The 288358-nt window shown below is 43.5% G+C and overlaps 1 protein-coding gene and 1 pseudogene across 1 annotated transcript; both read left to right on the forward strand.

The window, feature by feature from the left end:
• Positions 1 to 22840: 22840 nt before the first annotated feature.
• Nr5a2 (nuclear receptor subfamily 5 group A member 2) lies at positions 22841 to 145467 on the forward strand. Its single transcript, XM_027417469.2, has 8 exons — positions 22841 to 22904; positions 32674 to 32811; positions 36374 to 36492; positions 38027 to 38168; positions 40347 to 40993; positions 93523 to 93642; positions 101099 to 101246; positions 145220 to 145467. Exons 1-8 carry the CDS (start codon positions 22841 to 22843, stop codon positions 145465 to 145467), a joined length of 1626 nt encoding a protein of 541 aa, XP_027273270.1.
• A 25446-nt stretch (positions 145468 to 170913) lies between these two features.
• Positions 170914 to 171391, forward strand: LOC100759979 (annotated as a pseudogene).
• Positions 171392 to 288358: the final 116967 nt, after the last annotated feature.

Genomic DNA, 288358 nt, shown 5'->3' on the forward strand with positions numbered 1-288358 from the left:
TCTTCCAGGAGTCCTCTCTGTCCCTGGAAGTCCCGCCTAACTGCTCCCTGCCCAGCTATTGGCCATTCGGCTCTTTATTAAACCAATCAGAAGGGGCCTTGACAAAGATACATCTTCACAGTGTAAAAAATACCTCTCAACAGCCAAGCCTCCAGCACACAAGGTTCTGGGGGACATTCTACTCTCATACCACAGATGATACAAGGTAGAGGAGCTCACTCCAGCATTGATGGTGGACAGCCATATTGATGGCACCTATCCCTGAGAAACACCCAGATCCCACATCTCTGAGTGAGTAGGGAATGAAAGCACTGTGGCAATTTAGCAAGGCCAAGCCTTGTGTGTTGCTGTCATGTTTCTTAACTGCCTCACTCAGGAGTCCTGGCCTCTTTGGTTAATGTGGAAGGGAGAAAAAAATCTGGGGAGCATGGAACTGATGACTGTTTTGTCCCAAATGTAGCATAATTCTCATATGCTTTTGGCCAAAGACATTCAAAGTGGCAGGTGTCTGAATCCAAGCACTGGTGAGGCAGGGGGATAAGGAGTTAAGGGTCATCCTTGGCTACATAGCAAATTCAAAGCCAGCCTGGAATACATGAGACCCTTGGGGAAGGGAAGTAAGAAAGAAAGGAAGAAAAAGAAAGAAAGAAAGAAAGAAAGAAAGAAAGAAAGAAAGAAAGGAAGGAAGGAAGGAAGGAAGGAAGGAAGGAAGGAAGGAAGGAAGAAAGAAAGAGCCGGGAGGTGGTGGCTCATGCCTTTAATCCCAGCACTGGAGAGGCAGAGGCAGGCGGATCTCTGTGAGTTCGAGACCAGCCTGGTCTACAAGAGCTAGTTCCAGGACAGTCTCCAAAGCCACAGAAAAACCCTGTCTTGAAAAAAAACAACAAAAAAGAAAGAAAGAAAGAAAGAAAGAAAGAAAGAAAGAAAGAAAGAAAGAAAGAAAGAGAAAGGAAAGGGAGGGAGGGAAGAAAGGAAAGAAAAGAAGAGTGTGTGGGTGTTTCTGGGAAAATCTGGTTTTCTCTGACCAACTACATGGCTCACGGTTTTTTCAAGAGATCCACCAACCTATGCCTCCAAGTGCTGGGATTAAGGGCTTGAGTTACCACCCAGCTGAAGCATCAGCATCTCTTATCTCTGCTTGATATTGTTTCATCTCTCAGTGCATTAATATGTATTTATTACTTGCTCGTGTTTGTATGTATATTCACATAGTTTACGTGTGCCACGTGCGTTTAGCAGCCCTCAGAATCAGATCCCCTGGAACTGAAGTTACAGTTTTTAGCTGCCATGTGGGTGCTAGGAGTAGAACCCAGGTTCTCTACAAGAACATCCACTGCTCTTAATGCCAGACCCAAACAGTGTTTTCTAGCATGTTCTCTTAGTTAGGGTTACCATCACTGTGGTGAAACACCATGATCAAAGCAACTTGGGAAGGAAAAGGTTTATTTTGCTTAAGTTTCCACATCATGGGTTCATCCCCAAAAGAAGTTGAGACTCAAGAGGGGCAGGAACAGGAAGCAGGAGCTGATGCAGAGACCATGGAGGAGTGCTGCTTACTGGCTTGCTAGCCTTGGCATCACCTGCCTTATTGGTAGCCTCACCATTCACCATCTGTGTTGTCTGAACCAAGTTATCAGGCATCTCTGAGCTTTAATTTCATCACAGTGTAAAACAGGGTGGTGTGGCACTCACCTCACAGGGATATTGTGGTCATAAATATCAATAAGGTAACACTCTTGAAGTATATGTAGGATATGACAATAATAACAAATGTCCACACTCACTGTTTTCAAAATTAATGGTACTAAACACTTCAGTGCAGGACATATTCGCCAGCTGACTGCCTAGAAAAATCTGCCACTGTCGCATTAGCTACAGACTCAAAACATAATGGGCTGGTATTCTGTGCCCTTGACTTTTCAGCTCCTAAAATGGGCTGAAATAGGGGTGGGTGAGGAGCAATAGACTTTTCCTTACCTCTTGACTTCAGTTATTTTTTGTTACTCTATTCCTAACCAGATAAGAGACTGGTTTAAGCAATTTTTAGACTATTACTCACAAGAAATACTCCAAAACTTCGAAGCTGAGATTTCCCAAATTATGAGTGGCAGTAGCTCAGTTGTAGTGATAGTATGTGTCAAAGCCCATGTATACAGCCTCTGCCAAGAACTTCTGGTCATGGACCTTTCCTTGAGAGATTTATAAAGAGCATCATCTTTCTTAAGGAATTCAGCTTTAAGTAGAGGGTAACAGAGAATAGGAAATGACAACAGATTGGCACATTCAATGATAAACTGCTCAGTGAGGGGCAAATAAGTTTCTCCCAACATAGACAAAGCCAGTTAAATAGCTGACCTGAAATAGGTTTGTATTTTTGTGACTCAGTGCTTTTTACTCTAAAAGCAATTACCCAGGAGCTGCCTCTCGAGTGAGCTGAAGTCAGGATGGGCCTCAGAGAGGAGAGTGCGCTTTTGCTGACTCCTGGATGATGGCAAGCCTATCACCCAAACTCAGCTGCGCTTTTATTTCCTGACCTGAAAATTGGGGCCAGCAGGTGAAACAAGCAATAGATCGGTTCTGAAAAATAATTAATCTACAGGAAGGGTGGAATAAGGCATTTCCTAACATTAAAGAAAAAAAATTGCACCATGCCTCAAGTTCAAGCGACTCAAAGCAGCATGTGGAGATTAAAATCTACTAAAAATCACAAAAGAGAAACTACGAGGGTCCCAGGTGGGTTTCAGGAGACTTAATGACAGTTTCACTATTCCAACAGGACTGTTTGTTTGTTCTTGGTTTGGTTTACATAAATATTTTTATATTAGCACTCAAATGGGTGTATAAAATAGGCAGGCTGGTGTAATGATACAGTCTGAAAAAAAATTTTAAAGCCTTTCAGGTGAGGGATGGTGCCTTTATTTCATTTGCAAATGATAATAAACCCTTTGTTGTTACAACTGTTAAACAACAATAAAATTAATTACCACTCAAACATTACCTGAATTGTACAGCGTCCCAGAAACATAGCCACCTCCAGACTCCTACCTGATTTGTCACACAGAAAAGGAAGCCAGGTGTTGTGGGACATGTCTACAATCACAGCACATACCTCAAAAAAAAAAAAAAAAATAGATGATGGATGGATAGATAGATAGATAGATAGATAGATAGATAGATAGATAGATAGATAGATATGGGGGGGGGGCTGTAACGATGGCCCAGTAGGTAAGACCATTCGATTACCCTTTGCAAAGGCTCTCAATTCAGTTCCAGCACGCAGGTCAGGTGACTCACAACTACCTGTACCTCCAGCTCAGAGGGATTCAGCTCTAGATGGAGACTTTAAAATCAAAACGGTAAAATTAAAAACTAGGAAACTTGGGACTGGAGAGATGGTTCAGTTGTTAAGATCACTGGTTGCTCTTTCAGAAGATTGGAGTTCAGATCCCAGCACCCACATTGGGCAGCTCACAATGGCCTGCATCTACAGCTCCAGGAGATCTGGTACCCTCTACTGGCCTCCAGGTCTCCTGCACTCACATGGCATACACACATACATACACACACACACACACACACACACACACACACACACACACACACACATAAAATTAAAATAAAATTTTCCAAAAAAAATAGGAAACTCACCAAAAAGAATATAGGTTAGGGGTGGGGAGTAAGGTCCAAGTGTTCTCAGTCAATTAGAGAAATAATATGTCCATTGTGGCTTGCAGCTTTCTCAAGGCCTAGAAAATAGACACCTAATATTAACAAGCGCCTTAGGAGACACTCATCTTGAGATAGCTTGGAGGCTGTTACCCAATGGGCACAATGTGGCCACAATTTGGCTCTATTCTCAGTCAATCCTGTTGGTGGTGGTGGGATGCTGGGATGTAAGCTACAGAGACGTGACAGATGAGCTTGAGGCACCCCTGCTTGGTAACATCCTACTCCTCACCAGCTCCAGTTCCTTAAAAACTTCCTTCAACCCAAATCTTTTTCTTGTTTCCTCTTAGCAACCAGTGGAAGCCTATATAGTTCTCCCCTTAGAAAAGACTTCATCTGGAGGTAGCTTGAAGGTTAATGGTTAACCCCTTTGTTTGTGGTTCCATGAATATAGGTCACACCAGCAACCAGTCTTCAGACAGAAGGTACATAAAGAGGTAGTGGATGGTTCAGGACCTCATTACAACATGTCCATCAAACCCCACGGGGCAAACAATGTGTCTGATTGATTTTTTTTAAGTGTGCCTGCCGGCTATCATGTGACATTAGTCTTCAAACTTTACTCCAGACTACATCAGGAAGCTGATGCAAAAGCTTTACTGACTCAACTTCAGGGACCAGCTTCCCTAAGAGCAAAATTCTAGTACCTGCCAGATCCAATCGCCACCCTCAGCCCCCAGCCAGAGTTGCTGATGACTCAAATGTCTGTGTAAACAATGGCCCCAAGGAAGGGTAGGCTTGGTGAGATGAAAACAAACCCATTCACAGTGTCCCCAACACCACAAGAGTGCTTCTGCTTTCCTCCTTTCTTTCCAGTTCTGGGGTGGAATCCAGGTCCTTGCATGTGCTAGGAAAGTGCTCCACCCCTGAACTACAACACCAACCCATATCATCATTATTTTCTTGTTTGCTTCTTTGTTTAGATGGGGACCCACTATGTAACCCTGGCTGGCTAAAACTTACTATGTAGACTAGGTTGACCTCAAACTCACAGAGACCTGCTGGGACTAAAGACATTAACCATCACATCCAAATAAATCTTTTATTTATTTTTAATTAATTAATTAATTTTGTTTTGTTGTTTTGTTTTTGTTTTTCAAGACAGGGTTTCTCTGTGGCTTTGGAGGCTGACCTGGAACTAGCTCTTGTAGATCAGGCCGGTCTAGAACTCACAGAGAGATCTGCCTGCCTCTGCCTCCCAAGTGCTGGATTAAAGGTGTGGGATACCACTGCCCAGGGAAACTTTTTTTTTGTTTTGTTTTTTTGGTTTTTTGAGACAGGGTTTCTCTGTGTAGCTTTGGAGCCTATCCTGGCACTCGCTCTGGAGACCAGGCTGGCCTCGAACTCATAGAGATCCGCCTGCCTCTGCCTCCCAAGTGCTGGGATTAAAGGCATCCCCCACCAATGCCCATCGAAACTTTTTTTTTAAAGCCTGTCACTTTTTTTTTTTTTTTTGAGGGGAGTAGAGGTCCCAGACAAGCTTTCTTTGTAAAACAGTCCTGGAACTCACTTATTAGATGAAGCTGGCCTGGAACTCACAGAAATGCAGCTGCCTCCTAAGTGCTGGGATCAAAAGCATTCGATAACACAACCTGGCCTAGGTTCCTTTTTCTTTGAAGTTGGGAATTTAGACAAGCAAGGCAATGCTGAGTTACTGAAAGACCATAGATGCAATTCTAACAATCACAGCTAGGTATGTGATGCTCATATCACTGAAACAAAAATTAAATGTGAGAGTTATTTAAGCTTTTATGAATATTTTCACATATATTTTCCATGAAAGAAATTGCCAGGCCTGTCTTAACTATATAAAGGATTATTATACAGCAAAAGATTTATAAGTCAGAACTCTAAAAGCAAGTAAATGATGTCTTTGTATACATTTAGATTGAATTTTTCACGAAGATAAAAAAAAAAACTAGCAAACTGGTAGGTAGCGCATACCTTTAATCCCAGCACTTGGAGGCAGAGGTAGGTGGATCTCTGTGAGTTCAAGGCCAGCCTAGTCTACAGATTGGGTTCCAGGACAGGCTCGAGAGCTACAGGAAAACCCTGTCAAGGGAAAAAAAAAAATCATACCCAAGCCAAGTCTCTGGGCACACACCTGTAATCACAAGCACTGGGAAAGCTGAAGCAACAACATCACTAGCTGGGGATTCAAGCCCAGCCTAGGCTGAAGAAAGTTTCTTCCTTTCACAAGAAACTCACAGGCGTGAACCACCAGGCCTGGCTTTCTGCACTGATTTCTTCCTGTAGCTTTTGACTCTTCATGGCGAGTATTTCCATCCACTCAGTGAGCATGACAGGATTTGTCCTGTCCTGCAGCATGATGGGCAGTGTAAGCAAATGAGATGGGGTGTTCAAGTCTTGGGACACTAAGGAGAGAACTTCTCTGATGCCATGGAACACTTGTCAGAGGAGAAGACACTGGTACTCATCAGTAGGCCACACAAAGCAAGCCTTGTGTGAGGCCCAAATTTTAAAATCAAAAATAGGAAAGGCAGCCAGGAAGTGATGGCGTACATCTATAATCCCAACACTTGGGAGGCAGGCAGATCTTTGTGAGTTAGAGGCCAGCCTGATCTACTGAGAGAGTTCAAAAGGCTCCAAAGCTACAGAGAAATTCTGTCTCGATAAAAACAAAAACAAGCAAACAAACAAAAAAAATAAATGACACTGGGATCAATTGCAATCAACATGTAATATTTTTCTGGCTCTAGGTAAAAAAAAGAAACAAAAGCAATTTTCACCTTGGGACATGTAAGTGGTGGGCAGCAATGGGGGGAGCATAATGATTTCCCTTTCTTCTTTTGTTTGGATGGGAGGTGGGGGAAAGATGTAGCCCTGGCTGTCCTGGACCTCCCTCTGTAGACCAGCCTGTCTTCTGCCTCCTGAGTGCTGGGGTTAAAGGTGTAATCTACCATCTCCCAGCAATTTCCATTTCTTCTTACCATGTACCAGGCTTTAATTTTTCAATCATATAATCTTCACACAAGATAAAATATAGCTACAATTACTACTCTTATTTTATGGATCCTCAAGAAATTGAGGATCAACCAGACAAAGGGGCATACTCCTTTAATCCCAGCACCAGGGAGGCAGAGACAGGCAGATCTCCAAGAATTTGAGGCTATTGTGATCTACATAATGAATTTCCAGGTCACTTGGGACTATATATCAAGACTCCATCTCAAAAAACAAAGGATAAAGAGAGTGAACCAGGCATGGTGGAACACACCTTTGGTCCCAGCTCTTGCTTGGCAAAATTCCAAACCAGCCTGGTCTTATAGAATGAGTTCCAGGATAATCAGGGATATGTAGAGAGGCCCTGTTTCAAAACACAACACACACAGAGAGAGGTTGTGGGGGGGGGTAGAAACAGAGACAGAGACAGAGAGATTGAGGCTCAGAGATATAAAATAGCCCTCCTGAAGTCATTTATTTATAGCATAATTGTAGCAGGCTTTCATTTGGGCCACCATACAGCTCTCAAATAATGACATGGAAACTTATTATTAGTTAACTTATGCTTGTCCCACTAGCTCTCATAACTTAATTTAACCTGTTTGTCTTCATCTACATTTTGCCTCATGGCTTTTACCTTTCTTTCATTCTGTATATCCTATTCGGTATCTGGCTCCCTGGCTAGCCCCAGGCATCTCCTTCTCTTTCTCTCTTATTTCTTTTCCCTTCTCTTTTTCCCCCTCCTTTTCCAGTCTAGATTCATCCTCCTACTTATTCTCTCTGCCAGCCAGCCCTGCCTATCCCTCTACTGCCTAGCTATTGGCTGTTCAGCTGTTTATTAGACCAATCAAGATGCCTTGGGCAGGCAAAGCAACACATCTTTCCATCATTAAACAAATGCAACATAAACAAATGTAACACGGCCGGGCTAAAGTAACATTCTACAACACCAAACTCTACATTTGATTTTATTACATTTTATGTTTATGTCTATATATATATATATATATATATATATATATATATATATATATATATGTGTGTGTGTGTGTGTGTGTATATATATATACACCACTTGTGGTGGGGGGCTTTGGAGGCCAGAAAAGGGGTTCAGTCCCCTGAAGCTGGAGTTACAGGTGGTTTGAGTCACCTGGCGTGGATTCTAGGATGGAAGTTGGGTCCCTCTCAAAGAGCAGGAGTAGCTCTTAGCTACTGAGTCACCTCTCCAGCCCCTTACTCTCTATTTTATAAAGGTGTGTGTGTGTGTGCACGCGCGCATGCTCACGCGCATATATGTATATCCTTTAGGCAAGCACTTGGCTATTCCTTATTCCTAGACTTAGATCTTGTGTCTCTCCCTCCTGGAAGCACCCCTTGCCTCATTCCCACTTCACTTATGCAGCCCTTCAGTCTGTCTTCATCATCCACTAAACCGGTCCCACGGGCCTCCTGTGGTCCCCAGAAGAAGTGCTGACATTTCTCCTAAAATGCCCAGTGCCTGAGACAGTGTCTGGTAAAAGAAGACGTTCATTTAATACACAGCACCCTGAGAGTCCTGAAGCCCATGTTGGCTTTGTCACTGCGTGTCCACTCACCACTGAGTCCCTTTTCCTTTCTAACTGGAACCAAACTGTACTCCTTCATACCCATCCTACTGCTTCTGCTTTGTTGTTCTGAATCTTCGTGTCCCACAGTCTAGGATAGCTCTGGAAGGATACAGTAGGGTCACATGGTGTGTCTGTTCATTTGATTTTAATATTTTTTTAAATCCCAGTTTAGCGGGATGACATAAGAATAGACTTAAGGGCTACACAAAGCTGGAACAAGACAAGGAAATCACTACTAACTAACCGAATTAACTGAGTTGGCTCAACTGTGTAAACTCTTTAAAGGGAGGGAGGCAGGCAAAGATTCCGGATCACAGGAGACCCTAGAAACAAGGACTTAGGACACGACTACATGCTGTTTTGTTCTGTCTTTTCTTCTTCTTCTTCTTCTTCTTCTTCTTCTTCTTCTTCTTCTTCTTCTTCTTCTTCTTCTTTTTTTTTTTTTTTTTCTTTTTTTTTTTTTTTTTTTTTTTTGGTTTTTCGAGACAGGGTTTCTCTGTGTAGCATTGGAGCCTATCCTGGCACTCAATTTGGAGACCAGGCCGGCCTCTGCCTCCCGAGTGCTGAGATTAAAGGCATGCGCCACCAACACCTGGCTTGTTCAGTCTTAAAATTCTTTCAAATATAGCAGTTGGTGTGGTCCATTCCTTGAATCCCAGCACTCGGGAGGCAGAGACAGAGGCAGGCTTATCTCTGAATTCAAAGCTAGCCTGGTCTATAGCTAGAGTTCAGCTGGGGATACTCAGAGAAATCCTGTCTCCAAAAAACAACACCTGCCCCCAGATATTTCAAATATGGCTCAATGTCTTCAGATTTATGGATCCAACCTTAGGTATTAGTTAGGTATCTATTTTGTTGAGCTAATAAGGAACAGAAAAGATTAGGTAAGATGAGCCGTAGTTGGTTTTGTTTGTTTGTTTGTTTGTTTTTAACTCAAATTTAGTTGTTTTTGGTTTTTTTGTTTGTTTTTGTTTTTGTTTTTTGCTTTTTGGTTTTTTGGGGTTTTTTGGTTTTTCGAGTCAGGCTTTCTCTGTGGCTTTGGAGGCTGTCCTGGAACTAGCTCTTGTAGACCAGGATGGTTTCGAACTCACAGAGATCCGCCTGCCTCTGCTTCCCGAGTGCTGGGATTAAAGGCGTGTGCCACCAACGCCCGGCTTGTTTTTGTTTTTATTCTTTATTTTTTTTGGGGGGGGGGCTTGCCACCAAGCTCCAAATAAATCACACACATAGAGGCTTATTCTTTCTTAATTATGCCTGGTCTTAGCTTGGCTTGTTTCTAGCCAACTTTTCTTAACTTGAAATAACCTGTCTACCTTTTACCCCTGAGCTTTTCTCTTTCTCTATTCTATATACCTTTCTTTACTTCTTACCCCATGGCTTGCTGTGTAGCTGGGTGGCTGGCCAATGTTCTACTCTCCTCCTTTTCTTGTTCCTCATCTTCTCCCCAGATTTCTCCTCCTATTTATTCTCTCTGTCTGACAAACCCACCTATCATTTCTCCTGCCTTGCTATTGGCTGTGTAGCTATTTATTAGACAAATTACGTGTTTTAGGCAGGCAAAGTCACACAGCTTCACAGAGTTAAGCAAATGTAACATAAAAGAATTCAACACATCTTTGCAACATTAAACAAATGTTCCACAGCATAAATAAATGCAACACATTTTAAAATAATATTCTACAACACTGGGCATGTAATCCTAGAGCCAAAAGAATTGCTGTGACTTAAAAGCCAACCTGGTCTACGTAGGGAGACCTTATCTCAAAAACAAAAAAAAGCAAAGGAGGGTAGGAGAAGGAAAAGGGAAAGGAGACACCCCGCCCCGGGAAGGGGGGGAGGGGGGGCTGACACGGTATGAAATGATGAAGTGCCAAGGTTTGTTGACATTCTTTACCAAGATTGTCAAGGCAAAACATAACTATAGCAGGGTCTTCCCCAAGGCCATGCTTCCCAACAGAGACATTAGAATGTAATAGACATATATGAGAATACAGGACTCACTGTTTTCAACCACCCCTCAACCTTGTGACAGTTACATGATCTTCCCTCCTTAATTTTGTTTTATCTGTTTGTGTTTGAGACAGGGTCTCACTATGTAGCCCAGGCTGGCCCTAGAACTCTCTGTGTAGACTCCAATGGCACTAAACTCACAGGGAAATGCCTGAGGAACTGATATTAAAAGCATGGGGCACCTGACTATCTTTGTTTTTCTAAGGTTTGTTTGTTTTTGAGACAGGCTATCACCAAGTAGCCCAGGCTTATCACACACCCACACCCAAAATCCTCCTGCCTCCATTCTCCACCCATACCCCACACAGGCTCAAGCCCTGAGATTATAGGCATATGCCACCACAAGACAGGCTTTCTCAGCAGCTATGGAGCCAATCCTGGAATTCACTCTGTAAAGCAGGCCGACCTCAAAGTCAGAGATTTGCCTGCCTCTGCCTCCTGAGTGCTGGGATTAAAGGTGTGCATCACCATGCCTGGCCAGTTCTTCATTTTTAAAATGGGTGGAATGGCGGGGTCATAGAACTTGTATTTCTGGTTGTTATGTTTGTTGTTGTTGTCCTTCTTGAGACTGGGTCTCACTGTGTAGTTCTGGATGACCTGAAACTCCCTAGGTAGAGCTGACAGGGATGCCTCTTCCTCTACTGAAAGGATTCACCTACGGCTGCCTAAGCCACTGACAATGATGAGCTGCAGACAGGCCTCGCCAATCATAAAAAGTCCCTACCAAGGCTGGACTTAAGAAAGAACACAAACCGGGCATGGTGGCACAAATATTTAATCCTAGTACTCAGGAGGCAGAAGCAAGAGGATCTCCTAGAGTTCTGGGCCAGCCTGATCTACATAGCAAGTTCCAGGCCAGCAAGGACTACATAGAGAGAAGAGGAGGAGGAAAAAGAAGAAGAAACATGAAAGTGTTTTTTTTTTTTCTTGTAATGAATTAAATAAAGAAAAAGGAGCCAGGTGGTGGTGGCCCATGCTTTTAGTCCCAGCACTCAGGAGGCAGAGGCAGGCAGATCTCTGTGAGTTCGAGACCAGCCTGATCTACAAGAGCTAGTTCCAGGACAGCCTCCAAAACCACAGCAGAATGCTGTCCTAAAAAAAGAAAAGAAGAAGAAGAAAAGAAAAAGGGAAATTCTCCAAATGTTCCCACCCCTCCAGCCCAGGTTTGGTCAGCCTCTATATAAGAGTTTCAAGTCCCACTGTATCAAAAATGAAGACATACAAAACAGGGTCTGAGAGAATATGGAATTATTCTGTCACCAATCCATGATTTTCCCCACCAAAAGGGATTGCCCGTGGTCATTTCCCTAATTGCAATTGGAAAGCAAAGGCATCCTCAGCCAAAGCCCTGAGCGTCATCCCTGCTCTTCATTCCTCCACTCTCACCTCCTGTGTTTCATCCTCCAGTGTTTCAGCTTCTCAGTGGCTGAAGGCATCTTGGTTAGAGATAAAATTGGTTTGGGTTTTGTCACTTTTGTGAATGTCCCCATCTTGTCCCCCCAACCCCAGTCTACTCATTGTCCTGAAAATCTGCTCACTGATGACTCAGAAGCAACGAGAGGGCAGATGACAGATGTGACTCTGAAGACCATCTAGCCTCACAGTGGGAGGGAAAAGGGCATGGCCACTGTGTACCTTCAGCTGGGTACGCAGGAGGCAGGCTCTCTGTCATCTCTCTAAGGACACTCTGCCCTTCTTGATGTCATGTCCTACTATAGGACTTTGTCCTTTACAGACTACGAGGTAGCTCTAGAAGAATGTCAATAACCATCTGACAAACTATTAAAGGAGAAAAAATACTGGGAACCAGGCTGGCAATGCAATTTACCACAGGGGCTGACACACCACCCTTGACATCCCTGGCAAACCCTGAAGTCAGATCTGGCCCAGGTCCCATTGAAAGCCTGGGAAGAGCAGTGACAAGTGCCTCAACTCTCAACTAGACAGGGGCCACAAACCAATCCTTACCAGTCAGTTGGTGTTAAGCAAATAACTTTACCAGCCTGGGGAGGGTGGGGTGGAGGGAGGCTCACTGTCTACCTAACCTGGGTGCTCCTGAAGGGTCAACGAAACTGTTCTTATTGTAACTTAGCCAGGTACCAAACAGTAGGGACTCAAAAGTTAGACATGGAGGAGGTTGGGGCTTATCTCATTTATAATGCTCCCACTCCAGAAGCTGAAGTGGAAGGATTCTTCAAGTCATGACCACCCAGGGCTATATACAGACATTGTCTCAAAAACAATGTAAATAGGTCAAAAATAAAGAATGTAAAAAAAACATCCAAAAATTTAAGCTGAAGTCTATCATGGGTGTGTCTAACTTTGTTGGATGTACCAGTTTGTGTGGGTGTGTGAGGCATAGGAAGGTCATTTTGTTTTTGTTTGTTTGTTTTGTTTTGTTTTTCGAGACAGGGTTTCTCTGTGGCTTTGGAGGCTGTCCTGGAACTAGCTCTTGTAGACCAGGCTGGTCTCGAACTCACAGGGATCTGCCTGCCTCTGCCTCCTTGAGTACTAGGATTAAAGGCATGTGTGTCTGGCCTTTAATCCACCACCACCTGGCCTCCTTTTTCAACATTTCTTTTTCTTGTGTTTTTGAGGGTTAGGGTTAGGGTTAGCCTTACTATGTAGATTAGGTTAGTCTCAAATTCATAGACATCTACATGCCTCTGCCTCCCAGGTGCTGGCAACAAAGGTGCATACGCCATGCTGTTGAATTTTACTTTATTTTTATGCTACTAGTGGTTAAACCCAAGTCCTTGAACAAGCTAGGAACACAACCTGCTGTTGGGCTTTAGCTCCAGCCCTTTGTTTATTTGGTTCGTTGTTTTGTTAGGCATATGGCAGATGTCTCAGAAGAAGCCAGAGCAAATGCAGGGAGCCATTTGGAAGCAGAAGTGATCTTTTGAGAAGTAATAAAAGTCATTGAGTTAGACACACCACACCATGTCCATGTCATCTTCCCACCATCCCAAGAGATGGACCATGCTACAGCCATGCCAAGGAAACAATTCAGTGAATGATTAGCTGCCCAGGTGGAAGGCCTTGGAGGGTTCCTGTTGAGCTGTTGGCCTTCAGTCCACACCCAAAGGCTGAAGAAACTGGGTATCAGTGAAGGATGACAGCGGTGGTGGCAACTACAACAGCAAGATGAGAAGCACTCACCAGCAAGATGTGACAGAAAGTAGGTAAAAAGAAAACAAAAAGAAATTTCAAAAGAAGGCACTTTTCTTTGGCAGCTGGAAGAGGGTTTGGCTCACATTTAGGGTGGCAGTTCTCATTTTGAATTTCTCACTTAAATAAATAAATAATCCCTCCCAGGCATGGCCCTCTAGAGACTTGTCTCATGGGTGGTTCTAAATGTCAAGCTGACAGTCAATATTAACCATCAGATGTATCACTGAACTCTCATAGTGGTAAATTTGTTATTTACCTATAATCACATTCTCTCCTCTTAATTATTGTGTAAATGCAGGTAAATCTGATAGGTCATGCCTTCCTGAATAATGCAACGAGATGCTAAATATTTACTAGCTAAACATGGACATGCAGATAGAGCTGAGGGTGGAGAAGGTGGAGCTGAGAGTGTAACCTACAGAAGGCACTTGCCTGGCCTGCACCAAGGTATGGACTTGATCCTGAGTTCGGCAAGCAAGCAACAAGTGAACCTACCACTTGGAAGAAAAGTGAGAGTGTGTTGCAGGGTCCTGACTGATGGATGAGTACATTCAACTCCTGATTTTCCTGCCTCAGCCTCCTGCATGCTGGGTTTACAGGTTGTGCCCCATCAAAAAGACTCTGAAACACTTTTTGGTTTTGTGATTTCAGATTTAAAATATGCTCTGGGCTTTTGGTTTTCTGTATGCTCGTGTGTATACAGGGTGTCAGATCCCCTGGAGCTGGAGTTACAAGATGGTTGTGAGCTGCCATGTAGGTGCTGAGAATAAATCTGTTAATGATTGAGCCTCTCTCCATTGAGCCAGTACTGTTAACCATTGAGCCTCTCTCCAGCCCCTATCATATTCTGCATCCTTAAACTAGTTTGTTTTCTTTTTTTTATTAATTTCAGTGCCAAGAATTGAACCTAGAGCCTCAAAAACATTGTACATGGTCTCTATTACATCACAGACCTAATTTTTTCTTTTTGTTTTTATTCTTTCTCCAATATACTGGAAACTATAATGTAAAGGAATATGTGTCCTTATGTTATTATAGCCAGTAGACATTTGACTCATCATAGATTACTTTATTAAGAAACAATTACACATACACACATACACAAGCTGGACAATGGTGGCTCAGGCCTTTAATCCCAGAACTTGGGAGACTGAGGCAGGAGGATCTCTATGAATCTGAGGCCAGCTTTGTCTACAAAGCCAGTTTCAGGACAGCCAGAGCTGTTACAGAGAAACCCTATCTCAAAACATGAAAAAGAAAGCAGGGAGGAGGAGGAGGAGGAGGAGGATGAGGAGGAGAGGAGGAGGAGGAGGGAGGAGAGGAGGAGGAGGAGGAGAAGGAGAAGAAGAAGAAGAAGAAGAAGAAGAAGAAGAAGAAGAAGAAGAAGAAGAAGAAGAAACTATTTCACTATGTCACTGGGTGTGGTGGCATACACCTTTAATCCCAGCACTTGAGGGCAGAGGCAGGTGGATCTCGGTGAGGAGTTCACCTGGTCTCAAACAATGAGAGAAAGATGGGTAGAGGTGAGAAGAGAGAGAAACGATTTCCTTTTAAAACAATCATTTATTTAACTTTATTTTTTATGCATTGGTACAAAGGTGTCAAGACTCCCTGGAACTGAGTTACAGACAGTTGTGAGCTGCCATGTGGACATTGAGAACCAAACCTGGGTCCTTTGTAAAAGCAGCCCATGCTCCCAACTGCTGAGCTATCTCTCCAGCTCCAAGAAAGAAACAATTTCAAGGAACAATATTTAAGGCTCTCCTTTAGCACTAAGAAGGTAAAACATGTCTTTTTATTCACACTGGCTTCAAACTCACAGAGATCCACCTGTCTCTTGTCTCTACCTCCAACATCTCTCTCTCTGTCTCTCTCTCTCTCTGTCTCTCTCTCTCTCTCTCTGTCTCTCTCTCTCTCTGTCTCTCTCTCTCTCTCTCTCTTTGAGAAAGGGTTTCTCTGTGTAGCTTTGTAGACCAGGCTGGTCTTGAATTCACAGAGATCTGCCTGTCTCTACCTCCCAAGTGCTGGAATTAAAGGCGTGTGCCACCACCACCCAGCTAAAACATTTCTCTTAAAGTACTGAGAGAAGACTGAATATTGAGTTCTGTGGCTTCACACAGATTTAGCCATGTCTAGTAGTTCAGGCTGGAGAAACAACTGGCCATTGAATGCTTGTTCATTTTCATGCCATCTGCCAGATAATCTTAAATAGCATGTAACATTCAGTCCTATGAATCAAGTGTTAAAGACCCATCTTGATGACTTGCCTGTATTTTGGTAATAATGATGTTATACCTAGAGAAATCACTTTGGATTTTGGGCAGTTTCCTTTTTTTTGTTTTGTTTTGTTTTGTTTGTTTAGATCCATTCACTATCTGCTTAAATGATGTTTTGTTTGTTTGTTTGTTTTGTTTTGGATTTTTGGTTTTCCAAGACAGGGTTTCTCTGGGTAGCCCTGCAGTCCTGGAACTCACTTTGCAGACCAGATCCACCTGCCTCTGCCTCCCAAGTGCTGGGATTGAAGGCGTGCACCACCACACCCTGCTTTGCTTAAATGTTTTAAGAGAAGCTAAAATGGAAATAAAGCCGTAGGGAGTTTGCTTCAGTTACTCTAAAGCAGGCACTGGCAGCAGGCGTGAAAACAGGGGGAACACAGCACAACCATCGGAGAGGAAATCTCAAGCATTTTTATTTCCAAAAGATTGACTAGGGTTCTGTTTAATGATTAGTTTTGTAAGAAATGAGTAATATTTACCTGTTCGGAACAGTACCGCAGAAAAGCCAATATCTTTCCAGCCATGTGCTCCATTTCCCACAGTTAGTGTAAGAATGGGTGGAAAATCTTTACTTAATCACTCCTCATTCAAACCCACCACCCCACCATTTTATATGATGTGACAGTGGTTATTAAGAAAAAAAGCTGATCAAAAAAATCATGCCACTCTTAGTCTGGGCCCTATATGGAATCAGCAAGGGGTACCAGGGAAAATGCACAATTAAGCAATGAGTTGGCAGGAACTGAGAAACTCACTGCTTCTAACCTGTCTGCAAAGATCCTGGTGTCCGGTGTAGTCTATTAGAATGAAATAGGATGCTTGTTTTTTGTGACCCCAGATAAGTCACATACTTAAAGGGACTTGCTGGCATGTTCTCACAGGTTGTTCACTGTAAGTCTTAATTTTACGAGGATAATCGTTCATAGTAGATATGCCTCCATGGTCCTGGAAGTCTGCACTCAGGAAGTTTACAGTGACTGTAACTGATTAACTGATCTTTAACATCCTCGTGCAATATGGTTTCAGATGACATTGTTGAGTGCCTTTTGGATTTTGGCAGAGATACCTTGGAGTCATTAGTTATCTGTCAATCATTTACAAATCCCTTCTGAAATCAGTTAGCAAATAGAATGTTGCCATTATAAACGTGTATTCTTGTAAATGTGAGTCACAGTCAGTGGCGATGTTGATGAGTTCAGTGGGGGTGAAGAAGGTGTTTCAAACAGAAGACTGTAACAGGAGATGCCCACGTTTGTCCAAAGGAAAAGTCAAGACTGACCCTTGATTGAGAAAAATAGTTCCTAAATCAAGAGGCTATGAATTATTTTGTGTTTGCCTCCACAGTCACAGGTAAGTTGCTTGTTGACTGTGGTTTAGGCTGAATGCTAAGCACCTGCTATTTGAGCCGTGTGTGAGCGATACTTCAGTCTCTCTTTCAGAAAAATGTGTTCCTTTCTCACAAGCTACCCGGTTCCTATTTCTATTAAATTAGCCTGAGAGATAAGCTTCAAAAGACCAAGGTAACTCATTAATATAATGTTTCCTCAGCATGCCAGTAAGAGAATAAAGAGTGACAAATAGCAAGTGGCATTCAGGAACATTCTCGTGGGGGTTGTTAGGCCACCCTCCAGTGATGCTGTCATTATTCAGCCTTCTCCAAACTCTTCCAAAAATGACCATTTAGTGACAGGCAGACGGCACAGCATGGGTTCCAGTGTGTGTGCTGTTGTGTGTTCTCTCAGCCATAAGCAAAAAAAAAAGAAAAGCAGAACAAATCACCCAAGGATGCTGGTAAACTCCAGAAGCCTTCCACAGGGGGCACAGAAATATGTAATAGTAGTGACTGCTTAGACTCGGGGTCAGGAACAAAAGCAAAGCCTGTGCATCTCCACAATTTCATTAAGACCTGTCTCTTGCTGAAGACGCCAAGTCATACAGCTCTTTTGTGTGTGAGACAGAGTCTCACTATGAGACATAAGCTGGCCTCAAACTTGCTTTGTACTCTTGTCTCAGCCTCCAGTGTGCTGGGGTCACAGGTGTGTGCCATGATGACCCTTTTCACATATGTGAGGGGAACTAGGGATCAGTTGCATATGCTGTCATGTAAATGTGCTTTGATCTCCTCTTCCTCACAAAACCTGTTCTTTACATACAAACATACATACAAACAGTGTATCACTGTTCTTTATCAGGAATTCAAGGCTTAATAAAGCTAAGCATTGGAGCTGGAGAGATAGCTCAGCAGTAAAGAGCACTGGTTGCTTTTCCATAGGACCTGGGTTTCAATTCCCAGAACCCACATGGCAGCTCACAACTGTCTGTAACTCCAGTTCTAAGGGATCTGGCAGACATACATGCAGGCAAAACACCAAATGCACATAAAATAAAAATAGATAAATCTTAAAAAATAACAAATAAAATAGTTGAGCGGTGGTGGTGCGTACCTTTAATCTCAGCACTCAGGAGGCAGAAGCAGGTGGATCTCTGTGAGTTCAAGACCAGCCTGATCTATAGAGCGAGTTCCAGGACAGGCTCCAAAGCTACAGAGAAACCCTGTCTGGAAAAAAACAAACAAAAATAAACAAACAAAACAAAACCAAATTAACAAAGTAAAAAGCAGTAAGCCAAGCATTACTTTGCTCCAGGAAGAGGCAGAGCAGAGACTCCTGAGATTTCTGAGCCCAAATACCAAGCTATTGGCCACCCTGCTGTATGACCAGCTTTCTGCCAGCAGGCTCTCATCATGTGTTAACACACAGAGGGGCTGCATGGTGTCTGCCCAGACCACATGACTTTAAAAGGAATTAAAGCCACTGTCAGCATGTTCACCCGATCTGACAGACAAGGCTGTTCAGTGACTGCATGCTACACCATAGCTTCAAAGACTGTCTCCAATACCAGGGCAGGTATGGGAGAAGTCCCCTGCGTTCCAAAGTGTTACACAGGTGAGCATTTCTGAAGAAATATATAGCCCTTCTGAATTTTCATCTCAGTTTGAAGAATCAGTATTTAGTCTCAACCACAATCTTATTTTGTAGCCATTACACCTTAATCTCACCAACTCTAGAGGCTAAGATGGAAAGTTAGCCTCTAGCTAAGAAGGTCTGGGCTACATAGTGAGTTCATACCCATCCTAGACAACTTAGTAAAATCCCTCTCTAAAAAATAAAAATAAAAAAGGTTTTCAAAAGATAAACAGCAAAAAAATAAGGTAAACAAAAGATCCTACTCCAAAATAAAAATTAAAGTCAGGCATGGTAATACAAGCCAGTATTCCTGCACTTGAAGGGAGGAGCAGTGAGAGGTAAGAGGAGCAGTAACTAGTAACCTTGACAACTACCCAGTTGGAAGACAGCCTGGGTTACATGTCTTAAAAAAAGAAAATCAGATTGGGGCTGTAGCTGAAGGTATAGTGCTTGCCTGGCATGCATAGGGGCCTGGTTCAGTTCCCTGTGCACACACACACAAACAAGTATTCTGAAATCACCACTTATCTATGGGCTGCAGTATAGCTCAGTGGTAGAGCATTTGCCTAGCATGCCCATTGTCATGGGTTTGATCCCCAGCACTGGAGAAAAAGTGATATGAACCATATATTTAAAAGAAAATTTTATCTAAGTAAATGAGACCTGATGCAGTGTTAATGCAAACAGCATGGGCTGCATTGATTGTGGGGACACTGGACTTAAAGTTCAGAAAGGGTCTTTGCCAGCATGCTTCCCTAGCCAGGGCTATCTGTTCATCTAGCTGGTGTGAGCTACCCTGTTTCAAACTGCTTCCTTTCCACACACAGGTAATTTCTAAGCAAGATATCTTCAACGTCGGTCTGGACTGCAATCACAGCCATGGCCACTTCTAATTCTGCCTTCCAGACTTCACCCTGATCCCAAGTCTTCCAAAGCTGACAGTCTGCCTAGAAGTGCAGAGGGAAAGGTCCATTCTCCATCCTCTTTTCCACCACCTGCTGTCTGTCTCCCCACACAGCATGTTGGGTGTTCTATTCCAGCATCTCAACTGACATGACCGAGGGTGTGTGTGTGTGTGTGTGTGTGTGTGTGTGTGTGTAACTAATACAGAAACCAGAACTAAGAACATAGAGGAAAGGGGGGTATAAATTCTATAATGCAAACCTTGAGAACAAAAAATGCTGAATCTACCCTGTGATATGTAAATTTTTTTTCCGTAGATCCTCCTGGTTTCAAACTCACTATGTAGTGACAGAAGACTCTGAGCTTCTTTCAGCTCCCAAGCACTAGGATTCCAGGTGTGTGTCAGCAGCATCATGCACACTAGGCAAACACTCAAGCAACCGTTATGTGAAACTGTGTTACAATAAATGTTCATATGTCAAGGTAAAAATTACATGTACACATACACCCATCTACTTAGTTTAAAAGAGGTCCCACACAGTATGCATGGATTAGAGCCATGAATGCTGGGAAGTATATATACATGTTCTTTAGTTGCCTAGATACAGATTTTCTTCCAGACAACAGAGAGAATAAAACACATTTCAAAATTTCGCACAGAGCCAGGCAATGGCTTAACTGCACTGCATGCAACTGCACCTTCAACCTTTCAGAAAAGGTCCCTTTCCCGGTGATTGGTCACACCAAAACACTGACCTCTTCCCAGTCAATGGTGTCCCTTGATCTTACAAATAGTGTGTTTCCCTTGTGAGACCTTTTCCTTCATAGAAATTATAACTGGGACTTCAGCATCACAGGCATTCTGATTTAAGCCACAGCTACCTGGATTTTAATGTGTTCATTAAGGAAAGAAATGTACCCTCTACTCTATTCATCTGTCACTTCTTGCTTGGCCTAAGACCTCACAAACTCCATGTCCTCTTATATTTTTTGTGTTTACCACTTCAAGGACAAATGAATAGCACATTAGTTTGTGTGTGTGTGTGGGGGGGGTCTGTTGCTGTTTGCTTGTTTGTTTGATATGGAATATTGCTATGTAGAACCGGAAGATCTGAAATTCACTATGGAGCTCAGGCTGGCCTCAAACTCATGGTAATCCTCCTGCCTTTGCATCCCAGGTTCTAGGATTGTAGTCGTGAGCCACCATGCCAGGAGATACATTTAAAAATAATCATGACAGGGCTAGAGAAATGGCTCAGCAGGGCAGTATTGGTGCACACCTTTAGTCCCATCACTTGGGAGGCAGTGGCAGGAGGATCTCTGTGAGTTTAAGGCCAGCCTGGTCTACAGAGCGAGTGTTCCAGGACAGGTTTCAAAGCTACACAAAGAAACCCTGTCTCAAAAAAAAAAAAGCAACAAAAACAAACAACCCCCCCTCCTCTGCCTGGCTGTATTGTAACTAAATGTCTGGTATATGTCTACACTGCCTTTTCAGATACAAGTCCACATTTGTATGTCACTTTAAGGGTCTGTCCTTGCAAAGCCCCCCCCCCTTCTCTCTTTCCCCTTCATTTTTGTGACAGTGCATACTGTAGTGGCTTATTTGTAAGAGGAGGAAAAGAGAATGATGTGGAAGGGTTCTCATGTCCAGATTGCCTTACCTCCAACCCGGTGGTTCTCAAGCCTCCTAATGCTGTGACCCTTTAATACAGTTCCTCACATGGTGACTCCCAAGCATAACATTATTTTTGTTGTTACTTCATAAGTTTACTAATGTTATGAATCAAAAAGTAATATCAGAGATCCAGGATATCTGACATGCAACCCCCAAGGGGGTTGAGACCCACCACTCTAAACTGTTATGGGATTTTTTTTTTTTTAGGGAGAAGGGTCTTTTTCTTTCTTGTTTGCCGTTTGTTTTGTTTGAAACAGAGTCTCACTATGTAACTATGTAGCTCTTGTTATCCTGGAACTCATATATTTTTATGACTATAATTTGACTAAATGCAATGGGAAAACCAAAACTTTTTATTTTTTTTTAATATCTACTTCTCTTTCAGAAAAGTTTACAGCCCACACCTTTGATGTCAGCATTCTGGAAGCATATGTAGGTAGCTCTCTGTAAGTTTGAGGCCAGCCTGTCTAAATAGCAAGTTTTAGACCAATCAGGGAGACCCTGGCTCAAAACAAAACACAACACTAAGCAAATAAAACAAAACAAAAAAAGTTAACATTACCAAAGAAACAACACGCAAGGTTGTATTCTGGGTCCCATATGCACACAGTGTTCCATCCACCCCTTATACACACAGATGAGCCCCCTACAAACACACACATATTCATAAATACTGAACTATTTATGCAAATGCATTATACATTTATCATTTTGCCCGAATTTTATCTCAAAGTGTAAGTTTACTTTATGGAGAAATTGCCCTGACAGCCCAATAACCAGTATACAAACAAGCTAGTTAATTCCTCATTTAATGAACAGACAGAATTTTTTTAAGGCAATTGATCAGATCATAAGTAAATGGCCAAGAGCATGGAAGTGCTACCTGTAGACTTTCAAAGTGTCAATCATATCTGCAGTCATCATTTAAGGAATTAACGTCAGCCAATGTTATCATCTAAAATGTATTTGCAGAGGTCAGAAGAGTCCTGCTTGTCCTCCGTGCCCAACAGCAGTGACATCAAAGGGGCTGGTTTAGTTAGTGGATTTAAGGTAGTTTGGGGAGTTTTCCCCACTAAGTATGATCTCCTGACCCCTCAGATTTACAACTTTCCACTCTCTGGGCTGCAGAGAACCCCTCCTTTTCTGAGTTAATCATTTCTTTGCCATTATCTGCCAAGAGTTCTTATCTCTCTTGCTGTCACTTTATAACAGGGTCCTCTTATCAACCTGCACAGGGTCATGTGATCAGTCAAAGCCTATTGAAAGCTTCCTTTCTTCTGATTAGAACCCATCATGAAACTGGAGACACGGTTTACAGCAGGTCACTAATGCTGGAAAAAGTGCAGAGTCCAGGGGACATGGCTCGCACCCTTCTGAATTCTGGATTTTCCCCCTTTTTCTTAACTTTCACTAAGGGAATGAGGGTTACTGTAGTCTGAGGTTTCCTTCCCAAGGCCACAAAATATGACAAGTCGCAATCTTTCTCATGCTCAATGATTTCTGCTGTAAGCCAAAGGACTGCCAATAATTTCGCTAAGAATGTCTGCTAGTTCGGATACTGGGGATTTTCAAGAATTTCTTAAGCATGGATTTACAGCTATTGGTAAGTAGGAAGCCACTCTCTTTATTGTCTGGCTGTTTCTGCTACTGCTAGTGGATTTGTGTTTTAATACACTTCTTTTCTTATGGTAATTATTAAAAGCACACAGTAAGTCCACACATATATCATACATGTACTTTTCTTGACGTTCAAAGAAACAAATGAGTATTTCAACACATGAATATCATTTATTGTATCTGGTGTTGGTGTTTGGGGATGTCATTGTATTAGATCAACTGTTTCAGAAAATGCAGAGTGGGGTTTTATTTGTTTGTTTTTGTTTTTTGAGACAGGGTTTATCTGCATAGCCCTGGCTGTCCTGGAACTCTTTCTCTTTCTGTAGACCAGGCTGATCTCGAACTTCAAGAGATCCTTCTGCCTCTGCCTCCCAAGTGTTGGAATTAAAGGTGTGCACCATCACCGCCCAGCAGAAAATACAGTTCTTAATCATATACTTCAGCCTTTACAATTTCTGATCATTTTCAATCAAACATACTAAGTGAAATTTTGAACAGTTTGAAACAAGCAAATTGCATTGATTGACCATTGATCAAATGACCAAAAAGGAAGTTTTCCAGCATTGTGACATTTCAAGGTACTGGACAGTGAGATATCTCATTCACTGTGAAACCACAGGGGGGAAAAAATGCCTGTAGGAAATCAAAGTCATTCAAGAGAAACAAAGCCAGACTATTACTAAAGGGTCCCAGGAGGGGATGCACTGTGAGTGTGACTTGCTTTTATCAAAACAAATAAGCACATGCCCTCCCAACAAGTGGAACCTGGAGTTTGGGCACTTTCTAGGCAAGCATTATATCACTGGGCTACACACCTAGCCAAGTCTTGATTTTGTTGTTGTTTGGGAGATGGGGGAAGATTGGGGTTCTGTTTTGTTGATTTTATGTTTTGTTTTGCTTTGGATTGACAGGGTTATGTTAAGTAGCCTTGGCTGTCCAGGAACCTGTCTTGTGTTGATCCTCTGTCTCCCTCCACAATGCTGGAACTGTAGGTGTGAGCCACCGTGCCTGATTCATTTTTTTTAAAAGGACACACACACACACACACACACACACACACACACACACACACACACACATGTAAAGTCCCAAATTTGGCAATTTTGCTGCAAAGATTACATTCAGTTAATCCTATTAAAGACAAGGGAAGCGATCTCTAGTGGGCTGTGACAAGACTGCTGGAGAGCAAGCCACCTTTGCTTCCTCTGGACCCCAGCCTGAGTCAGCCCTTCTCCGAGGTCTTTGCTCCATCAGTGGTCGCCAGCCCAGGATAGGAAAAGGATCACCAGGGTTCCTGTTTAGTCCCTGTCCCTGGGAGCAGCCAGCTGACTGCACCTAAGGCAGTGATTGCTTTTTTTTTTTTTTTTTTTTTTTTTTTATGGTCCAGCTACGCCCCGAAGTATCAATTGAGGAAATGTTCACCAAGAAACGTTCTGTACTTGAGAAAAAGAAAACACTGGGAAGCGAGTGCCAGAGAGCATGTGGCTCTTCGGAGGATAGGGAAGTGGGGCACCAGAGCCAGGCAAGCTTTGAGGCCACTGCAAGCTGTGCACTTGCGCGGGAACGCACCGGGTGTGCGGGCAAGACAGCGCGCGCCCCCGAGGCTCGCACCCGCGCAAAGCTACCGGGGCTTTGACCGCACAGAGCTGCCCAGGACAGGGGAGGCGGCTCTGGAACCACACACTTGGTGCCCGCACAGGGTCCCTAGTCCATAGGGATGATTAAAGATGGCAAGGCAGCAGGCAGACTGCAGTAGAACGGGAGCTGTTTTCAACCAGTGTACCGCAGTAGCATCTCAAAGGCTATGCTGGGACTGAGAACAGATTAGATCTCCCAGAGGTCTAGAGCCTTAGTTCCCCCAGAACAGTACCCGGGGAACCTCGTTCGCCCTGGATCGGCTTACACCCAAACCCCAGGCTTGCCTAGGCCATTCAGGTCGCCAGATACAAAAACGACAAATACCATTTAATTTTCCCAAAGGAGCTGGGGAGCGGGGTAGGGAAAAAAGGAAGGACATAGGAGGAAGGGAGGGAGGAGAGAGATGGGTAGGGGTCAAGGAGAACCTTTTTCATTATAGCCATCTAGGCATATTTCTGGTATAACAGTCCTCTAGGTGGTTTAGAGGGCCTTCCCATGATGCTATAGGCATCCAGATTCTCATCTGGTTACCCCCACCCCCCCCCCACCCCCCACCCCCCACCCCCCACCCCCCCCCCGCTCTTTCTTCCTCTGGTACTCAAGACTATGACCTGAAGTTAAACAGGTTTGTTTGTAGACTAGGCTGGTCTCAAACTCACAGACTTTTCCTAAGGACACCTGTAAATGGCTCTTTATATTCCTTTGTATTCTGTAATGGAAATTACAGATTTGGGTACATGTAGAATTCAAAGGGGGTGAGATGAGAAAGAAATTGGCAATAACCTCCAGGGAGGTAGCTATAGGTTTAAGGGAGAGGAGAGGGAACTATTGGTGGTCTTGGCCTAGGGCTATTGTATGGCTCACTGTGGCAATGCACACAGTTGCTGCATGCCTAATCAGTTAAGAAAATTCAGTGTCTATGCTAGTTACAGAGTCAGCATGAAGAAGATGGGGTGTCTCCTGAATGACTGTGTTTAGAAAAAGAGATCTGTAGGGGGAGGGGCTAGGCAAAGTAAAGCTAAACAGGTTTTGTTTGTTTTTGTTTTTTGGGTTTTTTTTTTTTTTTTCAAAACAGGGTTTCTCCCTGGCTTTGGAGGCTGTCCTGAACTTGCTCTTGTAGACTAGGCTGGTCTCGAACTCACAGAGATCTGCCTGTCTCTGCCTCCCAAGTGCTGGGATTAAAGGCCTGTGCCACCAACTCCTGGGAAGTTTTATTTTTAAACACTTTTGACAAGGTTGTGGCTCCCATGGGGAGAAATGCTGGATTCCTTTGTCAGGATCTGAACTGTGTCATTTCCCCTCCCAGCTCAAGTATCCCTCCAAAAACCTCCTAGGGTCACTTAGAACTTCCCACTGCTAGTTCTTTTTTTTTTTTTTTTTTTTTTTTTTTTTCCCCAGACAGGCTCTCTATGTGGCTTTGGAAGCTGTTCTGAACTAGCTCTGTAGACCAAGCTGGTCTCCAACTCATAGAGATCCATCTACCTCTGCCTCCGAGTGCTGGGATTAAAGGCGTATGCCACCACCACCCGGCTCTTTTTCCTATTTTCCAAGACAGTGTTTTTCTGTGTAATAACTTTGGCAGTCCACAGTGAACCAGGCTGCCTTAAACTCAGAGAGATCTGCCTGCCTCTGCCTCCCAAGTGCTGGGATTAAAGGTGTGCACTACCACACCCAGCCATACCTTCCAGGTTCTAGACAAGAAACATCGGAAAAGACATTACATCGGAAAAGAGGTATTGTTCACTCTTTCCTCCTCTATTTCTCTGGGTTCTGAGACAGGTTCTCGGTTTGTAGTAAATGCTAGGCTCAAGCTTGAGGCAATTTTTGCTCTCCAGCCTCCTAACTGACTGGCCACACCTGGACCTTACACCCCTAGTCTTTTTTGTAGTTGTTTTGTTTTTGTTTTTGGAGACAGGGTTTCTCTGTAGCTTTGAAGCTTATCCGGGAACTCTCTCTGTTTCACCAGACTGGCTTTGAGATCCATCTGCCTCTACCTCCTGAGATTGTGGGATTAAAGGTGAGTGCCACCACCATCAGGTCCTAGTCTTTCTTTTGTGATCTAAGGATTGCACAAGATAGGAAGACTAAGCTGCACCCCTCAGATCCATCCCATCATCTTTTGGTCACACACACACAAATGTCTTCTGGGTAGAGGATCATTGACACCCTTTGAATTGTGCAGGCTTTAAGATTTTTATTTATATGAATGTTTTGCCTGTATGTATGTCTCTGTGTGTCTGGTGCCAAAAAGAGGGCCTCTGATCCTCTGGGACTAGAGTTGTGATGGTTGTGAACTGTCATGTGGGTGCTTGGAATCAGACCTGGGTGCTCTGGGAGAGCAGCCAGGGTCTTAAGTGCTGGGCTATCTCTCCACCTCCCCCCCCCAGCCCCAACTGTGAAGCTTTTGTAGTCATTCTACCTCTAAAACTATCCCTTCCTCCTCAGATGCCCCATGCTCAGGGTGGCCACCCTACTATAAGTCATAAGCCTTGGTTTTTCAGTGCCTTTTTATAGGCACTTTTTATAAATTGTGTTTCTCTATATCCCCTCTAGGCAATCACTGTTTTTACTTGGAGTCAGGTAGTCTCAATGTAGAGCGTCATTTAAAGACAGTCCTTTTTCAGATCATATAACAGTAGGATTCTACCTAAGAACTCCCTTTCTTGGCTCAAGAACTTCCCACTGACTTTGGATACAGCTGAATAGTAGCTTAGCGTCGTTCCCTAAAAGACTTTCTAGTCCAGGTTGAGGCAGGGAGTTTTTATGAGGAAAGAAATCTGAAGTGTTGCCTAGTTTACCTCTTGGCCGGCAGGCTCGCGGACTGTCCTTGTCTTGTCAATGCCAAGTGTTGCTTGGTCTGGAACACCCAGCCCAGATCATTTTCTCAACCCAAAGTTTTGGAGGCCAGTTCTCCTTTAAAAATCCGGGGCTCCCAAGGCAGGGCACCCTTGGACCCCGGGTTGAAGAAAGTTCCCAGTGACGTCATTCTAAATCTAAAGAACCTTAAATTCCGAAAAAGGAGGTCAAAATCTCCTAAAGCCCCTCTTTTCTTTCAGGGCGAGGATGAGAGGGCGTCCAGGGTGGAGGTCGGGCTGGCTTTTTCCACGGCGTAAAGCCCGGGAGGGGGAATTTATTAGGGCTTGTGAATCAGCGGATTTGCCCCAAGTCGGGGAATTGGCTGCCTGCCCCCAGGGGGGGATGTCCACCCCCGCAGCTAGCCGATAGTGCTTATTTGACACGCACAACACAAAGGGAGTTTTTTAAAAAAATTTGTTTTAAAGAGGAAAGGCGACTCACTTCGAGTTTGTGTTTTGTTTCAACGAACGGTAAGGTGCTCCATAGCCTTCAGCTGTGCTGAAACGAGCTCAGTTCTTTTTAAAACAAAGCGCCCCGGGTAAGGGCGTAGAGCCTGGGAGCTCAATCCCCCAGAGCCCCCAGGCAAAAATGCAGTATTTACTCAACTGACTTCTGCGGCTTCTGGTGGGCTTTTCAAGTGGGAGGAGGCGGGAGGAGGGGGGAAAATAAGGAAGCTCGAGCTTCAGGAGCTGATAAATTCGTTTCTCTTTTTCCTTGGACTGTCGTAGCCAGGTGGAGAAGACTTTTTAAAAAAACCTAGGATTCTTCCCCGGCCTGAGAAGTAGATGATACCTAGATACATAGGACAAGAAAGGTAACTTTCCTTGTTTCTTTTTAAAATACCAAAGAGAGAGAGAGAGAAAGCGGGAACCGAGGAGGAAGCTTTAGACTTTTGTTTACCGGTATAAAGTTTTGCAAGTTTGTTGCAAAGTTGGGCGGGTGGCTCCAAGATCCATTTTCCCAGGTGCGGGGGGAAGCGGTCTCTATTACTCTGCTTGTAGGGTTCAGGAAATTTGAAGTGGTCCTGAAAATGTTGGTATTTTTTCAGCAGTAGCCTGGAGTGGGTTAGGCGCGTGAGGCGGAGGGACACTTAGGTCAGGTCAAGGGCAGACTGTTCTCCACGCACACTCCACCGAGCGGCGCGCGACCTCGGGAAGGGAGAGGACCGGAGGAGAACCAGCAGTTGCATCCTCGTGGGTGGGGAGTGCGAGACCTCCTCAGCTCCAGCCAGCTGGGTGAATGGGGCGCGCACGGCCCCGGAACGCCGAGGCTGGATAAAATATGCCAGGCCTGCGCTTCTCGGGCTCATCAAGGCTGCGGGAGCCTCCCCGAGCTATCATCCTTTGTAATTGCAACCGTCAATCAACACTTGAAGACAAAGTCAAAGCCGGGAAGGGCGAGCCCGGGAGACTACCCTTGCTGGAAAGGAGGCGGCGCGGGGGAGGGGTGAAGAGGGAGAAGTTTGCTAGAAGTTGGCTGCGGAGTGACAGAGAAATTCGGAACGCTCGCGGTAGCTACGGGGAACTTGTCTCTTAAGTCTCCGCCAGGAGTAAGGCGGAGGTAAATTCCTACACGTGCTTTCATAGAGAGATAGCTCCCGTGGAGGGTGGTATTGCGTACCAGTTTACGATTGATGCATTCTGTGGACACTGCAGACCGTTGTTGGCATCGGCATTGAGATCATATAGTTATTTCATCCCAACTCTTCTTCCAGCCATTTAATTCTCTTAAACCTCATCTGAGGCCATAGTAATCTAGAGCCATCCAGGGAGTAGAAGGTGAACACCCTGGGCTCCGCCTCCTCCTCGTACTGCTCTAGGCAAGAGAGAACATTGTTGGAGGCACCTCGATGCAGCCAAGGTCACGGAGCAAGCTGGTCCCCTGCTTTAGTGGTGTCTCTACCCAACGGAATTGGAGGGTGAAAGACCCAGAGTGCTTGCTGGGTAATCTGGAGGGCATTGGGAGGGTGTACTCCGGATGAGCATGGAAGTGTGATTGCCTCATCCCTCCTTTTGCGGGAGACTCGGCCACTCCCCCAAACTTGAGGACCGACTCTGGGGGAAAACGTGAGTGTGCCCTTGAATTTCCAACAAAACCCAGCTCCTGTAGATTTTCCACCCTGAAATCCTCCGGCGGTGGTTTTAAGACCCTGGAAATATGAAATAAGGCTGATCCTAGGTAACTCGTTCTACCCTGGGGCTGGTGGAGTTCACAGAGTTCCCTTTGTTTCTAGAAAAAAGTCTGTCTTGTGTGTGTGTGTGTGTGTGTGTGTGAGAGAGAGAGAGAGAGAGAGAGAGAGAGAGAGAGAGAGAGAGAGAGAGAGAGAGAGAGAGAGAGAGAGAGAGAGAGAGAAAGAGAGAGAGAGAGATCGCGTGCGTGCCTTTGTAACAAGGTCTCACTATGTAGCCTTTGGCTGACCTGTGCTAATTATAGAGACCAAGGACCAGGCTGGACTCTGAACTCAGAGATCCTCCTGCCTCAGCCTCACAAGTGCTAGGATTAAAGGCAAAAAGGCACTTTCTCAATTCTTCAGACTTCTACCCTTTGGAGGCCCTTCAGTTGTCAGACAGACAGCCTAGGAACCTCTGGAAGGCAAGAGGCATTACTTAAATGTCAAAGGCCAGATTCTTTTAAACTTTGTCTTGAACACCTATTCCCTGTCTTCCCCCTTTCATTTATGAGGCTTTTTCTTGGAAAGTCTACCTGTGGGAAGGCATGAAAGCCCCATTTGACCTTTGGCATACATGACTCTAACTTTGGAAGAAGTGTTGCTGGGAGGACAAATTGAGCTGGATAGGGAAGCCACTAACTTGGCCTAGCAAGTCCTTTCTGGCACAGAAGCTGATGCTAGGAGCATGACCACAAAGTTCACCTCGATGGGTCAGTGTCAGCCTCTGCTTCTGGCTAGTTTTGTTTTGTTTTTGTTTTGTTTTGTTTTGTTTTTCCCCACAATAAGATCACAAGGACCTGCCAGAGTTTATTTCAGTTTCCTTCAACTCTGGGAGCCTCCCATGGTACCACAAAGTGCAGACCAAGAAGCTGGAGTTCTGCATGCTTCTTGGCTGCTGGGTAGGAAGATAATGAACAAAGGCCATTAGGAACTCTCAGAATTGCGGTGAGAGGAGCCTGTTTTTAAAGCTTTGAAATAAAACTGATTCTGAAGTTTGCCTGAACTCCAGAGTAAAGCAGGCGGTGAGTAATGATTTGAGCCTGGAGATTTGTTCCCTTCCTGAACTATGTAAGAATATGAATTTGTAATTCAAAGTGATGTCTTAAGTATCGGGCAACACTGAAAATATATTGACATTGTGACTTGATACCAACGTGAAAACTTGAGCTTAATGATCACTAATATAGGCAAATTCAGCCCACTCCCCCATACAAACTAATTGGCAGGGCCCCCTCAATTCTTGTGACTAGAAGGGACTTGCTTAGGCCACATTGCTTTTCTAGGAACCTTAAAGATGCTACAAAAAGTTTTTAAGTTAAATAGTTTGGATTCTGGATATTTTAAAGCAAAAAGATAAATCAGTTTAGAGAGTCAATATATTTGAATTGCTAGCTATCAGTGGACTGCCAAGTGTAAGCAATGAGTGGAATAATTTCATATTCATTAAATACTAGACTGGGCACTTTACGTGATCTCTATGCCATTTAAATAGAATAAATTCAGATCTTTTGAGATTCAAATTCACCCCCTTGGGTGGACTCTGATAATTACCCAGTTGCACCACAGACCCTGGATGTGGAGCTTTTTGCATGCATCTAGGAGGCTGGGGAGAATGTTTTTCATCTTATTGGGATGATGAGATCTAAAAACTTTGAAGATATGGCTGGACTGGTGGCCTAAGAGCAGCGTGCATAACAGATGGTTCTTTAAAACTTTTTAATGCTGATCTTCAGGGCCTCGTGTGGATCGGCCTCACCAAAGGCACTCTAAAGCAGGGCCTGATCTCTCTATCCTGCCTGGAAACACAGCTCTCACTGAAATCAGGAAGTCTGTCACCAAGATAATCTTGGACTCGAGTGAAGTGTTTTTTCATAAGCGGGGAGCTGGGCTGCAGAGCAGAGTGGGGAAGCAAGAATGGCTGTCGGGTGGGTCATTTACTCGGATTCCGTGCCGTGCGAGTGAGAGAAATCTCAGTGATTCTAGTTGTCTCTAAAGTGAGCCTCAGCCCTTGGGTTCTTGGGGCCCAGCCACTCAGGTTGTGCCTCTCAGATGACTGCTTGCAGGGTGGACCTTGATAGCGGGATCAACCACCCTCCACTTATGAACTCAACATCCCTTTTCTCTTCTAGGTGTTCTAAGTGGGCACTTCACTCCTCTTGGGTCTCTTCATCCCCACATTCATGCAAAGACCACCCACATTCATACACCCCAGCCCTTCTTGCCTCCTCTCAGCTCTTTGAAATGGCCTCTCAGCCTTCAGATCCTTGGCCACTTCGCTCTGACACAGGTCGCTTCTCTATAGCTGAGAAACCTAGTAGCGTTTACATCCCCCACCCACTCCTCCCGCCCCAGGCCAGGGTGGAGTGGGAGTACATTAAGGCGGGGTGAAGAGGTTGGGGCAGGCACCAGAGGCCAGAGCTTCCTTATTGGCTAGCGGCTAGTGTCCGACCTGAGTCCGGAACCTGCGTACCCATTCACTGTCTTCACCTCTCACCCCCCACCCCATCCCCCTTACCTCCCTTCTCCAGCTGGTCTTCCCCTTTCCTCCCGGCACTGTCACCCTCGGGGCTGGAAAGGGTTGTTCTCGACCGGAGAGGAGTGGGAGGTTGGAACTTCAGAACTCCACACTTGCGATCCAGAGCTCCGAAGGAGATAGGGGGAAGGGGCGGAGAGGAGAGGACAGTATAGGAGGGAAGAGAAGTGAGGCGAAAGAAAGAGAGAGAGAGAGAGAGACCCCTGCCGATCCTGAGCCAGAGGGCGGGTGCAGGGAGGGGAAGGAGTCCTGGAGCCGTTCAGCCGCTGCAGCAGTAGCAGCTGGCGGCCGCCTCTGCTGCCCTCCTGAGTGCGGCGCGCACAGATCACTGTCCCGGGCAGCAGCGCCCTGGCGGTCGCTCCTCTGCCTTTGCGGGGCCGAACCACAGCAGCAGGACGTGGTCTTCTTAGTGTGGCTTGATAGCGGGGGAGCTGCAGGACCGGACAGGGCTCCGAAGTCCTGCCGGGCAGCTCCGGCGGTGAGCGGGTGGGTGAGCGGGCACGCTGGTCACCCCTTCTCTCTTTCCGCCGGAGTTGAATCTGTGCTGCCCGTGTCCAGGTGCTGGGCTTCCGGACCGACACCGATCCCGCATTCCCGCTCGCAGCCGCCTTGTCATGTTGCCCAAAGTGGAGACGGAAGCCCCAGGACTGGTCCGATCGCATGGGGAACAGGGGCAGATGCCGGAAAACATGCAAGGTAAGGGATTGCGGAGCAGCGCTCCAGCTCCTGGCTTTGCCACCCTCGGGCTAACCGTGCGGGCTTCAGCCTCCTGTGGCGTGGACAGCAGAGCAGCCCGGCTGGCAGTTCTTAGCCTGTTACAGGCTGCCGGGCAGCGCGCCGGCCTCGGCCTCCTCTTTAGCGAGCATAAAAGTTAATGGCACTTGAGCTAGGCGGACAGTGGTTTCTCATCAATGTCTAATTGGCCACTTCTAATTAAGTAGAGAGCCTTCGAGCTCATAGCCAACTGGAGCCTGGGGCAGCTGAAGGCTAAGGGTACCATGGAATAATTTTTCTGAGGAAAGGAATTTCTCGCTGGTCACCCCAGTTTTAGGTTGTTCGAACTGTCGCACCCTTTAATGCTCCCGTGTAGAGGGAAAAAAACTGAAGATCACAGGAAGACGGTGTTAGAATCATGCGAGCACCCCAAAAGTCTAGCTGGAAGCAGATGGCTAGGATTTGGGCAGTTCCAAAGCTGCTGGCATAACTTAAAAAGTGCCAGTTACCCTAACTCCATTCCCACCCAGGATAGTTCTGAATGCGGGGTTGGGGTGCTCAGGTTTAGCTCACTGCCCGGGCTGTCCCCCGAACTGTGAGTAAAGATAATCCCATTTGTGTCCCTGCTCTTGATTGTTATCAGAAAAAGATAAAATCTCATCTGCTGTATTTTCTGAAGCCTAAACTCTTCAGAACTTTATCTTAGCTACGGGCCATGGTGGGAACAATGCTAGGAAAAGTTCTTCCATCTTCGCCCCTACCAGAGTTCAGGATGTGCGGGGTCAGCTGGCTTGTGATCCACAAAGCTTCCTGCCGCCCTTTTGCGCGAAATTGAAATGGTCAGAGTAGAGCCTTGCTCGGGGCTACTGCACTCTGCTGTGTCGGGTAGGGTAGATTGCGTGCCCTCGTATGCTCTGGCTGGGAAACCTAAGGCTGTCTGGCTGTACAGAGAAAAGGGGTGACAGGCATGTAGGTGGACGAGTTATCCTGGGTGATCTTGGGGTCTCTCCAAGTCCTTGGGTTAGACTGTAGAACTTCCCCGGTCAAAGTCCCCAGACTAATAACTTTGTATGTCTGTTGCTAAGAGAACCTTGTTGGCCCAAAGAGAGGTGCACCTGGGATTCCTGAGAAGTGCCTCAGGCCTGCTTCCTGCGCTCTGGTCTCCAGCCCTGCTAAGTTTCCTCCCGGCAGGAGAACCGGGTTCTTGCTACTTCCTGCCCCGAAGCAGACATTTGGGGTAGCAGCGCAATGGAGCAAAATACTGGGTTTACGGAGGACTGGAGAGAGATGCTCTGGTAGCTTTTTTTTTTTTTTTTTTTTTTAAGTTGAGAGGGCCCTTCTTGGCCTCCAACCTCAAAACTGGGGAGCTAGCAGATCTGGCCCTAGGTTGCTTAGCCCGGGGTTTGAAAGCAACGTGGGAAAAGCCTGGTGCAGCTTAAGCTGAGCACGCCCCCCCTTCCCCGCGCCGGTAGTTTCACAAATCAAGGTAGTTCACCCATACTTTGGGTGCCTGAACCAGAAAGAGAAATACTGGATCCCCAGGCAGCATGGGGCATCCAACTTCAGGGGAATTCTAAGAGGGCTGATTTTTTTAAAGAACCGGTTCTCTCTCCTTTCTCTAGGCTCCCTGGCATTTCTTCGCTTAGGTGTAGTTAGTTCAACTCTTAATTCAGTCGCCGCAGGGCGTGGGGATGGCTGTGGAAAACAAAACAAAACAAAAAACCCCAAAGTGATGCCCTGGCCTCCCACTCTGAATTTGCTGGAAGATGATTTTAACGTGTGGCATCTCCCAGATGGGCACGGAGAGTATAAGTGGTTGCCAACCCGATACTCATTTTTAAATGTGAAGTTAGACACAGAACACACCTCTAGTAAAGCACTGTTCCCCCTCGGCTCAGAATTGCTACTGGAAACAGAAGTCAAGACTTTTCAGAGTCTGCTAAACAAACTTCCCAAACCCACAGCTTTTCCCATATCCTCATGTTCTGGTTCTCTACAGTGGCGCTGCCTCTCATTGAGAGTCGGAAGTCAGGCGGGCATCGCAGGGGAGAGGCGCAACTCAGCATCCCTTACTTCTAAGTTTCTGAGTCCAGGGACTGCTCTTGCTGGGCCTCTTCCTGAGATCTTTGCAAACTGTTGCTTACTTTCGGACTAACTTAAGCTACAGCCTATGGCTCTGCGTCGGGGAACAGACACTCCATCAAGACTCAGAAAAACATAAAAACTAACTTATTTTAAAAGACTAAGGATATTACCCGGTAATAAAGAGGCATAGTAATTTGGCTATGGGGTAGGGGTTATTTCTCCATTTCCTTTTTAGTAAACAAATCTGAGGAAACCTCTGCCAGGCTGTGGGTATCCCTCCCCCGCCCCGCCCCCTGCAATGCACTGATTAACTTAAAGCAAACTCTCTTTGGAGTTTGTGCGCCTTTGGGTAGAGGAAGGTTGAGCAAGGGGCCCAGAGCCGGTGCACATTAGGGTTTAAAGAGGGTGCGGGGAGCATCGGTGGTGGTGACCGCTTGTACAGACCTGCCCCTTGCCTGGATGCCGGCCCACTTCTGCTCTGATTGCTAGCCACTTGGGAGTAGGGGTGGAGGCTTGACCGAAATGGTCGTTCCTTGGGGTCTGCTGGCCACTGAGGTTCACGTGTACAATTAAGACTAGGACGTTTGCCGGTTTGTGTGCCTAGCCATAGTATTCCCCACAATGAGCCAGGATGCCATGGTCTGATTTCTGTTCAGCCGGGCAGTCTTGGAGGTGTTTATTCCTTTAGGAAGCTTGTGAAGTTCATTTACAAAGCTCTAGAATTCTGCTAAACCCTCGTGTGTTTCTTTTCCTCGACTGTTTTTGCCCCCTTTCTGGGTGTCCTCTCCTCTTCCTTGTTTTTATTTTCACAGGACATTTTCAAACGTGAGGAGATGAAAGTGGCCAGAACAGAACTACAGTCAATACGGAACTGAATGTTTTGATTAATCTAGCAGACTTGAACCCTGGGAGCCACAGGCTGTTGTTAAAAGGGGGTTGCTTCTGAGAAGCAGGTTTCTGAGTGATCACTGCTCTCCAAGTAGCATGTGTAAATTAGCATTGCTAGCCTCACAAAGTGAGGTGTACCCACAAAGAGTGTGCCAGTCACTTACAGCCGTATTTTTGTTCCATTAGGCAAAGGTTTTGGGACGTTAGAGGTTTAAAAGAGATTTTAGGTTGTTACTTTATATGGTTCATGTTTCTTTTCTGATCTGTTGGCTTTTGTTGAACAGTGGTCAGTTTAAGATGTTAACCAAGAAAAAAAAAATTGGAATTATTTTTAAATTTAAAAATCTGAAGTGCATGTTCACTGATGCCCAAAGATGTTTTCCTTTTATTGTATAAAAGTAGTGGCCTTCAATACCAGTTGGGTAAAGATTATTTTGTATTTTAAACCTGGTGGTACTTGGCCACCAACCACCAATATGCCTCTCTTTTGTTGTTGGTCTTGTTTTTCAGCTTTAAAACCTATATTGGAAATTAATAGGGCATGTGTGAACATTTCTCTTTTTGTTTACAGTGTCTCAATTTAAAATGGTGAATTACTCCTATGATGAAGATCTCGAAGAGCTATGTCCTGTGTGTGGCGATAAAGTATCCGGGTACCATTATGGTCTCCTTACCTGTGAAAGCTGCAAGGTTTGCTCTTCCAGTGCTACCTCAGAAATAGAATGTTCTGACTGAAAACTAAACCATTGAATTACCCTTCAAAGCTAAACCTAAGCTGTTTTCCTTTTTTTTTTTCAACTAAAAAATGAGGGGGGGGAGTGTCATAAGGAGACTAGTACTTAAAATATGTCTGATTTAGTTCTAAAGGCAAAGATACCTATGTTCTTTAGAAAACTCTGCCAGTCTCATGGCTTTAAAAGAGTTGTGTGGCGCAGTGATGTATCTATAGGAGGACTTCATTTCTAACAGTCTTAAATATTGATTTTTGTATGACATATATATATTTAAGACATCCTTCTTGAAAGGAAACATGACAAAGTATATCTCGAGAGCATTTTAACTTGAAAGTAATCTATGCAGCAAGTTGGAACAATTTTTTTTTAATCCAGAAGGCATGAAGGTTTGAATTCCTGACTGCATGACTTCATCCTGATGGATTCCAAAAATAATTTAAAGATTTTTTTTCTTTCAGAATTTATATCAAGGTACCAAGAAACCAGATTTTAGTTTCTAGTTGAACAATTTTCTTACATGTGTCATGTGACTTAGTTAAATGCAGGGAATTTGAGTATGGTCAATATCTTTTGTTACTAATCTTGGTCAAGACCTTGAGGATTTGTGTCAGTTTTTTTTTTTAATAGTCCCCATAAATTCAATTATCCTCCCCCCCAACATACTCTTTAAAGTAGAAAATTCAGCATTTATTTAAACCATTGCTAGGTATCACACCCCTCATTCCCCTTACCCCTACCCCCGTTTTCCACAACAAAATAAGATTGTTTCTGTTTGTGGTCACTCAGATGTCACCTTAGTAGAGGTGACACTATTTGAAAACCACACACTGTATTTCTGACCAGTCCCCTTGAGTGTAAGGCAGTCATGAGCTTTGCTGCAGTTGCTTCTCGGATTGTGCTGTGTCCCTGCCTGTGTGTGTGTCTTTTTTATTAGTTGAATTTTTTAAACACAGTTCCCACCCTTGAATGGGTTCCATTGGCATTAGCAGCATTTCCCCATTTTTGCTCTTGAAGTCCTTTTCCTTTTAACTGTCGAGTGTTGACGTTTGTAAAAGATCTGAGGTATTTTGATATTCAGTTCTAACACTGGCATTTTACAATGGTTTGTGACAGATTGTATGAGACTACCTAAAAACAATGCAGGGCTCTATGTTGTACCTCTCTTTGGAACATTAATGTTAATAGGAAACCAGGTTAAAAAAAAATCATTGGTCAATATAGTCTCCCCCCTCCCCCCCCCGACTATCAGAACAAAACGGTATGAAATTGACGTAATTCTTCAGCAGTGTAACTCCGAGGCCAGAAAAATCATCACTGAGGCCTGGTGTTGCTGCAGGAGGCTAGGTCTTACTAAAATGTGAATAAACCACAGGCCCACATAAGGGCTCAATGGCACAATGAGAAGATTTACTGGTGGTTTCCTTAGAGTGAAACAATAGAAGAAGCAGGTTAGACTTAAAACATGCCTCACTGTTTTCTCTGTCTTGTAGGGTTTTTTTAAGCGAACAGTCCAAAACAATAAAAGGTACACATGTATAGAAAACCAGAACTGCCAAATTGACAAAACACAGAGAAAACGTTGTCCTTACTGTCGATTCCAAAAATGTCTAAGTGTTGGAATGAAGCTAGAAGGTAAGATTCTGCCAATTAAGTAGCCTGGGACATGGACTTTAAAACATTTAAAACATGGACTTTAAGACTATTGACAGTGATGGAAATTATTTTTATGTTTTGTCTGTAGAATAAGCTGTCATTTGAACATGGTAACATCTAGGGGGAAAAAAGAGAACAAGAAAATTGTCCCATTCTCCTTTTAGTTTGAAATACATTTGATATTGATACATTTGATATTGAAAAGGTCAACAAGACTGAAGCTACTCTACTGAGAACAAATACAATTCATTTGTAAAAAAAAAAATGTGAAAAATAAAATGAAATAACTCTTTAATTTTTAAAATCAAGATGCCCTACTATTTTTTTGAAATAATTGGTATGCTTGCCATAATTGTTTTTATTCATTTCATGGCTCTTGAGAAAAGTTTGTAAGTGTGAAAAGAAATTTCTTATACAGCATTCCAGTTTTTAATACAGCATAAAAGTATACATCTTTTTTTTTTTTAAGAAAAAGGCAATGACTGAATCTAAAATTTAACAACTGGGAAGCAAGAATATGCAAAGCAGTGGACGCAAATCAGTATCAATGGTTTGATGAACCCTAGAAGGGTCCTTAAAAAGTCACACTAAAATGTTGAAAGAACGCTGCAGCATTCAGCTTGGCAGCCAGTGAAGTTAATATGTGACTGCTGTAAATAATTTGTACTTCATGACTGTTATGGCGCACTGCTATTTTCCAGCCTTTGACCTACTGGCCTTCCACAGATTAAACAGACTGCAAATAACATAATATGGCGGGGGCACCCAGCACTGTGCTAGAGTGTACCTCATTTGATCAAGGAGATACAGCCACTTTTATTTGAAGGTTTTCTGTTATAATAGAACTCACTCTTGGTAGATATACTGAAAAAATTAATGAGTTTTTTTTTTTTTGAGAAAATTTGCCAATTGCTAACAAATTCGTTCAAATAGAAGCAGCCGCTTGGTTTAGCATAGGGCCTAATTTTAGGAGGCGATTGAGAAAGGAAATAATTGATGCTTATTAATTTTATCATCAATCCCTTTAGTTGCCAAGTAGTGGCAGATGCTAACTATAAGACAAGAGCAGAAGATAAAATGCTAAAACTTAAATGGTGTGATTCCCCACCCTGTCACTTGATTTTTAATGAAAAAAAAGACGTTGTGTGTTTTAACCTCAATATTGTGCTGGGCTAATTGTGTGTGAGTTGCCCATCACCATACTTATACTTCAACAGTGGTCATAGAACAATAGAATATTTGATGAACTATGTAAATGGAAAACTCTTATGATCCAGTAGAGAATTATGGATTCTCAGAATTCACAGTAAATTTTTAATGTGAGTACTAATCCTACTTTAAAAAGCTCAACAACTTGACCTCCAGCAATCTCAACATGTCCCAAGCTGTCAGAGGTTGCTAGGCTCTGTCTAATGACCACTGGCCATTGTCGTGGACTTGGAGAGCTCTGCCGACTAACTTATTAGGCACAGCTCCCACCCCACACCCCTGTGGCACAGCAGAGCCTCCGGTCAACTTTTGAAATGACTTTGTTTTAATTACGTCCAATCCCCCTTAAATTCAAAGCATGGCTGGTGGTTTTTCGAATGTGCTGTCATCAAGTCCAGGTGAAAGGGGTTTTCCAAGAAGAACCTGTACTTAACTAACCTTTGTAACAAAGTGTCCAAAAATCACAGCTAATGAGGACGATGTTGGGAGAGGAGGTACTTAATTCCGAAATGAGTTGATTCTCTTTTTCTTTAAAACAACAAAACAAAACAAAACAAAAATGACACAGACACATACACAGGTACACAGCAGGAATACAATTTTGGTTTCCATGAGAAATCATGACATAGCTTGCATACTAGAAACTGGCCTACCCAGAAAGGAACCCGCTCCCCCATGAATATTAAATATCTGTTGTGAAACTTTTTCAGTCCACACAGGTTTCCCAAAATATGTTTTTGATAACAAAGCCCACTTGAAGGAAAGAATTCATTAGGAAGGCATTTCTTCTTGGAATATCTCTGTAGGTTATCACAATGAAAATACACACAACATACACACATGCACTGAAATCACTTCCTGTGAATTACCAATAATTTGAAATGTCTAGAGATCTTGCAGAATGCTAACTTCCCTCTTATATACCCTTCCTTTCTCCTCTGTCAATAGCCGTAAGAGCTGACCGCATGCGAGGAGGCAGAAATAAGTTTGGGCCAATGTACAAGAGAGACAGGGCCCTCAAGCAACAGAAGAAAGCTCTCATTCGAGCCAATGGACTTAAGCTGGAAGCCATGTCTCAAGTGATCCAAGGGATGCCCTCAGACCTGACCATCTCCTCTGCAATTCAGAACATTCATTCTGTCTCCAAAGGCCTACCTCTAAACCATGCTGCCTTGCCTCCCACAGACTATGACAGAAGTCCCTTTGTCACATCTCCCATTAGCATGACAATGCCACCTCATGGCAGCCTGCAAGGTTACCAACCATATGGTCACTTTCCTAATCGGGCCATCAAGTCTGAGTATCCAGATCCTTACACCAGCTCACCTGAGTCAATGATGGGCTACCCCTACATGGATGGTTATCAGACGAGCTCCCCAGCCAGCATCCCACATCTGATCCTGGAACTTTTGAAGTGTGAGCCAGATGAGCCTCGAGTTCAAGGGAAAATCTCATCTCAGTTACAGGAGGACCAGGGCCTCCGAGGCAAGCATGGAAAGCTGAACACGTTTGGGCTTATGTGCAAAATGGCGGACCTGACCCTCTTCTCCATTGTTGAATGGGCCAGGAGTAGTATCTTCTTCAGAGAACTGAAGGTATGTCATGCCTACTCTCCTCTCAAAGATCTGACTAGGTTCCTCACCATTACTTATGTTCTTGGTGCTTAGAATAGGTTCTCCTTTTGTTTATATGACTTAAACAAGAGGTCTTTGTGACTATTACTGCAAGGTTATTACAGCTTAACTTGATAGGGCTTTGGTTCTGGGTAGCTCCTAATTGGGATATGCTGTTGAACAAGACATTAAGTACTGTTTTGTTCCCATATAGCAGAATGCACTCATCTCTTCTAACTCAGAGATGGTTTGTTTCCCCCAAAATGCAACATCAAACAGCTACTAAACTAATTTTTTCAAGTGACTACGTCACAAACTATGTTATAATGATATTATCTGGAAGGTTTCTTTTCAAAGGGGAAAAAATGCCAATGTTTAATTGTTTCAGATCTTGCAAAGTGCAGATGATACCACTGCCTAGTGGTGTCAAGTAGGCATTTACTATTTGTTTGCCCTGACATTAGGGCAGTAAAACCATTGTTTTCAGAACAGATTCCAGTAGGATGCTGACTTTATTGCATGGGGAGTGAGCCAATGGCCAGTGCTTGTCTGTTGGGTTCCTTGCAAATGTCTGCGGTTTAAGTAAATGGGTTGGTGCGTTGTAAACACACCACTTGTTTGCATAAGGATCTGTGTTTAACTACATGATTATTTTATTTCCTGAAACTTAAAACTGAATTAATACAGGCAAGTTATTTAGGAGTTTGGCATCTGAGCAGTGACCAAACCACATTTTGTAACTAATCATTCCATTCCCAATTTAAGCAAATCCCTAACTTTGATTTCTAAGGCCATTTCATTATAAAATCAGCCTCATGCTTTTGCTGTCAGGGTGGGAGAGGTGATAAGTATCTGTGACTTCTGATAACCTATCGATAGGCCGACTTTTAGTGGAAAGGCTTATCATTAAACATGTGCTGTGCAGACAGAGGGGTGGGGAATATAGAAGCTATGTGCTGAGGGAAGATATGTTCTTCACCGAAGTCTTCCAGCGCCAAGATGTTTGTATGTGGAAACAGAATTACCCGAGTAGATCTAAATAGGTTAACCCAATGCCAGCAGCATGCAGTGATGATACATCCTGCCTACCTTTTTTTTCTCCTGTCCTTTATTGCTACACGGAAAGGTGGCTGAAGGTGAAGTGACTAGGCTGCTGAGAGCAAACAGAAAACACTGAGCTAGCATGATAAAACCAGGTGCTTTCCGAGTAGGTAGTATAGAGAACCACTCTAAGAGAGAGCATCCTTTATTTAAAAAGCAAAAACCAAACACTCTAATTTTCTGGGTGCTTTTATATTCATAACCATGTCCCTATGAGGACAGATGAGCTACTTAAAAATGAAAGTGTTTTTGGCTGCAGCTGGAAGGCAAAGTGATGTATATAAACGAGGAAAGCCATTGGGGTTAGTAAAATGGACTTGAGCTGAATGACATCCCCTGGGTGTGTGGCTGTGTGTACTGCAGGCAGGGATCAGTGTTGCCAGAGTCTTAATGTTCTCACCTGTAAAACTGCATGCACTGTGGAAGAGTGCCAGAGAACTAATGATGTTTGTGTTGAGGTGGTTCTGCAAGGAAAGACACGAACGTGTATGTGAAAAGTACTTAGCACTCTGGGTTTGACACTGCAGGCACAGTAAAGGGGTATTTTCTTTAAGTTATTATAGTTGCTTGATGAAAGACTTTATGTAACAACCTTATGTTCAATCTTACATTATTAATGTGGCACTGGGAAATGGTATGAATCAAGTGTTACAAGAGATGGTATGATTGTATTGTGATGAATAGTCAAAGCAACTCCTGAAATAGCCAGGTAGTAAGTTAGCTGTGTAAGGATGAATATAAAGTTGGTTGAGATAAAAGATATTTCTTCCTAAAGTTTCTAATAATTTTGCATATAATTTTGCATATATAATTTCTTAAAAGAAAACCAAACCAAGACAACCTGGTATAGAGGCATATGTTTGTAATCCCAACACTCAGAGGGTTAGGACAGGAGGTTTGCTGTGAGTTCAAGGCCATCTAGTTCACACAGTGAGTTCTAGGCTGGCCCGGGTTACAGAATGAGATCCTGTCTCAAAACAAAAAAGAACAACAAATTTCTTTTAGAAAAGACTACGAAGAAATGTGTTTTAAAAATCAGTGGGGGCTGGGGTGATGGCTCAGTACTGACTGCTCTTCTAGAGGACCCAGGACACCTACAAGACAGCTCACAACTGTCTATAACTCGAGGTCCAGGTGATCCAACACCTTCATACAGACATACATGCATGTAAAAACACCAATGCACATTAAATAAATATAAATAAAATATAATAAAGAAGAACTTAGAAAAAAAAACAGGCAGGGCAGTGGTGGTGCATGCTTTTAATCCCAGCACTGGGATGTAGAGGCAGAAGGATCTCTGTGAGTTTGAGGCCAGCCTGGTCTCCAGAGCGAGTGTCAGGACATTTAGGAGGCTGATAGATACATAGAGAAAACCTGTCTCAAAGCCAACAAAACAAAACAAAAACAAAGGAAGGATTATGTATATGTATATATAGAAAAGAAAATGTTAGTGAATGAGGCTAGCCACAGGTTAGACTTCAAGAATGCTGGAAAAATGTCCTTCCCTCAAAGCTAAATTCTGGAATGCGATTCTTTACAAAGGTACAGGCTTCAATGTGCCTGAAATGTCAATGTCTTGGTTTGGAGTGGGGCATTGACATCTTTACTGTTGTTTAATGTGCTTGGCAAGCTATCATCAAAGGAAATAAATTGGAAAGGGAAAGTAAAAATGTACAAACACTGGGATACTTATGAAGGGTAGGAAGATCCTCCAGGAGACAGACAACCTGGACCCACTCAGCTAAGTGTTTTCCAGAGAACAAAAAGTAGAACTCAGTAACCTGAGGACAGCTTAAGTAGAGCCGTATGAGGAGAATTTCTGCTTTTGTATAAACTTATGTCAAAAAACCGGAGCAAGTCTTTTGAAACCAGCACTGAGACACCTCCAGGGGGTGTAGTTTTGAAAGTTTTAAAGTATGAACTATAGTAAGAAATACATAATGCATTGGGGCATGGTACATACACACACATCCCTAAATCAAGGTTTCGCAGGATACTCTGCCACCTACATTTCATACACTCTAGAAATTTCTATTCTGCTTTAGTCTCATGTATTTCATGTTTTGTTTTGCTTTTTATTCTGGTCATGACCCACTAAGTTGATTTCATGACCCACTAATCAATGCATGACCCCGAAGTTCAAGAAGTATTGCTCCAGGGAAGGTTTTGTGGTCTGCCCACGGGCTGTCACCTACCTGTCACCGTCATCTCAAAAAGGCTTCTTCCTGGCATGAGCTAGAAGACAACCCTAAAGCCTATAGTCTTAAGTATTCTTTCTTTTTGTTGAAATTGTGACTTTTAAGTCTCATTTAGAAAGATGAATGGTCACCTTTAAACGTTTGTTGTTTTCTTGTTAATGTCACAGCAAATTGCCCATCAAGCAGTACACTTAAGGGACAGATTGCTTACACCCCTACCACCCCAGGACAGAAAGCTCCTGGAAAATAATAGGATAATAAGGCAATTTTGCAAATGACCCCTTGATCACACACACAGGACAAGTTACACTTCCTACCGCGTAAAAAGGAGAGAAGAAAGATTTTATTTAGGGGAACAGAAGGGCCAGTGGGTAGTTGGCTTCATATGTGAAAAGGGACTTAGTTTTCAAAGCATCAGTGTAGGAATCAACACACAGAAAGATGACAGAAGTGACTCATAGAAAGCACAATTGGAAATGAAGGATCTAGGGGCCACAGATACCTCAACTGGCTTGATTTTCATTCCCCACCCTAAACAATGGCATCTCTGTCACTTGTCACTTATGGAAAAGCACAAGTGCAATCCACAGTCCCCACTGCCTAAGAGAGATTTTGCCTGGGTTTTCAGAGCCAAAGCTGGTGAGAATCAGGTGACTTCTCTGTCTCTTAATGTGTGCATGTGTGTACTTGTGTTCAAAGGTGTGCATGTTCACATGTGCTTGTGTGTGTTGTGGCCAGTGTTTGTGGTCCCGTGTCTTCCATCATTCCCCACTCTCCAACTTCCATTTCCAGGCAGAGCTTCTCCAGAATCCCGTGCAAAAGCAGTGAGTCTGGCTGGCCAGCTTGCTCCAAGTTTTCTGTCTCTTCCCCTGTGCAACAATGGCAGGCTCTCTGTCTCACCCTCTCAGCTTTTTACATGGGTTCTGGGGGATCAGAAGCAAACACTTTATTTGCTGGGCTGTCCTTCCAGAGAGTGTGGTATGTCCCTAGTGAAGGCAAAGCTTAGACTCAGGGTCAGAGAAGTGGACATACACACACACACAGTCAGACAGAGACCATAGAGAGAGACAGAGACAAGCAGACAGACAACAGACACATGCACACAAGCTTGGTGACCTTTGACTTCCAGACCACAGACCTTTGCCAGTAATGCTAAAGCGGATCTCTGGGTTATCAGAGGTCCATCACCACCACCATTAAATCACTAACAATCAGCAAGACAGGTTTTCCCTGAGCCCAGATGACTCGGGGAGGGAATGAGTCACTTTAGAAAGCCTCAATAATTCTTTGCAGCCACTAGGGAACCATTCTGTGTAGATGTACCGGCTAGTGCTTCTAGGCCTTGTGCAACTTCTCTAAGCACTCACTCCAAGGCACTCAGGTCCTGTAACAGCCGGCCAGACGGCCTGCCCTGATCTGTTCTGTACTCTCAGCTTGGAACATGTGCAATATGTGTTCCTTCTGCCAGCAAAGATGGGCAGAAAGAGAAAGTGGGATTGATGCCCAGGTCACATGCTGCCAGCCACAGATAAGAGACATTACCCTCTGAACTTGTTTGAAACCGGCCTATGCTCAGGATGAGAATGAACTTAACCTCCCCATCTTGCTGAAAAGAGGCCTGCCTCCTCGTGAGGGAAGGAGAAAGAGGCACTGTTGCCCTCTGTTCTGCATCACCTGTGACTTGAATATCTATCTCACAAATGTGAGTACAGTGAGAAAATAATTCCCACTTTGTTAAACAACTAACGAATCTGGAGTATCTATTTGATCTTTTAATGAGACCAGATGTCCTCAGAGGATTCTGGGAATGGATATAGAAGAACTTCCCCTCCATGAATGATTCTGATACATGTAGGAATAAAAAAGTCTAAATTAATCCTGACTGAAACTCGTAACTAGCATTTCTGTGGAAAATAGGTCTCAGAGACTTGGGGAGTTTGTGTCAAAGGAATTCAGTCATGTCGAAGCCAGCTCTTAAGTGTGGTTTTCTCTAAATCAAAACAGCAAAGGCGGGGGCAAGATTTCTCTTTCTCTGATCCATTACAGAATTTCTAAGCAGTCACATTTATTTTTAACATTTATTTTGCTCCCCCTTTTTTTGAGATGGGGGGGATCTCACTATGCAGCCCTGGTTGGCTTGTAATTCTCTATGTAGGCCAGCCTACATAGAGATTTCACCTGCCTCTGCTTCCCAAATGCTACGATGAAAGCTGTCTGCCACCATACCAGACCACAGTGGACCTTTCCCAACCCATATATACTTGTATTGGATCTGTCCCAATTTTAAACACTTATACAAAAAGATTCATTAAATTTTTAATTATGTATCTCCATGTATGTGCATATGTGAGGATGTAAGCATTTGACTACAAAGGGTGGAGAGGTAGAGTAGCAGGTGAGGACCACCTGAGGTGAGTTCTGGGAATAGAACTTGGATCCTTTGCAGGAGCAGAAACCATGTCTTCATCCCTAATTCTTTACTATAGTTAGAGGGAGAGGGGATGAATATGAGCCCGTCTACCATCTTCCCATATTCCCCCTTCCACTGGCTTTCTGCCTTTACCTGGCAATTGGAATCAGGAATGGCAGGTCCAGTCCCACTCCTGAGGCTGGCTCACCCAGTTTCCAGAACCTTAGGCAAGACACCTCACCTACCTTTTTCACTTCTCTGGGTACAGCACAGTTAATCTGAGAAAGAGATTAATGACACAGTAAATAAACTTGGAATCTTACCTTCCTACCAAATTTCTCAAAGCAAATTAAATGAAACCTTCTACTGCTAGTTGCTCACAAACAAAACAAAAGCCACAATAAAAGAGATTCAGCATGCGTAGATTTAGTAGGCAGTGGTAAGGCTGCTTTCCTCCAGTAGAGTTGGACAGTGATGCTTCCTTTGGTCTTTGTAAATCTGGAGAGTAAGACAGCCAGTTTGGCGCCCTGTCTGGGGGGGGGGGTCCCTTTTGGTATTCAACTTCCAGGCTGATCTGAAACAAACCTGTGCTCTTGCTGATGGCGGGGCAGGTGGTATTAGACTGATTTGTGAATATATGAGGAACCTGTTACCTGCATTTGCTTCTGGGCTCACTGTAGACTAGGTAGATCAGCTCTGCTCAGCACTGCTTAACACAGTGGGTAGTTTGTGCTCTGGTCAGCTCATTGCTTTGTTTAGTATGTATATGTTTATAAGCTGCAAGCTCATTTAACCTCAATAGCTTATTGAACTTGGTGCCTGCATGGCACAGCAAAGTGATCATAGCCATGGAAACACAGCCTTCCTGGAAAAAACAAACAAACAAACAAACAAACAAACCAGCATTTCTCATTTAAGAAAAGAGTCCTAAGGGCTAGAGAGATGACTTAGCAGTTAAAAGCACTGGCTGCTCTTCCAGAGGACCCAGGTTGAATTCTTAGCACCCACATGGCAGCTCACAACTGTTTGTAACTCCAGTTTCATGGGATTGGACACCTCACACAGGTACAAGCAAGTAAAACATCAGTGCACATAAAAAAATAGTAAAAAAGGAAAAAAAAAAAACCTTGTTCTGAAGCCATCCTACTTTTACACTGGCTTTGTTTACACAGCCAACAAACTTCCCGTGCCTCCTAGTCTGTGTGTAATTTTCTTGACTATGGGGAGAGAGGAGGAGCAGGGGGGCGCCACAGCTGAGACATCTAAGAGTAACAAGCCAGGTTAGGTGTGTGCTTACCCTTGGATGATGAGGATGGTATGGTTTGCCTCCTCCTCAGTGGAGAAGAGCGATGGTTTTTAATGGGTCCACACTGCAGCCTGAGTGCAATGCGGATGACAGACTTTGTCCTGCCGTGAAGTAAGTACAGCACACCATATGGTCTCTCTTGGTTTTGGTTTCTTGAGACAGGGACTCATGTAGCTCTGGTTGGCCTCAAACTTGAACATTGGGCAGCTTAGGCCAGCCTTAAACCCCGTAGTCCTCTAATCTCTACCACTCAAGTGCTGGTATCTCAGCCTGGCCTACCAATCCATGCTACTGCTACTCCTGGCTCATATGGTCTCCTTTTGTTCAAGGAGAAATAGAAAAGTTTTGGGTCAAAGGTCACACATAAAATATTTATTCTCGAGGGATATCTCCCTGTTACTCATCACACTTCTAAGACTAGTCTGTAGTGATAGGAGTTAATTGTTTAGTAAAAGAATTTCCAGCTGGGCATGGGGGCACATTCTTGTAAAGCCAGCACCTGGAAACCCAAGGCAGGAGGATCGGGAGTTCATAGACAAACTGGGACTCATAGGGACCTCCCTGTCCTAACCAATGAATGTCCTCTTGGGCCAAAAAACTGTTCACTTGTTTGTTGTTTAAAAACAAGTTGGTCCTTTTAATCACATAATTTATTCTTAAAGTTAACTTGGCTAACAATCAATTTGGAGGTGTGGGAAGAAGGGGAGTCCTTTGTAAGCTATAGAGTGCGTCATAACTGTCATCATTGTCACCACCCACACCTATGCACACAGGCCTTAGACTTGGTACCTTTTCCTAGGTTGACTCAGGGATATGGAAATTCACTGCTTTTTAAAAAAAATTTTTCTTTCACTTAAGAGAGCTCATTGTAGAAAATTGAACACAGACCCATACAGTAAGCTTGCTTCAGAACAGACAGGTAGACACCTGGGGGAGCAGAGAGGCCTGTTCTGGAAACAGCTTTGCTTGTAAACTGGCCCACACCTGGAGCCACAGTGCAAGGGCACCAGGTGTGCAGAGCAGGGTGGTGGTCCTTCCCACTCACGAATACCTGGGTGGGCTTTCCCTGCCCTTTCCAGCCTCCCAGGGTCAGAACCATTTCCTTACAGAATAGTCAGTAGCTCTGTTGTCAGTTTTATCTACTTAGAAGTGGCTTCATGGCTGCTTGCTGATAACAATTAGTTGTCATGCTTGCTCTAGGGCTTGTGCTTATGCAGAAGGGTACATACTTAACTGGCAAATCCGTGGGTTGCCTGCCTGCTGTTAGTTTTGAGTTCCTCAGGGTTAGGGAGGTGAGATTCCCTGTGCTGGAGTTCTTGGATCCGTGTGTGCACCCAGCATCCATGGGTAGCAGGCTAGTGAAAACCGCAAACATGACTCATGCTTGACGCCCCTTCACGCACTGTTGAAGGACTTTGCCCCCTGAACCTCTGAAGCGAAATAGATGCTTTTATTTCCTGGGATGACTAAAAAATTACTTTTCTCTGACTTGTTCTTCTGCAGCCAGGAAAGTAGATCACACAGGAGCCCAACATCCATTTGCAGAATGGCTGCATGGGAATTGGGCATTTAAACTACTCTTCATGTTAGAGACATCCATCTCTAACCCAAGAATACCACCCACAATCAAACACAAGGACAGACAGTCCATCAGCTCTTCCAACATTTGGCTTCTCCAATGGCTGATATTAAAACCTGATTCTAGGCTTCTCTTACAGGCTGATCCTGGGCAGCCAGGGGGTTGGGAGCCTTGCTTGATGGCTGCTTGGGATTCTGGCCTAGTCAAATCAATCATCTCCACTCTCCTCTCAGCCATCCAGACTCTTCTCTCTTCCTCCTCAACTTCCTTTATTCTTTGTCTTTTCTGCCTTAGGATCCCAGGACCTTGGGATTTCCTTATCTGGCAGTGCAGGATGGTAGATGTAATGACGTCTAGCCCCTGCCCTTGACTGTATGGCCTGTCACCTTTCAGGTGGAGTGTGGAGAAGGCATTCTCATGGGGCTGATAGATGAGATAAGAGGACAGTTGAGTAGATAGCCCCAGAGATCAGCTCTGCTTTGCAACCTTCTTCCAGTTCTTCCACTGGGTCATTGTCCAGAGAGGATGCAGTGGACCCACTGTTCTTATGCATTTCCACTGGTGGTAAGCGTGAAGGAAAACTGGGCATCAGACCTGGCAAGGTGTTTGTAGATGGGGGAGTCTTTTTCTCTCATAGGAAAGTGACTTTGAAATTCCCCTAAGGCATAGATGAATAAGAACGAAGTATACATGTGTATATGAAAATTTGCGAATGAAAACCCATGACTTTGTATGCTAACTTTAAAAGGGGAAGAAATATTCTTTTACAAAGGAAAAAAACCCTTTTTGTTTTCAAACAGCCTTAAGGTTTCTTCTATGCATGGAAATACATGTATTTCCATGCTGGTCTCTTAGACACGTTTCCATGCAGTTCAACAGATGGCCACCTCTGTTTCCTTACTTTTACCTTCCTTGGCAATCATTTTCAGATGCCATGTCCATTTATTTATGGCCAATTCTATGATTTTTTTTTGAATGACAGTGGTGTGGGGATTTGAACTCAGGGCCCCTAAGGGGCTAAGTAAGTGCTTTGACATTGTATACTTCCCAGCCCCAATTCATGTGTGGTATAGTCTAAGGGACAGCCAAAAGCTTATGGAGAAACAGCCAGAGTCTAAAGTTCACTGGGCCTTGAGTAGTGCTGCTCTGTAGAGATGCTTCTCGGGCAAATTTGAGCCAGCTTCTGATTGTGTTCAAAGCTCTTCCTTTACACCTCAGGTCGAGAGTGCAGCAAAGCCACAGTACAGTTCTGGTGTCTGTCCTTGCTGCTCAGAGCATAAAAGAAACTGGCCTTGTGTTGGTGTCAAAATCCACAGCAGGACCACCTGGCAGGAATTGGGTTTTACCCCAGAGCTATACAGCAAATAAAGTTGAAGACTTTCTTTTTCATCTTTTTCCCCCCCAAACAATGGTTTTGCTATATATGCCTGTCTAGCCTAGAACTATATAGACCAGGCTGGCCTTGAACTCCAGAGATCCATCTGCTTCCTGAGTGCTGGGATTAAAGACTAAATTGAAAATATTTTATAGAAACAAAATGTCTTAGATAGATACATGTTGGCTAAGCATGCATGAAACTTAAAGGAGAATCTAGGGATGGTGGTACAGTCTGTAATCACAGCACTAGGAAGGTGAAGGCAGGAGCATTGATTAGTTCCAAGCCAGCTTGCTGTACTGACCTGCTCTACTTAAAGTGGCTGGCTCTTTTTCCCCTCCTTTCTTCCTCCGTTTCCCACCACTGTCTGTCTCTCCCTCCCTCTCAAGGTCCCATGAATGCTACATAGGTGCTGTGTCATTGAGCCACACCCCTTGTTTTTATTATTAGGCAATGTTGAGCAAGCATCCTATCCTCAGCTGGAGGGGGGGGGATATGTCAGAATGTTTTCAGTGATTTATTTCATTTTTTTTTGTTTTTTTTTGAGACACTTTTTTTTTTGTTGTTGGTATAGCCTTGGCTGTCTTAGAACAAGCTCTATAGACCAGGCTGGCCTCCAACCCACAGAGATTTGCCTGCCTCTGCCTCCTGAATGCTGGGATTAAAAGCGTGGGCTACCACAGCCTGGCTTTTCAATGATTTCATAACAAGCAGTGCTGATTTTTTTTTAAATTCATATATCTTCACCTTTATTTGCACACACAAGTTTGGGGGTACCAGATAGTTCTGCTTGAGTGTTTTTGGGTACATATCCTGTTCTCAGGCTCCCTCTGAAGATGGGTATCTAAGGCATGTTGTTTTATTTTGACCACTGTATCCTGTCGACTCTGAAATTGCCACACATATCTTTTCACGGGCTTGCTTGTGTTTGATCTAAAGTTGTGATGAATAAGAGGCTTTACTTACTGCCTAATTAAAAAAAAATCTAACTAAATATTACATTTCCCTTGTAAAAAAAATAATGATATAGATTAGTGTTTGTGCAGAAGTGTTGGTAACAGAACTCTTCAAAAGTTTTCCTTTGGGTGATGAAAAGCTCTTACATTATTTTGACTCGCTAATCAAATGTAATTGGGTAGCTAGAAGTGCCTTAGATTCTCCTTGTGCAGTTATCAAAGCAGGAAATGTAACTCACGGAGCTGATGAAAGGCAGCTCTCACGGTAAGATCTATAATTGAAAGAATGGCTCTGCTGCTAAAAATGCCGAGGTTTGAAATGCCCCTTCATGTTAACTGCTGTATTAGCTAGTTAACACATTATTATGTACTTTAATTGATTCTTACTCCAGCTCCGAGGGAAAAGAAGTCTGGATTTATTTGGCACGGAAATTAAGGGTGGGAAGATGCCTGGCTGCAAAAATATTGCTGTTTACACTACATTCAAGTCACACCACTTATCTGCAATGAAAACAATGTCCTGGTTCCTATTTGAGATGACATGCCTTTAAAAACAGTAATATCTAGTTGTGCTGAGAGATGACTAGAAATAGAAAAAAAATAAAAATCCTTCACTGAATCTTCAGCTTAAGACTAGCATGAGCAATATTATTCAAATGTATGCTAAGGTAAAATTTTCTCTCTCACACACACACACACACACACACACACACACACACACACACCAGTAAATAAGAAAAAAATTAAAGCCACATATTATGCCTTCATCTCAGTAGGAAGGAGCACTTTTTTAGAATTAGTTCACACTCAAATTATCCCTGAAAGTCTGCTACAGTTGAGTAGGTGTGACTAGGTTTGATCCATGTATTAATTCGTTTATTCACTCATTCATCACACAGATAGAGTTACCGTGCGTTAATCCCTATGCTAAGTTTTCAGAGACATCAGCAAGAGCAGTCTTGACTGAACACCTGCTAAGTCCCCCAGGGTCCATTTGTTTCTCAACATCAAAATACTCCCCCATAGAGATGCAGCATCTGAGGCCAGCACCAAGCCTAGAATTCTGAAGTCCTATTCTTAGGCTTGGTTGTGTGGCATGCCACCAATCCTGTGCTTACAGCTAGGTTTGCAACAACATTGGCACCAGGCAATGTAATCCCCAAAGACAGCAACCCAGACAGCCCCTGAGCAACGCTACTTTAGTCCAAGGAAGATTAAAACGGAGAGATGGCATCTTGTCTAGAATGTATTACAAGCCCTTTGTAGGGCACCTAAGCCAGAACAGGAGGGACAAAAATGGCCAGAGAGAGGATCTGGAGAGGAGAGGAGGAGTCCAGAGCCAGATGGCGAGGAGGTGCTGCTGGCAGAGGCCAGCTGGTGTGAAACTATAGATGCCTTGGCTGTGCCTTTGGAGACTCTGGCTTAGTTTCTATAGTGGGAAGGTAGATTGCCAAGGAAGGGAAAGTGGGGCAGACAGTCCATCAGGGGCACTAACATATGGCTCTGAGTTTGTTTGTATGCAAGACAGGGTCTCTACATAGCCCCAGCTATCCCAAAATTTACGATGTAAACCAGGATATCCTCAAACTCATAGAGATCCGATTACCTCTGCCTCCCAAGGGCTGGGACTAAAGATGTGCACTACTATGCCTGGCTCTAACATAAACTTCTTAAATACTGATTTTTGTTTAAGGCAAGGGAACCCACCAGAGATATTTAGGCAGGGGATACTGGAAGAACTAAAAATGTAACGAAAAATACCTACTAGACAGAGACGTGTCTTCCCAATATAATTTCATGGCTTTGTTCAGGGCTATTTTGTTTGTTTGGTTGGGCCTTGGTTCATTTTTTGAGATGCTCCGGTGTCTCAGTATGGATCTCAGGTGGGTCTAGAACTCTTCTTCTGCCTCAGCCCCCAGAGTGCTGAGGCACAGGTGTGGATCACTTTGCCAGCATTAATTTAAAGTGCATTTGATATTTGCACCTTCTGAACTGCTTAGATTTTGTTGCTGTTTTACAGAAGGTATATATGCAGGTGGTATCTTTTAAGTGCTAAATTACTTTTGTTGTTTTATCCAAACCTCTGATTCCTTCAGGGAAAATTTTGGTTATTGGTGACACATGGGTTTTTGAGGTCATAGTCACTGTTTCATACTTAATTTAAACAAATGTGATATTTTAACATTTCTTCAAGATAGCCTTCTTTTTGACCACAAAACTTTCTTTTAACCCTGAAGTTGATTTATTGATTTTTTATTTCATAATCAATTTAATGGCTCGAAATCCACTTTCCTAGTGTTGGTACACATGGGTGTCTAGCCCAGTGGACCTAAAGTGATGACCACATTGGCTTTAAAAAAATTACTAAGTGCTACAACTGACCCAAGACTGGATGAATTACTCATTCGTTCAGCATGTGTTAATGAAATTCCCACAATACCCCAAGCCCTGTTCTAGACTTGGAGATACTGTAGCTAGAAAGATCAGCAAAGGCACTGTCTTGATTTTCCTTTTGGTGCTCCTGTTCCAGTGGGAGGGAAGCTGATGATAGATGAGCTAACAAAGGAAACATTAACTGACAGAACAAATAAGTGACCATAGCCAGTGGCAGGAGCTGGGAGCCCACAGCCAGCTCCATTTCTGAGGTGGCCCAGTGGGAAGAAATGACCCTTGAGCTACGGTCTGAGCAACAAGAACAAACTAGCATGAACAAAGACATGTTGTCCAGGCACAGAACAGACAGAGCGGAAAACCTGGGATAGGAACTGGCTCAAGACAGACTGAGAAGGCCAATGCCTGTCGAAGAACAGAGGGGGAAATGGGGCTCTGTAAGACCAAAGCATTTGAAACAGTCCAGCTAGCCGTTGAGGTTGGGGGGGGAGTACGTAATATCAGCATTCGTGAGGCAGAGGCAGGAGAATCTCTGAGTTAGCCTGGTCTACAGAGCAAGTGCCAGGATAGGCTCCAAAAGCTACACAGAGAAACCCTGTCTCAAAAAAAGAAAAGAAAAGGTCCAGAAAAGAAAAGGATGTCTTGCATTTTATTTGTCTAAAATAAATATCAATGTAGTTAACTCAGCAGATTCTCATAAAAACAAACAAACAGGCTCCAGATGGAAAATGGGCTGCATGGGCTCCAAAAGATGACACAAGAAGTCCAGAGGCCCAGGGAGATTCTACGCAGCCCAGGAAAAGAACAGGGCTGAGGAATGGGTGGACCTGGGATAGAGGTTGAAGTAAAGCTGATAGATTGTTCCAGAAGGTACTGAGAGAAGATGAGACAGGCAAGAGTCAGTGTCTGGTTTAAGGTTTTGGCAGCCATTTGTAAGGGGAAACAGAATCTCCCGGGCCAGCCCTAACATTTTCCAGACAAGCCGAGCAGGCAAACCCTGACCTGGATCTGCTTTCTAGAAACCACTGATTAATCCTTCTTCCCATTGTAGAAAATCTAGTGTAACTCGGTGAACCCACCCTTGCCTCTGGATTGAAGCTTTCCACAGAGATCTCTAAGGGGTGGACCCTTCAGCTAGTGCCCTTTGATCTGTTTCAGAGGCAAAGAGCAGTCAAGATACTGTACCTGCAACTCAGGTCCTGCCTTTGACAGTGTATCAGTCAGTCCCTTGGAGGCTGTTACTAGAAGAGCATGACCCATCCATTGTTTGGTCATCCACTTGTAGAGAATTACTTGTTGAACTGCAACTGTGGGAAAACCTACAAAAAGAACTCCGTCACTGAGGATCCAAACTTATGCCAGTAATTAGGCATCTGCTCTGGTCAACACTGCCTCCTATGCAAGACACAAACTAACCAGGCACCAAATTCAGCAGGCAAACAGCAAAGGATAGTTAGTAAGTACTTGAGCTTCGTGGCTCTCCTAGCTCTGATTGGCTCTGAGGTCCAGGAAGCAAGAGGCTTTGACCTCTTGTGTTAAAACTATATTTTTAACCCCACCTTGGCCAGTGCTAAGGTTTTGTTTTGTTTTTTTGCCAATTTGATACAAGCTAGAGTTACTTGCTAAGAGGAAACTTCTGCTGGGCAAATGTTCCTGGGTGCTCTAAGAATGCATGCTGGGAAAGCCTTGAGGAGCAACTCAGTAAGCAGCGCTCCTCCATGGACTCTTCTTCAGCTCCTGCATCCAGGTTCCTGGTGGGCTTGAATTGCTTCCCTGACTTCCTCCATGTGATAGTGTTAACTGGAAGTGAAAGGAAAAATCAGCCTTTTCCTCCCCAACTTGCTTATGGTCATGGTGTAATGACATAGCTCTAGAAACCCCGACTAAGACAATACCTGTGCTCTCAAGCTTGCTGGCAATGTTCTACCACTGAGCTACATTACTAATCTAAAAATAGGTTTCTTCAGTCTGGGTCCTCTAGAGGAATTAGAGCCACAATTTGTGTCTATGCCATGGCACAGACTGTTTTCTCCAGATTCTAAACATCCATTCTAAGTGTTGCCTGGGATCCTTCATTTGGTTTCATTTTAAGAGGTCTTTTACTTTCTTTCTTCCACTAACACAAGATATCCAAGACTGAGCATTCTGTGGCTTTTCTGGTCCCAGGGCAGAGCAGTGGCTGGTGTTTGGATCATGAAACAAATCTGTTAAATGTGGTAGCACACACCTTTGATCCCAGCGTTTTCAGAGAGGCAGAAGCAGGCGGATCTCTTGAATTTGAGTCTAGCCTGGTCTGTAGAGCCAGGTAGCTCTACAGTGTCACGGTAGCCAGGGCTATACAGAGAAACCCTGTCTCAAACAAACAATAAGTCAAAACAAATCCAGAGAGTTATCTACAAAATTGTAGAGGAACTTAAAAATGTCCACACCAAAGTCAATTACCCTGCTAATAGCAATAAGTATTTTGTATCTTATAATTCTTAGGTCTCCCTCTATTCCAATAGGGCTAATACTAGGTACTTAATTCACTTATAACCACTGCTGAAGTGTCTTATGAATAGGAATAAAGTTAGAAATCTACTTAAGATGGCAACATTACACATTGTAATCTAATGAGATTTAAATCTAGTCAACCCATGTTGACTGTCAGCTATTAACCTCCTATGCCTTTTCTTCATCCAAATAAATCTTTACCTTATATGGTGGCATACATCTGTAATTCCAAAGTTCAGACAGAAGTGTAAGATTTAGGCCAGTCTGGGATAGGCAGCAATTAAAAACAAAAACAAATAAAAAAACAAAAAACCAGACAAATTCCCATTGACCCAAGGCCTATCAAGACCACTGTGATTGAAGACTGAAGAATTTTTTTTCCTGCTTCAAGTGCAACATTGGCAATGTCATTAGACTATTGCCAGCTACTCAGCCTTAACCAGCCCATGTTCTCTACTTCATCTAAGCTCGTTAGTTCTTCGTTCAGATAGTCTTCCTCTCCTTATTCTGAAGAATTTGTGGTGTGTAGACAAGGTGGGGGCTAGGAGTAGCATACGTGGAGGCAGAGGCAGGTAGATCTCACAGTCTAAGGCCAACTTGTTCTTAGAGTTCCAAGACAGTCAAGGCTGTATGGTGAAACCTTTGTCTCAACACAAATATATCAGTTGGGGTTGCCTAGTGAGTGTAAGGTCCTGGTTAAATCCCTAGTACTGCAAAAAAAAAAAAAAAAAAAAAAAAAAAAAAGTTACCTCACACCGTGATAATGTAGAACAGTTTCCATAGTAACCTTAGAAACAGAATTGGGGTTTCCCTGTGTTAAGGTTATTAATCAGGTTACAACATTTTAAGGTGTTTGTGATACAGAAATGCATTCTGTGCTTACGAGGAGTCATGCCAATAGACTGTAGGTTGTCTTGGCTAAAATGCTTCAGCATTAAAGAGTTTCAGATTTTGGATTCTTTTTTTGGGGGGGGGGTGGAATTTGGAGGTATTTGCTCACACCTAGTGAGATACTTAAGGGATGGACTCCCAAGTCTAAACATGAATTCAGTTGGAGCTTTTCCAGTTTTAGGGCTCTGAATCAGGGATGCTCAACCTGCATTAAGTAATCTCAGATTTTGGTTTGGTGTTATGTACCCGGCCTCACCTTCTCCATCTAAGATTAGGATTGTAAAGTGAGTGATTTTAAAGTACTTTGGAAACCGTCTCTAATTGTATGTGTGCATCTGTGAGCACTTAACTCTGAGAGAGACTGTGGCTGACTTTTAAAATGGGAGCTAAAAAGCTTCGCATGAAGCATTTGCTCTTCAGAGCTCAAGTTCAGCAAAATTAAAAGGGCAGGAAGCCCTGGGTTCCGTCCCCAGCACCACATAAACCAGGCATGGCAGCACAGAGCTCTCCTAGCAGTAGGATCAGCTGTTCAAGGTCACTCTTGGCTATTTAAAGAGTTTGGTTCTGTTTGGGGTATGTGAAACCACATCTTTAAAAAATCATTCAATTCTAGCATTGCTAGAAATGGAAGTGATTTGCTCAATAAGTTCCCATTATTCTGAGGCAGTATAACTGCTGTGAGTGTAGAAGTGACCAAGGAGTGATTTGTACACATCCTAAGAGATGTTTTCCTGTTCTTGATAATGCTGTGGGTACCCAATAGATGAAAGACAAGATGGCTGAAGCCTTCTGCGTTTGTTATGGGCTTGGGCTTTTTCAGTCTTTGGTTTTTAAAGAGTTCATTCTGGTAAAGAGAGATAACAGCTGGGCAGTGGTGGTGCACGCCTTTAACCCCAGCACTCAGGAGGCAAGAGGCAGGCAGATCTCTGGATTCAAGGCCAGCCTGGTCTACAGAGCAAGTTCCAGGACAGCCAGTGCTAAGCAGAAACCCTGTCTTAACCACCACCCCCCAAATAAATATGAGAGACCACAGTCTATAAAAATTCTACTAGCTTGTATGTGTGTGTATCTTTTTGAAACAGGGTCTCACTATGTAGCCCTAGCTGGCTAGAAACTTACTGTGTAAATGAGGTTGGCCTTGAGAAACCTCAGAGATCTGCCAGGCTGGGCTCCCTGAGTGCAGTGAGCCATCATATCCAGCTAAGCCAGTCATTTTGAAGGACCTGATGATTTTGATTTTTAAATAGTCACCAGAACCTGCCTTTTTTTTTTTTTTAAAATGGCCATCAAGAGGCTTCACCAGGAACTCAGTGTCAAAACTCTGCCCAGAAATCTACTGAATGTGTGAATAAATCTGAAGTGACTTTTGATCTTCTGCGATTATCTATACCTGTGTGTGTGAACGAGCTTGTAGAAGACATAGAAGGTGACAGTTTGTGTGGGTGGCTCTTAAATAAATGGGAGAACTCTGCAAGAATCTGTAAGTCATGTCAAAATGTGTTGACAAAGTGAGGGACAGTCTTAAGGGTTTGTCTTTGGAAGTAATAAAATGAGAGGGCACACCTGTAACCATAGAACCCTGGAGATGGAGACAGGAGAATCCTGAGCGAAAGATCAGTCTACATTCCAAGACTCTCCCAGAGCATCAAAAAGCATGAGCTAATAAGTAAATTACCAAATCTACCTTTCCTCACACATGTCCCTTTTCAAATTATTGTTTTTGAGTAGTTGGACTTTCTTTATTATGAATTCTTTACCCAGATGATAAACTTGTGAGAATTCTTGATTAGCCAATTAGTTTGTGTATAAACTACTTTGTTTAATGTTCTCTGATTTGTAAATCTAATGCACCAGGCAGATCACCTTCAGAGACGAGAATATCCACAAAACATTTCGTGAGTTTTTGCTGTAGATTTTCCCCGTAGCTTTGAATCGGCTCTCATTTGGTGTTGGGAAGAGTGGAGAAGCCCTAATACCAGTAATTAGCCGAGAGCAGAGAGGGCTGGGTGCACAGATGCCAAATTTCACAGAACTCCGGAGATACAGGAGTGTTTATTTCATCAAAATAAAGCATCAGGCAGAAGCATACCACAATAGTACTTAAAACAACAGTTCCCCCAATCTATTCATCAAGTGAGGACAAATACGACGTGAAATTACCTTCTATTGAGAACTGCGGAGTAAATGATTGCAGAACTGCTCCCATTTTGACTGAATCTCTTGGCTTGATCAGTATTAGAACAGAGAAACTGAAAATTTTATTAAAAGAGCCTTCGAGCCCGAGTGCTCTAATTAACTTCTGACTATTATTCCAGTAGAGCATTTTAAATAAAAGCCCCCATTGTGTCCATTCTAGTGGGTTTTGAGGAAGTGAAAAGCAGAGCTGATTTTCTGCTGGGATCGTGGCTTCAAAACCACCTGTGCTCCTCAGGCCTCCCCTGCTTGGCCTCAGAGCCAATCACAGTATTTTTCTTTCCCTGGAAGTCTTAAAAGGTGATCAAATTTGAAAATGTATACACACTCCCCCAGGTTGTGCGGTTTGATGGAGGCAGCCTGCACTGCAGAGCAGGGCCCAGTGGTCATGGAGTGTTGGCTCAGGCTGGTGGGATGTACAGTTTTTGGAGTTTCAGATGTGATGAAGAAGAGGTGACTGTCCTCATAGGGAGGTGCTCACAAAGGAAGAAGGTGCCACTCACTCAAACCCAGTAAATGGGCCATGTAGGTGCATCTGGGAAATTTGTCTCTTTCTGATTTTGGGTGCTTCTTATCACAGAAGATCTCTCCGGTTTCACTGGAAGCCCCAGGTGACACCATTCTGAGAAAACTTTAGGTTTAATGTTACATCTTAACCATATTTTAGAACAATCAGATGCATTGCAGCATATAAACACATAATGAGCTGGCTACAATGGCAATCTAAGATAAGACATAATGGGGTAATTTGAGAAAGTAGGATTTACCACCTCAAGTGGGGCTCTGAATCAAAACACCAAATGGCCAAATCCCAAACACCCCACCCCTGCTGAAACTGTTTTTAGTTAAAACGGAAGTGGGAGTGAAATATTTTATTGTCTAAATATAGGCTTTTTTCATATATTAAAAGAAAAGCTATTTACAACTGATTTGTTACTAAATAAAATCTTGGATGAACACTTTTAATTACTAAAAAGGTAAGGGAACAATAAACACGGGAAATATAAATGAATAAAGTGTTCGCAGTCAGGCTGCCTTTGGGGCTATAAATAGCACCCTGAGCTCTGCCACTATTCTTAGCGAGAATGAACAAAAGAAGATGTCCCAAAATAGAAAGGCGAGCACCTCTCCCTGAGCCTGCCTCATAGTCCACGGTGTAAGAAACTCGTGGATGCAGGGGGTTAATTGATCTTTGAAAAGGACATTTCCATGCTGTCACTATGCCAAGGAAATTCTTTTCCTGGCATGTTTGTGAAATTGGAGGGCTGATGTTTCCTTTGGGTGACATAAGGTGTGATGAAGAATTTTATCTCTACTTCCTTACTAAAAGCAGCTCTGGTGGCTCGCTTTTTTGTTAGCTTATTTGGTTATTAGCAGATGTTGGGCAGTTGGCTGTTTAGTGGTGCACATAATAGGTTTGGCCAGTTGTAACATTTCAACTGAACCCTTCCAGGCCTTGGTTAAAACATCATAAATTACAGGTACTGTGTGTTGGGGCACACCATTCATCTCCAGTACTCATGAGGCAGAGCCAGGTGGACCTCTGTTGAGGCTAGCCTGCTCTACATAGCCAGTTTCAGGATGGCCAGGGCCACTTATTGAGACCCTGCCTCAAAAAAAAAAAAAAAGACATTTATATGCACACATGGATGCATGTTCACTTTTTATGTTTTTTTCCTCTGAGCTACTTTTTTTTTTTTAACTTTTATTTTTTGTTTATTTTTGGTTTCAAGACAGGATTTCTCTGCTAGGCATCGGTGGCACACATCTTTAATCCCAGCACTTGTGAGGCAGAGGCAGGCAGATCTCTGTGAGTTGGAAGCCGGCCTGGTCTACAGCACTAGATCCAGCTCAGGCTCCAAAGCTACACAGAGAAACCCTGTCTTTTTGGTTTTTAGAGACAGGGTTTCTCTGTATTGCTTTGGATCCTGTCTTGGATCTTGTGCTGTAGACCAGGCTGGCTTCGAACTCACAGAGATCCACCTGTCTCTACCTGGAGCTACAGTTTGTTTTAATAAACTAGTGTAGCCAACTACATAAAGCTCCCTGATAATGCCAGGCACAGAGCTGACCTTTAAGGACACAAGGTATATAAAAATGCCAAGTCTTTGCCCATGTGGGACTAGGATAACAGACTTGTAAAGAATAGCTCAAAAATAGCTGTACTTACTTATTTTATAAGGGGCTTGTGAAAATCAATAACATGTAGGAAACCATGACCTTATATATAAGCTTTTGCTAGTATTGTCCCGTGTAACACACATATCACTTTAATGTCTTTTCTAAAAAAAAAAAAATAATCGAATTTGTAATTTTGTATGTGCTTGTATGTCTGAGTATGGGTACGTGTAAGTAAGAGCTGGGGTCCTGGAGGTCAGAAGTGTTGGATCCCCTGAAAGTGGAGTTACAGGAGTTTGTTTGCTATCTGCCATGGATGTCAGGTACCAAACCTGGGTCCTGGGGAAGGGAAGTACAGTGCTCTTAACAGCTCAGCCATCTTTCCAGCTCCTTCCCCCACCTTTTCATACATGCACACATACATATATTAATGTATATATACACATATACTTCTGCTCCCTCATGACCTCTGCATCCTTCCTCTTCTTCCCTTCTCATTCTCGTAGCTCCCTCCCCCCTCTTCCCGTGCTCTCAATTTGCTCAGGGGATCTTGACCCTTTCCCCTTCTCCAGGGGACCATGTATGTCTCTCTTAGGGTCCCACAGAGATCCTCTTGCCTCTGCCTCCCAGGTGCTGGGATTACAGGCATGCTCCACCACCACCCTTTTTAAAATTTCATTTACAGTTCTAGTCAGCAAGTATATATTTTGTCCTCATGTGTTACATATGTACATATGTTCGCATGTTGAGAATGTGCATGTATGAGATTTTAGGTGTGTACACTTGAAGATCTGAGGTTGACAATGGGGATTCTTTGATGATTCTCCATTTTATTCCTTGAGGCAGGGTTTTTCTTTTTTTCTTCTTCAAGACAGGGTTTCTCTGTAGCCCTGGCTTCCCTGGCACTTGATGTATAGAAGAAGCTGCCCTCAAACTCACAGAGATCCTCCTGCTTCTGCCTCTTGAGTGTCCAGATTAAAGTCCGGGGGTCACCATGCAAGGCTTGGTCTTTCACTCCAACCCAGAGCTCACTTTTTATCTGGCCTCTCTAACCAGCTTGCTCGGCCTCCATGTTTCTGTCTTCTGAGTACTGAAATACCAGGTGGGTTTGCGACCACATCTGGTGTTTATGGGGGGTTCTGAAGATCTGAATTCCAGTCCTCGGGCTTATACAGCAAGTGGGACTTTTGTTTGTTGTTTTTGTTTTTGAGACATGGTCTCTCTATTAACCTTGGCTGTCCTGGAACTCACCATGTCATAGACCAGACTATCCTGGAATTCAGAGATCGCCTGCCTCTGCCTCCTGGTCACTGTGATCAAAGGCATGCTCCACCATGCCTCCCTGTACATCAAATGTTTTAGCCACTGACCTCAAACAAATATCTTTTGATTATCTGTTGGGAGTCATGCCAAAGAGGAAAACAATATAGAATGGAATTTGCTCCAACACTTCTTTGTAGAATAAAACATTAAAAAAACTCATATGGCAGTTACATGTTGATGGCATACTGTTAGGCGTTTCTATAAAGATGTGAGCCCATTTTTAACCAAGAAAAGAAACAAAGTTCTAGCTGTAGCAGCATGCAGATTACTTTGTAATGTGCAAAAAGTTGAAATATGTATTCATATAGAATTTCCATTGTGAGCAACTTTCCTTTCCAATGTGGTTTTTGTTAAAAAAAAAAATTTTTTTTTGAATGTCACACATGGAAAAGGTGCAGAACAGCAGCAATCTGCCTCCTGCCCGTGGCTAATGACAGGTTAGCCCAGTGCTACCACATAACACAGCCACTGCTGCAAAAACAGAATCCTCCGTAGATCTTTGCCCTTTGAACCCAGGGGCTGAGGGTCTACTGGCCAGGAGTCTTATTCGCCTTATGTTGCCAGATTTTCAGGAAATACAAGCATGGAAATGTAAATTTAGGGGGAAAATAGTGAAAGAGCATTTAAAAGGTCTTGACTTATTTGATGTTTTTCTTTTTGCTAAGAAACAATAGTATTTATTTATCATGCTCGCTTAGAAATTCTTTGGTATTCCATTCTCAATTTTTAAAATAACCTAGCTGCAATAACATCTTTAAACCAAAAACCAATTTCAAGTTGAGGTTGGGTGAGAAAGTTAGATGAAGATTGAATAGGGACCTCAATCCAAGGACATAATAGACAAGAAACATTGTTCTCCTCCCTTCTCTTTAGAAGTAGTCTTCCGCATGGCTTAATGTGCTAACATAACCCCCGTTCCAATATTTCAAAAGATACACAACTTCCCAGCACGATGATAAAGTTTTCCTGTGTTCCAATAATAAAACCTCGTTGTACCAGCGATTTCCAGTTCCTTTGTGGCTCAGCGATTTGTGAAGACCAACTAACTCTGAGGTGCCCTGCCACAGTATCAGTGTGGGAGTCGGAAACAGATGTTCATGGGACAATGCCATTTGTTGTCACTGTCGATACTATGTGGCAGCTTTCCCAAATGAAATTGTTTGTGGGTGGAAAAGAATGTAAGCAGTGATTCATGCCCAGGCGCTTTTTTTTTTTTTTTTTTTTTTTTTTTTGCTGGATTGTAACCATATTTGTTTAAATCATAGATCAGAGAACATTGGTGGATTTTTTTTTTTTAAAGTCTTAGGCTAATGTGTCTTTTTTTTTTTTTTTAAGAAGGACTATTTCAAGAGGTTTACTGAAAATCCTGAATGCCTTTCCTTTCCTGGAGAATTCCGATGACAGTTGACATTTCCTCATATTCTGTATGTTAGGTCGGATATTTTGGTATTACATCTAGCAAACAGAGTTTCCCCTAAGTGTGATGCCTTGCTTAACATTTTTGCTAATAATATGAAAGCAGTGAGAAATCATACACAAAGTAGAAACACTTCATGAGCTCAGGTGCAGGCTGTCACCAATATTATAGAGGAGCATCCAGTAAATCATTTTCATAGAAAAATGGCTTTATCTGTGAAATTTAGATACTCATTTACAGAGACATTTAAAAATATGACTGTAATGAACTAGATAAAACAAAGAGACCCCAAATGAGGTATACCTTGCCACAGGGTTCATGAAAACATTTTTTTCTTGGGCCGAAATGAGAGTTTCTAATGAGAGTGTCAGGCATATCTGTCATAAAATTAATTTTATAGAAACTAATTTTAATCCATAGATGAAGGACTTTGAGCATTTATTCATACCTACAGATGCCTGGGGCTACAACTGTTTAAATGCTATTATAAATATATGGATTTTTCATAATTAGGTTTCTGTATCGCAGAAAAATTATTTTAAAGGACATAAAGTCCAGCATAGCCGATGGAAGGATTGGCTGCTACACCATGTGTCTGAGAAGAAGCCTAGATTGTGAGGCAGGAATATGGAATCCCACCAACAGTTTTCACTAGCCATTGTTCTAAACCATGGTCACAGGGTTCCCTCTTTTCTCACCTATCAGGTCCCAGTTCACTGCATACCTTGGGGCACCCTTCCTTATTCTCATAATTTTTTATTCTAGCTTGGTAATTTAGATGTCTTTTTTTGGCAGAAGCAGGCAGATCTCTGTGTGTTTGAGGCTAGCCTGGTCTACAAATTTCCAGGACAGCCAAGGTAACACAATAAACACCCCATCTCAAGCACAAAAAACAAAATCTTTTAAGGCTTCAGATCCTGTACTTCTGTATCAGGAATTACTAATATTCCTTGGAATCACCACTGTCTCTGAATGCCAGGTGGAAGTTATTATAATTTTCCCAGGAAAAAATGCATATATTGATAATTCTGGGTGCAATTATAGACTGTCCCCGGCCTTGGAAACCCCACACTAAACACAGGGACGAAATCCCGTGGCTGACTAAAGACTGGTGTTTCCTGTTATGTGAAAATTTAAGCAGGCATTTTAAATTTCTCTAAACTTTTCCAGAACTAACTTTATTGGTAGTGCTTTGGGTCAAATCTTGGGACTCATGTATGCTTTACACGAGCTCTACCACTGAGCTATGCTCTCAACCCTAGTTATTCTAAAATAGTTGTTTATTATTATTATTATTATTATTATTATTATTATTATTATTATTATTATTATTGTTGTGTGTGTGTGTGTGTGTGTGTGTGTGTGTGTGTGTGTGTGTGTGTGTGTGTGCGCGCGCGCATGCTATTACCACAGGGAATGCTCCTCTCTTCCTATGGAATCCAGGATTGGATTCAGGTTGTCATGTTTGTATGGAAAACAGTACCTACTGAGCCATCTTGCCTAGCCAATTGTGTGTAATTTTTTTCTTTTTTTCTCTTTTCTTTCTTTCTTTCTTCCTTTCTTTCTTTCTTTCTTTCTCTCTTTTTTTTTTTTTTTTTTGAGACAATGTTTCTGTGTAGTCCTGGCTGCCCTGGAACTCACTCTGTAGACTAGGCTGGCCTTGAAGTCCTAGAGATCCACCTGCCTCTGCCTCCCAAGCTCCAGGATTAAAGGCATGCACTGCTTACTGGCTGGCTTTTATGTCTTGTCTTTTTTTTTTTTTTTTGCTTTTTGAGACAGGGTTTTTCTGTGGCTTTGAAGACTGTCTTGGAACCAGGCTGGTCTCAAACTCACAGAGATCCACTTACCTCTGCCTCTTGAATGCTGGGACTAAAGGCATATGCCACCACTGCCCGGCTTATGTGTAATTTTTAAATATTGAGTTGATACATAATAATTGCACACAATTGGTTACATTGAGATTATTTTGCACATGCATATGATTTTTGTTTGTTTTTCAAGACAGGTTTCTCTGTGTAGTCCTGGCTGTCCTGTAACTCACCCTGTAGACCAGGCTGGCCTTGAACTCTGAGATCTACCTGACTCTGCCTCTCAAAGTGCTGGGACTAAAGGTGTGCACCACCACTGCCTGGCTTGCATGTGATATCTGAGGACAAACAAGGGAGAGCTTTCTAATTATAGGAACTGGCATTTCAGTCTGGCCATGGTTGTCGACAACCATGATCCTCCTTTTCAGGAGCCTGAGACAGAGGATAAGTACCATTTCCAAGCCAGCTGGGGTGCGCTCTCTCTCTCTCTCTCTCTCTCTCTCTCTCTCTCTCTCTCTCTCTCTCTCTCTCTCTCTCTCTCTGGAAAAAAAAACAACCCAAAGGCCATATTTTCATCCACTGATATTTCCACATTAGCAGTTTTGCCAGTGGCATCAGTATGCTTGAGGAAAGACAAAGCACTCTCCAGTAGTGGGAACTGCATCTTGTAAAAGACACCAGTGATGCTCTTTCCCCACAGCTGGAATCCTCCCTTGTGGTCAGAGCAGAAAAGAGTAAACTGAGGTAGACTTGGTGTTGTGATCAGTTTCTGTTTTTATATCAAGATTTTCTTGTTTTTAAATTTAATGCATACATGCCTCTCTGGGGGTGGGTGTGAATGCCATGTGTGTGTAAGTCCCCACTGCAGCCAGTGGAGGGTTTGAATCCCTTGAAGCTGGAGTTCCAGGTAGTTGTAATCTGCTGAGCCTGAGTGGATGGCCAGTATGTGTGCAACTGTTAACTAACCTATGTTATAATCATTGTTAATTTGGAAGGAAATAACAGTGAACTGATCTCTCCAATGACAATGGCCCTAGGGAGGACTAGCCGAAGAACCTTTTATTTTCTGGACCCAACAGGTATTGATTTACTAACAAATGACTGGGGAAACATAATTTAAGCAACGAGTGCAAACTGAAAATTATTATTGACACATTTAAGATATTTAGACTGATTTCCTTCTGATATAGAACTCTGTTTTTTAAAAAGCCAATGTTAGGCAGGCAATTCCACATTTTCTTAAATTTTACTTGCATTTGGAGAACAGGCTAGCCTTTTAAAAATGACTTCACAACGTCCTATTACATCCTTTAGTTACTATCACTTTTAATACTTGTAGGCATGATTTATAGTGGACATGACATAGAAAAATACATAATTCCATTTTTAAATGAAGGTCTAGTTATGTAGCCCAGGCTAACCTAGAAATTATAGTCCTCCTGAGTGCTGGGATTGCCTGCATGTCCCCAACCTGACTTGTGTGACTACTTTCAATGAACAGTGTGAGTCTTAAAATAACCAAAACATTCTTTGACCTAAAAAAAATAGAAGCAATACTAAAACTTTCTCTCGAGGTCTAACTGGATTTAAGTACTCAAGCTAAGGAAGTCTTTAAGAACTAGTTGGTCCTTTTTGTTTTTTTACATCATCTCAGCTCCCTAAGGGTAAATAGAAGGGTTCGTGTTGCCTAGGGCCAGTTCTGCAGCAACACCAGGAGCAATCAAGAGGGCAGAAATTCTAATCCAGAAGTGGCAGGAAAGGCCTTGGTTCTACTTGACAGAAATGATTTCAATTAGGGAACTCCCAGCCCACCTTTCCAGTTTCCCTGGAGCAAAATGTTGTTGGCACAGAGGGAAATCCTTGGACATCAGATAACCTGCTCAGTGTGTGGGACGCAGTTACTTAGAAAGCTCCGAATCCCATCTTTGATCCCGGGCGATATTTTTCTCTGTTATGTCACAGAGGTCACCTGGCTCATGTGTGACAAACTGCCTGCATAAGTCACGGTGCCAGTGGCAGAGATTTGTAACCATGCCCCTGGTCCATTGCCTTTGAGTTATTTCACAGGCCCACTGCTTTACATTTACACTCTGTCGGAAGATGAACAGGGGACGGGAGTAAAATCAAGGGCAGGGGCTCATCCTGAAGGACAAGGGGAAACAGGTGGAAGGTTAATGGCCCTGGAGCGATTCCACAAGCCTCTCAGGCTTGATATATGGGCCTCGGGCCTAAAACGGGCATTGGCTTTCAAAGATATATTATTTCATTTGAGGAGAGGCACTCCGGAGTTCCTGCATTTGTCTCCTGATAGATGATCCTCTGTCCACAATTGGTTATGGCGTGTGAGTTTTCCTTGGGCCTGCTCCCCTACATAAAAATTTTGCTGAGCCCTCCAACCTCTCCTCGCCTTTAAGAAGCAGACAAGTGCAAGCTCCTTGGCAGGGTGTTGGGATTTTGTTGTTACTTCCGCAGTTTGTTCCTTGTGAAGCGTGAGGGAGCACCCTGTGAAAGACAACAGTTCTGTTCATTCATATACAACTTGATAAGAGTGGCCTTGGAGAGAGCATGAGGCTTGGTCTCATAAGATGGGCTCCGTCTAAGAGTCAGCCTTTTAGATTCCAAAAGTTGCTTGCTTAAAGGTAGGTACCCGTCAGAAGGCTTTATATAGATAGCATCTACCCCCAAGATCAGAACCAATGGCTTACTTACTCTTTTTAAAATAAAAAATGTTTTCAAAAACTTCAAGGTGCTTTGGAAGAAGGATGGGATGGTTGGGAAAGGATGATTAATTTTCTTAATAAACCAACTATCATGCCGTGTTCTCCCCAAATATGTCTTGTAGCTGAAATGCTACCCAAAGAATTGAGCTGGTCACGGGATGAATGCAGGGGAGACAGTCACCCAATGTGACCCGTGTCTCAAGCCATGCTACGGAAGAATGTAGCTGGCTACAGAAGCCATGCTACAGAAATAATAAAGTCTCAGCCTCCCAGGGTTCACGGGGTTAATATTCATGAGAATATTTGGCATTCTAATAGGCTTCAATTTATAGTATTTTGAGATTAATTATTAACCTGGTTTGGGGTGTGTACATAGGAAGGCTTTGACTTTATAATGCTTGATAACTGCTATACTAGCCTTCCCCGAGATAATGCTTGTTTTTATGGCCAGTATTAAGGGAAAATGAGCTCCATAAACTCACTATCTAAACAAAAGCTGGTTTTCTTTTCAGTTCTTTTCGTGTTACACTGCCCTTGTGTCTGGTGCGTTCCCACACCACCATGTGAGGTTTCAGAATTCTATCCCAGAAGATTTTTGTTTCCAACAGCTTTGTCATAAACAAATTCCTGTCATGGAAAAACTTCCCTCTTTCCATTATCACTAAGGACTCGTCAGTACTTATCTGTAAGAGGTAACATTAGACAAGTCTGATAGAATAGCAGTGTGAATTGATAATTGAATGTGCAGTCCTGCTACACATCAATTTATCAATACTTCCTAAAAAGCCTATTCATATAAAATCAAGACCAGGGCTATGGAAGCAATTCAGAGGGACCACGTTTCCCAGCTTGTTCTAGGCTCTGGCTCCATCACTACAGGGTTGGTGGGGGTGGGAAGGACGGGGTTGGACAAGGACACTCAGGCCTAGTTTTTAGCAGAAGGAGGCAACATCTGGCTATTGGCTTCTTTTTGTAATGAAGATGTTCTTTTTTTCCCTCTGGAATATTGCCAAGTAGAGGTTAGCTTGGAAGCAGGAAGACTGGAAAGGCATGCTTAGTGTCTCAGGAGGGGAAAAATGGGATAGGTTTTAAATGAAAGATTCCTAATCCCAAATTGTATGGAGTTGAACCAGGGGTGCGGGTAGTCAAGAGCCTATGCTCCTACTTGTTGCTTGGATCCATGCATAAAAGCCTGTTAGGGACTTTAGGCCACCAACTCCAAGTACCACAGATAACATTCTCAAGCAGAAAGTGAGGTCCACAAACCCACACAGACATGCTTTTTAATCTCAGCATATCCTATGGTTATGCTAGCCTATTTTTGGCTAATGACATAAAGACTTGTTTTGCTTGTTTGAAAAATTATTGATTTCATTTCAGCCATATTTACTATCCCAAATGGTATTTTCAGTCAGTAGATTCCCATCCTGTGGGTTCAGTACTCCTCAGGCAGAGATCAAACAGAAGAAACCCACATAGCTGGCTAAAAAGGAGGCCCGTGGAGCGTTAGTAACGCCACTGTCCCTACATCTGTCAGTCTCCTAGCTCAGATGGACACCTCCATAAGCTGATCCATAGGAAGCAAGCAGTTGCAAACAGCCTCTTAATTGCTCATTTGCAGTTGAGACAAAATGCTAAATGCAAAAGGACGTCAAAGCCAATGGAATCTTCATTGAAAAATGAGTTCTAAACACACATAGCTGCTTATTACTGCAAAATTAGAATAACAAATGCACCCAGCATGAAGCCAACATAAACTTGCCTGATTTTTATTCAACCTGAGACCCAGTCGGCCTTCTTGTCTCTAACAGCAATAGACTAGGCATACTTCACAGTCTGTTTGTTATTCTATACTGTTCAGTTAATGATATATTTAGGTCTCCATCACACTTGGTATTTTTACACGTAATTACCCATATTAAAAAAACACTCATTAGTGTTCTGTTCCACTGACTTAATTATGCCCCTTAATTAAATCTTGACTAACTGGGGGTCACCACAGTGTCAGTGGGATTTGTCACTGTTTGTCAGCAGGTGTCTGGTTCCATCTATTACTGGTTTTCCTATGGCTTGAATCTATTGAAGAATTGGCTCTCTTTTTTTTTCCCCCTCTCTTCTCCTTGCCAGAGAGTTCTCATTGGAGGGAAGGAACAGCACATATATGACAGGCTCCCCCAAAACATGTGTTTGTAGAAGGACATTTTTTTTCTTTTGTCTGGAAAAATTTCGTGGATTAGGAGAAAGATGCTGAACTCTGAAAAGGTTACAACAAACACTTTTCTTTCTTTACTTAAGACAGGGTCTCACTGTGTAGTCCTGGTGGCTGACCTGGAACTTGCTTTTTAGACCCTGTAGCTTTAAACTCATAGAGATGTGCCTACCCTCTTCCTTCTATGTGATGGGATTAGAGGCTTGCACCACCTGACTGACAGGAACTTTTTAAAAGATCCGTATTTAAAAATTTATCATATTTGAGTATATAACTCTAAAATTTCTTTGAAGAACAAACACAAAGATTCTTTTCTTAGTGGTGTTTTGAGCATCACATTGGGTGCTATGTACCAGCATATATAATTGTTATCTTTCTTTCTTTCTTTCTTTTTTGTTTTTCGAGGCAGGGTTTCTCTATGGCTTTGGCTGTCCTGGAACTAGCTCTTGTATATCAGCCTGGTCTCGAACTCACAGAGATCTGCCTGCTTCTGCCTCCCAAGTGCTTATCTTAAGTATATGGCATGTCTGGAAGTGTAGGGCAGTGGTAGAATGCTTGCCTTGCAGGCAGGAACCCTGGGTTCAAACCCCAGTGCTGCAGAGAATTATGAATGGCAGCACACTCCTGTAATCCAAACACTTAGGAGATGGAATCAAACCGGGAAAAAAAAGTCTACCATGCATTCAAGTGAATCCATTATTTGGAGGGTCTTACACAATATAGCTGCTTTGGCTTCCCATTTTACAGTAGAGTGTTTTACACTCATGGTTTTAGCACATTACTTCAGGGAGACATAATTCCCATGTTTCTGTGTATAATAGACATCTAATGTTGATCTGAATAATTGATTAGTCCTGTCAGGCTTTTGTCATTAGTTGTCATCTTGTCAACATAACCCCTCAAAACACTGGCTGTGTATCTAAAAAAGCACCCCTTTTTACAATTATTACTGGATTTCTTTTTGTTTTTAAACATTTTATTATTGCAGTACTAGTAGTGCTTGAACCCAGGGCCTCATATATGCAAGGTAGGAGCTCTACCATACCAATTAGTTGTATTTTTAGCCTTATTTTTTAAAGTTCACTTATTTGAGAGAGAGTGTGTGTATGTGTATGTGTGTTCGCGTCCATGCTCAGGGGTTGTTTGATTACTGTTCTGTTCGGTTTGGTTCAGTTCTCTTCTATTCTATTGGTTGGTTGGTGTTTGCTTGTGTATTTCTTAGTTGGAGACAGGGTCTTGCTTGCTATGTAGCTCAAGCTGGTCTTCTTATCCCAGCCTCTCAAGTGCTGGATGTCAGGCATGTGCCAGTGTGCCTGGTATTAGTGTTGTTTTCTGAAGGTCATGATCAAAGGGAAAAATACACATGAATGCTGTAAGGGGAAATAAATTGTGTGTGTGTGTGTGCCTGACTCTGTGTGTGTGTGTGTGTGTGTGTGTGTGTGTGTGTGTGTGTGTGTGTGTGTGTGTGCTGTGACATAAGTGTGAAGGACAGGGCTAGTTTGAGGAGTGGTTTCCTTCTACCTGATTGAGGCATTTTATTTAGGATGCTGGGATTGCAAATGTCTACAACTGCATCTAGCTACTTTTTAAAAAATGGTATTTTACGTGTTGGCTTTAGGGGTCAAACTCAAGTTGTTAGGATTTCAAGGCAAGAATTTTAGCACTGAGCCATTTCACTAGCCCCCATTTTTGTTTAAACGATAAACACCTTGGTTTTTTTGTTTGTTTTTGTTGTTGTTTGAGACAGGTCTCTGTGTGTAGCTTTGGCTATTCTGGAACTCAGAGATCTGCCTGCCTTTGCTGAGACTAATGTGTGTGCCATCATGCTTAGCTATGAGCACCTAGTTTATGACATAAAATGAACCGGCCATAAAATGATAGAAATATGAAACTAGACAATGGGGGTGGTTTTATTTTCCATTTTTATTATAATTATCTGTTCTTTGTGCATGAGTGTGGGCACACAGGCCATGGTGCACATACCAAGATGCTATGTAAGTTTTGCAAATTGATTTAGGGTTGTCATTCTTGGGGATAAGCACCTTACCCCACTGCACCAACTTGACAATGTATTTTAAATGGATAGACTCTAAATAGTTTCCCATCACCAGGTATTTCAGAGAAAATTCTGTCTTGTGTAATGCTCAGAATTGTCTACTATGTTTATCACATAGCGAGTGATATTATGCAGGTTCATTAACAGTGCACTAATTTCTTTGTATTAAGCTCTCTGATTTAGTTGATAACATGAGCAATAAAGACTTCTAGTGTAAAAAATAGGCAGTTCTGGGTAGAGTGTACTCTAGCTATATCTGTGAGAGATAAGAGGAAAACAAGTTTGCTTACATTGGAAGAGCAGGTTTTCTAGGCACTGAATAACGATGTGGCTGAATGCTACTACATGGTAATCAATCTGTGATAAAAAGTTCCATCATAGGACTCATTTAGGGAGATGAAAGTCGGGCAGAGGACCCAAGATAGTGGCCCCAATCCATACAAAATGCTTCTGCCTAGTTGTAGTAGTCCTTGGGGAGGGAGTGGGTCACACCTCCTTTGCTAGTTGCAGGTTATTAACTTAGCTGTTTGCAGGTTGTTTCTTCAGCTGTAAAACATGCTGTTAACCTCTTTCAGAGATCTTACTGAGGATTAAATGACTTAACACAAATCAAGTTCCTGGTAGATAGTATATATTCAAGAAACATCAATGTTATGCAAGCCCAAAAGGCCCCGGCGCTGTTGGATCTACTCAGGACTGCTTGATATTGGCTGAAGGCACTGGGTAGAGCCGATTCTCTTCTGCCATACCAGAGGGCACCTGGCTTGGAAACTGTGTGCAGAACCTCACATATGCCATCTATTTGTATGCAGAGTTTAGCAGAATTCTAAGACATTGTGAGTGGGTGACTGTCCTATTCCTCTAGGGTCTTGCTGTAGTCACCTCTGAGGCCGAGGGGGTGGAGGGAATGGAGTTTATACTCAGGAGCAGTGTGTGTATCTGTCTACCCCCAGGCAGCAGTGGAGACACTAAACCCTTCCTGGAAGTGGGGGAGAAAATGAAAAGAGCCACCAAGCACAATATGATTCATTTATTGTTGAGAGCCTTGTAGCCTTTCTTTTATTAGTATGCCAAACAAGTCTTATTTATGCCAAATAATTAAGTCTATTATTAATGGAAAGGTATGAGGGCGGGGAGAGAATGAGTTCCGGAAACTTTTTTAGAACTGAAAAGCTCACTAATTACCTTACAATATGGCAAGTGTATTCAATAATAGAAGTCCCGTAAAGGAGGGTCACATCGAAGCAAACGAGTCTTTTTTTTTTTTTTTCTGTAACCCTGACCTGGGTTAAAATTGGGGACATACAAACAAAGAAAATTTTTAGTCTCTGAGGTAGCTGGAGGGGCTTTATTTGAGTGGCCTCTGTCTCTTAGCTACCGCCGTAGGCTTTGAAATTGCTGGCTAGACTTTCTGTTAGCTGTTGAGCATCTCTGAGTTCCCATATTCCATGCATTTAGCTCTGCTTTTGTAATTTGATCATACCATTGACAATGTTCCATTGCATATACAGAGAAACCTCAAACACCCCAACTAGGTAACACACCATCAGTGTCTTCCAGCCCATCCTTCCCTTCGAAGCTGACTGGACCAACTGAAACAGAGCCGCAGAGCTATTCCACCTCATAGGATCTGGGCCGGGCGAAGGTTGACATTGCACCCTTTCTCCCAACTCACACACCTGTGCCCCCAAGCGCTTGGAGTTTTGAACCTAGTAGTCTTTAATACTCATTTATAATGGTATGGAAATGATTGAGATGGATTTAAAATAAATAGGGGTCCTGCTTGGCATTCTAGGAAACTAAAGTAGTTTCCCCCCATTTGTTGGGTATGGGGATGGAACTCATGTCTTCCACGTGCCGACTACTCACTGTGCAACTAAGCTACACCCCACAGCTGTGTCAGTTATGACTATCAAAATTAATGTATTAGGAGTCAAAAACAAAGAATCCCCAGAGCACACATTCCATTTGCCACCAGAGTGATGATGTCATTACATCCGCAGCATCCAGGTCCTCCTGAGAGGTGGAGGGTCAGGAGACCTGAGAGGGCAAATGGCATGTTTGGTATCATTGAGAAAGTAGTTTTAACCTCTTGTGCTCTCGGACCAGACTTAGAAAACTACTGTTTTAAATATCATCACTCTCATGATAGCTACTCTCTCGTGGATTAAAGTTTGAGAAAGTTTGATACCAACTGAATACTAACCCCAAATATAATTTCCTTTTTTTCTGTCTTAGGTTTTCTTTTTTGTATAACTGGATGGAACCTAGGGCCTTGTTCATGTCATACACTGAACTTTATAATAGCCAGTTTCCATTCACAGTTTTATGATGGGGTATCAGTACAATACCTGGGCTGGCCTTAATTAAGTTGGTTGCAATCATTCTACCCCCATCTTCTGAGATGAGGTTATAGTGTGCCTCACCAGGTCTAGCTTCAACTTCGGATATTTTCAAGTCACTAAGTGAAGGCAGGTGAGGCAGACTCTGAAAGGAATAGAAGCTCTTCTTGGTACCCTAGCTCTTCTCAGCCAGTGTCTTTGGCTACACTCCTGGCTCAAGGTGTGAGGAGGCACTGGTTATGAAGTATGAAGGATAGCATAGTTATTTGTGTAGGGCACTAAGTCTGGGGCACAGAATGTCTCAGTAATCCATCTATCGTTACTTTGCCAGTACAGCGCGCACGCACACACACACACACACACAGAGGGAGGGAGAGGGGGGGTGTGAAGGACTGACCCTTTGGAATATGATAGAATTTCTGAAGATCTCAGCATTTTCCTTACCTCTGTCTGGTGCCACCTTGCCTTCAACCAAGGACCTCTAAGGGCCAACAGGTCTCATTGGACTAATGTAGCTGAAGTCAGAGTCAGTCTGGGTTTCTCTGACAGAGTTTCTTTCTCCCAGGACAGGTAAGAGAATTAATCAAGGAGATCATATCCAAAGGAAAGCCTGGAATTGTTGCTTTAAACAGTGATTTTTACATAGACCTTTTTTTGTCTTATTTGATTGAGCTAGGGGTCATGGGCAATGCATTAATATTACTTAGAACTTTCCAGAAGCAGGAATAAACAAAGACCCAGTTGACTATGTTGTCTGCCCAACTTCACACCGGTTCTCTTAGCCCCTTGAGGATCCCAGGTTTGTATCCACCATCTGATCCCACAGTGGTTGCCCTCAACTTTAGGAGCAAATGACCTTTATCTATATTCTGTGCTTTCTATGTTAGTGTATGAACACACCAACATGTGCGGCAATGCTCACATGTGCACATGTGGGATTGATGCAGCTTCCTACAGATTTTTATTCAAAGTGTGGTGCATCAGCCATCAGCACTGGTGGGCTGCCCACTTCGTTAAGTATGCAGAGTTCCACTGAGTCACCATGAGGTCTCCAGATGCACGCACTGTAGGTATATTAGGCTCCGGGAACACAGATTTTATTTGTTTGTTTTCCAAGACAAGTTTTCTTTGTGTAGCCTTATCCAGCTATCCTGGAACTTGCTCTGCAGACCAGGCTGACCACAAACTCACAGAAATCTGCCTGCCCCTACATCCTGATTGATGTGCCACCACCACCACCTGGCTGAGACGATGGATGGATAGATGGATCTCCCTAAAGTTTTAAGAGAGAATTAAGTCAAGTAGGACTTTGCCTGCCTAGAAATATGTAGTACCTGTAATAACAAAATGAAAAAAATACTCTTAAAATAATAACTCTAATTATGCATTTATGACTTAATTGCAGGAATATTTTTCATGACCACCTCATCTGTAAAGACAGTGTGTATTTTCTGTAGTCATCTTGAGGTCAGTCTGCATTGTGCTTTATTAAAAGCAAGGGAACACTGAGGGTCCCTGTGCAAGACTGTGGTTTGTGGGAGAGTCTAATTTGTACTAGGGAGCAAAGGTCATGCGGAGGAGCTCATCAATGCACTCACTCCAGGATGAGATCAATCTCCATACTTCACCATATTGATCCAAGGGCTCATTGGTACTCTCCTCCTTGAACTGGTTGGATGGCGTGTGAATGGAGACGGATAGCTCTTAGCCTGAGGATGCTATCAGAGAGGATGTGCTCTCCCTCATTTAGGCAGCCTGTCTGTCTCCCAGCATTAGGATCTTCTCCTTGTTTAGGAAGCATTTGGAGAAAAGGGTTTAGCGGAATAGTTTGCCTTTCTACTGTGGACAAGTGAAAGATGTCCACGAAATGCTATTTCTCATGTCAGATATAAAAAACAACCAACCTCTTAGTCCCTGGTCATCAGGACATTAAGAAAAGAGTCCTGTAGTACTACTCATTTAGAGAACCTGTGTGGATGGGAAAATGACAGCTTGAAGATGGAGAATATCTTTGATATGTAAGATTCCAAGTCTTGGTACTTTTCCTGCACCGCCTTTGTACAGGCAGGTGGTCCCACTGAGGAGGAGGGTAAGGTTTGCTCTTCAGCCAGACTCTGCCTATGTCCCTTCAAGCCACTAGAATGATATGAAAAATGCACTAACAGGCCAGACTCAGCTGGTGTAGAACAGCGCTGCCTTGGTGCAGCTGGCCTTGGACTGGAAGCAGGTTAGGTCCACTGCAGGTTATTGTTAGGTCCTCTCTCCTGGGAGGGAGCTGTGATCATTACTGAATATCCTCTAGGGAAAGGTCTTGAATCATCATAAGAAAGACTTTGAAATACTTTTCTTCAGCCAGGAAGATTCCCAATTGGTTATGATTGCAAGTACTGCATGTTGGACCCTAGAGACCCTTTGCTTTCTAAATTGTGTGTGGTGGCCCCTTCACACAGACTAATATTAGGAGATTCTGATCATAGTGATATCTTTTTAATACTCCCTACCTATTCCACAGCACTGTTTAACACTTAACATTCAACAGAGTAATTATATGAGCAACTGTATGAAAGTTTGGGGTAGGGTGAAGCAAGGGAGTTGTGTATTGTCCATAGTAGACGGGCACCCTAGCACTGACGCACATCCCCAGCCCTTGGTGTGTGGAAACAGAACCGTGTGATGATGGCTGAGTTATGGTGATCTTCTCCGTAGGTCTGTATCTGCCTGTACAATGTAGAAGCCATAGTCTAGATTCAGCTAGACTGAATTACCTTCTTGTTTGTCATTAACAACTAGCCCACTCCAGCTAAGCAGCCTGCCAGCTCTCTCACTGGGGGATGCACTAACAGCATAGCACATATGAATAGGCATGCTAAGCCCTGGGGACCACAGAGCTCTGTCTCTGAAGGACACCATCCCTCCAGTAACTGTGTGTGTATGGGGAAATGGTAAACAGCTTCTTCCTATTAATATATAACATACCTGTTTTTGTGGAGCCATTCATCAAGCAAATTTCGAGTATGTGAAACCTGGAGGAATACAGTTCTCTCTCTCCATGCCCTTTTTTGGAGAGGGAGCAAGGATTCCATCATTACCTATCCCTAGGAGAAAAGCATTCTTTATTGCAGTCAGTATCTCTCTCCTCTTTATATGGGAAATAAGTGTGAGTGTGGGACTCAGTCCTTGCACTCTGTTCAGCTAACTTTGTGGCAGTGTGTATTCTGTATATCAGGCTATCTGTTAATTCGTAAGTTCTTAAGTTTTGCTGGGCTCTGTCTTCACTGCACTCAATGACAAACACAATGGTTGTAGATTTTATTCTTTCTATGTATCTATCTGTCTATCTATATTATTTATTTCTGGTTTTGATATTTTGAGACAGGGTTTCTCTTCATAGCCCTGTCTGTCCTGGAAATCACTATGTAGACCAGGCTGGCCTTGAACTCACAGAGATCTGCCTGCCTCTGCCTCCCAAGTGCTGGGACTAAAGGTGTTCTCCACCATGGCCCAGCAGTTTTAGATTTTTATTAAAGGGTGACTAAAGGAAAGAATACCTACCTAGAAATGGGAAAAATGAAGGGAACCGGCTAAAGCTACAAGATCCTTCTTTGCCTCATGGAGATGTGCTCAAGTGGGCATTCCTTTTTGTTTGTACTGGGTAAGTGTTTGGGAGGGGAGCAGACAACATATAGACTGCAGGTACATTTTTTTGTGTGAGGAGGGGTTTGAGACAGGGTTTCTCTGTGGCTTTGGAGGCTGTCCTGGAACTAGCTCTTGTAGACCTGGCTGGTCTCGACTTCAGAGAGATCCACCTGCCTCTGCCTCCCGAGTGCTGGGATTAAAGGCGTGTGCCACCAACGCCTGGCTCTGCAGGTTCTTTTTCAAATCCATTTTAATTCAAAACTGCTACAAGGCCCAAGAAGCTAGGAGCCTCACTGAAGCAATGGGGTAGGGCTAAAGGTGGTTTCACGTGGTAGGCCATCAAGACCCACAAGGGCTAGGTTTCTTACAGGTTGCTGGCACAGTACTGCCCAGTGTACCATGACAATGAAAATCCCATTCACTTTCCTGTGCTGGTCTTTGTAAGAAAAAAAACAAAACAAACAAAAAAAACCCAAGGATCAAATTAAGTTCTGCTTGCTTAAAAATATTGAGACAAGAACCAGGTAACTCTGTTACTTAAGCACATACTTAAGTTTGTGATTTTCAGGAACAGTGTATCTTTTTGTTTGTTTGTTTGTTTGTTTGTTTGTCTGTTTTGGTTTTTCGAGACAGGGTTTCTCTATGGCTTTGGAGGCTGTCCTGGAACTAGTTCTTGTAGACCAGGCTGGTCTCGAACTCACAAAGATCCACCTTCCTGTGCCTTCCCAGTGCTGGGATTAAAGGTGTACGCCACCAATGCCTGCCCAGAGACAGTGTATCTTCTATCTCAGGCAGTTTCTGCATTTTCACCCTGTCATTCCAAGGAGCACTCCCTTCTTCATCGCATAAAGCCAGACTCCCTGTGGGATTAAGCAGACATCATCAGTCCATCCTCAGCTGCCTTCACAGTCTTCCCCCAGGCAGAGCATGCTAAGCTCTGTTGTTTGGTGTCTGTCTTTGCAGCTTTCCAGAGGTCTCTATTTCCCAAGTCATAAATGTCTTTACATATGAAATAGAGAAATTGTATCACTGTCAATATATCTCCTTATGGGAGGTAACTAGGGACATTTATGGTCAGCCTTACTGTGACAAAATACGTACTACAATCCACTTAGTCAGAAGAACCATTTATTTTGGCTTGTGTGTCAAGGGTTAGAATTGTGGTCAAGCATGTTCACTTTTGGACCTTTGGCAGGGTGATGGTACATAGAATTATGGGAGCTTACAGTGGAGGAGGCCATTCACCTATGATGATTGGGGGTGGGGCACATCTGAACAATCCCTTCAAGGGGTATTGGCATCTTTCCATTAAATCCCACCCTGCAAAGGTCCCATCACTATCCAGTGGAACTATCAGATATGGACCAAACCTTTATCATAGGAGTCTCTGAAGAACATGTCAGACCCAAACTATGACAGTTAGGGCTTTTGTTTGTTAACTTTTCAAGACAGGGTCTCTTTGTGTAGTTCTGCCTGTCCTGGAACTAGATTTGTAGATCAGACTGGCCTCAAACTCACCGAGATCCCCCTGCTTCTGCCTCCCAAGTGCTGGGATTAAATGCATGCTCCACCGGTGCCAAGTAACAGAGTTACTTGGCTAAAAACAAGAGGCTGCTCTTTATTTCTCTATGACTAGTGTAATTAAATTTCACTGGGGTGGGATGCCTGGATTCCTCTGCTGTTTGTGGCACCTGTACTCAATGTACCTCGAAATTATGCCCACCCATCCTGAATTTCTTCTGCAAAATAAATCATTGAATGAAAGGTAGTTACTGGATCGTTTCAGTCTTGAGCAAGCAAATTCTAGTTAAGCAGAAACCGTGAGCCTAGAACTAGGACCAGGGTGTGAGTCAGCATAGAAGATTTTGAGTCAACACTCAGTCTGTAAATGTTGGGGGGTGCCGTTCACACTGCCAGTGACAGGGAGTTTTTGTGGGAACTGTTTAGTATCAGTGTGATATATATATATATATTTCCAGATATACACCTTTAATGAAGCAAAAATTGTTTGGTTTATCTAGAAATGACCTTTTATTGCACCTTGAGGTCAAAGTTCCAACCCTGGAGCTCTTGGCCCATGCCCCGCTCTTCTGTGACCCCATCCCTGGGGGTCTCTGAAGACAGACAAACCTACTTTTGGCACTGTGGTGACCTGGAAGAGGAATTTGAATAATGTGAAGGGAAAAGCCCTGTTGTGTATTCCTGGGGGATTTGAAAGAAAAATTCTCCTAGGAATTTTTGTGCCCAGAGAATTCCCATCACCAAGTAGTCCCTAGGGCCTGTGGCTTCATTTCTGTCCTAATTTTAGTTGTGTTTTTGGCGAGAGATATTTAGGCCACTGGGGTGTTTTTGTGTTTTGGTTTTTTTTTTTTTCACCCTCTTTTTTTTTTTTTTTTTTTTGGCTAACTGCCTAATTGAATCAGCCAGCCAAAAGAGACCAAGGACATGTTAGCCTCTAAACACTTTTTTTTTTTTTTTTAAAGACTGAAATGCATTCTAGAAAGGACAATTATTAAGTGACTGTAGAGGGCACAGTGTGCTCTGTAGAAGAATATCGCCTGTCTTGTCTCCTCCACCCTGTCATCTCAAGGACCTCAAATGTATTTTTCTATTTCACTAAGAACAGAACAGCCAGAACTTTCTTCCATTCATATCTTAATCTAAGATGCTAAATGATGGGCTTATCACATCCCTGGAATTCTCCCCTGCCCGGTGGCATGCTTATTGTTAAGACAGTCACTGGAAGAGAGAACTGCAAACATAACTTCATTTCCTGATTATGAAGATGCCACCATAGTCACAAATCCTTTCTTGGCATTGTAAGTAAGCCAACAGAAAATACATAGTCTTCTTGGGATTTCTGTTGTTGTGATAAAACACCACGATCAAAAGCAACTTGGGCTTATGCAGCTATTTCTAGACTTGCTGATAATCTGACATTCTGGCTCTTACAATGTTTCTGACCCTCCTTCCCGGGTGTTCCCTGAGCCATAAATGCAGGCAAGATGATATTGATATGTCTGTTGGGACTGTGTTCTCCATGAGTCATTCATCTCTGCATTGTATCTAGTTTTGTTTTGGAGCAGTGAGTGACAATATGTTAACATGGAAGAGGGAAATTTTCACAGGATCACACACCTAGACCAAGAACTAGAGGCAACTATACAGGAGGGGAATTAGCCTGACCTAGAGATGAGCCCCTGTATTGGTTATCCAATACATAACGGTCAGCCATGAAACCATATCCACAGGTGGTTTGTGTGTGTGTGTGTGTACATACATGTACATGTGTATAATGAAAAAGAAAAAAGGCTGTCAACCTGAGTGGGGTTCATGAGAAGGGAATCAAGTCAGGATGACTGGGAATAGCTGGAGAGGATGGAAAGTGAGATAATTCTATTTCTATTTCAGTTAAAAATATTGTTTTTAAGCAACTTGAAGAAAAGTTTATTTCAGCTTTTAGTCCATCATGTAAGGAAGCCAGAGCAGGAACTCAAGACAGATTCCCTGGTGGTGGGAACTGAAGCAGAGGCTGTGTGAGAGTGCTGCTTATCAGCTTGCTCCTCGTGGCTTTCTCAGCCTGTCTTCTCACAGTACCCAACACTGCCAGCCAGAGATGGTAATGCCCACAGTGAGGCTGGCCCTCTTGCACCAATCATCAATGAAGAAAATACACCACAGGTCAATCTAGTGGGTATATTTTTCTCAGCCGAGGCTCCCTGATTTACATGCATCTCATTTGAGGGAAACATTGACAAAGCACAGATGGAGTTCAATGGAGTTCAGTTCTGTTCAGTTCTTTGTCAAAAGTCATAGCCCCAATTTGGAATTCCTTGGCCATGAATTCATACACTGTTTTGTGCACTAGTTGGTAAGACCAGGTCTTGTTTCTTCTTTATAAGTTCTTGACATAAGAACCCAGTCACTGAGCTGGGCAAGGTGGCCCATCCCTTTAATCCCAGCAGGATTAAGGGAGGCCTGGTCTACTAATCCAGTTCCAGGACAGCCAGGGATACATAACTGAAACTTCAGGGGTGGGGTGGACACCAAACCAGGTCAGGTATTCATGAGGTCTTCAGGGTACTCAGAATAAGTTGTTTAGCTGGGTAGTGGTGGCACACCTTTAACCTCAACATTTGGGAGACAGAGGCAGGTGGATCTCTGTTAGTTCAGCCTGGTCTACAAGAGCTAGTTCCAAAATAGCTACAGACAGAAACCCTGTCTCGAGAAACCAAGGAGTATGTTGTTTAGTTTTATTGCTGATTGGGAATTTGTATTTAATCAGACATAATAGTGGTTTTAGGTTAACTAGTCCCTATCTTTAAAATTTTTTTTTAAATTTAAGTATATGGGTGTTTATATGTGTAATATGTCTTCACACTAGAAAAGGGAATTGAATCATATATAATTATAGACAGTTATTATCTGTCATGTGGGTACATGGAATTGAACCTGGGTCCCCTCATGTGAGTTTTTAAAAATTATTTAAGTGTTTAGGTATTTTGCTTACATGTATGTCTGTGCACCACTTGCATGCCTGCTGCCCAAGGAAGTCAGTAAAGGGCACCAGAATCCCTAGAACTGGAGTTACAGATAGATGGTTGTGAGCCACCATGTGGGTGCTAGGAACTGAACCTGGGCCAATGCTCTTAACCACTAAGATAACTCCCCAGTTTTCATGCAGAGGTTTTGAGAACGGTTCTCTCTATGAAGCTCAGGCTAAACTTGAGGCTAAGCCTTTGGAGAGCTGGAATTACAGGCACTCACATGTAACAACTGATTTGATTATGTGTTTCTGAACAGTGAACTAATATTTACATATTCTGTGCAGCCTTATCCATCAAACTCTGAGTTATCCCTGAGTACTTCACATTTACAGCCTGGTGTGAGCACAACTTTACTGAAAGCAGAGCTTCATTTATGTCCCTGGGAAACAAGGCATTAGGCACTCACAGAGAGTCTGGATAATATTCAGAAGCACAGGACTAAAGAAAGGTTAACCATATTTGATAAAAGTTCACTCAGACAAGTTCCGGACAACCTAGAGTTCCTTCCTTCCTTCCTTCCTTCCTTCCTTCCTTCCTTCCTTCCTTCCTTCCTTCCTTCCTTCCTTCCTTCAGGACTGGTGGTCTTGCTGAGGCATCTTCATGACTGTGGGTGTCCACTGTTGGACATCCACTGTGCTTCCCTTAGGGGATCATGAGGTGTCCAGGACTGTGCTATGCCACACCGAGTGGCTCCAGATGGTGTTTGTTAGTCTTCTGTCCACAGACAGTGTCTTAGACATTGCCTGAGGGTTGCTTCTATGCTTCACTCTCATACCCATCCCCACTGATGGGACCAAGCTACCCTACGAAAGCCACTCTCTTTTATTCCAGTTTATGGTGTTGGCTGCAGGTGGCAGAGTTTTCTTTTTTGACTCTGTTCTTATGAAGGATTATTGCCCATAATTTAATTTTCCAAATCTGTAGACCCTCATGGTTTCAATCCCCAGTTTAAGAGTTTGACAAAAATCAGCTTCTGTTGGTGAACTTGGTAAAGAGTACAGGCATGACCAGCATGGATGGAACTTTTTGAATGGGTATGTGTAAGTATTCTTGGGAGAATTGAAACTACATTAATATTCCTGGTCACTAAGATCACGAACTTTTCAAATCCTGGCTCTTCAGTTTAGCAGAACCCAGTTGCAAAAAATTACTTAACTTTTGTGCTTTGGTTTCCACATTAGCAAAACAGGGATCATGTTCAGTCTGCCTTACCAAGTGCTGTGGGGATGAAAGGAGTTCATAGATGTAAAACATTGTTTTATTTGCTTATTTTTTTAAATAATAGCTGGGTCTCATGACAAATGTCTAATCCCAGCCTCATTGGGAGGATGAATTGGGCGATGCTATTTTCAACAACCATATGAGCTTACAGAGTGAGTTCAGGAATGCCTGGGAAACATAAAAGGACCTGTGTCAGTCAGTCAGTCAATCAATCAATCAATCAATGGAAATGCTTGGGAATATTGCTCATTGATAGTAAGCTTGTATAGTATGCAGGAGACTCTAAATTCAATATGTAGATTTTTAAAAAAAGAAGTGTTAATGTGGTCCATAAGCCCTTTCTTTAGGAAAAGCTGTCGGGATGAACGCTTGGCACAGAATTTGATACCGTTTCCTGTTAGTTGCTATAGTCCAGTGTGCCCACAGGGGGATGACAGCAACTAACAGGTGATGCTCCTGAGAGAGCTATGACAATAGGAAGGAGGTTTACCTGAAATCCTTCTTATCATTTCTGGCCCCATGTGCAAGGTGACACATCCCCACGAACAAAGCTGATTGTCACTATCACACGCAACTATGATTAGCTGCTGTCTACTGTGGCCATCGTGGCCAGGACATCAGTCCACACACTGATAGCTGTCCAGTATGCGCCTGTCCACCCACTCTCATGTACTGAAGCACCTTGGAGGAGGTTCTGGGGAATTTGGAAGAAGTTCAAGTCCAGATAAACACTATGCACACACCAGATGATTCTAATTTCCACCTATAGGATGGATTCCAGCAAGAGAGAGTGCGTGTGTCCACTCACTGTCTCAATCTTAGGTTCTGGGGAGTGCTTGGTGGTCTTGACCCAAATGGAAGGGGGAGTGAATGAAGACCCTTGGGCACCAGTGGCTTGTGTAAATGAAAAGGAAAAGGCAGATTGGTAATTAATACCCTCTGCTCCTCTCCTGGGATCCTTCTCCTCCATGGAAGGCTTGTTAGAGACCCTTTGTAACTTCATTGGGGAAGTATAGAAAGGGCCAGCATAGTTTAGATCCCAGTACATTGTTACTAGACAGGTCCTTGTATTGTGAACAACAGCAATACAATTGGAAACATGCTGTACTCCTCCGGGAGGAGGAGTATATCTGGGAAGGTGAAGAACTATAAATCTACCAGCATTGAATCAACTGACTAGAGATTTATTAGCTATGAGTTCTCTGGCTCAGTATTGTTTTTATTGCTTCTTTAATTATTGTTAATGTGAAATCGTTTTGTTTTTTTTTCCTTGAACTTTGTAGCGGTTTACTATATGTGTTTCAGATAGTCATCTGTGTTCTTTATAAAACACTACACACTTAAGGTAGCCATGTATCTGTCTTGCTTAAAGCAGGTTCCTATTGAAATTTGTTGACTTTTGGATGGTTTGGGTTTCAGTTTTTCCTCACTGCTTTTAAGTATAGGTATATAAATGTCACCATAGTTGCAAAATGAAATGGTGACCCTCCTTTGGAGATTTGTTCGTTTGCTTGCTTTTTGCTAGGAAAAAAAACCAAAACAGTGCCTGGGCATTGTTTGTGGTGATGATGAAGGATGTTTAAATAATAGCTCATGCATGGGTACATGGCTGTGTGTATGTGTTTATCTTTATTTATTTGCTTATCTACTTGTTTATTTTTGAGGGAATGATTTGTGGGGAAAGGTCAGGACAGTTGGCAGGCCTCTGCTCTCCTGCCCCATGGGTCCCAGGAATTGAACTCCGGTCATCAGGCTTGGCAGCAACTGCTGCAACCCACTGGGCTGTCATCAGACCTGTTTTTCTTCTTCTTCTTCTTCTTCTTCTTCTTCTTCTTCTTCTTCTTCTTCTTCTTCTTCTTCTTCTTCTTCTTCTTCTTCTTCTTCTTCCTGTTTTCCTTTTCTTTCATTTTTAAACTATATTTGGATTCAGGAGTTATTCTATCACAGATGAATAAGGAGAGGTAAGAATTTATTTAAAATTCTACAAGTTCTGGGCATAATCTCACATGTCTTTACTCAGGTGGCAGAAGTGGGCAGCTCTGTGAGTTTTAAGGCCAGCTTGGTCTACACAGTGAGTTCCAGACATTCGGGGCTACACAGAGAAATCACACCCCCAAACTAAATGTCAAGAATCATTCAATCAGACAAACGAACAAACAAACAGATTCTACAAAATGAAGTCTCTGTGTGCCCACCTTTCTGTAGCCCTGGAGTACTGGTGGGATGGGCCTTTGGGCACCTGGTTGACAGTCTGTTCCTGTCACTGGAGTCTGAATTCTGAAAAGCACAGATTATGTTTTGTCTGCCCCTCACCTCATCCCCCCCCTTCCCAAATTGATAGTCTGAAACAAGAAACAGGCTCATGCCTACTTTATTTAATCCATGTATCCATTTCAATCGAATTTCTTCCTTCCTTTTCTAAAAACTCAACTACAATGATTCATGGTTTAATAAAAGCTTCTGCAGCTGAGAAGGGGAAAGGAGGGCACAAAGTCCCACCCCATCCACGAAGCTGTTTTCAACTGACACCTGTTTGAAGAGGGAAAATTTTTCTCTCCATTTGATTGACACTGGGTATCTCACCATACTCCAGGGCAGGCACTGTGTTCAGGAGTAGGAAGTCCAGACAAAGTGGACTCTGGTTTTTCTGTGTTTTGTTGTGGTAGTTATGGCGTGGTATGTTTGTTTTGGTTTGGAGGGTGTGTTTTTATTCATTAATTAATTCATCATTAATTCATCTATTTAAACGAAAAGAGAGAAGGTCAAGGCGCATGAACTTGATTGGGTAGTGCGGTGGGAAGGGAAAGGATCTGGCCAAATCAAAAATCAAAACAGACTCCCTGCAAGAAGGAAAATCTAAAAATCAAAACAGACTTCCTGCAAGTAGGAAAGCGTAATAGTAGTTCAGCCAGTCTCTCACCTGTTCAAAGTTGAAGGGAGGGGCAACATAAAGGCTTGATAACTTGAATATGGAATTGAGAAAGATCTATACATTTTTCTTCAGGTTGACTGCCAGGTCCTCTCGGTACAAGAGTGCTCACACTTCTAATGATTAACAGGCAGGGGTGTGGGAAGCAGTGCTCCTTAACAGGATGAGACTTGTGTTCTACACCCTCATCTATAATATCAGGATAAATAGTTTCTCTGATGAGTAACTAGTTTCTGAGATAAGCTATCTCATTACAGCAGATAGCCCATGCTTATAAGGGGTGCTGTTGCTAACCAGTGAGATGTTTCTCTTGGCAATGGGACTGATAGCTAAATTGGCCCCTCTCCTGGGCTCCCTAAATGCCACCCTAAAACATCACAGCATTAATGCTAGCAGTATTTCCTTATAAAACGTAAGTTAGTTTTTCCTTCTGGCTCTTGGTAGCATATTTTTTTCTCCTAAGAGTGATTGATATATACCACAAATTAAATATATGCACACACATATGTGTGTATATACACACACACACACACACACACACACACACACACACACACACACACACACACACACACCCATATATCCATATATCCATATTACCAATTGTCAGCACTTGTTTTCTAACAGTAGATAAGAAGACATCATCTTTTCCCAGCCCCTTTTAATCACTGTGCTCATGAAATCCATGTCATCTCGAGCAGCATGAAGCTGCACTCTCACCAATTTCAAAATGTCATAAAGTATCACAGAATCAATGATGGAAAATAATGCAACAGAATACTGGTGTAGAGCTGTCAGAGGATATTCAAGCAAAAGCTCAATTGCTCAAAAGGGCTTCTGAAATTATAGTCAATCCAGAAGTACTTACCAAGGTCCAGCTTCGAGTGCAGACTGGCAGGACACATGTGAGAGGGGGCAGCCACGAGTGGCTGGTCACTGTATGCAAAACCACAGAGAGGTCTAAGTGATTCGAGCATTTATTCCTTCATTTCAAAAGTATCATGTGCCTCGTGGAGGAGGACAGACAGATGAACAATTAAGATTTATTGTGAAACAGACATGGTATAGGAGATTCTCAGTTGGATACAGAGAATAGATGATGTCATGATCAGCACAGCATATAAAACAAAAGGAAAATCAAAATGGCACTCATTGTAGAAGCGGACACTATATTTGGTCACCTATATTTCCAAAGGCGGGGTTCGGGGAGTGGTGATGGGACAGACCTTCCCTCAACGCTAAAGGACTAGGGAAGGTTAGAGTTCTTTGCTGCAGTTTCACTATGCAGTCCACCATGGCAAGCTCTGTTACAGCAGCCATGTCTCCTATGTTACATGTAAAAAAAATGGGTGATGAAAACTAAGGGTGGGGGGACCCCAGGAAACATGCTTCCTAATGCCCACTCTCACCTTCTTCATTGCCATGACAGTCCCCTTTACTCACTTATTATATAAAGGATTTTAATTGTGTGTGTGTGTGTGTGTGTGTGTGTGTGTGTGTGTGTGTGTGTGTGTGTGTGTGCGTGTATGTATATGTATATGTATGTATGTATGTCTGTGTGTAGGCATGTACACATGAATGCAAATGCCCAGACAAGCCAGAAGAGTTCGATCTCTCAGAACTCAAGTGTCAGACACTTGTAAGCCACCTGACATGGTTTCTGTACATCCTGGAAGGTCACAGTGCAGGATCTCACTATGTACCTCTGTCTGAACTGGGTCTTACTTATACCAGGCTAGGCTTAGAACTCACAGATCCACCTGCCTCTGCCTCTACCTCTCAAGTGCTAGGGTTAAAGGCATGCTCGGTCACAATAAATTTTCTTGCCGTATAACTAGATTCCTAAGCCAGAATCCTTACCAGTACATGGACTTTGGAAGTCTGCCTGGCCCCACTTCCTGGAAGTTCTGTACAATGTTCTCCTGTGTGGTCATTGTTGGAAAGATGATCTCAAAGTACAATTTTTGGGCTTCCCTGAAAAGAGAGCTAAATAAATAACTGAAGCTTCATATCACATTTTAAAAACTGAATGGAGCCAAATTACCACTGTAGACTGATAAATTTAAAATGACATTCTGATAGCAGATGGGGGTGCAATAAAACCCGGAGGAGCAACCTGCACTTTGCTCTGAAATCACCCTTAGCATCTGAGAGAGAAAGAGAGAGAGAACTTAAGAATCTGCTCTGGGTGCAATGACATGCCTGTTGCTGGGTCATGAGGACCCAGCGACACACCTGCAGCCAACCCTTGGCAAAGGATAAAGTACCTAGCTACTGTCCCCCACCACCACAACACCACACAGCCCTCTGGAGACTTCCTCTAAAGAAGGAGGAGGACTCCCACTGTCAACTGTCGCACTGGGTATTGGGCCAAGCAAGTGATTTCCAAAGACCGGGTACTCTGCTTACCTTGTTTATCCTTTTATCCCAGAGCCCCATACTTAGTCCCACTAAATAATTAACTCAAAAATAGCTTCTTGGGTTTGCTTAGTAGTAAAGCATTTGCCTAGGGTCCTGGGTTCAAATCCCAATCCTGAAAACACAGATGGAATTCTTTTTTGTTGTTGTTGTTGTTTTTTGCTTGTTTGTTTTTTTTTCGAGACAGGGTTTCTCTGTGGCTTTGGAGGCTGTCCTGGAACTAGCTCTTGTAGACCAGGCTGGTCTTGAACTCACAGAGGTCCGCCTGCCTCTGCCTCCCGAGTGCTGGGATTAAAGGCGTGGGCCACCACCGCCCGGCTCAGATGGAATTCTTAATGGCATCCTTTTTTCCTGATGGGAGACTTTTGCCTGTCACCCAGCTCAGTGTTAGCTTCAGTCTATGCAATTGGTGTCTGGAAGATAGGGGTACTTGGTACTGAAGGCAGAATCCAGGGTCAGCCTAGAGGGGCTTTTATTTGGAGACTTTTCATACCTCTTGGTCTAATGATAGACTTAGATTTGGGGAGGGGGAAATTACACATCCCTGAGCTCTCATTGTACCATTTGAAAATTGAGCAGAATGGCACCAGTCTGCTAACTTCAAGAGCGTGTTCTGTGTGTCAAAAGTAATATACAAAACTCTTTGTGCTGCGTAGTTTACCATGTCAACTTGAGAGGAGTGATCCTCAACTGAGAAAATGCCTTCATGCCTGTAGGCGAGCCCCTCGGCTCTAAAGTCTAGGGCATTTTCTTAGTGGTTGATGGGGAGGGCCCATTGCTTTGTGAGTGGTGCAACCCCAGGGCTTGTGGTCCTGCAGTGCTATAAGAAAGTGGGCTGAGTGAACCATGGGGAAGAAGCCTGTAAGAAGCATCCCTCCATGGCATTGGCATCAGCTCCTGCCTCCAGGTTCCTGCCCTGATGGAGTTCCTGCCCCGACTTCCCTCAGCTGTGGACCGTGTTGTAGAAGTGTAAATGGGCATAACACTCTCCTCCCTCAGTTGCTTTTTGTCATTGTGTTTTATCACAGCCATGGAAACTCTTAAGGCAATCCTTAAAGCATTCCCTGACACGTGCTTCTGTACATGGAGGGCATGAGGATCTTGCATTTAGACACATCAGGGTTTTGGTTGGAACACATTACAAAAGAAGGAATGGGGTGTCAGGATCAGCTGTGATGGCAGATTGGTTCTCTCCACATTTAGATCATAGATGTGTAGTCGGTATGTGAGATAAACGTGTTTTTGTCATTGAATAATACAATTCCCTGGAGGGTGAGATGGAATGTGTATGAAATGCCTCTTGTGAGCCAGCCTATCTCCATTTTCATCTTCAAAGCAACCCTTGACCTTAAATAAAACTGGCATTTAGAGGATTTGTGGGTAAAGTATTTAAATCATTAAAAAAAAAAACTTTTAGTACAGGACATTAGTTTTTATTTCGAGACAGGTACTCCTGTAACCCTCCTATGTGCTGTGTGGTTGAGGCTGGCCCAAATGTTCCAGGTATTGGAGTACAGGCAAGAATATTCTTGCTGATCTTTCTCTTTCTTCACTAACAATTAGGGCAGCACAGTGGACTCAACCCTGTTAGCAGAGGTGTTGGGTGAGCAAGGGAAAGATGTCCCCACTCTTCCTGTGTCTTGTAGTGGCCTGGACAGGAGAATGAACCTCTCCCCGCCCCTCCATGAAATCTGGAGGCAGGTGAGAGAGTTGAGCTTGTAGTCCCTGACCCCACCAGCTGCAACACTCAGGAAAACAGGCCCTGCACCTAGCCAGGGTAGCACAATAGTTCGAACAATGTTAGTGCAGGTGTGGAAGAGCCAGCCCCGAAGTTTTTGTGGCTATCCCCATTTCCCATCTGGCAGACCAACCCTACAGCTGCCCAGGCCCAGTTCTAGGGTTATCATTTGGCCCATCCATCCATCCATCCATCCATCCATCCATCCATCCATCCATCCATCCCATCTTTGATCTGCTGGACCACATGAAGGGATATGATCCGCAGACCCAAAGCTGCAGAATCTCCACAACACAGGGTGGCAGCAGGATGTCCAGGAAGAATCCCAGTGGGGGCCCAGCATCATGTAGTGGGGACCAGGGGCCTCAAACCAGACCAATGACTCTTTGCAATGAACCCTTGCAAGTAGAGATCTATGGACAAAGGGGTAGAGGGCATGTCTTGTTGGTAATGTGCCACACTGTAGCTTCCATGACAAGATTTTTTAATTCTTTCCCTTTTTATTTTTCATCTTACTTTCTTCCTTTTTTTCTCTTGAATTTTGTTTCATGGGGGGGCGTGTGGGGGAAGGTGGTGGGGTGAAGGGTGGATTTAAATGGACAGGGAGTGAATAGGATCAAGATACATGGTGTGAAAGATACATAGAATACATTTTATTAAATTAAAAAAACAAAGGGTTGTAGTTAACACTCATGATCAATATGGTCACTGTTCCTCTACCTCCAGAAATCCCTCGGGGCTGCCCTGTTAGTTTTCTTTCTGATTGGCAGCAGTCTATGTTTTGTAACCTTTGTGTATGTGAAAACGGGCTATTTGGGGCCATTCTTTTCAGGGTCTGTTAAGGACCATCCAGGCACCTGTAAACTCCATAACCAAACTCCGGTAGCTTCTGTAATGCTAGCTAGCACAATCCAATGGAGTGCCTTTTTCTGGCAGCCCACTGATTACAAATACTTAGTCTACATTCTAAAGTATTTGTCTAAATAGAAATAGTGTTTTCCAAGAATAGCAATTTAGGTGCTGTGAGTGTCATTGACGGGACTAACTTGCTTTATTGTGTGTGTGTGTGTGTGTGTGTAGAATTACACAAACCCAAAAAGATAACAAATTACACTCTTGCTTTTCAATTGCAGGTTGATGACCAAATGAAGCTGCTCCAGAACTCCTGGAGTGAGCTCTTGATCCTCGATCACATTTATCGACAAGTGGTGTATGGGAAGGAAGGATCTCTCTTACTGATCACTGGGCAACACGTGAGTATCCTGGCCAGAACAAAAACAAAAAGCTTGCTATTAAGCACATTCAAGTGGCACAAACTTAACTAGGTCAGAAGCACTCTCATGCTTTGACAGAGAGAGATCGGCTGCAAATGATTGAGAAATGATGCCTCCTGGTTCTCAGTTACTGCTGTGATAGAATGTAGGAAAAGAAACAGAACCAACAGATTTTTGCTGCCAGCCTGCAGGATGTGGAGGCCTGTACAGGGTCAGAGCTATAGTTAAATCAAACTCAGAATTTCAGTTTCTGCATGAGCACACCACATCTGTATGTTAGCTAGCCAGTTTAATTCTTTTATAAACCGGAGAGTCCTTATTGTTTTGATAATGGTGATGACGATGATGACCTTTGTGGAGTCATGTGACAAGAGCTTGTAGGTTAAGATATCTTTATTCAAATAATACCGGCCAAGCGCAAGCTAGAGCGTGCTGGAGGCAGCAAGCTAGGGAGGCCAGAGAGAGAGCTCCCTCGCAGCGAGTTGTCTTCCTGACCCCAAGAACCCTCCCACGCTCTGTGCGTCATCCTGAATATCCCCTGACCACGCCCTGACAGATGTGGTTAAACTCACCTGTAGCCAGCCCTTAGGAGGTGTGGTTATGGTGTCTCCCTACAGACGTGATGATTGTGATGGTAATGATGACTGTGCTAAAGATAAAACTCAGTTTCGTGCATGTTAGTTAGGCAAGTGCTCACCACTCTTGAGCTATCCATCCAGTCCCCGAAATCTTTGCTACTTTGGAATGGTATCAGTGGAAGCGTCTAATTTAAATGTCACATAAAAAGTCAAAACAGCTGGCATAGAGGCAAGCACATGAGAAGGGACAGGAGTTCCAGTTTCCAAGAAAGAAAAATTGCTGTGATGTCAAGACTGTTTTCTGGGTTGATATTTGGTGAATCTATAAATACTTCCTATGTGCCATGCTGTGTTTTGGTCACTATTCTGAGGTGCTGGTGAATATTAGGGAATAAAACAGAAGATAACGTCCTGTCATTTTGGAACTTAATGTTGTACCATGGGATTGACAATAATAATCGAAATAACACAAGCCTGTAGTATACTGGAACAATGGAATAATAAAGAAATAGGACCCAGCAGGAGAAAGATTTGTGTTTCAGTGGGGCCTAAGAATTACAGAATTAACTGAATAGTTGTTTGTCCTTATTGAAAAGGTGACATTTGAGCAACACAAGGGGAAGCAGAGACCGCTATGGGCTTAATTCCAACTTCTTGGGGTTTGGGTAAATTCTTCTTCTGGTTTTGTTGTTTCTTCCCTACAAATGATGGATTGATCGGTAATATAAACTGGTACACTGTGAGTTCTGTAGTCCATTTGGTCACAGCTATTCAGGGCATCGTTCAGCCAGGGTGACTCCAGCACGAAGGGACTGTGATCTTTTACGTTTAGTCATAAATGTTTATGTGCTGTGAAACCACAGCAGTGCATATTTGAAAATGGAAGGCTGTCTTCACACCATTTGCCGTATTATTAATAAATCACATTTCCCAATCAAATTAAAAGCAAGCACCATTTCAGAGCTTTTGCCGACTGGATCAATTCGACCGTCCCCATCACTATCTGGTCCTTGCTATCAACAGCGCTGGAGAGAATGTCTGTTTGACTTCCTGGTCTTCCAAATCTTGTTTGGTGTTTTCTTTCTGTGACCCAAGTCTTTGGATGGAACGTACCCATTTTCTTTTTTTTCTGAGTCCATCCCCACCCTTGCCCAACTAGAGGCTGTCTTAGAAGTAAAAGACACAGATCATGAATTCATTCATTTGTCAATAATTTCCCATCTCATTTCTTAAATGAAATTGTGCCATCTCATCCCAATTCTTATTCCTAATTCATTTTACCTCAAGTTCCTAGAGTAACGGTAATTACTGTTTGAAAAGTAGAGAAAGTACACCTCTTGTGTCTCTTGATTTTTTAAAACCAGACACAGCCAGAGAATAAACAGTGTTGTCCTAACTGCTACTGCTGACAGTTCTGTGAACGGAAGGAGGGTATTCCCTAGTCTTTCTCCTTACACCTTTCCTGAAGCACAGCTGCCCCACCTTCACCCATGTCAACAACCTGACAATGGCTCTTGTAACCCAAGCATTCTCATTTATGGGGACTATGGGAGAAGGCTTTTTACCATCCATCATGGAGCAAGCAGGAGAAGCATCCACCCAGGCTCCCGTGGTTACTGAGAAGGCAAGCAAAGAGAGAGCCTCACAGGAAGACTTCTGGAAACCATGAGCTTTCCAACAGCATGAAAATAAATTAGGAGTGGGGAGAGGGTGAGACAGACACTGGAGACAGGAGGGGAAAATGGAAAGGGAGTGTTGATTCTGGGACTCAAGCCCAGAGAGAGAGAGAGAGAGAGAGAGAGAGAGAGAATGTACATACACTGGGAGAATGTAATGTTGAACCTCACACATGCTTTGCCATTGAGCTCTCCCTCCCACCAGCTTTGAAAAGGATACTTGAAATCAAGTTGATAGGCATCTACTTCTAGCACCCGCTATAGCATTAAATATATTAGCCAAGTGCCAAATAGTAGATCACTGTGAATAATGAGAACTATTGTATCTCCAGCCTAAAACCTGATTAAAATAAGTTAGCCACAACCCTAGATGCAGAGTCGTCTTCTTCGTCACATTCCTAGCCTTAATACCACTCCACCATTCAGCCTCCTCCCGTGGGTGTGGGCTAACAACAATGTCTAGTCACTAATCTTGTTAGACTACTTTCTAACTAGTTACTCGGAGATAGGAGAAACCCTAAGTACTTTTTCTTCGAATGATAAATACTCCCCAGATATCAAAAGTGGGAGCAGAGGACTAGAACAACAGTAATTAATGTAGCCTATATGCCAATATTGAGACAGTTGATGCAATGATGAAAAGAGGAGGGATATGTTGAGTCTAAGAGCCAAGCAATATTCTAAAGAAAACAAATTATTAAAGTACATGGCAAAAAAATAAATAAAGTACATGGCAGAAATAAGAGCTTCCTCCTTCTGTCTGCAGCCTAGAAAAGATAGGGACAACTTTAGGGACAGCATGTGTTATCCTATGGGGACAGATGTTTTTTATCAGACAGAGTTGACTATATAGCCCAGGCCTATTTCGTTACAATCATGTGCCAACACACCCAGCTAGATTGCATTTTGACTATTCCAAACTTTGGTTTGGAAATTGTTAAGAGTATATTTGTATATATGTGTCTATATTTGTGTGTGTGTGTGTGTGTGTGTGTGTGTGTGTGTGTGTGTGTGTGTGTGTGTGTGTAAGTGATTTAAATACAGGGTTTCACTATGTAGCCCTGGCAGATCTAGTGTTTGTTGTGTAGACCACACTGATCTGGAATTCGCAGAGATCTACCTGCCTCGGCCTCTGAATGGTCAGCTGCTTGTGTACTTTTATTATCCAGCATTGATACAAGTGCAGATTGAATAACTCTGAGGCAAAAAGGAAAGAGTCATTATCACTAATAATTCAGTGCTGTCAAACTATTTAGCTACTATCTTATATTTATGGCAGTTCTTTGTTTAAACAGTATTTTAAAGCCACACACAAACAAATGCACGTATACCTGTGTATGTATCAAACAACAGGAGGATAGAATACTCTGACATGAGGTCAGATTTTAGTATTTGCCTATTGTACCTAATAAACAGCCTCTGTAACATCATCCTAAGGGAAAAGTCTACTGCCAACTTAATGTCTTCTGCTATTGTGACCGTATTAAAATGACAAGAATCTTACAATGTCCAAGTCATCAAAATTTTGGACATTAGAACTAAAAGCAATTTAGCTTAAATTATTTCTGCATCTTCAGGATGAATGAAATTTATCCAGAGGGGACACGGGCTTACAACATTGTTCAGTGTCCCCCTTGAATTTAATGGCATAAAGATTACATGTAAGGGAGCAATCAATTAATTTTACTAAGTGCATAAAAAACAAGGCCAGCTGCTCCTGATATGAGCACAAACTCTGCATCCAACAATGAAAATATAATTATGTTTGCAATAAAATGTAAGGAAGTTGCAGGTCTGTGATTTATCAGAAGGGAACCACCGTTCTCCTTCAGAGATGGGCATTTGATAAATCATCCTTGGAAGAAATGTTGTCGGAGCCCCCATTTAATAAGCATGTTTGAGCTTTCAAATTAGCATGTAAATAAATGTATGGCCATAAAGGTTGAGATGCCAATTGATTTCTTGAGGTATATCTCACTGTACAAATAATCATAGGAACCCCCTGAAATTCTTTAACGTAGGGGGGTTTTATAAGTCTTTGAGTATGAAATTCTGCTAGTCAAACTTACTGTCATAGAAATGTTGAAAGCTGACACATACCTAATTTAAGGCACCTCATTTTTTTTTTTGAGACAGGGTTTCTCTGTGTAGCTTTGGAGCCTATCCTGGCACTCACTCTGGAGACCAGTCTGGCCTCGAACTCACAGAGACCTGCCTGCCTCTGCCTCCCGAGTGCTGGGATTAAAGGCATGCGCCACCAATGCCCAGTGTCACCTCATCTTAATAGTAAAATTAACTAAGACTGTGTGTTTGCATTTTATTTTAATACAGCCTCCCGTATCAGGGCTTAACCACCAGGGACTTTTACTTCAGTGTACTTGTGTATATTAAGCAGCATCCACAGTGTATTCAGTTGGCGCCAAGCATCAATTAGGATTGTTCTCACTGGAACTATCTCTTCATAGCCACAGAAGTGATTGGTGCCTTTTCTAGCTCAATTGCCTTATTTAATACTGATGCTACCAAGGGATGGAGATGGTTTTTGACTTTCCCAAACGTCTTGTTTGTAAGGGTCGTTATTTCATCCATGTCCTCTGCCTTTGTCTCCAGTTTCCTCGCCTTGGGCCTTCCTTCTGTCATTCTTCCACATCACTCATTTGCCCCCCAAAAATTTCTGACAAGCTGAATGTCCCTTTCCTGGAAATGCTTGGGACTAGAGTGCTAGAGAGTCATATATGTAGAACAAGATCTCTAAGGAATAGACTCAGTTCTAAATCTGTAATTCATTTGGTTTCGTAGACAGACACCTTATAGACATAGCCCAGAGATGATCAAAATCATCTAGCACTTTGAGCCCATGTAACACAGAACCTATCGATTGGAGTTACCCTGTCAAGGTGCTCAGAAAGTTTTAGATCTGAGAGCATTCCATGTGTCTGGGTTTTGTTTCTGGTTTGTTTGTTTGTTTCCCTTTTTTTTTTTTTTTTTGAGCCAGGGTCTTGATAAGTAGCCAAGACTGGCCCTCAAATGAATGCTGAACTTTAAGGATATGAGTGGCCAGACTTGAATACTCAACCAGGGTTTTGTGTTTAGGATGTTCAGCCTGTGTTATACCAGTAGCAAACTTAAGTAGACCTGGATGGCCTAGAACTCACAGTAGTTCAGGCTGGTCCCAAACATGTGACAGTCTTCCTGTCTCTCCCTCCCCAATCGTTTTAGGTTAGTTTTTGTCAATGTGACACAAACTAGACAGACTCACTTGGCCTGTTGCCAAGTCTCTGGGGTATTTTCTTGATTAATGATTGATTTGGAAGAGCCCAGCTCACTGTGGGTGGTGCCACCCCTGATCAGGTGGTCCAGGCTTGTATAAGCAAGCTGAGTGTGTAAGTTGCAGTGTCCCTCCAGGGTCACTTTCCAGTTCCTGCCTTGGCTTCCTGCCATGATGGACTTTCACCTGCAAGCCCAATAAACCCTTTCCTAGGGTGTGAGGGATTACAAGTGTATGTACTGTCACACTGGCAAAATGCTGGCTGGATGTCACTCTCAAGCCCGAAGTGCCCCTGTTATGCTCTGCACTGTTCCCTGTTCTTGTCCTATTCCAGGGTTTAAGCTGCCTGCAGACTAGCCCTTCCTTCCACACATTCTTGAAACAGAACCTGAAGGAGCTCTTGGAATGTTTTGACATTTAAATTGCACGGGTAGATAGATGCCAGCCCAGGGGTTTATGCAGAGCATTTGGATGGCACAGGGCTTTTGAAGCAGGAGCTGCTTCCTTCCCTGGACTGCACATCAGTGGTGGCTTTTTCATGGACAGTTGGCTCTCTTGTAAGCTGATTGACACCTTTGGGGAGGGGGGTCGTCTTTCCACTGACTCATAATTTCCCTACTCTTGAAAAAGATTTCTTTACACCCAGTATTCTCTAGTTAAAGCTGAAAATTCAACTCATCATATTTACACAATAAAAAAAATCCATTCTACCTTGTTTTTAATTGCAAATTCTACTCAAGGGACTAGTTCTCATGCATAGGAGGCAGCCCCATGCCTTCTCCTAGCGAAGCAAGTGCAGTCAATTATGGTAATGAAATGTCAATAAATATAAAAATTTAATACAGTCTGCTCTGGGTGAGTGGCAGATGAGGACTTGCCTCCCAGACAAATTTGCTGCTCCTGCAAAAATTAAATGCACCTAAAAGAGCATCTGGTTGCTTGAGAGCTGTCCAGAAAAACAAGGCTGGGAGTGCCAGGTACCAAGTGGATCCTCCCGTGCTGTGAAGTCAGGAGCAAAGCTAGGACTACCAGGGACAGCCATCCTAACCTCTTGCTATTATAAATTGAACTTCTTATGTCCCCATGAATAAAAAAGATTGGTGCCTCTCAGTGCATTTTACAAAATGAAAATGGAAATAAGACTTCGGAGGTTTGTTTTCCAGATCAAAAATTACTCTGCATAAAAATTAGGACATGCGTCAAGGGGGGGGTGTTGGTAATCAATTTGATAGAATCAAATGTAATCATCTCAAACTAACAGCTTCATGCCAGCTCCTAAGGAGGGCAGTAAATAAATAGTCATAAGAGTCGAGCAATGGAGACACTGAATTGGGAAGGCTAAAGCAGGAGGAAGATGAGTTCGAGGCCAGCTTGGGCTACATAGTGAGGCTCTAGTCCTTTAATCATCACGCTTGAATACTGTAATCTTCCGAAAGCAAGCAGTCTTGCACTGTGCCAGCTAAGATGCCTCTATTCCATTATTTCCTCATGCTGGTTAATGGTATTGTGTATGTAGAATTACTATGTGGTTCTTTTTGTGCGTAGTAAATTTTTCTTTGAGTGTATACTTCAGAATTAAAAATAATTACCTTGCATGGAGATATTTGCACTGCTGAAAAAGCAGATGTAGGCGATAAAAACTACTCCCCATGAAAGTCAATTGACATGATTGGATTTTTATCAGAATAAGTGTGATACATTTTACAAGAGCAGAGCTCTCCCTAGTTATAAGTGGCTGTCAACTTGAGTCACCTGGAAGGAATGGAACCTCAGTTGAGGTATTGCCTCCATCCGATTGGCTTGTGTTAGAAAGCTCTCCTGCAACCTGATTTTTCCCACAGTTCTTAGTAATCTCTGGGGAACTTTGTATTGCTTGTCCTGTTGGTTGTCACAGCTGTGATTCTGTGTTGCAGGTTGACTATGCCAGCATTGTCTCAGAAGCTGGAGTCACACTCTCCAACCTCGTGAGTCATTCACAGGAACTAGTGCTGAGATTCCGTTCCCTACAGTTTGATCACCGAGAGTTTGTGTGTCTGAAGTTCCTAGTGCTGTTCAGCTTAGGTAAGTGAAGTTTTTATTTCTCATAGTCCATTCAACCATTCTTTTCAAATGCCCAACACTGGGTGTCTTGAGGCTACAAAGATAATGACTTTCCTTCCAGTAGTGAAATCTTTAGACATGACCATGCTTTCACATGTATTCCTACACAATTCTTAGCCCTTTAGCAGATGGGTTGGGGTGTAGAACAGGAGTTGTTCAGTTGGAGTGCTACGATTTCCTCTGATGGGCAGGTGATCGAGCAAGGGACAGACACCAATGACAGAAGGCATGGTGAAAACATAAGAAAAGATTCACCAAGTTGGAGCCATCTTTCTGCCATTTATGTTTTTTTTTTTTTTCTGTTCTGTCTTTTCTAACTTATGCTGCTTTCTTAGCCTTCTGAAATGGAAGTAGTAATTAAAAGACTGCTTTTTACATTTCTATCAGGATTAGTGGGAGAAAGTTTATATAACAAGATGCGCCACTCCACAGATAATGGATAGTGGTTGTCAAGGGGAGGGATGCTTCTTTAGCAAGGGTTTGGAGTAGAAAGATAACTAAGCAAGATAGATTAGCTAAATCAAGGTTCCCAGTGAGCCAGTTGAGAAAAATCACCCCTGCTTGGAATAAAAAAAGAATTAAGGAGATGGATTTTTATTGACTTCAAAGGAACAGATTTTTCTGCCTGTCCCTTACTTGATTTTTGTATTTTGTTGGCCTAACAAAGCCAACTTAAATAAACTTTTTGCCAAGTCCATTCATCCCTCATTGGCAGAAGGCTGAGGGAGGCAACTTCCCTTGAACAAAAATAATGGCAGAAATCAGATTTACTAACATATGTTTTTTCTTTAGTCTTCAGTTGTAAGATAGTTGTGAATTCATATCTAAAGAAATAAAACAATAAAACAAAATACAATGTGAAACAGATATGTCTGCCCTCTAAATTGGGCCCCTTGGTTTCAGAACCCTTCCTGACAGCATCATACAACTGTTGCTAATAAAAGGGTGGCTTGAAGTCTTAGGACCAGACTTAATTTTTCTCATGTAGTCAACGCCGAAAGCATTTTTCCTCTTTTGGAAAGAGTGATGAATAGAGCAAAAAGAGATGTCAGTGTAAATGTAAAAACACAACAGTGCTTTTTTTTTTTTTTTAAGAGGGGAGTGTTTAAAGGTTTACAGTGCTAGGAGTGGGCCCTAAGTGGTTTCTCTATTAACCACAACAAACAGGGAAGTTCCAGTCAAGGAAGTCTGTGTCTATTATGCAAGAGCACTGTGTGGATCACCAAGCATAAGATAACCCAGGCCTATTTGCTGTGACCTCATAGATTCTGTTTATGGCAAGATGTTGGTGTTTTCAGCTGGTGGGAAATACAGACATGTGTCTGTGAGTGTTTTACAGCTTCTTCCCGGCAGGATGCAAAGATCAGCCCAGTGGCATTTTGAGTGAGTTGGACTACATGTGAAGCTGTATGTGGCACACAGCTTTAATCCCAGCACCTTGGGAAACAGAGGCAGGACCATCTCTGTGAGTTCAAGGCTAGCCAGGTCTACATAATGAGTTCCAGAACAGGGCTACATAGAGAAACCCCGTCTCAAATAAACAAAAACAAAAAAGTGAATAAGTCATGCAAAGTAAAGAAATTTTTTTACATTTATTTTATCTTGTGTGTATAAGTGTTTTTACCTGCATGTATGTATATGCATCTTGTGTGCCTGATGCCCAGGAGAGGTCAGAAGAGGGCATCCAATCCTCTTGAACTGAGTGTCAGCTGATTGTGAGCTGCCTTGTGGGTGCTGGGAATTGAATCCTGGGCCACCTCTCCAGCCCTGGTGTTCATTACTTCTTTTTTAATCTTGCCTTCGTTGTTCTCCAAACTCCTATAGTCTCTGCCAGTCCCGATGAGGCAGGTGGATCAGAACCACCTTTGACCTTTGACCTCACAAATGATCTTCTGAACAACTGTATTTATCAGAGCCTCCATCCCATGTTTCCTTGTTCAGTGGCTGCTAGGGAAGCACACAGCACTGGGGAAGAGCCAGCCTAAGTTATCTGCTGAGAACTTGTCTACTTACTGCTTGAGGAAGAAAGGAAAATAATAAGTCCTTTTGATCACAGGTATAATAAGTTGAGGTCAAGAGTTCATGTGTACAGAAGTAGTAAAAATATAATTAACAGTATAATTCAGGTGGTTTCCAATTTATAAGTGGATAACTTTCTTTATTAATTTTTCCCATGGAAACAATAGATAATCTTTTTTTCAATTCTATTATAGAGTTATGTAGCTAATGAACTTTAGATCCCAAGTAACTGTTTCTTCTGTGACTGAGGAGGAAGTCATACAGGGCCACTTTGAAACACTGGGCCAGGCACATCGTTGCTCAAACTCTCAGCAACCTTGAGCCTGAACCAAATCCCGATCCTGGATCTTCCCAGCATTGCTCCTCATTCATCCCAAAATAAAACAGAGGCTGTGGTAGAGTAGACGAAGGCTGGCGGTTGTGTTGAGAGGTGGTTGCATCCTCCTCCTCCACATAAAAGAGGTGATATTGCCCTTCCCTGATAGATTCAGCCAAAGAAGATGGAGTATAATCTCATGCAGGTATAGCATCTTGAGCTGCAGTCCAAAGGCAAAATGATTTGAAGGAACAGGGAGGGGGTGAAGCAGGAGACAGGCTGGAAAGGTAGGTAGGCAGCCTGTCCTTAGAAGGACAGGACCGGTCTTGGTCCATCCAACAACTCCAAGGCAGCACTGGGAATAGAGTGGAATAGATGGAGATGCCGTGTCTCATTCTGTAGTCACCTGGGAAGCACAGCAAGGGGCTGTAGTGTGAAGGCAGGCTGGCCAGCTTGTGTCCATGTGACTTTGTGGCTACAGCATGGAAAAAAGTGGTTTTCACATCTCATGGGAGCCTGAAGGGTTGTAGAAACATGAACCAAGGAGAAGTTCTCAGGCTGTGACAATTGGAAAGCAGAGACCCTCAAGGACTTCATGTTTTGGTACTTAGCCAGGAAAGTCTGTAGGAACAGTAGTTGATGACCAGTTTAGTCAGGTTCTAGAAACAGCCACTCCATCCCCCACCCCCCACCCTTAACTAGTCATTCACTAAATGACAGGACTAAAATAAAAAGTACTTGACTGAAAGTTTTGAGGGCTGCCAAATGAATCCACAAATAGACAGTTAGTTTAGCTGGTCAAGAAAGGAAGTAAGAATGAAAAATACCAGATCTCTCAATATCTCTATGATAGACTGTAAAGATGGAGATGTTTTGTGATCCTTCTATTAAACTGGGGCTAGGGGTGCAGTTTTGACTGTCAAGCACTTGCCTAGCATGCACAAGGCCCCGGGGTTGGATCCCAAGCACTAGGTATGGTATAAACACACCTGTGATCTTAGCATGAGGAAGGCAGAGTCAGCAGGTCATCCTCAACTATATATCAAAGTCATCCCTGGGATATATAAGACCTAGTCTCAAATACATATCTACCAAATTATCACGTTTTGCTGTCTAATAATATATGCTCATTGATATTCCAACAGAAAAGAGATGATGTGAGTCATCTAGTTGTTTTAGCGTTTATTTAATTGGCTTATATATACTCCACTTATTACAAGGAATTAAAGTGACTGATGAAATTTTCTGTGATCCATCAGTACAGAAGTAAATGTTACAGAGGAAGAGTGTGGTGCTAGCATCCTCACTATCGTTATGGACACAGCTTTAGAGGAGTATGGTGCACACAGATTATAACATAACAATGAAGGCAGAATTGGAGAGTGCTTGGTTGGGTGTTTTAAGAATCCTGAGTAATGCCATCCATGTTTGAGTCCATGAGGAATATTAATGTCATTTAAGTGCTCAGTGCAGCAAGTCACTGAACTGTTCCAGCTACGATGCTACTTGGTGAGAGACTTTTCTTAGCCTGGAGACTGGATGGCAGATAGCCTCTGGGCCTTTGTTGTATCCCAGGTGAAAAATAGACCTAGAAGCCTATTATATTTCATCTCCCTGAGTGAGTTCCCCTGCTTTCTTGTAAACTGCCCTCTTCTCCAATCAGACGCTAGTTCTGGAAGTCCTTGTAATACTTATTTATGTCCTGTTACAGTTGTTTCCCTTGAGGGGAAATAGCCAGATCTAAGCAGTGGCTAAGGTAACTGTTGCCTCAAGTCTATGTATAGTGTAGGCCACAGAAGAGACAGGCTTGCTTTTTAGTTGCTTCTTTACAGTAGAATCCCGTTTTGTAAGTAGAGCCTCCATTGACGTTAAAATTCTTCTTTACATATAGGCATCAAGCCCATCACCAAGTACATAGTAGGGATCCTACAAAATTTATATTGATAAAATACATAAACAAATAGACATAGTATGTTTTAAATCCAAAGCCTTTGCCAAAGTAAGTGTAATGAGCAATATTTTAGCCAAAAGGTTGCACATCACACAAACCTCTCTTGAAAATTCAGCTGTTCTATCACTTTCCAGTCTCCAAGTTTATGAGAGGAGATTTTATTGATCAGCTCTTTGAGCAGCTAACTTGCAGAAAAAATTGAAAGGACTATTTATGACTAAAATCTGGTACTATGTGGACATCTATTCCAAGTAGCGACTTTCAGGCCAGGATAGGAATCTGTAGGGAAGAAATCTCTTGAGGTCCCTCCCTGGTGCTGAAGGAATCCTACATCCAGTAAAACAGATGAGAACATCCTGGCTTTATTCATCCATTCAAGCTCTTTGCTTCACCCCAAATTTCCAATGTTGACTATGATACCTGATTATACATCAGAGACAACCTATGAATCATCCCTATGGCAGCAACAACTCAGGGAATGACACAAATCGTCCATGTAGAAAAGCTACAGTACCTTATCTGCCTTCACCTGTCTGCTTCCGGAGTCCTCTGTGTGGAGCACTGATAGAGGCAAGAACCATGCTTGCTGTAGAGTGGGTTTCTCCAGCAGGTCTGGTCTGCTGCTTCTGAACAACACTCTTTTATCTTGAGGGAGTATTAACTGGATCCAATCTCTATAGGATCAGAGAATAAATTTGGTAGGACTTGATCAAAATGAACCTTGAGATGTTGAAGGATCTAAGGGATGCAGGGGAGGAGGGTACCCCTGAGGCATTGTAAGGAAAGCAGAGCATTTTTTACCTTGTCTGCTGTGGCTCCTTCCCCAGTCTAGAACAGACAAAGGAGGCTGTATGGTGAAGCCTGGGGCCTCTTATCTACCCAGTCAGTGCGCTGTACAGTTATATATAGTGTATGTTTTGTTTCTTGTACTCTACCTGACAGATAGGGGGTTTTAATAAATATTTATTGCCTTTCCTCCCAATCTCTGCATTTGGAAAAACCTAATAGGAAATGAGATAATAGTTAAAATAATAATTAAAAAAGCAGAAGCATGAGATTTGGAGAAAGATAGGCTAGAAGGTCGAGCCCATGGAGAAATACTAGGGATTTGGCATGTTTTATTTTAGGAAACAGGGATCTGTCTTTGCATTTTGAGTGTGGTTATAAGATAGAGAGTCCCTTTTCTTTAAGAAGAAAATCATATGCAGAATCATCAGCCTTTTACAGTGAAAATGAAATACCACAGTGAGCTATACAAGAAAATTCTTTAACACTCCCCCTGAGTGGTGTTAATAGTAAATATCTTCACATGAGCCCAAAATTTAATGTCTTTTATTTTTGTTATTGGAGTCAGTGCTCCCGCCCCCAGGTTTTCTCTGCCCTGGAACTCCCTCTGTAGACCAGGCTGGCCTCAAACTCAGAGAGATCTGCCTGCCTCTGCCTCCCACATGCTAAGATTAAAGATTTTTGGTTTTTTTTCTGAGTCAGGGTCTCACTATGTGCTAACTATGTGCTACAGCTCCCGCTGTAGACCAAGCTGGCCTTAAACTACTAGATCCACCCAGGTACTGGAATGAAAAATGAACCCAGATAATTCAGTGTCTTCTTTACAGGGGAAAGGGACCTAAGTTAACACCCCACTCCAATTTTCCATGTAAAGAAAGAACACTAGATAATGTATGAAGTGTGTTAGTGTGGGATCAGGTCTGGAACCAATAGCTGGCAGTGCCAGTGAACTCTCCTCTGTTCTCTGCTCCGTGCACTTGGCCTCTTCGGAGATCTTGGGAGCCTTCATCACTGCCTACATGTAATGATGAGATTTATATGGGCAAAATAGAAATAGGGCAATTAATTGAAAAATGTGGTCTAGAAGAAAAACATTCGTGGAGAGCAGCAGGGCCATACTTGGTGTAAGTGTGCTATCCATGTCCCAGACCTAATGTTCAGCCAGATAAAACCCTTTGGGGATAAGCATTGGGTGACTGAACCTGTGGTTTCTGTCTTCAAGAGAGAGGCTCTGACTAAGAAAGAGTTTGGTGGTCACTCTGATCATGCAAGATGCTGTTGGGTTGGTAAATACAGTCATACAGTGTTTGCCATCTGAATAGTGCATATGATTTTGCCTTTGGTTAGTTTCCATTGGTCTTCAGTTTCTGATGTGTGGTGTTTTTTTTTCCTTGTTTGAGTTTCAGCCTCTGATGCTTCCCCTTTGATAAAGACCTTGTGCTTGGCTCACTTCACCTTTGTTACATGCAACATGTATTCTCCTGATAGCAGGGCCCAGTGAAGGGCACTGGGAGAGCTCTCTGCAGGCAGTGAATCACAGTGACATTGGCGGGGAGGGGGGGGGGAGTTGGTCTCTTGAGCCCAAGCCAGTCAGAGTCAAAGGGTCCCACACAAACTTCCTAGATGGGAGTGCGTGCTACTGCTGGGGATGCATATTTCACTTGGAAAGGAAGACTTTATAAATGGCCACTGTAACTCTTCATCTCCCCTCCCATTGGACACAGCAGGGACTTATTGGAGAGTAAACCTTTGATCATCCAATGTGGTTTAAAGAGGTTCCTGTCATTTCTTGGGCATCAATCCGACCTCCTTTTTGCTTGCCTGAGGTACTTGTGTTTAAGCCAGAACTCTCTCCTCTCTTCAGTGCCAATAGGGAAACTATTTATGAAGTTACTTCCAAGACTGCCAACAACTCTTATGTGAGAAGAAAGACTTCACTGCTTTCAGGGCTTTCATCCTATGTGCTCAGTGGCTGGCTCTTCCTAGGATAGGGCCAGTCTTGTGCAGTTACTGGTACATGTTGGTGGCTTCAACTGCAATGCCATGTGCTAATTTCAAGTCCAGATGTCAGCACACATTGGAGTGTAAAGAAATCTGAGAGGAAAGAGCTTGGCAGGCTGTCTGGTGACTGGCTGGTCATGGTTTGGCTGGTTGGGCAAGGAATCATTGCTCTGACCTGGGCTGTGCTTATGCCTGATCTTCCTGAATTCCAGAGTCCCATGAGGAACATGTAGGGGCTACAAGAGGTGTGGTGTCTTGGTGTCTCTTCCCTCAGCATTGGGATCAGCCTCCAGACATCATACACACATTGTTGTGGAAGGAAGTACCCAGGGTTTACAAAAAGAGAGTAACTCCCCCCACCCCCCAAGAGGACCAACACACATTTTGTTGGGTTTGGGAGGAGTCATTCTTTGTCGCAGTAACCCTATCATATCTAAGGAGAGAAACAAAAGCAAAGGAAGAAACAAAGTTCCCTCCTCTTTTGCAACACTAAATCCAGTGAAAGAGGCTTCCAAACCTATCCAAGGAATTTGACCCCATTGATTAAGCTCTGTGTTTGCAGTTCTAATGCAAAAGGAATGGTTCCTTTCCTTTGTAGGTCTAAGGAGGGGCACCAAGGGGACCATTTGTTCGAAGGGCAGGAATAGTCCTGTTCTCATTCTTTGTTGAGGATTTGCTCCAGAAGTGCTGCAAGAATGTTCAAGGGATGGCTAGTTGGCTGGCTCAGCAGGTAAAGTTTATCTGCCAACAAGTCTGATGACCTGAGTTCTGTTCCCCAAGACCCAGTTGATAGAAAGAGAGAAACACACACATGATTTCAAAGGGATTGAAAAACTTGTAAAAATCTGCTTATGCATCGCAATCTATAGCTGAGTATCAAGACAAATAACAGGTGAAACCTACTAGAAGGTGTTTTAATCTTCCCATGCTGTTGTAGGTCGCTGCCCTTTCTCAGACTAGCATGCTTTATGCTGTATCAAGATCTTCCTCTAAATCCTAACACACAGTCTACAGCACACCACCGTTGACGGCTAGCCCACAGAGTCCCAGGATGCTGTATATTCATTTCACATCGTGCCCCACCTGAGTTAGTTAAATTGTTCTTCGTGAAGTCAGATAAGCAAAGGAAATATCTCTGGATTCACTATACAATTAACATGCAGGGTGGGTTTTTTACCTTTTCATCTGTGATATTCTAATTTAGTAAAATACTCACTAGACACTTGTCAAGTGGCCATGCATATCTTCATACGATCGCCCTGCTGAGGTATCTGCAGCTGAGGGAATGCCAGCAAATAAGCACTTCCTAAAATTTATGTAATCATTTGAAATTCAGAACGGATTGATTAGCATTCAGGAGATGCCACGGCTCAATATTTATACCATAGAGATTTGGCAGAGGCAAATAATGGTACATAAAGTTGATGCTTGCCTTAATTAAATGCAGTATAATAGGTGTTGTGTGTGGGGTTTTTGTTTGTTTGTTTTTTTCCCCCTCAGTGAGCAAAGCAGTTTAGCCATGACCAGATATAATTCATTTTGGAGTTCTAAGTTTGAACTTAATCAATATGTATTTACCACCACCGGTGAAGTGATTATCATTTGTTATCTGTTGGCACAAGAATATAATTGCTCAAATAGCTTTCATTTCAGCATATTTCTGAGTAGATTATGCTTTAAAATATTTAGTATGTTTTAGTTGTTAATGCAATACTGTCATTTTGCTAACTACCGCTACTTAGTAGGATGATTTTTCAGAGAAGTGGCATAGCAGGTTGAGCCTATCCAGAAAGGCAAATAAAGGGAGAAAGCACTTTGCTCCTGGAATTTCTTCCTGCTTCATCATGCCAACTGCTCTGCTCACATCTCAGAGGAAGTGTAGACCTGTGCAGAAGTGGTTAGTGGGCATTGGGGTCATCCCAGATCAGCACACCAGTGAGCGCCAGACCCAAGTACCTTGGGTCTAGAATGGGACATGTCTGTGGCTCACCTCTGAACCAGTTATCAAAGCTTCCTCTTGGTTGACTGATAGGATCCTATAAGTCCAAATTCATGTCCTGACAGTGTTTGTTTGATTAGAAGGTTAAATTCCAAACGGACCCCATACAGCCCAGGAGGCAAGAATGGCTAGTAAGAGACATGTCATCATTTTGAAACACCAAAGTCCACAAAATACACCAAACACCTGCTATTGCAAGACCGTCGTGTTAGGCACTGAAGCATGTGGCAGCGTATGGCTTTTGTAGAGAAAACCTCACCTGGTGTAGACCTTCTTCAGTTCTTGGAGACACCCTTCCAAATAAGGCATGGTGGACCAAACAAATAGCTCAAAGTCCACATGTCATCTGCATTGTTCACTTGCCTTTGTAATAGCTTTTCCCACTGAACCAAGGCATGCCCTACCCCAGTATACACTATGTTAGTGACAAGGCCTTTGTCAACTCTCTTGTTGAGGAAACTGAGCAGGGCCACCCCCAGTTCACCAATCCCCATGCCACACAGATTTTGAACATCTGTCCCATGTGTGGCAAGGTGAAATTCTAGAACAGCAGCTTAGAACCTCTAACATAACAAACCTGTGGTGTTGTCAAGTCATATCAGGACAAGGACAGTGAAACTAACAGAGGTTATGTGACCTGAACCCATATCTAGTCAGGATTGGAAGACAACTCCACCTTTGGACAGGGGCGCAGAAGGGACTTCAATAAATGCTGCTCTTGTGGAGAACCTAGATTACATTTCCTTTATTTGTTGGGGGCTGAGCATGTGCCACAGCTTGCTAACTATCAAAAAAAAAGTCATCATGGGGCAAAAAAAGTCACAATGGGCAAACGTTCTCAGAAAAGGACAGAATGCATGTCCCAGCACTGTACATCCCACCGAACTAGTGTTTTGTTACATTACAACTCAGGTGTGTGTTCTGCGTAGTCTGGGTGCTCCATTTTGGAAGAAATCACTTCTCCTAAGTTCATTCTCATGTGGATTTTCCTGGCTTTGCTGAGACTCTGGGGAACTTTGGACCTTCAGTACAGGCCACTGTGTCCTGAGTAACAGAGTTGGAGGTACATTTCTGGCTTTGGAATGGCTCAGTTATAGGTCAAGGACAGTTGCTTCTCAGAGACCTGACTAGAAGCCTTCTCTCCCATGTGCCACCATGTCTCTGAGCCATGCTCACAGCTGAGAGCCTAGCACACAGTAGGCTAGCAGTCTGTCTCTGAGCTACAACCCAGCAGGCTTGTTCCTATTTTTTAACTTGTGGTGAAATCTATACTTCAAACTTACCATTTTATATCATTTTAAGTATACAGTTAAATACATATGCATTGTTGTAGAGACTATCACTACTGTCATCTCCTTCCAAAATTGAAACTTTGTTCCCATGAAGTGTAATTCCCATCTCCCCTGCCCTCCAGCCCCTGGAGCAACCTCTCTGTTTTCTGCATAATAACTCATCTAAAATAATCCAGTCCGATATTTGTCCTAAGAAATATTTCTTACACTAGTATTACCAATAACTATATATTTTAAATATGTATTCTTTACAACTTTAATTAGGAAGTATCCTCTACATTTAACATTGGGCTTTGCCTATCGTGTAATATTTGTCTTATAGACTGTATAGCTAATGTACTAAAGCCCAAGATATCTCATGGTACAATCTGGGTCACGGACTTCACTGCTTTCATCACTCTGTACCACATGTGGGAAAGTCTTGTGTAGCCCCTGAAAGAATAGAGCGTGAAGGAATTAGTAGGAAAGGGTGATGGGGTTGGGGGCTAGCATGTTGGTAAGACCTGCATGCTTGAATTTGGACACTTTTTCTGCTGTATTTTGGGGAACTATCTCAGTGTCCATATTCAAAACAATCCAGATCTACATAAAGTCTCATGAAGATTAAATACTAGTTATGAAGAATTTAGAATGTCTGGAAATTATGTCAATAAATAGTTACTTCTAAACACATCTGTATTCCCATTAGAGAAAGTCTCTAAGTGAAGGCTGCCTATTGGGAAATGCCTCCTTTTAGGTGTAATTGTTGGTATACAGATGTATGGACAAAGGGCTTTATCCTGCCAACATAAAACTGTTTGGTGCTTGTTATGGTTTTGGTTTATCTACACAGGGTCTCCTCAGTGTTATCCTGGAACTCATTTCTATAGATCAGTCTGGCCTTGAACTCAGAGATGCTCCTTCCTCTGACTAAGATTAAAGATGCGGGCCACCACTACCCATCCATAGCTGATTTGTCAACTCTATTCCAAGTCCCAACTTTAACTGATTCTATCCACTAACTGAAGGCATTTTAACTTTTAGTATTCTGAAATTTGTCAGATGAAGCAATTCTAACCATTTCCTTTTAATCCATCTACCATATACCCTCCCCTCCCCAAAGCAAACCAAAGACAAACAGCAAAGATAGGCCTCTTCCCACTTTGGTTGGTGCAGAGCCTAAATGATGATGCTAGCAGAGAAGCAGGCCAGGCAATTCTTGAGTATTGCCCTTCAGTTTTCCACAAATGTAAATGCTCTTTGATTACCTGAGTTGCCTATGACAGCTACAGTTCTCTAGATCCTACTGTGGGTAGTCTCTAAGACTAGTGATTAAATAGAAATCTCCGGTCTCAAGAACATAAAACGGGAAGCTTCACTTAGGAAGCCTTCCTGCATTATTAGGAAATAAAAAACCCTAGGCAGTTTATCTTTTTTAAAAGGAATTGTTACAATTTAAGGACCAAAACCTGTTAGAAAAATTAGCTTTGTCCTTGAACAAAGGCTAAGCTAAATAAATAAATAAATAAACAAACAAATAAATAAATAAATACAGCCAGCATACTGTCCCATCAATACTATGTGCAATAGCTGTCCAATAATAACATCAAAAGTTTCCCTTTATTCATATTGCTAGCCTCAAATTCAAGGGAACCAAATAGAGTCTGAGAGTAAGGAATAGATATTAAAACATGAATAAGCCAGACCTACTGGCACAGCTCTAAAAGACCAGCCTTGGGGTACATGAGGCACTGCTAACCATTAAATCAACAAACAAACTTGTGCATGTTTTCATTACTTTTATGGTCAAAGACATGAACTTCAAACTTCAACATCTTGGTCCTACCACCTGGAAGCAGAGCAATTTGGGACACAGGAAAGTGGGGTTATTTATCCTCACCCGTGACATTGTGAGTCATCCTGAGTGACAGTTTTCTTGGCTATCAGACTCCAGACAGTGGCACCTATGCTGTAGGTCGTGTGGGAGTAAGAATCATCCTTCATTCATTTCTTCCTCTGACTTTGTGTTGCTTCTTTGGCAGGGCGCCATTGATCATTTTCTATTGTATAACTGTTCCGTGTGACCCACAGCTCTTGGAGTACCAGCTCTCATACTGTATTTTGAGCCTGATTCCTGGAGCATCCTTCCTGGGATGCCATTCACATGAGAAAGCAATACTTACTTAGTTGACATGTTCATTTATGACTGTCCATCTCACTGTTGTGTGAGAGCAGCGTGGTTTGCAGGCATTGTTTGTGAGTATCACAGTAAGTTAATATCCTTAGGCAGAAAGATCCAACAACCACATAAAAAATCACCCCCAGGTAGTAAAGAACAGAACTGTGCTCTGCACACATTAGATACAAAGGCCAGAGTTTCTGCACAACTCCCGACTGCTTGAAAAACAAGGCAGCGTCTACATTTGTCAGTTTCATCAATGGTAACTCATTCTAAGTAGACCAGTCAGGAGCATGGAGGAAATCAAATCCTTATAGAACTCCTTTGAAAATGGAAGCCAAGTATGGGCCCAACAACATGCCTTGGCCCATATCTCTGCAGCCCCAAAGCTCACAGCCAGAGTTTTCTCTGTTTCCCAGTCTGGAGAATGGGGTCACTAGTTTGATCACTGCAAAACTAGAAGCTTACAGGGTATGGCCGTTTTATACTGGCCAGCTGCCTCTATGCAGACTTTTTGTTTGTTTGTTTGTTTGTTTGTGTTTTTGGTAATATGAAGAAGCATCTGGAAATGAAGCTCCCATCCTGATGGGTCTTTATGGGGAGTGGAAGGATCAGTGGTCACAGGTTCTAAGCCTGGACTCACAACAGATTCTGGCTTTCCTAATGAATGGGGGCCAAAACATGAAGAACCAGAAAATAAAAGAAAGCCAGCAGAGAGTTTTAGTAATTAGTGACTTCTCCTAAAATTAAGAGAAAATAACGTGTTGTTGGCCACAAGGACTTGTGAGATAAATGGGATAACCACATGTGCTGGCCCGTGTCCAGGGTAGGGCCCATCAGCAGGCCTGGAGCCCCTGCATACTGTAACAGTATTATTTCTAATTATAACTTCAAGGAAATTCCTCTCTCAATGAGGTGGCTGCAGCAGCTTATTCTTGTCTCACAAAAGAATACAGCTTTTAGCATTTAAAAACATCTTGGTTTGCCCTCTGCTCTGGGTTATATTTTCCAGATTTCTGTTTTGATTTGAGAATCTTTGGAATTCTTGGGAAAGCTGGGTCACCTGGTACCACCACTCACATGGTTCCATTGTGCGGCAGACTCCTCGAGTTAGTGATGGGCTCTCCAATTGGTGGATATTTAGAAAATTTAAGAAACTATTTTTCTCCGTATCGTAATTCTTTTCGTTTCTAGAAATTTCTAACTTATCCTCTTATCCAATTTGGCTCTACCAAATGACATCTATTGCAGAGTAAATAAGATTTCCTATCATTCCACATCATAATCACCACCATCACTTATTCTAGTTCATTAGAGGAAGCTGCCATTATTTAGAATTTGTACTTGTGATTATCATTGGCTTTGAACACCCTTCTACCAGTTGCTTTAAACTCACACTGGGAAATAAGTCCACTGGGAAATAAGGTTTTCTTATTCAGGCACAGGGGCCTCCCCCTTCTATGAGTAGATAGCTGAGTGGATTCTTTTTCTTTCACAAAAGTGGCTATAGATATTAACATTTTCCTGTGTAATTTTGGTGTTCGTATTTAAGTATGTGTGAGTGTATAATTGTATATTTTATACAATGTGATCCTTTTCTATATCTTCTAATTAGTTCCTAACCTAGCTAAGTATTGCCTTATTATTTGAGATGGATTTTCTGTAGTTTACTTTGGAATGATGAACATCACAGTCCAAAAATGAAGATAAATATCGTGATATATAAACCTTTAAAATGCTCAGACTTTATTATTTTTGTGTATAAGTGCATGAGCTTTTATTTTTCTTATGGGTCATTATTTGCCCCAATATACTTATGAGTAAATTACTTTCTCATTTTTTTTTTATTTTTTATTTTTTGGTTTTTCGAGACAGGGTTTCTCTGTGTAGTTTTGGAGCCTATCCTGGCACTTGCTCTGGAGACCAGGCTGGCCTCAAACTCACAGAGATCCACCTGCCTCTGCCTCCCGAGTGCTGGGATTAAAGGCGTGCACCACCAACGCCCGGCTACTTTCTCATTTTTTAATGCTGTTTTTTTATGTAGTCAAAGTGTGTGTGTGTGTGTGTGTGTGTGTATGCACATATATACATATGTATATGGGTCTCTCTGAATTATTTTTATCTTATGTCATTGACCTTTTTAATTACTTCAAAACAAATATCATGTTTTAATCCTTATAGAAATCCTTACAATCTTGTCTTTCTTTTTTTGGTTTTTGGTTTTTCAAGACAGAGTTTCTCTGTGGCTTTGGAGGCTGTCCTGGAACCAGCTCTTATAACCAGGCTGGTCTAAAATTCACAGAGATCTGCCTGCCTCTGCTGCCTGAGTGCTGGGACTAAAGGCTTGCACCACCACCACCCGGCTCCTTTTTGTTTTTATGAGACAGTGTTTCTCTACATAGCTTGGCTGTTCTGGAACTTACTATGTAGACCAGGCTAGGCTGGGCTCAATTCACAAGAGATCCACCTGCCTCTCCCTCCTCTGTGCTGGGATTAAAGGTATGCACCACCATGTGTGGCTCCATATAGTGAATCCTGATAACTGGGTAATTGGTCTCGTTTTTTTTAAATAGTCTAATTGGTCTTAGACTGTTGCTGTTCCATATACACGGTAGGATTGGGTTGTTATTCCACAAACAACTAAGGTAGGAGTTTGGCTGGAAGTGAGTTATGTTTAGAGATTGATTCGGGGAAAGTTTTATTTCACAGAACTGAGTCCTTCTCATTCATGAAGATGGCTTCTCTTTAGTTGGTAGGGGTGTGTGGATAGGTTAGGTTGGGGAAGCTGTACCATTTTCTCTACTCTACATTGTCTCTTAATTCGTGCTTTTCTAGCTACTTTACAGAGTTTGGTATTTCAATGCAATCCTTTCCTTGACACTGTCTCATTAGTTAACATCCACATACTGAGTAAATAGCTGATCCGCTACCACGTTCCCTTATTACATGAAATGACTTTTCTGTGGTGTACTCTGGTCTTTTCCCCAAATGACTTACATTACTTTGTTGACTGGATAATTGGAGCTGTGATAACAATTCTACCTCGTATAAGATGATTCTAAAGTCTCAGAAATTACTCTGAAAAGTTCTGTTTATATAGGAGGGAAAGAAGACCATGCACTGTTGACCTTGAAGATACAGAGCTATATTTTTCTTTGCCTTCTATTTCAGTAGATCCTCTCTTTATTAGTGTGTTCTCATTTCTAGCTTCTGGAGTTGAACATTCTCTTCATCTGTTTTATAAATATAAAAGTTAGAAAGTTGCCTCTTGGCACAGCCACAGTTGTATCTTCAGCAACCAGGGCTTTCAAGGTGTCTAGAAGGTTATGCTTGTCAATCTCCGGAACTCCAGGGGGGGCCACTCACATAAGAGTCTGTGTCAGAGCCTGGTGTGCACAACCTGAGAGTGGTCCTCTCCATGGCCCTATAGTCACCTCCAATTATTTTATATTTCTATGGTGTTCGACTGCAGTATTAAAAACCAATGGCTTCTCTAGCAGTGGGCTTTGAAATTCCCAAACAAAGGTGAGTTTGGCTATGTTTTTATTTGTTGATTGTAAACTGAGCTACATGTCACAGAGACTTTCTTTGTAATGTGATATTTAATTAATTTTTGGAAGTTTGGCTTATATAATACAATATATTTGTCAAGGATCAGGCATTATTCATTTTCAACATTCTGATCATTTTGGTGCATTTTCTTGATAGACTCTTACTGCCATAAAGGAATAGTTTCACATAAGATTATTTTTTAATAATATGGGGGCGGTGCATATGAGTGCAGGTTCCTGCAGAGGACAGAGGCAGCTGGATTATAGGTGGTTCAGAGCTATCTGATGTGGGTGCTGGGAACTGAACATAATACTATTGTTTTATTTAGAGGTTTCATACATGGGTCCAATGTTTTTATCATAACCCCCACCCTGTCCCCTACAACCCCTGTCAGTTTTACCTCATCATGTTCCCCATACCAGATTCTTCTTATTGTCCTTTAATCCTCTACTTTGTCTGACCTGAAGAAAGTCATATCATCTCTTAATAAATAATATTGCCGTTTCCCCATCAGTTTAGTTTCAACTGCTTAGTTGACATAGTGCGATTTCTTGTGCTTCTGTGGTGTGTGGCTTCCCTGGAAGCACCGTGTGGTTGTACTTTATTTGTTTATTCTCTTTTCAACCTTTAATTTTGAAATTGTTGCAGGTTTGATGGAATTCGGGGAGAAAATACTCACCCAGGAGGGCTACATATGTTCTTTCATTTTCCCCAGCAGAATGCCTTATTTTGTGATATAGATAAAAAACAGTAGTACTTGTCCAGTCCAGTGAGTGTGTACAGTTACTATGTTTATGTGTTTCTCCAGTTTTTCCACATGCTTATTTCTGTGTGCACCATACAGTTCCTCCAGAGAAAGTTTGATCTGCACTTTCACAAGCCACCTTCCTATGTGACCTGTGAAATGGACTCTAATTTGCCTTAACCAAATTCACATGGCACTTCTCATGGCTCAATGCCTAGCAAACCTGGTGATTGGGGAGTTTCTGCTAAGTCTTTAACCATTGGAGTTGCTTTCTTTCTGTTCTGCCTTCTAGAAATACCTTGCCTTTTATTTCCCCCTGTGAAATTCCTGTCGCCAAAACTAGAATGACAGTCCCTAGAACCATTGTCCAAGGCCTTATCCAGTCTTCATGAGAAGTCCAGATTCCTGAGACTTTGCCTAGGCCTGCTAAATGGGAATGTCAATGGTTGGTGCCCAGGAATCTGAATTTTTATGATATACCAAGAAGTCTCCTGGACTCTAAATGCTGTTGCTCCTCAGGAGTCAATGGAGGATTAGTTAATAAGGGTTAGTTAGTAAGGCCCAGAATGAAACCAGAATGTTTGGGATAATAATTCCATATTTTCAATAGTTTCCCTGGGGAGACTGAGGCAGATGGTCTGCTTCCTCCTGCATGAGAAATATACTACATTACACAAATATCTTAAAGTAGAATCCTCTCACACATAAACCTAGCATCTACAGAAAATGGAAATCTGAGGACCCTTCTGATAAGTGGAGCACGAGGCTTTATTGCGGTTTTTTTTTTTTTTTTTTTTTTTTTTTTAAGGAGCTTAACCCCATGTTAGCTCGGGCCTTTCATCCATCCACCATGGTAGATGGCTGAGAAAGACCCGGAGAAACCACAGGGCCGAGATCTTATAGGGCAGCGTTTGGGGAGTGTCTAGGGGTACGCACATGCTCAGGATTGGTGTGCCTCCAGGCTTGCCCTGTGTTGATTGGTCAACTGGTTGTTATGGCCCATAGGCCCTCCCAGGGCTATTGCTATGCTCTGCGAGTCATTGCTGTGCACTTGCCTGGAAAGCACGCCTAGAGCCTTCGATGGCCCAGATACATAGCAAAGGGAACTGACTGGGAAGAACTACAGACATAGATTGCCACACAGATGTCTTCTCTGCTTTCAGACATTTGGGCACAAGAGTCTTAACCTTCAGAAGAGATACATTTATAGGTTAATTATGCTAAATAAACTACACTAAATAAATTATTCACTGTTACAAAAACTTCATTTCCAAATTGAACTTTATTCTTCAAAATGTTCACTTATAAAAATGTATTGGTTACCGAAGTGGCTCAGCTGAAACGATGCTTGATGCTGCCAAGCCTGATGACATGAGTTCCAACCCTGGGACACACATGATGGGAGAGAACCAACTCCTATAAATTGTCCTCTGACCTCCATATGGCATGTACACACTACACACATCACACACACACACACACACGTTCGTGTATATACAAAGTGAGCAAAATATAAAGTAAGTAAAATTATTACTAAATTTGAAAAACAAGATACCAGGTTACCAACATTTACTAAATATCAGCCAAGAGACTGTCTCTTTCTCTCTGTCGCTTTCTCTCTGTCTGTCTCTCTGTCTGTCTCTGTCTCCCCCCCTCTCTCCAGGTAACCATTCTGTCACCATGCTACACCTGCAGCCAGAAAGCCATCATTGTGTTGCATTGGTTTGTAAAGATTGTCCTAAGTGAATTTGACCTTTCTTTACACAAGAAACAGAAAGGACAGTGGTCAGAGTCTGCTGCTCTGTGACTGCCTTAGGAATCTGGATAAGGAGGTGGGCCCAGGGCTGTTTGTTTTTTACCGAGATAACAGCTGTGATTTTAATAGTCTACATAAAAAGCCATCCATAGGTAGCAGTCAAACCTCACCTTTCTTTATCTCTAGCTTAGTGAGCTGACAACCTTCTCAGACAACCTGTGATATGTTTAAAGTCTTGTGGTGAACAAGAAAGGGTATTTGTGGTGTGAAACATGAACTAAAACTAAATTGGAAATAAATGTTTACAATCGTACAAATCCATGTTTAAATCATAAGGGTAGACACACTCTGCAGGTCATTCTCCAAGTCTTTGGAAATCTTAGTTTCAAGACTAGAGGGCCAACCAGGCCTGGATCTCAAAATCAGTCAACAAATCTCTCAAAATATACTCAGTCCTTGGAAAATGTATTTAAGAATTTGCTTGGGACTGGAAAAGTGGCACCAGGGGTTAAGAGCATGGACAGCCTCTGTGGAGGACCTGTCTTCCGTTCACAACAAACAGCCACGTCACACACTCACACACACACACACACACACACACACACACACACACACACACACACACACACACAGAGAGAGAGAGAGAGAGAGAGAGAGAGAGAGAGAGAGAGAGAGAAATATGAACATTAACAAATCTTTCTCAATTGTTTTTAGAGAATCACTTGTTCTAAAGCAAGCTTATAATGGGTAGATAACACAACGCTTTCATTTTTAAACTGTAGTAAGTCAGAAAAGCAGCTATTGCATGTTGAGTAGGTGTCTGAGTTACAATTAAATATGGATTTGATCAACTCCAAAAACAAAACTGGTTAACCAGTAGTTAATAGTCACATTAGTCAAAAGAGAAAGAAACTCAAAATCAAGAGAGAGAAATGTTACTGTATCGCAAAGAATAAATGGAGATGCATTGGGATAGATCTCTGAATCAAAAAAAAAAAAAAAATGAGAATGGCAAGCTTAAAGGGAAGGCATTGTTAAAACGCAACTCAGCCATGGTGGCTCTGGGATGCCAGTACTCAGGATACTGATGTCACTCTGGGCTATGTGGTGGGAACCTGGTTAAAAACAACGACACGCCGGGCGTTGGTGGTGCACGCCTTTAATCCCAGCACTCGGGAGGCAGAGGAAGGAGGATCTCTGTGAGTTCAAGACCAACCTGGTCTACAAGAGCTAGTTCCAGGACAGCCTCCAAAGCCACAGAGAAATCCTGTCTCGAAAAACAAAAAACAAATAAACAACAAAAAAGACACAAAGTCTCCCTGATCAACTTCTGGTTTATTAAGGTGGTTTTCCTTGTGGATGACTTTCCCTTTGTATATTTCATTGGCTTAGTAATATTCTACAAAAAAAAAGTGAAGTGAAAATTGATTTCTGGGCAAATAGTGATGGAGTTTGTGTCTGCTGGGCATTTTCTGTCCTTTCCTTGTTCATCTTCTTGTCTCTAGCTGCACTTTTTAGTACTGTGTGTTCCCAGCCCTTATCGGGAGGGTTTATGGAGGAACAAGGTCAGATGCAACCATGGGTGGGCAGCTAGGGGTTTCTTCCCCAATCCCCACCCACCCCTGTCCCAAAAATCAGTGATGAGCTGCAGCTTCTGAATTGGTTTCTGGGGTCCTCTGACTGTGGTATGGCTCTTAGGGATTTTTTTTTATTATATTATAAAAACATAAAAAAGAGCCTTTTTTTTATTACGCTTATGTCACCTCTGTGTGTCCACCCTCAGCACACCCAAGTACAGTAGAGGAAGGCAGAGAGGTCCCTGCTTGCAGCAACCTGGCAGCTCTCACCAAGGCAACAGCGTAATCACTCCTGTCATTGCCAAGAGCATACATCCCAGAGCTCCTCACTGTGAGAGCTGCCCTGCTGCATGTCTTAGCTGACCATGGCAGCTTGTGGTCCTAATGCCATCCTTGCCTATGAAGCCTGAGCCTGTCTTTCTACATTATGAGCTCCTGGCCATCGCTTAGGGCCCTACATGTTGATTCACAGGTATCTGCTTGACTCTCTTGGGGCTCCCCCACCCCTCCATTTTAGTACCATGTAGCAAGTACTGTATCAAAGTTATTCTATGAATATTTCTGTCACTTAACTGAAGTCTATAATGCCCAAACTGAGCAGAGAGTAGGAATTCATACTGCCTGGAAATGGGTGAATGGGTGGGTGGTGGATAAATGAACAGTGATTGAGTAGAAGCCCTAACAGGCAGTTTGAAAGGTATTCATCTGCTCCTCCTCCTCCCTACCCCCCCCTCCACCTCACCACCGTTTTCAGTTCATTGGATCTTGAGACTGGTGATGGAAAACGACCAAAGCCAAGTTGAAAGATACGAGACCAAAGCCTCTCCTGTCTCTCTTGGTGGATGCCTGGCAGAGGGAACAAGCAATTGTACTTTCCATACAAGGAGTTAACGGGGAGACCATCCCCATTTTGTCTTTATGGCATCAACCTGGTTTAGAGACAAGTAAGTCTTCCATGACTCCGCTGAGTATCATCCATATTTAATGCTCCATGCTATCACAGTCAAACTACTTGGATGGTCATCAGCACCACTTACAAATATGACTCCTTGTTAAATAATTAATACGTGTGATGGGGGAGCCTCCAGCAATGCTCAGAGCTCCAGTAATTAATGGACTGGTTACAAGATGCTCATAGGATAGCTTAACCACGAAAGCTACCATGTAGGTCTCAGTGTTTTACCATTAATCCTGTGCGCATAAATGGCAAATGAACAAAGAGGTTTGGTGCAGAGCCTGGTGGGAGGTAGGACAGGGAGGGTCACAAGCTGTCACACCCGTTTGGAGGCCTTAGCTATGATACTTGGTGAGAGAATGAACACAGGCCTTCCTTCCTGTGCCTCAGTTATCCCCTACCTTGTCTCTAATTACATTATTTGATGCCCTTTTTGAGGGCAGAAGCTGAGAATTCACAACCGTTCTGTCCTGGGTTCTGTTTTATCCACCTCCCTTGAGAATTAGAGATGAACCTGTTTGTTTGTTTGTTTGTTTTCTTGCTTGTGCTCTATTGTTGGCTGTTCTCAGAAATTAACCTCGGAGCTTTCTCGGAGGAATTAGTCAACATCATTTCAGTTCTAGGAATTGAGGGCGGAAAATGACTCCATGACTGCTCATCAGCAGGCAGGTCCCCACTCAGCCTACCCCACCCCCCTGAGGGAAAGAAAGGCTTCGGGAGATGAAACATTGTCTTGCGTCCTTTTGCGCCATTCTGGGCAGTCAGTCTGGTAGGAAGTATGGGGCGATAATAGGACGGTCTTTTCAGAGAAAGCCCTGGGTTTCAAGTTAGCAGGAACCATCTATCAATTCTTAGGATTATGCCATGATTTACTGTCAGAGCACCATGTATTCTGTGATTTTCTGCCTCCCATGAAACATTGTGCTTTCCTTTTCTATTGATGTATCAACTATAATAGTTACAAGCAGCTACAGAAAAATCAATAGCAAGCTTTCATTACTGTGTACATCAAGTCAAGAGCCCCACGCTTCAAGAGCATGCCTTGTTAGAGACTCACCAATGGAAGAAGGCTGTGCACTACTATGTTTTTCCCCATACCGAATGAGAAAAATCAACTCAGACTTCTAAACATTCAGATTGTATAGATGTGGTTGTCATGAATATAATATATATGATATATTTCATATATATATGTCCGATTACCCTATGCAGAATTCTGTGTTATCAAAGGAAACCAACCATTCCAAAATGAGCATAGGGGTCGGTTTCCATGTGTTCTGTTCTGTAATTTTCTTCGGGTCATCCAGGCTGCAGGAGTAAGTACTGGGATAGTAATAGTGTGCTATTACAAAGCTCCACCCCAGGCAAGCAATGGGTTTCAGAGAAGTAAGACACTGATGTCACCCTGGTCTGAACCAAACTTGCATTCTCCTTCAGAGTACATGTTGGAAATAGAAAAGGGTGTGGGGTTTATTGTGTTTAGGATAATACTTAGCTACAAGATAGTACATGTAAGTCAAGATGGCTGGAGAATGAAATGCATGTACAGGTATCGTTCTCCAGTACTTCAGTGTTGATTTGAGCAATATGCTGAGAAAACTGACAAAGCAATTCTAAGCAGTCCTGATTCTGATCCATGCAAAATCATAACAAAACCTGTGTGATGGATGCATCCAAGACTGTAGGTTTTAGGACTTTACCCATCATTTCATGTAATAGTCCACTAAGTAATTTTCATCTGCTATGATTACCATCCAATTCCAAACCCTAGTTTATTTTGAGCTTGAGAAATGATACATTTAGAAAGAAGGCAAAAATCTATGCCTTGGTTTCAATCTCAGTCTACTCCAAAAGGCCATTTGGAAATATTGATGAATCTAAACTTCCCCCCCCCTTTCACTTTTTCACATTCAAGAGTGAGTGTGTGCCTGTGTGTGGGGGTGGCAGGTGTTGTTACAACTAAAATTTTTTTAATTCTTTTTATTAATATTTTTATTTGAATTAGAAAGATTATTTTACATACCAATCCCAGTTCCCTCCCTCCCCCTTGTCCCTTGCCTCCCCCAACTAACACCCTACCTATCCCATACCCTTTCTGCTCCCCAAGGAGGGTGAGGCCTTCCGTAGGGGGGTCTTCAGAGTCAGTCATATCCTTTGGGATAGGGCCCAGGCCCATCCCTTTTGTCTAGGCTCAGGAAGTATCCCTCCATGTGGGGTGGGCTCCCAAAGTCCATTCCTATGCTAGGGATGAGTACTATTCCACTATAAGGAGTCCCATAGATTTCCAAGGTCTCCTCACTGACACCCACATTCAGGGGGTCTGGATCAGTCCTATGCTGGTTTCCCAGCTATCAATCTGGGGACCAAGAGCTCTCCCTTTTTCAGGTCAGCTGTTTCTATGGGTCTCACCAGCCTGATCTGAACCCCTTTGCACATCAGTTCTCCTTCTCTGCAACTGGATTCCAGTTAAGTTCAAGGTTTAGCTGTGAATTTTTTAAATTTTAGTTGTAAAACTAAAAAGCCAAGCAGCTTTAGCATCCACGTTTGACATTCTGACAGTACAATAGAATACTTTTCCTGGGAGGCTCTGCACTGAGCACTTGGTATTTACTCTGTGCGGATTATGCAAGGGTTCCTTGTAGTTAGCCCATGCTGGTTCAGCTGAGGATCCTGGGAAGTCAGTGAAAAGACTCCCCAACCTTTCTTCTGTACCCCTTCCTGGGAAAAAGCTTTTCATTGCCCAAATTAGTTAGGCACTAGTGACATCAACAAGATTAAATTGTCCCTCCCCTTTCTTTCCATTGCTGAATTGGAACCTATAGCCCCATAATATTGGGCAAGTGGCCATCCATCCATTTATATCTTCTGTGAGTAGATACTCAGATGTACACACCACACACACTCCTGTTTTCCCCCTTTAGGGTTACAGGAGCATGCCACTCCACCAAGCCTACCATTAGTCTAGCAGTTTAAAAAAAAAAAAAACAAAAACAAAAAAAAAAAACATATGTTTGTATGCCTCTGTGTATGCAGATCATATGGTTGGGTTTCTTGTGTATCAGATTCCTTGGAGTTGGCAGACACAAGTAAACCACGTGGTGGGGGTGCTGGGAACACTAGATGAGCCATAAATGATCTTAACCACTTCTCCAGCAACACCCCTTCCTTTAATAAACCTACTTTCAGTATTGTTATCCTAACTGTAATCCAAGATTACAGAATCTCTGATTGTAGCTGTTACTTCTCTAGCTAGCACTCAGGCTCTTGGTAAAAGAACTGTCTTTTGGGGCTGGAGAGATGGCTCAGCAGTTAAGAGAACTGGCTGCTCTTCTAGAGGGCTGGGTTCAATTCCCAGCACCCACATGGCAGTTCACAACTGTCTGTAACTCCAGTTCCAGGAGCCCTGACACCTTCATACAGACACATATGCAAGCAAACCACCAATGCACATAAAATACGAGTAAATAAATCATTAAAATATATTAAAAAAAAAAAGAACTGTCTTTCCCGATGCTTGCGTAGTTGAAAGGGAATCCTAAGACTGGGGATATGATTCAACCTAAGACTCAGGGTTCCGTTCTCAGCTGGAGTAGAGGAGGAGATCCTTCCGTGGCATTCTCCACAATCACCCAGGAGAGTTTTTGCTCTGGCTTAACCCAGCTCATTCCGGAGAGGAGGTCAGAGGGTGCAGACTCAGGCAGGAAAGGGGCAGGATGTTATAGACAGCAGGGACTTTCCAAGCTAGCTGTTCCGAGCTCTGTGGGGCCACACTGGTGGGGGAAATCCAGAGTGACAGCAGGCATGCCACCCACCCACCCACCTACCTGGCACCCTGCCAGAGAGGTTGCTGAGCAAATTACGTATGTATGTATGTATGTATGTATGTATGTATGTATGTATGTATGTATGTATGTATGTATATGTTTTAAAGATAGATATTGTGGAGAATTTGTAAATATATTAAAATCAGGTAATAGCTGGGTGGTGGCGGCACACGCCTTTAATCCCAGCACTCAAGAGGCAGAGGCAGGTGGATCTCTGTGAGTTCCAGGCTAGCCTGGTCTACAGAGTGAGTTCTAGGACAGCCAGAGCTATTACACAGAGAAACCCTGTCTCGAAAAAAGGAAAAAGGAGGAAAAAAGGAATCAGGCAATAATGTATGAGTGGACTTGTAGAGAAAGAAAGGAGGAGAGAAAAGTAGGTTTATAAACCACCAAACATGTATCAAGCAAAGGCAGCTGTGGTTACAGTTTCTGTCACTAGTCACATAAGAGTGGAATTTTCTTCCCAAAAAACCAAAAGTGGCTTATGTTAACATTTTTTGTTGCATTCATGTAAGTGTTATCCTATGATCTAGTCGAATTCTTAACTTAGTTTGATGTTTAGTAAATTAGCTAAGATGTGACTTCAGGTCTTTCTCATCCCACGATGGACTTTTCACTTTTAAGCCTTTATTCCCAGAAGTGTCTTCTAGATCCTCATTGCAGATACCCTTCAGGTTCTTCCCTGGTGGCCTGGTGGTGTGCTGGTGTGCAAGTGTCTGTGGCTTGCCCCACACAGCTGGTGTTATTTCCTGCCTTGGACCTCCCACTCACTGGTAACTGCACTCATAGAGGACACTCTTGGGCAAGGGACAGGACTGTGCCATGCACTCTCTCCCCACTAAGTCTAGCCCAGCCACAGGCAAAGGCTTGCATGCGGCCTGAGAAGTAACCTGTAGCTGGGTTGGCTCAGCAATCCTCACTCATCCCCACTGAACAAAGGGAAAGTTCACTCTCCATTGGTGTCTCCCTAGGTGCCCACGACTTGAAGGTAGGTAGATAAGCTCATCAGTAGAGGACTTCTGGGAATTTCAACTAAGCATTTGAGAATTTGTTAGTGACCAGAATGGGCAGGTGATGACGAAGCAGTTGTATATATAACACAGTGTTTGGTGTGTTAACTACCAAAGTGTGGGCTATCCTGCCTCTTTCAGAGGTGTTAAAAGATGCTTCCCTTTGCACACATCTCAGCAGCTGCAACCCCTGCCTGCAACTCCAACTCCAGAAAATCTGATGCCCCCTTCTGGCCTCCACAGGCACTCCACCCACGGAGGGCTTCTGGAATGGCTCCCGATCCAACTCTGGGACCAAGATGGGGCAGGGTTTTGGTGGTAGGAAGTGCACCTCATCTCCATGCCCAACAAAGGGCAAGGTAGAGGGTGGGGCTTAGACTGTAGCTAACCAATGTTAGAAGAGGGAATAATATTGTCAACGCCACTGAGTCTTAAGCATTACATCAGATAATACTAACACAGATACTTAAATAGTCACTGCTGAATTAGTATTAGTTAAGACATCATGAATCCAAAACATAAAACTTTCATCACTTAAACTAAAACTCTTTAGTCACCACTGCTAGGTGGATGTAAGTCCTCTGAATGGTCACACTCTTTCTACCAGTGTTTGGCCTGGATTAGATTGTGTTCTTGTTTTTCTATGTATTAGATGATCAGGAATTTGTGTTAAAGCAGTGTTGAGAAAAGTAAACAGACATCCTTTGGTCAAAGAATAGTCACATCTCAGTTTCCTCTTGAAATAGCATTGCAGAAAAGTAAATGGTCCCGCAGTCAACCCTGCCTTTGGCCACAGCCAGGATGGCCTACAGCTTGCTCCTTGTGATGCAGTTTACTGTCTTAGACCTAACAAAGCTATCTTCAATTAGCTCAGTCTTCAATCTATAGATAACCCCAGCATCAAATTTTGGGCACCGAAGAAGAGAGCTTGGCTCATTTTTCAGCTACATCTGGAAAATTGAGTTGGTGGAGGTTGCCCTTTTCTCTAGCATGGGTATAATTGATGATTCCACAGGAGGCTCATGGGAAGAATATTTGGTTTGTCTTATCCGAAAACATAAGATCCCATGAGGCAGTCATGGTTCCACAGTGGCAGCCTGAGCTGAGCCAGCATCTGGGGATCTGTGTCCTCTCTTAGGGAAGGCCAATGGAAAGCTCCAAGTGTTGACACTCTTCCCTTGAGGCTGGTGTCTGGAAGCCAGTGGTTGGGTATGAGTTTTATATGAGCTTTCCTAGGCAAGAACTGAGTGGACTAGCAGGGACAGTTGTTCAGTACAGTCAGTGCTGCAGGGAGAGGGAATAAATAATGCTGTACCGTCCTAGCCTGTAGTCATTACTGATTTTTAAAAAGTGCTGGATGTCTACAATTTTGTTCAAAGGACTACAGAACCTGGAAAAGCTGTTGCTGCTATTGATGCATAACATATTGCCATTATTGCTCTTTTTATATAAATATATACATATATAAGAAAATAACAAAATGTTTACAAAAATTCAAAAAAAAATCCATTTTGAAGATGAATAAAATGAGATGGAAAGGCAGTTTCTTAAACCAACATAATCAGAGGTTTAGATATAAAATACAGTATTATAGCTGTCTTGGCGAAATCTACAGTTAGATTTTTAAAATCATAGATGAAGATAGCTTCCTCAGCAGAAGACAAGCCCCTGGACTGGAGTTCTCAGGCTAATCTCCCTGCTAGATCTCTGCCACGTAGATTACACAAATACGAAACAGATTGCTGATATAGATTTTCTGTCTTTCACAGAGAAATACAAATCCATGAGCAATTGAATGAATTATTAATTTAAGTATGTCCAAAACCTCGATGCGTATTTGGCTCTAACGATCTTGTTAGGTAGCCAGTTGTTTTTCTTTTAGCACCCCACCCTGAAGACCCTCTCTTTTAATTTTTCAAGCCAAATAATTCAAGCGAAGTATTGGTTTTCTGAATAATTTTTCTCTTCTTTTCAACCTCTGGCTCACTGAGCAGAATTTCAATAAGCTAAGGGAAATGATGTAATAACAGGGAAAGCGTGCTTCTGACTCTTAAAAGGTGGCTTTATTTGACCTTCACGGTCTAGTGAAACCCTGGATACTTAGGTGTGAGTGTGTAATAACAGTTCTCATGGGCTTCAGTGTGGAGGGTAGGGTGGATTGCTTGCTATCTTCTTCAGAGGAACAGAGCATCCCAGTAGAAGCCCCACTAATGCAGAGCCTTTCAACGTGGCTACCAATTGCTAAATGTACACATCTGGTAACCTCAAGCCCATGCTTTCTCCAAGAAATGGGAACTAAAGTTCTGTAAAGGTGAAGCAATTATGTTAGTCTACCTCAAAGGGGGTAGATGACTCGGTGGTTAAGAGCATTGGCTGTTCTAAGAGGACCAGGGTTTGGCTCCCAGCACCCAAATTGGTGACCTATAACCTCTAATTCCAGTTACAGGTTTTTAGACGCCCTCTTCTGGCCTCTGTGAGCACTGACAACACATAGTTCACACAGGCAAAGCATCCATACACATGAAGTAAAAAAGAAATAAACCTTGGGGCTGGAGAGATGGCTTAGAGGTTAAGAGCACTGACTGCTTTTCCAGAGGTCAGAGTTCAATTCCCAGCAACCACATGGTGGCTCACAACCATCCCTTATGAGATCTGGTACCCTCTTCTGGTGTGCAGATATACATGGAAGCAGAATGTTATATACATAATAAATAAATAAAATCTTAAAAAAATAAACCTTTAACAAAATGAAAAATGTTAAAGGGAGTAGAGTGGATCAGGTACAGCACTAAAATACCCATCTCCTCCTGACACTATCCTTTATTCATCGTGTGTCTCTAAGAAACAGTAAGACCAGGGTTGTGAGGAAGTATGCAAAAATGATATAATAGATGGAAAGGTGCCAGGTGTTGGTGGCGTATGCCTTTAATGCCAGCACTCAGAAGGTGGAGGCAGGCAGATCTCTGTGAGTTCAAAGCCAGCCTGATCTCCAGAGCTGCTCCAAAGCAATACAGAGAAACTCTGTCTCGAAAAACAAAAAAACAAAAATGGGAAGGCTCTGGTAATTAAAAAAATTTTGATTCACAGAAAGCCAATATTTCATAAAATACTAATGCAAAAGCAGACACAGTGACACTCTTAATTCCCTATTATTTAAGACAGGGTTGAGGGTTAGGGTTATTTCTCCTAAGCAAGATCTTCAGAACCCAGAACAGAAAGTTTAAACTTCCCAACACAGATAAAACTGAAATCTAACATCTGAAGTAGTGGAGTTTAGGCACTCAGTCCTAATTGGGGATGGTCACCAAGCTCCATAAGACATCCAGATGTTCAAAGACAAACTTGCTTTCTTGTTTTGAGACAGGCTCTCATCTTGTAACTTTGGCTGAATTACAATTCACTAGGTAGATCATGCTGGCCTTGAACTCACTCCCCATGTGCTTAAAAATTAAAGGCCACCACACCTTCTCTTTTATTTGTTTTTTTTTGTTTGTTTGTTTTTGTTTTTTTTGTTGTTTTTTTTGAGACAGGGTTTCTCTGTATGACACCTCTGACTGTCCTAGAGCTCACTTTGTAGACCAGGCTGGCCTTGAACTCTGATTCTAGAATTAAAGGCATGTGCCACCACACACCAGGCCTTCCTTATATAAACTTGACACCAACGCTTCATTTTTTTTCTAAAGCAGGGTTCAGCCTGTGGGTCATGACCACTTTTGGGGGTCGAATATCAGGTATCCTGCATATCAGATATTACACTACAATTCATAACAGCAGCATTACAGTTATGAAATGGTAACAAAATAATTTGTGGTTGGGGGAAATCACCATAACATGAACTGTATTAAAGGGTTGCAACATTAGGAAGGTTGAGAAACCACTGTTCTGTAGCAATAAATAACTATTCTATTCTTTTAAATAGCAAGTGAATTATACTAGGATTCCCATTTCTTCCCAAATAAGAGGAACCATGATTATGGTTCTCCTGCACTCAACAGCCAACCAACCCCCCCCCCATGGAACCCTGGAAGATCAGTCATTGCCAAGATGTTGGCACAAGACGTATCACACTGGGTAGAACACACAGGACAGTGGATGCTCCTGGTATCCTGCTGTCCTCTGAGTAGGAAGTTTCTGTTTGACCTTTTATGTGCAGGCAACAGCTGGCAGAGAGGACCAGATAACTTGAATTGCACACAATTCAATTATTTTGTATAATGTTGAAGGCCTTCATTCACCATTGCCGTTTGGAAAGAGACTTTAAAAACAGGAATTCTGGTACTCTTTGGTTTCTTCCTTTTCCTGTGGCTTCTTTCTCCCTTTCTATCCATGCCCATTTTCTGCCTGAAATTGTCTCCCTTGTTCTCCTGGGAGCACCTGGCTGCAGAACAGGCTATGAAGAGCCTTGTATGGATAGCAGAGCCCCAGAAACAGCAAGTGGCTCCTGGAAATCTAAATTGTAGGTCATCTTGTGGACAGACTGCTATTTCAAAGGAAGGGATTTCTGTAAAAAACGCTGAATTATGAAGGAGTATTGATTGTGTGGGTAGAAGTATCTAGAAGACTCCGTCTTTTGTCTTCTAGACCTGTTTTAATATACAGAAATGTTCAAATCAACTCTTTATTCTCAATCCAGTGCCTTGAGAAAACATAGAACATGCCTGGTGCTCAAATCTTACCTTTTTTCTTCTTAGACAATGTCTCTGAAAGTTGATACTGCTTGCAAAATACTACCAAAGCTAAGCAAGGTGAACCAGAATTGGGTTGATAGGTGCACATACCCAAAATAATATTTTAATTGACTGAGCTAATATTTGGTCCAAGTTCATAAAAGTTTGAAGTCAGATAATTAAATGCAAATACAGTCTTCATCCCAAAGACGATAAGAATGCCTTTAAGCTAATATTTTTAACAAGAGCTGTTCAGCCGCACTCTCTTGTAAATTTTATCATACCTGAGGCAGTTTTCCTCATTCGATTAGCTGGAAAGCTGAATTTATCCCGAGGCAAACCAGACATCTAGTACAGGCTAAACTCCACAACTGGAGCTTAAATTTGGCTTAATATATCCCCACTTGGATCTGCCTGTTTAATTCTCTTTCATATGATAACGTTGGTTTATTCATAGTCTTGACTTGCCACCTGAACAAACTTGAACCTCATATCTTATTCTAAGAAAATAAGAAAACTTTGCAAAAAAGAAAAAGAAAAAAAGAAAAACCCACCAAAGTTCCTGAATGGAAATCAAATGCAAATGTGCCTCAAAACTGTTTCAGGATGTGACTATAAGAATAGAGGTGTGGCTGGGGATGTATGTGGCTGTCCCCTACTCTGTGGGGACAGGTGTTCTCTAAGAAAGGATATAGGAACTGTTACTCCCAAGACCAGCCAAGGTGGCTACGGTTCTGGTGCTCACACGTGAAGTGTGGCGCCCACTGATTTTTATCAAACATTAGGCTTTGTCTTTAAGTCTGATTCACACACAGTTTTATTTGAAGTTTAAAGGCACAAAGGAAATATTAAGTACTATGCCCTCTTTAAATTCTGTCTCTTACTTACTTCCATGCATGTAGAGGTAGTTGCCACTGTCACCTGACCTATGCACCATATGATCTGTTTGCTGGCCTTAAAACCTCACTGCCGTACACCACCTTTCTTCTGCAGGTTTTGTCCCTAAGGATTTCAGAAATTAAATTGCAAAGAAGTTAAAATGTTGCTAGGTGTAAGGGCACATACCTTGGAGGCTAAGGATCACGGGCCGTAGGTCAGCATGGGCTACATGATAGGGCCCTATCTCATATTTTAAGAACACAAAGAAGAAGAAGAAATAAATGTTCTGTGTCACCTGGTACAGTGTTGGTAACATGACATATCACTACTTTACAGTTTCAAGCAAATGCTTTCCCACTGTTCATGGAACTCAATTCCTACAATTTTCAATCAAGTTGTACCTTTTTCTAGAGATAAAATATTGGAGATGTATTCTACTATACCTGAAATTAGTTTTGAATTTGACAAGGCAGTAAACTTAGTGGTAGAACTGCTGTCTCTTTAAAAAAAAAAAAAAAAAAAAAAGCTCAGTAAATTCCTGTTGGGTTGATTAGTTTTTCTATATGTCATATCCCTTGGAGCTTAATGGAAATTACTAAGTTCAGTAATATAGGCATTGGGTGTTGAAGGGTATGTCTGCACTGTGTGTGAAATAAAACACAAGATAGACTGTAGGCTGCCTTTTTCCAAGAGAGTGTGCCTAGCAGCATAGAAAAGAATAAGCCAAGGACTAGTGGACAGGAGGGAAGAAAGGAAAGAGAGAAGGAAGGAGCTTAGTGAGAAAGATGTAGAAAGATGTTACCAGAGTATTTAAAAGATCTCCAGACACAAGCAAAGTCGATGTGTATAAAATTAATATGCAGGCATATTGTTTATTTGAAAGGCCAAGACATCATCCTAACTGGAGCAAGGCATGTTGCTGTCTTGCAACTAACAGACAAGTGGCCATGGAACACTGAGTGCCCTGATGGGGAAATGGACCAGTTAGTGGAATGAAGGTGAAGGAAGGAAATCACAGAGGGGCCAGCACAGGTCCAGGCTCAGGCCCATCTGAAAACAGTTGGTAACAGGGGTGAAATCAGACTGGAGAGGTAAATGCTAGATGAATGTCTTTAATCTTTAGCCCAAGGGCAGTAGCAAGCCATTGGAGAATTTCAGGCACACAATCAGATTCCCATTTAAAGCTATCCTTCTGACTGCCTCGAAGAAAATGAATTGGAGGCAGGCAGCATTGGAAGAATTGAGAACAGTTAAAGAGGTTGCTGAGGCAATAAAGGCAAGTTATGGTGGTGACAGAGAGTAAAGGATAGATTCGAGACATAATTAGGAAGCAGATCCTACAGGACTTGGTGGTGTGTGGACTGGTGAAGAGGAGAAGCGAGTGTGCCTCCATCGGAGACTTGCGGTCTAGCCAGACATCTGTAATTGGATGGATTCTGGCCCAGGAAAGACAGGAGAAGTTCAAGTTTTGAACACTGGAGATTGGGCCGAGTTGTAAACAGTGTGAACTTAAGAACTCCCCAGCCATCTGGGTAGAGAGGGCATAAGTTTGCCTAAAGCCAAATTTATTTGGCAGCCTCCAGCAAGGGCATTGACAGAGCTGGTGAAGATGCTGAACACAGTAGAGTATCAGATGTCCCATGTGGGAGAATCCAAAGGATGTGAGAGACACAGGCACACTAGACAAAATACCTGGCAAGACTCCTGATTGACTCTGTTTCCCTAGACAGCACAACACATAATGGAATTGGAGTGTGTTGCTTTCTGTTAGGGAATGATTCTATGCACAACAGAAGGCTGTTGCCAATCCAGTGTGGAAGAATGAGAGTATGTAAAACTTTGGGAGGAAAAAAGAGAAGAGATGCTAGTTTGGAATATTCAAGAAGCTGTTACATTTGTTCATCTTCCGGGTACTGGCCACGTGCTGGGAACCCAGCTGCAAAGACCATGTCTCTCTCCCTTAGGGCTGCCTTTGTAGAAGGCAAGAAAGACAACTTTAAAAAGCACCCCTTACTTTAGTTACTTGTTTTTTAAAATGTAACTAAAAAGACTTCATCCAAACTAACAAAAAATCTAGAAAGAACATGTGTGTAATGTAAGTCATCAAAGCCCAGCAATAGTTTGAACTTAGAATTAAATGATCTAAGTATCAGAATCTGGGCAGTCGTCACCTGGTAGACAACCATGGTGATAATGGAAAGAACACACAGACGACCCACATCTCACACAAGCAGTACACTGTGCATATTAGACATATGCATTGTATTTTACTTTTCACGCTGCTAGAGATGGAAGCATGGCCTCCTACGTGCTAGGCAAATTAACTATCATGGCCCAAGTCCCATGCACAGTATTTTTATTTTTCTATCTCTCTGTGTGTATGTGTGTGCTCGAGCATGAGCATGCGTGCATGTACATTTGTGCACACGGAGGCCTGAAGTCAATGTTGGGAATCTTTGTTGGTCATTCCTCTACCTAACTCATTGAAGCAGGGCTCCCAGTCCACCCCACACTCCACCGATAGGGCTAGTCTTGCTGACCAGCTTGCTCTGGGAATGCCCTGTCTCCACCTTAGGAGGCTGGAAGTAGAAGCTGGTCAACATTCCCACTCTATTGTTGTTGTTTTTTGTTTTGTTTTTAGATAAACTCTCTGTACATAGCCCTGGCTGTCCTGGAACTCACTATGTACACCAGGCTGGCCTGAGACTCCACCTGTCTCGGCCTCCCAAGTGCTGGGATTAAGTGTGCATCCCACCACACCTGACCTCGCACCCAGTTGCACTTATTTGGCAAGTTCTTTCTTTAACCACTAACTCATCTCCTTAGGACAACAAAGTTTTAGTTAAGGCAGAATATACATAGAACCTATCTTATTTTCTATATAGATTTTAAACTTTTATGTGTTATTTTGTCTAGGAGGATTTGGGTGCTTTTCTCTCTCTCTTTTTTTTTTTTGGAGCAGTTTTGAGTTCATAGCAAAATAGAGACAAGTGTAGATTTCTTGTTTTCCCTCCCTCACCTCCCCCATCACTGGAATGGTGCATTTGTTAGTTGATGGAACTTTATGGGCATCTCATAGTTGCCACCCAAGCCGAACTCGCATTGAGTTCACTCCTAGTGGAGAATATTCTGTGAGTTTAGATCAACACATAGCAATACAAAGTCCCCACTGTGTGTCTTGCAGCATCTTTCCACAGCCCTGGGAACCCTTTGCTCCCCCATTCATTCCTGTCTCCAACTCACCCTGGCAACCACCAACCTTTCATCATCTCCACAGCTCTGTTCTTCAAAGAAGGCCACAGTCAGTGTCATAGAGTATCTCATTTTTTTCCAAATTGGATCCTTTTTATTAAAATTCAGAGTTGAAGTCACCTGCATCTTTTGGAGACTCCATGGCTCATCTATTTTGGGCATTAGATCTCTTACTGTGTGAGTTCACTTATCCAATCACCTAACAGACATCTTTGTTGCTTCTAACTTCAGAGAATTCTGGGTCAAGCTTCTATAAATATCCATGTGTGATATAAAACGTGAATGTAAAATTTCAATTTAGTCACCCCTTTAGTTTGTTCAGTTTTGATGTTTTTGAGAGAGGTCTCTCTGCGTGGACTAGACTGGCCTCACTCAATCTCATACTTTTCCTGCCTCAGACTCTCAAGTGCTGGGGTTATAGGTATGGACCACTGCACCTAACTTCATTTTAATTATTAGTAAATATAAGTTCCATAATGGTAAGTTTGTTGCTGTCCAGCCAATCCAGAAACATCTTTTTATCTTGCAACACTAAAATTCTATGTCTATTAAACAGTGTTTCCAAAATCACCTATCTTCTCTCTGAAGTTGACAAACCTATCTACCTCATATAGGTAGTCTGTCTTTTTGCCTATGGTTTTTTTCCTTTCAGGATAAAGTCCTCAAGACTCATTCATTCAGAATCTTCCCCCGCCCTTTTGTTTGTTTTTGTTTTGGGAGACAGGGTTTCTCCATGTAGCCTTGGCTGTCCTGGAACTCGCGCTGTAGATCAAGATGACCTCAAATTCACAGAGATTCACCTGCCTCTGCTTCCCAAGTGCTGGGATTAGAGTGCTGGGACTAAAGGCATGCACCACCGCCACTTGGCTAGAATTTCCCCTTTTAAGAGGCTGAGTAAACTGCATTTCCCGTACTTTCCCCTCCTTCCTCCCTTCTGTTTCTCCTATTTTCTATTCATAGATGGACATTTGAATTGCTTCTACCTTTTGGCCACTATGAATAAGTGTCAAAATATAATGCATTTTGCTATAATTCAAAGGGGGGGAATAAAATGAGGGGGCAGGGTGTTTTGAGAGGAATACAAAGCATTATAAAGATTGCTCCCAAAAGTCTTCTTTGAGGCGATGACCTTATAGCAAATGAATTGAGGAAGTGACTCTTGCATGGGAAAGGGAGAGTCACCTGGGCGAGAGGACCACAGATGGGAAAGTTCTGAGGCAGATGCAAGCTGTGTGTAGAGACCAAACAATGCAAGAAGAAATGTGGGTGGCTGGCTGAGTGAGGCAGATGAGCTCTCGGCTCTCATGAATATCTGGACAGTGTGCTCACAGTTCTGTACACTGCTCACAGAGAAGCCTGGCCTGTCCCGGCACAAGAGAGCTAGTTCAGAAACCTGTACCACTTCCAAATCTATCCCCCACAAGAGCTACCTTGTTTCCTCAGAAAAAGGAAGTGACAAATGCAGATTAGGTTGCTTCCCATTTTTGAATGGTACATCAAGTCACATCACAACTTTACACTAAACAGTGTCTGAAATAATTCATACCTTTGGTCAAAAACTATTGTGGAAAATTGAAATAAACAGTCAGACATGCAGCTCAAAAACAAGTGATGGGCTGTGGCCTAATGTGGATCTGTGTTTATACTTGTTTGTTAAGAGCAAGACTTTATTGTCTGCTCTTCAAGTCTTTCATTGTCAAGCAGAATGTTAGAGGTGTGGGTGACAGTGGAGATCTTCAAGTTCAACTCTCAGTGTTCACAAATACAGAAACTTTGTCCAACCTAGTGACATGTCCATGTCCCAGAGACAAGTCCTAAGAGTAGAAATTAAGACACATGGTCAATTATGAGCACTCCTTCCAGTTGGAATACAGCTGCCTCTTGGGGATGGGGGTGCTTCTTTTATTTTAAATTTTATTATTGTGTGTTTGTATGTGCAACATGGATATATAGGACATAGAAAATCATCATAGGTCAGCCTTGTGCAATCAGTTTATGTCGGTTTCAGGGCTAATTCGGGTTATCAGGCTTTGCAAAGTATACTAGTTACTTTTTGCTGCTGAGATAAAACATGACCAAAATAGACTTAGGAAGAAAGGGTTTTTATTTTGGTTATGGGGGATATGTGTTTATCATGACTGGGAAGTAAGGCAGCAGGACCAGGCAACAAAGAGATCCCATTTCAACCCCAATCACAGAAAGCAGAAAGAGTAAATTAGAATGGAGAGCCTACAAACTCTCAAAGCTCACTCCCAGCACTATACTTCCTCCAGAAAAACTACACCTAGCCTCATCTTCTCCAAACAGTACCACCAACTGAGAGCCAAGTATTCACATACCTGAGCCTGAGGACACTTCTTGTTCAAACCACCACATGCAACAGGCCCTTTACCCACTGAGCCATCTCACCAACCCTGGTGTATTTTTTTTCTATAAGACAGACAGAGGGAAGACATGGTTGCAGGTGACATTCTCCATGTAACAATGCTCCCTGAGCACTGTGTCCTAGCATGTCACACACAACGTAAAACACCTTGTGTATTTGTAGCTACTGAGGTTCAGACTTTAAAAATGGCAGGAGGATGAAAGTGGTCACCTGAAACTTAAGATTTGGTACTGTTTCCCTTGAATGGTCTTTATTTTGGTATTTTGTGCATATGGGTGCTTGTCTGCATGTACGCCTGCACACCAGAAAAAGGCCATTGGATCCCAAGATACAGTTGTGAGCTGCCATGTGGGTGCTGGAAATTGAACTCAGGACCCCTGGAAGAGCATCCAATGCTCTTAACCTCTGAGCCATTTCTCTAGCTTTGTGATCTTTTTGATTGAAAATGGAACAATGTCTCCAGTACTTCTCCCGCCTTTTACTTTAATTTTGGAAAATGAGCCATCAGAGATTCTGTTTTTTGTTCATGAAAAGTCCAACTATAGGAAAAATGGCCAAGTTGACTGGTGCTGAGACCCTAGCCACCTTCCACGTGCTGTTGGAAGCAAACACAGTCCCCACATGTCATCTGCTCACTCAGGAAGGGCTGTTTTACTCTTAAGTAACCTTTTAAGACGGGGAAGTTATTCCTTGTTTTGCACATGAGAAAGTGGCCTCTGAGGAGTTGAGTAGCTTGTTTTTGAGACTAGTCATGAAGACTACATTAGACCGCTGTTGTCACTAATTTTTGTTGAACTCAAATTTGGACCATGGGATGAAATGGTCTTAAAAACTTTCTCAGTCGTTGAGACATTTTTCCTGACACCCAGGTGGAAAGGGTTGGGTAGGCCTTGTTCAGAGATGTCTCTGAAGGCATCCTCAATGCTAGACTGTCTTCAGTCACAACTGTGATTCTGTTCACAGTGGTCTGTGACATTTAAGATGGCGGATTGCCTCCGAGTCATCAGGAGCAGTAGCTGATGCATTCCAGTATGGATGCTAACCGTTTGTGAGGAGCATTCTTTATCATATAGTACGCTTTCGAAACTCAACAGTTTGGTTAACCAGCATATCCCCACCTGCAGGTTGTCCTGACCAGGCTGACTATCTCCACCTCTGACTTTTTCATCGTGTGTAGCATATCGCCCTTCTCATAAACAATCCTTCATAAGCGGTCCTGCACAGCCCCCACAGCCTCTTCCAAACCTTCGCACGACTCCTGCACTTTCAGCCTCACACGCCCCCTTGTCAAGCCTCAGCTCTAGACCACCCTCCACAACCTCTCTGCTGGATCTAGGCTGCCCTTGTATTTCTGACCATCGCCCATTGTCACACGGGCTCCCATCCCTTCTCCCTTTTCAGGCCTTACGGTTGACCGCCAGCTTCCTTAATAGATCCTGGAAAGCACTGGGAGCTGCTGGATGCTGCTGTATCAGTCCAAGGCCAGCAAGCCATGATCCCTTTCAGGTCCATCCTCACTCCTGTGGCCATATGTTCCCCAGTGGCTTCCAGTCTGGCCTCGATAGTGGGCCTACACCTTCTTTTCTGTGGCTCCTGCACACACCCATTGCTTTCCTGTCTTTTTAGAAGGGTGTCCTTTGGAAAACAGAGTGAGCCGGGTTTTTTGTTGTTGTTGTTTTTCCTGTGCATCCTGTGCATGGGCACCACTTTTAGAGAAAATCCAGGTTGCTGACACATACATAACCCTCTTCAGGCCATCCCCCATCCCTCTCTAATGCTCCCCGATCCCCTCACACATATACATCGTGCTGTATCGGTGCTCCAAGCACGGATTCCTTTGGGTTTTGTGTATGGGACACTATCTGTAGGTCAGCTTTTTTTCATCTCTTGGTTTAGTTCACCCCTACTAGAGAGATGAGATGGCTCGGCAGTTAGCAGCACTGACTGATCTTCCAGAGGACCTGGGTTTGATTCCCAGCACCCAAAAGTCTTCAGGCCTCATCTCCACAAAGAAGCCTTGAGCCCTGAGTTAGGTGTCCATCCAATGTGGTTTCAGGGTCCCACTGCTTCTTATATTGAATTAAATGGGCTAACATTTAATTAACACAGGGACTGTTATTCCTGTATCTTCAGCATCTGGCTCTTTCTTCTGAAGCCATGCCTTGCGCACGTATGTGTGAAAAGGTAAGATACGCTAAAGTGCTTTGTAGGTCACAAAGGCCCACAGTTGTAAGAGCCTCTATTTCTACAGACGTAAAGAGTGCAAGCACTTTGTCTCTATCAGTGGTTCTCAACCTTACTATTGCTGAGACCCATTAGTATAACTCCTCATGTTGTGGTGACCCCAACTTAAAATCATTTTCTTGGCTACTGTTAGGAATTGTAATGTAAAAATCAGTATTTTCCAGTGGTCTTGGGTGACCCCTGTGAAAGGGTCACTTGACTCTGAAAGGGTCCCGACCCATAGGTTGAGAACTGCTGGTGTATATGTGTTGAGCACAGCCCTTCTAAAGGTTATGTTTCTTGTACTAATTTGCTTAAAGTCATCAAAGTTGTGTGTTCAGCTTGGTAAAAAGTAACTCAGCTCAATAAGCATATCACTACAAATATATCATGGTAGAGGGGTCATAGGAATAAGTTTGGAATCTTGAGTTTCAGGGTTTACTGGAAGCTGAGAGTAGAATCTGATTTCAGGCGACTGCACAGAAGATCCCTCTCCCCTCCTCTCCCCAACCATCTCCCCGGGTGCATTTTGTTCATACAAGAGCAAGCCTCCTCTCCAACCTCCAAAACTTGTTACAAAATTATTTATACAAATTATTCAAATGTATCCCCTTAAAATACTTTTTAAAACCTTCTCATAGAAAGTTCTTTTCTCTTCCCCCACTGTATCAAAGGAAAAAGCATTCTGCCTACAAACCACGTGACAATACCTATATATTTATATCCCGTCATCCCTCAGTTCTGTTTGAAAAAGACTCTTGTCCTGGTCCCCGCCAGGCCACTTGCTCAGCAAAAGAGCAATCTTTGAAAGTGTGTGTAACAGCAAGGTCACCGCCTCTCCCGTGACAGTGACCAGGGAGGCCAAGGTTCATCTTCAGAGAGAGCCGAATCTTGCCGATGACAGGAAAGTCAGCAGCGCAGTAATATATTCAAGAAGGCCTAAGGGTCTACTTCTCAATAAGGATGGAAAAAAAACCCTGAGCACCCCACTGTGAGCTTATCGTAATGTGCTTCATAGAAAAAGTTAGTAATTAGTCCCCGAGTGACTAAAGTAGAATAGATAAGCGATTGATACTTAGAAGGAAGCACAAAATGCTCTTGCCAGTCATCAAATTTTAAAGACTTGCAAGAAGGGGTTGGGGATGCCTCTGCCTGTTTACAGTCTCCAACACAGAATTTGTAACAACTACTAGTGGGTTGGTTTTTTTGCTTTTTTTTTTTTTAATTGTATGAGAATGAAGGTTATGTAAATGCCAAAAGACTGCAGAGTGCCAAATGTAAGATGTTTGAGATCAGGTGTAAGAGCCACAGAGCTGGTGGGAATTCCAGAGGGTGTCACTCTTTTCCTCCAGCTGGGGTTTTGCTGTTGCAATCCAGATGTGTCATACACAGTATTTACTGGGGGTAAACTGAAATGCAAGTCGATTGCATTCTTAAATGTTCATGAAAGGAGATAAACTTACGGAAAAAAAAGAATTTAGTGGTTATTGTAGGAATGCACTCAAGTTTCCTAAAGAGGAAATACACACAAACCACATCAAAGAAAATTCCAGGTTTCCTGGGAGGAGAGGTTTTCACCTATATTTTGGCATTTACCATGTCTGTTGTTTTTAGGTCCTTGTGAGCTCTTCTCTATATAGACCATTTAGATTGGGTGGAATAACCAAGGTTTATGTGTGAGACACAGGACCCCAGGGAGAATTACAGTTCCTATGGGACTGCATGCAGGATTCCCATGGCAACACCAACCAGCAAGTCAAAGCCCTCATTGGGAAGCATCTAGAACAAGTCTTGCTATTTGGACCACAAAACTTAACCACATTGTGATTTGACTTAGAGACATTAACCTTTAAAATATTTCAATTAAAGAAAATACATTGTATATATACAATTTTTCAAAAAAAAGTTTGTAATTGAGAAGGAAAGCAGATTGGCTCACAGGATCATAATAAAGTTCACTTCACAGTTATCATCTTGTAAAAATATACCAACAATGTAAAGGAACAGTCACTAGTGTATTGTCTGAGGATGCCTTGCTAATGTGTGGGCCTCTCCCCAGCAGCTTGCAGTCTCTAGAGGGAGATGGACAGTGTAATAGATGGAGGCACAAAAGAGCAATGATCCAGCAACTGCTTGCCAGCAAATGGGAGCCAGTTCATCAACATTGCCTTCGTCTTCCCTTTCTCTCCCTTTTGGGTTCTGGCTGTGTCCTCCAGGCTGCTGCTTTTGGACTGAGATTACACGTGGGTGCCACCATGCCTGGCTTGCCTTTTTAAAAAAAAAAAATCTTAAAGTATAAGCCTTTGGGACAATTAACAGCATACATTTTATTATATTTAAAGCTAAATTCATTGAAGTAGTTTAGGGAGATGATTTAGTCATGTGAATTCAACCCTGATAATTGCGGCGGGGAGGGTGGTGGTGGTGGTGTGGTATATATTTGACCAAAATATGTGAAACCTAAGTCCTTTCCTCCTATATGGAAAACTGCAAATGTTTTGAACTTTTCGGAGAAAGTACCGATTTGGCCCAGTATTCTCAGAAGTTAGCCGTAAATGATCATCTGAGATTCTTCGGTGCTCAGTTTAGGATAGTATTCAAATAATCTGTTTTACATACTGTTTTCAAAAAACCACTTTCCCCCAAAGCTCTCCTCATTTATCTTATACATTCCACACTGCTCAAGTTCCTGCATCCTCCCAACTCGTCTCCGACTATTCCTAGCTTCTCTGCTGCCTCGTGCACGTCTTTCACTATCATAGGAAGTGTGCAGTCATCTTTAAACCACCGTGACCCAGCTTCATGTAGAGTTCTCTTTCCTGTTGAAGGTATTTTCTGATCATTTAAAGTAATTTAAACCCACTTTAAAAATATTACACTCTAAGGGGGGACAGTGGTGGTGCACTCAGGAGGCAAGAGGCAGGCAGATCTCAGTGAGTTCAAGGCCAGCCTGGTCTACAAATCGAGTTCCATGACAGCCAGGAGTGTTATACAGAGAAAACCCTGGGTTTTTTCTTGCTGTTTTTTGGCAGGTTGGGGGGGGGGGGAGTGTTCACATTAGGATGGGAAGTATTTGGTTGGCTGTCAAATGAATGCCAGGTGCCACAAGGTTTCAAGGTAGCATGTGTTTGGTTGTCCCCCTCAGTCAATACTCAAGTATTTTTGTGCCTCCAGTCTCTCTCACTTTGAGCTAGAATTTTCTCTCCATGTTGTGTATCTTCTTCTTACTGATTCCTCACTGGTTTGAATCTGGGCCAGAGACTTGGTAATAGAGAGAAGCTCCTAGTGCAGATCATGATTCAAATATAAACACTCAGATCCTCCCGAACACGGTCCAGTGAGTGGTACATGGAAGGGAACCTTACTGTAGACTCATGGAGAGACTACAGACAAGAGACACACACACAGCACCTAACATACTGGCTATGAGTTACTATGGTAACAGCGACCTTTCATCTAGCACATTTAACCTTTTACTCATTTTGCTCATAGTATTTGGTTTACTTGAGAATCTTGTTTATTTTTGTCCAATTAGAAAATAAAGGATGGCTGTGTCTGTTTACTCAGTGAGGAATATATATAAACATGCATATTTTTTCCAGCAGCTTCTATACACACTTCATGTAAATGTTATACAGTGAATGTAAATAAACTCCAGAAGTACAATTCCAGCATTCCATCTTTCCCAAGTCCATCATCTGTGTGCGTTTGTATGTGAGCCTGACTTTTGTGGTACTGTGTCTCTTTCATATCCAATATGTAGAAGGACCTCTAGGGCAGATGTCTTAAAACTAGATGATCGCCCAGAGTTAGGCAGGATGAATTGCCTGCGTCCAGCTTTTTCATAGCTGTGACCCAGGACTAGGAGAAAAAGAGTAAAGTGTCAGCCTTATGAAGCCGAGTTCAGGTTAAAGGGCACCAAGCATCCTGGCTTGTATTCTGCCTAAAGGACAAGGCTTTCATTTGATAAAGATCATTAGTCACTGAGATATATATTTGAGAGAGTTCCCAGTAGCGAACCTTCAGTTGGCAGTCACTGGAGTGTACCAGATGGTTCATTAGCATAGGCTAGACAAGGCAAAGGCTTTCAGAATCATTTAGAAAATGTCAAACAGAAACAAGAACCCTGTCACTTTTTATTAGAATTAACTACATCACACCCTGGACACAGATTTCACCTTGGGTCAGAAAAATTAATACAGAATTATATGAATTGTGTAATATACTGGTTTAAGATAGGTCTTTCTCTAGGGACTCATTTGCTGGCAATATATTATGATCCCTCTCCTCAAGCCTTTCCTTTTGTAAGATATGAGAAGAGTTGACCTTGCTCAAAATCCATTGGTGTCTAATTGGTTTGAGGTATATGCAGAATTTCAACAAGACCGCCTTGCAAAGATCTTTTGCGATCCTTTTCCCAGGAAGCATGGTGAGTGAGGCTTCCTGAATATTCAACGGCGTATAAATCACACATTATATCAAGGGGAAAACACAACCATGAACTGAACATTGCTTTAGTAAATAGGAATCTAAAAGAAAAGACAAAAACTCACCGTTGAAATCGTGTCTTTGTTTTTTAAACACAGATGTCAAGAATATTGAGAACTTCCAGCTGGTGGAAGGTGTCCAGGAACAGGTGAACACTGCCCTGCTGGAATACACGGTTTGCAACTACCCACAGCAAACAGAGAAATACGGACAGCTACTTCTTCGACTCCCAGAAATCCGGGCAATCAGCATGCAGGCGGAAGAGTATCTCTACTACCGGCACCTGAATGGAGATGTGCCCTACAATAACCTTCTAATTGAGATGCTGCATGCAAAAAGAGCCTAAGTGACCACTCCTAGAAGCTTGCTCTAGGAACAAAGAGACTGGAGGAAGGCGAGGAGGAGGAAGAAAACATAATACTCTGAATGGCACCAAGCAGTGCTAATTAAAGAAACTGAATTTCAAAATGTGTAATAATCAAATAACTTAATTGCAAGTAAATGATCTATCAGGGTATTTGTACTGCAAACTGTGAATCGAAGGCTTCTCATCCCCAAAGGAGTTAAGGATTCATATGTAACGGGGTGATTGACCTCACAGTCCAATACCACATCAGAATAGAAATGGACAGAACGATTCTTGTATATTTAAACTGTTATTAATAAATTCAGCAGTTGATCGGTGTTATTAATTGGACTTGTCCATAATTCCTCCCTGGTGAAGCTGAACAACTCTCAAGAAAGAACACATGGGCTGTGCCTTGGCAGCCCCTCCCTCCTCCCAGAAGGCCCTACACCTTCTGACCTGTGAACTCTAAAGCTATACTAAGGACTTTGTTCAGCCACACCCACCAGTAGCTCCACTAAGTCATGAGTTCTGAATGTCTGTCTTAGACCTGCCAACAGCTAATAAGAGCAATGTATAAATATGTCAGCTTGCCATTTTAAATACGTTCTGAAGTTGTTTTGTCGTGTGTTCGTAATTAAAAAACTAAGCAGGCAGTATCCCTCTTCTCTTTATGCATTAGTTAATATTAAAGAAAATCAAACGAGTTTAAACAAATAGTCCCAGCAAGCTAGACCTTATTTCTGCTATTGTTGCTGAACTGTGGCTTTGGCATGGTTGGGTTTCATAAGAATTTTTGGCCAAGAGGCTTGTTAGTATACATCCGTCTATTTAGTCATCAGGGTTTTATAGTTCACTTAAAAATAAAACACTAAACATTTTTTTTGCTGGGATGTCAAATATTCACAGTCTAAGTAGCCAAAAAGTTGAAGCATGTTAAGCAATGCCAAATAAAGAATGGTTGAGCTGCAAAGGCAGTTGACTCAAGGTTCATTGATAGAGCACCTCCTAAACCTGGGATGCAAAAGCAGTGATTCTCATAGCCTGGAAAGACAGTAAAAAGTCATTCAAATCTGCAAAGCGCAATGGAAGAGAACGATACTGGCCTAAGTCATAGACCAAAGTCTGCTGTAGAACAAAAAGACTGGAGGGCGGAGATGGCAAACACTCTCCAAACGTGCTGTCAGTATTAATAGCATTGGCCACATGTATGGAAGCCTTGCCTTACTTCCTGGTCCTAAAAGGGAGCTGTGTAGATGTGGGTCAGCATTTGTTGAAAATAAAGTATTAATACTTTAAAGTCAAACAAAAACATAGTGTTTACATTCTTTAGGTCCTGGGGGGAGTTGGGGGGACTCTGATATTTCAAGATAGCAAAAGCAGTCACTTCTTTAGTGTTACTCTTCTGGTTAGTAATTATTTTTAACAGTACTTACTGTATGTCGTGAGACACTAAAATCAAGAATGGGACTCTCATTTCGTCTTTAATTTGTTGGGATCAGCAGTACAATCACTTGTAGAAACTGTAAAAAATAAAAAGTATCTCCTTGTCCCTTAATTTTTTTTCACAAATGTTTCTGGCTTTGGAATAGTTTATTTATATTGTATATCATAGTTTCAACTGTAGACAATTATGATGCTAATTTATTGTTCCTCTGGTTCCCCTTTGTATAAGATAGAGCCAAGACTGAAGAAACCAAATATGTGTTTACTATAGCATGTCTTCAAGTTAGTGGAACATATTTCAGGGGTATAGAAGGGTCTTAATGATTAAAACCATCCACTTGATTACATGTCTGGAAATTCCCATAATCCTTATGTAGTTTATTTAATATCTATTGTAAATCATGTGACTTGTAGCTTTTTCTTGTTTTGAAGTCATTTTAACAAGACCAAGTCTTACCTGGTTTTCCTTTCCAAGCATTGTAAGTTGTATACCAAAGATATTAGTTTATTACTTCAGTGTGTACAAAGAAGATTATTTTATTACATTTATTATTAATCACCTCTACTATCCATCCTCAGGAGGGATGCACATTACTTGTGCCAGGCATTGACTCTCAGTGTTATCTTCATGGTTCAAAGAAGGATGGAAGGTCATTAATCAGCTCAGATCCAAAGCATTAAGTAAAACAGAAGCATGGCTGTTCCTCCCAACTAAAAATCCAAGTTGGTTAAAGGCACTTGGAGAAGGAATGGTGATGTCAGCGGTCAGTGAAAGAGAAGGCTAGCCTGTCTATCAGTGTGGGTTAGAGGCTAGAAGGATGGTTATGCGGAGGATTTTTTACATTGAAAACAAACAAACAAAAAAATCCATGTTTCCTTATTTTAAATATATTGTCCTCTCCACTGAATATTAAGCCTAAAATTGTCCTGCTATGTCATTAACCTAGTAGCTCTTACCCTGTGAATGGTTAGAAAGCCAAGCAGCAGCCACATCCATGCCGAGGACAGAAGCAGGTGAGCAGGTATGTGCTAGCCCAGCATGGACGGCCCGTTCAAAACTGGCCAGTTGTCTGATGTCAGTTGGTAGCCAGTCTGTAACTTGGCCAACTGTCTTATCAGTTACATCAGTTGGGAATAAAGGCAAACTCAAGTGGTAAGGTTTTCAGCTGAGCTGGGTCTCCTGTAGTTGGTCTCTGTAAACAGACTATCTGTGAAGTCTAAATCTTTGGATTATGGCTCTTCTGGAATCCATGCTGTGTTCAGATGTGAAGTTGGTTACAGTTTTCTTGTTGTATCAGTGAAATACATATTGTCATGTCAGTTCTTGCCAGGAATTTCTCAATAAAATGGATTTTTTTCAGTATTTCAATAAATATTGATATGCCCACCCGGTAACTTTTAAAACCCTTTATGTTGTCCTTGTGTTGGATATGAAAGCATCTAGTAATTAACATGCCTGGGAATGGGATCCAAAGAATGTCAGAACATTCAATTTGTGCACCATAGTTCCAAAGGAAATGAGACCATGTCATTTAATGCTTTAAGCAGTTGGCACAAATTTTTTTGTTTGTTTTTTGTTTTTCAAGACAGGGTTTCTCTGTGTAGCTTTGGAGCCTATCCTGGCACTCACTCTGGAGACCAGGTTGGCCTCAAACTCACAGAGATCCACCTGCCTCTGCCTCCCGAGTGCTGGGATTAAAGGCGTGTGCCAACACCCGGCCAGCGTTGATTAGTTAAGAATTAAGATAAATTCTTAATCTAACTTTTTGCCTACCAAACAATTCCTTAATAACTTTCAAAGTGTCTTTTAAATTCAGATCCTCTCAGAATGGCTTCATTTTAAAAGCCCTTTGAACAAACCACCACATTGGTCAGAGGTTTAGAGCAGGGGTGGTGTTTTGTTTTGTAATTAGTAATGCTAGAATTCATGGCTTCACTAAGCAAGCCAGGACTTCTATGCTATACCCTGTCCAGTGGGAGCACTTTGAATAGAGCTTTTGCCAATCTATCTCCACAGAGATACTAGGCATCAAAAGGCAAAAACAGTAGAGAAAATCAGGCATCAGTATGTATGCATCAACTCAGAACCAGGGGCTGGGGGCATGGCTCTATGGTAAAGTGCTTGTACAAATATGAGGACCAAGGTTCAAATGCCCAGAACCCAGTAAAAGGTAGGTAGACGAGGCATCCTGTCTGTAACCACAGCTCGGTTCAGAAAGTGGAAATTGGTAGAAGACATCCAAGGCAACCTCAGACCTTCCTATGCAAACATGCAGGTATATGAACATACATCACATATACATGCAAACAGAACATTACCCTCAGAACCCTAAAAGCTTTTATTCCCTGGAGTTTAACCCTAAAAATAAAATGTCTAAAATCATGAAAGAAATAGGCCTCCTTCAATACTACCTAGCTTTTGGAGACATTCAAAGCCAACCGAAACACCTACAAAAATTCATTTTGGAAATAAAGCATGTATTATAAAGTATTACAAGAGTTACAAACCACTGAATTATAAAACGAAGATTAGCTTCCTTTTCCATTGTGCCCTTCTCATCCTCCACCAACTAAGGCAGGCAGGACACCCTGGTCCTGCACCAGGCATTCTAATATAAGATACTGCAGAAAGTTACCAGTCGGATGTATCCACATGGGCACATACACATCATGGAACTGAGAGTTCAAGTGACTAGACAGTTCTAAACCGCCCCCCACCCCCACCCCGTCAATTCCCAGAAAGGAAAAAAAAAAAAAAAACCTAAATGATTCTTGCTTGGCATGTCACAAAAAATGCAAATACATATTCATGTTTAATTGAACTGTGACTCAAACCTTTCTTTGTGTGCACCGAGGTTATCACCAGATCAATCGGCTGAGGTGAGAACATCGGTTTTGTTTTGTTTTGTTTTGTTTTGTTTTTTTTAATGTTTTTCTAAAGCAGCAGAGTTTCTCCAGAGTCCATTGGCCGCTGGCAGAGGTCATTCTGACAGAGCCACGGGGGCCCAACTTCCACCCTTAGAATAACACACACCAAGTTGTTAAATCCCCCACAGCACAAGGCGCCCAAAGGGGGTGGGAAATGACTTGTGCTGATGTGTATTTGGTTGCTCTGTGGGATATTCAAAATAACTTTGAGGGGGTTTGTACCTTTAACGAAGTTTGACGTTCGGGTTGAAGCCATCTCTGATGTATGTTTTTATGAGAACCATGTGGAGACTGTTCACCAGAACACAGGTCAGAAAGCTCCAACACTTAGTGGTCTTGACATTTCCCTGGAATAATACAGACCAATTTTCTTTAGCACCGAACAGGAAGTGTATAGTTTAGTCATTCAAAATAAATATTCTTGGAGAAGTCTTAACTGCTTCACAGAAGCATTTGTTTTATGTTAAGTTAGGAATTAATAATGTGGTGAGCAGTGGCCGGCTAGGCTTGTGAGGTTTTTTTGAAGAAGAGCCTTCACGTTTGCTGCTAAGAAAGGGAAGGTGGAAAGGGGGGCATTATAATTAGACTAGCTGCCGGATTTGAGGCTGAACTATCAAGAACCTGGTAGGATAGGGTATAGAGACAGCAGGCTCTACCTGCTTTGTTCCTCAGATCTGAGGCTGTAACAGGAGCCACTCCCAGGTCGAGCTCCCAGCTACATACAGGTCAGGTTTTGGATTCTCACTGAGACCCTATTAGTTAAGAATAACCAAGGAGCATCACCAACGAGGTATAGACACCTAGTTGTCATAGCTCATCAACTTGAGAGAGTCCTTGTGTGTGAGCCAGTGCCGTTCCCCCTTCTTCTGTGGTCTGGGACATCCCTCTGAGGGTGAAGCCCAGCTCAATTAGCTAAGGCCAGGCTAGCTAGAGCTTCCCTACAGGTCTGCACCAGGAGCTGAAGCCCTGCTAGTTTCTCACCCACAGTCCTCTGCTCTACACTTCAGTGCCCCTGCTTCCCACAAGGCCTCGGTATCTAAAACCCACCCATTCCTTTTCCTGCTTCTCTCAAATCAGTCTACACTTCAGACCCTTGGCATTTCTGGACTGAAGTTATGCAGTAGATCCCCAGCTCGACTCCTGCTGTTAGTCCATCCTTTCCCAACCTCACTCTGTACAGCAGCCAGCCCAAGAGGTTCACCCCAGTACAAACTTTCCTCACCACTCTCTGCCTCCAAGTCTATCTAGCCTTCCCAATCCCACCCAGCCCCAGCCACAGAGAATCATGGTTGCTCTGCCCGTGCACAGGCTGGTCTTTCCTGCTTCTACTCACTTGCACGCTGTTCCCCATGGCAGATGAACTCCAACCAGGCACAGACCCCAACCCCCATCAAATGTGACTTACCTAAGACTCACACCTCTGTTCCCCATATCTGATCTCTGTCCTCACCATAAACAAATGGGACTATCAGGGCAGGTGCAGTGACTTAGGTATTTCTAAGCCTCCCACTCAGTGCAGACATTAATAGGTCCATCCCATAATTTCCACATACACACATGCACACACACACAAAAAATTAAAGCTCCCTGACCCACATTAATCCTTGGGCTAGTTTTTTAAAACTTAAAATGCTAGCAATAATTAACCAGAAAAGATGGGGGTGGTCTTTGGTATGTGTGTTGTTTGTGATCTTTCACGGGGGTGGGGAGGGTGGGGAGTGGCTCAGACTTTTATAGATTCCAGCCTATGATCAATGGGCCCCATTGTTTCTCACCTGAGGAGAGAAGGTAGAAACATTTGATGAGGCAACTGCTCACCTCATGGCCATGAAGCAAACAGAGATAGGAAAAAGCCAGCAGAGGGGGGCTCACAGTTCTCTTCCGTAACCTGGGGAGCTCCCACAAGGCTCCACCTCTTAAAATTCCCATCACTCTGAGGACCAGGATTTTAGCCCATAGATCTTTAGGAGACATTCAAGATATTACAGCAGTTTTCATTTGCCTCAACTTGGACCATGCACAACTTAGAGGAGCACAGTCTGGGATGCCCTAGTACCCATCTAAGATGTTCATGTGCCCAAACCTAGTATCACAAGGGCAATTCACTCCTGTTAAGTGATGTGTGACTTTTCCTGGGAAGACATGAGTCAACACAGACCAAAAGAAACAATTCTGCCCTAGTGGTGAACCAGTGAGCTCACTGGGGTTACAGGAGCTTGAGTGGCCCATAGGTAGTGACATCACTTGTAAGTCCATCTTACTTTGTGAGACTACCCACTCTCAAAGCTGCATCCTTGAGCTCCCTGGCTAATTGGCAGTCAGCTCTACCTAGCTGTTCTGGGAAGGAGGGTTTGTCATTTTCTGAACATATGTCCAGTAAGTTTCAAGCTGCCTTCCTTCCTCCCTCTAAGACAGAATTGTTTCAATGTGGGAGACACAACCATGTCCTCATTCCATTTCTGTTGCTGTGATTAAAAAAAAAAAAATCTGATGAAAAATCAACTTTGGGGAGAAAGCATCACTGCAGGGTTGAAGCAGCTGGCCCCATCACATCCACAGTCAAGAGCAGAGAAACAAATGCATGCATGCATGTTGCTTAGCTGGATACTCTCACTTAGCCCAGGGCCCAAACCCAGGGAATATTGCTGTCAATTTTCAGAGCAGGCTTTTCCACATCAATTGAGGCAATCATGACAATCCTCCACAGGTGGGCCCTCAGGCCAACCTTGCTTAGAAAATCCCTTACAGAGGTCTATCTTCCCAGTGATTCTAGGTTGAGTCAAATTGCCAGTTAAAACTAAACTAATCACACCTGGTGTTGGTGGCGCACGCCTTTAATCCCAGCACTCGGGAGGCAGAGGTAGAGGTAGGAGGATCTCTGTGAGTTCGAGGCCAGCCTGGTCTCCAGAGCGAGTGCCAGGATAGGCTCCAAAGCTACACAGAGAAACCCTGTCTCGAAAAACAAAAACAAAACAACAACAAAAAAACTAACATCATATGCCTACACATTAGTCCAAGGAACTAGGCAGTGAAAATGACATTCTATTCACACAAAGTGGCCTACCATCTGAAGAAAGAGATGTGTGAGGGACTAGAATGATACTGTGTGACTCTGGAGAGGAGAAACCTGCCTGAGTAAGACAGACAGGTGCTTCCACGAAAGAGCATATCACAACGCAAAGATGAAATCAAACAAATGCTAACAATCAAAGAGGTCCAAAACTTAGGCCATCTATACTAGAGGCTGAGATCTTCCAGAAACTCTTCCACTCAAGGCCAGCCAGGCTGGACGACAGTGCTGAGAATGGGACTCTGCTTAGGGTGGCTAGCCAGCACTTGCTCCTCCAAACCTGATACTGCCCAATTCCAAAATGGCCTGACAAATAGCTCAGCCAAAGCTTTAAGAACTCTCTTCCCCTTCCCACCTCCAGGGACAATCTGCTTGTGCCTTTCCAGTTTGCTAGAATGCTGTTTCACCGAGAGTTGAAAACCAGCTAACGAATTCACGAAGCTCATTTCAGTATTTATGATGCAGGAGAGAAATCACAGCCTAGGAGACAACATCAGCCTCACAAATAGGCAACAGTTAACATGCTGGAAAAGAATATGTGTCTACTCTTTGAAATGCTACACCCAGGCTTCCAAAACCCTTCTCCATGCAGTTAGAGAGAAAGGAGGACTTGCCTGGCATGCATGATGCCCTGAGTTGGATCCCCAGCACTGTAAGCAAAACCTACCTTTCTGGCTTCTGCCGTATAGCAAGAGATTATCCACACGTAGGTCTTCTCCTCAAACCTAATCTGAGAGGGTCAAAAGTGTCTGCTCAAGCGTGAAGAGCTGAGTCTAGACCCCCAACACCCACATAAAAGCTCAACATGGTGATGAGCACCTATAACCCCAGCATTGATGGGCATGGAGCTATATGGATCCTGAAGGCTAGTCAGCTAACCTATCCAGCTGCAACAACAAGCTTCAGGTTCAGTGAAGAGATCCAGTATCAAAAGATAAGGTGGAGAAATGATAAAAAATACCCCAAGTCAACCCCTATTCTACGAACGTTCATGAATGTACCTCCCTCATACACATATGCTTGCACCACACACAAGCATGCAGGAATGCATCCCCTCATACATACACACACACAAGCTTTCATGAATATGTCTCCTCATACACACACGCGCGCACACACACATACACACACACACACACACACACACACACACACATGCATTCACCCACCCCACGTCGTTTACACATGCCCCACAGACATGCCCATGTTTGAGGAGGTCATGATACTTAAGTCTCCCAGCCCTTCCTCAGAGCTCCCATCTAACAAAAGAAAGCACGCTCCTCCTGTACCACGGCAGCCCACCATCCCTAAAAACTTTTCTGAAGGAGAATCAGTCTGCTAGCTTGTATTTCTCACTTAGAAAGCAATGGTTGACATCCCATGTGAAGGGATGCACTCTTGCCCTGGACACATGGGGAAGGGCCTAGGCCCAGCCCAGGATGATGTGGTAGACTTTGTGGAACCCCCGTTGAGGGCCCTACCCTGCCTGGGGAGTGGAGGGTGGATGGGTAGGGGGTAGGTTGGGGTGGGGTAGGAGGGGTGAGGGTGAGGGGAGGGAGAGGGAGGAGGGATTGACATGTGAAACAAGCTTGTTCCTAATTTGAACTAATAAAAAAATGATTTTCTGTAAAATAATAAAAGTACATTGTTAACAGCCAAAAAAAAAAGAAAGAAAGAAAAAAAGAAAAGAAAGAAAGCAATGGTTGAGTGTATCTAGTATGTTCCAGGTGGTGAGTTTGCTGAGGAAATACACTGAATATATACTGAAAATAACTGATGAAAATAGGATCTCATTCTAAGCAATATACTAAACAGGGTGCTGTGTACAGTGGTAAATTGTTCCTTGCCCACCAAAATTCCCTTTCTCCCCACTCGACGCCTGGCCTCCTGAAGACTCTACTTTCCCTTGTTCTGCACTGTGCCCACGTAAGTCAGCACTGTGACAATGGAGCAGGAACAAAAGCTAGGGGCAAAGTCTTTTCCTGCAGTAGAGATGCCCTACATTCCCTGACAGGGTCCCAGTATGGACAGTGATCCTGGAGAGCAAACACTGAGGAGCAACAACATGGAAGTCTCCCTAACAACCTGATCATGTCACTGGACCAGCTTTGGATGGGAGAAAAATGACAGTTTAAGCCACTTTATCTTGGTGGTTCTTTTTTTTCCCCTTGGTGGTTCTTTTAAGCTTAGACTTTTTTAAGATTTGTTTTAATTGTAAATGGTGTGCACCATGCACACACACGGATGCTTAAGTACAGGTGCCTGAGGAGTCGAGAACAGGGTGTCAGATTAGTTGGAGCTGGAGTTACAGGCAGTTGTGAGCCACCTTGATAGGTTCTGGGAACCAAAATCAAGTGCAGAATATGTACTTAATTACTGAGTTATCATTCCAGCCCCATGGGCTTCACCTTAACACACAAACAATATTGAATTCTCTCAACAATCTAGTGTTCTAAGACAGACTTACCATGTAGACCAGGCTATCCTTTAATTTCCTATGTTCCTTCAACTTGGCCGAAAACAACCCTTCCTGCCTCGTGAATGTTAGAATTACAAGTATATACCACCCCAACCTTCAATTCTTAAGGCTTAGGCCACTAACAATTGCTGTAATTTCACAAATCCAGTCCTACAGAAAGTACTAGAAGGAAAACGCCAACCCAAGGAAATCACCTATATCCGCAAGAACACAGGACATAGATAAGCTTACAGCAGCAAACCCCAAAGAAGGGAACTGAACACACAATGCCATCACCAACAACAAAAACAAAAATAACAAGAACTAGCAGTCACTGGTCATTAATATCCATTAACATAAATGGGTCTCAATTCACCTATAAGACGACACAGGCTAACAGATTGGATACGAAAACGGAGTCCACCCTTCTGCTGCATACAAGAAACACACCTCAACCCCACAGACATTACCTCAGAGTAAAGGGTTGGGAAAAAATTTTCCAATCAAATGGACCTAAGAAACAAGCTGGTGTAGCTATCCTGATATCTAACAAAATAGACTTCAAACTAAAATCAATCAAAAAAGATAGAAGGGCATTTCATATTCATCACAGGAAAAATCCATCAGGAGGAAATCTCAATTCTGAACATCTATGCCCCAAACACAAGGGCTCCTGAATTTGTAAAAGAAACATTACTAAAGCTTAAATCACAAATCAAGCCCCACACACTAATAGTGGGAGCCTTCAACACTCCACTCTTACCACTGGACAGATATGCCAGACAGAAGCTTAACAGAGAAATAAGGGAACTAACAGAGGTTATGACTCAAATGGACTTAATAGACATCTATGGAACATTCCACCCAAACACAAAAGAATACACTTTCTTTTCAGCACCTCATGGAACCGTCTCAAAAATCGACCACATACTCGATAACAAAGCAAACCTCAACAGATACACAAAAAAGAAAAAAATGGAATAAACTCCTGTGCCCAATCAGATCACCACAACTTAAAGTCAGGATTCAATAGCAACATTAATTTCAGAAAGCCCACATACACATGGAAATTGAACAATGATCAACCAAACCACCACTGGGTCAAGGGAGAAATGAAGAAAGGAATAAAAGGCTTCCTAAAATTTAATGAAAATGACCTCACAACATACCCAAACTTATGGGACACAATGAAAGCAATGCTGAGAGGAAAGTTCTTAGCACTAAATGCCTATATAAAGAAGCTGGAAAAATCGCACACTAGTGAATTAACAGAACAACTGAAAGTGCTAGAACAAAAAGAAGCAAACTCACCCAGAAGGAGTAGACAACAAGAAATACTCAAATTGAGGGCTGAAATTATTAAAACAGAAACACAGAAACCAATTCAAAGAATCAATGAGACAAAGAATTGGTTCTTTGAGAAATTCAACAAAACATACAAACCTTTATCCAAATTAACCAAAAGACACAGAGAGAATATCCAAATTAACAAAATCAGAAATGGAAAGGGGGGGCATAACAGATTCTGGGGAAATCCAGAGAATCATCAGGTCGTACTTCAAAAACCTATACTCCACAAAATTGGAAAACTTTAAGGAGATGGACAATTTTCTAGATAAGTACCACATAACAAAACTAAATCAAGAACAGATAAACAACTTAAATACACCTATAAGCCCTACGAAATAGAAACAGTTATCAATTGTCTCCCAAACAAAAAAGCTCAGGCCCAGATGGATTCAGTGTAGAATTCTACCAAACGATCAAACACCAATACTCCTTAAATTATTCGACACAATAGAACCAGAAGGAACGTTGCCAAACTCTTTTTATGAGGCTAGAGTTACCCTGACACCCAAACCACACAAAGACACAACTAAGAAAGAGAATTACAGACCAATTTCCCTCATGAACATAGATGCTTCTTTTTATGAGGCTAGAGTTACCCTGACACCCAAACCACACAAAGACACAACTTAGAAAGAGAATTATAGACCAATTTCCCTCATGAACATAGATGCAAAAATACTCAATAAAATACTGGCAAAATGAATTTAAGAACACATCAGAAAAATCATCTGACCGTGTAGGATTCGTCCCAGAGATGCAGAGATGGTTCGACATACGAAAACCTATCAATGTAATTCACCATATAAACAAACTGAAAGAAAAAAACCACATGATAATCTTACTAGATACTGAAAAAGTCTTTGACAAAATTCAACACCCCTTCATGATAAAAGTCTTGGAAAGAATAGGGATACAAGGAACATACCTAAACATGATAAAGGCAATATACAGTAACCCAACAGTGAACATAAAACTAAATGGAGAGAAACTCAAAACGATCCCACTGAAATCAGGAACAATACAAGGCTGTCCACTCTCTCCATATCTATTCAACATAGTACTTGAAGTTCTAGCTATAGTGATAAGACAACAAAAGGAGATCAAATGTGATACAAATTGCAAAAGAAGAAGTCAAACTCTCCATATTTGCTGATGATATTATAGTATACATAAGTGACCTCAAAAATTCTACCAGAGAACTCCTACAACTGATAAAAACCTTCAGTATTGTAGCAGGATACAAGATTAACTCAAAAAAATAGAAAGAAAGAAAGAAAGAAAGAAAGAAAGAAAGAAAGAAAGAAAGAAAGAAAGAAAGAAAATCAGTAGCCCGTCTATATACAGATGACACATGGGCTGAGAAGGAAATCAGAGAAACATCACCCTTTACAATAGCCACAAATAACATAAAATATCTTAGAGTAACTCTAACCAAACAAGTGAAAGACCTATATGACATGAACTTCAAGTCTTTAAAGAAGGAATTAAAGACAATATCAGAAAATGGAAAGATCTCCCATGCTCTTGGATAGGTAGGATCAACATAGTAAAAATGGCAATCCTGCCAAAAGTAATCTACAGATTCAATGCAATCCCCATCAAAATCCAGAACAATTCTTCACAGACCTTGAAAGAACAATACTCAACTTCATAAAGAAAAAAAAATCCAGGATAGCCAAAACAATCCTGTACAATAAAGGATCATCTGGGGGCATCACCATCTCTGACTTCAAGCTCTACTATAGAGCTACAGTAATGAAAACAGCTTGGTATTGGCATAAAAATAGAAAGGTGGACCAATGGAATCGAATTGAAGACCCCAATATCAACCCCAATATCAACCCATACCCCTATGAACACCTAATTTTTTGACAAAGAAGCTAAAAATATAAAATGGAAAAAAAGAAAACAAATTCAACAAATGGTTCTGGTATAACTGGCTGTCAATATGCAGAAGAATGCAAATAGATCCATATCTATCACCATGCACAAAACTAAAGTACAAATAGATCAAAGACCTCAATATAAATCCATCCACACTGAACCTCATAGATAAGAAAGTGGGAAATACATTTGAATGCATGGGCGCAGGAGACCACTTCCTAAATAGAACACCAGTAGCTCAGACTCTGAGAGCAACAATTAATAAATGGGACCTCCTGAAACTGAGAAGCTTTTGTAAAGCAAAGAACATGGTCAACAAGACAAAATGGCTCCTTACAGAATGGGAAAAGATCTTCCCCAACCCCACATCTGACAGAGGGCTGATCTCTAAAATATACAAAGAACTCAAGAAACTAGAAATCAAACTACCAAATACTCCAATTTAAAAATGGGGTATAGGGGTGCTGGAGAGATGGCTCAGAGGTTAAGAGCATTGACTGCTCTTCCAGAGGTCCTGAGTTCAATTCCCAGCAACCACATGGTGGCTCACAACCATCCATTATGAGATCTGGTGCCCTCTTCTGGTGTGCAGATATACATGGAAGCAGAATGTTGTATACATAATAAATAAATAAAATCTTTTTTAAAAAATGGGGTATAGATCTAAACAGAGAATTCTCAACAGAATGCTCAACATCCTTAGTCATAGGAGAAATACAAATCAACCTACCTCAAGACCGTGCAATACCACTGTTGGGCATATACCCAAATGAGGCACATTCACACCACAAGGACATTTGCTCAACTATTTTTATAGCAACATTATTCATAATAGCCAGATCTTGGAAACAACCTAGATGGCCCTCAACTGAAGAATGGATAAAGAAAATGTGGTATATTTATACAATGGAGTACTACTCAATGGTAAGAAACAATGACATCCTAAATTCACAGGCAAATGGACAGAACTAGAAAAAACTATCCTGAGCAAGGTAACGCAAAACCAGAAAGATAAATATAGTATTTACTCACTCATAAGTGGATACCAAATAAAAAGCAAAAGATACCCAGCCTACAATTCACAACCCCAGAGAAGCTAGAACTCTTCCAGAAACAGATGGAAGCAGATGCAGAAATCCACAACCAACCAATGGACCAAACTCCTGGAGTACAATCAAAGTGAGGGAGGAGTGATAAAAGGAACAAAAGAATCAAGACCATGATGGGGAAACCTACAGAATTAGCTGACCCAAGCTAGTGAGAGATCACTGACTCAGGTCTGACAAATGGGGAAATTACATAAGACCAAACTAGACTCCCTTAATATAGGTGACAATCGTGTGATTGAGACAATATATGAGGTCACTGGCAGTGGGTCCAAGATCTAACACTAATGCACAAACTGACTTAGTGGATCCCATTCTATATGGAGAGATGCCTTGCCCAACCTAGACACAGGGGTGTGGGGGGAGGGAGTGGAGAGGTGCTTTGGTCCTGCTTCAACGAGAAGATGGGACAGACTTAGTAGACTTTCTAGGGTAGACCTTACCCTCTCCAAGGAGCAGATGGGAGGAGAGGGGTAGGGGGAAGCAGAAGGAGAAGAGGGAGAGGGAATTGGAATTGGAATGTAAAAAATAAATTAATTTTTTAAAAAAGGAAAAAAAAATTGCCGTAATTTGCCTAAGTCCTGTAGTTACTAAGTGTTAGAGTACCAGGGTTTTTTTGTTTGTTTGTTTTTTGGTTTTTCAAGACATGGTTTCTCTGTGTAGCTTTGGAGCCTATCCTGGCACTTGCTCTGTAGACCAGGCTGGCCTCAAACTCACAAGGATCTGCCTGCTTCCTCCTCCCGAGTGCTGGGATTAAAGGTGTGCGCCACCAACGCCTGGCTAGAGTACCAGGGTTCTGTGTGACTGAAGAGCCTGTGGAGGCAGTAACTAGACAGAACCTTCCCTAAAATACACACTAGGAGACCTGAAAAGCTGTTGTCCCTCCCTCAACTGAGAGGCTTTTTTTTTTGTTTTGTTTTTGTTTTTTGTTTTTCGAGACAGATTTTTTTTCTGTGTAGCCCTGGCTGTCCTGGAACTCACTTTGTAGGCCAGGCTGGCCTTGAACTCAGAGATCCACCAGCCTCTGCCTCCTAAATGCTGAGATTAAAGGCGTGCACCATTCACTACCCCGTGAGAATTTTCTTCAGGGCTGAAAGAAGCAACAGTGTGAGTAGGCAATTTAAAAATTCATGCCATCAAAATCAAAACAAAATGAACACTTCTCAACAAGAACTTCTATCTACAAGTAGAGTTCTAACCACAGCTGTCTAAAACAGCATTGTGCAGGGGTTCTAACTCAGTGGCAGAGCACCTGGCTCATATGTGCACAGCCCAGGTTCAATCCTCAAAGTTGCAAGATAAAATACAAAACAAGAGTGCATTGGCCAGAGCTTTGAGAATGAGCACAACATAGTCCTTGAGTCTTACATGAATGAGAATACAGATCCAAGAACCTTTGTATATGTACCATCTCAACAGGAAATGGCCATCTTTTCCCGACTATACTATTACATAAGAGCGACACCAACTCTCTCATACCTCAGTTTGATCAGTGGCTTCCCTATTTATTTTGCCACGGAATCATTTGAGAATGTCCTCTGTGCATGAAGTATTGGGGAAAACGCAGATGCCAAGCCATAAATGAAGAGAACACAGGTTATTGTGCCATCGAGGCTCAGATTTCTCTGCCACTGGCAGTTACCAAAGTACTCCCTGGTTAAAAGTCTCTGTTCCAAAGCTTTTACCCCAAATAAGTTAGAACAACAGTGAGATGTGTTCCACAGCTAGGGAAAGAGCACCTATAAATAAGTGTGGAAACACATGCTGTGCCCACAAGTGTTGTCATAGCAGGGTTATTTCCCCTCTGTTCCCACATTGTGGTCTTATATTGAGTATCAGATATCTCTGTGGTTATTGTGTGGCCTGGACTCTTGCCAGGCTTCCTGTGAAGTGTACAATCAATGCTCACTTCTTCACTCCATCTCTCTCAAAGATGTCTTAAAGTTGAGAGGGTGGAGGAGGCTGCCTGGTCAACAGAGTCATTGTCTGCCTATCCACACTCAGGAACAAAAGGGTGTGGGCTGTTAACAATGACTGGGCCCTCATTTCATCCCATTACCTCCTTAATTCTCACAGTCCTATCCCCACAAAGGTTAGCGTAATTCTAGTCACAGCACAGACCCAAGAATACATCCCCCAGGTCTGTATCAAAGTATGCCTGTGTACATACGCATATGTGTACATACAAAAATGTATACCAACTCTACTGAAGCAGGCCAGAAACATGCCAGCCATGCTTACTCTCACCAGTGCAGTAGGAATGCATTTTTTTTGGGGGGGAGAGTGCCTTCAACAGTAAAGACTGTACAATTGGTAAGTGACAGGGCTGGGAGGCAAAGAGGACACACAGCCCAGGCCTCTAGCCATGAGTCACACTCTTCATATTAACACAAAATCTAGGAAACAACACAGGCAGAGGCGACAACTTCTACTTCTTTTTCATTTCGTCACCTGAGACCTGGGGAAGAATCTCCCCTTTCTCAACCTCAGCTGAGACATTCCAGAAGCAAAGGGCACGAAGCAAAGGGCACAAAACATACCATAGGTTCATTTCACTCTGTGTGTAAAACACACACTCAATGTACATTCCGCTACACACACTCCTTGTACCTTTCACTAGGCACCCCTTTTGTGTTTCCATACATGTACTCCTGTGTCTGCTGATTTCCCTTTGATGCTTCTGTTTTGACTTTTGTTTATTTGTGTTGGGGGTGGGTGGGTTTGCTTGTTTTTGAGACAGGGTTTCACTATATAACCTTGGCTATCCTGAAACTCTCTATGTAGACCAGGCTAGCCTACATCAAAGTGATGCCTACCTTAGACCTTCCCAAGTACTGAGATCAAAGGTAAACACCACCATACCTGGACACTTTAAAGCAAACTCAGGAGAGAGGCTGGTTGGTTCAAATGCAAGAATGCGGGTTCATGTCTAGAGTGTTACTGGCCAAAAAAGGATTTCATAGCAGGGGCAGTAATTAAATATTGATGCTGCTTCCACAGGCAGGAAAGCCTGGACAACAGCTGCTGAGAGGTGAGACATGGGACCAGAAGCCAATGGAGACCCACAAAGAGGGAGATAAGGAGACCAGAAAGTGAGGGCCTAGAACAGACCTTGGGATGAGCTCGAGCATGGAGGAATTTAAATGTTAAGAGTAATAATAGAGGCTGAGGAGGGGCCAAGTTACAGTAGCTGAATAAATGAACCCATAAGTTAGCAGTGAACAAGGAACAAAACCTGCATTTCTGCTTGGCTGTCAATGATGTCACTGTGCCATCTTGCTCTGGGAACACTGTGTGACCTAATGAGACATCATTGTGTTTGAAGTTGATACAAAATAATTATATATAATCAAGTGCCACATTACAGACAATGTACAGTGGTGGTCCCATCACTTAGAGGCATAGGTTGTAGCCATCTTGATCTATATAAGAACATTTTGCATCATCCTCACAATGCATTACCCAACAATGCACTCCCTAGGTGTCTATTAAAGCATGCCTATGTACATAGGCAAACGTGTGTATACCCACTCTACTGAAGCATCCCAGACACACCACCCATGCTTGCTCTCACCAGGTGCAGCAGGAACTCGGATGGTCCTGTTGTAAGCATCCGAAAAGGGGGTTTTCCATCTCCACTTTGATTCCCAGTCTGCATAGATAGCAATTTCCTGTTCTCTCAGCACTGCAGAAAACTTCCCAAATATAGCCTGACATGCAACAAAGCCTCATCACAGACACAGATACCAGAGGGAACCCGACACAAGAGCTGGTGCATGTAGAAGTCTTAAGAGAAAGAGACTTCAAGGAAATGTGGGACTGTACATATTTAATAAATATTCATGTTTGAACACAAGTTAAAGTCATCTAAGAGGAGGAAATCTCAATAAAAAAATGTTGCAAGATTGAGCTGTATGCAAGCCTGTAGGGCATTTTCTTAATTAGTGATAGATGTGGGTGGTGCCATCCCTGGGCTGATTCTATCAGAAAGCAGGCTGATCAAGCCATAAGGAGCAAGCAGGCATCCCTCCATGGCCTCTCCATCAGCTCCCGCCTACAAGTTCCTGCCCTGCTTGTGTTTCTGTCCTGACTTCCTTCATTGATGAACAGTGGAAGCATAGGCATGGTCAACCTACTAGGGGCCACTCCTTAGAGAAAACTGCCTCTCTGCTCCCTTGGAAGGCAGCCATCAATCATCACTAGCTCCTCAGCTAGGGGTGGGGCTATAAGCTCCTCCTCCCCCTGTGCTTAACAGTTGGCAGCTGCTGTGAGTTCTGGGCACAATGGTCCTGTCATGTCCAGAAGACACTGCCTCCCCACCATCCCCAACTCTGGTTTTCACAGTTTTTCTTGGGGAAAGGGGGCATACTTCTATTTTATGTATTATTACACACACAAAAAAAGCATGCTTCTGGTATCATTGTAAGCAGAGGTTGGCAGAGAGCAATTAAAAGATAAACAAGCCTGTCTTTGCAGTGAAAATGTCACCTTCCTGGCCACAGCTCTTCTTACTCATGTTCTAAAGCCCTGAATCCTTGGGCTATGGAAGGCTTATTGACCCAAGCATTTCACCTATGATTAACAGAAGTCAATAAAAAATTGTGCCGGGTAGTAATGCCTTTAATCCCAGCACTTGGGAGGCAGAGTCAGGGGGATTTTTTGGTGGGTTCAAGGCCAGCCTGGGCTACAGATCAAATTTGAGGACAGGGGAAATTCTGTATTGAAAAAACAAACAAAATGCCTATGGATTTGCCTCAGTGTGTGTTCTAATTGGCTTTTTGTGGGTGTGATAAACACCTTGACCGAAAGCAACTCGGTGAGGAAAGGGTTTATCTCATCTTATCTTTCTACAGTCCATCACCCAGGAAAGCCAAGGCAGAAACTGTGGAGAAATGCTGCTTATGGGCTTTCTCAGCTACCTTGCTCAAATGCCTGGACCCACCTGTTCAGGGATAGGTCCACCCACAGCATTCTGGGCCCGCTTACATCAGTTAGCAATTAAGAAAATATCCCACGAACTAACCTGATAGATGCAACTTCTCAACTGAGATTCCCTTTCCCCAGGTGCGTCCAGGTTTCTGTAGAGTTGACAAAAACTCTGTCTATATTTCATATTCCACAGATGTGCCTTTGTGTACAACATATGTGTTAGATGCTATTCTTGTCTGCGAAGGTTCATGGTCTAGAGAGATCTGGTTTGATTGAGAATAGGTGTTGACAGTTATAGCATGTATTCCAAATTCCTGTTTTGTAAAGGTTTTGTTGAAGTTTGTGACACTTCACACTAACCTTGGAGCTTCATCCTTGCTCACCATCAAAGGACGAAAAGGTGCTGTAAAGACGACATTTTCCAGCTAGATTTCTTAGAAACAGTTCTCTGATGTTTGGTTTTAGCTAGAAGTTTGGGGTTTGGGCTGGTCACTTAAATAGATTTCAACTTAAAATGTATTTTAGCAGTTAAAAGTGGCACCACCTCTCTAAAAATGAAAACTGGGAGAGAAAGAGAGCAAATGGCACCAACATAGTAGAAAGTGGGCCCCACAGCTCATTAAGGCCTTAGTTTGCTGATTGACAGTTCTGAGTCAGGCATCAGGCATCGGCAAGGAAAGAAGGGCTGTTACTTTAACAGCACTGCCATTCTAAGCAACTCTGACGTCACATCCCAGCCACGGGAAGGACACTGCCATTAGAGAGACACCTGCAGAAAGAGGGAGGGGCTCCTGCACATCCGAAGGGTTTTCCCAGGAGAATGGACATGGGCAGTTCAACAGTGGACTTAGGGGCTTTATTGTGCAGGACAGAGGCCACACTTCTGCCTGCCCACCCCCTAGACATTTGCACTGTTGATACTGAGATGCCTGGCAAGCCCCTTCATGGATCTCTACTAGAGCTTGAAGACAGTATAGTGAAAGCTTTAAGCTGCCTTTAACACGGGCATCATGACTGACGGTCCACCATTATACTACATGTGAAAATCACTCTGGGATTTGACACTAAGCTAACTTTTCCCTTCTTAAATGTCTTTGCTACATATTTTCACTGTCCCAGTGACTTCTTGTTCTTATTAATTTCCTGGTGAGTACACCCATGCCCCTTGTATAAGGAGAAATGTCCTGTATCTACAATATCAAATGTAAATTTGATAAGTACAAGTGTCCATACTTACAGATGTAAAACGTATATTTCTTGTTAAAAAATATTACTACCATTAGCACGCTATGGTTTTAGAGAGAAAATGTTTATAGATTAGCTTAGAAGCCAGACAGGTGACCCCAGCACTTGAGAGGCCGAGATCAGAGAGCCACTAGTAAGCAAGAGTGAGAAGAACTGCAGGCAAGTGGCTAAGATGCCTCAGACAACTGCAGCAGACAACAGCAGCCTTGGGACACGGGGACCCAGGCTCAGTCAGAACCAGTGCAGCCCTGGGGTCAAAAAGCTGGGCTAAGCTGGGCATTAACCCATGAGTCAAAAGTCAGGCTATCTAAGAAACCCTAAATGAACAATCTGATCAATAAAGCAGACATTCAACTCAATGATAAGCAATTTTTAGGGTACACAGACTTGGAACTACCCCAAGTGTACTTGTTCTCTCTCTTGTTAATGCCATTATCAGACTCCCAAATTACATTCAGATTATGTGTAAATAAGAATAATAATAAAAATACTTGTAAATAGGAACAACTCCCATTTGTCTAGTAGGCCGACTTCCTCCAATTAATTCGTTTGTCGGGTAATTTCATCTCATGATAAACAGGAATGATTCAAGCCGGGGCGAGCCGTCACCCATTTTACCGAGAAGAAAACTGAAGCCAAAAGACAGGAAACTGGCTCACACATGGGGGGGGGGGTCAACTTTTTCACTGTCTACTACCGGTTATGTGTGACAGTTTTGTTTTGTTTAATCACAGGGCAACTCTCTGCTCCTTCCAAGCAAGTTTGTGCTTTCAAAGTATAAACAAATTTATGTCATCACAATGGCGATTTTAACTTGTTTTCCCACAGGTGGGCAGTTCCTGCTTAGAGCCATTGGCTCCCACACTCCCCAAAGCCATTTCCTTTCTGGATCACATGCCACAGCTGGCAATAGATGACAAACAATTTAGATAACTAGATAAAACTACAGCCTTTTCTACTAGAAAATAATCAGATTTGGAGGGCCCAGGACAATGGAAACTACAGGAGAGCAGGAGGGGTGGGGAGCATGACATGATACCAGGCTCCATAGCCAAAGAAGGGTCCCTGAAGACTGCCCAGATCTCAGAGCAGCCGAGCTGGACATGGTCTCAACTGCTTGAGGTGGGGATAGAGGGGGAAGCCTGGGGTTTGTGGGGATGGAGGGGGAAGCCTGGGGTTTGTGGGGGTGGAGGGGGAAGCCTGGGGTTTGTGGGGGTGGAGGGGGAAGCCTGGGGTTTGTGGGGTGGGGGGTGGGATTTGTGGGGGTGGAGGGGGAAGCCTGGGGTTTGTGGGGTGGAGGGGGAAGCCTGGGGTTTGTGGGGGTGGAGGGGGAAGCCTGGGGTTTGCAGGGGGGTAGAAGGGAAAGCCTGGGGGTACCTGTTTCTCTACAGCCACAGAGGCTCTCAGTTTTCACTGAGTTTATGCATCCCCCTAATAGGGTTCTGGAACTGTCCCTCCAGACTCACAGTCCCCAATCCTTGAATTTAGCAGGATGTTAGCTCCCCTTCCCTGTCGCTCCCTTCACTGAAATCCCAAGTCTCAGTGCTTCCCCAACTTACAGTCCTAGTGTTGTCAGGATTTTCCATGTCAGCACTCTGGGCTCCTGCATCCACCCAGTTACTGAGATGCTGGTCTAAGTGTTTCTGGAAAGGTATTTGGTAGATGTGGTAACAGCCACAATAACTTGACTTTATACAAAGAGAACACCCTCAGTAGCACAGGTGGGCCTTATCCTAACCGTTGAAAAGTCAAGAGAAAAAGACACTAATGACAGGAACTCCTTCAGCTGTGCCACACAATCCCAGGCAGTGAGACTCCTTCAGGGAAGAGGTGAAAGAAGGAAGTGGCAGAGAACTTTGAGTCTTGGAGAAGAATGGATGAGAGGCAAATACACACGGATCTCTCTCCCCATACAGGGCTCCAGGATGGTAGAGTGAACATGTGCAGAAAGCTGCAGACTGGTAACTGGATCCTCTCCATATTCTACAGACACTCGCCATCCTTCCTGAAGAGAATTCTGGTCCTGAATCCACAGCCTCAGCTTCAGTTACCTGCAGTTGCAAATACTTTTCTTGCCTCGTCCCAACACCATGTGCCTACCTGAGTCTCTTCTTAAATAGCCTATCTTGAGCATCTCAAATATAGTCAGTCACAGGCAGTGGGCAGTCTTCCTTTATACACACCCAGTTCTCTTCAAGAACTCCTGAGCTCAGGGCTAGGAAGGCGACTCAGCTAGTGAAGTGATCACCATAAAGACCCAAGTATGATCTCCATAGCCCACATAAGGAAGCTGGGTATGGTGGCACATGCTTGCATGCCTAGTGCTGGGATAGTGGCCAAAGACAGATAGCTCCACTGGGTTGCTGAGCAGCTACCCTGGAGTACTTGGTGAACTCGAGATTCAGTGAGACTTTGTCTCAAATAAAACAAAACCAACAACAAGGGTCTGGAGAGATGACTCAGTGGTTAAGAGCACAGGCTGCTCTTCCAGAGGACCTGGGTTCTACTCCCGCTCACAACTGTCTATGACTCCATTTCCAAGGTCTGACGCCCGTTCCTGACCTCTGCTGGCACCAGGCATAGAAGCAGAGCAAAGACCCATACATATTAGGCGAGAGAGAGAGAGAGAGAGAGAGAGAGAGAGAGAGAGAGAGAGAGAGAGAGAGAGAAAGAGAGAGAGAATATTCACCAAGTTATTCAAGCCCCAAACTTGGAAGCCTAGCCTATAAAGCTCTCTCTCTCTCTCTCTCTCTCTCTCTCTCTCTCTCTCTCTGTGTGTGTGTGTGTGTGTGTGTGTGTGTGTGTGTGTGTGTGTGTGTGTGTGTCCATCCCTCCCTCTTCCTAATTTTGATTCATTGCCAAGTTCTGTGGTTCTTTTTTTTTAGAAGAACTCTCAAATATGCCTGTATGTCCGTCTTCATACCTGGCCTGCCCACTAACTCAGACCATCACCCTGATTTACACGCCATTACACCAGCCTCTTAGCTGGTGCCTTTGCTGTAATACCCGTCAAATACCACCTTCAAAATGCAAACCTAACATCCTCTCTGATTAAAGTCCTGAATGGATGCTGCTGGTATGATGAAGTGAGCATGCTTGCTTGTGTGGTGTAGCTTCTACCTCCCCTGCCAGGTTCACTGACAACCGTCCTAGTGCTTGGACCTGGCACTTGCAGGCACCATCCAGCCTCTCCTTCCCCTAGGGCTGCCCTCTCTGTGGACATTGCTGATCTTGCTTCTTACCTGATTCCTATCCATCCTAGGAGCTGCCTGCTCACGTTCTCTAGGAGGCAAAGGCTAAAATGGGTTGAGAAGCACAGGAGAATTGCCAGGAGAAACTCTCTGTGAAGGGAAGGGGAGTAGGAGAAGGCACAGAGAGAACCTTCTACGCCATAAGGTTTAACAGGCTTCAAGAAGGGGAGGGGAGGGAGGCTTCAAAGAAAAGGTGGCATCACAGAGGCTCACTGAAAGTGTCACAGACAGCTGACGACCAGGACAGCCTGGGTGAACTGGCCTTGGCAGTGTGGGAACCTTGAGCTGACAGCCAAAGGTCTAGTAGCTAAGAGCTATTGGCCACCTGCACTCTCATCTGGAGGGAAGGGCTACAGGTCATGGCTGCCCCAAAACTTCAGTCCAGAGGAACTTTTGAGAGAAAAATCAAGTCAGCATGAGGAAGAGGGGGGGGTATAAAGAAGGGTAATGGGTATACAGATATAATTTAAAAATTATATATGTGTATGAGAATGTCATAATAGAACTCATTGTTTATAGCTGGGCAGTGGTGACACACACCTTCAATCCCAGCACTCAGAAGGCAGAGGCAGGCAGATCTCTGTGAGTTCAAGGCCAGCCTGGTCAACAGAGTTCCAGAGTGTGTAATCAGGGCTACACAGAGAAACTCTGTCTCAAAAACCAAACCAAACAAAAAACCTCATTGTTTTGTACAATTAATATATACACTAATAAAAAAGAAATAATACCTACCCAGCTCTAACTTTGCATATTAGAGCAAAAAAATATTTCCCTGTGTTTAAGACTGATTTCTAGATTGTGAGAAATTATCAGAGAACAAAGACTGAAATGCTTTCATAATTTTCATATGCATTGTTAAATTCCTAATCCTTGAAAGACAATGAAATTACTTTCACCATGCCATGTTTAACGAAACAGAAAAGTGTACTAATATATTCTGCAATGTTTTGAGTAAATGACAAAACATAGGGTTCATGTGTACCTCTTAGGATGGCCATTTCCAAAGCCAGGGTGGGCAGCTCAGTAGCAAAGCACTGTGGGCTAAATGAGAAGAGGCTCTTAGTTTAGCCCTCGATCTGAGGCAGGGCAGGGGGCAGTATGGAAGTTCCTAAATGAAGTATAAATGGAATTATCATATAGTCCCTCAACTTCCACTCAGAGTATACCCAAAGGAAATGGTAAGAACACTCAGACATTTGCACTCCTGTGGTCATTGCAGCAACCAACCTCCATAAGAACTGCATAAAGATGCTATGGTACACGTGGACAGCGGAATTGAGCAGCCTTGATAAGAGAAACCCTGCCGTTAGCCACAACATGGAGGAACCTGGAGGACATCTGGCCAAGTAAAGTAGGAAGAAAAGTACTGCATGATTTCCCTTTGACATGGGATCAAAAAGCAAGCAAACAACCAATTGGTGCCTCTTCCCTAGGGATGACCACCTGTCCTGCTTTCAGCTTCCCTCAGTTGCCTACAGTTCTTTGTGTAGGGTTGAGGCATCATAGGATTTTCTCTGTCTATTTTGGCATGTCCATTGGTATCATCCTTGTACAAGTAAATTATATGGACTGAACAGGTTATATGTAGTAATGCATATGTATTTACATATACATATGAGTGCAGTAACAATTCGTGAAACATGGGACCACAAATTTGAAATCCCCGGAGGGTTACATGGGAGCAATTAGAAATAGGTAAGGGAAGGGAGAAATGTTATAATTATAATCTCAAAAATAAAACGGTTTATAAAAAGAGAAAAAGGCAGCTTTTTCGCCAAGATGGCGCTGAAAGTAAAGAAGGAAGCTCCTGCCCCTCCCAAAGCCGAAGCCGAAGCCGAAGCCAAAGCAAAGGCATTGAAAGCCAAGAAGGCAGTGCTGAAAGGCGTCCACAGCCACAAAAAAGAAGATCCACACGTCACCCACCTTCCGGTGGCCCAAGACCCTGCGGCTCCGGAGGCAGCCCAAATACCCTCGAAAGAGCTCGCCCAGGAGAAACAAGCTTGACCACTATGCCATCATCAAACTCCCCCTGACTATTGAGTCAGCCATGAAGAAGATAGAAGACAACAACACACTTGTGTTCATTGTGGACGTCAAGGCCAACAAGCACCAGATCAAACAGGCTCTGAAGAAGCTCTATGACATTGATGTGGCCAAAGTCAACACCCTCATAAGGCCTGATGGAAAGAAGGCATACGTTCAGTTGGCTCCTGACTATGATGCTCTTGATGTTGCCAACAAAATTGGGATCATCTAAATTGAGTCCAGCTGGATAATTCCAAATATACACTTTTTCACCATAAATAAAAAAGAGAGAGAGAGAGAGAAGCAAAGTGGCTTGTTTTAACAAGTTACAATCTTTTCAGGTGACTGTTAATCAAATATTTACATTAAATACTTATATTCACACAAAAAAGCAAGCAAACAAACAAATGACACAGAGTTTCCAAGAAACAAACGAAGCAGTGGTTACCTTAGGAGGTAGGGAGTGGACAGCCAAGTAGGAAGAACAAGTCTAGAGATCTAATGTATGGCCTGAGCACCACAGACAACAGCCCATACGTGGGGCTTTTACCAAATGAGCAGACTCCGCTGGTCTTACTGACCAGTCACAAGCATGGGCATGCTCGAAATCTCACTCTAGTAAACCTCTGCTCTCTGTGATCTCACAACATGCCAACCGTATACAGCAGAATTTAAGTAATTTTTTTTTTAATTTACTTAAAGGAAGGGTTGAAGGAGTAGCTTTGGAACTAGCTAATTAAGAAAAAGAAAACGGGGGCTGGAGAGATGGTTCAACTGTTAAAAGTGCACTGTTGTTCCAGTGGCCCCAAGTTCAGTCCCCAGCACAGCACCCATGTCACGTGGCTCACACTCAGCTGTGACTCCAGCTCCTGGTCTCTGGCGTCTGCAGGTACCCACACTCATATGTTCCAGGACAGCCAGGACTACACAGAGAAACCCTGTCTCAAAAAATTAAAATAAAAAATAAAATAAAAAGTCACTTCTTGGTTAGCCAAATAATTGGGAGTCACTTTCTGATTTTTTTTAAAGCAGAACAAAATTGATATAATTATTCTAATAAAGGAGACTTGGAAAGAATTCACAATCCAAAGCCACATATCATATACAGTTTAGTTAAAATGACCAGCTACTGGGCCTACCAGGGTCAGCAGGAGTGCATGGCACTGGGGTACACACACATACACACTATAACAGGCAGACCTAGAAAATACGACAGAAAGCAAAGTGCTATCAGATATCTTGGTGGCTCTGGCCTGCAGCACCAACTACTTAGGAGGCTGAGGCAGGGAGATCACACAAGTTCAAGGCTAGCCTGGAAAACTTAGTGAGCTTCTATTTCAAAATAAAAGTATTAAAGGGGCTGGAGATTCAGTGCAACTGTAGAGCACTTATCTAGCACATATGAGTGCCTAGGTTTAAATACTTGGTATAAACACATGTATGTATGTATGTATGTATGTATGCATGTACGGAATATACAAATATGTCAAGAGCTGGACTAGACATTTGCTATGTTGTCCACCTTTGGCTTTCTATTGCTGAGAGGCACGTCAATTCACCACAGTCTGGTACTTGTGTTATCCAGAGGACGCTTTACCCTCCACGCCTCACTGACTTCTCAGTCATCATTTATTCTATGTCTCCTGGGGCCAATTCTTCCTCCACCCGTCCCAGGACTATGGCCAGCTCACCCTGCCCTGAGCCATCCATGGTTGTTCTCTTTCCTACCATCCAAGCAAGCCCCTCCCTTGCCCCATGGTTTCTTGCACTTCTCTGTGACTGCTTCTGTCTTCCCAATGTGCCTAGTTGTTTGTTTCTAATTCCCCTCCTTGAACGGCCCTCTAAGGAACTCTTGGCCCTCCGATAACTTCTAGTGTGCTGCTGCAGATGAAGCTCGAAGGTAAACGGTTAAATCTGCCTTTCTTAGTCTGCAGTCTGAGGCTTGACAGGTCAGTCTCCCAGGCTGTGTTGTTAGCCATCCAGGCTGTGCTACTGGTCGGGTGGCTGGACCAGCGCTGCCCTCCTCGGCCACAGTCTCTATTTAAATCACCCCACACTAGCCATTAGTTCCACAGCAAGCTAATGTCTAAAAGCAAGAACACGGATTAGTACCTAATAAGCCAGTTTCCAGAATGCCTTTAGCTGAAATCAAGGGTACAATTTGATTGATTCTAACAGTTTCTTCCCAATGTACTTAGAGAGGCCCATTGGGCGGGGCTGGGAGAATTTCCCTGTATCCATTATGCAGTCCTCATCAGTCACAAAACCAGGAACTTTCTTGTATCAGGAGAGAATGTGCATCGTTCCAATAATTAAGAAATGAAACGGGGGAGACGAACAGGAGCTCTCTCTTGGAAAATAAATAGCACAGTCGGGCCCTTAGCCCAGCCCCCAGCTGAACTGTGACAAGCCACATATATTTGACTAAAAAGAGGAAAAATGTGAGGCTGTCTACAAAAGCACTGTCTAGTACAGTACTTAGAAGACGCATATGCCTTGTTTCTTTTTAATACAACCTCACCATTGTCTTCATTTTTACTTCTTTTGTTTCTTAATATAAATTATTCTCAGGTTAACCATTTAATTACCCATCATTTTTGTTTCAATTCTTTTCCTCAATGGCTTGTATTTTCCATCAAATGGAGAAAAAATGGTTTTGGATAGAGTCTGTCTATGTAGCACAGGTTCATCTTGAACTCAGAATCCTCCTGCCTCAGCTCCCGGGCACTGGTATGACAAGCGAGCAGCAGCATGCCAGCTGCAACTGGAAAACTATCCATAGCTTTCTAGTTCCAGAGTCAGTTATGGGAAAGGAAGAGAGAGAGAGAGAGATGTGTCTAAATCACGTGTTAAAGGATGAGTTAAGGAAAAAAAAAGGCTCATTCTTGTACTAGGGAAAACTCCAACAGGAACTAGCAAGAACTGTGGAGTTTGGACAGTGCTTCAAATCCCCTGGGTTAATCTGTAACAGACAATTCTCATCTTTAAATTCCCCTAATGACTAAAACTTAGTTGTAGTAATTATTTAAGAGCTCCTTGAGGAGAAGGAGGAAGATAAAAGTCTAACTACCAGATCAAAATGAAAGGCCTCTAATTTCACGGAGATTTGCATAGCTCGTTGGAGGTTAGAGATAATACCTAATTCCATAACTGTTTTTCCTGTGTCTCTTTCATTCTATTTAACAATCCAAGGAATGACACCGGGTGGGGGCGGGGAACAGTGGCTACTGGATTTTCTTTCTTGCTTCATCCTGAGTTGGTATGAAGTGGGCAGGAAGCTCCAAAAGCATTTAACAGGGGCTGCAGAGCCACAAAGATGATATAGAAATACCTAAACGTGTACAAATTCACACTCCATTTGTCATCTTTTGTTGTGGTTGCTTTGAGACAGAGTCTGGCCTCAAACTCGAGGTGGCCCTGTAAAGGGAGCCACTAGACCTATTACGTAATTCTTTTCTCACCTCCCTTTATTTATTCTGAACAGAGCCGGAAGTGAACTTCAAGCCTTAGATACATGCTGTGACCCTGACCTATATCCCTAGATGGGTCCCTTGTGATCTTAAAATGCAAACGGGAGGTGTGGTAGTCTGAATGTAAGTGGCCCCCGTAAGCTCATAGGGAGTGGCACTATTAGGAGGTAAGGGGGTATTGGAGTAGGTGTGGCCTTGTTGGAGGAAGTGTGTACTGAGGGAGTAGTCTCATATATATTGAAGCTATGCCCAATGTCTCAGACCCTTTCCTGTTGCTTGCAGGTCAAAATGTAGGACCTCCCAGCTCCTTCTCCAGCACCATGTCGGCCTGCACACCACCATGTCACATCATGATGATAATGGACTAAACCTCTGAAAATGTAAGCCACCCCATTAAATGTTTTTCCTTTATAAGAGTTGCCATGGTCCTGATGGAAGCAGAGACAGACATCCACAGATATACACTGAGCTGAAATCGGGAGGAATGAAGAGTGAAGGTGTCTGTACCAGGTTGGAGAAACCCACAGGAACAGTTGGCCTGAACAAGGGAGAGCACATGGGCCCCAGATGCTGTCAGGGAGGCCAGTACAAGACTGATCCAGACCCCTGAACATGGATGTCAATAAGGAGGCCTCTGCACTCCAGGGAGCCTCTGGTGGTAGATTAGTATTTTTCCCTGGTGCAAGAAGGGACTTTGAGAGCCCATCCCACGTGAAAGGATACACTCTGGTCCTGGACACATGGGGAAGGGCCCAGGCCCACACAAGAAGATTTGGTGGACTTTGCAAAGCCCCCATTGAGGGCCCTACCCTGCCTGGGGAGTGGTGGGTGGATGGAGTGGGGGTAGGCTGGGGGTGGGGGAGGAGGGATGGGGGTGAGGGGAGGGAGAGGGAGAAGGGACTTACATCTGAAACAAGCGTGTTTCCTAACTAGAACTAATAAATAAATTTTAAAAAAAAAGTTGCCATGGTCATGGTGTCATTTCTCATCAGAGCAATAGAAACCCTAAGACAGCAGTGGAGAGATGTCAAGAAAACCCAGGTTCAATTCCCAGCACCTACATGGCAACTCACAGCTGTCTGTAACTCCAGTTCCAGGGGATCTGACGCCCACCTCTGATCTCTATGATACCAGGCACGTATGTGATGCACATACATACATGCAGCTAAAACACTCATACAAATAAAATAAATCTAGCTAGTCGAGGTGGCACACACCTTTAATCCCCACACTTGGGAGGCAGAGGCAAGCAGATCTCTGAGTTCAAGGCCAGCCTGCTCTACCGAGTGAGTTCTAGGACAGTCAGGGCTACGCAGAGAAACCCTATCTTGGAAAACGTAAATAAAATAAAAGTGTCAAATGTAAATAAAAACAATAACATGACATTTCATCTATCAGATTAGTAACAATAAAAATGTTTCAAGATACCCAGTGGTGGTTAGGTATGCAAATACCCCCAGATGATAGCAGAGGGGCTAGGGAGATCGATCAGTTGTAAAGTACCGACCTTGCAAGCACGAGGATCTAAATTCAATGGCCAGAACCCATGGGGGGGGGGGGGCGGCCAGTTGTGGTGGCACATGTTCTTGTAAACCCAGGGCCAGGAGGTGGAGACAGGAGGACCCCTGGGCCTTGCTGATCAGGCTAGCCTACTTGGTGAGTTCCAGGCCAGTGAGAGATCTTGTCTCAATTTTTTAAAGGTAGATAATGCCTGAGGAACAACACAGTGTTGTCCTCTGACCTACTTGTGTGTACCTACCTACACACACATGAACACAAACATGTACATACACACACACACACACACACACACACACACACACAAAGCTTTGGAAATGAAAAGATATTGACAATCTTCTGAGAGCCAATTTGTTAATACTTATCCAAAGTTAAAATCCATATAATCTTGAGGATATTTTTCTTGAGACAGGGTCTAGCTCAAGCCCTAGCTGTCCTAGAACTTACACTGTAGACCAGGCTGCCTTCAAATTCCCAGAAATCTACCTGTCTTGAACCCCCAGTGCGGGGATTAAAGGTGTGGGCCGCCATGCCTGTCTGTAACCTTGAACATATTTAACCACTAGGGATTTAGTTATTAGCTGTATTTACAAAAAGATACTAAGTTGTGTGTACAGGCCTGTCCATGACAGAATTGGTTGAGACAGAAATGAGCAGGAAAATGACTGAACATATTAAGGTGCATTCGTCTTAAGAGATATTAAGTGGTTTCGAGAAAACATTTTTGCATGCTGACATGGAGAAAATATCAAGACTTGCAAGGTGAAAATCATGCTGTAGGGTAAATAATACAATTCATTTTTTTAAAAGAGAAAATATTAACTGAGGGAGGAAATATGTGTTAAGAGACCCATTTTCTACAACTCCATATGGCTTCTGTTATGCTAGGGACTAGAAACTAGAAGTGATCTGAAATTCTGTACCATGGTCACTTACATCGAATTTATGGGGGGAAGAACTTTTAAAGGAAAAAAGTAGCCTTGAAAAGTGATAAAGAGGTTATGTCATTGAATGACCATAGGTGGCTGGATATAACACATGCTGTGTCCTGAGGCTAGTGTGGCCCTTGGCTTCATGGGAGGTGAGAAGGGGATGATATGATACTCTGCAGACATAAGCTCTTTTGGTACATCTGTTCTTTTTGCCTGTTTAACATCGGTTTCCTTTTTTTTTTTTTTTTTTTTTTTTTTTTTTTTTTTTTTTTTTTTTTTTTGAGTAAGAAGACATGTTCTCCTTTCAGGAACTACTTTCCCTCCCTCTACCCTTTAGTCCATGTTTTATGTTGGGGGCTGGACCATGACCTCCAGTTACAAGAGTGAACCAGTGAGCATTGTCTCTGAAGAACTGCCATGATGGCTTCCAAGAGAGAAACCACCCAAAGATGGCAGAAGAGCGCCACCCACGGAACATCTACTGGAGCTTGTGGACAAAGGAGATGATCTCCTCTGAGAGCATGGCTGCCACAGCAAATGTCTGGAACTGATGTGTCCCTTGTCACCAACACCTGGGTAGTGATTTGTCTGAAAATGTAACAAAACACAGGAAAGCAGCCTGTGTGGTGAGAGACGGGTTCCTGTGGACATGAAACACCTGCATCCAGACTGCAGAAGACTTCCATTTCATGTGATCTGGTAAATTCTCGCTCCTCCCTGAGCTGCTGTGAGCTGGGTACCTGTCAGTTTCTTCACAGAATCAAAACAGATTCCACAGCTGGCAATGACCACAGTCCCTTCTGGTAGCATTTACCACAATGCTTTCTGTCCTCCTGTCCCTTGTGTCCTCACCCTCCCACCCAGCCCAGAAGAGGGAACCAAAAAGAACAGAACCTTAGTGACACACTTGTGGCACACCACATGGGACGTTTCAATATTCTTCATTGCTTGATTTTCAATACCTAAGAACTTTTGCATGGCATCAATGTCTTAAGATGACTGAGACGGGGGCTGTGGAGATGGTGAATGTAAATTGCCTGCTCTGCAAGTATAAGGGACCTGATTTTGGATCCTCAGGACCCATGTAAAAGTGACACATGCCCGGAACCCTAGCCCTGGGAGGACAGAGGCAGAATCTCAAGGGTTCATTGACCTGCGAGTCTAGCAGAATTGATGAATTTCAGATTCAATGAAAACCTGCCCCCCCCAAAAAAAACTAAGGCAAAGAACAATTGAGGAAGATGCCAGCATGTACACACACACACACACACACACACACACACACACATCCCATGTAGTCTTAGTTTTAGTAGCTATGATATAGATATCTAAGCAAAGATTTAGGCATCTTTTTTTATTTTTAAAGCAATCTTATTTTATATACCAATCCCAGTTCCCTCTCTCTCCCGTCCTCCTGCTAAATACAGGCATCTTACAGATATAAGACAATTGCAGTACCAGACATGTAAATTCCGAAGCTCCTTCAGGGATGGGCACAGAGTAACCCTTCTCAGGGATCTGCTGTGCACAACAGGGAAGTCACATGACTAAGGTGTACGTAACTCATTGCATCCACAGCTCCATATTCTCTACTCTTGGTGCAGAGGCAAATTTCTTTTGTTTTGTTTTGTTTTGTTCTGTTTTTTTTAGTGGATTTCTAACACACTTGCAGACACTACCAACCAACATGGCAGGCAGGAGGCGACAGAGGACATTTGGAGGCAGCCACACTTTTCTCCTGTCACTGCCACCTGTCCCATTAGTGTCAGGATCCTGTTAACTCAGCAAGCTCAGGATCCAGTCGCCTCAGCACTTGCAGCCCACATTCACTGCCAACTCCCCCAGCCATCTGGCGATCTTAGGATCACCTGCCCTGAGAAGATGCCTTAGTCCCTGGCCACACCTACCACAGTCTCAAACCTGTTCAACAAGCCTGACACGGAAAGTGACAGTCATAACAAGACACCTTACAAGCCGGTCTGCACAGATCAAAGGGCATGGTGAAATGCCATCTGTTAGTTGTGAACATGCCTCCTGTCACTTCTCTGCAGAATGACAGACTGGCGGTGACCCGTGGCAGCTATGGCTCAGTACAGTGCCCCAGTGTCTGGCTGTCGAGCTTGGCAGGACTCTGGGGACCGCAGAGGCATTTCGGTGTTAGACTTTTCAGGTCTCAACGATCTCAGAGGCAGACACAAAATAAAGACAAGGCAAAACCCAAGTGGGAGATGCCTCTGGTGTGTGTCACTCAGCTGTTCCCCCAACTCCACCTATGTGTGGACTCAGGGTGTCAACAAACACACAGCCTGGAACACTCATCTGAACACATGGCTGCAACCATGTATTTTCTCAAAAGATAACTATATAGGCATGATAGGTGATGAGGGACAGCTGTGGAAGCTGGTTTCTAAGGTGGAGGAACTGATCTGGTGAGGTCATGAGTGGGCCTGCATCAGAGTATAGATTGACACCCTCATGGGTTAAGTAAGAGTACTGGAAATGTTCTGCCCCCCTCCTCCCTCCTCTTTTATCCCTTCTTCTCTCCCGTCCCGTCCCGTCCCTCCCTCTCTCCCTTCTCTTTCTTCAGTGCTAGGGATGGAAGCCAAAGTCTTGCCTCACACATGCTAGGCAAACACTGATCCACATTCCCAGTCTGTACTTACTTCCATCAGGTCACCGGTCCGGGTCATGTGGCTCCGCTCCACATAACTACCTCCCAAACGTTCCATCTGTGTATGGATTCGGAGACGATACACACAAGCACGACCCTGCCACAAGGCCTTCTCTGGCTTTGCTGAAAGCCCAGTGGATTTTCAGTTGTGCATGACACACCAAAGCCCACACGGCCAGCAAGGGTCAGCTTCAACACTGGCTGCAGTGAGCTGAAAGGAAGAGTCACTGCCACTAAGCCTTCAGTCAGGATCAGGCTTATGCAGACTGGTTTTCTAGCACTGTGCAGCTTTTCTGCCTCTGCGCCACACACATTCTCCGGAAGCCCCAGCCTCAGATCTCCCTTAAGATCTCAGTATTGGAGAAGGTTGTTGAAGAGACCCTTTACTGATGCCTTCACATAGGAGAGGTTCCCAGTCACAGGCTTATCGGGACCCTCTGCTCTTCCCATCTAGTTTTGACTGAGTAATTCAAGTGTCTCCCACACCCACCTGTGAGCAGAGTCAGCCAGGCTGTACTTAGGCCCTGCACAAAAGGAAACTTGCCTGATGTCAGTGGCCAATAAAATTCTTCCTGGGCTCTGCCTTCCAAACTGTACTTAAGTCTATACACCACACATCTTTTGGTTCTTCTGTTAGAGGCGTGGGATGAGCAGTTCATATCATGTGTTTGTCACCTGGGTCATCACTGCATCTCCGAGAACTGCATGTGGAAGATGCTGAAAATTATTCACTTAAGTTTTTCATTTATTGACTGAAGACCACTTCAGCTAGAGCCTTCCTTAATTTGGGGATATTCTAAAATGCTTCTAAGAAGCATCTTTCACATTGTTTCAAGTTTTCTACAGTCCAATGTTATCACCAAGTATTCCTGTAACTTCAAGTGTCTCTGGAAAGGGCAATACACCAAATTAATGGAGTCTTCACATGAGTTAATTTAATAACAATTAAAAGCCAGTTGCTTTACAAGAGCCCAAAAGATGAGTGAGCTGTAAAGGGAAAGACAGTTCCACCAACTTTCAGATTCTCAGATTTTTCTCTGAAATATCATTCTTTTATCCATTATAAAGTGAAATTACTTGAAAGTTAAATTTTCTACCACAAAAACTTCCAAGATAGCAGGGTGCAAGCATGCACCTTTTTCTCATTCTAATTTTTTTCAAAACATACTTTTAACTAGGAGTGTCTGGGTTGAGGGGTCCACAAGCTAATACACGTTAGAGGGTGCTATTTTTTTTAATGTGTGATTGTGTTTACATTAAACCCCTGTGATCATTGTAAGTATGAACCCAGCTGCTTCAATAATCACACATATGGGTAGAATGGAAGGGCAAGAATGACGTAGTGGTCACACTTTCTTACCTTGCCATGTTTTGCATGGATATGATCATGGGAACATGTAAGACGGCGTGTTATTGACACCCTAGCTCCAGAGGCTCAGTATGGCCGAGGGTATCTGCATTCCCCAGATCCCAATCCAACTTGTTCACTCTCCCCTGATGCCTGTAGAGATGGCTTCCTGGTTCTCCTGAGGAGCCAACTGTCTTTTTCAGGCCCTTTTGTATTAAGTTACTGTGTGCTTCTCTTTAGCTCAGCTTCACCTCTTCTTGGAATCTTCTCACCTTCTGGTTGTCTTCACTAGAGTGAGTCAGTAAACACTGAGGCTTAGGTTTCTGCTATCATATTGTGCACAACCTACACACTGAGCTGTGCCAGGCCCTGCAGATAAGGCAGAGCAGAGTATAGGAGACGTCAGACCCAGGCTTTCCACTTGGGTTCTTAGAAGGACACAAGAGACAAACCATCAACTATCAGGGAGAACTGAGGTCACAAATGTCTGGGTGACCTGGGGCAGAAAGTCTGAGAAGCATTTAAGATGAGATTTCGGAAAAAGAAAACAGCTATCCAAAGATGGTCAAGGTCATTGACTAGTGCAAAGCCATCAAACTGATACAGAAGTCAAAGCCTATGGTAGGAGATGACAGGCGGCCAACACAGCCCTTGTAGTCAGAAAGACTTTGGATTTTCTTCCAAGTGCAGGAAGAAGCCTTTGAGGGGTGGAGGCAGCATGGTGATACCCTGGTCATGGAGAAGAATATGGGTTTGTGCTGATAGTGAGTGGAAGTCAGGAAGGAGGCCCGAAGGCTGATGGGGAATTTGGGCTAAGCTTTTGGTCACCAGCAGAGCACCCTCCCAGTGCCTTATTCCTTGAGTCCAGGCCTTTGGCAGCACCCTAAAAAAAAACAAGACAGCGGCCAATGTTTTTCCAGACCTGATCTGCCAGTTGCCACCTCTGGGTGTAGACGGGTGAGGAAGGGATAAAGGGGAACCCCGAAAGCCAGTTTGTTCTTAATCTTTCCCTTTATAGCTGAAAAAACATAAATTCCCTAAACAGAGACCACAAAATCAGATGCATCAACCTGACCCAGCTCCGCAGTCAGGTCAAGTCTGCCACCACCGCCACTCCTGCCTCTTTCTTCATCGCCTTCAGTTTCCTGATGTCTCAGTAGAAATTAAAGGAGAGCACACAAGCATCACACATAGTCTGTTGCTAGGCACAGCAGCGTCATGCTCTTCCTTGCATGAGAACCTGGTCCCCGGCATGAGTTCCCAGGGCAGTCAGAGCAGATATCTTCCCTGCCCTTCACTCACAGGTCAACCCCACCATGCTTGGGTGAGCTTTTGAAGCCATCCAATCTCACAGAACTGCTTTTGTGACTGAGACATCTCTGAGAAGTTCAACTGTGCTTGAATCTAAAATCATTTGCCATTCTCCTGTCCCTAACACACAAGTCCCTGTGTGTTGATCTAACCAATTGGTAGTGTTTTGAGTAATACATCATGAGGCCAATGGCGCCTTAACGATGTATTACATTAATATATCATCAAAGCCCTGGCATTGTTATGATATATTACTTTAATACATCATTGAAGTGCCATAGCTTTAATGATGGATTACTCAAAACCATAGCAACAGCTAGAAAGATCAAGATAAGTTTTGTATTTCTTAAACTTATTCTCAGTAAATATGATTTTTTTTTCTTAAGTTTCCACAGTAAAGTACATGCTTGCTCAGAGGAAATAGGAGATCGTGGATCCTGGGGATAAGCAGCCCTAGGCTGTTTCCTTGGCTAACCTTCTGCACTGTTTACTTGCTCAACACCCAAATCTATGCCTACTTCAAAATTTATTTAAAAATATCTTATCCAGCCAGGCATGGTGGCTCACACCTCTAATCCCAGAATTTGGGAGACTGAGGCAGGAGGATTGCTGTGACTTCAAGGGTAGCCTGGGCTATTTAGGGAAACCCTCTCTCAAAAAATAAACATGAGCTGGAGAGATGGCTCAGCAGTTAAGAGCACTTTCTGCTCTTGCAGAGGACCCAGGTTTGGTTCCCAGCACCCCCCATGGTGACCAACCATCTATAAATGGGAATTCAACATTCTCTTCTGGCATCCACAGGCACTACACACATGTGGTACTCATATACACACACAAGCAAACATCCGTATAAAATAAAAATAAAATCTTTAAGTAAATAAACAAAAATAAAATATGTTTTCAATGTCACAAAAACAACATCACTATTGAACAAAGGATTTGGTAAGATTGCCAGAGTTCAACTAGTTACAATCACACTTCTATAGTGGTTTCTTCTTCTGACAAGTATTCATGCCTTTTCTAACATACTTTCCAAAGGATTCTAAACTGTGTAAATGGTGACATCCCTCAGCACACTGTTAGGGCTGTTTGCTTTCATACAACAAGACTTTATAAGCTAGACATGTCTCACACCCATAACCCCAGCACTTGGAAGGCTGAAGCAGTATGGTTACTGTCTAAACAACAAAGAGAGACCTTATCTCAAAAACCAAACAAAAACAAAAACAAACCTCCCTGATCTACCAATATCTTTATATTCTCCTCCAGATTGCCATACAAGTATGTGGACATACACATGCAGGAAGAAGAAGCATAGATGGATGGATGGATAGATGAATAGATAGATAGATAGTGATATAGATATAGCTCAGATCTTCTAACCAGCAGCCTTGAACTTCCATTAGTTTTTGGCACAATAAAAATTGGCAAGAAATGAGTAGTAGAACTGAACATACTACAACAGATAAGAGTATTAGTATGAATATGGAAAATTTTAAAGCATATTTTATGGTAAATCTCATGTGTTTAACCAGAGTGAGGTTCCACTGAGAAATGGTGAGAACAGCAAACGTGTGTAGTATAAAAACACATGCACGCATGTGTGCGTGCATGAGTGCCCGGAAGACCAGACACTGGGCTCAAGCAGCTAACCCTACAGCAAGCCTCCTTAATGAAGATAATGATATTTTAATAAACACAGCTCTTTGAATTTAACTTTTACAAACTGATTCTTAAGATAATTCAGAGCCAGGCATGCTGGTGCAAGTCTGTAATCCCAGCAAAGGTGAGGTAGGGATAACAGGATCAGGTCAAGGCCAGTCTGGGGTACGTTAGACCTTGTCAAAGGAGGAGGAGGAGGCTGGGCAGTGGTAGCACACACCTTTAGTCCCAGCACTTAGGAGGCAGAGGCAGGTGGACCTCTGAGTTCAAGGCCAGCCTGGTCTACAGAGCGAGTTCCAGAACAGCTAGGGCTGTTACACAGTGTAACCTTGTAAGGAGGAGGAGGAGGAGGAGGAGGAGGAGGAGAGGAAGAAGGGCTTTTTACCTTTACTTACTTTCTTGCTGTCTCTTTGTCTGGCTAATGATCGCCTGGTGTGCCCCTCCTTCCCTCCTCCTCCTCTTATTCTTCCTCCCACACCTAGATTTCTCCTCCTATTTATTCTCTCTTCCTGGAAGCCCTGCCTATCCCTCTCCTGCCTAGCTATTGGCCATTCAACTTTTTAGTAGACCAATCAGGTGCCTTAGGCAGGCAAAGTGAAACAGATGCAACACATCTTTACATAATTTAACACACATCCTGACATCATTAAACAAATGCAGCATAAACAAAAGTAAGTCACCTTTACACAGTTAAAGTAATGCTCTGCAGCATAAACAAATGTAACACATCTTTGCCTAGTTAAAATAGTCCACAGCACTTGACCATGAGTTCAAGGCCAGCCTGGGCCCTGAGACCCTGTTCAAACAAACAAAGAACGGGTCCTGCTGATTATCAGCACACTGGAAGCTGGAGCAGGAGAATCACAAATTCCAGGGCAGCCTGAACTACAAATGAAAATCTGGGCTCAGAAAACCAAGGGCTGGGGATGGAGCTCGGTGGTACTTGTCTGGCATGTACAAGGCCCAGGGTTCCATTCCAGTACTGCATATAAATAAATAACAACAAAAAATAAGTGCAGAATCAGAGTTATTTAGAGAAAAGTAATCCATTTCCAGGCAGAAGAGCAAGCATGTTCCTGGAGTCTCTGGGAGACAGCCTTGTCTCTCAAGGTAGGCCCCACTGCAGAGCTGCCCAGCACACACACTTTGGTGGCCATCATATCTCTCTTACCTATGTACAAAACCCACTCAAGTCTATCAGGCCAGAGCCTTCTGAATACCTCTCAGGGCAGGAAAGCCTCTTCTCATTCATGCATTCACGCCTCTCTGATTTGAGAATTGAATATTCTCTCTCTCTCTCTCTCTCTCTCTCTCTCTCCTCATCTAGGTTGAAGGGCTGCTGTAAGGGAACAGGCTGTGGAAGAATAGATGAGGTGAGAAGCGCTGACTCAGCACATGCTGCTCCTGTCTCCTGCTCAAGCTCAGGGATCAGTTTAGTGTCGATCACCACACAGAGGGAAAAGGGCCGGGGAAGGGAAGGGCCAGGGAGATTCACACAGAAGAGGGAGAACAAAGACCCCCAAGTCTGGAATATGAGTCCTCAATAAGGTTGGGCCAGGGGAAAATAAGGTAGCAAATGTGTCTACAGTTCGACCTTGGAGGTAAAGAGAGTCTGGTTGCTTGTACACCACAATGAACCCCAGGGCTCTGAAGGTCCCCAGAGGTCTACGAAGTACTGAGTGGCCCCCAAAAGCTCAGCAACACTTGCAGAGGGACTCATTATTGGGCTTGGTGGCCATTCAGTGGAAAGTAGCCACTGTCCCCATCTTCTGCCTTGGGCCCCAAAATGCTTCTTTAAAACCACAGCCTAAACTCCTCCTCCTCCTCTTCCTCCTCCTCCTCCTCCTCCAAGAAGCCTTACTTGCCTTCCCTGAGCCTGTGTGCAGTTCCTCCACTTCTGATCCCTTGCAGCTGACGGGTCCTCCACTTATTTCACTCTTTATGTTATCTCCTTTCTGTAATATGTCCAATAATTTCAACTTCAAGAACACTGGAGGGCCAGGGTAGATAGTTCAGACAGCAAAGTGTTTGCTGTGCAAGCATGAGGACCTGAGTTCATCCTCTCTCTCTCTCTCTCTCTCTCTCTCTCTCTCTCTCTCTCTCACACACACACACACACACACACACACACACACACACTATAGGGACACAAACACCTTCTCTGGGCAAGAGGAGAGATAGGAGGGGGTGAAGGCATTAGCCTTTAGGCCAGAAGATAAGGCCTATAACAAAACTACACACTGCTCTTGCAAGAAGACCTTGTATAAAGTAGCTGCTTAACACAGGTGTCCATAAACTCAGAACAGACTTTATTCCTGTGCTCACTGTAAAGGCTGAGGACATTCCCAACACCATTGTGTATATTTATATGGGTCTGAGCTTAATGGACAAACTGGCTGCGTCAGTTATAGGCAAAGTTAACGGGGATGGCATCAGGTGAAGCCCTGGCACTAGTCCTTTAAACGGACTTGTAAAATAAAATATTGATCTCAGAACTTCTGGCCTCTTTTTTTCATCCCTACCTACAATCATTGTTTTCCTGACATTAAATGTGTTGCATCATTTTAATGTATCATTACAGAGAAAATATAGGTATTACTAGGTAGATAAAATATGCAGTCTGCAGTTAGTTCTAAAGCACACATACATTGTACACTACAGAATGTTTGGTAACTTCAGCTCGAGTTCCAAAAGGGAATTAGGAGCTAACAACCTCACTGAAGCTTTCTTTAGGAGGCTCAGTGGCTAGCCAGTCTCCTGAGGACACCTGTCTTTCTGTCCACCCACAAATTCATAATTACTGTTGATAAACCAAAACTCACATGTGTTAAAAGAAGATTCTGCCTTAATTTTTCTACAAACCAGTCATTTGCTCAGAGAGGACTGAATTTTCATGATATAAGAAAAGGCCCCTTCCCTGCCAAATCACTCATCCATAAGCTTTGAAAACTGCATCCTTCTCACATAGCATCCTTGCAAAGCCATCTGCCAGGCAGCCGGCAACTGCAATGTAGAGGTTAAGACTGCATGCCATGAGTTAGCAGTCTAGCACACTCGGACGGTAAGTCAGACTTTCTAAGCCCTGCATGGAATGCACGCCTTCCTCCCTGGACTAATTCAGAGCGACACGGGAACACTTGACAGGAACAACACATATGAAAACTTCCCTTCCTGTCAGGGTCAGGATGCAGCTCTCTGACTTCCTTTTTCACTTTCCAACGATGGTGTGCAGGCGGTTGGTGCATTCATTAGGTGGAACAAAGTGATGTCCACGTGACATTTTTCAGAGGCCAAATACTTCTCCCCAGGAAAAGAAAGCTGCGGCTGGGCATTATAGCTTCCCTGGTAACTCTTGTCTCCTCTTGCCCTTCCTTCCTGCCTCTGCCACATCCTTTGTTACCAAGATAGCTTGTTTACATAATCGCAGCTCGGTTACTGAAAACAAGTGGGAGAGTGCTTTACCTGGGGGTGATCCAGAAGCAAACACAAGCACTGGGGGAGAACCTGGAGAAGGGGACCTGTTCCCAGCCTCCGGTGAGAACATCGAAATCTACAAAATCATTTCCTTGGGTTCAAGAATTTCTATAGAGAAAAAGTTTTACTGTGCAAACTACAGATGTCTTGAATTTAATTTCCCTCTTGATGTTGTGTGGTCTCCCATAGTGTTATAAATTATTGAAACACATATCCACATACTACTTTACGAAGTAGGACTGGCACATCTTGCAAAAGCCCTGGCATTGAGCATGCTTCCTCCAGGAAGCCTCCCCTGATGTCCACAGCTTTACCAGGGTTAATGTTTTCCGTCTGTGCTCTCACAGTCCAGGGCATTGCCCCTTAGCAGAACATTTGTCCCCTTGCAGTGCAATTGGCTGCTTCCTTCTCTAACTTCCTCCTAAGAGTGAGGTTCCTTAGGGACACTCTCAGCACCTAACAGTGCTTGAGAAAGACGACACTCACTGCACCTTGTGTAAAGGTTCTGAGAAGGTATAGAGAGCAGTTAGGACTTGACCCTACTTCAACAGCTCAATGCTAACTCACCTGCTACCCTCAGCCACGGGTTCCAGGCCACGTGCTGCCTCTGTTCTTTCCCACTTAAAATTTCATTCTCTGGGTCTTCATAGGGCCAAATGCTGCCAGTCATTCAGGTCTTGAATGTCACTTTCAGTGTCACCCAGAGAGGCCTCGCCTGGCCATGCAGTCTGAATGAACTACCTGAGCACTCGATATCATTTGATTTGCAACATTTCCATGTATGGCCCATATTACCGCTGGATCTTGTCACTCCCTTTCATCAGAATGTCAGGGAAGATGAATGGAGACTATGCTTGTATTATTCTAAGCTGTGTTCCCAGAGCTGGAGGCCTTAGTGGTACAGAGTAGGTGCTGAGTGGAATAAAGGGATGAATGATTGAAAAATCTGGACCAACTGCCGGGCAATATGGAGAGAGAGAGAGAGAGAGAGAGAGAGAGAGAGAGAGAGAGAGAGACCTTGGAACACTCAGCCCTAAATGGGATGTCTCCATCAAATCCCTCCCCTCACAGCTTAGAGAACCCTGTAGAAGAGGGGGCTGAAAGAGTGTAAAAGCCAGAAGGGGTGGAGGACCCCAAGGAAACAAGGCCTTCTAAATCAACAAGAAAGTACATGAGAATTCACAGATGCTGTGGCAGCATGCACAGGGCCTGCACCAGAAGGAGTCCTAGAGCTGAAAGGAGAAGCAGACATTTGCCTCCATCCCTAACCCACAAGCCATCTCCAATTGATGAGAATTTGCAAATGAAAATGTCCTTTCATCTGTGGGAGTCTCACTGGGGAAACAAACTACTCTTAAGGGCAGGCTGCATGCCCCGTAGACGGTCAACAGAAAATGAACTCAGTGGCATCTTTGGAGAGTCCTTGTCTCATGTCATGTCAGGACTTCTTGAATTTTTTTATTTTTAATTTTATATGTTTTTATTTTTTTAACTTATTTTTATTTTATGTGCTAATGCCTGCATGTATGTCTGTATGAGGGTGTCAGGTCCCCTGGAACTGTATCTACAGACAGTTGTGAGCTGCCATGTGGGTGCCGAGAATTGAACTCGAGTCCTTTGAAAGAACAGCCAGCTCTAAACCACGCAGCCATCTCTCCAGCCCATTATTTTTATTTCGTTTGTATTTTTATTTATTCATTTTGCTCTCTTCTGATTCTTTGCATACATATATCATGGTTTCCAGTTTAGTGTTTCTATGGGACTCCTGAACAAGTGGATTTCTGTGTCTAAATCTGTTTCTTGTGACTTTTCTTGGGTTCTTTTCCTTCTGATTGTTCATTTTGTCCTATTCCAATCTGTGAGTTTTTGTTTTATTTTATTTTATTGTTATTACTTAGAAGACTTTTTTTGGTGTTTTTGGGTTTTTTGGTTTTGGGGTTTTTTGGTTTTTTGTTGTTGTTGTTGTTTTTCCGAAACAGGGTTTCTCTGTATTGATTTGGATCCTGTCCTGGAACTCTATCTGTAGACCAGGCTGGCTTTGAACTCACAGAGATCCACCTGCCTCCCAAGTGCTGGTATTAAAGGCGTGAGCCACCAACGCCCGGCTTAGAAGACTGTTTTCTAATGAGAGACAAAAAGTATGTGGATTCAGATGGGAGGAGAGGTAGAGAGAACCTGGGAGGAGTAAAGGGAAGGGAACCATAATCAGGATATATTATGTGAGGGAGAAGAACACCTATTTTCACTAACAGGAAAAGAGAAAAATCTGGGTCAAAATTTATCATGAAATTATTCAACAAATGCTTCAAGCTCAGCTGGGTGGACAGTACTCGGTGGCAGCGCCATTGCTCACTTTGTGCTTGTAGGGTCTTAAAGGAGAACTGGTGCCTACTTAGCACGCTTAGCCCCAGCAGGGGGTGCTGTCTGTGGATGTGGAGGTGTGGCAGCCTTGCTGGCAGAAGCAGTCACTGGAGCTGTGCCTTGAGATTAACAGCCTCCTGCCACTTCCAGTTCACTCTTTCTGCTTTGTCTTGGGCTCAAGATGTGACCTCTCAACCTCTTCCTTCAGCCACCATGCCTGACACTTGCCATGCTTCCCTGCTGCCCTCCTGTCTCTCTGTAACTGTAAGCTCAAATAAACTCTCCCTTCTGTAAGTTGCTTGGTGTGGTGGTTTGAATGAGAATGGCCTCCACGGGCTCATATATTTGAAAGCTTGGTCCTCAGAGAGTGGCACTACTTGAGAGGGGTTAGGAGGTGTGGCCTTATTGGAGTAGTGTGGCTTTGTTGAAGGAAGTGTGGCACTGAGGGTGGGCTTTGAGATTTCAAAAGCCCAAGCCAGTCACACTGTCTCGGTCTTCCTGCTTGCTGCCTGTGTGTCCAGACATAAAACTTCTCCAGCACCGTTTCTGCCTAGGTGTCACTGTGCTTCCCACCATAATGATAATGGACTAAACCTCTGAAATAGTAAGCAAGCCTTCAGTTAAATGCTTTCTTTTCATAAGAGTTGCCTCGGCCATGGTGTCTCTTCACAGCAACAGAACACCAAGCCATCTGGCCAGGGTATTTTATCACAGCAACAGAAAAGCTAATACAATGCTCTTCACATCCCCCTGTCACTCTGATTTATACCTAGAAGGACCGTGGGCACCTTGTATAACTGATGGTTGAGGAGTAGACCTGGTAGAAAGAGGAGGCCACCCCTTGAAGAAAGCACATTCAACCTGCCCCTGAGTACATGCAGACCCTCCATCTGCCCAAGTTAGCATAAAGAAACCTCAGAAGGGGATCCAGGTCTACCGGCCAAGGTTCTCAGTGAGAAGAGCCATGGAGGTGAGTTTTACCAGGATATTTTAAATCAACCAGTGAGCTCAGAAATCTGTGCCTCTGGGTGTTTTCAGGAAGGCAAGCATCCGGATAAATATATCACCCACTGAGGAGACCTTGGGGCTTGTAGGAGCCCATGCAGGCTCCAGGATCTGCAGCAGCACCCAGGTGACACACTGAGAACCTCTGTTGAGCAAGGTCTTTAAAGAAGCTAACAAAGGTCTTCACTGGTGTACTTAACAGGGCAGCCTGCTTCCCTGCTTCCAGAAGCATTCAGTCTGGAGAGCTACAACATTGCACCAAGTCTCTGAACTGGCAATGGCTCAGTTAATGTCCCAGTGAGACTGCCCAGCTGAGGTGACTCTGAACCTGAACCTAGACTCCTCTACTCTCCAACTGTGCCATCTGGGACAAACTATCTTACGTACTATTTTTTTTAAAATCTATTATAAAAGAATCAGGGCTAGGGAGGTGACTCGGTAGGTGAGAACACTTGCTGTGAGCATGAAGACCTGAGTTCAAATCTCCAGCAGCCACACACACAGAAAAGCAAAAACAAAAACAGGCATGGCTACAGGCAGGTGTGCCCTGCTCTGTAGAGTGGGGACAGAGATGGGAGGGTCACTCGGCCCTGCTGGCCACCAGCTTAGCTCCAGGTTCAGTAAAGACCCTGTGTTGAGGGAGTAAGTTGGAGGCTGGAATAGCAGGACACACAACTTCCCCCTCTGTCCTCACACCTACATGTGTGCGAGCATCACACATACAGGAAGAGAGAAGAGAAATGGTAACATCTCAATATGATCGCCAGGGCTCCAAGAGGTAAACTAGCTAAATTTGCTAAGGTGTATGAAGCCTTTTGCCAAGAGAAAAGGTGATTAAAATTATTGTCATCCTCAATAAAGTTGAAGTGCTTGCTCTAGCACTCTAACTTTGCTGACCAGAGAGTGGTGGCTCTAAATGTTTAGTTGCATGAACCCATTTCTCAAAGAGTTTTGTCCAAAGTCCAGAGTTCATGTGGCTGTACTCTGGTTCTCCGGTTCCTTCTGAGAAGCTGTTTAGCGGTTCTGGGTTTATAAGCTGATACGGCATTTTATTAACTGCCTGTTAGGACTTCTCTAAGCGGAATTCTATTATGTACCCGCAGGATGAGGCTCTCCACTCTTGGGCTATAATTAGGTAATGTCCATTAAACAGCAGTTGCACAATTTCCTTGTAACTTACTGGCATTCCAAAATATAAGGCTGTGTTTTGAAAATGTTTTTGCCTGTGTTATTTTTCCTCTGAGTCCCATTGAAGCCTGGGTCTCTTGAACTAGAACACAGATTCACTGCTCTTTTGCCTACCAGAGAATAGGATCTGAGATCATCTCACGATAGCCTAGATGTCACACACAGAGAAAGCTGTTGTGGCAACTGAGAGAATGAGATAAAGGAAACAAAGTTAAATGGAATTAATTTCTGTGTGTGTCCTCAGAAGCAGTGATAAGAACTATGATGGAGAAAAAGTTGAAATTGAAGGTCTCCATTGGATCCCTCCCCTCAGGGAACCCTGTGGAGCGGGGAGAAAGACTGTAGGAGTCAGAGGGGCTGGGGGATTCCTGGAGAACATGGTCCACTGAATCAGCTAAGCAGGGTACACACAGGCTCACAGGGACTGAAGCAGCAAGCACAGGGCCTGCAGGGTTCTGCACCAGGTCCCCTGTGTACATGCATATAGCTGTTAGCTTGGTGTTTTTGTGGGACTACTAACAGTGGGTGCAGGTGTACCTCTGACTCTTTTGCCTGCACTCAGACTCTTTTCCTCCTATTGGGTTGCTTTGTCCATCCTCGATATGAGGGGTTTTGCCTTATATTATTGTATCTTGTTGTGTTGTGTTTGGTTGTTGTCTGTAGGAGGCCTGCTCTTTTGTGAAGGGAAACGGATGGATGGGGAGTGGATCTGGGGGTGGGGGTGGGGGGTGCTGGGAGGAGTGGAGGTAAGAGAAACAGTGGTCAGTATATATTGTAATTTTAAAAATAGATTACAAAAAGAAGCATGGTTTTGTATAGAAGGCTCCATGACATTAAATTAATTATTACAAGATTGATTAGCCTGATGTACACTAGTGCGGCTGGAAATCCTTGGCTCATTCATTGATAGATACAGTCTGAGTTTTTTTAGGGGGCTAGTTTTGTGGTGTGTGTGTGTGTGTGTGGGTGTGTGTGTATGTGTTGATCAGGATGGAACCCAGGGCTGTGTGTATACAAAATGAGCATTCTGCACTGAGTTACACTTTCAGTCCCTGTGTCATTTTTTGATAACAAGAGAAAAGTGATTCTGGGGTTGGCGTCACTCTCAGTGCAAATGCAAGAAAACAGATCTTAGGGGTGGAAGGTTTCCTCAGGTGTGGACTATTTGCCTGGCATGTGCAAGACCCAGGGTTCAATCCCCAACACAAAGATGGAAGGAAGGAAGGAAGGAAGGAAGGAAGGAAGGAAGGAAGGAAGGAAGGAAGAATGTAATTCTTTAAAGTCTTAAATTTGGATACTTTCTGAAAATAAAAGCAGACATTTTGAAAAGGAATCATATCATACATAAAAATCGTATCATACATAAAAATATGTATTTGCATTCGTTTAGACAATTTACAGCCAGGCAGCATCACATGGGACTTGAGCAACACTTGCTTCGAAATACGTAATTTATACTATCCATTAATTAATACGCCACTAAGCAGCATAATAAGAGCTCAACCCCAACGCTGAGTCGAATGCAGAGCGAACTGTTTGTCCCATTCAACCCACATCCTTACAAAGCCACAGCCTAGCTCCTCGGTGATAACGGACGCCTGGAGCCCAAGGCCTCTGGCACTGGGGGCTCACCACCTACTCAGGCTCAAATGGTGCCTCAGTGTTGCCCCCTCAGTCCTCCGAACCCCTCCAAGCTTCATTTGCATCCTCTCCAGTTACACCTTGCTCAGTGCCTCACTACAAAGTATAGCAAACTTGGCAAAGTCTCTGGCCTGTGTTACCTTAGTAAACCTCTTATGAAAAAATCAATGGCATCCCATCATCAGGGAGGGCTGGTCCCCACTAACCTGTCAGGGAGTTGGGGGGGGGAGACTCTATCCCCTGAACTTCAAGAAACTTTCACTTTCTAAGCTAGAGTCCGACACATAGGAATCTCTTTTTATTTTCTAAGCTGGGGTCCAATGCGTAGGAATTTCTTTCTTTTTCTTTCTTTATTTTTAAATATGGCATTTTACTGTGCATGGCACGAACCTATAATCTCAGTGCTAGACATTGAAGTGGAAGGTCCAGGCATCCAAAGCCACACTAGGCAGCAATACCAAGTTCAAGACCAGCCTGAGCTAGATGAAACCCTGTCCCAATGAATTAATTAGTAAAGCTTTTCAGGACTTGAAACCTTGTGCAAATGAACTGGGAAGGAAAACAGTAGAATAAAGCTTTCATAGCCCCTATTTCCCCGGCATCCTCAGCAGCTGTGCCCCAGAATGGTGACGGTGATGCAGTCTCCAGACCATGGCAAAGCCAGCAAGCTGCAGTGCCAAAGGAGTCGATCTCTGAGGAGATGAGACAGGTCTGAGGAGGGGCAGTTCTGAGGAGTTGTGCCTGAGGAGAGACAGGACTGAGGAGTTGTGCCAGGAGAGAAGGGAAACAGTGCCCATGCTCAGAACACACACCACACTCAAGAGCTCAGACCTCTCAGAGGCTGCCTTCCCAAAGCTCCTCACCCACCCGTTCCTACTCAGGACTTTGTTAGAGCTTTGCATTTTGAAAGAAATGGTAAATTGTTACCTCAACATGACCAGGATGCAGTTCCTTCCCTGCCTCCTGCCCATATGGTAGGAGATTTCGCAGATTTAGATCCAAGAAGTTTTTAAAGGAAAATTTCAAGTCAACTCAAGAAGTAAGAGAGGATACTACACTTACCTAGTATAGTCAAGGCCCTCAGTTCAATTCAACACTGAAATCAGAGAGAGAGAGAGAGAAACAGAGAGAGAGAAAGAGAGAGAGAGAGAGAGAGAGAGAGAGAGAGAGAGAGAGAGAGGAGAGCATACTGAGAAAGCTTCTCAGTCATCCTGCAGGAATCTGAGAGCCTAACTAGAACACTCTTACCTTCTTACACTAGCTCATCTTCCCAGCACTCAATGCCTCTGCTGGCCTATGGCAAGTAGTTTCCTAACTGTCTTCACCGCCTCCCAAATGGCCACAGATGTACACGATCAATACTCACACTATAATGATCTACTCATAAAGAATGCTGACTCCATTTCTCTAAGATCCCTCAGTGACTCCTTCAGTGTCCTCTACCTGCAAGGCACAGCCTGGCTCTTCTGTGATAAGTAGTACTGTGGCCCGAATGTGTCCTCCAAAGCTCATGTGTGGAAATGTGATCTCCAAGTTCATATATACAGTGCTATTTTGAGGTGGGGACCTGGGGAGAGGTCCACGCAATTAGATAAGTCATGGGAGTAGGGTTTCCACAGCAACGCTGATGGCTTTGTAAGAAATGAGCCCCAAGCTCACACCCTTGTTCTCACCTATTTCCTTCCACTGGGTCATGATGGAGCAAGACGACCCTTGCCAGATGCTGGCTCCAGGTTCCTGACTTTCCAGCATCTAGAACTGTGAGCCAAATGAGCTTCTATTCATCATAAATCACCCAATGGCAGGTACTGAGTTATAACAACAGAAAAATGGAGTAATACAAGGAAGCAAACCCCCTCTGTTCATGAGTCTATTACTGCCATTTCAAAACCACTCTGTGTGAACCAGGCCTAATAAAGATTCTTTAAAAATAAGACAAAACAAAACAAAACAAAACTTCTCTCTTGAATCAAGGGACCTGTCAACCTGGTTTTGTTCTTTTTAAAATATGCTTTTCAAACAAATAAAAATGGGGGGATGGGGGCTGAAAGATGGCTAAGCAGTAACATTCCCTTGTTGTTCTTCCAGGGCACTGGAGTTTGGTTCCCTTCACTCACACTCAGAACCTACACCATGCAGCTCACAGCCTGGAGCTCCAGAGAGACCCAACACCTCTGTCCTCTGCAGGCTCTTGCACCCATGCACAGGCCCACACGCACACATGCCCGTCATTTAAAATAATAGAAATATACTGTTTTGTAAGACAGATTTTGAAGTCCATAGCCCATTCCTTTCTTGCCAACAGTGTCTGCCTCCTCTTTGACCTTCGGTAGTGACCTTCCTCAAGGGGAAGCAGATTAGCTGAAAGATGACCAACTTAAACGTTCTATGCCTGGCTGATGTTCATGGCTCCAGAAAGATCAGAGCATTAAGAAGAAACAAGGGGCCAGAGAGATGGCTTAACATACATACATATATACATAAATAAATATATATACATATATATGTATATATATATATACACACACACAAAAACACATATGTGTATGTGGTTGGAGTTTTCTGAATATGGAAATAGAAAAATGGAAGCATTTTGGTGAGAGGCAGAAATAAGATTTGAACCCACATGACACAGTCCTCAACTGCCCTTCTTTTTTTTCTTCAGATTTTTTTTATTTGAATTAGAAACAAGATTGTTTTACATGACAATCCCAGTTCCCTTCTCCCTCCCCTCCTCCCCTACCACCCCCCCAACTAAAACCCTACCTATCACATACCCTTTCTTCTATTCTTCCCCTGACTCAACCTTTCTGCTCCCTCATGACCTCTGCATCCTTCCTTTTCTTCCCTTCTCATTCTCGTAGCTCCCTCGCCCCTCTTCCCATGCTCTCAATTTGCTCAGGGAATTCTTGACCCTTTCCCCTTCTCTAGGGGACCATGTATGTCTCTCTTAAGGCCCTCCTTGTTTACTAGATTCTCTGGCAGTGTGGATTGTAGGCTGATAATCCCTTACTCTATGTCTAAAATCCACATATGAGTGAGAACATGTCATGTTTGTCTTTTTGTGACTGGGTTACCTCACTCAGAATGGTTACTTCTAGTTCCATCCATTTTCCTGCAAATTTCAAGATTCCATTGTTTTTTCCCGCTGAGTAGTACTCCATTGTGTAAATGTACCACATTTCTTCTATCCATTCTTCGGTTGACGGGCATCTAGGCTGCTTCCAGGTTCTGGCTATTTCAAATAGTGCTGCTATGAACATGGTTGAACAGATGTCCTTGTTGTAGGAATGTGCTTCTTTTGGGTATATGCCTAAGAGTGGAATTGCTGGATCTTGTGGCAGACTCATTCCCATTTTCTCCTCAACTGGCCTTCTGATTACTTAAAATCTTCCTATAGTCTGGTTTCTCTTCAGATCATACATATCCTTTGCCCTTTAAAAAATTCTCCAAGGGCTCCCTCATTTTGCCTACAGAGACTTCACGAGCCATCCCTTGCCTACTGACTCCCCCTTCTTTCCTCTGAATGTGACAGTCCCCTAAAATTCGTACCTTTCGACAGAAACTCGACCCTCCATCCATAGTTTTTATCCCACGTTTTGCACATGTCTGTCTATTCCTGTTTGTGCTCTGAGACTCAGCCAAGCTCGGCTTCCTCCAGAGATCTTCCCAGGCCTTAAAAGCTAGAGTTGACTATTGGCCCAGGAATATCAGAAATTACTTACAGCTGCCACACCTAAAAAGTTAATAAAATGAGCTGGGCGGTAGTGGCACACGTCTTTAATCTCAGCACTCAAGAGGCAAAAGCAAGTGGATCTCTGAGTTTAAGGCCAGCCTGGTCCACAGAATGAGTTCCAGGATAGCCAAGGCTGCACAGCAAAATGTTGGGGTGGGGGTGGGGGAGAAGTTAATGATCTTAAAATTGCTAAAATAAAAAAAAATTCTCCTGAGCCTGTGATCACCAAACCAGACAGATCCTAAGAATAATCTTTAAAACAAGCAACTCAGAGGAAAGATAAAGTATACCTACCGATAAAAGACAGCAAACCCATTCTCCTAGGCAAGAGTTACTAGAAGTCAAGGTTTTCTCAAGAAAAGAGTCTACAAATGTCTTGGCAGTGAGCTGGGAAAGTCAAATTTAGTTACAGCACTATTATCATGGAAAGGAACTGGCCCAGTAGGCCGTTCTTCTCAGGCTACTCAGTTTATCATGATGTGAGCCCAGAAGGGAATACAGTTTTTCTCTGCCTTTGACCTTGATTGCCATGGGGAAAGTCTTAAATGAGAGGCTTTTTTTGATGATAGATAAAACATGTGTGCCGATGCGTCACACAGTGTGAGCATGATTCTCCAAGGGTTTCAGTGTTTAGCCGTTCCACAGCCAGCACAGACTCATCCCCTCTCCAAGGAAGCTGTGTTTATAAACATGGCTGATTGTGGAGTGCTTGCAGAGATACGGAGTTTTCGCTGCTTTATAATCAGTTAGTCATATAACACAGGATCACGGCAGTTTGTGAAGAATCCCACTCAGGAGAAAGACAGAAAGAATAATGTTATCTAGTATTCGAAATGTAGATAGTTCCAAGCTGCTGATAATGGGGAGATCTTGCTATAATGAGGACTGTCTGGAAGAGCTGTGCAGACATCCAAACCTGAAGCGGAAACACTCTGGGAAAGCAACTGAATCCTACAATGTTAGAACTAAAATAGACGCCTTACGGTTCTAAGATTTTGATTACTAAATAAATTTCTTCCTGGGAAAGCAATGGTGAAGTGTGATGGGGCTCTTGTTAGCAAAGGTGTTTCAGTCCTAATCAAACAAACAGGCATTACACTGCACATGTCCAGAGCCACTAAGTCTTTGGGGTCCCCCCCCATTTATATCGGATTGTACTTCTCCCTTGACTTTTTATTACATGTTTACTGTGATCACTCCATATATCAAGTATGTTACAGGGAGACCTAGTGTCAGATTAATACAATCTTCCCAACTTTAATCTTGTGCTCTTTTATAAATCAGACTACAGGGTGCTAAGAGTCTAGCCCTCCCTGTGAAGCGAAAACACTGCCCTTAGTGTGGTAATTACAACACAAACTGAAAATAAGCATTTAGAAGCATGAAATCAAAATCATAGAATCAAAAGTACTAAGAAGCAATCACCTTCAATCACGCTGTTCACTTCTGTTTTCAAATTAGTTTGTAAGAATTCATTTTTCTATAATCTATACATTTGCCATCCAAATATTTGAGTGGCACTCAGTGTGGAGGACACTCATGGCCAGCTCTCAGGAGGGAAAAACTGAGAGGGAAGTTCATATTCTTTTGTGTTAAGAGGTATTTTTTATGTATACCAATACATTTTTCGAGATACTGCATGCAAACAGAGCACCTAACAAACCAACACACCCAAGATTCAAACAATTCTTTTATACACATACTCAAAACCCTAAAATTGCTACTATTCTTCTTCCAAAAAAAAAAAAAAAAAGGTATTTTTTTCAAGTCATCATGAGAATCTAAAAGAAAGTACAGGGTTCACAAAAATGATCTCACATAATTCAAAATAATTTGAAAGGATTAGGTGGGTTTGGGGTTTTTTGTTTTATTTTGTCTTTTGGTTTTTGCATAATCAGAAGAAAGGGAAAACAGACATCCTTCTGTTGAGACCGAAAAGAAACAGATCCTCACTACAGAATCTAACTTAGAGTACCTAAACTTGATGTTTTGATAAAGTGCACTATATCCTCTGATGAGCACATGAATAGGCCCACACAGGTTGGGCGTCAAGGAATCCTCTTTGTTTAGCTGAGATGGTCACAGGGGTTCCCAGGAAATTCTTCTTCCTCCCAGAAACTTCTTCTGTCCAGAAAACCAAAACATCAGCTTCAGACCTTTATTTTCTCAGCTTATGTTGTTATCTTAATATACGAATAGTTCTTTGAAAGAATGGCTATGCAGCAATGTGTTATTTATGCTCAGTGATGAACAAACGTATAATCTCACAAAGTGTTATGAGGGACGGAGAAGTTATGAAAATCCCACATACTATGAGGCAGTGTAATATAAAATGATGGCCAAGGTCGCCAACCAACCATCACTAATTCCACATTCGGCCACAACCAAGCCAATTCCTACATTTTGAACTATTTAGGAAAGAGAAAGCACTAAAACGTCTTCAAATAAGTGGTTAGATTAGAAATAGTGTTAACATGAGTTTATATCCCCAAACCCTGGACGGCAATGAAGTTGTGGTCCACTCCTCTGGTTGACCAAGTTTGCTGTAGAACCCTGTTTAACTGGACTCTCGGCAGCATATATAAGTAACATTATCTTCCTTCTGGCAATGATAGCATTCTGCATGCACAAAGTAAAACAGGAATTAACAAAATTCCAATCGCTTACTAAGATGATAGATAGTGAGCCAGCTTGAGGAAGAGATCTCCCGGGGTGTGCGGAAAAACCTGCCGCTGAAGGCAAGCTCGCAGGATGTGGAACTCTGCTCGCATAAACAGGAAACCCAGCAGCTTGCGCAGAGACTGACAGACAGGCTTGGAATGACTCCTCTGAAGTGGGCACGGTTTCTGACCCTTGGCTAAAGCAGGAGTTAGTGTTTGTGGCATTTTATTTTCACACCTGTGCCATCCCTGTCCTCAAAATCCAAAACCCCCCCGAGACGTCTTTGAAAAATACCAGACACAAACAACCACAAAATTTAAGTTCTTAGTGCAAATAACAGAGGTGTGAATGATAGTCTCGTTGCTTTCATGTGGCCTCCTAGATGGCATTAAAAGAAAGAAAGAAAGAAAGAAAGAAAGAAAGAAAGAAAGAAAGAAAGGAAGGAAGGAAGGAAGGAAGGAAGGAAGGAAGGGGAAGGAAAAAAAAAGAGAACCGTTGTCAGGGCAGAGTCTCAAACTCTAACAGGTAGTTTGTTCCAGGGAAGGCTGTCAGGAAGTCCACGGCACCTTTCTAGGACAATGTATTTGTCTTTGAACTTAAATACGGGAGCCAAACTTTGACTCTCTCATGCTAACACAAGGAAGGCCAAGATCCTTGTAAAACGTAGGAAGTCAGAACCTGCTCTTAGCACGTTTAGTAAAGTAGCCCCATTTATCAGATCAATTGTGATGAAAAAAATTTCCCAGGGCAGTAGAGAGGAATCCAATGTGAGGTGCTCACAAAGCTCCCCACACTAATCTCTCACTGAGGACGTTACGTGTCAGTAAAACTGGGCTCTGCGTCAGGCGTGTGACATTGCTCAGTGTCATCATGATCTCACCCCCAAACAAAGGCTGTTTCTGCAGAAAACAAGGTCAACAGATCATGTTTTAAGCGTTTCAATTTATCGTGACGAGATAACTTTTTTTTCAAAAGCTTCATTGAAAAACTTGAAGCATGGTAATTTCAAATTGACACAAGTGATGAATAATTAGTCTTAAAGGCATAAAATTAAGCCCAATGTGACATAAAATGGAGACAGTGTAGTGAGTAACAAATGACAACAAGGACAGTTTCCTAGATTTGTCTCTAAGAGCAATAACATGGAGGCCATTCATATTAGAAATGTTATCAGTGGCGAAACAACCCTTTAACAATACGGTCTGTGCATCTGGAATGTATAAGGATTTCCCATAGTGAGGTCAAAGGAAGAAGACAGCAAAGCATAGGGCTCTCTCTCACTGATGTGTATTAATCCTGCATAGACAGGACCTGATACTGCAGTGCCTTGAAGGAAGAAAACAAAACCGTGACCGCATAAACATCCCCACTGAGGAGACAAGGAGACTCAGAAGCTCCGTCTGCAGGAGGAGATAGCGGTCCCATCCATCCATCCATGACACGCCCCCATCGGAGAAGAGGGTCTACTTTTGGTTTATTGGGTGTGGAGCAGAGAATATAATAGCCGGGCGGTGGTGGCGCAGGCCTTTAATCCCAGCACTCGGGAGGCAGAGGCAGGCGGATCTCTGTGAGTTCGAGACCAGCCTGGTCTACAAGAGCTAATTCCAGGACAGCCTCCAAAGCCACAGAGAAACCCTGTCTCAAAAAAAACAAAACAAAACAAAACAAAAAGACGGAGCATGGGCAAGCGGTTTAACACATCACAAGCTGCAGAACTGGTCAACACCCCTTCACTTTCCTAACTTCTTCGCGTTTTCCACTAGTGCTAAGTGCCTGAACCCCATGCAACAGGAGTTTATAAAGGGCTGGTCTTGGCTAGGGAGAGAGTTGAGCACCTCAGCGGTGACACAATATAAACTTCGCTACATGAAATCCTGGAAGTTGATGTAAACAGCTTTTAATAGCAGCGAACATTTGTCCCCTTTGTTTAGACCATCTGGATGTCCCATTGTGTTCAGTCAACACTCGGTGCCGCCGGGTGACAGTTGATATATGTTAAGTACAAGCAAAGTGCCTCGGTCCACTCTGGGGACCTTAAAGGGAACTTTTCAGTGTTTTGTGGAATATTCTGTCAGATCACCGAGTCGCCTGCATCCTTAATGGCCGTGTGCCAAAGTCCTCTGGCCTTTTTTTTTTTTTTTTTTTCCTTTATCAAAGGAGAGTTTTGCTTTGAGTGTTTGAAAGGTTAGGAAAACTATGCCAAAGTTCTTCCAGGCAGCCTGGAGAGCTCAAGCTGACAGCAATGATTTTCAATATGGAGGAATGAATAAAGAACTCCTGGGCTCCTAGGAGGATCGCGGCTTTGCTTGTTTAACATGCAGTGTGAGTGACAAACAAGCTATTAAAACACAGAAGGCCTCCCCATACGGCAGCTGGCCCTCAGAAAAGGAGAGCTCACTCCTGCCTAGGCACCCTCACCTGCAAAGCCACCCCAGGCATGCAGGCACCATGCACTGCGCACATGCCCGTTGGCTTTCTCATGCAAAGTGGCCTCGCTGCTCATCCTGATGTGGCATGCCTCAGACTTACTCAAGTGAGAAACGCCACTGCAAAAAGAGAGTGCCAACTAGATGAATGCTACTATGTAGAAAGATTACCCAAGCAGAGTTGGTACCCTGCACCGAATGAAAGGGCTTAGAAATCTGCCCAGGCGCACCAAGCAGCTGGTTTGGCTGTTCTGGAACATCTGTGGCCTGCTTAACAATGTCTGGACTCTGGGTGAGTCTTCCCACAGAAAGGCAGCCAGGGAGCAAGGAGGGCTGGAGATGAAAACAGGGCCCTGATGTTTTGTTTCTGTGTTTTGTAATGTTGTTTTAAAAATGGTTGAGTAAGCAGGATTTCACTTTTCTACAGAAGATGTAGCAATTAGATAATGCATGTGAAACAAGCTGATCTCAGATTGGTGCTCTGAGGACAGCCATAACCAGCCCTCTATATCTGGAGTCCTGCCAAATCAACAATGGACAGCAAAGTGAAAGGCAGAAATCCTATGCATAAGTGAAATCTCTGTAACAGGGCACCAGTTCCTCCGCTGTTCCTCACTTTCCTTATCTTGTGTACATGAAACAGGTAAAGAAAAGCTTCCAGCAGAGAGAGACCCAGTGAGGGGAGAGGGATGTTGACCTGAGAGGTAGAGCTACAATTCTCTTGTTTATTCTGAGGACTCAACAGAAACACAAAAGTCACTAAGTCAACACAGTCATGGCTCAGCACACACAGGCTGAGAGCTGTAACTGAAATTCTGATCTGTGATACTAGCAAATAAGAACTTATAGTAGCATATTTTTAAAATATAGTAACGCGGCCAGAGGTGAATTTCAGTGGCTGAGTACTTGCCTAGTGTGCTTGAGATCCTGGATTCAGTGCCTACCTCTGGGGGAGAAATGTTATTTAATAGATAATAATTTACTTTGGAGGAAAAATCTGTACGCTCTGTTGAACAAATTCTACCAAAGAGTCTAAGTGCAATGTGTGGCTTAATTAACATAAAAGCAAAATAAACTTTCCAATAGTTTCTAAAATGTGCCTTAATCACTTAATTTTTTACGATTACACAATTAAAGAAACTATTCAATAGTTCAAAAGACAAGAACACAAAGAGAACACTAGAAATGTATTTTTCATTATATCTGATGAATAAAATCTATATGTATGGCACCATGTAAAGAAGGACAACCATTAAAGTGCCCAGAACAGCAATTACACTTCACAGAAAGAGAGATGCTTTCTGAAGGGATAAAAGACCTCTTAAATGGTCCCAGACAGAGAATAGTTCTGAGTTTTAGAAAACATCAAATACAATTGTTCCAGAAGGTACACTATGAGTCTCACCAAGCAATAAACAATGGATACCAGACAGTTACATTGTTGTTGTTTTTTAAATGAGGCTCCTTTTCATCAGAACTTCACAGATTTCAAAGGATGCTGAAGTAAATTGGACCAAAGAACCATTACTATTTAAAGCCTTTTTTACATTTATTTATTGGGAGGTCGGGGCATGCACATGCTACTCTGTACTCCCCTGGAGGTCAGAAGATAACTCTCAGGAATCAATCTGTTCCATCAGGTGGGTCCCAGGGATCGAACTCAGGTCATCAGGCTTGGCAGCAAGCATCTTTACCCACTAAGCCAGCTCACTGGCAACTGGTTTCTATTGTTTAATCCATCATTTTTAATTTTCATTTTATCTTATATGATAGATGATGGTATATGTGCGTTTATATTCATCATTTCATTAAAAATAGCCTATCTTTCTCCCCCTTTCTAAAATAAGACACAATTTTAAAGCATATTGTCTTAAGGAATAACAGTAGTGAATTCTTAGAATCGTATTTTTCCATTCACGTTTACCTCTATCAAACTAAGCTGTATCCAGAATAAAATATGTCATATGATAGTTTTGAGCAAACCATGCGTGTGGCATGGTGTACCAAAGACAGCCACAGCATCTTCTAATCTTCAAGGTCAGTGATTCTCCATACAGGGGACTAGGTGCATGGCTCTTTTCCTCAACCTGGGATCCTTACACTGCTTCAACCAGTTTAATGTGACTTCCGAGGCTGGAATTGTTCTGTCATGTACTTGTGCAGAATGTTTCCTGTTAGAGCCCACCCATCAGCCTGGGGGTGACCCGTGCTGCCTGTGTGGAGGTCCACATGGACAGCACATGGTCCACAGCTCCGGTGGAGTATCTAATGACACTGCATAAAATTGCCAACCATCGGAGTGTGCACCCTGAACACAGACCTTTCAGTATTCATCCTTCGCTCCTGGTGATGCAACATGGGGCAGAGATGATCAGACTGAAGAATCACCAACCATCTTTAGTACAGACCACAGTTTTGCAGGATAGCAGATAACAGTTTCAAGGGAATGTGTATTCCTAATCATCTGAAATACATTGCTTAAATGGTTGGTAAGCACAATTGCTATTTGTAGGACTTAGAGGTTATAGGTAATTTCAATACTAAGACACATGGTGGATGCTTTACTTTCATCTACAAAATACAATGAACAATTTAGGTTTCTAGAAGCTAGATATAACATAGATTCTACGAAATGACATGGCTTCAAAATCATTAGGCCTACTAATATAATGAAATCAGCTGAATAAACTCAGCCAGAGGTTTATTTTTAAAAATTACAAGACACTCCTAGGACATAAAACTCAGTTATTGATCAAATGAAAGACTACAAATGGAAAAACACTTTGTGAATCGCCAATCATCCTAAGAGAAGTTCGGATTCTAACGCACACACACAAACTTACCATTTCAAAGTCTAGCAGTTAGCTTCAGTTAGAGACATGCTCAGAAGATTGTAAATAATACATTTATAAATTCATTAATCCTTTTTAAAATTCCAGACTAATGAAAAATAGTGCATTTTTAAACAGCTACTTTGGCAGCAGGGGACTGGATTAGATGACCTCTTAAAGTTCTTCCAGGGCCTGCGAATCTGCAAAGTGCAAGCTACCCTGCTACTCACAGACACCAGGTCACAGAGGACTCAAACATCTAATTTCACTTATTTAAATTCCATGCTGATACAAAAATGAAAGGGCCTGCTTTGATGCCTGTATTAATGAAGTATTAATTCAATAATATTTTGTAATATTACCCATGTAAAGATTACTGCTTTTGCAAAATCTTGAATCTTATTTGCCTCTGGGTTTACAAATTACTGCTGAGTTTTTCTAATTTTTCAAATGCAGGCATCTTCGAAGAGTCCTGAGGAAAAGTGCAATTATAAACCAAGAGACCAGAGTGTATTACTAAATAATCAGATATTATTAAGGTTCCAAAAATAGACAGTCAAAAAAAATTTAATCACAATGAAGAGATATTACTTAAGGGGACTTTTTTTTTTAAATCCTACAAGGAGGATTTGTTTTAAGTGTTAAATGGAATCATATTAATATTCATGACTTTATCTGCATAACATTGGGAAATGCCTTATTTGACTCCTCAGTTTCCTGGATAAACGTGTGTTTAAATATTTGCTATTTCAAAAGCAAAACCATCAACTCACTGGATTCTCGGGCAACTGAAATGAAACACGCAGAGGAAATTTAGGTCAAATGGAGTGGCAGGAGCAAGCCAGTAATTCAAACATCCGAACCTTAACACGGAATGTCACCTAGTTTTTTAAAAAGTGAAGATGCTAATTCTGCTGATGAAGATATTGTCTTCCCCCTCTTGTGCCCTATTCATTATGCAAGGCTGCAGAATATGAAGTGTGGATGTGTGATCCGGGCCATCTAATGATCTCCCCACACCTGCTCATCTGGTACAATTTTAATTAACACTCCAAGGAGGTTTGTCAAGAGTAATCAAAAACATTGTCGCTTATAAAGCTGTGGCAAGAAATCAATAGTTTTCATCAGAAAAGGTAAAGGCTAGCATAACTGAGCCATTTAATTGCTTCATTCCAATAAACAAAAACCGCACATTTTAATGACTTGATTCAGTAGATCAATATCTAACCACATATTGCATTAAACAGCAACATGTGGTGGGATATTCGTAGTCATTTCCATTCTGCAAGCAGCATTCCTCTTTTTTATTTCATCCCGAGTGGCAATAGGTTGCTGCGCCTCCGCGGTGCTATGATTTATTTCAAACGAGTGACCTCTAGGGCCGTAAGACTAGAACGGGTGACTAGTTCTCAATGGTAAAGCTACTGGCACTTGACAAAGAGCCTGAGGCAGAATGAATTTACTTCTCTTTTCCTCAATCATCAACAGGCTCTGCCCTGACCCCCGTTCTGACTCCTATAACAAGAGCTCCTGTCTCGGCGTGAAAAATTTACTGTCGCCTCTACTTCTCATCGAGCTCGAGTGAGGGCTTCTGTCACCTTCAGTGAGCTGAGAGCAGAGATCTAACTAAGCAGCAGTTCCAATTTAAAAACTACCTAAGTGTGTTTCCCATAAAGCGGGCGGCGTCTGCAGGCATCTGTTTGCAAATGGCACGATTGTCTACAGAGTTTAATCTTTGTGCTACGTTTAATTCAGAACAACACCGAGGCCCCAAAACTCCCTTATTGATGTGGTGCCATGGACAGCGTGAAGCACTCATTAATACTGCAGACTTGGAGAACTATGTGTTTATTACTGGTGGCCATTAGAAGCCTGAAGAAGATGGGATACTTAAGTCATTCTGAAGGTTACTTGAAAATAGAAATTCCAACTAACCACGGAAAAATATTGTCTGTGATAGGTATAAACTGAATTCTTCCATGTTTGGCCATAGAAATACAAAAGCATGCACGACACAATAAAGACGTCAGAGTAAACAAGGTAAGCTGGTTAACACCTGTGGTGTGTCAGCATAGTATGTGGTCCTCAGAAAGAAGGAAGAAAAGGGGGGAAACGGGACCCCCCCCACGCACGTGACTTTTAACGACCACCTTAAAATAATTAAGCAGTCAAAATGAATGTCTTCGAACCCCACATCAACTACAAGGCAATTAAAAGGCTGGCGTTTGATGGTTTATTCCATCTTAGTGTCGCCTTGCCTTACGCAACATTTCCACTCCCTCTTTAATTTTCCATCCTTCTACCCTCCCTGCTTCACAGCTCCTGGCTATTGGCTTTTACAATCTGTCCCTAGGGACTGAGGAGTTATTACCCCTGTCGATGGAGGAGAAAGGGATGTTATTCCCTTGTCGCCCTCGTCGGCTCCAGCAGATTCCAGGCTCTGATGGATAGCCTTCATTGGAGGGAGGCGGATGCAGTGCGCTTAGTCCTCACGCTTGTCAGATCCATCTACCTGTGCCACTGGTATTACTTACTGGAGTCACTGTGACACTCGTTGTCCCCAGAGTCGACAGAAAAAAACCCTAGAGTCGATGCTGCCCGGGGCATTGTGCCACTGTGGCGAAAATAGCACACCAATGCCCAAGTGCCATAGCAGAGGGTCCTCGGGCTCCTGTGCCTTCACATCTGAGATACAAAAACAAGTGGAAGGACTAAAGAAAGCCCTTCAGAATTGGACCTTTGAAGGTAAATATTGTGACGACTTAGGGGAAACCTGAGAAAATTCTGGAGATGTGCAGCCAGTGCTGGGAGATGCCCTGCCAACTACTCAAGTGATGTGGCATTTTTGTGCCCTCTTGGTAGGATTCACAGTTTCATCAAGACCTAAAACATGCAAACCTCTACCTGACTCTTAACTTGCAGGTTCATATGCTTATGCTCTGTCTCATCTAAAATTTGAATAAGTGCTTTAATCAATGGCCAAAACACAGTCACAATTTTTTTTTTCCTAAGACAGGATTTCTCTTGTAACAGCCCTGGCTGTCCTGGAACTCACTCTGTAGACCAGGCTGGCCTCAAACTCACAGAGATCTGCCTGCCTCTACCTCTACCTCTGCCTCTGCCTCTGCCTCTGCCTCCCGAGTGCTGGGATTGACGGTGTGTATCACCACTGCCAAATGTTTTACATAGCCAGAAAAATATCAATTTCTAGAAATGAAACAGTGAGTTCCCATCCTCTGAGATGTCTGGTCAAGCTCTAGTGGAGCTTGTCAGATGAAGGAAAGCAAGCCCTTCATCCTTTCTGTTTGCAGTCTGCCCCTCACATCTGTCTGTCTCCTCACCTGTCTTTACACAAGGTGGGTAACCAATGGGTATCAAGAAATCATTGTACATAGTACCCGGCTAGGCCTACCAGGTAAGTGAAACCTGGGCCTGCTGACGTTACTGTTGATCACCACAGGCTGGCGCAGTGAGTTGAGAGTCTCCTCATATGACCCCATCAACAGGAAAGACAAACGAACAATTAACACACTTCTGGGCCTGTACCTTCGACAACTTTATGTCTATGTAAATTATCTTCAAGCACAATACTTATCCACTGCTTAGAGGAGGCAAATGTACCTCCAAGTTTTCAGATTTCTACAAGACCCAGGCGCTCACATATCCTAGGAGAACCGAGCCAGCTGCACACAGTGAGACGCTTTACGATATCTAGAGACACCAATGATTGCATTTATTCACACTCGTTGGTTTAAGAAAACCAACGGCCGCATATCTACTCAGAGCGATCAAATGAATTACCAGACAACTGGCTTTCTGAGCTTTGTAGACACTGGAATTACAGCTAAGTGTGAGCTCAGCTGCTGTAAGACACTAAAGCATCCTTTAAAAAAAAAATAAGAGAAAGCAATGTAACACAGAATTCTAGCACATTCCTTTTATGTGCCCACAGTGCACACACTCCATTCTGAAAACTACCAGTGGCTGGTCTAGAATAAAGCTACAAAGGACAGCCAGCCACGCATGGGGCAGAGACGGTAGGAATGGAGAGGAGGAGGGAATTTCATTGACACCTGGTTTATTGATGAATAAGAAAGCATCCATTGTGTAGTTTCAATCTCATACCCACCTGAAACTTTAAGTTATTCTTTTAAAGTTTTTAAAAATTATTATTTTTATGTGCATCAATGTTTTGCCTGCAAGTATGTCTGTGTAAGGGTGCCAGATGCCCTAGAACTGGAGTTATAGACACTTGTGAGCTGCCATGCAGGTACTGGGAATTGAACTCAGGATCTCTGGAAGAGCAGCCAGTGCTCTTAATCCTTGAGCCATCTCTCCAGTCCCCTGAAACTCTTCTGAGAGCCAGGTTTGGCACTGATGTCACTTCTCTAGGATGGACGTGGCCTTAGCATGTCTGATGGTGACATCAGTGCATCCTACAGTCTCCTTCCCGGGTGTCCCCGCCATCCCAAGACACCAGGGAGGAAAGGCACACAGGCTGCAGTACATGGACAAGGGATTTGGTGTTTGCTTGAAACCCTCCTGAAGTAAGTTTAAAATTGTAGATGAAGCACCTTCCATAAAGAAATACTCAGATAAACAGCTTCTACCTCAGCCCCGGTGGACAGTCCTCACTTCACTCATGGGTCTTACTTTATGAGAAGAGCCCTAGGGAGGCTAACTAGGGCGATTAAGGACGTCAGACAGCACGGACTATACACCAAAGTGCTGGAACCCCTTCCTGTACTCTCCCACTTTGGCTTGTATTTCTTTTCCTTCACTTAGGCCATCAGGGTCCTGCTTTCCTGGTTATTGACTGCTAGCCCAGTGAACATACTAGAATGTTCCGCACACAGGGCAGACCCCACCTCCATCTGCCTCCATCTCTATGTAGTAAGAATAATAAAAACCCAGAGACAGACATTGGGGTTCAAGATTCAAGCTGAAAGATCAGAGAAGCAAAGCAGCCAAGCCAGTACCTCTTACCTATACCCAGGCTGAAGCAATCCTGCCCTCAACATGGCAGGAGACTAATTGCCTGAACGTGGCTGGATACCAAAGTGTCCCAGACTGAATACCTGCTCCTGTTTTATAGACCTCAAATGCTGGGATTAAAGGCACAGGATCCCAAGTGCTGAGATTGCCTTTGGGTGAGCTGTTTCTCTTTTAGCCAGGGTCAATTTTGTGTTGTTCAGTGTGGCCTTGAACCAACAGAGTCCATCTGCTTGTCTCTTGAGTCCTGGGATTAAAGGTGTGTGCCTCCACTGTCTGGCTGTATAGCGTGTGGCTAGCTTTGCATTCTGAACCCTCAGGCAAGCCTTAATAAATCATTAAAAAAATGTATCACCACATCTCCATCCTTCCTTATCCCTACCCTCAACTACCCCCGACCAACCAGTTGTAGGGTGAATAGTTCCAGAATCTTTTACAAGTGTCAGGTTCATTACAGCCTCATTTCTCAGACATGAGTCAGAAAGACACAGACAACCCTCTCCTCCAGGGTGGTGCCTTGAATTCCAGAGTCATGCTGTATAATGCCAACCACAACTTCTTCTTACAAAGAAGTTTTCAAAGAGTAAAAAATTGCTGTGTTTTATTGATAAAAAATGTGCATGGGCCAGGTGGTGGCACACGCCTTTAATCCCTGCACTTGGGAGGCAGAGGCAGGCAGATCTCTGTGAGTTTGAGGCCAGCCTGATCTACAGAGTAGTGGCCATCGACTGGAAAGTGGGGAGCACGGCAGGGATTTGAGGATAAGAAACTGGGAGGGGCTGGAGGAAGGGAAGGGAGTGGGAAGTGATATAATTCTATTTCAAGTAAAAACATTCAAAGTATGTTGCTGGGCAGTGGTGGTGCACGCCTTTAATCCCAGTGCTCAGGAGGCAGAGGCAGAAGGATCTCTGAGTTTGAGACCAGCCTGGTCTATAGAGTGAGTTCCAGGACAGCCAGGGCGACACAAAGAAGCCCTGACTTGGGGGGAAAGGTATGTATAAAAAATATTAATAATATATTTGATGCTTTAAATTCAGCATTTATTTTACACTCTCAGCCCATCTCAATCTGAACCATAATTTCTATCAGAAGTGGTTGATTGTGGCAGCACACACCTATAACTCCAGGGTTTAGGAGCTAAAGCAGGAAGGTCAACACTTTAAAGCCAGACTGGGATACATCACAAAACACTGTCTTAAAAAAAAAAAAAAAAAGGTCAGAAAGAGAATTTATATCACTAAAATCTAAAAATGTAAATTCATATACTCAAGTTCTTCCAAACCAGATTTAAAAGTCTTATAATAACCAGGTGGTGGTGGTGCACACCTTTAATCCCAGAAAATTGAGAGGCAGAGACAGGCTGATCTCTGTGAGTTCGAGGCCAGCCTGGTCTTCAAAGAGAGTTTTAGGACAGTCTCCAAAACCTACAGAGAAACCCTGTCTCCAAACCAAAAAAAAAGAGAAAAAGTCTTATAGTAATAGACTCATTATCAGTTCTTGTTTTAAAGATTTGTTAATGTGTATGTGTGTGCCTGAGTGTATGTATGTACACCATGTGTATGAAGTACCTGTGGAGGCCAGAAGAGGGCATCAGACTCCCTGAAACAGGAGTTACAGTCCACTGTGAGTTTCCTGATATGGCTGCTGGGAACTGGTCTTCTGAAAGAGCTGAGCCATCTCTCCAGCTAAAGCTATCCATTATTTCTAATATTTTATTTATTTATTATATATACAACATTCTGCTTCCATGTATATCTGCACACTAGAAGGGGGCACCAGATCTCATAATGAAGAATTTTGGGGGGCGGGGTCCGAGACAGGGTTTCTCTGTGTAGCTTTGGAGCCTATCCTGGCACTCGCTCTGGAGACCAGGCTGGCCTCAAACTCACAGAGATCAGCCTGCCTCTGCCTCCTGAGTGCTAGGATTAAAGGCGTGTGCCACCAACGCCCGGCACTATCCATTATTTTATGTAATTTAAGTTAATTAAAATTTAAAATTAAACCAGGAGGTGGTGGTAGCAGCACACACATTTAATCCAGCACTCAAGAGGCAGAGGCAGGCAAATGTCAGAATTATTTAAATCCAGTTTCCTAGTCACAACAAGTACCCAGTGGCCTCCTGTGACTTGTGAATTCTGGGGGAATGGGGCAGCTATAGAGGAACACGTGTCAGGTTGGAGACCAGTGAGTAGCTTCAACCCTCTCTGGGACTTTGGGATATCTTCAGTCTAACAACCAAGCTAGTGTTTTGTGTGGCTAGCTCTCCATGCATAATTCTCAGCTATTAGAATCATTACCAGGACAGAGTCTATGGCATCACCCATCATCCCCTTGTGAGGCGTGTAAAGCAGGACTGAGAGTCAGAGCATGACGAGGACTAGGGACTAAGGGACTTGTTAAATCCTGCCCTGCTTTCCTTCTTCTCCAGGTCTGCCCAGAGCCATCTATGAAAGAGGCTCCAGGACATCATCATTCTACTTGACCAAGATAGCACAAAAGCGGGGGTGGGGGGGTGGGACCTGTGGGCAAGCAGGTGGGGCATTTTTTTGATCAATGCCTGATTTGGGAGAGCCCAGCCCCATTGTGGGCAGTGCTACCCTTGTGCAAGTGGTCCTCAGTCATATAAGAAAGCAGGCTGAGGGCTGGAGAGATGGCTCAGAGGTTAAGAGCACTGGCTGTTCTTCTGGAGATCCTAAGTTCAATTCCCAGCAACTACAGGGTGGCTCACAACCATCTCTAATGAGATCTGGTGCCCTCTTCTGATGTGTAGACAGACATACATGCAGACAGAACACTGTATATGTAATAAATAAATCTTAAAAAATTAAAAAGAGCCAGGCATTGGTGGCGCACGCCTTTAATCCCAGCTCTTGGGAGGCAGAGGCAGGTGGATCTCTGTGAGTTTGAGGCCAGCCTTGTCTACAGAGCGAGTGCCAGGATAGGTTCCAAAGCTACACAGAGAAACCCTGTCTCAAAAAACCAAAAATAAATAAATAAATAAATAAATAATAAAAAGAAAGAAAGCAGCCTGAGTGAGCCATGGGGAGCAACGATCTAGCATTATGATGCCAGGTCATTCACCAGGGAGCCCTCACAGGATGCGTGCCAGATTTATGCCCTGGAAACTCGAGAACAATGAGCAGAATAAACTTCTCTTTTTTATAAGTTACTCAGCTCAGTTAATTCACTGTAGCAACAGAAAACAGGCTAACACCTCCCCACAGCAGCCTCCTGGCTCCTTTGAATACCCAAAACTATGAAGGTTTCAGTAAACCTTTCAACATCCCAAGCACAGTCACTAGTAACTCACTGCATTCCCGTCACCACGCTTGCCAGAAGATGGCATCCTACGAACGTTCCATTATTGTCTATCTAGTTCTTTACATCCCCTTTCTTCAAAAGGATGCAAGAGCCAGGAGGGCAGTGACCTTACCTTCCTTGCTCACTGCTCAATCCCCACAACAAGAGCTATGCCTGAAGCTAACCTGCCTCTCACTCAGTACATTTGTGATAATGGACAAATGAACCAATGGGCAGCCGATGCACGAGCTAAAAGCTACTTGTTTTATTTTCAAATAAGAAGTAGGGGCTTGAGGTATGATGATGATGATGATGATGATGATGATGATGATGATGATGATGATTGGGAGCTGGGGAGATGACTCAGCAGTTAAGAGCATTTGCTGGTCTTTTCTGGGGAACCCAGATTTGATTCTCAGCACACTTGTAGCAGCACACAACTGTGTGTAAATCCACTTCCAAGCCATCTGACTCCCTCTTGTGGCTGCCAGGGGCACTACATGCATGTGATATCTGGAAATACATGCTATATCATACCTGGGGTGGTTTTAACGAGAATGGCCTCCTCAGGCTCATGTATTTGAATGCTTTGTGCCCAGTTGGTAGAACCATTTAGGAAGAATTATGAGGTGTGGCCTTGCATTGGAGGAAATGTGTCATAAGTGTGGCCTTTGAGGTTTCAAAACCCAATTGGTTCTCTGTCTTCTCGCCTTTCTCCTCTTCTCTGTCCTTCTCCCTCCCCCTTTCTCTCCCCCCAACCCCTAGAATCTTTTTTTTTTTTCTAGAATCTTACTATACAGGTCACTCCAACACAGGCTAGCCCTGATTTCTCAGTCCTCCTGCCTCTGCCTCCCAGTTGCTGGGATTATAAACATGTGCTTCCTCACCTACTTACACTCAGCACTTTTCAGTCCCTCAAGAAACGTTGGCATGGAATTGAATGAAAACATTTATGATTGGCATCAGTGTTTTACTCACTCATCATTTGAGTACTAAACCCAGACCCATACATTTCCATAGCAAATGCTCAGACTCCTCAGCCGGGCTCGTGTTCCCTTGTTAAAGACTCTTGGGGCTCTGTACAAGGGACCTTACCTCAATTTGTAACCATACACTGTGATCCTCATGAGATCAAGGAATGGTGTTTATCACTCTTGTGCCCACAGTGACTGACCTGAGTGGTGAATGTGACAATAATTTGTAAAATGGCTAGGCTATATTAACATGTAACATTATTGTGTATTTTTATGCCATATCCAAAGTTCACTTAGAGGAGCCCAGGAGCAAGCATGGATTAAAGTCAATGTTTGCACAATGAACAAACAACACAACAAACTGCCCAACTCAACATTGTGTGGCAAGATGCTGAAGCTTACCATCTGTGTTGTAGCTCTATTGCAGGCAAACATGAACTGGCTAAGCTATGGATTAGGGAGAAACCTGTTCTACATATCTCTTGTCCACAGCAAAGCAATGGCTACCTGGGGCATTCACAGCTCAGCAGAGCTCCCTGGAGCCAAAGACCCCTGCCTTGTGTGTAGCAATCCCAAGTGCCTTGCTCATGCTACATCTTCTACCAGGCACTTGGCCAAAGCAAGTCATATGACCACACCCAAAGTCTAGCATAGGGTGTCATAAGCTTTTCTTCTCTTAACCTTTTTGCCCTGGACGTTTTTATGTGAACCAAGTATAAAGCTACATAAAATAAGAATGTAAGCCAAACCTTGATAATAAATAATAAAGAAATTTATTTTTTATTCTTTAGCACACACACACACACACACACACATACATATATAATTGTATCATTTACTTTAAAGATGAAAGCAAATTGGCCTACTAATAAAATGGTGTGCTTGTCTATATTTACATTAAAAAATAAACGGCCAAATGCTTGATGAGGTGCTGAGAACTGCTTCACATAAATACATGACACCAAACAGAGGTCATTTCAGAAACTGTTGGGCACTCTTGTCCTAAACCCAAGGCAAAATACATTTAAAAGTTTTTTTTTAGAAAAGTTGAGTAAACATCTTGGGTTTTTTGGTTTGGGTTTGGGTTTTGAGATAGGATCTCACTGTGTAGCCCTGGATTGCCTGGAATTCACTATGTATGCCTCAAACTTAACAGAGATCTGCTTGCCTTTGCCTTCCCAAGTGCTGGGATTAAAGGTGTATCCTGGCAGAGCCTGTTCAAGCAAGCCTCATAAACTCCATTTAAAGAATTTTTTATTTATTTATGTATTTGTTCATTTTTATATGGATTGCTATGCTCAACGTATGTCTGTGCAACATATGCACCACTGATGTCCTAGGAGGCCAGAAGAGGGCATTAGATCTCTTGGGACTGGAGTTACAGACAGCTGAGAGCTGCCCTGTGGGTACTGAGAGCAGCCAGTGTTCTAACCACTGAGCCACGTCTCCAGCTCTAAACAACAATTCTTGAACCCAACATTCGAGGGTTGGGGAGACGGGGGTCAGTGGGTAAAGCACTTGCCACACAAGTGTCAAGACCTGCATTCTAACCCTTAGAGCCCACACAAGGAACTGGAGAGGTGGACTTGCTTCTCCTCAGAGAATGTAAGTTTCGTTCCCAACACCCACATCAGGTGGGCCACAACTGCCTGTAACTCCAGCTGGTCTCTGCAAGCACCATACACATGGCACACACTCACACAAACACACACAAAAATAAAACTAAAATTAGGGACTAGAGAGATGGCTTACTGGGTAAGAACACTTACTGTCCTTGCAGAGGACCTGTGCTCTCTTCTGACCTCTGAGGGCAACAGGTGTGCATTTGCACGTGAAAAAAGAAACAAAAAAAAACAAAAAACAAAACAACACTCATATACATAAAGCAAATGAATCTAAAATGAAGAGAAAAACAAAACAAAACACCTCAGGAGGCAGAGACAAGAAGACCTCTGTGAATGCAAGGCTAGCCTGGTCTGGTGAGTGCCAGAACAACTAGAGTTAGAGAGACCATCTCTCAATAAATAAATAAATAAATAAATAAATAAATAAATAAATAAATAAATAAGAGAGCCCTTATGAAAGCTGAGCATATTACTGTGTACTCTGTGAGACTCCCTGGAAGCTTGTGGGCCAGCTAGTCTGGCATACACAGGGCAGATATCAAAGACCCTTCTCGAACAAGGGGAAAGGTGAAGACCAACACCTGAGGATGCCCTCTGACCTTCACATGAGCAGTGTGGTATCTGTGAACCCACACTCACACACACAAAGGTTCGTGAACACGTCATACACACATGCATCCTACACACGGACCCATAAAATACAATGAAATTTCTTTAACATTTAAATACAACACAAATACAAATTTTATGCAGGCTGAAGAATAATGATAAAAAACAAACGAAGGCTTCGCTTTCCTAATTAAACCACATACTCCTATAATAGCAGAAAACTTTGTATGTACAGGAAAAGCATTATTTTGTAACATATGATCATCTCAGATCTGCTGAGGTGCTCCAGGCAGTGTTAGTTCCCATTATTACACGCACAGTAGAAAGTAAATGTGCTGTGTACTCAGCCTTTTTTTGTTTTGTTTTGTTTGTTTGTTTGTTTTTGTTTTTTTGTTTTTCAAGACAGGGTTTCTCTGTGTAGCATTGGAGCCTATCCTGACTGGCACTCGCTCTGGAGACCAGGCTGGCCTCGAACTCACAGAGATTCGCCTGCCTCTGCCTCCCGAGTGCTGGGATTAAAGGCGTGTGCCACCAACACCCGGCTTGTGTGCTCAGTCTTCAGGCTGCAGGGAAGTCCCACAATGTAACACTGGCACGTATCATCAGAGCATCATGAATTTATTTTTCGGTTATTGTGCACTCTTGCCGAGTTTGTCACAACCCCCGAATTCAGTTAAGTGACTCCTGTAGGGTTATGATTCAGTTTAAGAAACTGGGGTTCAGTTGGGTGTGGTGGCATGCTATTAATTCCAGAATTCAGGAGGCAGAGCAGGTGGATCTTTGTGAGTTCAAGTCTAGCCATGACTGCATAGTAAGACCCTGTCACAAAAAAAAAAAAAAAAAAAAAAAAAAAAAAAAGGACAGAAAGCAAAACTGGGGTTGAGGAACCAAGGAGCCTCGAGGCCTACAATGGGAAGGGCAAGCAGGAATATTTGCTGAAGAGTAGTATCAGCTATCACAGACGGTCATGCCCCAGAGCAATTGCATCAAAGGTAAAATGAGAAGCCAGAACCCACTGCCAGCCTCGGAAGACGGGCTTACAATTATGAAGTCACTGTGATAGAGAAGACAAACAATGGTATCCACTGTGATCCCAGAATTTAAAGGCACAAATAAGAGCCACCCCTGAAATTGTTTATAATTGAGATGCTGCTCACTCCAGCAACCCTGCAGCATGCACGGGAGGTGGGGGAGGACACGACCAGCTGGGATTTATTTGCTGTGGAAATGCATGCGAAAGAGGCCTTCTAGAATGGCTGGAAATAGTGCAGAGGAGAGTGGGCTGGCTGGGAAAAGAATGCAGAAAGGAAAAGAGAAAGGAGACGTGAGTGCACTTAAGAAGGAGAATTAAGGGCAAATCTTAATCAGCATGGTAAGAAATTGTCCTTATTGTGGTTTTTGTTATTGTTTTTGTTGTTGTTGTTGTTGTTGTTGTTGTTGTTTGAGACAGGATTTCTCTGTGTAGAGAGAGGTAGACCAGGCTTGACCTCAAACTCAGAGATCCGTCTGCCTCTGCCTCTGGAGTGCTGGGACTGAAGGCGTGTGCCACCACTACCTGGCCCTTATATTGTGCTTTTTACAATTTCTCAATTCAAATAGAAAAGATTGTTTTAAAGTTTTCACATGACTCCACAGTAAATATCCAACGAAGTCTCCTGCTTACACCTTACTGGTGATTGAAAATGTAAATCTGATTGTCACACCCTAAAGAAAAGTTGTCCAAGGCTTCCTAGTGCCTGAATAGAAACCTTCCTTTCAGTGGCTTTCTAGAACTTTCTCAACCCACCCCTTCTCTTCCATGCTCCCTTTCTCCTTCCCCAGGCTCTCCACTCTTTAGAGATGGCTATGTGTAAGTTAACCTTGTGGTCTCATCCCTAGGATTTTATACATGTCCCTGCAAACACTTCTCTTCTTTGGCTGTCCTCTACTCATTATTTCTATGGACACCTCCCTTCCTCAGAGACTCTCCAGAAGCCCAGCCTCCACTGTCTGGAGTCCTTCACAAATTCCCACCCAGACGTGAAGGTCAGGGCTCATGTCTGGACCACTCACTATTTTGTCCTCAGTCCCCTGGTACACTGGAGGTATCCCAGAATATTTACTGAATGAAATCCAAGGTAGAACGGTATCTAAAAGTACCAACTAATTCAGGGGATGACTTCTTCCTGTTCACTGCACAAATACATCTTCACTATATACCACTGCATTTACACTGCTCATTTTTAACGTGCCAATTTTAAAATCAGAGCATTTTTAGAAGCCATAGTTTCTACCATCTTTGCCCACATCTTTTGCCTTATATTTCTCAAAGGCTGATAATTCTAAGACTAGGGAACTGTCTCTACAAAAGAAATAGCTCTCTCTCTGTCTCTCTCTCTTCCTCTTCTCTCTCTCTCTCTCTCTGTCTCTCTCTCTCTCTCTTCCTCTCTCTCTCTCTCTCTCTGTCTGTCTCTGTCTCTGATAACAGTGAAATTCAGCATGTCTCTCTCAGACACCAGTGTAAGACACCTTCCTTCTGGTTTTCTCATTGCTCAGGTTCCAGCGTTGCCATCACCACTTCCAGGAAGGCCTCTAAAATCTATCAGCACTTCCACACAGCCAAGAAGCTCTCTTTCACTCACACTGGTCACCACTCACACCGGTTGTTACACACACCCCCAGCGTACCACTAACCATTATCTTGCAGTCTAACCATCGGGGAGCACAGAACTGGAAGGGAGAGTGTAAGCAGCAAGTAAGACGCATGATCTTTGGGCTGGAGAGATGGCTCAGCGGTTAAGAGTACTGACTGCTCTTCCAGAGGTCCTGAGTTCTCAGCAACCACATGGTGGCTCACAACCACCTTGAATGAGATCTGGTGCCCTCTGCTGGCATGCAGGCAGGAGACTGTATACATAATAAATAAATAAAATCTTAAAAAAAAAAAATGCATGACCTCTGCCACAGTCCTTTTGACCAGTTTATGGCCAGCCCTCAAATCAACACAAGCATTGGCATTCCCGTGTTCCTATCTCCACACCAGGATGCCACAAAACACCACATCCACATCGACAGGTATCTAAAATGAGATTTTAAAGGTAACTACAAACACAGCTCATGTTGCAGGTACAGTACACATATTTAACTTGCTCTACAATCATCATTGTCCTCCCCTTTTGCTTATAGGAAAACTGAGTCACAGAGAGATTAAGCAAAATGCTTAGGGTCACACAGCTACTACTTGATGAGGTCAGATGGAAGGTACTCAGATCATCAGGCTTGGCGGCAAGTGCCATCATCCACTGAGCCACGCCGCTGGCCCTAAATGGCAAGGTTTTAAATAACAGTTTCATGTTAGACTTGCAAGCACTTCCACATTGCCCAGGTGGCTGGCTCTAATGCTCCGAAAATGAAGAGGTAAATTGCATATGATTGTTGTTCTCTTTCCGCTTTTGACCACGGGCTTTGCTGGAAGTTGCAGCATCTCAAGGTGGCCATCAGAATTCAGATCAGATGAGCACAGCTCGCAGACTTGAAAAGGAGCATTTGCAGGCCAGATGCTTGATTGCGGTCTTGTTTCTACCCTCTTCCAAACCGCTCCTGCAGCTTCCCTCCTTCAGTGCCAGTCCCATCAGAGACACAAACGCAGCAGCCTGTGACCATACATACCCCTGCACATCCCAGCTCCGGGATTAGAGTCGGGTAAGGGCTCCCCTGATCACTCAGTCACTGAGTAGACACTTTGAAGCTGCTATTCTTATGGTTCCGGCTAAAAGAAGGAACTTTTTTATAAAATGCTTTCATTGCTGGCATTGTCAAAATAAATACTTAAAGTAGATTCGGGATCTGGTGAGATAGTTCAGCAGGTAAAGATGCTCACTGCCAAGCCCGACAACCTAAGTTCAAACCCAGGCAGGACTCGGTGATAGAAGGAAGGAATCTACACAGACATACATAAGCGCACACACACACACACACACACACACACACACACACACACACACATCTGTACACACATATGCACACACAAATAAATACGTACAAATGTAACAGTAGACAAATAATAAATAAGTAGAGCAGATGTTCTTGATACTTGAATGCTCTTAATCAAAATAGAGACTTGACTATTAGAGAAAATGTACAATCCGGGTGATGAATGCCTGGCTCTCAAAAGATTATCTGTACTGCTCACAGTATACAGTGCTCACTATGTACCATGCTCACAGTGTACAGTGCTCACAGTGCACCATGCTCACAGTTTACAGTGCTCACAGTGTAGAATGCTCACAGTGTACAGTGCTCACAGTGTACAGTGCTCACAGTGTACAGTACTCAAGGCACCATGCTCACAGTATACAGTGCTCACAGTGTACAGTGTTCACAGTGTACAGTACTCAAGGCACCATGCTCACAGTGTACAATGCTCACAGTGTACAGTGCTCACAGTGTACAATGCTCACAGTGTACAGTGCTCACAGTGTACAATGCTCACAGTGTACAGTGCTCACAGTACACCATGCTCACAATGTACAGTGCTCACAGTGTACAATGCTCACAGTGTACAGTGCTCACTGTACACCATGCTCACAGTGTACAGTGCTCACAGTGTACAGTGCTCACAGTACACCATGCTCACAGTATGCAGTGCTCACAGTGTACAATGCTCACAGTATACAGTGCTCACAGTGTACAATGCTCACAGTGTACAGTGCTCACAGTACACCATGCTCACAGTGTACAGTGCTCACAGTGTACAATGCTCACAGTGTACAGTGCTCACAGTACACCATGCTCACAGTGTACAGTGCTCACAGTGTACAATGCTCACAGTGTACAGTGCTCACTGTACACCATGCTCACAGTGTACAGTTTTCACAGTGTACAGTGCTCACAGTACACCATGCTCACAGTATGCAGTGCTCACAGTGTACAATGCTCACAGTGTACAGTGCTCACTGTACACCATGCTCACAGTATGCAGTGCTCACAGTGTACAATGCTCACAGTGTACAGTGCTCACTGTACACCATGCTCACAGTGTACAGTACTCAATATTGCACCACACTCACAGTGCTGATCCATCTCAGGTGGCAAACTGGAGTCTACAAGGCCAACACTAAGCTTCCATGACTCTATGGTGTGAGAGAGGAATTGAGAACAGAAGTTCAAAGTCTGAAGATGTCTGCTCTGCCTCCCAACACTGATTACACTTATCAAACGATTTTCTTCTTTTAAGTAAAGGCCTGGATATAAAAAGATGTGATCCTTTAAACTAGGCAATGCCGCCACTGTGTCCTTATAGATAACCATGACAGAAATAATAACACCTTCAATACGGGGTGTTTGGCTAACCTTGCCATAACTCTATGTTCTCCTGAGGGGTCCGTGAGACAACAGGTTGGCGATGACTTATCTAAAAAATGGATGGACAACAAATACTTCGAGCAGTTCTCCATAAATATGATTTCCTCTGCAAGCTTCCTCTGCAAGCTTCAGAAGGTATTAATGGCAGGGAGCACGATGATGTGCCTTCCCGATAAGAAGCTGGAAGGATGTGCACATGTGTTAAATAGTCAAAGAGACTTGAGGCATCTGGAAGCCGCACTTTCCACTTAGCCATTATAATCACCATTTTCTACCTTTAATTTTGGTAACCAACTCATGCATAATTTACGGTAAGATAGACATGCTGCTGAAATGACGCTAGAAAATGAAATGCACACACAGCATGAACCCTTGTGCGTTGCAAATAACATCAAATGGGATTTGGCCCTTTAGAATGAGCCAAATGCTTTGTACAGGCACTTACTGGTTTACAATTTTCTTTTTCCACTCCTTTGGTAGTCAAGAGAGCTAATTTCCAAAGATGGCCACCATAAACAGTAATTCAGTCAAACCCGGTGCTTGGTGACTCAGTCCCGTAATCCCAGCTCTAGGGAAGCTGAGACAGGAGGATTGCTAGTTTGGGGCCAGTCTTGGCTGCACAGTGATACACTGAAAAAGAAGGGAGGTGTCTTTTTACCTTGACTTGTCCTTGAACGGCCCATGTTCAACTTCTCTTAAGGAAAGACCCTGATCATTTTTTCCCTTTCTCACTTTTACCTTTCATCTGAAGAAATGAAACATGGAAGTGAGCTCACAACCAACAAACACACCAACATCTGTGAAGCACACAGTCAGTTCTGTGGTTGGACAGAGGAGAGCTCTACTCTCTCTACATTGATAACAATGCCTAAATCTGAACGCCGATAACCGCCACATATAATATGATAAAACAAATACTAACACATTGGAATTGGACAAAACAAACACACAGGAGGAAAGGAGCCTCTGAGAAGGCACAAGAAAGAGCCCCACTCCTTCACACACTCAGGGGGATCCCATAGAACGCTAAACTGGAAGCCGTGATACATATACCTGGGACACACACACTTTCTGCCTCCTCTTCCACAGGGTTCCCTGAGCCCTGAGGGGAGGGATTTGATGGAGACATCTCCTTTCAGGCTGAGTGTCCCGAGGTCTCTCACTCTCTGAGAATGTCTGCTGTGGGTCTGTCTCTGTTCCCATCTGCCTACAGGGATTCTTGCTAAACAGCCAGGATAGGCATCTTCCTGAAGGCAGACAGGGTGATCTGATAGCAAAGGTGGGGAGGTTTATCTAAAACTGGAGGAGACAGGCTAAAACAGGGCCTCAGGAAGAGGTCAGGCAGGGACTCTCAGGGGCCCTTCACAGGTTTCAAAGACAAGAGAGTCTTTGCCAAGCCTTTCCCATAGATTTGCCATTTGCTTTCTTTTTAATTTTTTTATTATTCATGTGTTTCTGTGTATAATGTGTGCTCATGAGTCTATGTACGCATGTGCTACAGCAGGCATGTGGAGGTCAGAGGACAACGTCCATTGATTGATTGTTTGATTTGCACACTCATGAGCAGGCCCATGTGTGCCACAGCAGGAGTGAGAGGTCAAAGGACAATGTTTGGGGAATTGGTTCCCCTCTTTCCACCATGATTATGGTGCCCAAACTCAGATGTTAGTCTTGAGCTGTAAGCACTTTGTTTTTTGGTTTGTTTGTTTTTTCAAGACTGGGTTTCTCTATGTAGCTTTGTAGAGCAGGCTGGCCTCGAACTCAGAAATCTGCCTGCTTCTGCCTCCCAAGTGCTAGGATTAAAGGAGTGAGACACCATGTTTGTTTTTTGAGACAGAATTTCTCTGTGTAGTCCTGGCTGTCCTGGAACTCACTTTACAGAGCAGGCTGGCCTTGAACTCAGGGAGATGCACCATCCTCTACCTCCCAAGTGCTGGGATTAAAGGTGTGAGCCACCACCACCTGGCTTTTAATTTTTTTGTTTTTGTTTTGCAGTATTTTGAAAATACATCTTTTAAAATACATTTTAATAGAGGCTAGAGAGATGTCTTAGCCATTAAAAGAGCACATATTTCTCTTCCAAAGGACCTGAGTTGGGTTCCCAGCACTCATGAGGGACAGCTCACCTTAACTCCAGCCCCAGGGCATCCATTACCTCACCCCATATACTCATGCTCATAAGGAACCTCAATATAAAACAAAATATTTTAATGCTTTGGGGTTCTTTTTATTTTGCAGTTTTAAGTGTTATATGATAACTAGGTCCAAAACAAACAAAAATCAAGTAGGTTATTCTCAGGCAAAATTGTATCAGCAAAGGTCCTTCAGCAGGAGAAACACTTCCATATTGAATTGATGGTGGCTGCCTTCATTGAGTGCTAGGGACACAGAGTGAGACAGACACATCTAAGGGACATGCTATGCTGTGTACATTTTTCTTATGTATGCATGCTTGTTGTGTATGTTCAGGTTCGGGTGTGTGCGCACGTGTGTGTGTGTGTGTGTGTGTGTGTGTGTGTGTGTGTGTATGTGTGTGTGTACTCACACGTATGGAGGCATGGAGGTCAGAAACCAACTTTGGGTGTCATTTCTCAGGAAGCATCCACCCTGGTCTCCTCTGGGACCTGTGGCTTGTCTAAATTAATCTGGCTGGTCAGTGACCTCCAGAGGTGTCCTGTCTCTGCCTTCCAAGAGCTCAATTACAGGCACAGGCCACCACCCCTAAATGTTTACATGGTTCTGGGAACCAAACTCAGGTCCTCATGATTGCACAGCAAGCCCGTTAACTACTAAGCTGTCTCTCCAGGCTCCTCGTTCATTTTGAAATAGGATCTAGCCTTGAACTCAGAATTCTCCTGCCTCAGCCTCCCAAGTGCTGAGGTTATAGATGTATATCTCCACATACAACTCATTCACATTTTTGATCCCCAGCACTAACTGGTTTTTAAGTCTGAAACAGCCTCCATGTCCCAAGTGAGCAAACATTTAAAAAGAAAGGGTGAGCTATTAGTCACATATACAAACCTCAATACATTTGGCAAGCTGACATGATGCTGGCATATCTATAACTGGGGATCTAACAGTTTCTGGAACTCACAAAGAGTACAACACATCTACATTTTTATAGAAAATCACAGTGGAGTCCTATGATGAATCACTCCCAGGCCCACAGAGGCAGGAGTCTCCAACATGTCAGCTTGCATAACAAAAGTTGAATGATAAAGCCCATGAGTTATGATCAGCATCCCAGCCTCCCATGAATCAGTTTCTAACTTCTGCTACCGAGTAGCCTGCACAAGTGACATCACTCACCTGCCCCTCTTGTCTGAAGGAGCAGTCATGCCTGTAACTTAAGGCCGTGAAGACTTTTCAAAGACCAGGCTGTTGGCTAGAGAAGTTCTCGCTCATAAGCAGCCCAACTGTCAACTGTCAGGGACACTCCACTGATCAATCGGCAATACTAATGGATTTTCTTCTTATGGGAATGGATGCTCTGTGATAATGAGTCCCATGAGAGCCACTCTGCCTTCAATCAGTACCATGACTTTGGAAATGAGCAGGATTTGGAGTTAGGAACTCAGCATCAGAGACCACTTCACTCCTCTGGTCTTGTGGCCCAGCCCTCTGACCCAATCCACACGGCCTCTCAACTGGATTCTTGCAGTAACCTCCTAGTTACTCTCTGCAACCCTAACCCCACCAAAACCTCAGCACAGCCTAAGACCTTCCCATGGTAGAGCATACCGTGACATTCCTCTGAGGTTCACTCAGAGTTCTTTTATGGCCTAGCAGTTCCCAAGATCCAAAAATTTCCCTCCCACAACTGCTTAGGCTTCATACCCTTGTACTGAAGCCGCCCTCACTCTATCCAGCCACGCTGGCCTCCTGTGGACACACTGGACACACGTCCATCTTGGGGTATTCGAAGAACTCTTTCCCAGCTGTCCATATGGCTGCCACCCTCACTTCATGTTTTATTTCAATGTGTTCTATTTAGCAGGCCAGTGGTGCCGGGGATTGAACTCAGAGCCACACGCATGCTAAGCAAGCACTCTACCACTGAGCTATGGGCCCTGGCCATTTCTTTCTATATTACAATGCTTTTTCTCATATACTAAGCAGTTTAGTACTCAGATTTAAATTTTGAAGCCAATTTGTTCTGTTTTTTTATTTTTTATTTATTTATTTATTTATTGGTTTATCAAGACAGGATTTCTCTGTGTAGCTTTGGAGCCTATCCTGGCACTGGCTCTGGAGACCAGGCTGGCCTCGAACTCACAGAGATCTGCCTGCCTCTGCCTCCCGAGTGCTGGGATTAAAGGCGTCTGCCACCAACGCCCGGCCAATTTGTTCTGTTTTAACATTTATTTGTTTGTATGTATATGTTTGTATAGACATAATGTGCCACAGCACACATGTGAAGGTAACAAGACAACTTACATGAGTGGCTTCCCTCGTTCCGCCATGTGGGTCTCAAGGTTTAAATTTAGCTTGGCTTGGCAGCAAGCACCTTTACCCTCTGAGCCATCTTGCCAGCCCCGTGTTTTATTTTCAAACAGTTGCACCTTCAAACAGTTGCACCATGTAGCATAGGCTGGCTTCAAACTCTCCCCTGCCTCAACCTTCCAAGTGCTGCGATTACAGGCATATCCCACCATGCCTGGCTTAAGCCCTCTTAGTTAGGTTGGAGGTTTTCCAGGTCTGTTTTTAATGGCAGCTTGCCTCAGTGGCCAGAAGCCTGCCTCCCACAGGCTCAAGTGTTAGAACATTTGGTCCCAGGTGGACTCACTCTCCTAGGAAGCTGTGGCACCCAGGAGGCAGAAGGTTTGGCTGGTCAGGTGGGTCACTGGGGGGCGTGGCTCTGAGGATTTCAGCAGAGACCTGCTTCCAGCTCTATGTCCCATAACCTATGCTCCCTGTCCTATGTCTGACTCCATGATGTAACCATTGTAAACACCACCCACCATCGTAGACCACATTCCCCCAGCGACCATGTCTTCTCTGCCACTGAGAGACTTTATCCCCTGAACTGTGAAGTGAAATCTCTCCTGCTCTGTTCCTTCTGTCACATGTTATATCACTATAGCAAGGAGAGTAACTAATAGAGATGAGGATGATCAAGCGAACAGGGTCCCACCTACCCATCCCTCCAAAGTCTACAGTTGGGCCCTCAGGCCCTTTTCTTCAGTCAAGATTATCTCCCCTCCTCCAAAAAGAAGTCCGCAGGAAATGTAAAGACTGATCTGGGTATGGAGAAAGCAAGAAGCTGGAGGATGAAGAGTTCAAGGTCATCCTCAACTAGACAGCAAGTTCAAGATCTGCCTGAACTACGTAAGTATTAAAAACTTCTTTTAATTTTTTTTAAGAATGAATTGGTCTGCCAGTCCTAACACCACCTTGTTTGTATTTTCCAGTCTTGGAAACTCCCAGAGGTAACATAAACTGTAACCTCATAGCAGGAAACTGTCCCGTCTTCCTCTTCAGGCATCCCACTTTCCCATCAGTATCATTGGTAACCCCTTACTCGTCTGTGCCACTACATCACCAGGAGGGGGCGCTGCCCCGCACGGCTCTTCCCTCACTGTCTTGACTAGGTAGGATGTTTCCTCCACTCCCTGGCTGCCTGAAACCATCCTTCTACTCAGATAAGGACTCTCCACATCCCTTTAGGCAAATGCACACTCTGTGTAACAGATTTTTTGTTTTTTACATTGCTTTCATTTTAAGTCAAACTCTTTTTTTCCTGTGCTCACAGGCTCAACACAGAATAGCTGACTTCCGACGGGGTTTTCCCACACGCCAAGCCACTCTCTGGAAACTCCCGATCGGGGATTCTGCAATTCACTCTCTAACACTAATGATCTGGAATTAAAGGCAGCGCTGGTAAACCAAGGGCCCAGTCCCACAGGACTGTCCGCACTTCAGATGCTTTTGCGATCTGGATCTTAACTCTCCGTCAAGCATGACGTCTGGCTGCCAGTTGATGGCGCTGTTGGGAGGCAGTGGAACCCTCAGGAGGCAGGAGCTAATGGAAGAAAATGAGGTCATGAAAGGAGTGCTCCTGAAGATATATATGGGAACCCCCACCCCCTCCTTCTCTTTCACTTCCTGACAGCCATGGTGTGAGCAGCTTGCTTGATACCATGGCATCCAACCTGGTCACAGGTCCAAAACAACTGGCCAAGCCACCATGGACTGAAACCACGAGCCAAAGTCAGTCTTTCCTCTTTCCAAGTAATCTCAAGTATTTAGACACTGTGACAAAAAGCTAACACACAATCACAACTAGCATGCTGTCAATCACACTTCTGTAGTTACAGAGCAGCTACACTGTAGCTATTCTGCAGCTGTAAACAGAGGGTTCTCATGACCCCCTCCTTGGAGTGGTTTAATTTACTAATTTAATTTACTAAGACAGCAGAATTCCAGAGAACACTTTGGTTACATTTACCCAATTACTACAGTAGATATTACAAAGGGTACAGCGAACATACAGACAGATATGCACATAAACATAAATAGAAATAAAATCTCTTTAAAAAGATTTCCTGCCGGGCGTTGGTGGCGCATGCCTTTAATCCCAGCAATCAGGAGGCAGAGGCAGGTGGATCTCTGTGAGTTTGAGACCAGCCTGGTCTCCAGATCGAGTGCCAGGATAGGCTGGCTCCAAAGCTACACAGAGAAACCCTGTCTCGAAAAACCAAAAAAATTCCCACCCCCTTGTCTTAACTCTGACTTCTCCAAAGACACTTTATATCCAACAAAGTGCTTAGCAATGGGAATTATAAAAGGAAATAGAACTATTTCTAAGTCCTGAATGTGTTTTCTTTTATATTTGCTAAACACAGGGCAGAACCAGCTCCCCGAACCTATTAAGGAGGACAAAAGCAATGTCTGGCTATCTATACCTGTTACTGAGTTGCCACCTGAAGCAAATTATTGTTATTACCAAGTTATCAACCCTTTAAGAATCTCTTAATGGAAAAGCTAACAGCTCATTAACTATAATGACTACCATCCTTCCAGCAGAGGGATGGCGACAACCAAAGCACCCTTTTACACCCAAAGAGCTCCTGAAATGGACGGTCAACATCAGACAGCAAGGTCCTGGCATCAAGACCAACAACCACTCTACAGTTGTGTATGAGTCCTGCCACATTCCCAAACCCTCTGTGTTTACAGGACCTGGTTTGTACCCTGAGAGAGTGCAGCAGTTGACAAAGGAAGCAAGCTACTTCTGTCTGCTGACTCGAGACATTACCGTCAGACACCATGCTGCAAGGCAGGCCCTGTTATCACAAGCGAGCTGTTTGCTCACAGTTTAGTTTTGTTTTTTTGTCTTTTTTTTTTTCCTCCTGGAAATTGTTTACCTAAATGGAATTGCTTAGCCACTGGGGCAGGGTTCAAAGCTCAAAAGATAAGTGCCCTAAAGATGCAAGTCTGGAAAAATAAGGAGGAGGAACATTAGATGAACCCCAAGGGGAACATTTCCATGCCATAAAAACTACACAGTGTTCTTTCAGACCATCAGTTAATTCTAATTCCAAAAGTCCAAAGCCACTGTTTAAGGGAACTAATTAACTAACTGCTAAGCTCCCTCTAAAGTAATCACCCAGGTTTGTAGGAGCAGAGGTGCCCAAGGGTTCCTGCTTCTTCTGGCCATCATAAATGATACTGAATGAAGCAGGGCTGGGAAGTCCAAGGCCTGAAGCCCCAACAGTGTTTAATGCTCACCCAGCCTCAGCAGGGAGCTTGGTTACTGAATCCCTGAGGACTCAATCACCACATTAACCCTCCCCTAAGGTTCTCAACCTTCCTAATGCTTCCACCCTTTAATACATTTCCTTGTGTTGTGGTGACCCCCAACCATAAAATTATCTTTGTTGTTACTTCATAACTATAATTTGCTACTGTTATGAATTATAATGTAAATTTTTTTGGAGATAGAGGTTTACAAAGGGGGTCTCCACCCACAGGTTGAGAACCACTGCCTTGGCTCCGAGGAGAAGTAGCTGCTAAGGCCAAAGATGTATCTCACCATAGGTAGATGCTGATGTGTCCTTCATAGGATGCTCTGGCTGTTGTGTTTTAAGAGAGGTCCTCGTGTAGCTTCTAATTTTTACGTATAGTCATCTGTGTGTGGATGAGTACATTTAGCAGGAGGAAGACTAGAGAGGGACACAAAAGAGGAGAAAATAGAGAAGGTAGCAACAGAATACATGCTATGTGGAAGTGCAGGAGGGAACGGGGGGGGGGAGGGGCCGCGCAGAAGGGTTTAGGAAGAAGTGTGGGGAGGAGAGGTAAGGAGAGTCAGTCAAAACGAAATACCTATGGCAGAGTGTGAGGAGCCTGCCAATTTTTTAAATTCTTAATCTTCCTCCCACTTCTATTCTCCTCTCTTCCCACCCATAGGTAGTTCTCCAGGGGAGTTAAGTGTTTATTTTGCTGACTTGAGTATTGCTACTTTGTGCCCGTGTATTTTTCTCAAAATGTCCTGTCTGTCATATTACAATCCAATCCTTAGGTACTTGCATGCTTGTGGTCCATATATTCTTTAAAAATCAGAGAATTGCTATGTTCTGGTTTTACAATGAACATTTTTATCATGAAAATTTTGGTTTTGTTAAGTTTTTCTTATCTGCTTTAGTCCTTGGTTGTTGTTGTTGTTAATGGTGGTGATGGGTTTTGTTTTTGTTTGTTTTCTTGTCTCTCTGCACCCCCAGCAACAGTATAGGGGACCTACCCCTCCACACAGCTCTCCAGGATTGCTGAATCCATTAAATGGATGTGTACACAGACACACCTATGGTTGAGAGACCAGGCTTAATGAAGCTGGCTTCACAATCCACATCCATGAGGTTTGTTTTCCTCCTGTATGCAAATGTCATGGGGCTGGGAATGTAGCCCACTGACTGGGTGCTTGCCCCATGCACAAGGCTCTGGGTTAGACTCCCAGCACAGCAAAAGAAAAGGAAAGAGAAAAAAAAGGGAGACAGAGAGAAAGGAGAGAAGGAGGGAGGGATGGAGAAAGGAAGGGCTTTTGCTTTTTTTTTTTTTTTTTTTAAGCCCAGAGGATGTATCTTAGATTGGCAGAATGCTTACCTAGCAATCATGAAGCTCTGGGTTTGATCTCCAGGACCATGTAAAACAAAGCACTATGGTAGAACACTCTAGAAGTAAAGGCAGATGGACCAGGAATTCAAAGCTATACTCCATGAATTTTCCTGAGACTCTCTCTCAAGGAAATCTAAGCATGTGAGGTCCTCGTCCCAAACTGCAGGTCTAGATCTAGAATACCCTTTCTAATACTTACGCCTGGCGTGCCAACAAGCATTTAAGTTGTGCTCAGGTTTTTCTTTTTTAACCACTTCAAACAACGCTGCAGTAAAGATAGGCATACATGAACCCCTAAGGAGTGCTCACTTGTATAGGACAGAATTCTAGGAACATTTGTGTGTTTTTACTGTATAAACAGCATTGGGTTAAACATTTTGTCGTCATTTTCCCATGATGCATCATTGTGCTTCTAGTGGAATTACCACTTGCAGACCTACTCTGTTGGTTTAGACAGTTACACAACACTGCAGTGAGTCCCCAGGGCCTATCACCAGTCATATTCTGGATGACTTTGTAATCACTAGCACACTGGCCAGGTACTTTTCAAATCAGACTGAACATTAACACACTTAAAAATAAAATACCAGCAGCTGGAAAGATGGCTCAGTACTGGCTATTCTTTCAGACGACTTGGGTTCAACCCCCAACACCCACACAGCAGTTCACAACCACATGAAAGTCCAGTTCTTGGGGATCTGATACCTTTTTCTGGATTCTGCAGGCACCAGGCACACATTGGTTCACAGACATATATGCAGGGAAAACACCCACACACATGAAACAAACTAAAATACCAGGCCAAGCATGATCGCACACAAACAATCCCAGGATTTGGAAGGTGGGGGGGGGGGGCCGCTGAGGCAGAAGGATCTGAAGTTTGGTGGTAGCCTGAGCTACATATCAAGAACCTGTCTCTAAATAAAGTCACACAAACATTTAGTTCCAATGGCTGCTTGGTTTATATAGTGAGTTTCAGGCTAGCCAGGGCTATCCATGAATCCGTCCTACCTCCATGGTGCAACAACCCATGGTGGCTTCTGTGGGCAAAGCCTGAGCTGCCTGTCACCTGATTCTGTGAATTTAACCCAGGCTAAGCTCTTGGAGGATGCATTCTCCGCACAGCATGAGAGGTGCTGGGGAAAGTCACAAGAGTACTGCAGGACTTTCAATCTACAGTTTCATCAAGGGATTCTGGGCACACTGAACGCTGATATGCTACCTAACAAAAACAGCCTTAAATCAGTGTTCCAAGAAGCCCTAAAAGTCTAACAAATTTATAGAGCATTTGTGGAAGATGGTCGTGTTCCCAGCAACAAGATGACTCAGGGTTGAATTCTGGGTGTGCCCAGTGCAGGGAGAGGCAGGCCTGGGGAGAGGAGGGATGGCATCAGGGAGGTGTATTGAGCAGGATGCGATCATCAATGGCCCTGTTGGCACAGGGGGGTGTGACCGAATGTTCCAGGACATGAGCAGACTTCTGCTAGGGATCCTCAACTGCATAGGGCTCCTTCCCTGTCACTGAACTTTCTCTTCACAAACCAGTGTCAGAGTATACAGGACTGTAAACTCATGTACTCAGGAAGCTGAGGCAAGAGGATCACAAGTTCAAGGCTAGCTTGCACAGCTCAGTGAGACTTTATCTCAAAAAGAAAAGTAAAGAAGAGGATTGAGTATATGGTTCAGTGGGACACTTAACACACTACACACACACACACCACATATGCACATACCCACCACACATACTACACATACACGTACACATAGACACACATTACATACACATACACTGCAAATACACTACATGTACACCCCGCACATATCCATATACATTACTCACACACCACAACACTACACACACCACATACACACATACACACCACACAAACTATACACATACACACACCACATAAACACATACTATACACATACATATGCCACATACACACATACACACCACACATATATATATACACGCGTCCCACACATACTACACACAACCAGTGACCTCAGAGCTATAAGACTCGAGAAACCATCATGATGCAGTTTTTGGTACCTAGGCCTGTGTGCCAGGCCATGAGACCACACAAAGCAGACAAGAGGATCCAAGATCTAAACAGAGGGTTGGCCAAATGCAGAAGTTTTAAACTCAGTGAACGGACCCTGCATATGTGTGCCAACTCGGGTGGCTGTGCCATCTCCTAATGACACACCCTGCAAAGCCACAGAAAGCAGTACTAGCCCTATCCCTGAATTAAGAGGACGCTTCCCCACTGTCATGACAAGCACAAGCTGTGTGAAGGACAGAATAGAATCCTAAAGAGGTAGGAGTGCGAGGTTAGTCACCTCACAGATAGTGAGGAACATGTACCTTAAAGACCACACAACAACAGCTGAGGGAGTGGCAGCGTTCAGCAGCAAAGTCCTTGCCCAATATGCATGAGGCCCTGGGTTCACCCCCAGAAAGAGCAAGTCGGGGGACTGGTAATGGAACTTGATTCTAGATAGCACCTGACAGGATCCTTAAGGGACAGCCAGAAACCAGAGACCTTCCAAGAGCCACTGTTTCCTGGAGATACTTCGTGCCTTGTACTGTTGCAGTTTTGTGTGAATGTACCCCGTTTCCACAGCTCAGTGCTTCCTGCCATGTGGCTGTTACAGCTGTGTCAGGAGGCGGGGCTATGAAGCACTGACCTTGCTCTACATCACACAGCTAAGTAGAACAATGAGAAGCTGAATCCAGTTCTTTTTCACTCCAAACTTTAGTTCTCTGCCTTCCACATCTCTTGATGACTCCCACCAAAAAGGGACGTCTGAGAAGATGGCTTAGCCCTAGTGGTGGGACTTGCCTCAAAGCCACTAGGGGGCGATAGAAGGGAAAGGGAGGAGAGAACCTGTGGAGACAGGAGGGTCCAGAGAACCTGCAAAGAGCTTGGAGCCAGGTTCGCAGAGAATGGCAGGCTCAGAAGTGTGGCCTTTCTCAAAGAGCCATCATAGGGTTCTGTCTTACTCGTTTCGGTTACAATAAAATGCAAAGCGAACAAACCCATGGTGGTTACCACTTTCACAATATTGCACAGCCACCACCTCTGTCTAGTTACATTTCCATCATCCCCCCCCCCAAAAAAACCCCAAACTCGTTAAGTGGTCCGTTCACATCTCTCCACACCCCCACCCCCCAAGCTGGTATCCATCAATCTACATTCTTATGTGGTCTGGATGTCTCATAACGGGATCATACACCGTCCAGCTCTTTGTGTCTGGCTTCTTTTATTACTGTGTTTTCAAGGTTCAAATAACATATATCCACCTTTCATTCCTTCTTATGGTTAAATTATAGTCCATTGTGTAACTATCCACAATTTGTCTCTCCATTCATCCACCGATGGGCATTTCAGTGTTTTTTGTTTTTTGTTTTTTTGTTTTTTTGTTTTTTTGTTTGTTTGTTTGTTTGTTTGTTTTTTCTGGCTGGTTTCTGCAGCCAGCCAGATGGCTTGGTGGTAAAGGTACTTATCACCAAGCCTGATAACCTGAGTTTAATTCCATATACCATGGAAGGGTATTGCGAGTGTCCTTGGACTTACATACAAGTGCTATGACACACCCATGCACACATAAATACACAAGAAATGTAAAGGTAAAATTTTGCTTTAATATTTCTGAAGCTACCAGGCATGGTGGCACATATCCATGATCCAAGGACAGTGGAGGCTCGGGCAAGAGAATCGTGAGTTCAAGGCCACCATGAAGAATATAGTCAGACCCTATGTCATAAGAACAGAGGCCAGGCAGTGGTGGAGCACACCTCAAGAGGCAGAGGCAGGTGGATCTCTGTGAGTTCCAGGCCAGCTTGGTCTACAGAGTGAGTTCCAGGACAAAGAAACCCCATCTCAAGAAAGAAAGAAAGAAAGAAAGAGAGAGAGAGAGAGAGAGAGAGAGAGAGAGAGAGAGAGAGAGAAAGGAGAGAGGGAGCACTCACTTATGTCCAAGATCTGACTTTGATCCCAACACTGAAAGAGCAGCTCAGTAGCAAATCTCTTGTTTGTAGGACACACAGTTTTACATTGTTTCAAGTCCTTCATCTTATATGTCAGATACTTATGGCAGGGAGTGGTCACTCAGTTTTCTTTATACATTTTGCCTTTCAAGCCTTTATTTTACTTAATGATGAAGGTGAATACACAATTTTTATATTGTGTAGATTTAAAATACCAATTCTAATGTGACACTGAAAGAGAAAAAGTAAATTGCCCCATTTAACCCCTAAAAAACACAGTGTATTCATTCATTCTAATGGACTACATTTAAAAATCCAGCAGTTGCTCAGTTGTGGTGGTGAATGCCTTTATTTAATCCCTGTACTTGGGAGGCAGAGGCAGAGGCAGTCGTATCTCTGTGAGTTCAAGGCCAGCCTGGTCTCCAGAGTGAGTGCCAGGACAGGCTTCCAAGCTACACAGAGAAACCCTGTCTCAAAAAAAACAAAACAAAACAAAATCCAGCACTGTAGACAATAGAGGTCCAAATACAAAGCAACCAGTGTCCTTACCAAGGCTGGAGAAAGAAGCCAGGCGGGTGGCTCAAGCCTGTTATGCCAGCACTCCGGGGTGGTAACACAGGAGGAAGAACTGCTAAAAGGGCTAGGCCAGCCTGGTCTACATAGCCAGGTTCTAGATCTGCCAGGGCTACATAGCGAGACCCCATCACTATCAGACCATAACTGTAAGACATCCACCCTAAGAACAAAATGCTGTGTGGGAGCACTGGGATTCTGTAATGGAAGTGGCACACTGTGTGCGGAGAATGGGTGACATAAGATGGTGATACAGGTGGTCACAGTTTGCACTGTGATGTGGGCTTTTTGCTCATTTACATTTGGTTTTGGTTTTGTGACACAGTTTCTCTGTGTAGCCCTGGCTGGCCTGGAACTCAGAAATTTACCTACCTCTATCTCCCGAATGCTGGGATTAAAGGTGAGTGCCAACACCACCTGGCTATAAAGACGTGATTTTTAGCAAGCTTAAGTTGTACATTTTGGGAATCATGGAACAACTTGTGAAGGAGTTATGGGGGGAAGCTAGCATAATAAACCAATGTAAAGAAGGAAATCTAATGTCAGGCTTAGCAATTTAGGCATGGTTAAGACATAAAGTAAATATATTAAACCTTGCTGTTGGCTTTAGAACATTAGATACCACTCATGTCTGCCCTGTGATTTGAAGCATTGCACTGAGGATTGGGTCACCACCTGGCTGTAAGAGAAGCATTTTAATCAGAGGCTTCTCATCCCTGTTCACCAAACTCTACTGTAGCAGCCATGACCATGCCTCACGTGTGGTGTGTGTGTGTGACAGGAAGCAATGGCACACTTGCACACCCACCCGTGAGCACTCCTGCTCAAACAGCTGGCTGTGAGCAGTGACGCTACATCGTGAAAAAGTTCAGCTGCAGTGTACAACTGGGCAGAGAGAGGACAGAGCACTAAAATGCACAAAAGCATCAACAGTGTGCTATGTGGGCTCAAGGGAGCTGGGCCAGCCCAAAGGGATCCCGTTTCTCATCAGCACAGAGAACAACACACCTACATCTGAGAAGCTGTGTGCCCAAGGGGGTGGTGCCTTTGCCCCATCACTCAAAGGCACCGTGTTTGTAGGAGAGCCTGGCGATCGCTCTCCAGTCTGGCTTACATGGAATTTCTCATTTCCAGATCTCTACACTAGCAAAGCCCTTACTCATCCACTGAAGGTGTTCAGCCATTTTGTTGTGATGTATGGAGCCAAGCGTAGGCCACTGGTGATGACAGGATCATTCTGATAAGAGGTACCAAGAAATGTCTATCAGAAATAAAGGGGAGCCCCTGGCACCTCTCCCAGGGACCATTTTCCCCTCACCAGGACACCACACCAAGCATTAATCTTTGCATACTGAAAATATCAACACCTTTTATGTAATTAAAATAATGTATTTGCTATTACAAGAAGCTTTTTTGTTTCATTACTTAATAATAAAACTGATAATAAAATAATAAAAATCAGCCAGGCAGTGGTGACACACACTTTTAATCCCAGCATTTAGGAGGCTGAGACAGATGGACCTCTGTGAGTTCGAGGCCAGCCTAGTCTGCACAGGAGCTAGTTCCAGGACAGCCAAGGCTGTTGTTACACAGTAAAACCCTGTGTCAGAAAAACCAAAATAAACAAACAAATAATAATAATCACCAACAATGACATGAGTATTTTCAAGAAACAGACAAGACCAAGATTCATATTTAAGGACTTACTCATTTTCAGTGAACCACTAAAGATGTAAGATGTTTGCTGTTATTAATGTTCGCAGTCAGTTTGGTACTGCACCAAAGGCTGATGGCGCTCCTGTTTCCAAGTCCTGAGCACTACTGGCAGAGCAGAGCTCACATGAGGGCCTCTTCTTCCCCCGGCATCCTGCCCATCACAGCCTATGACACAGCCTGTGCCCTACAATTCTATTTTAAAACTTGGGAAAAAAGCTCCGCCGGCCTGACCCCTACCAAGAGCCCTCACCCAGTGGCTGATGGAAGCAGAGGCAGACACCCACAGACATACACTGAACTGAACTCTGGGACCTAGTTGCAGAGAGGGAAGAATGAAGATCAAAGGGGTCAGTACCAGGCTGGTGAAACCCACAGAAACAGCTGGCCTGAACAAGGGGGAACACATCGACCCCAGATGCTGTCTGGGAGGCCAGTACAAGACTGATCCAGACCCCTGAACATGGATGTCAGTGAGGAGGCCTCTGCACTCTAAGGGGCCCCTGGTAGTGGATTAGCATTTTTCCCTGGTGTAAGAAGGGACTTTGAGAGCCCATCCCACATGAAGGGATACACTCTTGGCCTGGACACATGGGGGAGGGCCTAGGCCCGGCCCAGGATGATGTGGTGAACTTTGGGGAGCCCCCCGTTGAGGGCCCTACCCTGCCTGGGGAGTGGAGCGTGGATGGGGTGGGAAGCAGGTGGGGGATTGGGGGAGGGTTGGGGGAGGGGAGGGAGAGGGAGAAGGGATTGACATGTGAAGCAAGCTTGTTCCTAATTTGAACTAATAAAAAAATAAGAAAAAAACTTGGTGAAAAAAGTTGATGGATGCTTGCTCACACACACTGTGGCATGGAGTCTTCTCAAATGTATCCAGGAACTGGCCCCCCTTCATTCTGCCTCACAGGTGACCATTGCTGACTCCTTATATTCAGAATAAATTCGCTTTGCTTGCTGCCATCAGTGACAAGAACTCTATCAGGAGGTGGCACCTCTGAGCCTTTACCATGAGTACTTTGACACGTCTAGTCTCTCTGCTCCCCAGACAGCTTCCTCAGTAGTCCTGGGCTAGCTAAAGCAGACACCACTTATGGCATCTTCAGTCAGTGACATAATGGTTCAGCTTTCACACTGAACCATTTCCTCCAAGGTCCCCTTCATTCTAGTCTAAGGCTTGCTCTACCTCCTAAGCAGAGAAAGAAAGTGAGAGACGCCACAGGGCCACCAATGTGCCAGTTCCTGAAAATAGGAGATGGTGTCAAAGAACCTCTAGGGGGCCCAGGCAGTGGTGACACACGCCTTTAATCCCAGCACTCTGGAGGCAGAGGCAAGTGGATCTCTGAGTTCGAGGCCAGCCTGGTCAACAGAGCAACTTCCAGGACAGCCTCCAAAGCTACAGAGAAACCCTATCTCAAACAACAACAACAACAACAACAACAAACCCTCTAGGTTGCCTCCAAAAAAGAGACATCACAGGTCACAAAACTGCTCTCACTGGTACCCATAACACAAAACAGAGAACAAAGCTGTAGCACAGAGCTGTTCCCGCAGGGCCTCTTCCCCACAGTACTGCTGCTCGGGGGCTACATGCCCAGGCCCGTGACCTACACAGCACAAAGTTCAACAGCTTTTGCCTCCGAAACAACGCGTCATCTGACCTAGGCGGCTACCGGCTATGAGACACGCCAGCAACTTATCTGCCTCGGTGATAAAAAGTATCACAGATGAAAACACGAGACTGGCCTATATTTCAAAAATCAGTGAAAGGCAGTAATAAGTCCTGGACCTAAGATCCTTCCGATGCAAAGTGCCTATTCTCTTCCATGTCACCTGGGCTTCATCAGTACTGTCTAGCCTCCCCTGTACTCTTTTTAGAATGGTTTATCTGCTTGTGTGTGTGCACTCACATGGACTACAGAGGGCATGCAGGTCAGAGGACAGTTAGGAGTGGAGTCTCGCCTGCTACCTCCTGCCACACTGCATGCTCTAGGCTAGCCGGCCTGTGAGCTTCAGGGAAGTTCTGTCTGTCTCCCTTTTCTCTGTAGGAGTGCTGGGGTGACAGATGCGCACCCCTGCATCCAGCTTTTCTAACATGGGTCCTGGGGGTCAAACTTGGGTCATCCAGCTTGGCAGCATTACCTTACCCTCAGAGCCGTCTCACCAGCTCCTACGCTCCTGTACTCTTGACCTCTGCAGTCCGTTCTCCACTCCACTGGTGCAGCTTTCACACACCCAACTGGTCATTTCCGAGTTCCTCTGTTCTTGGCTTCAAAGTCTTGAATGGCTTCCTGTTGCGCCCCCCCCCCGCCCCCAACTCCCAGGCAGAAAGATTTAGGACCTAGGGGTGCTTAATGGAACCTGTCACTGAATGTCCTGACTCTCTAGGCTCAGTTCTCAGCCAACTTCCCACCTCCAACCAGACTCCTCGGACCCTCTCATTTCTCTATGAATTTCTGTGGACCAAGGATTACCTCCTCAACTGCCATGCATTCTGCCTCCCATGTGCTTATCTGCCCCTCACCTACCCTAGCCCTGGCTGACCTCTGCTTATCCACCTGGCCACTTGCCTCTAAAAGCTAGACTAGAAGGTTCTCCCTCAGAAAAGGTTCATTCTCCTAAGAACAGCATGCTGTCTGCGTCTCGCCTGCAGAGCTCTCGGGAAAGCCTGGCTTCTTTGCTGCTGTGTTAGCCAAGTGACAGCACTTGGTCCCTATCAGAACGGATTCCGATGTCTAGCACAGTGTGTGGTGCACGGACACAAACGGTGCTCTATGTTGTTGCCTACAAAGAATACCCTGCATGATGGCGAATGTAATTGTCCAGAAATAGTTCCACCCACACTCCTTTCTGCTGACAAGCGGCGGTGGGTGTTTTAAGGCAAGCGGCTCTTAGAGTGTGGTCTCAGGAATGAATACAGGGTGCTGATAGGCCCAGGCCTACACCACGCGATCCACCACGGATCACCCATTTTTGGGGGACCAGCATCAGACTCAATTTAATCTTCTGAGTCCCAAGTGGAAAGCCTGTGTGGGTTCCCCAGAGAGAACAGCAGAACATGAATAGCAGAAGCATGAAAAGGCGCTGAACAAGATAGTGACTCTAACCAACGTTTTCTGTGTAGCTTTGGAGGTTGTCCTGAACTCACTCTATAGACCAGGCTGGCCTCAGACTCACAGAGATCCCCCTGCCACTGCCCCCAAAGTGCTGAGATTAAAGACGTGCGCCACCACCGCCTGACTTAACTTTTTTTTTTAAATAAACACCTTTAGCGGGCGTTGGTGGAGGCAGAGGCGGGCGTATCTCTGTGAGTTCGAGGCCAGCCTGGTCTCTAGAGCGAGTGCCAGGATAGGCTCCAAAGCTACACAGAAAAATCCTGTCTCAAAAAAACAAAAATAAAAAATAAAATAATAAAAAATAAAAAAACACCTCTAAATACCTATATAGAAACAAATTCCAGGTTCAACCCACCAGAGACAGCCCTCTCTCATGGTGTTCACCTGAATATTCACTCTGGAATAGGACTGGCAGGGCGTGTGCCTCTTCAATATCACTATACTGCATTTTTAGAAAGATTTATTTTACGAGCTGGACGTAACCCGGCACTCAGGAGACAGGGGCCGGAAGATCTCTTCGAGTTTGAGGTCAGCCTGGTCTATAGAATGAGTTCCAGGACAGCCATGGCTATGTAAAGAGATCCTGTCTCAGAAAAAAAAAAAAAATTATTTTATGTGTCTGAGTTTTGCCTGCATCATGTCTGTGTACTGTGTGCATGCAGTACTTGTAGAGGCCAGAAGAGGGCACCAGCTCTCCGAGAAGTGGTGTTAACAGACAGTTGGGAGGGACTGTGTGGATACTGGAATTGAACCTGGGTCCTCTGGAAGAGCAGCCAGTGCAGTTCACAAATACATATTCAGGCAGAACCTCGTTTAGATTTCTTTTTCTTTTCTTTTCTTTTTTTTTTTTTTTTTTGTACATTTTGGGGCAAAACAACTAGTTTCCACTAAAAAAAAAAAAAAAAAATGAAAAATGTTCTTAACCTACACCAGCAGCAGTGTGTGACCAAAGGCCAGGGGGCTGCCCTGACTGGGAGGGAGGGAGGGAGGGAGGGGGAAGGAGGGAGGGAGGGAGGGAAGGAGAACGGACATGATGTTGAAGGGTGGGTATGAGTGAGGGAATCTGGGAGGAGGAAGAAGCCAGGACATCTAGGCAGTGGTGCACACGCCTTTAATCCCACCACTCAGAAGGCAGAGGCAGGCATAGATCTCTGTGAATATAAGATCATCCTGGTCTACAAAGTGAGTTTCAGAACAGCCAGAGCTGTTGTTATAAAGAGAAACCCTGTCTCAAAAAGCAAAAACAAAAACAAAACAAAACAAAACAAAACAAAAGCAGCAGCAGGGAAATGGGGATTAATATGATCAACTTATGTATTACAATCTCAAAGAATGCCAGGCGGTGGTGGCTCACGCCTTCAATCCCAGCACTTAGGAGGCAGAGGCAGGCAGATCTCTGTGAGTTCGAGACCAGACTGGTCTACAAGAGCTAGTTCCAGAACATCCTCCAAAGCCATAGAAAAACCCTGCCTGGAAATGCCCCCCCCAAAAAAAATCTCAAAGAATAAATAAACCCTATACAAAAATATGCAGGTCCTGATATTCAGATACCTCCTCCATACACACAGCAGTGAAAGAGCCACCAAACACATGATAAGCCAGGAAACCAAGCAGAGGATGGACTAACATTAATAAAAACAGGGTGTGGTACCTTTTGAGAGAGGGAATGAGTCTACATTTGTGTTTATTTACACATACATGAAGACAGGAATATCGCTACAGTCTTTCCAGTGAATGTCTCAGCTGCAGGGCAGTCACCTCCAAGGTCAGAGGGTTTTCTTTAATGTTTTTCATTTCAGTTTTGAAAAACTCAAGAGCTCAACATTCTTAGAAACAAAATAAATTATCCCTAAAAGTAAGGATAGAACTGCCCATGGGGCATTTGATGCACAAGTCTGATAGCCTGAGTTCAATCCCCAGAATCCGTACAGACAGAAGGCAAGAACTGACTGGACAAAACTGACCTTTGACCTCCACAGTGTACATCAGACCATGCATACCCTCCCCACACATCTCTCCTTCCCTCCCTCTCTCTCTCTCTCTGACACACACACACATACACACACACACACACACACACACACACACAATAAAAATAATGACTTCTTAGAGTAAGGATAGGTAAATTGCCAAATTCCTTACTGGTGGACAATATACAGCTTGCACTTACTGACAGTGTGACTCAGAGGAAGCCACACTATTTATAATCTCTTTGTTTTCATCTATAAACTGAAAACAGGGCCAGGGAGGCAGCTCAGTGGTAGAGAATTTGCTTAGCATGTTCAGGGTCTTGGGTTCAGTCCCCAGGACTGGGATGGAGAGGTTGGGGATGGGGGGCATTCTATACCTTCTTCAGGATCTGAGTAAAAACTAAAGATTCGTTTTAATTTTAAGTGTGTGTGTGTGTGTGTGTGTGTGTGTGTGTGTGTGTGTGCGCGGGCTCTGTGTGCACTGTCGAGGAGGTCAGAAGAGGGTATGGGAGTCCCTGGATCTCGAGTCAAAGGCACTTATGAGCTGTCCCATGGGGTTGCAGGAATTAATTGACACCCTTTCCAAGAGCAGCAAGTGCTCTTCTTAGCTGCTGTGCCATCTCTCCAGCCCTGGAGTGGAAATTATTAACCTTAGCAAAGTACAAAACACAAAGGAAATGCCCAGTGAAAGTCAGGTATGACACATCAATATCCTGGCAGAAATAAAAGGCCAGGACTGAGATACAGTGACACAGCACTTTCCTAGCATTCAGGAGGTCCTGAAGGGGGAGAGGGGCAGCAGTGAAGGGTCTTAGAGTTTCTATTGCTGTGATAAAACACCATGACCATAAGCAACTTGGGCAGGTTAGGGTTTGTTTCAGCTTACAACTCTCAGGTCACACTTAAAGAAGTCAGGGCAGGAAATCAAGCAGGGCAGGGACCTGGAGGCAGGAGCTGAAGCAGGGGCATGGAGGGGCGCGCTTACTGGCTTCCTCCTCATGGTTTGTTCAGCCTGCTTTCTTATAGAACCTAGGACCACCTGCCCAGGGCTGGCACATCACTCATCAAGCAAGAAAGTGCACCACAGACTATCAAACCAATCCAATAGAGCATTTTCTCAATTAAGCCAAAGTTTGGTCACTGTCGATATCCTGGTATTTTGCTGACCCCGCCTCCTGACAACTGGCATTCGGGCAGATACTTAGACAGCTCAAAGGGAAACTGTGTTGCATCGCTATGTCACGGCTACATCATGCATTACGTGGCTGCCTAAGGACTGTGTCTGAGGTCCTCCTACCTGTTTGCTCCCTTTCCCCAATAAACTCCACGTGGGTGTTGTTGAGTTTTGTGGTTCGTGTTTCATCGCCCGCAGCTGCAGCAAAACAACCACAGTCACCATAACCATGGTGGAAAGAGAATCAGTTCCTAAGAGTTGTCCTCTGACCTCTACACTCCTGCTGTGGCACACATGGGCCTGCTCATGAGTGTGCAAAGCAATAAACAAATGAAAAAACAAGTTGTCCTCCACATGCCTGCTGTAGCACATGTGTACACAGACTCATGAGCACACATTATACACAGAAACACATAATAAAAAATAAATTTAAAAAGAAAGCAAATGGCAAATCTATGGGAAAGGCTTGGCAAAGACTCTCTTGTCTTTGAAACCTGTGAAGGGCCCCTGAGAGTCCCTGCCAGACCTCTTCCCTGAGGCCCTGTTTTAGCCTGTCTCCTCCAGTTTTAGATAAACCTCCCCACCTTTGCTATCAGATCACCCTGTCTGCCTTCAGGAAGATGCCTCTCCTGGCTGTTTAGCAAGAATCCCTGTAGGCAGATGGGAACAGAGACAGACCCCAGAGCAGACATTCTCAGAGAGTGAGAGACCTCGGGACACTCAGCCTGAAAGGAGATGTCTCCATCAAATCCCTCCCTTCAGGGCTCAGGGAGCCCTGTGGAAGAGGAGGCAGAAAGTGTGTGTGTCCCAGGTGTGTGTATCATGGCTTCCAGTTTAGCGTTCTATGGGATCCCTGAGTGTGTGAAGGAGTGGGGCTCTTTCTTGTGCTTTCTCAGAGGCTCCTTTCCTCCTGTGTGTTTGTTTTGTCCAATTCCAATGTGTTAGTTTTTTTATCTTATTAATATTATTTATTTGTTTATTTAATTATTGGTTTGTTTTGTTTTTGAGACAGGGTTTCTCTGTGTAGTTCTGGCTGACCTGGAACTCGCTCTGTAGACCAGGCTGGCCTCAAACTCAGAGATCTGCCTGCCTCTGCCTCCAGAGTGCTGAGATTAAAGCACCACCAGGCAGCCTGTTTATTTTCTAATAAGAGACAGAAAGGGGGCAGATCCAGATGGGAGAGCAGGTGTGCAGGAACTGGGGGAAGTAGAGGAAGGGGAACCATAATCAGAATATAGCATGTGAGAAAAAAAATACATTTTTTCTTCTGAGACATAATTTCTCTAATGTAGCCCTGGCTGTCCTGGAACTCACTCTGTAGACCAGGCTGGCCTCAAACTCAGAGATCCACCTGCCCCTGCCTCCCAAGTGCTGGGACCAGAGGTAGGTGTTGGTATCCTAGCATTATGCTGACCCCCTGACAATGGGCCGGATACGCACACCGGCATTCATGCAGATACTTAGACAGCTCAAAGGGCCCTGTGTTGCGTGGCTACATCATGTATTTCGTGGCTGCGTAAGGACACTGTACACATGTGCAAGCTTCCCCTTTTAAGTGAGTACCTCCCACCCCTTCCTTCCTTCCATCTCTGTTCCCCGGTTGGCCAACCCCTACCCCCTTGTTCCTTTTCCCCACCCAATAAACTCCACATGGATTTGTTGAGTTTTGTGGTTCAAGTTTCATCACCCATAGCTGCAGCAAACAACAGTGTGCACCTCCACACCTATCTAGAAAAAGCCATTTTCTTTTTTTCTTATAATTGACTTTTTAAAAAAGACTTATTCATTAGCCGGGCGTTGGTGGCACACGCCTTTAATCCCAGCACTCGGGAGGCAGAGTCAGGCGGATCTCTGTGAGTTCAAGGCCAGCCTGGTCTCCAGATCCAGTGCCAGGATAGGCTCCAAAGCTACACAGAGATACCCTGTCTCGAAAAACCAAAAAAAAAAAAAAAAAAAAAAGACTTTGTTATGTATATAACATTCTGCCTCCATGTATGCCTGAACACCAGAAAAGAGTATAAGATGTCATTACAGATGGTCATAAGCTACCATGTGGTTGCTGGGAATTGATCTCAGGTCCTCTGGAAGAATATTCAGTGCTCTTAACCGCTGAGCCATCTCTCATACGAGGAAAATAATAACCTCTGTAGTCTTTTCCCTGTCCCACTGCCTTTTTGTGTTCAGTTGTGACAAGTCACCACAGCTCTGGATACAGTGCTCTGACACTAGTCAGAGGAGGTTTTTGTTGTTTAGGCAACAGGGGGACTCTTCCCAAAAGAGTTCCAGCCACCACTCTGGTCATTTGGCCTGCTCCTTCATGGCCTTTGGGAACATGCAATGAATTTTTCCACAGCTATATAAATTACTAAGATAACATCAGGAAGAGAAGGGAGGGAGAGGAGAGGAGAGGGGAGGGGAGAGGGAAAGGGAGAGGGAGAGGGAGAAAGAGAGAGATACCTGGTTAGAGTCAGGCAGCTCAGGCAGGAAGGCTGTTTTCCAAGGCAGGCTTCTGAGGCTTTCGGTTCTCACAAGTTTGTGGGTATGCACCTTGCCCTACCCCACCTCAGGCAGCCAGCGAGAGTGAGACACCCAGCATCCACGGAGAGGATCAGGACAGCCAGCCAGCTAACAGGAAAGCATGCCCTCCCTGGATCCAGGAGCATAGCCCAGCTATTCACCAGGTGGTGAAAACAAACGCTTAGTTAATGCAAGTAAAACAGAACCCAGAACAAGACCCACCTAAGGTCAATCAATGAAGGCTCCTGGAGATGATTCTGGCCTCTGTAGTCTAAGTGACTCTCCCCCACCCCCGACTACCCTTATTTCTTTTTAAAATATCATTTTAAGGTACACATCTCTGGGGGAGCGGGCATGTGGCACACACTTTTATTCTCAGCACTAGGGAGGCAAGGGGATTTCTATGAGTTCAGGGCCAGCCTGGTCTAACATAGTTCAAGGGATTCGGTGGGGATTCCTTTCTCCTCTGGTCATTCTTTCTCCCACTTTTTTGTTTGCTTGCTTTTGCTTTTTGAGACAGGGCTCTCTGTGTACCCCTCACTGCCCTGGAACTCACTCGGTAGACCAAGTTGATCGAACTCAGATCTACATCCCTCTGCCTCCCGAGTGCAGGCATGTGCCACCACACCTGGCTCTTTTTTCCCTCTTTTTAAAGGGACTTTTATATTAAAAGGTGACATGACTGTGGTTTATGAAAGAATACTAAACAAATAACGAAGTCCTGGCCTTCTAGACTTTATAACCAGGCTCCAGTTCCTATTTAGGAGTGCCCCGTGGGCTCTAGCAGCTAATTAACATCTTGGATTGTTTTCTCAAATTCCAGAGCATCTTTCCCCAGTGAGCAGGATCCGGGGAGGCTTCAACGGCTTGCTCTTCCTTCCTCTGAAACCTCCTAAAACACCGGAGGTCCTAGCCCCAGTGTTGGAATGAACCTGGCCGCGGAGCCGGAGATGCGGGACGGATCCCAGGCCGCCACGAGAGGCCGTAAGGATTGGATATAGTGGGATCCCCCTGGTGGGCAGCCCCAGCTAACCCACCGCAGTGGACCCGGCTTCTGCATTGAAGAATCGCGTCTGCTGCACAAACCCGTTTGCTCGTCTGCTGCACAAACCCGTTTGCTCTTTTTTTAATAAAAAGAGTCTTTTTATTACCGGTCCTTGGTAAGGACAGCCCAGCCTGTTCTACAAGCTCCCTCTTCTGAAAACCCTCTCTTTTCTGTTTCAGGTGGTCTTGCTAAGAGGCGCCAAGGTCATTCCCAGCATTTATCCGATCTAGCCTGATGCCCTGGGGAGCTGTCGGACCATACGCTCGGACCCCGGAGAGGGGCAAAAATCACACTATCTCCTTGATGCAATTACTCTCCTCATTGAGAAACAGGGCTCCTGGGTTTTGTCGGTGGTCTCGGGGAAGCTTGTTAGCCTCCCATTCCCGCAGCTGCAACAGCACAGCAAGCTAAAGACAGGCTGCGGCCGGTCTGGCTGTCACGGTGCTGACACTGGAGGGAATGGTGCACCCAGCATCGCTGCTGAAAATAACTCCCTACTTCGTGGCATCTTTCCACTGCCATCCTGCTGAGCCTCAGCTGCTCAGCTAAAGCGGGGCCAGCATGAGTACCTACAGGGAGGGCTTCCCATCAGATATAACTGCCTGGCGATGACCTAATTCCTCCATTCAGAAGATAAATTCGTCCTACCCACATATTGTTGTTATGGTTTCCATTCTTAAATTATACATAAAAGGCCCAAGCAGTACCCGGCCTGTTTTAGACATTGCAAAACGTGAATCTTAAGATACACATGTCAAGTTGTGCCGCAAAACGCAAAGTATGTATTATCGGAGACACTACTGTATAATTTCACATCTGTTGTCCTAAGCGTGCTGTTAAAATTCTGTAAAATTCATTTCTTACAATGTGTTCATTCACTACCTGACACCTGGCCTGCTGCCTTTCCTGGTCTCCGATTGCAAAATTCGGGATGGCAAGATGGCCTGGCCACTAAGGGCACTTGGGGCTAAACCTGATGATCTGAGTCCATTTCCTCTGAGGCAACATCAGCAAGTTGTCTCCTGTCCCCAACACTGGCCCTGTGGTGCATGTGCCTACACACACACACACACACACACACACACACACACACACACACACACACCCTCTTTCTCAATAACTATATAAGTGCAAAACACACTTTTAAAATAATACATAAAGGAAAGCCAGTGTGATGACACACATATTGGGAAGATTAAAGTTCAAGGCCAATCTCTCACACATGAGATCCTACAGCAAAAGAAACAAATATAGATTCATTTTTTAAAATTCCAAAATGATATATACCATATCATACATACAGTAACTCACCTTCAATGTTCTTGTTTTGTTTGTCTTTTTTTTTTTTTTTTTTTTTTTTTTGGCTTTTCAAGACAGGGTTTCTGTGTGTGTGGACAGCCCTGGCTGTCCTGGAACTCACTCACACTGTAGACCAGGCTGGCTTTGAACTCAGAGATCCACCTGCCTCTGCCTCCTGAGTGCTGGGATCAAAGGTGTGTGCCACCACCTGGCAGTTTCTGTCTTCTTTTGTGATGGTCTTTTAAAGCCTGAGTGAATTCATAAGCAGGTATTTCCTAAGACCTACAAGGCATTTTAGAACCCATACATAATCTCCTTCTGAGCTTCAGACTTCATACACTTCCTGTCAAGAAACCTTCTGAGAGCCATGCATTGGTGGTGCACACCTTTAATCCCGGCTCTCAGGAGGCAGAGGCAGGTGGATCTCTGTGAGTTCAAGGCCAGCCTGGTCTACAGAGTGAGTGCCAGGATAGGCTCAAAAGCTACACAGAGAAATCCTGTCTCAAAAAACAAAACAAAACCTTCTGAGGGCTGGGCTGTGACTCAGTTGATGGAGTGTTTACCTAGCAATGAAGACTCTGCCACCAACCATGGTGGGATCCCCAGCACTGCATAAACCTAGAGCCGTGGCACCTGTCTACAATCCCTGTGCTTGAGAGATGCTGGCTGGAGATCAGAAGTTTAAGGTCATGTTCCGATATGGGTCGGTCTGAGCTACATGAGACCCTATCTCAAAACAAGAGACACCTGTGAAAGTTGCCCTAGCCCAAAACACATTCAATTCCATTGAGAGCCTTTCTCCAGAAATGTGTATTAATATGCTATGGAGCTAGTATTTCTAGGACCATACTTTGGGAAGCAGTGACTGGGCCATCTAACAGGTATAGTAAAGGCGGCAACACATCTGAGATGAGGCAGAAGTGCACTCCTGTGACCTGAGCACTTGTGACATAAAGGTGGGAAGATCAGGAATTCGGCCAGCCTGGGCTCCATGAAGCCCTGTCTTAAAAAAATTCATCCATGATAACAAAACGCAGTATAAATGAAATTTTAAGGAAGCTGGTGGGCAAGGCTGTCCTAGAATTGACTATGTCACCCAGGATGGCCTTAAACTCAGGGACAATTCACCTTCCTCAGTGTTCATTGTTGGGATCACAGGCCTGTACCACACCTGACAAAATACTGATCTTAATTGGGGGGGGGGGGCTGAGTTGGAAGAGTTGTTTTTTGTTTTGTTTTGCTTTTTTGCCTTAAGTAACCATACACAGGGCCAACATGTAGGAATCCTGAATAAGAAAGGTTCCCAAGACAACCCTTTTTCTTCATGGAAAAACTAAACCCAAGGTGTGGGGCATTCCACTCTCAGTGAGTCAGTCTCTCCTCTCCCCTCACACACCTGGAGCTTTTAAAATGGTGCAGACCTATGAAGTGGTCAGGAGAAAAGGCCACCCACGCTGGTCCAGACCTATCAGGCCCTTCTGTGTCAGGGCTCACAGGAAAACACACACACACACACACACACACACACACCCCTGAGAACAAAATAGCAGCTTTCAAACTGGAACTGTTATCCAATAAAAGCATTTTATAAAGGAACTCAAGTGTCAAGCACCAGGACTGAAAGGAAGAGCCTGGAGGGTGGAGGAGCTGTGTGTGAGAACACCTGAGTCACAAGGCTCCCATTAAAAAGCCTTCTAACCAGTGAGGCCTATTGGATGGAAGCAGAGACAGGAGGACTGCCAAGTTCAAGGCCAGCCTGGGGAATTTGGTGAAGCCTCCTCTCAAATTTTATAAAAGGAAAAAGGAGCACTGGGAATGTAGCTCAGCGGTAGAGCACTTGCCTAGTGTGTCTAAGGCCCTAAGGTTCAACAAATAAATAAATAAATAAATAAATAAATAAATACTCATCAAACAATGGCCTTTGACCCTCTGCCTTCACCAGGCTCCCTTTCTCCCCTGCCCCACACTTCGAGGCTCCTCTGCAGACAACAGGCATACAACCGGGGATTAGGACACAATTTGTCTCCTGTTGCTCATGACATTTAATGGAAGACTAGACAAAAACTGCATTTCCATAAGTACTAATTGATTGGTGGCTGACTGATACACTGAGGTCCCTCTAACAGTAATTATTATCCGGAGAGAAGTTGAACTCAGATGCAAATTCCTGGCTCCGGTTTTGCCTGGTGGTTATTTTACATTTCAAGGGAGCCTCACAGTTTGAACCGGACTGTGAAAAATGAACCCAAGCAGGCTGGCAAACAGTTTTCAAATCCTATTCTGCCCACGACATTTGCATCCCTTCTGTTGACATTTGTCAACTGTCACTAGGCCCTCTCTATCTATCATCTTCTCCCACACAGGACAGCCTGCCACAGTGAGGGTCCATCTATCTGCTCCTTGTTCCCTAATAACAGAATTTTATGGCAACTTTTCAAAAGAAAGGAAGTGAAAGCCATAATGTACCTCATCAAACCCACCAAATACTTGTCCTGTTGAGATTTGACCTTGGACTCGTTTAAACTTAAACAAAAGCTTAATTCCACCTCTAAGAATTACGGGCACCACAAAGTATATACCAGTAAACAAATGAGTTAATCCTGCGATGTGTTGTTATCATCAGCCATATTAAGGACCCAGGATCTTCTGCCTAAAATGCTGACATTTGAACTAGCTAGTTAGGCTGAAAGGGAAAAGGAAATGCCAAGTGTATGCACGGTTAAGAATTCATAACAGATATCCACCTCCGGGGTCCTTATGAGTTCACAGAAGCAGAAGGAAAGTGATACTTAATTGCCAAAATTAAAAATTCTCATAGGCACAAGTGCAAGGCAACTTCCTCTTTTTCTGTTCTACTCCGTGTCTGAGGAGCCAAAGAAGTGAAAGAGCTCTTTGGGCTGTTGGTTCCAAGAAATGGTTTTGCTGTCGTGAATACGAAAGTTCTTGCAATCATTCACTATGGGTACGTTCTGTTTAACCATGATGCTCTGTAGTAAGGCGCTAACCGCAGCTCCGGAGATTCTATTCGGTTTTCCAGGCTGTGGGGACCTTTGATTCAGCCAGCTGTGTGCTTTTTCTCTCACTTAACAAAAGCATATAAAATACTGCCTCTCCACATTCGTGACTGCTATTTAATCTCACTTTACTCTTCCACAGAGATTTTGGGGGCAGTTTGATGAGACAGTTTGTCCACAGTCTATGCAAGCCACAGCTAGGTTACTAATGGGAACCTAACATTACATTTTACGGGGTAAATTTATTTGAGGTCAGGAAAAGCGGGGTGCGGGGTAGGAAGTGGGGGGGGGAGTTGAAGGCTGATGTCTATGCTGCCACCTGTTGGCCACATGAGGAAATACACAGAGAGGGAAGAAAGCGCTCCATTTGTATTCATAGCCTATTTATATTCTGGTCCATAAATGCTTCTCAAGATTCGGGGGAGGGAGCTCACAGACCATTTCGAAGACATTGCAAAAGCCTCAGAAAAAAATAAAAACACACACAATATAGATTTTTAGCAAAATCTTTTTAAAAGCTTTATTTAATTTAGTTTCTGTCCATGAGTGTTTTCCCCGAATGAATGTCTGTGCACCATACACATGCCTGGTGCTCTCAGAGGTCAGAAAAGGATAGTGGATCCCCTAGAACTGGAGTTATGGACAGTGGTCAGGTGATGTGTGGGTGCTGGGAATCAAACTCAGGGCTTCTACAAGAACAAAGTACTCTTAACCAATGAGCCATCTCTCCAAACCCCACAATATTTTTGTAGACAAATTTGGACAGTCCAAAGTCCATCCGTATATCTAAGCAAAGCAACTTCATTTTTGGTGCTGTGGGAAAAAATAGCACAAATAAAAGAAATCAGACATTCTGGAACAATAATTTGAATGCAAGATTATTCTGGAATTGTTTTTCTTTTTTTACATTAAATGATTTTTTGTTTGTTTCAGATCTGGTAGTTTACTACTGAAAGAAGCAAAACAAAACATTTTAACTTTGTCCCACGGCCACAAACAGTTGCATTCTGGGATAATGGGATGGGAATGGCTCTGTGGGCCTCCTGGGTGGTATCCCATCAGAAACAGGATGCTTTCCACTGGGTTCTGGACCACCACAGACAGGAGCAAGTGCACAGGGACCAGTCACTTGTGCCTTCGGTGCCCAGTGACAGTTACACAGAGCCATCACTCGCCTCTAGCATTGTTTTCTCCAGTGCTGGGGATCAAACCCAGGGCCTTCCTTTTCAGTGCTAGGCAAGCATTGCACCACTGAGCCAACACTACACAAGAGTCACATCTTTCTTCATGAAATTAATACTCCATAGGGCGTTGGTTCATCTCTCCATAGGAGAGATGGTTCAGCGGTTGAGAACCTGCTGCTCTTCCAGAGGACCCTGATTCAGTTCCTAGTGCTCATGTTAGGTGACTCACAACCACCTCTAACACAGTTCCACAGGATCTAAGGTGACCTGCCTCCATGGTCACCAGGCACACATACATATATGCAAACACTCACACATATAGGAAAAGTAGAAATAAATTTCTAAGTAAGTAAGGGCTCTCCTGTGAGTTCCCTTAATATCTAATGCATGCTTCAGAAGGAACATACAGCAATACTAGCTGGTCTCTCAGTTGGAATAAGTGCTTTTTGTCTTTAGTTGGGTTATTATCTTTACTCTTGCTATCATGACTCTCATTCATAATAGCATGTTATTCCATCACCATGCAATAGTTCACCATGGAAAAGATGTATCACTAGGAATAATAACGGACTTTCTCAATATGACGCCCATCACCCAGGAAGTAATAAAAACAATTGGCAAATAGGATCACACGAAATTAAAATGTTCGTGCATATCAATGGAAACAGTTACCAGAGCGTGGAGACAAGCTACAAACTGGGAGAAAAATATTGCCAGCTATTTATTGGGTGAGGGACTGATATGTAGAATATGTAAAGAAAAGTAAACACACAAAAATTTCAGCCAATAAATAGCAGTACAAGGTAGTAGTACAGATGTGTCATCAACTACTCAGCCAACAAAGGCAGAATGGTCTTATGGTCAAGGCCTACCTGGGCTGTTGAATGGGTTCCAAGCAGCCGGGGCTACACAGCAAGACCCCGTCTACAAAAGGAAAAAAGAAAATTGAGATTCTACCTCATGCCATCAAGAAAGCAAATCACAATGAATAATAGCCAGGAAAGAAGACCACATACGCAATTGTGGTGGGAATGTAGGTTGGCACAGCCACTCTGGAAACCAATATGGACATTCCGTGAAAACAAGGTTGAAAAATAGAACACTACATGATCCGGGGAGCCTATACATTGTAAGTGTATAAGAAATCGAAGTCACACGGCACAGAGGTAGCTGACACCCATGTTTATGGCAACGCTGTTCACAGTACCTTAGCTACACAATTACCCAGTTGCCCGTCACAAATGAACAGATAAAGGACACAAGGCACACACACAGTGGAGTTGCATTCAGCTACAAAGAAGGATGAAACTGTATCATTTGGATGGGATCAGAACTCATGTTAGCTGACAGAAAGTGAATTCCTGATGATCAGTTCCACCTGTTTTTCCTCACATACAAAAATCTAGAAAAATCATGTAACTTTTCAAGATTTTTAAAACTCCTGCATTGAAATGCTATTTCACTCCAATATGTATATTTACATGCACACACCCACATACTTGCATGAGAGTAGGACTGGAGAGAGAGCAGAACCCTGTGGAGGTGGGATAGAAGCTGGAGGTGGTGGTGCTGGCCTTTAATCCCAGACTTGGCAGACAGACAGAGGAAGGCAGATCTCTGTGAGTTCAAGGTCAAGCCTAGTCTACAGAGTGAGTTCCAGGATAGCCAGAGCTACACAGAGAAACCCTGTCTCAAAAAACCAAAACAACAAAACAAAATTGGTAATGGAGATGAAATATAATCGAAGAACATGATACACATATGAAAATGTCACAATGCAGCTCATTAATTTGTACAGTTAATTTATACTATTATTAAAAAGAGAGATATAGGGGCTGCAGAGATGGCTTAGGGGTTGAGAGCACTGGCTGCTCTTCCAGAGGTCCTGAGTTCAAGTCCCAGCAACCATATGGTGGCTCACAACCATCTGTAATGGGATCTGGTGCCCTCTTCTTATACAGTATACGCAATCTGGCGTGCACTGTATACATGATTGATAAATAAATCTTTAAAAAAAGAGAATGAAATATAAATATCATCCTTTTGTGGGGGACAAAGATTCCCTTGTACACTGCGAGTGTCCCTTCCAGCTAACAGCACCTGCAGACCCCTGGCAGATAGATGAAGCAGTGAGCTCTAACAGCCGCACTGCCGCCCGATTCTGGGTTGCTTCAGGAAGTTTTACGGTTTATTAATGTAATAAAATGTCGCTTTCACAGTCATCTACAGTATGTAATTACAAATGCATGTTATTGATATTACCAGCGTGATGCTTGAGTTTGCTTTTCCATTAATAGAAACTCTGCACTTTATGCATTAATTATACAAAGAATTAATGATGGCTTACACAAGTCAGTCTACGTGGAGACAGTGTCGAAACAATTACACTGATGGTAGAGTGCTCCTCTCTTTAGTAAAGCTGATGTTCCAAGCGATGGCTTTAAGTGTGCCTGTTCCCAGACATAAAGCAATAGTGGACGAGGAATAAGTAAGTGAGAGCCCTCCTGTAAAACCCAGTTTCACGAGAGGACAGTGGGTACTGCTCTAACTCTTCTTACCTTTCAATTCTCATAAAAGTCCAGGTAAAGAGATTTACATTTTGACTTTATTCTTTGCAACATTAAAACTGCACTGTCAACTCCAAATGCAACCTGAACAGGGCAGACCCACTCTGGTCTGATCCGGGGTCCCCGTCGCTGCAGACAGCACCTTCATTAAGCTCCCAAAGCTCAAGGACTATGGAGCAACTGCCCTCTCTTTCATTCACCCATGCTTTGTTACTTTTGCCTTTCACAGAGTCTTTCCACACCACCACCACTGGCACCACACCACCCACTGCCATGATCTGGCTTGAGTTTAACCGTGTATTATTGTACCTGAGCCCTGCAGTGGCCACCAGCCTTGCTACCTACATCCACCTCAGAACCATCTCAAACCCATCCTCTTCATTGTAGCAAGAGGAGCGACTGCTGAGGAACCAAACGGTGGCCTCTCCCTGCTGGTCTTGAAATAAATCCAGAACTGCCTTCCACAGCCCACACTGGTCTGCCTATGTGGCTTGTCCTCTTCTACTATTAGGCTCTCACTGACCTCAGTGACCTCTGAGTTCCCCAGCACTGAGTTCCCTTTCCCAGGAACTTGGAAAAACTGTCTCAGCTGGCATTTGGTGGTGAATTTCAACTTTCGGATCCAACTCCGTATTTTCTCAAGGACTCTTGCTAAGTTAAATTCCTTATTTTGAGCTCTCTTCCAGTACCTGCTACCTCTGTCTTACACTGCAGTGTTATAATTACTTATGTTCCTATGTCACTAGGGCCTACTTCCCTCAGTTATCTGTAAATTGCATGAAGGCACCACCTCTTTCTTCTAATCCCTACTCTAGTTTTTGTCTTGCAGAGTAGCTGCTGTAGATTGCAGTACAGACCAAGTACTGGTTGATTGGTAGGTTGGGTGGGTGGGTGGTTTGTTGATTGGCTCCTTGATTAGCTGGTTTGCTGGTTGGCCTGTTGGTTAAGTGATGGGGGCGGGAGATTGTCCTTCTGTGTATATGTTTCTCCAATCGGTTAATGAATAAAACACTGTTGGCCAATAAGGCAGGAAGATAGGTGGAGCTAGGAGAAGAGGAGAATTCTGGGAAGTGTAGGCAGAGCTGAGTCAACTCGTGAGCCCGGAAACAGAGGGTGTGAGTCAGGTATTCTCCAGTAAGATAAAACCATGTAGAAATACATTGATTAGTAGTTATGGGTTAATAATTAAGACATAACTAGCCAATAAAAAGCCCAAGCCACCAGCCAACGTTTCATAATTAATACAGCATCAGTGTGTTCATTTGGGGCTCAAGGGGTGCAGGACCTGCTGGGCCAGAAACATTCACATTACAGTTAAGTGGTTGGTTGAGTGAGTGAATTAAGAAGTAAATGAATCACAAAACAGTGCTTTGTGCCAGGTTTTATAAGAATCAGGGAGGCCAGGCTTAGTGGCACACGCCTTTAATCCTAGCACTCCAGAGGCAGAGGCAGAGGCAGACGCAGACGCAGACGCAGACGCAGAGGCAGGCAGATCTCTGAGTTTGAGGCCAGCTTGATCTATAGAGTAAGTTCCAGAACAGCCAGGGATACACAGAGAAATCCTGTCTTAAAAACAACAACAACAACAACAAAAAAGAATCATGGACTCTGACATCAGAATTCCTGGGTTTTTGTTTTTCATGTGTTGTTGTTGGAGAGTTGGGGGAGGGCTTGATACCTTGTTTGTACTCTTATTAAAGCTTGCCCAAATATCAGAGGGTGGAGCTAGTCACTAGTAAACCACAGAGGTCTGAGCCGGGGCGGTGGTGGCACACACCTGTAGTCCCAGCACTCTGGAGGCAGAGGCAGGTTGATCTCTGTGAGTTCGAGACCAGCCTGGTCTACAAGCCTCCAAAGCCACACAGAGAAACCCTGTCTCGAAAAACAAAACAAAAAATAAAAAATAAATAAATAAATAAAAATAAATAAAAAATCATAGCAGTCTGGAGGTCTGTACAGACAGACAGGAATTGATATGCCTGGGCAGAGAGAGTAATATAAGATGGGAGGAGACAGGAGCTCAGTCTCTTTTGGCTGAGAACTTGTCAAGGTAAGGTGTGGCTGTGGCTTGCTCCTTTGTCTCTCTGATCTTTCAGCATTTATTCCTAGATCTGACTCTGAGTTTTTATTATTAGGACCAATTAGAATTCATGCTATGGGGGGTGGGTTGTGAGACAGGTGCTCTCTCTTTATATAGTCCTGGCTGTCCTAGAACTTGCTATATAGACCAAGTTGACCTCACACTCAAAGATCCACCTGCTAGGACTAAAGGCATCTGCCACCACTCCAGGCTGACACTTCCTGGATTTGAATCCCAGTTCTTCCTGAATGACCACAGACACATGTTATAATTGTCTGCACTTGTTTCTTTAACTATAAGATAAAGGTATTTATAATATATATCTTACAGTGGCTACTTATTACATTTAAATGAGTTGATGTATATAAAGGCACATTGGACAGTGTCTGGAATATAATAAAATATAATATGTGCCACTGTGATATCATTTCATAGGATAGTCCAACTGCAGTATTGCTTTTACTAGCCATCATCATTAATGCCATTTGAACAGATATTTGCCTTTTCAGAACAAAAATAAAGGGCTACTGGGAGATATTTTGAAGTTATATGTTTATTTATTCTTTAAATTATATGTATTCCTGTCTGTCTTTGTATGTGCCTATGAGCGCAATGCTTCTAGAGGCCAGAGTGTCAGATCCCCTCCTCAGAACTGAGTTTTCAAATAGCTGTGAGCCACCCTCCCATAGATGTTGGGAATTGAACGTGGGTCTTTTCAAAGAGCAAGACACACTCTTAACTGAACCATCACTCCAGCCTGGGTCCAGCGTGTATACGGCCCTGGATTTGATCTCTAGTAAATAAATGAATAAATAACATTGGCATTAAGTTCTAGTTCCAAGTTCTTCAAACATGAGCAACTAAAATGAAACTAAAAAAATTTGTTTATCAACAATCAGAAACTTCTAGAAATTCCTTTCACAAGGATGAATGGACCTCATCAGATTCATCAGATCTGAAGGGAAGCAGACAACCTTGTTTCAGAATGGGGCAGGCAGCTGCTGAACCACGGCCACCCAGGTAAGCCCCTCCAGCGGGTTGTTTGGCTGAACAAGTGCAGCCTATGCCGTGTAATATTACAGATTACACTCTGGCATTGATGAGGCTCACATCTGCTAAAGATGCCACAGCCATAGCCAAGAAGTCCCAGGCTGAAAGGGTATGGTCTATCTGTCTCTGCCTCGTTGCATAGCTCACAGAAGTGGACTGTTTTCCAAATCTCTGTCCCTGTTAGAATCCTAGCTATTTTCCCATCAACATTTCTTTTTCCTGTTATCTTCTAGAATACTAGAATTTATCTCCCTTCTCAGTTTTGTTGTCCTTTTCTACTCTTACATAGTGACCTCCTTTCCCAGCTTGTCTTCAGACCAAGGACATGTTTATTGCGTATGCTGTCCCACTCTTTGACCCTCCTGCTACGTATGCTCAGGACCATCTGGGGTTGGTTTGACATTTGACTAAAACATGCATGTAAATTTGGTCTGGATCACTGACAACTATATAGTGACCCGACAGCCTTCTGTATTCAGGAGCCAAGCCGCCATCAAGGGTGACAAATGACACCAACCTAATGACCACAGTAATTCACTGTCCTGTTTAAAGATACTACTTAGCAAAGTCAAGGTTAAAACCATGTAATGGAACAAATTAAGGGACTCAGTTGCAGGACTCCACGCTTCTGGCATACACTTCAACTACTAGGAAATAGCTATTGCTCATATCTATCTACATTTTTAAAATTTCCTCTTTGGAACAGCTGTAAAGTATCTAAGGAGAGGTTGTCTGGGGCTTCATAAACACTTTTCTTTAAAGTGTTTAGCTAAGGCCTGGCGTGGTGTGCAAACCTCTGAGCACTTGGGAGGTAGAGGCAGAGATCAGGAGTTCAAAGCCAGCCACCACAACACCACCAGGCTGGGCTGCACACTGAGACACAACTACAACACCAGGCTGAGTTGCACAGTGGGATCCGCCTATAAGGAATTCAAATAAAGGAGCTAGAGAGATGGCTGAGCATTTGAGAGAACCAGCCGCTCTTGCAGAGGACCTAAGTTCAGATCCCAAGGCTCTCACTGGGCAACTCACAACCCGTGTAACTCAAGTTCCCTAGTATTCTACACCTTCTGACCTCTGAGGGCACCTACACTCGCATGCACATACCCCCACACTGACACAGACACACAAATAACAATAATAAAATTAATCTTTTAAAATAAATAAGGGATTTAGCGCAGAGATAAAGCAATCATCTGGACTCAATCTCGTAAACAATAAAAAACAAAAAAACAATAAAAATCAAAACACAAACACACAGGATTGCCCTTTCCATGACTAAAAACAGGGAAGAGTCTGTCATGGAGTCTGGCCCACATTAGTCTGATGCTAACATGTGATTCATACTTAGGAAGGGACATCAGTAGAGATGTCCATCTGATGGTGCTCCTGTCCAGCCTCGCCTCCAGTGGACATGAGGAAGGCAGGGGCTGCCCCACAATCTATGGGAAAGAATAAAGGAACAGAGAAGCACACCTTGAGACGCACGCACAGCTGCTTGGCCAGCTGGCTGTGATCCCTCTGCATAGGAAATGAAGAGGAGCGAGGCACTGTACCTTCAAGAAAGCCACAACCTGAGTCTGGTGGCCCAGGATGTTTGCAGCTGCCTGGGGGTGGGGGTGGGGGAGCGTTATCTACTCAGCCAGCACTCTCAGCCAACCATCCACACCACTCGCCCCTCATGATTTCACCCAGTTAATGGGTAACCAAATAAGTGAAAGACATTTCACAATCTGCATGTCTCGGCAATTCTGAAATTCCTTCAGGTTGGAAGCAGCCGCCAGCAAGGCTTCCTCCCCTCTGACATATTTATTCTTCTACTTCAGAGTCAAACCATTCCAGTGGGTGAGTTAAAAAATACAGCAAAAGCAACCTGCTTGTCTGTGGTATTCACATGCTTTACATACCCTGAAAATATGTAGCTTATTAATGACCGATTCCCAGCCTCTTCAATAAGCTTTTTATTAGCATGACACTCCTTAGCTTACAAGTGTCAAGCGTCGTGCCCTGTGCGTGTCCCCTTTATGATATTTAATATAAAGATAGAGCAGTATTTATGCCCCTCACAATCAGAGAACGGATTGTTTTAAGGTTACACAGCCTAGATGCGATAAAGAAAGAAGGAAGCTTACAAAATGATAAATATTTTCATTAAAAACTTTAAAACTAAAAGTTCAAAGATATGTTCTCCTCTCTTATTTCTTGTCAAAACATGACTTAAGACCCAAAACTAATCTACTTTCAATTTTATTCCATATTTCAGCGCTGTCATAGCACTCAGCAGCGAGTATTGGAATACGATCATTTTTTATTTTGTTGATGTTACCGACAGCTTTATTTCACAAAGCAATCTTATACTATGTCTAGCAGTAGCAGGGCATAGAGGTCAAATAGTCTATCCTTACAGGTAGAGAGCTTATTAAATGGCACGTCTATTAAACCCGATGGACAACATAAAGAGACATTTCAGCAAAATACTTTTAACATAGTTCAATGAAGATACCGCTCAAAGGGGCAGTAAATAATTTAAACAGAGACCAATGGGGGATTTGTTCCATTTTTTTAAACAGCATCTTCAAATTATGTTTCAAAGAGAGTGGGTAGAATAGAAATATGGGAAGAAACAAAAGCTACAGAGACCAGCCCAAGTTTTACCATTCTCACAGAATGGATATTTTCTCTAGCGACAAAGTGGAAGCGTGTAGTGCCTCAGCCCAAAGCTAAACACTACTACCGAAATCACAAAGTTCATTTAGAATAAATAGTTCAGCCAACAGGCACGGTAGCTCAGCCTGTGATCCCGGGACTAAGGATCAGGAGCTCAAGGCCAGTGTGCATTACACTAGACCCTGTCTCTATATAAGTAAATGAACATAATCTAGCCATAAACATAAGTGTGGATGGAGATAATTTTTTGAAATGGGGGGGGGGAGGACTCACTGTGTAGCCCTAGTTGTCCTGGAACCTATTCTGTAGACCAGGCTGGCCTCAAACTCAGAGATTCACCTGCCTCTGCCTCCCAAGTGCTAGGATAAAAGGCATGCACCACACCTCCTGACTGGCAATAACATTTTTTTTCTTTCTCTCCATTTTTTATTTAAATTAGAAACAAGATTATTTTACATGTCAATCCCAGTTCCCTCTGCCTCCCCAGAAATAACATTTTTTTTTCCCTTTGGTTTTTCGAGACAGGGTTTCTCTGTGTGGCTTTGGAGCCTATCCTGGCACTCGCTCTGGAGACCAGGCTAGCCTCAAACTCACAGAGATCCACCTGCCTCTGCCTCCCAAGTGCTAGGATAAAAGGCGTGCGCCATCAACGCCCAGCGGAAATAACATTTTTAAAAGGGTCTTCCTGGTGCCTGTTTTAGACATTATTTCATTTTTAAATTACTTAGATAGAACACAGCCCAGCACTCGGGAGGCAAAGACAGGAGAATCTTTGTAAGTTTGAGGCCAGCCTGGTCTACATATCAAGCTCCAGGACAAGCAGGACTACATACTCTATCTCACATATATTTTATATATAAATATACATACATATATATATATATTTAGATATATATATATACTATATATATGTATACACATACACACACACACACACACACACACACACACACACATATATGTTGCTAGATTAAGGCAAAGCTTTACTTCTAAGAAAAATGACTGGCTGGAGCCGATAGGGATAATATGTGCTCATTTATTGAGTAGATTTGGTATGAAAACATAAATGTGGAGTTGAGGATACAGCTCAGACATATAAAGTGTTTGTTCAGAATTCTCAAGGCCCTCGGTTCCATCCACACCACTCCTGAGGACAAAGAAATCTCAATAGAATTACAAGGGGTTCTAAAAGAATGTATTAATTCATTTTTAAGATTTATCCTTACTATTGTTGGTTCTATGTAGGTGTGTGTATCTCCATGTAGATATGTTCACATGAGTGCCAGGCTCTGTCTGTGGAGGTGGGACCAAGCAGGTCTCCCGGAATTGGAGTCATAGACAGCTGTGAGTCATGTGATAATGGTGCTGGAAGCCAAGCTGGCAGGGGCTCTGAGCCACTGAGACATCGCTCAGCCCCAAATGTGTGTTAACTCAGAGCAGGATTTTCTTTTAGATATCCCTGGTAAGTCCTCAATTTTATATATATTTATAAATCAAGCTTATCATTATTTAATATTTCCTCCTCTGTATGTTACAAAGGAGAGAGAGAGAGAGAGAGAGAGAGAGAGAGAGAGAGAATAAAAGAAACAGACTTCTAAGGTGAAATGGCAGTCCCACCTTCTCACACATGCTGAGAGTTCCCACCAAGATGGGGACAAGAACCTGCAATATCAGTAAAGGTGAGTATGAACACCACATCTCTGAATCTTGAAATTGGGTGCCCAGTCTCTTACCAGGAAATCAGGCCCCTGGTCTCTTGCCAAGAATATAAACTACTTGCTGTAGCGTTATCAGTAGATTCACCTGGTGGGATAATTAATAAGGAACAGAAACATAAAGCCTGAGCCGTTAGGGTTTACAGTCGCCTCCCATCACAGCATCACTCCAGCCACTGTCCTTGCTTCAGCACACAGTAAATCATCTACCTAAATGTATTTGCACCCAATCATTTTTTAAAGTCACAATCTTTGCAGTGTCAACTTGTCAAGGGTCAAAGGGAAGAACAGGCAAGATTCCCAAATCAATCTGCTTGTAGAAACTGTCTCGTTTCATTTCAAATTACCTGCTGTGGTGGACACCGGGTATGGACAAACTGCCTTCCTCCATAAACCATGGCAGCTTGGGTCAAACTTCTGCGATCACTCATAAGGGCCACATCATGTCGCTCCTGTCATTAACCACTTTTAAACGGCTCTGCAGGGGTAAATGATCTTGCAGGGCTGCCACAGATATAAATACTGTCTGGACAGTTTAATGTCAAGAGACAACTCCTCTGGGATTAAAACTGTGTAACCCAATAAGAAGGCTGCCCATACAAGGATTAAGATTGCTTTGGTATTGTTATGGGAAGTCATATCTTTACATATGTGTGTGCAAGCAAGCCCATATAGCAAGTTGAGCATCACTCATGTCCATTGTGCCATGACATGGTGTCCTGAAATATTAATAACTTTAACACTCAGTGTCAGCCTTCCAGAAAGTGTTCCTCCACAGTTGACACACTGTCCTTGTGAGGCTGACCAGAAAATGAGAGCACGTGATGGTGTGAGCCTTGGGCTTGCAGAACTCAATGGACTATTAAAGACCTAAAGCTGTCCATGAAATCAGGGCAGTTAGATACAATAACTTGTGCACAAGGTGCCAGCAGATAAGAAAGGACTGAAATCATTATTCCATCACCATCTTGGCTTATCCATGGTGGTAAACACTATAATAGCTAAATTAACTGGTATTTATTGAACACTTGGTATATGTTAAACTCTGTACGAAGGGCTTTATGTGTGACCTTGCCAAAATTCATATCCTGATGAGGAATCGGTTTTAATCTTGGTCTAAATGTAATAAGGCTATGAATCAGAGCAGACAATCATTTGCCTCAATGGGAACAAATTCTGTTTGCGACTGGAGAAGAAGTTGACATCGATGCTATGCCGCCTCCATCACCATCTGCCCCCTGGAAGGAATTTTACTTGCCTGACATATGAGGTATCACACAGTATAAATACAACAGCTCTGCTTTCTTTAACATGCATGCTATGTACAAAATCCTTTTGAATCACTAAAAGGAAAGTGTTGCTTAGTTACAGAGAGGCAGACGGAGTTAAATCAAGTGGCTGTAAGAATGCTCTATGGGAACATGAAGACTTTCCAGAGGGTACGTGGACATGGAACTTTTAAGGAAATCAATTGCAAAATACTCAGTGCCCATATGTTTTCTTTCCTAAAATTAATCATCCTGAGAAGATATGCTAATCCACACTTTCTACCCCAAATCACAACAGATGTTCTCCAACCTACTTCAAAAAGAAACACCCCCTCCGACCCCAACTCTTACCCCACCCTGAGGGCGAGAACCTCCATTTCCCCAAATTTCCTCACCAGTCCAACCCCAGAAGAGATGCATGTCAATTGAAAGCCGCCTGTGTAATGGATGTGTGATGCTCTGATCAGTTTCTGATGATACCTCAATGTGGAAGGAAACTGTTGGCCTTTAGAACCTCTCTTTAGTCTAGGATACTTGTATACAGCTGTATAGCAGGGAATGAGTGAGGACAACCAGTGTAGGACACACTGCCTTACAATAGGGGCCTATGGGGTCAAAAGAATGGAAACACAATTTCAAAGGAAAAAATACAGGAGAGTTTGAGTATTTTTTGAATTTATTTATTTTACTTTATGTACACCAGTATTTTTGCCTACATCTGTGTCTATGTGAGGGTAGCAGAGCCCCGGGAAACTAGAGTTATGGACCGTCTTGAGCTGCCATATGGGCGCTGGGAATTGAACCCTGGTCCTCTGGAAGAGCAGCCAGTGCTCTTAATCGCTGAGTCATCTCTCCAGCACCCAACTTTTAATATTTTTAAATGGGTGCTGGTGAGTTAAAAAAAAAAAATCACTGTGAAATTCATATTCCCCTGAACACATCCACAGCACTGAGAACATTTGGGACTGTGGTTTGCTGTCTACTCATCAGATGTCAGCAGCACCCTTGGTCTGTGCACATAGGTAAACACACATAGTCCCACATATATTCGTGCATGTATATAGTGTGACCTCTTAAAAAAAATCTCAACACATGCTAAGCAGTGGTGCATGCCTTTAATCCCTGAAGTTGGGAGGCAGTAGCAGACAGACAGATCTCTGTGAGTTTGAGGCCAGCCTGGTCTATAGAGTGAGTTCCAGGACAGCCAGAGCTTCTACACAGAGAAACCCTCTCTCAAGAAACGAACAAATAACAACAAATCTCAACACATTGTCCAGGGAGAGGAGGGGAGAGTGCACTTAAAGAAGCAATATAGTAGATTTATTACATCTTCAATTTTTGATATTAAATCTATTCACATTGAACTTCTAATTAAAATTGTGCAAAACAGTGGATAATTGTTAATTTAAAAAAATATCGTTGTGTGTGTACCCATGATGTGTAAGGGCATTTCTATACATGTTAGAGATTTTTTTTTTAATTTACTTGATTATTATTTTATCTGTATGGGCATTTTGCCTGATTGTGTGCATGTTAACCATGTGTGTACAATGACCATGGAAGCCAGAGGGAGCTTGCATGTGAGTGCAGGGAACTGAATTCAGATCCTCTACAAGAGCAGCAAATGTTCTTAACCAACGAGTGGTTAAATGCACTGGCTGCTCTCCCAGAAGACCCAGGTTCAGTTCTCAGTACCCATGTGGCAGCTCACAACCAGGGCATCCAATGCCCTCTGTGGCCTCTGCATGCACTGTAACACATGCATGTAAGCAAAGCTCGTATCTCCCAATAGTGCCACTCCCTATGGACCTATGGAAGCCATTTTCATTCAAACCGTTGCTACCTCCCTCCTTGGTTTTTGCTAATCAGCTATGCTGCTAGTAAGCTTCCTGACTTACTGTAAAATCTAGGTAACACATGCATAGGGCTCAGAACACAGTCAGGGCAGGGCTGAGTGAGAACCAGCCTCCAGGTCCTGGGAACACTTAGCCATCTCACGGCTCTCTGAACCCAGGTCTTTTGGTGGTGGTGGAAGTTTGACCACATCAGCATGGCCGAGTTGACCACCAGAGACAGATTTGCAGCTTCTTTCCCTTTTCCCTCACTTTCTAGGTGCCCAGCCCCCATCCTGAAGCCAGTAATTAGCTCATTTGCATACAAAACCAAACAAAAATACCTCACAACATCTTAAGTTTACTAGCTTGACATTACCCTTTACTTGAATGTGGTTCAGGCACCCTAGGCAACAGCAAGATGGCAACTGCTGAGATATTTCACTGAGGGTTGGGAGGTAGAACATTTGCTTAACATATGAGTCGCTGGGTTCTATCCCAAGCATTGTTTAGAAAAAATCCTAGTCAGGGTAGGGTATATTTTCAATTATCTACAGTGACGATTTTTTCTTTTTAGATTTATTTATTATATATACGGTATTTTCCTGTGTGTATGCCTAAGAGGGCACCAGATTCCATTATAGATGGTTGTGAGTCACCATATGGTTGCTAGGAATTGAACTCAGGACCTCTGGAAGAGCAGCCAGTGCTCTTAATCTCTGACCCATCTCACCAGGTCCTACCGAGACTTTCAAAATGGAACAGGGGCCTGCCTCAGGTGGGCTTGACTCAACAGGACCCTGTATAGCAGGAAAGCAGGTGCTACTGTGTCACCCCAAGTGCTCCTCAGCTGCCCTGGCTGGCTTCTCATTTTGTTGCTTTTTGAGGATGTTGGGGGCCAGGAATGATTCAGGAAGCTGTACTTAGCACAAATTGGCTGGCCCTAAGATGGCCATCAGAGCAACAGCCAGACAAGGTTTAACTGCATTGTAATCCATCTACTGGTTAAATGGCACACCCTCTAGTACCATGACTGTTGACAACTACCATGGCAATGGTTGCAGGGTCTATAAAAGGAACAAAAAGAGGCTGCACCATAGTTCCCAAAAAAAGAGCTAATCACCCTTTTCAGCAGGCATTCCCCTTTGACACTGTACCCATAACCTCCCTCCCCACCCCAAAAGTGAAGAGGTCATTTGCAAGTTTGCCTCCCCTTTCTCCTGTTCTTGGTTAATAAGAAGTCCATTTGGGACTGAGAGATGGCTCAGTGGTTAAGACCACAAGCTGCTCTTTCAAAGGACCTGATTTCAATTCCCAGCACCTACATGGCAGGTCACAATTATCTGTAACTCCAGTTCCAGGGGATCCTGTATGCTCGCACAGATATACATACAAGTAAAATACCAACACATCTAAACACTAATTAAAAAAAAAAAAAGTTCATTTCACAACTTGTTTCTCAGTCTTAGTATCACTTTCACAACTTAAAAATGGAAAAGGGCCAGTCTGGAGACAAAAACCGGTAACAAATCAGGCTGAGGGCATTCGGGAACAGCCTGGGCTACAAAGTGAAGTACAGGTGAAGGCCAGTCTGGGTGACAAAAAAAAAAGACTGACCCTGTCAAAAACAAGCATCAACCTGATAACTGGAAATCACTAACCCTGTTAGGGGAAACAAGCCCGACTCTGAGCGGGGTGTGGCAGCCTACTCTTGCCATATCAGCCCTTAGAAAGTGGAGGCAGATCAGTAGATTTAAGACCAACCCAGGCTACATGAGACTGTGTCTCACAAAGTAAGAACAATAGGAGAATGCTTGCCTAGTAATATATACAACATAGTGGGCTTAGTCCCCAGCACATGAATGGGATGTGGTGGCACATGCCTGTAATCCCAGCAATAGGCAAGCAGAGGCAGAAGGATCAGAAGTTCAAAGCCATCTTCAGCTACATGGTGAGTCACAGGACAGCTTGAGAAACTTGAAATAAATATGTGTGTGTGTGTGTGTGTGTGTGTACGTGTGTGTGTGTGTGTACGTGTGTGTGTGTGTGTGTGTGTGTGTAGTGTGTGTGTTTGTGTTTCTCTCATATGTGGAATCTAAAAAAGGAAAAGGACGGGGAATGGAGAGATAAATATGATCAAAGTACATTGTATGCATATATGAAAGCATCTTGATGAAGCATGTCTTAGCATAATAGCCTATGCCTGTAATCGCAGCATTCAGGAGGCTGGTAGTAAGTCTGAGGCCAACCTGAGCTATGACAGAGAGACCTGTCAAAAATAAACAAAAATATAAAATTTTATAATGAGAACCATTGTATCTACAATTAATACTTTCATGATTTCCTTTGTTACTTTTGTTTTCTGGGACAGGATCTTGCTAAGGTGCCCAGGCTGGCCTTAACCCTTTGACTGGCCCTGTGTGCCTCCACAAATGCAGAAGCAGTGTTTGTCACAGTGGGCCCCATGCCATCCTTTGCAGATTGGCTCCCCTTCCCAGGACCCTCCTCCCTGTCCTATGGAAAAACTCAGTCTGCTTACCCCACCCTTAAGTCACCTGGGTCCCACTTGACCTGTGCCTAACTACTGTGGCCAGGAAAGAATGTGTGTGGATAGTTTTCTCTCAGCCCACAGGAGTCTGCTCCACTTGAACTGTTGTGTCAGTGGCAGACAGGCAGGCCAGCTGCCACAACGGCACTTCCTGGTATTCGCACATCTGTGCAATCCTTGTCTTGAGAAAGAATTTATCCTGTGGCTAATTCCTCAGCAGTAAATTGAAATGAAGTCACCAGGTGGATGGTTATATGTCACAAGGCTACAGAATCTGCTGCCTGAGAGCATCCTGCTCTTACTGGCTTGATAAAGTAGGGAGCCATGATCTGGCAAGGAATTGAGTGGCCTCCCACAGTCAAGAAGAGGAGGCAACTTGAGAAGAACGGAGTTCTGCCGATAACCCTATTAGTTTGGAAGCATTTATTTCCTCAGGCAAGCCTCAGACCCAGGCAACAAGCCATTGTGAGCTGCACCCACCCAAACTCCTGCCCTCAGAAATAGTGGTGTTAGCACAGATGACACCATTATGCTCCCAACTGTACTGTACTCAGAAGCCCTAACTAATGTACCCACCAAGGCAAGGGCAGATAGCTATTGTCACAGAATGGGGAATCCAGGCTGGAAGGCAAAAGCAAGTGTCCATCTCTGGCCCTACTCGGGATTCCATGTCTGACATCGCTAGCCTGAGGTTTCCCTGCTCCTCACAGAGAACAAATTGTTTGCGCATAGATTTGGGGAAAATCAGTTCCCTTAACTACCAAAACCCCATGCTTAAAAGCAAAACCAAGCATGTGACCTTTGATTTTGGCCCATCCATATCAATTATAGTGACCACCGAAAACTGATTATAAGGAATATCTTATGGTCCAATAGAGTGGATTTTAAAAGGAAATAGCTGGAGGCTGGAGAGATGGCTCAGAGGTTAAGAGCACTGACTGCTCTTCCAGAGGTCCTGGGTTCAATTCCGAGCAATCACATGGTGGCTCACAACCATCTGTTATGAGATCTGGTGCCCTCTGCTGGTGTGCAGATATACATGGAAGCAGAATGTTATATACATAATAAATAAAATCTTTAAAAAAAAAAAGGAAATAGCCGAGATGGATTTAAAACTAACTAAATACACTATGACATTTTAAAACAACCTGTATTAGCCTAATGTGGAGGAGCATGCCTTTTTTAATCCCAGCACTCAGGAAGCAGAGACGGGCAGATTTCTGTGAGTTCAAGCCATTCTAGGACAGCCAAGGCTATATAGTGATAACCTGTTTCACAAATAAAAAGTTTATATTAACTACATGTGGTAGCACACACTTACAGTCTCAGTACTAGGGAGGCTGAGACAGGAGGAACGAGAGTTTAAGGCTAGCCTGGGCTACAAGGTGAGACCATGTGTTAAATGAAAGTTGATATTAAGCAACAAATTGATGTATTCAAATTTTACATACAAAAAGTCACAAACTGCAACTACATGTAAATTTATATTTATTTTCTTATTGAGACAAGGTTTTGTTGTATAATGAAGACTGGCCCTTTGTAACCCAGGCCTTAAAATAAATACTTGCTCCGTGGTGGCCTTTCATCCCAGTACTTGGGAGGCAGAGGCAGTCAGATCTCTGAGTTTAAGGCCAGCCTGGTCCACAGAGCAAGTTCCAGGACAGCCAAGAATACACAGAGAAACCCCGTCTTAAAAAATAAAACAACAACAACAACAATAGCTAGGTGTCATGCTGCATGTTTGTAATCCTGGCACTCAGAAACGGGAGGCAGGAGGATTGCCATGAACTCACAGCCAGCCAGGGCTACATTGCAATATCCTAATTCATTTATTTATTTTTAATAAAAAATACTCTTGTAGTCAGCATTAAATTAAGATGTAGAACTCTCTGCAACAGCATTGCAATTGCCTTACACCACTCCCCACCAGCCCCCATCTCCTCCCAATCATTGGTTTGTTTGCATACATGGAAAACCTAGTGTGTGTGTGTGTGTGTGTGTGTGTGTGTGTGTGTGTCTCCTGTCACTCAGCATCATTTGTGGACCGTTCACCCATGCTCTCATGTGTGGCAATAATGATTTTGCCCAGAACTTCAGAGAAGACTGTCCCAGACAGTCAGCATATGGCAGGTCATAAGGTAGACTGGGGCGGGTCAGAGACACCTGAGCAAAACAACACACACACACACACACACACACACACACACACACACACACACACCACTCACTTGCATGCATGTGCCTGAGTAGACTAGAAGGCCAGGGTTCCCAACCAAAGCTCTGTCCTTGCAGCCTAGAAAGGAGTTCAGGCAAGGAGGCCCAGGGGTAGGTACCAAAAGTCCAAATCAGGGGTGGAACCAAGCCAAGGGAGCAGCCAGACTAGGACAAGAAAGCAGATATGATTACAGAAAAGACTATCATGTGCTGCCATATAGCTCAGTTGGTAACTTGCTTGCCTAGCATGCAACAGTCCTGGGTTTGACCCCACATATCACATAGAGTTCAAGGTTATTCTCCTACACTTCAGTGAGACCCCAGGCTCAAAACAGGGAGGTGGGGGAGGAGGATATAGTGTTTGAAATCTCTCCAGACCCCAAGCCCATCCCAGCAGCCACTTCATCTCATGCTCAACTGAATAGAAGCAAACATCTTTCCATTGCTGGAAATGCCTTTACAAACAATTTTTCAAGTACGACTTATAAAAGCTTCATTTTAACATCCTCCTTAAAGAGAGGATGTTGTTGGTCTAGCCCAGTGATCCTAACCTCCACTCAAAATTACTCCCTGGAAAATAAATCCCTTTCAAATATTAAAAATCTATGAAGTTTACAGGAGCCAGGCATGGTGGCTCACATCGTATAGTCCCAGAACTCGGGAAGCTGAGACAGGAGGATGGCAAATTCAAAACCAGCCTGGGGACTACAAAGGGTCTGAGGGCAGGTGTGTGTCAGTTTTTAAAAGAAGTGTTAAAATGGTCTAGGCAGAAAGACAGACAGGGCCTATCTGTCACTGTGACTCAAGCACTGAAACTTCATTCTAGAATTTCTTGAGCCTTGAGGTCTCAAGATAAGGAAGGAGTTGACAAGATAAGATGTGTACCATGGCAGGGAAAGATGGAGACAGGAATCCTTCCAGAAGCTGGTGGGAGGTACTGGACCAGCAGGAAGACATCTAGATGATAGACCTGCAGAGTGGTTTTAAGAAAATCTGCATTTCCTAGCTGGGCAGTGGTGGCGTAGTTCTTTAATACCAGCACTCGGGAGGCAGAGGCAGGCGGGATCTCTGTGAGTTCGAGGCCAACCTAGTCTACAGAGTGAGTTCCAGGACAGCCAGGACTAGAGAAACCCTGTCAGGGAGGGAGGAAGGAAGGAAGTTGCATTTTCTTTTCTCCTTTTTTTTAAATCATCTTATTTCATTTACTTACTTACTTTCCTGGGGAGCACATGTATGCAGGTCAGGACAGCTTTCATTGAACTCAGACCATCAGGCTTGGAGGCAGGAGCCTTTACCTACTGAAATGTCCCTGAAAATGCTCAAATACCTGAGCAATATTTTCAGGAAAATGATCACTGGAGATCAACGTATCCAGTCCTCCTGACTCACACCTCATCAAAATAAACAGTCCTCTTTCTCCGGCCAGGCCTTTGAGCTATCCTCACAGCTCTCCCGCTGAGAGGAGCCTGGATTCTGGCCCCTGGTGCTTTCTTTCCTATCTTCTGGTCTCTTCCTCCACTCCCTTTGTTGATAAGCTAAATGTTATTGACTGCAGCCTGATTTCTTTTTCTTGTTGACCTTCCAGGGCAGAGTTAAAGCAGCTTGGGCTTGGCAAACAGCCCCTTCTCTACCAGGCTTTCTCCTCCTTCCCTGCCTCATCTCACAAAAGGGTAACTCCGTCTCCATATTTCACCACCCACTCTGCAGAGTCAACAGCACGGAATCTGGCCTCAGCCCTCCAGAAGCCTGTCCTCTAGAAAGCCTTCCTTCCTAAGATTGGATGTGCACACACACAACCCACCCACAGTGACTCAGAACAGCAGACGGGAGAGGGGCTAGGGGTGCAGCTCAGTTGGATGGCTGCTGGCCCAGCACACACAAAGTTCTGGGTTCCATCCTTAGCAGCCAAGACCAGTGCTTGGGAGGTGAAGGCAGGAAAATCCGAAGGCCAAAGTCATCTTCTGCTACAGTTGTTACTGTTTTATTTGATCTTTCTGTACTGGGGATGAAAATGGGTCTCATGAGTGTTAGACAAGCACTTTGCCACAGAGCTACACCCCCACCTCAGAGGGATAGCTTTTCATCTCTAATACATCACAGAACTCTAGAACCTCCCAATTTGTAACATAGAGCCGCCTACACATACTCAAGCGTGGTAAATCCATGCATTTTTACGCGCATACCACCAGGAAACTAGAGACATCTAACATCTTATCTGTGAGAAATACGGAGAATTCTTATACCACACACTCAAAATGCAGAGAAACAGAATTCTTACACCACACATTCAAAACACAAAGAAACACATAATTTTGGGTTTCCTATATGTTCCTGGGTCAAGAACAACATCTAAGGTTGCTATTTTAAAACCTAATTAAAAGCTTTTTTTTTTATGACAGGAAACTACTCTAACAATAACACTTTATTTCCTGCAAACTACAAATAAATTCCATGCATTCCCACGCTCACTTCTCTCTGGAGCCCAGGGCCACAGGCTCAGAGACCAGTGCGTTCTGTGTCATTGAGAAGAAAGTTTGGTTAGGGTTCTGAGGTCTTTTTCACTGCTTTGAACCAGCTAACAAAGAATTTGACAAACTAAAATGCATAAAACCTTAGTCACTAAGGAGGGCTTATACAAAGTTAGTGGCCGTGGATTTTTACTGAGACCATCGTGGAGTAACCAGCCCCTCAAAAAACTCCAGTTATTATCTTGTTTTACCAATCTCTGAATCTTTTCCTGACAGAGCTTGCCAGCTGTGGACATGTGATGCTGACCCCTTCCCTTTTCAGGGCACAAGCAACCGAGACACAAGGCAGTCCAGTCAGGCACTCACACAAGTGTTTGGGAATTACTAACTAAACAAAGAGGAACTGCAAGGCCCTCAGCCACATTCCCAAACTGAGTTGCTAGGAACATTCCTCCTCACAGGATGGACAGACAGACAGACTGACAGAGGGGAGGCCAGCCCCTGCTGTGTATAGCACAGAACCTCTCTCTGGAATCCACAAGGCTGAGATCTCACCTGGCTCTCACTCAGCAGTCCCCAAACTTACCTGCCACTCCTTTTTTTTTTTTCCTAGTATTGTGATTAACATTCCTCAGTTACCTCAGGCCTTGCTAGTCCAGTCAGTTCTGCTAAATTCACAGCCCCAGGTATTGTGGGTAATTATCCTTTGATTACATCAGGAGTAGTCAGAAGTTAAGATGTCCATTTGGTTTGATGGAGGGGATTGGGCCTCAGGCATGCTTAGCTTTTGCTCTGCCACTGAGCTACACCTTAGCCCCTAGCTGCAATTTTGTCCCTCATCCAGTTTTTGACCTGGTAGAATTTATATCCCTTGGTGGAAAGATCTGTCTACAATGATACAAAGCACTGGATCTGTCACCACCAGCTTCCAGGGGAGAAGGGAGTGAGGTAGCCTTGCTTTCTAGCCACACCTTTTTCCTGGCATTACAGGATATGCCAATTCCTTGGTCTGGCACCCAACCAACATGACTAAGGTTTTGTGTTCTGGAGTCACTGTCAGGATTGAGTCCTGTCTTCTCTGCTTTACAGGCCTTGGGTAAATTGTTTCACCTCTCTGAGCTTCAAGATTTTTAATCTGTGAAACAGAACCAGAGGTACCTACCTGTGAAAGACAGGCTTCAAGAGCAGAACCAAGTGGCTCAGTGAAGCCCTCAGTATGCTCTCCAGGGACACGCCAAGCACCGGGTGCTGTTACTTCTCACTCCTCTGGCCCCCATCTTTAGTTAATACAGCTTTAACAGCTGGGACAGAGGACAGAGGAAATGGAAACCTTGGGTGGAAGAGGAAGAAGGCGCCTGCGGATGTATTTTACAATGTGAAATGAAGTCAGAGGCACAGACGCAAAGATCAAAGCTTGTAAGTCTACAAAATAAGAGATGCATCCCAGTCTGGGGACCCAAGTTCCTCTGCAGAGCCTGTGCATCTGCACTAAGCACCGGGAGGTGTGTGTTCTCCACTAAGGAGGCACATGGCCTCTTCTTAGATAGCCGCCACCGAAGGCCACCTCCACAGAAGGGTATGAGCTAATGCCACCAAACACACTTCCCTAACCACGGAGACAAATGGAGTTAAACATTTTGTTTTAAAAGGTGTATGCTCAGCAAGTATTTGTTGAATAAACAAGGATTTGAATGCAGGAGAGTTAAGTCTGCCCATGAATAATTGAGATGAATGAAGCACTGGGGACTAAATATTCAAGCAATTTCTGCTCAGCCTGAGAGACAGGGCAGGTCTATGATACAGTCCACATTGTCGGCTGCTACTACCTAGCTCCGTAGAATGAAATAGACCATACTCAATGTGTAAAAGATTGGGTGTGGCTATGGCCCAGTAAAACTGCAAATATACATACATATGCAGATATATATATAGTTCAGAATTATATAGAATTATATAATATATATATATATATATACACACAGAGAGAGACTCAAAGTTTGAATGATTCTCATATGATATGACAGGTTTTTCTAAGCACTTAAAAATGTAAGAACCTAATTATATATTTTTTTCTTTCTTTTTTTTTTAATGTAAGAACCAGCTGGGCCTGGGGGTTCATAATAAGCCCAGCACCTAGGAAGTTGAAGTAGGATTGGTGTAAATTCCAGGCCAGCCTGGGCTATAATATGAGGCCCTATATCACACAAACAAAAAGTATAAAATCTGTTCTTAGTTCACAACCTTTGTAAGAATATGTGGTAGTCACATCTGACCCCTGAGCCAAACCCTACTTAGGAAATGACAGGGAATACATTCATGGGAAATGTCTCTTGAGTGTCTGCTGTGTGTATATGCTGCACTGCTGTGCCACAGCCCGGAAGTAAATCCTGCAGTCCCTGCCCTTAGGAAGCTAGAGTTCCAAACAGGAGAACTGATCACAAATAAGATAGCTGGGCCTGGCTGCTTGGGAAGAGAAAGGAAAATGACAGGCTCAGGAGGCCATGCCAGAAGCAAGAGTTCTGCTCTCTCCCCTGTGACTTTGGCCACATCTGACCTACTAGACATTCCCTGTGGGGTATCATCTTCACTCACAGCTGGTAACATCTGTCTCTAAGCCCAGGCCCTGGAGTGACTGGAAAGGAGACTAAGTAAGAGCCAGGAGTCCCTGTCTGACTCTTCCCTCTGCTCAACCACTCACGGCCTCACTATTAAAGATGGGAAATAATCAGGAGAACTGTGGAGAATGTCAAAAAGAGCTATGGTGCTCACCCAATTACCTGGCACACGGTTTGATGGACAAGACGGCTACTTTCTTCTTTTTCTTCCTCTTCCTTCTACCTCTTCTTTTTGTTTTATTTTTGAGACAGGGTCTCACTGCATGCCCTGACTGGCCTAGAACACACTACAGAGTCCAGACTGGCCTCAAATCTAGAGATCACCTGCCTCAGCCTCCAACCCCTCTCTCCTCTCCTTCGTCTCCTCCTTCTTCCAGGGTTCTCTATGCTGCTCAGGCCACCTTCAAATTCCTAAATGTCCTCCTGCCTCAGCTTCCCAAGTGCTGAGATTGCAGACTCCTCCTGTGACTCCCAGGTTTGGAAATAATCCTGCTTGCCTGTCCTTGACATGCCATCATTAACAAAGGTAACAGGTTGGGTCTGTTCCCCATTCTGCCTGTTTGGTAGTCACCTTCCATGTTCAGTGCAATCACTAGTACAGCTAATCTGAATCGTGTAACATGAGCTTTGCTGAGGGGCACATGATCCTGCAGCCAACATTGGGCCTACAACTCTGCCTTACCCTCAGCCTTAACCTTGAGAGAAGATTTTCATTTGAAAAGGAAAAGCAGAACAAAGTATCCAGGGCCCCTATACTCTTGTTTTCAGTTGTTCAGGATACAGTGTGGGGGTGGCTGGAGAGATAGCTCAGTGGTTAAGAGCACTTATTTTTGAAGAGGACCCGATTTCAGATCCCAGCGCCTGCATCAGGCAGCTCCAACCACATACAAATCCAGCTACAGGCAAACCTTCTTTTGATTGAATGATTGAATACACAGAGCATACATTCACACTTCCACACACACACACAATAAAAATAATTTAAGGCCAGGTGGTGGTAGCACCTGCCTTTAATCCCAGCACTCAGGAGGCAGAGGCAGACAGATCTCTGTGAGTTCAAGACCAGCCTGGTCTATAAAGCAAGTTCCAGGACAGCCAGGGCTGTTATACAGAGAAACCCTGTCTTTATAAAGTAAAATAAATAAATGATTTTTAAAAAGATAATACACATAATTTTAGCTTAAAAATTTAAAAGCCAGAACCTAGTATGGTTCGTTGGTAAAGTACTTGCCTAGTAAGTACAAGGCCCTGGCTGCTATCCCTAACCCTACAAATAAGCAAAGAAACAAACAAATGATGGTATTTCATTATAAATTAATAATCAGAATTGTAGGTCCCTAATTACACAGAAGGAAAAAAAATCAAGGAAGGGCAGATTTCCAGAAGCCTTCAGAGAAAACAATATTTAGTTATGGCAAAAGTCACCACATGAAATACTAAACTCTAAGGGAGAAAACAAATGAATATAAATGTTGTTGCTGTTGTTTTGTTTTTGTTTTTAGTGGTGAGGATCAAACTCATTGCCCATGCATGCTTGACTAGCATTCTACCACTGAGCTCTACCCTCCACCCCCGTCCTGGGTCTAGGCAGAATTTCTGAATGAATGCTGCTTCACTACATGATTAAGTCACAATTTACCTATGAGTAGGAAGTACAGGGAGAGAGAAACGTTTGTCAGACTAAAGATACGATATGCATTTGACAAATGACATAAGATGAGAACTTCAGTGATCTAAGAAAAACACACGGAATACAAACTATTAATAGTAGGTAATTGCCGGGTGGTGGCGGCACATGTCTTTAATCCCAACACTTGGGAGGCAGAGGCAGGAGGATCTCTGTGAGTTCGAGACCAGCCTGGTCTACAGAGCTAGTTCCAAGTCAGCCTCCAAAGCTACAGAGAAACCTTGTCTCAAAAAACAAAAAAATAGCATGTGGAAGAGTTTCTACTGGAAAATGACTGAGCATCTACATAAATGTGCTAACCTAACATGCTAGCAAGCGCCACATTCAAACTGCCATGGGAATCTCCAGGAAATCAGGGTTTTCTAGCTACTTCAAGTTTAGCAGCCAGATTCCAGCAGAGAAACCAAGGCTTGTTCACTCGTCTGTGTAAGGCAGAGAAAAATCAGTCGGGAGAGTAATTATAAGAGTCCTTACAGCTGGGGTGGGAGCTCTGACTGTACTCCTAGCACCCTGGAGGATGAGTCAGGAGGACAGCTGCAAGTTCAAGACTAACCTTGGCTATAAAGCAAATGCTAGGCTAGCCAGGGCTACATAGTGTAGTTGGTTGTTTTTTCTTCTTTGGCTCTTTGGAGGGCCTGCCACCTAACTCCCAAATAAACCACACAGGGTCTTATTCTTACTTATGAATGCCTGGTCTTAGCTTGGCTTGTTTATAGCCAGCTTTTCTTAATTTAAATTATCTTATCTAAGGGCCCAGGCCCAGCACAGGAAGATTTGGTGGACTTTGCAGAGCCCCTGTTGAGGGCCCTACCCTGCCTGGGGAGTGGTGGGTGAATGGGGTGGGGGGTAGGTTAGGGGTGGGGGAGGAAGGATGGGGTGAGGGGAGGGAGAAGGGACTTATATGTGAAACAAGCCTGTTCCCTAACTTGAATTAAAAAAAAAAAATTATCTTATCTATCTTTTGCCTCTGATCTTTTATCATTCTCTATTTCTGTATACCTTTTTAAAATTCGTTCTCTGTGGCTTGCCGTGTAGCTGGGTAGCTGGCTCCCAGTGTCCTCTCTCCTCCTCCTGGCTCCTTGATCCTCTCAGCTGTCTCCTATCATTTATTCTCTCTGCCTGCCAGCCCCGCCCATCCTTTCCTGCAAGCTGTTGGATGTTCAGCTCTTTATTAGACCAATCAGGTGTTTTAGAGAGGCAAAGTAACACAGCTTCACAGAATTAAACAAATGCAACATAAAAGAAGGCTACACATCTTTGCATCATTAAACAAATGTTCCACAGCATAAACAAACATAACACACCTTAAAATAATATTCCACAATAACATAGTGAGACTTTATTTCAAGAAAGTAAAAAAAAAAAAAAGGAGGGAAGGGGCTGTGGAAATGGCTCAGTTAGTAAATTGCTGGCCTTGCAAGCATGAGGTCCCGGGTTCAATTCCTAGAACCCATGTGAGTGATTGTAATCCCAACACTAGACAGGCAGAAGGGGTGGATCTGTGGGGCGGGGCTCATTGGTTAGCCAGTCAAGCTTTCGTGGCTAGTGACTTGAGGGCACTAAGGAATAATACTCAGGCAGTCCTCTGGCCTCCGTATGCAAACACACACACGCACACGCACACGCGCGCACACGCGCGCGCGCGCACACACACACACGCATACACGCACACGCACACGCACACACGCATATATCCATACACAAGCATGAACCTGTTGTGGAATATTTGCAACTATGCAAAGACATGCTGCATTTATTTACCTATATAAAGATGTGTTGCATTTGTTAATTATGCAATGATGTATTGCTGTTTTACCTTGCCTGCCTAAGGCATCTGATTGGTCTAATAAAAAGCTAAAAGGCCAGTAGCAAGGGATGAGGTATAGGTGAGACTTCCAGGCTGGGAGAGTAAGTAGGAGGAGGAATTTAGGTTCAGGAAGGAAAAAAAAAGAGGAGACACCAGGGAGATACCAGGGGCCCCCAACCAGACACAGAGGAAGCAGAAAAATAGGACACACAGAATGAAAGAAAGAAAAAAACAAAAACAAAACAAAACACCGAGGCAAAACATAGATGAATAGAAACAGGTAAAATTAAGTTAAAAGAGCTAGTGGGACAAGCATAAGCTGAGGACAAGCATCCATAATTAATAATAAGTCTCTGTGTCTTTATTTGGGAGCTGGTTAGCAGCCCAAAGGAATTTCCAAAACACACACGCACGCACGCACGCACGCACACACGCACACGCGCGCATACACACACACACACACATAGGGGGAGGGAGCAGTAGAGCTGTGGATGGCTGTGGGTGTAGTCTAGTTGGTACAGTATCTTACCTGGCACACAGAGTCCTGCATCTGATCTTCAGGCCTGCATAAAGCAGCAGGGTGACACAGAAGTGGAATTCTAAATCTGGGAGCAGAGGAAGGAGAACTATATAACCTATTTGAGGTCCTATAATCTTCAATTATATATATACTCTTCAATATGTAACCTATTTGAGGCCAGCCTGGGATACATGAGACCCTGTCAAACAATAAAGAAAATATTAAACATTAGGGTTTGAAGGAATGATCATTACTAACAAAAACTTTTTTAAATGGGGTCAAACACTAGTTGAAATCATCATCGGAATTTTGAGACAAGTTCTCACTATGTAGCCCTGGCAGGCCTGGAACTCACTCTGAAATCCAAGTCCTTTTCTACCTTTTAAATTTTAAACTACACTAAACTACAGACCCTTCCTATCATCTTTATTGACAGATAGTTTTCCAGACAGATCAGCTGTTAGGTTTTGCTAAATAAAAATAAATGTAGACAATCATGGAACAAGAATATAACACATTCTTAGTAATTTAATCTGCTAGAGTCTCCAATTCATTCAGGCTGTTACAGACAAGCCAGCGACTGTGTGCCCTGGGCCTGGGAGAAACACTGCAGCTCATTCAGCATCTGGCTGGGCAAGTGTTGTAAGCCTGGAGCCATCTTAGTCTGCAGGCTTCCAGCCGATGAAATAGCTTAAGCTCTGGCCTTAAAATTCCTAAGTCGGGGAAATGGAAAAGTCCAGAAGTAATGACCCGATTAACACAGGGTCTGATAACCCTTATAACAGGGTTGGGCATGCTGGAAGTAGGCTGGGGAGAGAGGGAAAGGCAGCTCTGGCTCCTGCCACTTAGCTAAGCCATGAAAGATAATAGCAGGTGGTCAAGAGAGGTGGGTGGGCTGGCTGGTCAGGGTGGCACAGAAAGAGGCAGACCTCTGTGAGTTCAAGACCAGCTTGTCCTACAAATGAAGTTCCAGGACAGTTAGCCAGGACCACACAGTGAAACTCCAAATGAGAGAGACAGAGACAGAGACAGACAGACAGAGTGGGTGAGAGTCACCAGGTAGAGGATAAGGACAGGGCATGGACTGAGGGGAGTGACAGCAGTAAGAATACCCTCAGAGGCCAGGCCAAGGAACTAATTTATTACATTCTATTTATTTATTGTGTGTGGTGAGGATGCGTGTGTTTATGTGTGGCATACACCTATGTTACAGGACACGTGTGGAGGTCAGAGGACAACCTGCAGGAATTAATTTTCTCTTTCCACCGTGTGAGAATCCCAAGGCTCAAGGTCACACGGTCATGACTGGCCACAAGTGTCGAGCCATCTTCCTAGTCCAAGAAACTCAAATTTTATCTTGGAAGCTGTTTTGTTTTCATTTTTGCTGCTGTGATAAAAATGCCCCTAGCAAAAAGCAACTTAAAAAAGAAAGGGTTTACTCTTTCGCTGGCGTCGGTTTGCTATGCTGTGTTTAGTATGTAATCTCCGACACTAAATGACTTTTGGGCCCTCATTTGTGAGCCGCCAAGATGCAGGAAACATCGGGCCATTGTGGTGCACTCAGCACCGCAGGAGCTTGGTGAGGGCTAACAAGCGGCCAAGGCCATGGGAAGCTGATCTTAGGCACCATGCCGAGGAACTCCACTTTGCCAGAGTTTAACCTGAATTCATTGCTGGTCTCTGATGAAGACATGTTAAGGTATTGTTTAAAGAAAAGTAATAGAGCCTGAGATCCTCTGGGCACCTTACAGGGAATCCTCACACTTAACATTTTGGAAATGAGTATTGAGTATTATGGATATTATTAACACAGCACTTTTCAATATAGTCCTGACCTTTATTTCTTAACCAAGTTTTTTCAGGAGCCGATAAAGCTTGGTTGGTGAGTAATAAATTAAAAAAAAAAAAAAAAAGAAAAAAGAAAAAGAAAGAAAGAAAAAAGAAGAAAAAAGAAAGGGTTTATTTGACTTACCATTCTGGGTTCCAGTCCATCATTTTGAGGAAATTAAGTAGTCAGGCATTCAAGCAGCCTGTCCCATCACATCCAAAATCAAGACCAAAGAGAATATATACACCCTTGCTTGCTTATGCTCAGCTAGCTTCCCTCGTTTACAAACAGCTCAGGACCCAGTCTAAGGAATGGTGCCGCCCTCCTCCAGGGTGGGTCTTCCCCCTTAATTAACAACCAAGGCAACCAGGGCTGGAGAGAGAGAGCTCAGCAGCCAAGGACATTTGCTCTTGCAGAGCACCTGGGTTTGATTCTCAGCACCTATATAGCTTCACCTCAACCTGTGTCATGATAGACTGAGTGCCGTGTGATATTTCTCAAAGACAGAAAGCTAGGAAGGAAGTCTGGGTATGTGTGGCACAAGCCTTTAATCCCGGCACTTGTGAAGCAGAGGCAGATGGATCATTGTGAGTTCGAGGCCAGCCTGGTCTACACAGCAAATCCAAGCCAGTCAGAGCTACACAGTGAGACCCTGTCTCAAAGTAATTTAATTTAATGAAGCCAGGTAGGAGGCTAGGGAGTTAAGTGAAACGCCAGGGTTTCTCTGTGTCTTGGGACTGTCTTGGGGCTCAATTTGCAGACCAAACTGGCCTGGAATTTACAGAGATCCGCCTGCCTCTGCCTCCCGGGTGCTGGGATTAAACGTGTGTGCTACCATGCCTGGCTGTATTGCAGACTATTTTTCTGGGAGAATTTTTTTTTAAAAGACTACTCATTCGTTCAGTAGCAGTAGAACCAGGCCATATCTCTGGAAGGGTTGTTTCTGATAATCTCTCTTCCTCAAGCAGACCTGGCCTCAGATTCAGTGACCTTTTCCTGTATGACATTGCCCTGCTCTGCCCTGCCCTGCCCTGCCTTTTCTCTCAGCCTTCGATGCTACCCTTCCTGAGATCAACAGTCAGCTGACTGCCCAGGCCTATGCACAGGGACACTGGAGACCAGCCGGACACCAGCTCCTCTGACCGGTTTGGATCTAATCTCCAATCTCTCTTTATTCAGTGACTGCAGCTTTGTGTTTCCTTCAAGGAACTACTGTTCCATTCCATGCCAAAAATACTCTGCCTGAGTCAGTCAGGTAACTCAGCTGGGGGTGTGGGTCCTAAACAGGTTGAACTCTTTGCAAAAGCTTTTGTACACTTAGAAAAGTGCGTCCTCACCACGCCACACCCCCTCACCCCCACCAAGAATAGGCAAATAACTTACCAGGGCCTCCAAACTCCCATAAGCTTGAAAAACTTAATTTAGTTTGAGCCTTTAGTCCCATCCTCCACAGTAACCTTGGGGTTAATCAACTCGGGGTCTCCTCTGGGGCTAAAAAATAGGTTTGCACGAAACAGGCTTTCAATAGAGTCAACTGAATCATTAACAACACTTCCCCAAAAGAAATTTCTAAAAGGAAGGAAGAGAGGAAGGAAGGAAGGAAGGAAGGAAGGAAGGAAGGAAGGAAGGAAGGAGGAAAGGAAGGAAGCTGCTACACTTGGGGTTAAATGTAGCTCAGTTGGTAAAGTTCTACACACACACACACACACACACACACACACACACACACACACACACAGGAATGACTCCAGAGCAAGAAGATCAGTGCAGGGTCACACAGCCAGCTAGAGGTCAGCTTGGGTTACAGTAGGCCCTGTCTCAGATACAACAAATAACAACCAAAACATGGCATGTTGGCACATGTCTCTAATTCCAGCATTCATGAGGCAGAGGCTGGTGGATTCTTGTAAATTCGAATCCAGCCTGGTTTATATACAGAGTTCCAGGCTAACCAGGGCTACATAGTAAGACTCTGTCTCAAAAAAAAAAAAAAAAAAAAAAAAAAAAAAAAAAAAAAAAAAGGGGTGGGAGGAGGGTGAGAGGGGAAAAAAAGAAAGAAAAAGAAAAGAACACTTCCTTATTCGTGCAAACTGAGAATTGTACCATTAACCAAACAGAACAAAAGTGAAAGTGAAATTATTACATTTTTCTCTGAGACCACAAGGCCTGCACACAGCAAATCTGGGGTCACGATCATGGATCCGAGTCTTCTGCTGTGCTCCCGAAGTCTCTGACTCACTGCGATCTTGGGTAATAATTCTCCCAGACTCCCTACACCTCATTTCCTATTTTTGCAACATGGAAAATAAGTTTGTCCTTTATCTTCTGAGAGAGGAGGGTGTCGGGAAAAGAGATGACACACAAATGCCTTTGGAACGCTTTACCGGCTGTGGTTCCGAAGGCTTGCTCAGCTGCACTGGTTATTTTGATGCCCAGCCTCCTTCCAGGTCCAAAATATTCTCGAATGTGCTCAAATTTAGCACTGGTGATAAGAGCATGTTGTGCTGGAGTGCACTCCAGGGCCATGCAGAGCAGTACTTCTTAACAATGTGTAATTCCCATTCCCTTGGTAAGTATTAAAAGCCTCACCCCTGGAGTTCGAGGCCAGCCTGGTCTATATAGCGAGTTTCAGGCCAGGCAGGGCTCCATAGCAGGACCCTGTCTCAAAAACCAAAAATACGGCCCCCCCCCAAAAAAAAGCCTCACCCCTTACCAGGTGGTGGCACACACCTCTAATCCCTCCATTTGGGAGACAGAGGCAGGTGGATCTCTCTGAGTTCAATGCCAGCCTGCTCTACAAAGCTAATTCCAGTACAGCCAGGGTTATGTAGTAAAACCCTGTCTTAGCAAGAAAACAAAACAAAACAAAACCCTCACCCCTGTTATAAATTTTGTATTATAAAAACAGGGGTTAATGTTTTCCATTTTCAAAGTATATGACTTTATAACATATGCATTTGTTTTTTATTTATCTATTTCATGTGCATTCATGTTTACCTGTATGTATGTCTGTGTGAGGGTGTTGGATTCACAGGAACGTCAATTACAGGCAGTTTTGAGCTGCCATGTGAGCGCTGGGAATTGAACCTGGGTCCTCTGGAAGAGCAGCCAGGGCTCTTAACCTCCAGCCCACAAATACACTTTTTATTTATAACAAATAAGTGGAGGCCTGCGAGAAGGTTGAGCAGATAAAGCACCTGTAATATAATTTGAAATTATGCTTGACTCTTTTCTGATGACAGTTGTGGGTATAGTTAATATTTCTAAGGTTTGTCACCTTTCATGAATAAAGTTTATACTGCACTGCAGTTAGAGGTCAAAGAAAATATAACCTTTTCCCTCCGGAGTCCCCAGGATCCCAAACATTCAACCAAAGACAACATCTACAGAAACCTGGATAAGGGCAGCTGTTTAGAGGGACTGGGTCCATTTATCTTTATGTTCGCAGCAAAGGGCTTAATACATCGCAGCTGTTCCTGGGTATCTGCATGGGGCTGGTTCCAGGACCCCCAAGGAAGCCAAGTCAATGGGAGCTCAAATCCCTTGTATAAAGTGACTCAGTATTTTACTGAAACCAGCACCCACCCTCCTGGGCACTTTAAGTCATATCTCATTTATTTATAAATCCTCATACAATGTAAAGATCTCCACAGTTATTCAAGTTATTTGTGATAAAGGTGAAGAGTCTATATATGGTAAGTATGTGAGTCTGACTATATTTTTAAACTTTGTTTGCCAAATCTGTGTGTGAAACCTGCAGGTAAGAAAGACCTGATATTATAACACTAAATATGAGCCCAGAACCAAAGGCAAAGACTTTTCTTCTTTGAGGAGCTCACACCAAAGCAGACCTTGGAAAGTGGCTCACTAAGGATGGAAGGTCTGCAGACATATCTATGTAGAAACACATCCCTCCCTGGCCCTGTAATAACAGTTAGTTCCCCAAAGTGTTAGCATAAAAACTTAACCAGAATCACACACACACCCTGAGGACATTTAGAGGAGAGTCGTTCCCTCACAACTCCCTTGCCATGTGCAATGGGATCTTGAAAAGGGCAGCGCATGTCTCTAAATACGTAAGAAATGTAAAAAGTCATCTTTTCATAGTCTTTAGCTTCCCACTGCAGCAGTGACTAATGCAAGATGTTTCAGTCTCTCTTACTATTACCAAATACTTCCCTTCTTCTCCTTTTGTTGCTTCAGTTCTGGTCGATAGAATTTCCTAAGACTGTAAAAATAAAGAAATAAATGAGAGCAAGTTGGAGTAACAGTGCAGCATCTCTGGAGAACGGGCCTTGCTCTCTGTGACTTTCCCAGCTCCTTCCAGGGCACACCGGACACCATCTATACCTGAACCCGGCAGCTCTGCACACACCCAAACCCTTTTGCATTCCACAGCAGCCAGAATGAGGCAGCTCCTCCACCTTCCACTGTCTGCCTGACTTCAGATTTGAAATGGATTGGTTCATAACTTCCAGCATCATCCTCAAGAATAAACGCCAGGAAAAAATATTTTACCTTAAAAGCGCTTCTCAGTACTACCCAGGAAATTTAGGAGCCACGCTCACACACCACCGGCCAGTCAGACTCTCAAGAATGTTGAGCAAGTTGTTGGCCCACCCCCAGCCCCATCCTGTCTGAGGTTTAAACATCTGCAACATAAGAAATGAGCTATGCAGAAATAAGCAGTTTTGGAAACTGTGTGTCAGAAAATAGTGGCTCACTGCCTGTCTGAGGCATTCCTGTAAAATTCCTACAGAAGTACTGAGCAAAATCCCCAGCTTGCTGGGACACAAGGGCCACAGCTTTGCAGGAAAGGAAGGGAGGGAATAGGTGTCCCTGAGCCTTCCCGACGGGGAGCTTGACAGAACACTTTGCACACTTTAGAAATGGGCATTTTCTTCCACCTTCACTCTCCTGCAGCAGCTTTCTCACCTTCAAACTGCAAACATGTTCACATCATGATCAGCGTAGCAGCAACTCCCTTTATACCACTTCCTGGAGTTACCAAACGGCCTGCCCTTTGTCTTTCTGTTCTAACTTCCTAAGACAGTGGTCCCCAGTCAGGGTCTTCCTGTCCTGCTCCAGAGATGGGTGCTTTGGTCTTTTTTTATTGGGATTTAATCCAGTACTAAGGAGGCAGAGGCAAAGATAGAGGCAGGAGGATCTCTGGGTTTAAGGGTATACTAATCTACATGGTGAGTTCCAGGCCAGCCAGTCCTATACAGTGAGACCCTGTCTCCAATACATAGAAGCCCCAGTTTGCTGGGACAGAAGGACCACAGTTCTGCAGGAAAGAACAGGAATAGGTGTCCCTGCTGGGGCCTAGAGGCATAGTCTAGTTGGCCGTCTAGCATGCATAAAGCCCTGAATCCAATCCCCAGTACCTGATAAACCAGGTGTGGGTGCACGCCTGCAATCCCAGTACATGAAGGTGGACACAGGAGGTTCAGAAGTTCAAGGTCACCTTCTGCTACACAGTGAATTCCAGGCCATCTGGGGCTACAGGAGACTTTGTCTCAAAAGACACATGGATAGACAGACAGACAGACAAACAACAGCCAGCCCTGTGGCACACACTTTCAATTCCAGCACTCAGACACAGAAGCAGGAAGATCTCTGAATTCAAGTTCAGTCTAGTATACAGAGTGAGTTCCAGGCCAGGGCTACACAGAGAAACCCTGTCTTGAAGAGAGAGAGGAAAAAAAAAAAAAAGACAGATGCAACAAGACACACCTGCCATCTCAGCACTCCTAGGGTAAGATGGCAGACTACACAGAATTGTTCAGCTAGCCTGGGGTTTGCAGCATGGCAGAAAGAAGAGGGACCCTGTCTCTATACGATGGAAAGAGAAAACTAGTTCCTGAAGTGGTCCTCTGACTTCCACAGGTAAGTCACAACAAGTGCATGCTCACACTCACAAACACCACATGCATATACACATACATGCTAATAATAAATTAAAAATTAAAATCCTATAAAGGGTATTTCATGGGTAATCTTTTCACTAATATTGTCCACGGTTGTATGCCATCTTAGCAATCAGGAAGTAAAGAGAGGAGGCTAGAGAGTTACTCAGCCATCAGCCTGGGATACACAGCAACACTCCAAAAACCAAAACCATAATTGTAACAAAACCAAAACTACCAGCTATCAACATGAATAAAATTTTACAATAAAAGCCAGGTGTAGCAGCTCGTGCCAAAAATTCAGGTCGAAGCAGGAGCCTCACCACTAGCTCAAGGCCACTTGGGGTTACATAGTGAGTTTCAGGCGACCCTAAACCTCAGAGTAAGACCCTAGGTCAAAAGACAAAAACAGGGGTCTTGAGAGCTGGCTCAGCGGTTAAGAGCACTGACTGCTCTTCCAGAGGACCTGGGTTCAATTCCCAGCACCCACATGGTGAATCACAACTAGCTGCAGTATAGTTCCAGGGGATCTGACACCCTCTTCGGGCCTCCACGGGTACCAGGCATGCACATTGTTCACAGACATGCACCGACACACATAAAATTAAATAATAAAAATAAAATTTAAAAGAC

This window comes from Cricetulus griseus, chromosome 5 (genome assembly GCF_003668045.3).
Source record: "Cricetulus griseus strain 17A/GY chromosome 5, alternate assembly CriGri-PICRH-1.0, whole genome shotgun sequence".
In the NCBI taxonomy this organism is placed as follows: Eukaryota; Metazoa; Chordata; class Mammalia; order Rodentia; family Cricetidae; genus Cricetulus; species Cricetulus griseus.

What these genes read in the sequence shown, in the direction of transcription:
- Nr5a2 (XM_027417469.2), top strand. Translation starts at nt 22,841, where the DNA reads ATGTCTGCTAGTTCGGATACTGGGGATTTTCAAGAATTTCTTAAGCAT. An exon ending in GATGCCGGAAAACATGCAAG is followed by an intron (nt 32,812 to 36,373) that starts GTAAGGGATTGC and finishes TTTTGTTTACAG; the next exon opens with TGTCTCAATTTAAAATGGTG. An exon ending in TACTGATCACTGGGCAACAC is followed by an intron (nt 93,643 to 101,098) that starts GTGAGTATCCTG and finishes TCTGTGTTGCAG; the next exon opens with GTTGACTATGCCAGCATTGT.